Source organism: Anguilla rostrata, chromosome 11 (assembly GCF_018555375.3).
Source record: "Anguilla rostrata isolate EN2019 chromosome 11, ASM1855537v3, whole genome shotgun sequence".
In the NCBI taxonomy this organism is placed as follows: Eukaryota; Metazoa; Chordata; class Actinopteri; order Anguilliformes; family Anguillidae; genus Anguilla; species Anguilla rostrata.
This window is the reverse complement of record NC_057943.1, coordinates 20,980,200-21,232,039: the sequence shown is the minus strand read 5'-3', so window position 1 is coordinate 21,232,039 and position 251,840 is coordinate 20,980,200. Positions and strand designations below refer to the sequence as shown.

The window sequence follows — 251,840 nt, the reverse complement described above, 5'->3', positions numbered from 1 at the left end:
TTTTACATTACGGCTAGTGGCCACCGTGCTACTGCACAACTGCATCCTGCAGGAAACCGCAGTTCTCTCCCTATAATGAAATTCTGAGAATTCTTTGTTCTACAATGGATGTCAAGCAATTCAGCATAGCTCTCTGTAAAATGAATTAAATTTTACGCCACTACCAAATATAATGGCCTTTTCTTGGGTCTTTATAAAGACCATTACTCATCTTTTTATATGGAAGTGATAATGGCACTGTGGATGTTGAACAGACTGAAGTGAAAGCAAACAGTCAAAGCATGAATGCATTTTTCTTTTGTTAATGTATTTTCTTCCGATTGGCTCCACTTGCTTTGCGTAATTTTAGCATGCCCTTTGGTTCGGAACAGCAAGGAGTGGGTTCATTCACAAAATATTTATTCCAAAATGTACAGTGCCTTTCCCCTCTGCCATTTCAGCCCCCATTGCATGTCTTCGCTCATCTGTGTATCATGAAGTACCATTTTAAAATAACTGAACGTGTTTCTTACAGGTCTATTTATTTCTCTATGTATGTATAATTTCCGAGGCAGCCTGACAAAACCTACACATATTTAAGTAGATTGCACTGGACAGCTTAATGTCGTTTTGTCACGTGTAGCTGGGGACTTTTCATGCTGGAGCATAAAGGTCTTCGTGGAAGCCCCGTAAAGCAAGGTGATTTTTATTTTTTATTTTTTTGCAGTCAACATCAGCCTAAGTTTCTCATACGTAAGACGTAAATCGTATATATGAGATAAATGATAACTCCAACGTGAACATGAGAACATCTTTTTGGTTTTTTACTCTTTTAATGTTCATTTTATGACTTTAAGTCTTGTGGATGTGGGTGATATTGACATTTTTCACCAGTCTACGGCTAGTTGCCATGGCAAATACTATTTTCACTGCACATTACACGGTACACACATGGAAACGGTGCACATTGCATGAGGCTGTATTGTGATTTTCCATTTAGAGGAGAGAGAACAACATAATGGAGAGCTCGGTGTGAGATCCCAGAACGACTTAATTTTAAGTAGTTCAGAAGAAAAGACCGGAACACAATTTCTGGTCACGTTTTCCTCAGCATTTGTGATTTCAGAGCCCGTTGTCAAAAGAGAGATTTCAGCCTGGATAATGCTTTTATCCACTAGTGTTCTTTGAGGCTTTTTGTAGCATTCCCTGTGTGCTGACAGACAGGTACTGAATCTCTCTGGGATGGTGTTAATTAGGCAGGAGTATTGAATTGAAATGACCAGATTACTACCATGATAGACCAGCAGGGGACAGTCTTCTGGAGCAGGTCGAAAACGAATCCCCCAGTGAAGTGACGGAGGCACTTAGCTGTTGGAGCTGCTGTCTTTAGGATAAGATGTTAAAAGGCAGTCCTAATGCATGGTGGTCATTAAAGAGCTCTTGGAACTAATCGCTAGTAGCTTGACCTGTTTTGGATCCCATGGGTTAAATATGGGATCTCCCCCATGTTCATCTGCTTTTATAAATCCCACCTGCTCCGTTTCAGCTGGTGCATGTAAAGTGTTCTGGCACAAATGGCTCCTGTGAATCACCCAGGTGAGATTTGTATATTATCTACTCTTTACAAATATCCCTAATCTACTAAAGCCGTTGATATATACACTCGTCTATTGAGTGTACAGTATTGACTGATGGGACAGTGGCAAACTCAGCATGTTTCTAACAACAGGATTTGTAAGCTGAGACAAGTTATACAATGACCACGAGAAGATTTGCTTAGACAAACTGCAGTAACATTTTGTTACTGGCTTGCTGTATTTCGTAAGCACCTGGGAAGTCTTGCTTATGCTACAATGGTTATGCTTGTTCAACAACAAACATTTTATTCCTCAGATAAAGGTGTCTAGGTTCAGCAGACTGTAATTTTCTTTCAGTAGACTTTCTTTCTGTGAAATCTGTCCTGTTCCTCAGTCTCTTTTTTGAGATTTTAACCTAATTGCACGAACATCTGACTTGCTTTAGGTTGGCTTTTGTTTTCAGTTTTAATGTCATTTGTAAATGTCTCTAAATTTCTTGCAGCTGCCTAAAGGCTGTGTTTTGTTAATTTACAGTTTGGTTTTGTGGTTAACTTATCTCTTCGTGAACAGTACAAGACATCTTGCAGGCATGTGTGAGAACAGTTAAGGGTCAGAGAAAAACTGACTTCTGACAGAATACAGCAACATCCACAATGGCTCATACCTTTGATAAAGATGACCATTGAAGGCTGCATAAGATAATTCTGTTACGGAGCTATATTGTTTTCATTCAACAGAAATGTATTTGCACTTGTTTTCAATCAATACAGAGTTGTTTCATCATGTACATAAGCAATCGGACGCATACTGTTCAGTATGTTCAGGTCACCTAAGAATTTTGGGCATGTTCAGTCACAATCCAAATATGGTCAGGCCAAGGCAGGAAGTCCATAAAGTTTCAGCTTAACTTCATTATAAGAAACTTGCATTCATTGAATGAAGGCTTTGAAAGCCTGTCAGGAATAAAAGCCTGGTTATACCTGTGTGATACAAAGAAAAGTCGCCATATACGCCTCTCAGACTGAAAAGGCACTTTAGAGACGCACCTGCAGCACCTGAATAGATACAAAAACGTGAAAGTTTAATTACCACCTCTCTTCACCCCACATCACACCATCTGAGCATTTACCATTCCTGTATCATCTAAGTGATGATGTCTTGTAAAATGCACGTGGAGAGACTCCTGCTGGGACACGTGCGTCAGCAACCCAGTCCACAATGATCAAACCGTCATGTTCCCAGCACGAGGCTCGCTCCATGTTGGGGGCCCCTGTTGCCTACACTCACTTTGTGTAAATGTTTCTGGCATTTTATGCCCAGCGGTATTATTGCAGAGGCCAGTGTTAGCACCAGCACCTGCAGCTTTTGAAATGAGGAGGCTTTGAAAAGATGATCACGTTAATCAGCTTTGGCATCACTAGTATTGAAACCTAGTCAAGCCTTGATTTTTGAAATATTCATCTATAAGTGCACGCTACAGTGCATTATATGCAGTTAAGTGTAATCACCATACCATTTATTGTCATTATGAATGATACCTTTGCAAGGCTTTCTGTGTCTCACCTGTGACCAAGAGTTACAGTTTTCTGTTTTAGGAAAGGCTAAAGGCCTCTTGACAACATCTGCTTGATAAAAGCAGATCAACAAATTCAGCAATTGAATTGATAATTGTAATTTTCTACAGCAATTATTAAAGTACTAAATAAATAATAGCACTATATGCCTTTGCTTCTAGAAGTTAAATACTTTTTAATAGCCCCCCCCCCCCCCCCCCCATTCGTACAGGATAAGCGAAGTCTATATTTTACTCGAATTTACTGACATTATCCCCCCGCATATGATTGAAAATGTCAAGGCTCTGCTCTGCGTAACAGTAAAATACGACCCCAAATCACCGAGATGCCGATTCGCACGGGACTAATATTATCACATGACCTCTGTGTTTGGCGAAATATGGTAGGTAATTTGCGGTGGAATTTTTACTTTACAAATTACGGACATGGTAGATTCGCACGGGATTAAGATCACAGACGACCTCCGCAATTATTACAAGTTCCTAGAGGTCCCCAAGTTATACTAGTCCCGTGCGAATAGGGTTTATGACTGGTTTTCACACGTAGTGTTTTATAATTAGCCATAAGACTTCCAGCAGCACATAATATTTAAAATATTTCAAATAGATATTTGACACAAGTCTTCTATACTAGAATAATTTTTTCAGAATGTTTTTATTTTTTGTTCTGTGTATTAATATATAAAAGCAACATTTAACATATACAGGACGTAAAACCTATGAAACGACACAATGGTTGATGGTTATATACATTGTCATCACTGATTTAAGAATTTGAACATTCATGAAGCATTTGATTTCACATAAAGTCGTACACTCTGTCACTACTTTAATTAGTCTGTCCAGTGTCCTCCCCTCAAGATAAGAATCTCTCAACAGACAACAGAGTGCAACAGAAAGACAGGGCAACCACTCTCTAACGGGGTGAAGGGAATGAACGAGGACGAGGGAGTCACTCTGCTCATAGCTGAAACTGACATGAACCCATTGATTCAGATTCAAAGATTTTAGACATACTTATTCACCAAGCATATATGCCCTTCTATTTTGGTGCATGAGTGATTCTGAGAATAGTGGGGGGGGGGGGGGGGGGTTGTTTGTTTGTTTTTTTGCTTAAGAAGACTGTAAGTGGCCCACATAGCTTGCTCCAGAAAATTGCTTTTTTGATGGAAGACACTGCATGCCCTGGCCATGTGCCTGTGGTAGGCACGTGAAGCACTGTCCTTGCATCTTTGCTTTTCCACATCTCTGTTCTTACCACTCAGCGAGATAGCCTCTGTTTGTCTGGAGATGGAGAGCATCAATAACACTGTGCACTTACTGTAAGTGTGAAAACAGACAGATAATGAGGGAAATTACTCTGACTAAGTGTAAAAGTCAGAGTGACCAAAACTCTCAGTTATTGATATATTTGATATAGTCAAGAAAATTTGCAATAGAGTTTTTGGGTTTTGTAGGTACAGGTGAGGCATGGCCAGACAAATTAATTGCTGCTAATTTTTGTTTGTTTTAGGTTTCATTTCATTTTAGTTTAACAATATCTTAGCTTTCATAATCTGTCTGTTTTAATGCCAAATTCGGAGTAAAAATATAGTTTTGAAGCTATACGTAAGACAATAGCACCAGAATTTTGCATTTTCACTGGTCACCAGTCACATAATCACATTAACTGCAATCACCTTTGGAGTAGAGGGATCATTTAGATCATTAGAAAGCTTACGTTTTCCTTTTCCAAATGTATACAACTCAAAACGTGTTTTGGAGTCAACGTGACTGATTATGATAGAGCGGGTCACATATATGTGAAGCTGGTGCCCACCCTCATTGTGTCTGTATTTGCCAACTGTTACTGATGCTGTCTACATACAAGCGTGCTCATATATGCCCCCTGATGCTGTGAAGACACGTGGTTCTCTTCTGATACACATGGTGCCAGCCAACTACGTGAACTGGCCACAGGTGTCAGGTGCCAAGGTCAGATTAAATTGGAATTGCACATTAAAATACAAAATGACTTTTTGTATTTAAATTAATATAAACATCTGTTTTATAACTTGTCGATCTTGTGTTGTAGTTTCGTATTATTTCCAAAGAGCTGTTTTACTTTCATGTATTAATCCAACTATATAGGATGAGTTTCACCATGTGAGGAAAATCAGGCATTCAGTCAACAAGATTGTCAATCATCAGGCAATTTGCTTGTCTCCACTAATCAGAAATTGGTGTGGTGCTTGCCAGTCAACAAAACAACTATAGATCCCTTTTTTGCTTTCGCACCTGGGCATGGACCATTGTCCTATTAACTGGTCTAGCAATCTTGTGGCTTCTCTTGTTCACACAACAAACAGCCAGTATTTACCAGGCTGACAGCAGGACAGAGCCAGCAGGTTAATTGCTGTCTGAACCCTGCTGGTGAGGAATGATTTTATGCTGGTTTATAGAAAAGCTGGCTAATGTTAATGCTGTAGCAATAATATAGCTTGCTAATGAAGAAAGCTACTTCATTGTTAGACATCCTGTCATTCTTTAATGTACATGTACATCAATGGGAACTTTAGAAACCTCTGTTAACCATAACCAGTCCTTGATCTAGGACCTCTCAGTTTTGGACTGCCTGCATTCCAATCTGGCAACTCTCGAAGGGGAAGAAAAAAAATATAAAAATAAAAATCCAGGCATTGCGTCCATAATAGTTGGCGGCAATCTCTTGTAAGACACAAGTAGGGCATGGAATACTCTCTCCGCAGTCAGTAGGATTTGGCAGATTCTAAGCCAACCATGCATCTCTTAGATTGTTCCTTCATCCTTAGGAATGGCTTGTAAATAACTAGCAGACTGTCTAATTTTGGACTACCATTGAAAAGGAAGAAGAAACACTGACATGCTTCCACCAAGGCATGTTTGGTCAATGAACGAATTGAACAGGATCCAGACCAGTCAGAAACAGCAGGCACAGAAAGACTGGCAAAGAAGGACCCCCATTGGCTAGGATGTCGTCTAATATGACACATACCCTAAGGGCAGATGAGACGTTATACCTTAAATGGAACATAGGTTAAACCAGAACATGTTGGCGTGCATCCCGTCTGATCCTGGATTTTTCAGTGTCTGAAAAATTGATTTTTCCACTCATGTTGTTATGTTATGTTGTGTTGTGTTATGTTGTTGCATTTCTAGGACAGTTTATTTGTTCTTGCAGATGTTTGTTTGCTTGCTTGTTCCAATTTTGACATTCAGCATATTTTGTTATTCAAGATAACCAACTTCTGTTCACTCAGTCATCCTACAATACATCAATGCAAAAATAAATTAACTGTTGGTGGAGTAGAAATACCCAGTAAGAGTACATTTGTAGTGCCCTTGTGATAGTCTAGGACTGTACATTGAGACTTGCAGCTCAGAGCAGTGAAATAAACATCAGAGATGTGTGTAATCACGTGGCATTTTATAGCTGCTTCTTTCACTCGTAAGTGTACAGAAGGGTAAACCCAGTATTCATGAAGGTTTTTTTTACTATACAATCATGGTGATTGTAGTACCTGTAATTTTACTTGACATGGTGGAGATGAGACATGGACAAGGATTCACATTTCACCACAGGGTATATGAACAGAGCGCTCTCATCAAACTGACAACATATCATGAGTACCACAGACATATCTCTTGGACAAATTTCGCAATAAATTACCTGCAGACCAGAATGCATGCACCACACAATCTCAGGAAGATTGGCTGTGTGTGCTACAGAGCAAATATTGATGACCGTTTTGTTTGATGCAAGTTCCTAAACCTCAAATTGGAATGTATACACATGTATCACAGTAATCACAATCAATGTGCCTGCCCAAATACATTAATTGAGTTTATTGATTTTTCCTTTTTTTATTCAATGTTTATTCAATTTTATTTTTGTTTATTCCCTTCATTTCGTTGTATCTTGCATTCTACAGCTGTGAAATATGAACCCCACTACTCCTCTCCCATAAACTGAATATACTGTTTTAAAAGTGCATTAAAATCCACAGTTCCTAAAATCACAATTTTTTGCCACAACCTGAAAAGTTTGATAATAGCATTCTTCTTAGTGTTCTTATGTGCATGAATTTGAGGAATGTTTTTTGTTTTCCACAATTCATTTTAATGCTATTTTCATTCAAGCTGTATTGACTTTACTCCCACAATCTACAACCCACAACTCCAAAATTAAAAAAAAAACTATTCTACAAATGAAAATGTATTTTCAAGTACAGAAATGCATTTATTATACAAATTGTGCTGGAAATTATTATCAAAGATGTTCAGGAATTAAGTTTCAAACAACTGATTACAACACAATGACTTAACTGTACATTCAATTTGAACAGAAATGAGGACACAATATCAATGGACAATATGCTTCAATCAGCCTATTATACGAAGAATAATGTTATCTACAGTGGTTATGATTTTGTGCCAGTGTGTGCAGGTGCAACAAACATGATAATTTACAGGCAACTGATACAAATACTTTACATACTTGTTCACTGTGCAATTAAATTATTCCCAAATGTACAAATGGGAAGAAGTCTATACTATGAATCTTGGTTGAACACACAGACAGAAGGGTGATATGTTCTGATATGACGGATACAAGATTTATCAAAATAACTTGTAGTGTAATATGCCTTTTAAAAAAGCCAAACTAAAGTGTGTTTAAAATATAAAGGTTTGTTTTTTGTCTTTCACAATATAGCCTATACCACTATATCTTCTTGCCACAATTACTGACATTTAAGTGATCCACAAATGTAATTATAATAATACACACATTTCTGGCACCTTGGTTTACATTACTTTGAGTTTGCAGCTGAAGGTAAGTTATCAATAAAATAAACTTATTTTCTGCTTTCAAAAAATATTTCAATTTTCAAAACAAATACCTTGAATATGCAATTCAATTAATGTACTATTCTTTCTTTTTATGTTAACAACATATTGTTCTAAATTGTCACAATACAATATAACGTTCTTCACAAGTTTTACATTCACATATTGTACATATTGTGTGTACATATATTACATATTGTAGACAACTGTAATTTAAAAAGGTTAAGATTACGGAATATACGATGCAAATGGGGCTCCTATCTTTCTCTGGTTACAGTAAAACTTCCAGCATTAATTCATCTCCAGGAGGCCCATAGTTTATACGAGTCCAGCAGTCATTAAATGTTCCATATCGTACAGAAACGTAATTGTATCGTTATCTCATAGTTTTACATATAGCTTCAAAGGATGTTGCAATTCTAAGTTTATTCAGATCCTACACTTCCACTTAATTAATGTATGACATCAACAGAACGTGTTTTGGGTTTCAAATGTTGGCTACATCACGCATTACGCAACTTTGTGTATGTTTGGTTCTTTGTATGCGTATAAATTTACAAAAGAACAAAACCATTTTGTAATTGTGCAGCAGTCACGTTCCGAAAACAAGCTTGTTGAAATAGCCTTCACAGTACGATTGTTTTATATCACGTAGGCGACTCTTCAGAGATTTCAGAAGTTGGCGTTGATGTAGCTTTGCAGCGGGACAAACTTGCGCGTGTCCGTGGTTGTGGTGTCTGTGTTGACGCTATACAGACTAAACCAAGCAGTCCTTCAGTGCGGTCTCACATGCAGCGTCTCTCATTCACACAATAAAAATATTAGCGATTCTGTAAACATGACTACTTTAAAACCTCTTGCATGACCCATCCAAGGCTGAAATAGAATGATCGCTGCAGAACTAATGTTGTTCAGAACTGCTATTCGCCGTCCCGAAAAGCCTGTGTTATCTCATCACTGGCAAGCATGCTTCAGACAACGAGTTTATCTGGAGTCCGGGGGGTTTCTAAAGCTCAAGTAGAGAGAACTGACCATGGTGGCTTCCTCGAGCATTGAGTCCTTGGGATCCGATGAGTCCCTACACAGTAGCGCCATTAGCTTCTTGGGCAGCTGGCCACTGAAGATCAGGTAGATACAGGGGTTGGCACAACTGTTCAGGCTTGCCAACAGCATCAGTATAGTGAAGGTGGCGGCTGAAATGGATATGAAAAGAGACAAATTGCCTTAATTACTGCGTAAATCCATAACGAATGCACTTCAGGTTACAAATACAACTTAGACGCTTTAGAAAAAAGTTTAGAAGTTATAAAGTTCTAAGCGTTAATATCATACTTGTGTCATTAAAAACAATCTCACACGCATGTCACTGTTTGCATGCTTATAACGTTTAATAACAATTATTTAACTAATAGCCTAGATATTCTTACTTTCCGTGGGGGCGTTTTGGTCCCAAACGGACCAGAGTTGGACAGTGAAGAAAGGAGCCCAGCAAAGAATGTACGCAAGAACAATAACCACTGTCATCTTCACTGTTTTTATTCTTGCTTTCGACACTCCAACGACGCTGCTTGCTCTTGATGGCAGGGGGTGGACCACGCCGTTTTCCCCTTCCTGATGCGTCTTAATGTAAAGGTTGATTTGAACGGCTCGGCAGATCCGCACCTGGCACACTACTACCGTGAATATGGGCACAACAAAAATAACCAGTGTCGTCCATGTTACATACGTTTTCAGTCCCCAGGGTTGTATGAAGTGAGCCCAGCAGTCAAAGACTCCGGGCGCGACTTGGACCATGGAAAAGATGAATAGCTGTGGGAGACCGCCGATGAGTGATATGACCCACGCCATACATACAGGAATATTCCAGCGCGCTCGCCTTCTTCGAAAAGTGACCATGGGGTTGCAGATTGCCTGATAGCGATCGATGGTCATCACCACAATCATGTAGGTAGATGCGAACATGCCGACAACCTGCAGATACTTCACCAGTCGACACACCATATCGGGTCCCATGAACCTGTCTGTTATGTCCCACACTAGCTGAGGACAAACTTGGAAGAATGCCACCACCAAATCTGCCATACAGAGGTGAAAGACAAAAACACGCATTCTCGACACTTGATTTCGTCTCTTCCACAGCACAAACAGGAGCCCTGTGTTCAGGATTGCAGCACTCACGAATATAATGCTGAGAAGCGCAATTTCAATTTTGGCCAAGTTTTCATCTCGCGGCTCGTCCTCGGTCACTTCCATCTTGAAACTAAAATTATTGCTGCTGAAATTGAATGATGACATCGTTTTCTCTGGAAAAAAATAAATCAATAGTTCTGCTAAGTGTGTACGTGGTTTTGCTGTTGGAGTTTGATGACAAAAGCTAATAATTGAGTGTGAATATCAATTAGCACGTGTCTAGTTTTGTATAGGCCTATAGCAAAAGTGTTGCGTAGGCTACTTCATATATTCAGTGCTGACTGTCCTGTTTCACTTTTATAAATACGTGAAGTAGAAGAAAAGGCATGGAGGTCCTTTAAAAAAAAGTCTGTTCTCAAACTAGCTCAGAACAGATTTGAAATTCTCGTAGTTTTAGCTTTAAATTCCTTTGACTGCTGGTTATTAAACGTTCCAACATATGGTGGTAAGTTAAGACTCACAATTACATCTTTTCACGGTTTCAACGAAGTAATTGATCGTGAAAGCAGGCGGAATGTTTGCAAAGATGTTGCAATGAGTTGGGAAAGCTGTTGCGTGTTGGTTTTTATTTTGCACGAGTACAGGGAGGAGCTATCCTTCAGCACCATGCTTCTGCTTTGCAGGCGCGCTTCTGTAGTACCGTTTATTCACAAGGCTACAGAGGAACATATATTTAAAACCACCGAGCTAAATACGAAACTATGCACGCTCATCTAAACCCTTTAGTCAAAATAGTATATGTAGATTCATTAATGCATCAAAGTCAAATACGTTGCTGTAGAAAATTCGACATTCAACTGAATGTTTCATATTGGTATGCTGTCAAATTCGATCTGTCCTTGCACAAGCAATAAAACCCATGAAACACATGAATTACGTATCTCGATTCATTGGCATGCAAGGGGCAGTTAAATGCAACAATAGTTACGATCGTAAACTTTGTTAGGAATTGTATGTTTTGGGAAGATGTTGAAAGTATTTTACAAGAAGGAACTAACAAAGTGTATCCTTCGTCGTCAGAACCATGATTGAAACCATGGAACAAGGTTCGTGGCAATGGAGAAATGCGGGTAGCCCAAAGAAGGTCTCAACGGTGAGTGTATGGATCTTTTTTATTTTTATTTTTATTTCACCTTTATTTCACCAGGCAAGTCATTAAGAACAAATTCTTATTTACAATGGCGGGCTGACAAGCGACAAAAGTCACTTAAGGGAAGGGGAGGTGGGCTAGAAGATAAAATTCAAATTCAAGATCTTCAAATTAGGGTGGGAATTGGACTTGTGCAGCCCTACATTGTACCCCAAATTTTGGAGTAGAACTCCAGAAAGTTCTACAGAAATGGCCAGCTCAATTTTCCATTCTTGTAAAGAGCCACCTCTGTTGATCCTATGACATTCCCCTCATTGTGTTTTGCTTCCTTTGAGCAAGGTGAACATTCCAGCATTCCCTTGCCACTATAGTTCTGAGTACTACCCCTGCTTCTGTCAGATTCTCCAGCTGTTGCAAATAGGTATTGCATATGTGCAGCAAGTCTGAATTTTCATACCAGCGCAATGCATTAATACAAAACAGAATTAAATCTTTCATAAAAAAATTAATGTTATGTTTCCAAAGAAATTATAACTCCTCTAAAAAATAAAGGCAAAAATTAAAAGTGTGAATTCGAAAAGGCATTAAAACACAAAACAAAACATACAAGCCTTTGCAGTGACAGAAATTAAACATAGCTTGTTAGTCTCTTTGTACCTCTTTGTCTGGAGCCACCCCTGAACTGAGTCGAACTGTCAATTAAGGTTAATCAGTTTCAAAGCCATCTCCAGGCAAGTGACATGCACCTGAGAAATATTTTTATGAGGCATTAATGCTTCTGACTAGACAGATGTGGTGACGCTTTGACACTGTGGATGCCTGCTGATTAAAATCTCTTTAATGAGATTTGTGAGGTGAATTTATAATGCCTCATACAGTCAATAACTCTGTGTCCCACTGTGCGCACACCCTGCTCTAGCCCTCAGCCACCTTCCTGGTGAGAGCCAGGCAGGGATTGAGGACAGGAGCACAATTATAAAGCAAACATTTATGAGCATCAAGCTTCAGGAGAATCCAGAGGCTTTGGATAAGAGCAGGTCCTCTGGGTAACGACATATTAACATTAAGATACATAGCTCTTCTCCCAGTTGATTGCAGCTCCTCCTCCTGATACCTTTCCGACTCTGGAAGGATGGTGCCAATCTCTTTTCCCAAGATAACACCAATCATATTCAGGTTTGTGCCCAATGATGGGTGGGGGATGGATCTCAGCTGATGAATGCATTTCACCCTACAATAGCAGTAGCAAACCACAGACCTAGTCCTGGAGGTCGGGTTTGGAACGTGGAAAAAAATGTTTATTCAGTTTATTCATGTTTATTTTTTTGTATCATCTTAGTGCAGTTATCCAGCAAACTCAATAATCCTGCTTTGTGAAACAGGGCCCAGGTGGTGTGTATGGGATGTGAGAGTATGTAAATAAAATACATTATACAAGCACACAAATTTTACCTCAGTCATTCTTTTCCCATTACGCATATATTATTGCACTGTTGAAGATTGTATCATTAAGGAGATGCTAATCCAATTAGGCAAACAGCTAGTATTTGAAGACGTTTGTAAATCATTTCAAAATTTCACTTGAATTTGACTTGACTGGTTCGCTTTCTGTCTTGGTACCTAAACACTTTCAATGTATTTAAACTTGGTATCTGTTATCTGAACACTTAGCTGGCCATCAAGCTGTGAGATTAGCAAGGAATGAGCTAGCTATATGATGTTACCTACCTATTTAGATATCTGCCTGAAATGTTTGTGGCTAATGATGCAAAGGAAGCCTTCTGACTTCACTTTAGACTGTAACTACCATCCATGGTCACACTCATGTTCTGTTCTTCTGTTGCCATAACTTCACATTTCCCACAATCATGACATTGTGATAGGCTAATCCAATACAAGCAGCGGTTTTAGTTTTCTCAATGTGTGCATTTCTTCAAGGGGGCGAGTGCAAAAACCTCCAATGCTTTTCTGCTGACCTGTATTTGAGCCAGAGGGTCTTCAGGGGTACTGTTCCTAGGGCCTTTGATGCAATCATAATGAAGCCTGTCTTTCTAGAATTTTAAGAACAGTGTGATAGTGGTGTTTTTACAACCCACTCCAAAAGCACTTTCTTCAATAATCTGTCTTTGATTTGGCTGTCCCCCCTTTCATTTTGGGACAGTCATCTTTGGCACAGATCCTTTCACTGGCATCACATGAATGGCTAATATGTGATTTTACATGCACTCTAGTTATTTTCAATGTATTCTAATTGCAGCAATATTTCTGAATCAAAAGTGGATTGACTGTGGTCAAATTGTTGAGATATTTTCTCATCAATACCAGTGAGGGTGAGTTCTTTTTAGGGGAGTGCAGGCCAAAAAACAAATAGTGAGAGACTGTGACTGCTGAAGTGGGCTATAAGACCTTTCTGAAGCTTTCAAGTTATCAAGAGCCCCTCATTTACCTGACTGAAGGTCTTTATTCATTAGAGCTGCCAGCTAAAAGCATTAGGCATCAATCAAATCAATGCCTGCTTTTATGTATGCATGTAATTATTCAACTCTGGTTTTTAGCTATATGGTGGAGCGACTCTAACAGGAACAGCCGAAAGAAGAAGAAGAAGAAGAAGAAGAAGAAGATAGAAAGACTCTTGAAACTCCACATGAGAGAAAACCTGTCAGTCAGCACCCACATTGAGAAGATTCCTTTTCATAACAGATTGAAACCCTCTGTGATATTTTCAAAAAGATAATGAGAACAACTGTGATTAGAGAATGGTTATTCATCATTTCAGCACATGACATGATGTTTGTCAGGTTGTCTGCATGTTTCATCATATAGTAAGTCCTGAAGCAAAGAATAGTAGATAGTACAGAGAAGTACCCCGCAAATGCAAATTAAGGTGGTTTGCTACAGGTATACAATACACAAAGGGGTATGGTAGCTAGTTAATTAGCTGTGTATTTAGTTTCTGTCAGGTTTCTGTGTGGTTGTTCACCCTACTGTAAGTGAAAGCGTGTGTTCTATCAAGTTTCACATTTGCAACCTGACAAAAATGGTAGCATACTTGTTCCAGTCATTAAATTCTAAACCTACAGAATGTGTAATTTTCTAAATGTGTAAAGTTTCATAAAATCCTGTTACAAAGAATGAAGGTGTAGACATATATTGCAGTGTTGTACATTGGGTTTATTTTTTTCTGAACTGGCATAAGAGGCACTCATCGTATGTCAATGTCCAATATGCAATGTTTTTACAAAAAGCAATGTGCTTATTTCCTGGCCGGGAAACCAGCAGCCAATAAGTAATCACCACATACTGTTTTTTTTACCTTCACAGAAACCTTAATGTCCAGAGGCTATAGGCAGCCTTTTATCTCAAGAGCCTTTACACTGCACTGATCTGTCTGTGAGAATGTTTTTGTCGCTAGGATACAAGGATACTTGATCTGAGCTTCTGTTCCTGGGTCAACACAGAAAGGAACATGCAGGCTGGGGGAAACCGGGAGAAAATATGGGATCCCAGTCCCTTCAGAAAGCAGAAGTAAGTGTGGACATAGTTCTTGTATGGCATTATTTTTTACCTTTCATATACTGCACAAGTTTCCCCCTGCTGAAGGCAAAGCCAAAGCATGGAAACCATGTTGTCACTTGAACATTGTTCTGCTGAGGCTCTATTCTACAAACAAAAAGCCTGTTTGCTGTTTGAGCTTTGCAAAGGGTGTGTATTAGATGTTGCCAATTTGATGCATTCATATTTGGCTATGAAAAATGTTAGTGTGAGGAATGGTAAATGAGGTTCTCAAACAGCCGGCCATTGAGATCAAAAGAAGAATCATTTAGTACTGTAGCACTCATTGTGTTTAAAGTCCTTTGCAAATTAAATTGGTGCCTACTATCCTCCTCATGTCTGGTATGAAAAAAATATGAACTATGTACAATTTAAGCAAAATGATTTAAGGGCGTTGCATAAATCATGTAAATCATGGTGATTAAAGTGATGTGTGTCCCAGTGAACATTTTTGTGGTGAAAAGCTTTCTAGATTTACACTCCTCTAGACATTTCGATTCTGGCTTTTGCTCACTAGGGTGTTTTGTAGGCAGGCATTTCAGATTTTGGTGCATTTTCATCTCATGTCTGTAACAGTTTAGTATTTTCTGTGGTATTTAGGTCAATATCCAACAGATGGAACCTGGTTGCCATTTGCACAAGCAGTAAACATTTATTTTCTTCAATTTTATGTGTGTTTACTGTATATATTTTTCTTAGTACGTTTTCTATCAATAAATACTGCAAAAAACTGTTGTTCTCAGCTGTTCGTGTGCACACTAGGACAACCATCATGGCTTATTTGGGAAAGGATCTGTGGTTGGAAAAGCATCAGACAACAGTGCTGACAGCCTCCCCTTTTCTATTTCCTCAGCCTGACCTTTTGGCCCAAGAGACACCCGGTGCTGTTTCCACATGTCCACACGGACCACTGGACCAAGATGAAATCTAGAGTAAGCTCATTAACTCGGAGGCCCACTGCTGTGCCTGTTTCTCATGTTCAGTGGCTGATGTGGAATATGCTATAGGACCTGCCCCATCTGATGTCTATGACCTTCTCCACAGCAGTGTTCTCAAGCCTGGTCTCCCCTTGCATTGTGGGAAGCGTATAGGTTATCAACCAGTATGGGCAATGTGCTCATTTCATTAAAGTGTACCGTATGATCCTATAAGAATTTTTTGTCAGAAAATGTTAATATGAGAACATTCATTTTTATTTATTTTAAATGCTATCACAGACTGACTTGAAAATTCAAAAGCATATTTACTTAGAACCCTATATTTCTGTAGCTCTTGGGTTCAATTTTACCCAATAGGCAGATCATATACAGAAATGTTTGAGTGGGTTTTTAGGCAGACAGTGTAAAGATGTAATGAAACACTGGAGGAATTCAGAGGTACTGAAAGGTGTTTTTCTTCTGCTGCTTAGGTTCCATCTTGTCTGCTCTCCCTGCCACCAGCTATGGTAATGGAGAAAGGTATAGTGATCAATAGCACTAGAAAGTCTTTAGAATGTCATCAGATTCAAAAAATACTTTCACCTCTGCCCTTCTCAATCAGTCTTCAACTAAATAATGAAATAGAATTCTTTTTTTCTTTGCATTGTAACCTAGCATGAGATTATATCTGACCATACTGTTCTCCCCTGGATGGATAAAATCCATTAGAGCCAGGATTTTTAGCGGAAACTAATTTTACAAAGTATAACTTTCCTTTCTAAATATACAGTGTCTAGGAATAGGACTGCCAATTGTGCATCTTGAATAACAGAAGTGTCAACTACATGAGTGCATTCCTCCAATACACTCACCCTTGGGCCAGTGATTATTTTCTACAGTACAGGCTACACCGCATTACTATTCAGAGGAGATGCCGATTGCTTATTGGTGCTAAATGGATGCCTGTGTGCACCTCGTATCATTAGAATTAGCTAATACAGTGTTAATTCAAAGAAAGCTTACCAACTGAAACCCACACTTGGTTCCTGGTACTGCAGACATAGGCCATGCTCAGACCTACTGTATAATGTGACATCTAATTTATAAGGCCCAGCCTGCAACTACAATACTGAGTGAGGCAATCGAGGACCCTAAAAATATACCTGTATTCTCATGTCTGTTCACCACAATGTTTTACTGAAAAAAAAATTATTTAAAAAAATTTATTTATGCACTTTTAAAAGAAATGAAATTGCTTTTCTCAGCTATTCAATTTATAGTATATTGGGGAAAGTGGCTTATTGGGAGTTGGTAGACCGCTGTGGAAAATACATTTCCTGATTTAAGTGCCTTTTGATTATAAATGGTCTCAGAGTAAATGGTCTATTATAATGGTCTTAAAGTTCTATTTCATAACTTTGGCTTCCATATTTATTTATTCATTTTGTGATAGCCATTACCCTGAAGACTTTTTCATGTACTATCATGCTGCTCTTACGTTGCATCAGTAACTCATATCTGGCATGTCTAGAGCACACTCCTGCCTATTACGATACCAAATATTAAATATTCCTCCTTGTATCATGCTCCTTGTACTGGATCATCTCCAGAAGTTTACTTGTCTCTCACAACTGACTATTTCTGCCCCCTATTGGTCAGAATGTGCTCTGTCATCTCCCTCATTTAACAGTAAGACATTTTGATGACTTACTGTTGACTGCTGTTGACTTACCGTTGACTGCTTCTCTTCTCCTAGGTGTGTCCAGGAGGGTCACTCCCTTGCCTGAGGGACATAGAGAAAATGAACCACATTTGCCTCTGCTAGAGCCCATTGTGACAGAGGTTTTGCAACTGCAGGCTGGGAAAAAGGCATTTGGTAGATTGGTTTTGCATGCCACATCCTACTTCATAAATGTGCATCATACACCGGATATAGTTTAGGGTAAAAAAATCACAAGTTGCCATAATGTGAATATAAAAATCTTGTTAGTAATTGCAGATGCTCACAGGCTGACTTTTAGATAATATCAGTTTGTGATAAGAGTGTTTTCGGTACTTCTTCCAGCTGGGTACACGGTGCAAGGTGCTTTCCTCTATGAGTCTTGCTCTGTTCTCTCCTTCTCCTCTCTTAACCAGGTGCATCCCACAGTGCCCCCTGTGGCCACGGCTCACCTCAGAACCTGCCACAGTACAGGAACGAGTACAACGACCGAGCCAGAATGGGGTTTCGCTACTGGCTCATTGAGAAGAAGGTCCCAAAGAGTAAGCATTCTGTTTACTAATCATTCATGCATGCTTCTCATAGATTACTACTGTTATTCTTATCTCAGCTCTTTACAACCTTGAGGAAGAATGCATGAAATGAAATCTCTGAGGCATTTATGGACCTTGCACTGGTTTGTCAAATGCTTCTCCTGTCTAAATATGGCAACTTCATTCTTGGTCTGGATTATGCTCATGTATCCATCACATGATCTGGAAGCAGCTTCTTAGTCCTGGGCTAGGTGGAAGGAACCAGGCCTTATCCACTGCCCATCGGTCCTGTTCCTACAGGAGTTTTCTACAGAGCTAAGTTGTGACCATGTGACAAAAGACTACACAGCTGTTTCTACAAACACAAGTGGCTGGTACACATCCTTCATATATTGACTACAACATGGCAGTTCTTGAATGTGGCATTTTCAGTGAAGTGAACAACAATTAAACGGGTTTGAAAAAGGTCAACATGCCACACAAGACTGTCAATCAGTAGCATACATGGACCATAGTTAAGCAAAAGAGAAAGGCATGAGTGCACAACAGGGTTACACAGGTTGCCTTTTCAAAAAAACTGGGAAAAACATTTTATATTTTATCCTAGGAAACCACATTCAGAGAGAAAATTGATCGTTGACACTCCTTAGGTATCAATACATGTCAGTGAATTGTGCCAAGTAACAAACTGTCTTCTATCATTTATAGGTTCTGGATACAGCTTTGGAGCCTACAAAACTTTACTTGGATTACCAAGAGTCTGAAAACAGAAAGGGCAGTTTGAAGATTGTTCATGCATATTAAATATTCTATCTGATGAAGCTTTCTTTCATTGTTTTTATCATTTTATTATTGTTATTTTGTTATTTTGAATATGTTCAACAATTTTATTGTTGTGGAAGTGAGGATTCAGTAAAATATATTTATGTTCTGAATACAACAGTGTTAAGAGCTAATGCCCCCATCTAATGTTCAGCACTCTGAATACCAAACAGAAGTGCATCAACAGTTAAAACTTATCACTTACCCAACATATAGAATATATTTATTTGATTTAATTTAGCAATTATTGTCAAATTATGCAACCTGCTGGATCGAACTTTATCAAAATGTGCAACTGAAAACCAGATTAAAATGAATAAAGTTACAACAAATATTCAAAGTCAAATCTAAAGATGAAGGTTTAATTACCTTTAAACAATGCTACAGACATGGACAGGTTACATTCACCAAAGAAATGAATGAGAGAAAATACCAAACCACATTACATTACATTACATTATAGGCATTTAGCAGACGCTCTTATCCAGAGCGACGTACAACAAGTGCCACAGCTTGTTAATCTCAAGACAGACCCAAGAAAACCAAGATCAAAGTTCAAAAACCACAAGATGGCAGAATATTCCAAAAAGCCAGGAATAAATATGTAAATATGCCAGATGAGAAGGCCAAGAATGTCTGCCCCTACACACCAAATACCAAAAAACACCAGCCCCAGATGCAAGTTTCAGATTCCCCAGATTCCAACAGCAAGTCAACCCCCAATTACCACTGCCACAGATGTAAACTGGCTGATGTTAAGCTAACTCAAAAGTATAGAAAGGCCCACATTTTATGTAGTTGCAAGAGGGGGAAACGCCCCCTCTTCTCCTGGCCCATGCGTACTTATTAAATGATCAGGTGAGGTGTGGAAAGGGCAGAGGTCTAGAAGAGGTGTCAGACAAGGACTGGCTTATCTGAAAGCTGACAAATGTATTATTAATGTTGCCTTATATTGCTGGAAGCAGGGCTAAGAACTGTTATATTGTCAAAATATCCATGGTTTAAGCCTCTTTTTGATGGGACCAAACATAAGCCTTGATACGGTGCTAGATGCTCTCTAGTTTGTAGGTAAACTGAGTACAAGGTTAACTTTAGTGGTAGGAAAATGGCAAGCATAGTTTAGCTGTATGGGCTGTTCTCATCATTATCATATATTTTATGAATCCCATATATTATGTCTGCTATAAAGAAGGAAAATTCCATGGATACATTTGGGATGAAAATTTTGGGTAGGGAGGGCAAAATCAAGCTTTAGAACATAGACAGCAGTGTGTGCACGTGTGCGACAATATATTTCTCACGTTACAGGCATTTATCAGATGCTCTCATCCAGAGTGACTTACAGAACTTTTTTTTTTACATTCCATTTATACAGCTGGATATATACTGAAGCAATGCAGGTTAAGTACCTTGCTCACAAGTACAATAGCAGTGTCCTACCTGGGAATTGAACCTATGACCTTTACGTTACAAGACCAGTTCCTTACCCATTATACTTCACTGTTCAGGACAGTTATTTCGATAGTTTTAAAACAAAGTTAGCATTCTGCATAATTTTGTTTTTCATGTCTTTTATCCCACCACTTCTGCCACTACCCCTCCCTCACTTAAACCCCATGATCCAGCTCAGCTATAGAATACCTTTACAAAAATGGAAGTTTCCTTCTTCTTCCAACTACACAGGTGACAATTCTGGACACATAATTATTAAACCCGGTCAGTAGTAATCTTCACCTTCACTAAAATATTTCACACGTAACAAAACCAAAATGCACCCTGTTGGTTTCCACTTGGAACTGGAACTGCTTCTAAAATTGCAACTGGCGGCCCTCAATAACCATTATTTATATACACGTTAAGACTTACAATTGATGATTTCAAGTAAATGTCACAGTTTGATATTCAAACTTAAAATAAAAAAATGAAACTATGGTTCTTGTGTCCTTTGTGGCCATGTTGGCTCTCTGACCCCCAGGGGTTCTGGTGTGCTGTGTTTCTTCAGAAGGAATAAAAAAAACTTCAAGGAAAGACTCGAGAACACCCCAGAATTGTATACAGAGATAAGACCTGCAGCGTGAATTTGAGTTGGCTACATTCCTTTTTTTTTGTCTGTGGGAGGGAGAAGACAGAATAGAAACAGACAACGTTCCCTTTTTTTTTTTTTTTTTTTTTGATCCGGAAGTCCTGAAAATGGTAGCGCAAGCGAAGGGGATGACGACCTGACTTCTCAGGCCCATACACACGTGGAAGTCGGTAGGCGTCAGCTAGCTAGCGTCTAGCTGTAAGTGGTCGAGTGCAGGTACAGGTAGGATAACCTTATTCTCCAAGTTCATTTCCAAACGTGTTGCAAGATAAATAACTATTACACATGGTCTGAACGCATACGAGTTAACTTACCCATAGCTTTATTGCTAATAACTACTCACAAATGAAAATGGTTTAAACACGCGCGTCAGTTTACCACGTTAGCTTTACGAGTTGACAACAATTGATAAATACAACATGATTTAATCACAAATGGGTTGACTTATTTAGTTAGCTAAGTTTGATTCCATAATCAGGCGCACAAGCTGTGCAGCAGTACCTGAAGATGGTCGGTGATCAGGAATAGTTGACAGGACGACGGTTTAAGTTGATGTTGGCGAGCTAACTACTGTTAACCACATGAGGTAGCTCGTTAAAAATACAGTGTTCAGGATGTCCCATTAATAATAAAATGCGCAATGATAGCCAGGTAGCTATATGGTTGTTTGCTCATTTAGAAAACACTTGGTTACAGTCATGCTACCCCAAAGTTTTTAGTCGTTGTGTGCTTGGAGACACTTGTGCTTGTGGATGAATAAAATGAACCGTTAATGAAATTGTTTGGACTGCAGCCATAATCATCTTAAAGAGTAATTCTGCCTGAGGCTGGTACCATGGATCTTGTTCTGTCGTTTGGAAAAATCGCAAATAATGATCCGTTTAACTTTCTTTTCTTTGGTTTTATAAGGCTACATCCAGAGGGTAAACATGTTATTTAGCCAGGTAAATGTAATTGGTTAGGTAATGTGTTTCATGATTACCATTGAGCTCTTAAAAGCGCGTGATTTCCTAGAAAACCTGTGGGGATCTTTTTGTCTTCTAATACAGCACAGGTATTGCGAAATGGAAGATAGGAAGAAGGTGAAATTTAAATGGTTAAAATCGGCGTTATGGTCACCTACTAAATACAGGAAGAACAGCATGGGAGTAGCTACACCAACCCTTTGGCACCGTGACCCCAATGAAGAAGCCTGCTCAGATTCCCTGAACGTGTCAAAGGGCTCCACAGACTCGAATGAACTGGAGAACTTGGACATTCCAAGGAGGCCTTTCCCATCAGCAGATAAACGGAAGGCTTCTAGCTGCCCACCTGTAAAGACTCCAGTCAGGAGGAGGAGAGGTCGGAAAGACCGTAGGAAGCTATTTCACAGGGAAAGCAAGGTTTTTTCCCCTCTTCAAGTAAGTTTGAACCAGAATCTGATACAATCACATTTGTGACACTTATCAATTTCACAATTGCATGTTTTGAATACATTTAACTTTAGTCTTACAGTAAGATTACGAAAGAAATACTGCTCTGTTGGTGCTAAATTATATTTGACTGAGATTAATACAGAAGGGGTCTGTTAGTACTTATGCAATACCTCTTTCAAAAGAAAGCTAACCTCACTTGTCAGCTCATCACCATTTGATACTATGAGCCCAACCTGGTCTACATTGATCCAATGCCTTAAGTGTTCACCCCCTTCAAATTCACATTTTCAGTCTTATTCTTTAAAATTCTAAAATTCGGCATAGCCTATATGATGCAAAAAGATTGAGAATGACATTGAGAATACTCAAAAGCCAACTTTCCTTTTATTGATTTTTGGCTGGACCGCAACAGCGGGGCCAGCCCTACAAACGCGAATGTCTGTGACTGACTGACTGAGTGAGTGAGTGAGTGACTGAGTGAGTGAGTGATGAAGTTACACCATTGGTCGGCCGAGTTATGAAGTCACACCATTGGTCGGCCAGATCACGTGTGTTAGGTCCAGCCATATACTAGGTTTTAACCTGGTCTTGTTTTCATGTCATGTTCATTGACTCTCCAGGAAGCTGAGGTGGACAACCCATGCACCTTGAACGAATCCTTGAAATCCTTAGAGAGAAAGGTTTTAAAATCTCCTCCTAGTGGTGAGAACCACAAAAGCAGGAGTCCAGGGGGTGGTTCCAAAACAATATACACTAAGGCTCTGACAGCTGCCATTGTGGGAGGTGTGAAGAAGCCAATGGAAGTTGAATACTGTGCAGAGAGAAGCTCCTCTACAGCACTAAGGCCCCAAGATGGAGAGTTATCCCTGGACACCAGTGAGGAAATGCCTGATCTTGAGCTTGCCCACGGCATGCATTTTGATCACTCCTTAACAAACAAAATGGAGTCTCCTGTGGGTGAGCACGTTGAAGACCACGACACCTTAGAGTACATTGACACAGACCAGCAAAATGACATGGTTTTGGCTGGGAAGGACACAAGGGTAGGTATTTTCTAATTTTCCTTCCTCTACTCATCAAAATAAATTGTGCTTATTTTCCATGGTAAAGGCCATTTCTGAATGTTCCTGTTGTATAGTCATCCATAATCATTACGCATGATTGCAAAATGGCCAATTGCATTGCGTTCATATAGAGCGGAATCCTAAGACAGAGGTTCCCTGGTCCTGCAGAACCCCCTCATATAATGGCTTTATTCCTAAACTTGATTGCATTTCTGGAAGTATAATGAGCTGTTAATTTTAATTGGAAAATTTTCTGTCGTTTGAGCAATAGTTTGCTCTTGATTCCACATTATATCAGAAACAGCTACTGAATCAATATTTTTTATTAAGTTACAGATTTTCAGTCAAATCAGTTCCCAAAAAACAAATGTTTTATTGATCTGTAATGTACTGTGGAAATTGGTTCCTTTTGAAAGATGTTACATTTTGTATTGCTTTATTGATGGACCTACAGCTGAAATTGTTGAGCTTCTAAATGCAGAAAGTGTGGAAAACAGGCCAGTGAAGCAGAGCAATTTGTGGAAAATGAAGAATTCAAAGAAAAACCAACGTGGAACCTCTGTGCTAAGTTCTCTTCATCAGTGCTACAGGGAACTCCATAATGCATATAATGCTGAAAATGTGACAAAGCTCCTCTTCCACTCAGGACCTCAAACTTTCTAATGTTGTTGGTGTCTGTTTGCTGCCAGTCATTATTTGCACATTATGAACTGGAGAGTGAGGGTTAGTGTTTGATTATTCAAACATTGGATGCCAATCAGCTATCAAAAATGCAATTAAAAGAAATTAGCAAATTAGCTTTTTAAGATAATTGGTTGCAAATTAATGATGTACATATTAAGTGTTGAATTTTAATTACTCTAAAATCTGTAAAATCTGTTTAACCCCCTGTGGAATCTTGTTTCCCCAGAAAATAATTTTGAAAGAGGACTTTGAGGAGCCAGATTGGTCTGACGTGGATGACCCGGTGGAGGTTCAAACCTTTTCCCAGGATGAGGAATGGGTCACAAGCACTCAATCAAATGAGCACTGCTGTGATGATATACTTCCGCCCCTCGAATATGTGGCCAAGCCCCTGCCTCACTTCATGATGCTCCACAAACCATCAGAAACATGGAGTGGTGGAGTCCAGCCACCCTGCAACCCCTTGGCATCAAGCAGATTTATTAGAGAACCTAGTGACCCCTCTCTAAACACATGGAGAGAACAAGTCCAGTCTCCCTGCTGTCCCTCTCCAAACACATTGGATTCCACCAGTCAGTTATCCTTCAGCTACTCTCCAAATGTGTGGAGCAGTGGTGGATTCTATTCCCTGTGTGACATCTCACCAGAAACATGGAGTGCCGGAGTCCAGTTTCCTTCTCCAAACACATTTCAAAGTGTCCAGACCTCAGGTATGTCCTCTGTGATGAGTACAGCTGGCAGCCAACAGTGCCAAGGTAATGTAAATCAGGCTTCTGACCCTTTTGCTCTGCCAGTCTACAGCAACAAATCTAGCTCCAGCTCACATTCATTCCAGTCCAGGGTCCCCCTCTACAGCATGTTCCCCAGCTCATCACTCCCTCCGTCCGACGGAAAGTCAAGGAGGTACTCGGACTCTGGCCTTGCTCACTTTCAGCCGTTTAGGGATTCCACACAGGAACGGACCAGACGGGTGTCCCTGGAGGCGGAGCCTCTCTGGGCACCTCCTACTCCTGGCTTGAGGGAGGGGCAGATGGGATTCATTGACACCCACTGTCACCTGGACATGCTGTACGGCAAGCTGGGCTTCCATGGGACCTTCTCCCGCTTCCGCAGCCTCCACCAGAGCTCTTTCCCGCCCGAGTTCCATGGCTGCATCGCGGACTTCTGCAACCCGCGGATCATGGTGAAGGACTGGATCTGGGAGAGCCTTCTGAAGGAGGAGCTGGTTTGGGGCGCCTTCGGTTGCCACCCACACTTCGCCAAGGAGTACAATGAAGTCCACGAGCGCAGCATCCTGGCAGCCATGCGTCACCCCAAGGCTATTGCGTTTGGTGAGATCGGACTGGATTACTCCTACAAGTGCACCACGGACGTCGTTACTCAGAAGCAGGTACTGGGAAGGGTCACTTGAGAATGTTCCTGTCTGTGGGAATGTCCTTCCTGTGTGAAGTGAGGCTTGATGGTCCCGTCTTCCCACGTTCCCTGCAGGTGTTTGAGCGTCAGCTCCGCCTGGGTGTGGAGATGAGGAAGCCTCTGGTGATACACTGCAGAGATGCGGACGAAGACCTTTTACAAATTATGAAAAAGGAGGTGCCAAGGGACTATAAAATACACAGGTGGGTGAGGTCACGTCTTTACCCACTTTAACGGTAACATCTGTGTTAGGAGACAGTAGTAGTTTAGTGGAAGCATATGGGTGAAATGTTGAGGAACCATATTAGTGAAGTACCATTGGCCACTTCTGTTCTATCTCTTAAAGGTTAAGTTGTATAAAACAATAAAATAGAAAATACACATTACAGATATTTTGCCAACTTTATTCAAAAGTAATGGTTTGACCTTTAAAATAAAATTAATGTTCTAGCCCTTGTAATTGAATTCCTAATGAACACTGACAATCCCTTCCCTGGATGTTCATTGCGCTTAATTTTCTCTGGAAACAGGCACTGTTTCACAAACAACTATGAGGTTATTGAGCCATTCCTCCAGGAATTCCCCAATCTGTCAGTGGGGTTCACCGCCCTGATCACCTACCCCAGAGCTGTGGAAGCCAAGGAGGCAGTCAGGAGAATACCCCTCGACAGAATTGTGGTTGAGACTGATGCCCCGTACTTTCTCCCAAGACAGGTATTGTACAATCAGTGAAACTAGCATGTTACATCTCAATAATAAATATATGGTTGTCACTATTGGTCAGGGGATAGCTTGTAATTTTGTGATTTGTTGTGTGGAATTCACTGTTACATTGTATTACTTTATCAGATGATTTTAATCTCATAGAACTTTGAAGGGAAAGTATTATATGAGATTATTATGAGCATCGGATTTGTATTATTTAGTTTGTGTTGCTACCAAACTAATTGGATGTGTTGTGTATAGTGTAGTATCAACTTCAATATACATTTCATTGTAAGAATGTCTCTAAATGTCTCGCCATCTCTCTCTTCTGTCCACCATTCTTTGTTTATGCATTATCTTCTCAGGTCTCTAAGACTGTTAGCAGGTTTTCACATCCAGGCCTGGCTATCCACACACTACGAGAAATCAGCATCCTGAAGGGAGAGCCCCTCTCCACCGTCTTCGCCACTCTGAGAAGCACTACTGCACGGCTGTATGGCCTGTAACCACCGCCCCACTGTGTGCCTGCTAGTAACATTCTAACCATGCTCACTGCACAGTCCACCACATGCAAAATGTGTAAACCATAGAGACCTTGCTCTGTCCCTGCTGTAGTAGCTTGCAGAGGAGACGTGACGTTTATATTTTTGTATCAACTAGTTTGGGTCTGTAGTCGCCCGAGGAATACCAGTATTGCATAACAGCCGCTGCCTGTACAATATGTTCCCAGGGGGCATTGCAAATGGATACAAAACTGCAGTGGCAATTCTAAGTTTGAAGGCTATTGAATGTTATTGATTTGTACATATTCTCAAACTTCAAAGGCATTAGATGCCAACCTGTTTTGCCAGTTTATTAGTTGTGAAAATAGATGAAAATAACAAAACATTTGCAGTACTCGCAAATGACATTTTATTTGTAGTTTCATTTTGTGTATTTTCTTAATCTGTTGAAAACAGAAATACTTGTGCATTAGGTGGCATAAGATGTCTAGTTATGTTTTCTTTCTCTGTTCTGTCGGTTCAGACTGGTTTCAGTGTGTTTCACTTAGTAGTATTAGTTTGTGTTCCCTTCACGCGGCATTTTCATGTGGTTTCGTGCACCTTGTTCTTTTGCTGTACATTTTGATTAGTGTTCATTCCTTCAATTCAACAATTTAATATACAAGTCTTTAAGACCACATTCCACACAGTTACGATGAAGTATCTTATTGCGTTTTTCCGGTATTCCCCCCCCCGTCTAATTAAAAATGTTTTTAATGGACTCTGTGTTCTCAGAACGCTCAGTTGTTTTCCCGTTATTCCTCATTAATTCTTGCTATGGCTGCTGGAGTTCAACTAACCCACGCACCAAAGTTTTATTACATTTCATCCAGAAACTAAATTTAATTGTGTTAAAATAGATCAGAACAGTGTCCAGAATTTTCAGGTTCATCGGGCACCATGAGGTGAAATGTGGATGGCACTGTGTTCCCTCCCAGTGCAGATCCATTAGAACAGGAGAGCACTAGCAAAAACCCGTTGTCAGTGCTTTGGTTTGCAGTGCTTTGAAAATAAGGAACTGGGAAAAGCTGTTAGTGTTTTGAGTGTATAAGGATAGCGGGGTAGTGAGAAAACGTGTGTTTTCTGTTTCACAGCATCTTTAGTTCCTCAGAATAACAGCTCTACAACGAGAACAAGCCTCTGACTGACGTGGGTGCTCTGTGAGATAGAAGAGAGGCTTTTAGGCATGTTTAATATGTTTTCTTTCCTCTTCATCCTGTGTAGCTCATGACCTACTTTTTTAGCAGGTATATTTTCCTTTGAAGCAATCTCTTTTACATGGCCTCAAGTGTATCAGTGTCGTCTTTCAAGAAGTAACAGGATGGGCTTGCGAGTGGCTCATTTGGCAAAAGACTTGTACATCTGGGGAAGAATGAAAAAATGCGCACTAACATTGATTTGCAGTTTATGGGTACCTTTATAAAGGCTGCATGATGTTCCTCGGCATAGGTTAAGCTTGTTTTTAATTAGTCTTGCCCTGATGTAGATGCAAGGCTTGTTACTTTCCGCAAAAAGTGCTTTGAAGTCTTTTGTGTATCTCACCACTCTTGTTACTACAGCTGTGCTTTTGGCCAGCTGTCTGATTTAACTTTATACAACCTTATTTTTTGTTCCACTTTGCTTTGTTTTCTACCGTTTTGAGTCTTTTAAATATATGGACCCTTCACTTCCTGCAAGCTTCTTGTTTCTTGACACTGCCACACCATTAAGGTCACACTGCTTTTTCCTTCTTCTCCACACTGGCCACACAGTGGTCAGCATGAAATCATTTAGCCATCACCAATCCCACGAGTTGAAATGACAGTAGGTAATAAGGAATAAGCACATGGAGTATCACTGCCCTTCATGTCAGAAACACATAAATTACTTCCCACCCCACAGTTGCTGAATTGTTGCTTATTGCATTCCACTTTCAAAGTAGCATACTCCATTAAACAAAAGACTGCTCACTGTGGAAACACTCAAGCAACGTGTGCTTCATGACTTCACATGCAAAGCTACAGTGAATGCAATTTAAATTTCCTCCGTATCAAAAAATGAAAATGACCTGGCGCAACTTCACAACTCAACCAAGGTGCATGAAAAAGAAATAATTAACAAAAGCAGAAATCGGAGTATTGTGGATATTCTAAACGTTTTTCCTGCTTATGATGCTTGTTTGGAGTCCGTACAGAGAAATACTTTCATTTACAAAAATTATAGACATTATTCAGTTTAAGACCCTGTGAAATCATAACCAAGACCATAAAACTCTATAGTTTATGTAGTTATAAAAAAAGAAAAATAGTACATTAAAAAATACATGATACAAATTCAATTGTAGCAATTTATCGTGGTAGCAACAAGGTTCTTTAACTTCCCAGTACGTGGGGATGTAGTCATTTGGAAACTGTTTATCTGAGAATTAGCATGGCATTTTACATTTTGGCCAGCCTAGTAGGCTGCCAATCAGAATTAAACTTGAGGTGAAATGAATCCAGAATGGATGTGCAGTGTCAGACCTTCAGATCACACCACACAAAAGATTGCGTTTGCAAAATTTTATTGTGTTTAACAATTGGTTGAATTATGCATGCAATAATGCAGGAATATATGGGACGCAGGGTTTTATGAAGTCCAGATCATATCCACTCTTGTCACTCTGAAACATGAGAAACATCACTGAACTCAGTAGCAAATGATCTTAACATGTTCATCACAATTTACCCGAGATGTTCACAGCATTGCTGTTACAACAAGGTTATCAGAATGCACTGCCACAGTAGCTAGACAGGGATGTATTTGCTCAGAAGAGTATGATTTTAAAAAATGAACTAAGGGAAATGGTGTTCATAATAATAGTTCATAGTGGCCTAGTGGGGTAAGGGTCAGTGGAAGGTTTCTGTCTAACCTTTGGCAGGTGTGTCCATCAGCAAATCCTGCATGATCTTCTGCATCACTTCTCCATATTGCTGGAACAGCTCCTCAGTCATGGTGATCCCGATCTCAAAAGGAGTGTTAAACTGACAGTGGAGGAAATCAACGTTAGTTCAAGAGGGGCAGTTCTGGCTGGCTTCTTACACTAGTTTAAGACAATGGAGGGTTATTCATAAATTATGCGCATCATGATTATGAGGATTGTAACATTAGACCTGGTGGCTTGCAAAATTTTGCACACTAGCCGAAGAGCAGTTTTTTTTTTGTCACGTGTATAGCAGTGATCTGAAACGTTTTTCACAACAACTCGGGCTGCAACAGATCTGGTAAATGTAAGGTTAACGCTGTGAGTTCTTTCTGGTTATATATTTGGTCTGGTGACTATCCCACTATCACAGTGTATTATTTGTAAAAATAAAAAACATGACAAATAATGATAGTCCATCCTGGTAGTGGGTCCACAAACCGTAATGTGTCTGATGTCTTCATCCTGCAATGGGGGCCTCATAAACAGGTCCAGGATCCCATCTGAGTCTCGTCTGCCAACCCTGGGAGGCTTCTTATCCTTCCCCTGCAGAGCCGGAGTAGCCTTCCATCAGCTTAGACCAGTTGTAACCCTGTTCCTGGAGATCTACTGTCCTGTAGGTTTTCACTCCAACACTAACAAAGCATGACTCATTCAACAGCTAGAGATTTCAATGAGCTGCTAATTAGAATCAGGTGTGCAAAATTAGGGTTGAAATGAAAACTCCCGGAACTAGGTTGGCTACCACTGACTTTGACCCGTTAGGTTTCCTCTAAATATACCTTACAATCTTTTAAACTGCAGTTACTCTGTAACCCTTCAATTGACACACAAACATGCTGGTGTGGTTGCAAAATGTAACTTAACTGTAATTTGTCTAACACATTTCTTTGACAATGAAGTCACTCCATCTCGTTCTTGCAAATTTACAGCACCTGTGAGAGTATTTTACATGAGAGCTAGTTAGCTTGCAGGAAACAGAAATGGTGAGTCTCGGTCTGATGAAAGTGAGCTATAGATATATTCTGCCTGATTTGCGCTGGCGTGGCCTGCATCCAGCATGTGATTGGCCCGTGGCCGTACCTGCGGTCTCTGTGAGGGGCTGAGGAAGCTGGAGCCAGCCTGGACAGAGTCCATCCACAGCGCCAGGACGCAGACCAGCAGGATGCTGTATGCGGTGCGTTTCATCTGCCTCATGTCTGAAGCTCACAGTGGGGTTTTGCACTTTAAGAGGAAACCTGAAAACACAAAGAGATTGTGTTGCATGATTTTGGATTGGGGACACAGACATCAGCAAGACAAACTGTTTCCACTAAGGGCATTATTTTAAAGTGGTCTCCTCTGCTTACATATACACGGAGGTAATGAATTCATAGAGGTTATATATATCGATGCAGGCCAACTCTGGCCCTAAGGAGCCACATGGTATGCTGGTTTTCATGGTTTCTCAGAAAGTAATGGATGACTGTTGGTTATAGAGTTCATTTACTTCACCTGTTTTGTGGGTCTAATTTCTTTACAATCCCTAACAGTAGCAAACAGATGTAAACTTAAGTATGAAGTATACTACCTAAACATAAAACAAGGCAAGTCATTTTACAACTCATTTTGATTTAATTGAGAAGGTTATGTCTTACCCAGTGCCTCTTGGTTCTTGGAATGGTATTACACTATCATTAATGCTGCTTTTTATATTTAGTTTATTTGCTTTGGTCTGCTTTTTATTGACTGTGAATACTTGGAATATATTGTATGCACAAATACTGTTATAGTGAAATACCAGGGATGATAAGAGCTGAGAGATAAGAGATTCTTAAATACACACAGAAAACACACATCGCTGTTTATAAATTCAACATCATGTTGCGAAAGTAAAGCACAAACTATTTGCTCTAATGTAGCCGAGTGAAGAGACAATGATACACATACTTTCATTTATACAACTGATATATTTTATTTTTTATTTGTTTTGGTGGGGAAAGGGGGGGGTGTAAAATTCAATTATTGTGAATTTAAGTCACGCTTTTCTGTGTGCTTTTTGCAGAGCCGCAAAGCTATTTCTCCATTTGACACTCCAGGATTTCATGTGACTACACTGGAAATGTCTGCTGATTATCATCATTGTCAAAAAACAATCTACCAGGCAATCATGCCAGCGACATCCTGCTCCACAGGAATGATTGCCTTGCTGATTGCGCATATAAATGTTTTCATTGGAGAAATAAGTTGTATTATTTACTACAAGGGCATGATGTACAAAGAGGCTGAAGTGACCAAGAATTGATTTAAACCAGCAGTGTTCTTGATATGAATTCATTAAGACACAGGGTGTCCACACTAATCAGCAGTAGAGTTTCCTTGTGTAGATCCTGATTAGGACTGGTACGTGGATGCAGGGTCTCGAAGCAGAAAAGGTTAAAAGAACAATCATGATGAAGGAGGCCTGTAGCATATGAGGAGGGTGGCATGTGAGAGAGCTCCACAATATATTTAAGCCCATATTTACCTGTCCTCAAAAACAGTGAATCAATGGTAGCATTTCAGGAATGTCATTGGTACAGAAAATGTACCCGGGAGGTTCAGAAATTACAAAATTGTTTATATTTCTGTCATCATGTCCATGTTTTCATCATTTATCTATTTAGTAACTCTCTGGAAAAAAATTAATAAATAGAGGCAAAGTCCTGGGTAGGCTAACTCTCAAAAAGCTAAATATTACTAACTACTTAGCAGAATCGAATCTTCGAAAATGAATCCAGTCAATTTGCACTGAAAAGTGTGCTTTCTTCAGCAGTGGATGTTAAGTTGCATGGTGAGTCAAATTATTTCCTATGGTGTTTTGAAAAAAAGAAGAGAATTGTACTAACCCAATCATTCCTCTAGATGGCAGAATGAGATCTTATTTATATGTCCAAACCAGAAAAAAATGTCCTTCTATGTGAAACACCTTGCATTATGATAATTGTCCATTGCCTTCTATTCTTATTGGCCAAAATGATTGCACCATGAAATAACAAATCTCAGAAAAATGTGAACATATTAGGAAGCACCCTAAATGCCAGAATTTTATTTTAACCTGGTTTTAATGCGGTTTTTCTGAGTAGACCACTACAGTATTTGTATTTTACTATATAATTGTAAGTGTGGGCAACATTTTGAATAAATGCAGAACATTTGATAAGTAATACAGAGAGTTCAAATATAAATGAGCTACTAATTATTTTTCACTTCTCAAACCCCACTTCAACTGATTACATCAGCAGGACTCTGTTATCTAGGGACGAGTCAAAAGCAATGCTGTTGTTATTGGTCAAGGACAAATTTTTTGCTTCTCTTTAGGAAGACATGGACATTTTCAGGGCATCCCCTTCTGCTTATGCAAAGATTTAAAAAAAACAATGTTTTGATTTTAAAGCCACGGTTTATATGTTACACGTTACAGAATATGTATGAAAGCTTTTTGAATTTTGTTTTGGCTGCTTTAAGTAAGAAGTACTTATTGTGTCCTTAGTGATGCGCTTCCCTCTTATAACCCAGTGTTGGGATATGTATGGTAGACTGCTGATAGCTGTGGTGTGTGTGTGTGCGTGCGTGTGCATGCATGTGCCTGCGTGTGTGTGTGTATGTATGTACGTTTGCATGTGTGCATGTGTGTGCATGTGTGTGTGGTGCTGTTGTTGTTGTGCTGCTGTTAGTGTGCTGTAGGTCAAGGGGCAATACCACTCCAGTAACTGAATTCACCTCTCTGAGTATATTACTTCAGTTCATATCCAATAGGGTTTTCTTCCTTAGATCAGAATAAGGTTCTGCATGTTGCAGGCTGATTGGTGAACCCCAATTGTTTTTAATATCTTTATTTTTAATGACTGCTCTGTATTTGTCCATCTATCCATCCAGTGGCACAAACCTTGGCAGGCTGGTCATTCGTACCAAATCTTCAACTAGAATCACTGCTACAGCAGTGCATGCCGTATGTCAGATTTACGGTTTTATCAGGAGCAGAGAGAGAAACATTCATTCTGAAATGTCTGTTTTTCTGTTGTAATCCTTTCTATTCCCATTTAAATCTCTCTGGCAGTGGGAACGGTCAATCACTCTGCACAACAGCGTAACAGGACATGCCTGTAGCAGTTCCTTGGATCACGGGACAGGCCAAAGCCTGTTCTTTGAAAGTGTTTGGTATGCTTCAGACCTCTGTCAGCTGTCCAGCCTGGTGTAAGACCTGTCGGACCATGTGAGCCCCTCCACGATATTTCACAGCGCTGTGGCTGTCCCTGTTCAACCCCCCCCCACATTTCCTGACCTCGACTCTCCGGCTTCAATCTTGCCTTAGACCTCTGGGATGATCATCAGTACAGCAGCAGCACTCCTCGCTGCAGTCTAACACCTCTGTCCCCCAGCCCAGCCTGATAATCACTATACCAGCAGTATGATCTTTCCAATCTTACACCCTTGTTTCCATTTAATTCTACTATCAAAGTAAGCACAACAGGAGGAAATTCAAGATCTGCAGCTGATGCTACCACACGTGGTACCGCTCTGTGACTCAGTAGACGTTCTGTAAATCTGGCTGTGAAAAATAATGATAAATGTATATATATATATATAAAAGTGAATTTACATACAGTGAGTTCCATAAAGTTTGGGAAAAAGGTATATTCTGTCAGATCAAGAAAAATATATCTTTGTCCCAAACATTATGGAGCTCACTGTATGTCCATTTAATAAAATGGTACAGAACCTACAGCAAATTAAGAGAAATTTGTTAACTTTTGCAATCTTTCTTGTAACAACATTGTGAATGTATTGAATTTTCTGGACGCAAACATCCTGACCGCAAGGGATAACATATAATGTACAACTTATACCAGACTCCAACAGTTTTAAGTGGAGAATTTTGTTTCTTTTATGCATTTCATTTCTTGGTTCTCACCAAGCTTGGCTTTCAGTCTGTTAAATCACATGATCACTTATATGGGCCACCTATCATTATTTAGGTGAAATAATGCCTGTGTAACCAAGCCCCTCAGCTGTATCACTTACTGTCATGAATGATCAATGCACAGAATTGATATGAAAAAGTAATCAATATCCAAAATCTGTATATACTGTATAAAAGTGAACTACATTTTCAATTTTCGTTTTAAATTTCACATATAATTTATTATAGCTGTGCATATGGGTGGGTTGACTTGTATGAATCTCATAGAGGATGTTGAAGGTATACTCAGTGCTGTCAACATGTCTGAATAAATTAAGGTCACTGATGCATTGCTTTAAAAAAATGAAACTGCTCATGTGGCATTTGAGGCATGTTATTTAGTATATGATGGATGTGTTTACCTTAAAGTGAAATGGCTTGGACTGTGGACCGTGTTGCTGCTCAGAAGATGGGAGAATTCCTTCATTAATATGAAAATGATGTTGTTTTTTTCTCCATTTGGTAGCTCTGGTGTGAGAGCTCCCATTTGCTCTATTTGTCTTCGGGAACTTGAAGAAGCTTGAGGACCGTGAGATGCCAGCATCGACAAGTGTGGAGAAGCAAGAGTTTAGCTCAGGATGACCAGGAAGAGGGAAAGACTACAGCTATGAGCTGTCCTGTGACTTTGAGAGTCACATGATTCACCCAGGTCAGTTGAGCTAGAGATGAGCATGAAAAAGCCATGGTTCCTCTCTGAAGTTTTTCCTTAGTCAGTTCTGCAGTTCTCTTCTTTGGCACAACAGCGATGGAGGGTGGATATAATACTGATACAGTTACAGTGCGGATGTGTTGCTTCATGGGAGGTTCACCAGGAGTCACTGTTGTACTGCGTGAGCTGCCTGTTTACAGGAGAACATTGCTGACTTTATGTTTGAGGGCGGGTCACTGGACCCCATTTGTGCTGCGCACTTTCTCCCCTGAGGGGCGGGGTCCTGTACCCGATGTGTTTTGTATTCTTCCTGCTGGATGGGCGGAGCCCCGAGAGCCACTGTGTTCTGGGCTCTTCCTGATTGAGGGGCGGAGGGCTTGTACAGTGACCTTGACTCCGATGTTTTTTCCCGTCTTTGTGTCCCGTGGCCTGAGCCAGGCAGGGCAGGCCGAGGCGAGACTGAGGAAAAACACCATAAAATCGACAAGCTCGCCATCAGTCACTCGACTGCCACCCACTCCCTCCCTCGCTCTGCGAGCTTCGCCGCTGTCGCGGAAAAATGTGCCTCGTCCAGTGTTTAAAAATGTGCTTCGTCCTGGTGTTCAGGGAAAATTTCTGAAATGCGAAAGGCCAGAGTTCAAATGTGTCCATATTTTTACTCTCTTCTGTTATTCAAGCCGTTATACAATGGCGCAAAACCCACACGCCCCCTGGAACTTTGAAGTTCTTGATTTTGTAAGACCAAGCAGCAGAGCTTTGTTGAAGACTGTGAGAATTATATATCCCTTTATATTTTTGACAACAGCAACAGCATACTACAGAAAATTGTGTTAAAGGGTTACAATAGGACTATCTGTCCTAACATTCCAGTGCAGTGTGAATTCTGAATATGTTTCTGGTTCACTCATAAACTTTGCAAAATATTTTTCTCACTTTCCCTCCAGTCTTTATCGCATGGTTAGAAACATCATTCCAGTACTGAGAAAATATTGTGAACTGGATCTAGGTACAGCATATCCTTCACATTTGAAGCTCACTGGAAAACAGGATCAAAGAGAGGATCGCACAATATGACTTTCAAGGACGGCGTACGAAAGTATTCCATTATTAGGTTATGAACAAAGCCTTTATTCCCACAATTCAGCCCCAGCTAAAGAATAGAATATTCCTCACTGAATAGTTGGGCCTGTGATTTTTCCCAGTCTTCTACGTCCTGTTTCCTGCACTTCCCTCCCCTTGAGTGGCTGGTGTTGTGACTCTTCATGGAGTGAACATGTAACTGGGACAGCATTAAGGTGTTTGCTCAGTGTCTGATGTTGAATAATAATGTGGGGAAGCAACTCTTGAGAATACATCTCTCTTACTTCTCAGCGTACCCTTAGCTCATCTGATGAACGGAATCATATTTGCCAGCTTTTGGGGGCATGAACACTTGTTATTTACAATGATATCGGTGTATTGATTGATTATTATTTATTGATTTACACTTTTGTAACCAAGAAGTTGTCTGAGAAATTAAGCCGGTGGCCATGCAATGGTTAGTTTTAATAGTGATCTGTCACCGAGGCTCTGGTTGCCAGATGATGAGATCCTGCTTTGGGTTCACAGCAACACTAACAGTCCTCTACCCTCTGCCTTGTCTTGTTGTGGTGGTGTTTCAGTGACTGAACCACCCTCTCTCGTTCTTATTTTTCAGCCTGGCTCTCAGGCACGGTTGGTCGGACAGAGCAGAAGAATGTCGGGATGTATCCTCCACCTGGCCTCTGCCTCGCTGGAGGAGAGAGTGCGAACCCCCTCATTCTCTGCCGTGGGGTGGCTGGGTATACCCGAGCCGTACGTCTTCCCTGTGCTAGCGGGTGTAACGTGTTCTCAATTTGAATGTATTTTCCGCACCAGACAAAAACCTCAGGGGTGACAGACCTCTGTGTCCCTCGTCCTGAGTGATGTGCCTGCTGGGGCATTTATATGCACATACATACATACATAATGGAGGATAGGGCACAATAAACACCGTGATAAGAGAGTGCTTTAATGAATTTTATGACTGTGTAATTCAGGCTAATGAGGAAAAAGAGACCTACACATAATGACTGCATTATGCAAAAAAGAAAGTAGTCATCTATCCGAAGAAAAAAAAGTCCTGTGTCCATTTGTGGTATTATTTTTATTTTTTTATATAAATAATATATTTCCGCATCTTTGATTACTCTACAGGCATTAGGCAATGACTGCAGAATTCCACTGATAGAGATTTCCTTCAAAAGATTATGGTTGTGCAAATGTGTCAGGTTTGTTGATTTTCTTAAAATTTCCCATTTAATTGCATCCATAGCTGAACTGGGGAGTAATTAATGTGAATGAGCAGAGAGACCCTTTCAACCCGTCTCACAAAACAGCTCTTTGTATTTGATGAGTGAAATAAAGGAAAATGGGACCATTTGGGTAATTCTAGGCTTATCCAATTGAATTTGCCATTTGTCTTTCTGTAGACCTTACATCTTTCTGTTTTAATAATAGTCATTTTTACCAGTTTATTCCTATTTGACAAAAAACCACCCACCAGTCCATCACTGTAATGCTTCTTGTCTAATATGTGTTTCTGCTTTATACCTTTATACAGGGAAAGTATGGTTTTTGGGAAGGAGACTGAAGGAGTCAACCACATACCACAACCTTACCAGAGGGTATTTTTGAGTCATGGTAAGACAGTCAGGCATCTCAACTCAGAAAGAAACATTTCATGAGTATTGTATGTCTGTGTGTCTGTAATGTCAGAACCAACTGCTTGTCTATCCAAGATTGAAAACTATCTCTTAGATTGGCTTTCAAAGAACAGAACAGTTGATCAGGGGTACTTGCAATACAGTTCCTCTAAATAACAGAGAATAGATAACCAGCAATGACTATACAAATTGTGATGGAGTGAAAAAGTGATGTCATAATTAGAAGCCCTTAAGAACTCCTGAAGTTTCCTACACCTAACTGCTTTGTATACTGCAGTTAGCAGATGAAGCTGAGCCTCTAAGACTGGGTTGAGCTTCATCTAAGACTGTGTCGGGTGGGGTTATTAAAAAGGGAGTTACCGAGGTGCCAAAGAAATTAAAAACAGCGTGTTTGCCCGCATCTCCCTTTTGAAACTCTGCTCAAGACAAAAGACTTGTGCTAAGGCATTTCTGGGACAATCGATACCGTGATTGATGGTACAGAACACATTTAGTGTAAGTAAAGTACCCCCCTGCCAACACAACCCCCTATGCCTGCGCCTCAGCTGCCTGGCCTCGCTAACAAGGCCTAATAAATTAAGCAGGTGGGAGAGTCCTGACTGCATTAATGCTGCCGCTGTCTGTCATCGTCCTGGCACATCGCCGTGACTGATTGCCAGAGCTGACACGTGCCTTCTTGTCTCGCCGGCAGCCTAAATGCCCAGGAAATGAAAGGGTCTGGTGAGAAAATAAAGAGCGCAGGAATAAATCAGGGCCAGGACTGGGGTAGGGGAGCGGAGGGAGATGGGGGCAGGGGCAGAGCGGGGGGCAGAGCGGGCTGGAGCCGTTCCTTCTCGTGATGTTGGCGTGAAACGAGAAGGCCCGTTCCCAGCAGCTTTTCATTCGCAGTCGTCCAGGCAGCCTTAGAGGAAAGGAAAGTGGATTTTCATTAAGTGAGTCCGCTGATGCTTGTGTGATAGTTTGTTTACATCGCTGGCACATTAATTCCTGTCATTATGGGCTTTGTTCAGACCCAAAGCTCCCCTTTCACCAGCTTTCCAACTGGAGAGCAGAACCAGAGACATGAGTATCCTGCAAACCTCTCTCTCTCTGATCCAGATCTGCCACTGCAGATTTTCAGTGTTACAATAGGTACTTGCTATGAACACAAATTTTGTCAGAAAAGGCTTAAACAATTCAGCTTCTCCCTGACTGGTTAACTTGGCCATCTGCCCCCATGTGGGGCAGTAGAGTAATATAATGTTTATAGAACTGAGCTTATAACTCAGTGGTTATGCATTCAATTCCTAGAAGGGTTGCTACCATTGTAGGGACTTACATAGTATAAATGTTTTTTATGTAAAAATGTCCCTCTGGATAACATTAAATGTACCAAAAAGCACATTTAACACTTACGTGGTGTAATTTTTTGCGGCATTTACAGGGAAACCAGCCACTTTACATAGCTAAGCTAGTTTCCTATTATACAAAGCTCATTCACTGCTTGTCGCTGCTGAGTGAGAAGTTCCCTGACTCAGAATTTGAAATGGCACTTCACATGGAAACCATTGTGCGGGAGCACATGGTTTTTTACAAAACTACTTTTAAATTTGTTTATATTTCATTTTTGTTTACTAGCTACTATTAGTAACTAATATCTAATATCACAATATTGAAATGGCTATTTCAGAAGAGCGAACAATTCATTAGCAGCGAGTGAAAAAATTGTTGTGAGGGTGCATTGCCAGTGGAATAAATATAGCTTTGAAACCCACAAAACTCACAGCACTTTTGAGGTGGCAGTGTGGACTTAAAGTCCATTCTTAGTTCTTTACTCAGGTCTAAAGGAGACACACCTCAGTCCTTAGCACAACTCTTTGAGGCAAGGATAAATCCTGTGCTCAGAACAGTGCTATGCTCAGGATGACAGGAAATCCACCTGCACTCAGTTCTAAAAAATTCTAACAATTAAAGTGTTTCATTTCATGAAAGTGGTTTGACCCCAGTTCATTTGATGACCAGGTCAGGTTTATGGCCATGATGCATCCAGCCATGTCTAGCCTTTCACAGTTTTTATGTGGTTTCCCCCTCTGTGTAAGAGACTCCCACAATAGCTAGATTAAGTTATGAGTGTTTATAAGGGAACAGAGGGACACCAGATCAGGGATACCATAAAATCACTTGCTCTCCGCAGGCACGTATGAGCAGAACTGCACGGCAGTACGGGAATTGGCTGTGATAGCCATGCAGGCTGCTGGAAGGAGATGATGTGTCTGTCATCTCCAGAGACCGAGAAAGCTTTATGGGTGCAGTTATTTGTACTGAGCCGCATCGTCTAACGCCGACCACTGCTTTACGGGTGGTGCAATTCCCGGGCAGTGACAGACAGCCACACTTATACGTTACAACCGTAGTGAATAGCAGCTTTCTGTCCTCCGGCGCATTTTGAGTGCAGGGAATATTTTATTGTTCACTTTTGGAATTCAGAGATGAGGCTGAACCTCTGGTTGGCATTACAATCTGCAGCCACGTTTTTGTTCTCTAGTCCCGAGCACCGGGAATCGTGTCTTGTCATCGAGCCACACTGACGGGGCTTAGCACAAAACCAGAGGCTTTCAGAGTACCTTTCAGGCATGGCTATCGGGATAAATGTTGTATCTTAATGGAGCTTTTATGATGTGCTGGGGGGGTTTGATCCAACAAATTCCCTCCCATAATCCCCCTTCCCTCTGTCCTCAAGTGCTGTGTGGAGACAAAAATCAATCCTATTTTTATGGTTAGGCCTGCAATGAACAAAAAAAGTAGTTACCAATATTTGAGCTACTTATGAATGCAGGTTTACAGGCCCGATGAGGCTTTTAAAGAAGAAATATAAAATAAATGGGATACAAAATTGGTGAGACATAGCAATTTACTTTTTATTCATTTGAGAACAAGGGGAGTCCACTGGAAGGGAGCAGAGGCAGTGGAAGTAATCGTATTAACGTTATTATATTTTCTGAGCTGACCACTGAAGTACTATATTGCATAATGGATATTGTAGATAATTGAAGCTAACGGTTTTAATTTTTAATATGAATATCATATACACTGTCTTACCTGGTAAATTTAATTCCGAATGTGTTTGTCGTAACCAGTACCTCTTTACAGATGGATGTATGAGCCATATTGAATGCTGTTTTATTGCACCACCCTGACAGTTCTTGAAGGATTTATTAGGCTACCTTTAACACCATTATTGCGGTCTCTAATTTGCAGTAGCCTACTTAACATTCAGTTACAACTATATATGCAGTGAGCTCCATAATGTTTGGTACAAAGACATTTTCTTTTCTTGATTTGGTTCTGTTACGTTATATTAGTACCTGGGATTTTGATGATGATATTGGTTCATGGATTGGATATGGAGATGAATTTGTATAAATTATGGTCGATCTTGTATGCCCAAATTGAAATAGGAAATTGACCCCAAATCCTGTCAGCAATACAGTTCTTTCGTTTTTATAGCATTACTTTAGGGATCCATAACCAGGAGGCAGGGTTATAGCAGTTGATGATGCACAGGGAATATCTTATAGTTGACTACAATAGCAAAATGAGTTCAGCAACCCCTATTAGTGAAGCGGCTGAAGCAGTTACCCTATTGGCCTTAATGCTGATGGATTAACAGTCAGCCAGATAGACCCTCTAGTAATAGTCTCACTCAGTCAAAGTCCCTGATTAAGTTTAAAGGACTTTGATTCATGAATGCAAAGATAAGTGTCTCTTTGTTAAATTGCACTGGCCTGGCTGTGAATGACTATTCAGAGAAGCTTGCTGTTTGCACTCCGGGAAACACTGAATCCAGGGAATTCATGACTAGACTCAGTTTGTATGCTTTAATATAATGAGACATTTTGAATGAATCAAATGTATAAATGTGTTGTTTCTTGGAGGAATTTCGAGCATAGGTTTGCTCTTAGGGTGACTGAACATGTCACCGTACCAAACAGACAGATGGACCATCTGGAGGCAGTCATCAGTTTTGCACTGGACATGGAATGATAAGGCCCACAAGAGATGTTTCTGTGTTTGTCCTCCATCAGAACCTCAGACTACATAACTGGGTAAAACATTAGGCTTGAATGTATGTGGCCATGTGAGGTTCACAGCATTTTAAATATTCAGACTGTCAGTATTCAGGCTGGGACTCTTAATAGTTCTGCAGTGCACCCAAACGCAGATGGAATAAAAACCAGGAACATCTCTGCTACTGCAGCAGTACCATTACCTACCCTACCCTCTCAGGAAAATATAATGCCCGCACAACCATTACTAAAACCCAAAGGTTGCAAAAATCATCAGTGTTGTGTTCTTTCTGTTTAAAGAACCTCTTGCTGTTTTTGAAAAACCAGAAGTTTTGTTGACATCAATAGACACCATAGACATCAATTCTCCTTTGTACTCTCTTACCATACCTTCATTATTTTTTGTGTTAAAAGGCAACAACTTACCAAAACCTAAAATATGATTTTAAGTTAATTTTATTTGCAATTTGGTTTCCCTTGGCCTTGTGGTTTGTGTACAGTATAGTCAATAGCATTTTCAACATTTTTCAGGGACTCATTGACTCAAATAAAACCTGAACACAAACTTCTCTTTCACAGCTCACTTGTTTAACGGCCATCCAGTTTGGCATGGCCTGTGCAAGGAGCCCATGAACATCTGCTGAAAATGTGCCTGCTGCCTCAGTCACTCCTCCAGCCCCCAGACTCCTGGATTCCTGCACATGAGCCAGGTAAAGAGTGGCTCCCTCTGGCAACAGAGCAGCGCTCACGAGTTTGAAAAGTCCTCCCCGCTGCTCCCTCTGGCAGAACCCTGGCTCCGTGCCACGCGCCCCGCTCCCCTCGCTCGCGCTCCAGCGCGGGCCGATAAATTCGGGTGAATGGACCCCGAGCCGCAGTCACCTCCAAATGAAAAGAGACTTCATCTGGTGCAGCGCCGTCGTCGTCCCGCCAAATGGTCTCTGTGAGACCGGCGCTGAGGTTGAAATGGGTAAAGTGAAATTCACGTGTGGCTGTTGATGTTGCTTAATTTTACAATGAAGACTACTCTCACAGTAGGCATAATTACAACATAATGTGGTTGAAGTCAGCAGTTTGTCCCACCGAGGGAATTTTAAAAAATCCTCCAACTCTGCATTCTTAACTTTGAATGTATTTTTGCAGAGCTCTACATGAACTTTGAATCGGTGTATTCAGGTTACAGTGAATCAGGCTATCTAAAGGCATTTGTAGCATTACACAGGTAGATCCACCACATGTCTTCAATACATTTATAGTGCTGGTGAACCTCAGCTTTTTTGGGCTAGAAGCTAATAATAATGTAAATTGGCTTGATGTGGTATTGGGGAGGAAAATGATCCGGGAAACCAGTCTGAGATTACCGGTATGATCCCTGTGGTACCAGAGCTGTGGACTAATCCAGATTACTTCAGTCTGAACATGAGAAGTAGACAATCGTGACCGCTGCAATGGAATTCTGCAAGGAGGTATTTATAGTTATTTGATGCTTGAATGTCATTGATTAATAGCCATATATTTTAATAATACATGAATGTAATGTAATTCATATTTTGCATTATATAGAATCTGTTAGTGTATTACTTCAAGTCTGTAAGTTTTTTGGTTGCATCCTTCGGGTAAGGAACTTATGGAGATGGATGAATGGAGAGTTGGTGTGGGGGAGACAGAGAGTCAGCAATGCAAATCAATATGGAGCAGATCCTAGAAATCTGTGCACATGGGGAAAATCTGGCCCTAGTAGCACCTAGATAACATTGCACATACGCGTTCCTGGACATGTCCCCATCAGACATGTCTATTGACTGACCTGACCAAAGCACGGTGTCCCAATGACTTTAAACACAAATGCAAACACTCAAGCGAGGGGTCCGTGGATCATGTCAGGTCTGAGGCAGCTGATGCTAAGCCCCAAGCCTCTATCTGCGTCATGAAGACTTTTCTCCTTCTCTCATTTTAATGCTACTGATCATGGCCATAAATTGCAGATGTGAAACCTTGCTGAAGGGCAAGAAGTTTTATGTTTGCCGTGTGGATGTGTGTGTGTCTGTGTGTGTGTGTGTGCGCGCACACGAACGTGTTTTAAATGTATTCACTGGGTGAAGTAATGGTAATATTATGGTAAGTATTTTATGCACTGTAGATTCTATGAGACAGGAATGTCATAAATCAGGGTTTCCCTCGCGCATGATTAGAGCTGCTTCCTGAATGTGGCTGTGTCAACCGTTCTGCTGCATAACTAACAGTCCAAGCTGCCGTATTATGGAGTTTTTTTACGGGTCATGGAAGATGTGTAATACTTACCAAGCCACTCTTCCTGATAAAGCAGAGTGACACCAGGCCTGTCAGTTTTTCGTAAGAAGCAAGAGGGGTGATTGCGTTCAACAGATAAAAGGAAAAGGTCCTTGTGACCTTGCGTTTTGACGCTTTAGCAGCACTTTTCTTTCAAACAAATCTCTTTTTTAATTTAAAAAAACAAACAAAAAAAAAGGCTTCTTAAGTCACTTTTTAGCTGACTTGACATAAAACTATTGGCAGAATTTGCATCAACTTCCTCTCTCTCGTGGAACACAGTACTTTTTTTCTGGTCAACGTGTAAAAATAATGTGCGGAATATTTACCTCAGTGGTCATGTGCAGAGGTGGACATTCCAGGGGTCAGAAAGTAAAAGTCCGGCCATGTATTCCATCTACCCCTGAACTCAGCCAGCTGATTTAGCTCTACCTCCTGGCTGAAGAATGGTGTTCATTAGCAAATCCAGGTGACTGGAACAAAACCCTGGGATGAGCTTTTACTTTCTGAACCTGGATTGTCCACCTCTGGTCATGTGTGTAAGTGTTTGGTTGTCCTATAATGTAACTCAGAGACACCCAACCCTAGCCCTTAGGGGTTTAGTTGCTTTTGATTTACACTTTTGTTTTGTATCTTCATATATCAGGTCTTCTTCATTAAGTAAAAGTGGAATCTGTTTTGTGTCTGTGCCTGCCATGCTTTGTGTCACTTAAAAATTATTTTCTCTTTCCTTACGTTGACATATTTCTTTCAATGCTAATGCATTCTGTATTAGAGTCCGACTCTGACAAACTGGTTGAATCTTTTTTCCTTCTTCTTGTACCTCCTCCTCCATACAGGTGTATTGTAGTTAGATTGATGTAGTTTACATCTCTCCTTGCCTTTCTCTCCCACAAATGACTTGACCTGGACTCACCTTCTTTATTCTGTTGTGCATTACAATAAAATACTCATACTACTCTAATATAAAGACAAAGAATATAAAGACAAAACCCCGCCCTGGGCATGGTGAAGTGTCCTTGAGCAAGACACCTAACCCCTAACCCCTAACTGCTCTGGCGAATGAGAGGCATCACTTGTAAAGCGCTTTGGATAAAAGCGCTATATAAATGCAGTCCATTTACCATTAGTCCATTTACATTTACAAAGATGTTGTATAGTGAATGTAATTGCAAACTGTGTAACATTAGGGGTTCAGTGTGCTCTCTGTGCTGTGAACACCATGCATATCTGTCATTTGCATACATGGCCAAATATGGAAGTTAAGAACTCTGTCCCATGATCTTCGTGTACTTACTGTAAGTTACCCACAGCTTATAGCCTAAAGCTTTTGATAATTTCTCATCATTGCACAGAGAAGGAAATTTAAGAACCACAGTTCTCCATCTTTTATTTTTCCATCCTCAGTGTCTGCCCTCTGTGATGGCTTTATCACATGATGTGTTGATCATAAATGTTAATCGTCTGTGGGCTGATGTGGTTTTCAGTATATGACCGGGCTTGGGGCTGAGTACAGGACACCTGCATGTCTCCATAGCAGTAGGGTGCTGTGTGCTGCAGGCCATGTTGTGGAGCTCCTGCCCTTCATCCTGCTGTGGGTGTTAATGAACTGCTATATGAAGCTATAAGAAGCTGCTGCCATTTCAGCAGCTGTATCTTTTAAATATAAAACAGCAGTGGGTCCATCAGAGGTAGCTCTAGGTTTGCTGTTGGTTTGATGCAACCACCTCTCTTAAATATCTCACGCTGTGTGGCCAATGGTGCTGGCACATACAGTTTTCTTTTTACAGTACATTGCATGTTTCACTGATTGTATTATAACCACTATGCAATCCTGTCCTCAACATATAACTCTGCGTTCTAGGAATGATCCCCTTTGTGCTGCTTGGTGTATTTGCATTATACAGGATGCCACCAGCTGGCTCTCTTCATTCTTATATCCCACACTGAGTTCAGTAGCTTACTATCAGATGTTCTGTAGACTGACCAGATATTCAGCTCTGGCATTTCTTCCATCCACTACTTACTTACCTAGAAGGCTGTGGTTATTCACAAAAGGTTCTAGTGCTGTCTGTATTCCTATGCTACCTCTGGATGTTCTGTTTTCTGCCACACCACCTTTTGTATACTCATGAACCACACATTTAGAACACATTGAGTTCCAGGAATAGCAGGAACTTATGATGAGAATATGGAGCTGAATATCTTGTCAGTATAAATAGCATGTGTGGTAATAAGTCTCCCTCATATTCATATTTCTGGGATCAGCTCAGCCCATTTTATTACCATCGGATAGACGGCAGTGCAGCACTTTAGCCGCCAACTTAGACTTGTCCTGTGGTCTTATTCATAACTTCATAACTTTGTAATATTATACTTGCACTGGTGCATAAAAGTGGCAATTTCCCCTGGTTAGATGGTATCAATAACTGTATCGTATTGGGTGGTCCACTATAATGCTGAGATTGATATTGCGGTTTTAGAAAGGGCATGTGTTGCAGAATAAATGTACATGTAACCAAAATAGGAATTCAATAGGATGTTTGTTGCCCAGGACAATGTATTGGCTTTTACGGTCCGTCATTCTCCGTGTTAGACTGAGAGATTAGAGGAATGCTGAGCTCTGTTGGTCTGTGCTCATAATGGACCCATAAATTCAGCCATTGTAAAAAAGAGAAATATTCCTTCTAGTGAAGACCTGTGTCAGCTTGTATTGTCAAAGGATCCCAGGGCACTTCTGTCATTTTAATTGCCCTGTTCACTTGAACTGTGCTCAAATCATGCAGGTCAGCCTCCACTTTCCAGCCTCTCTCAAGTGTTAAAGATCCTTCTCAGCTTTCTGTCAAAGCAGCTATCCAGATGAATTCAAGTAATCTGAGGATTTGTGCAAGCTGTCATGAATACAAATAGGTTATTTGGTCTGAGCTCTCAGTTGTAGTGGAAAGTGTTAAAAATATGTTATGTCACTCAAATATTTTGACGTCGCACTATGACAGTTTAGTGAAATCGGGTGAGTGCTGGTGTGATAATCCACTGTCACAGTCATTTTCAAAAAATGCGATCGTTATGTGTTCTCAAACCACAATAAAGGGCAGTCATGCCCGTCATTCAATTGTTTTCCAAGACAATTGAATTCAATTTTGCTTGACCTGCTCTTTGGAACTGGAATAATTCATCACATGATCGCATTATGACATGGCATTGTGCCACATACACTCTTTGTCTTTTAATTCAAGCCTTGGTGTGAAGTCATTACGTTATGCTGTTGCACCGGCACTCCTACGATTGTTATGTGATGACAAAGCTGGCACTTAAGTCAGTTCCTATTTCTGTGTAACACAGCAGTGGATTATAAACCACCTTTGACTGCCAACAGAGTGTTTCACTGTGCATAACTCGGCTCCTTTCAACTACATCACATTTCCCCAGAGCTGACAAGTACAGGTAAAGATTCTTCTCTGGTGCATCTCAGTCATTCATTTCACATATAGCGGCATTGCTTAAACCCAGACTCTTAAATCATTGGAGATAATGTCTGATAGAGTCTGATAAAGCCAAGTGCTGGTAAATCCTATGAGGGATAACGGTGCACTAGTGCACAAGCTTATCAACCAAATAATATTGATTGGATATGTTTCTGAAGACTCTGGTGGAATTTTCTAGGGGTGAATTCCAAAGGAAGAGATAAGAAAACCTGGGAGTGTGGGGCCCTAGCTTCCGGCAGGCATTGGTGTTTTTCCTCTTAGTCTGAGGATAACACGGGGGCTATTGATCTGGGGACTATTTCACCACTTTTAGAGCAGCTTGCATTTAAATGTGTCCTTCATTGGGTGATTTATGCTACCTGCAAGAACCCCAACAGCTGTATAGAGCATGATAATGGACATGTCGGCACGTCTCTCCTTCTCTACTTCTCTTTTCATTCTCTTGCTGAATACAAATGTCAGGAACAGTAAATGCATCGCAACCTTACACATTACTATATGTATAACAATTGAAATGTAAATATGGATTTATTTTGCATTTTGTCATTTAATTTGTCTACATAAATCATTTATTCTCACGAAAATCCCACCTCTCAGGGCATGTGTACAAGTATACAGTGTGGAAGAATCCAGTATATTATACCGAAAATCAATCATCTGCATTCTGTGATCATCAATCACAGTGATCAATAGCGCTGGACAGTCGCAACTGTATACCTTGCTCTGAGCAATTAGCTTCATGTGCAAATGAAGCAAAGTGTGTTGATTAATTGACGTAATTCAGAAATGTGAAAAAACGGAAGAAAGGACAGAGAGTCCCTTTCTAAAGGGCCACTAAGGTGTTTAAGTTCACGCCTGTCCTTGCTTTCTGAGGCCAGGTGAGAGGTGGCAATCGATGTGCCTGTGAGCAGAAGGTTTATCGGACGATTCGTCCTGATGATCATGTTAACCTTCGTTAATGAAGTCTGCCTCTCTGCAGCCTCTGCAGCTCCTCTGAGAGCGTGGCTGGTTAAAGGAGATCTAACATGGAGGGAACTTGCGGAAGGTTAAAAGACAGAGCGCAGGAGGAGCGCAGAGCTACCACGGCCGGTGAGGCTACGATAAGAAAAAATAAATCACTCCAAAAGCCTACAACTGCCAATGTACCGCTTTTATTTCGTTACATTTTTCCCCAGCTTCCTTTAGGAGCAAAAGGTTAAAGCCCTTTCAGTCAAGGGCGCCTGCTGCGAAAATATTTGTTTTCATTAGCCTGTCGCCAATGAAGAGCCCACTTTGTGAATATGCCAGGATCAATCGCAAAAGTCTTTAATTGTGACCTGTTCGCGGGTGCGTCTGGATGGCAGAGGGTTTCCTGTATTGAGCTGTGGCCATTCAGGCCTCAGTCTCTGCATCCATCACCCCCCTGTAGCAAACTCGCATCTGCCTCGCTGCACCTCGCTGTGGGCTCAGACGTAACATGAATAAGGAAGGGTCACTTCAGGTTGATCCACGGGGAACAGCAAGTGACATCACTTAAAAATGGCATTATGTTTATTGGTTCCAAAAACAAGAACTCCTTGTTCTAAAACACAGAGCCTACCAGGTGAATAAGCCCATGTTTTTCTGTGATAAATCTTTTGCCGCTGATAAGCGGTGATTGACTTGTGTCACCGGATTGTCCTTTGCTGGGTCAGTGCTGCTGTGAATCCAGTTTATCTAATCGTCCGTATTTCTGTCTGCAAGTTTATATTGGGCTGACCTCGAAAGTCAGATACATTTCAAATAGAAAAATGTAATTTTTAAATCAGAAGCTGTTATTTTAAATAGATAAATCAACCTAAAATGAAATTTTGAAATGGCAATTTGCTAGGTCATAGCAGTTGTTTTGCGTGATATTGTACTCTGTATTACTCCTCTAATCCTGAACCAGGCTGGTAAATAAGAAAGCTCTGTGGCACATCAGATGTACGCTTTTCGGGATATAAGCTTGTTTACGACTTGCTGGGGGTAATCTTTTTAAACAAATCTCTCATTTATTACAAAGGCTGTTCCACAGAGGGTGGGGGGGACATGGAATGGAGATAAATGGTTCAATATAGTTCAGCCTAGATTTAGTGCCTATGTTTGGGAATTAATGAGAGCCTAAATTGTGAAGAAGGGGGGCACAGGGGATTGGATTCATAGGCCACTCGGGGCCGAGGGTGGGGGAGTGATAACAGGTGACAGGGAGTTGATTTTCAGAGCATGCCCAGAGAAGGTGGGGGGAAGGGAACAAGGGATGGTTTTTCAGACACAGTGACAGACCAGTTGGGAGATGGTTATAGGTAAATCACATTGTGAGGAAACCATGGTGTCCAGAGTAGCAATGGGGAGTCCTTAGAGCAGCAGTGTGGGGTCTAAGAGCAGCAGTGGGGAGTCTAAGAACAGCAGTGTGGAGTCTACTGTAGCAGTGTGCAGTCTAAGATTAGCAATATGGAGTCCAAGAATATCAATCACAGTTGCACAATTGTGCGTGCTACTTCTACAGGTTCATACCCTGTTTGCATGACCTGTTAGTCCGTGTCTTTGAGAATCTAATCTAATTGGTACAGCTGTGCTTGAGCTACATAGATTTATGGTTTTTTCATACTTGTACACTGGAACTCTGGACTTATAGGGAATGGGTAACATTCCAGTGAATCCACAGATATGTAAATGGAGGACCAAAATAAAACTGTCGAAGTGTTGTTCTGTAAGTCACTCTTGATAAAACCATCTGCCTAGGAAATAAATAAATAAATGCAGAGTAATGTACTGTGTCTTAACTCAATGATAACTTGCATTTATAAGTCGTATAGAACAGCCATCGTAAAGTGATGCTTAATCGGACTGAATTACCACTGCTGGGCTCGGTTCATTAGGAGAGATTTCCCCCTGATACAAGGCAGTGATTTAGTAGAAGGTCATGCACAATGTCTTAGGACCCAATGAGGCTGACATACAGCGTCAGTCATTTGGGAGCCATATTTGCCTTGAGAGAGTTTTACACGGCCTGCCAGTTACACACGCGTGCCACTATACAGTATACAATTAGTGAGGAGTAATGACTGTATTCACCCATCAATTAATGTTTAATGAGCCCAAAGAGTATTTTTGATGCAGTGGGCATTCATGAATGTCCTCGATCCTGTCTGTTGAGGGTAGAAAGGTGTCGTTTCATTTCAAGTGCCTGCGGGCTTATGTTTTTTTTTTCTCTCTCTCTTTCCCTCAATAAGCTTTAATGTCATTGGACTGTAAGTATTGACCTGATTTTTACCACCAACACTAATTGCTTACATTACAAGATGCTTATCCTCTAGGTAATGGTGTTTCTCCTTCCTTAGAACATACTTAGGCTGGAGCTATGGAGCCAGTGAGCCAGTGAACTGTGAATGAGTTGAAATCCTGTTATGAAAAATCAAGGAATATTTAAATGTGTAAAGACTCGCGACAACCAATCCAACACCACGGTACACGTCAAATGAATCCTACCACCTGCCATACAAGCATGTTTTCTTATTGGTGGAGCTAAGGGGGGTTGGGCATGGCTAGCACATAGATAGACCTCCTGAGAAAACCAAGTAGCTAATGGACACAGCGTTGGCAGCCAGTTATGGAGTTGTGTTCGCTCTAGACTATGTAGGAGATTGCTGAGACTGGGCAATGCACTGCAGGAGTCTTACAGCTGAGACTTAAAACCAGAGGTCCTGACTCATTATGCTAATGAGAGATCTCGTGGCACTCATCACACACTGAGGGGTTTCCCCGTGTCCTTGTGAAAGCTTCTGGCCTGCCCCCATTTTATTGGACAAATAAATCACTACTTCCCGCAGCAGGTGGGGGGATGTGGATGGAGTAAGTAAGGCAGTCAATGGCTCAAAGAAAACAGCCAGAAAAGATGTCCTTAAAGGATGTATAGCTAATAAAGTTTGATGGTGGATGACACTTGACACGCAGCATATGACACAGGTCACGCCTGGCTCCTGAGGCTCTTATTGCTTTGTCCTAGGGCTCAGTAGGTCTTCAGAGGAGTCCTCCCGCTCACCTCAGGAGAGATGTATTGTGTGTGGGTTCATTAGATCAGACCGATTGCTTCCAAGGGCTCACCTCTGGGATAGGGTCCAGTGTACCAGCAACACAATGCCACCAGGTTTTAATCAGGTTCAAATAACAGAGGCAAAAAACACACTGTTACACACTGTCACAGAAGCACATGTGCACACACACGCACACACACACACATACACACACAGACACACACATGCACACACATTTTTTGAAAAGCAGTATTGCACAAAGAAGAAAAGAGTATAACAGTGTGAGAGAAATGGGATTACAAATATCCCCTCTTATCACGTAACGCTGTTACTGAGAAAGATTAATGACCCAGTCAGTATGTCATACTCGTATCTCTCTTCTATAGAATAGAGTTCTCCGTTCTGTCAGTGGCTGTTACTCATACAATGATGTGAGTTGTGGATGCTATATCATGTAGGCTATATTGTTCACTTTATTACTTTTCACTGACAATCTGACAGAACACTCAGAACCTAGAACTTCTGCTGATCTGTGCAGCCGGGGTCAACACAGGAAGTCTTCACAGCATGCAAAATTCTATTATTTTCTGATGAGTTTAAAGCATCTTTCTTGCTCTCTCTAGAACATCTATAAAACTGGCAACTCCATGAAAACAAGAAAGGGTTGGAGCTCTCCTCTGGACTAGGACCTTTTTGACCTTTTAAAAGACGCACAGAATAATATTGCTATAATACAAATACAATTGTAGCTATTCATAACAATCCTGACACCAACTGATAAATAATGATGGAGTATTTCAAAATGCTGAAAAAGAAGTCTATTTTGTTGTTGCTGTTGTTGTTGTTGTTGTTGTTGTTGCTGTTGTTGTTGTTGTGACACCTTTGGCTGTTCCTACTTCCAGCTGCCAAGAATCACAGTGTTAACAGGTGAAAAAGCAAGCAGCCCAGTGTTGACTGGACTGAGGTCACACGGGTCTAACCAATGAACAAAAACAACAAGGATGTTGTGTTTTTTCCTCGGTGTGAGTTGAAAATTGGGCGAGAAATTATATTTAGTGGATCATGTCACAATAACAGATCTCTCAGTGGCTGGCCTCTCTCCCTGCTAGTTAACATTGATGCTGGAGCTCTGACATTCAGTTGTATTTCCTGTCACAGTCCAAGCAGAACAAACATGTTTTCTTTGCATTTTGTATTGCAGTGCACGGTTTGTTACATAAATATTGTTGTACTTTTCAGCACAGTGAAAGTGTAATGGGTCTTTTCCAGTGCGTGTAGCCCCCTTGGCCATGTTTGAATGGACACCACACAATGGATACGACGACAGATAATATTGCGTTTATAGGCACAAACTTAAGCTGTAGATGTAAACACATGCACATATCACTGTATTTATCTACTCCAGCGCTGCAGCATGGCTGCAGATCTTGTGTAGCATCGGGACTGGTTTTATTTAATTGTAGCAAAATAAACTGTCAGGTCTGCTGATATAAACCGGCAGGATTAAGAATATTTTTATATTTAAATATATAAATCAAGCATGTAATACAATAATAAGGCTGTCAGGACAAAATGATGGATATTTATATATTATTCTGTGTTTACCTCAAAAACAGTGTATATGTATAATGTCTTATGTATTTCTTTATTTTCCTCAATTCCTTTGCTGTGCTGCAAACATGTTGAAAATATTGTCATCACAATTTTCATAAAGAATGGTTTGATTTAATTTGCACAGAAGTTCCTTCATTCACTCATTCATTCATTCCTACTTTTTATTTCAGTAAAGTGATGTCCTAAATGGTGATAAAGAGTGTGAACTGAAGTTACATTTTTGCATATTTCTGACGGATGAGTTCATTTTTTATGTTGCCAATTACATATAATTTGTGGATTGAACATGTGATGCTACTTCATGACAGTGTTGCGATCTGTATTATATCTTCTGCTCAGTTTCACAGTCTGTTCTGTGTGGTAAACTTGATGTTGCATCTCATGGGATAGCAGTGTAGCACAATGGCCAAGGAGCTGGGTTTGTAACCCCCAGGTGTGGCACTGCTGTTGTACTCTCGAGCAAGGTGCTTGACCTGAAATGCTTCAGTCAATGTCGCTGTATAAGCTGTATAACTAGATTGTGTGTAAAGCATAGAAGCTGTATAAAGCCAAATCTACGTTGTCAACATGTTTTAGCTGCTTATGAATCTCTCATTTCAATCAATCATGTGAATCTGCACCAGCAACAAGCTTGTGCGCAGGCTGCATGACAAGGCTTCATCATGAAATTCTGTCTCATGCAGCTGAAAGACCTGAAAACAGTTTCAGGAACAAGGCAATCATGATGAGGTGTTTTGTAAGTCATGTTCATATTATTTCCCCCCTGGGTCTTCAGAGAGAAACAAACTCCTTGGTCTTGTGTGGAAAACTACCGGTACAGAAGCCAACAGTCAGCTAAAGGGATACGCATTCAAAATATTACAATAATACAATTGTGAAACTGATATATGATATATAACAGGATGTTATGGCTTTCAGTGCCAGTCTGGTGTACCTTGTGTGTTATCCTGGTTCGCAGATGATAAGCATTGCTTGTTTATTTATAAAGTAACTTGGTAATAATAATAGTTTTGATTGTACTGTTTGATTGAAGACCCTGTCTACCTCAGTAGGTTGAGCATTTCACTGGATATACAGTAAGTTATATTTTATTATTCACTCATTTAAAGATTATAGACATTTGTGCGCTTGTTATGTCTAGCTAAACAATTTTTATGTTGGGCATTTTGAAACAATTTATATACGTGCAATAGCAGAAATATTACAAAACTATGACTGGTAAACAATGTATCATTTTATATTGAAAATTTCTAAAGATGTGGATTATTGAAGGGTTGATTTAGACCTCTAAATTTGTAGCTGTGTGGAGAAAATTCCTGCTGTCAGAGCAGTATATTATACAGAGGTTTAAAAAAGGCTAACAATACTTATTTTCCTATCTCTCAAATTAGCATGGGTGACAGCCATTGTTGTGGTGAATTTGCCCTTTTTGCAGAATGAAACATTATCTGATAATTCCTTCGGGGCTACAGGGGGGCAGTTAATATTTATGTCAGACCTTTTAACGTTGAAGAAAAACTGGGCTGGGCTGAATCTAGAAACACACGTGAAGGCGCCATGCGGAGGGAACAGAGGTCACTCATGATGGCTGAGTTAAGAGGTCTGAGTCTGGCCATCGAAAAAAGGCAGTGACTCTACATTTTAATAAAGGGCATCAGTATTGATTGGCCATGGTGATCACAATTCAGACAAGATTTAGCCTTTCTTTACTGTTTTCCAAACAGCTCTCAGGACTGCTGTCTTTCTGTGGCCTGACTGCCTTGTGCAGCAGCAGGGAAGATGAGATCTGACTCTTAACTCTTTACTTAACTGCTTACTCTTAACTGCATTTGCTGTGTTTGGACTTTCTTTCCAAATCCAATTTATGGTTCCTTTTGCACCTGTAATTTCCTCACATATTCGAGGCACTAAATGAGCATAATAGGTGAATATATAAAAGCACTACTGCTCACTTTTTTCATGTTGTACTACTGTACTTGCGCATTTTTTCAATCCAAAATCACGCTACATGCCTCTTTACGATTTATGGCCCTATCGTATGGCGCCGTGTATTTCTGCAGTTGTATTAGTGATAGTATGACAAGATTTTAGTATCTATACGAGCATTATGTAAACCCTATGTAATAGTTCTACGAATATTACTATTATTGCTCATGAATCCTTATTCCATTGGCTGAGTTTCATGCACGCTGCTTTGTTATGTCATTCTTTTGCTTGCTCATGCTGAAAACATTATGCTCTTTTTCACCTTTTGTCTCCTGCTGGTATTTTAAAACATTTCACTCTCTGTGAAGGCAAAGCTCCAGGCCTGGGATATTTTTTCTGGTCAACTGACCCCTTTTTCAGACCACTTCCTTTGTGTATGTATGTGTGTGTGTGTGTGTGAGAGAGAGAGAGAGAGAGAGAGCATGTGTGACACTGTGCATAAATGTGTGTGTGAGAGTCTGTACACAAGTGTGTGTGTATGTGTGTGTGTGTGTATGTGTATGACCGTCGCTGTACTTATTCTCCAACAACATGTTTTCCCAGAATAGCAGACCATGTGACGAGGAAACCCATGTCTTTGGCCCCAAACATGTTTTCATCTGTCCCACATCTGCAGTACTCTGTTCATCCAGAACATCATCATGTTTTTCTTATGCCACAATTTGTTGGCATCTGCTTAAATGCATTTAAGAAAACATGTTTGTGAAACCCCTGCCAAAGGTATTACCTTCTTATATTGTTTAGTTTTGTTTTATCATTAAGGGCAGTACAGAACAAAATATTTAAAATATATGTGTTTGCTGTGAATTTACAGTACAAGTTAATAAAGCAATATATGCAGTGATAAAATCTGAGGAGGTTAAACTTCCTAGTATTCATTTGAACTCATGCATAGTTAACACTGCACTTTTTAGTTATTGTGTTCCATTGAGATAACCAGCAAAGTTGGGGAAATAGTATAAACACAGCAAAATATTTAAAAACCTTTTTGTTGAAATATGTAATTATATCTCAGCTTCATATTTGTGAACTCACGTTTCTTGTGTTCAGGTTAATGTTGTGAGAGGAGCAATCCCAACTAAGCATATGGTTTGTATTTGAAGTAGCTTTAGGACAAAATGACATGCGAAAAGAGCATCAGTATAACCGTGAGTCAGCCTGAACGGACACTGATTGAAGTTAGCAAGGTGGCACACTACTGTGATATGTACTTTAGTGCAATACTCTCTATTGCATCTGTAGTACAATATAATAAACAACCAATTAATCAAACAGGTCATTAGTTGCTGGACTGGTTCTGGATTATATGTACCTAGTGGGCTTTGCTGAATACTTTTTAAAGGATATTTCAGATCTCCTTTGGGTTGGGAATTTTCAGGTTTAAAGCTCATAGCAAATTTTCTTGCCCAGCCGCAGAGGCCGATTCCCTCGGTGATGTCTAGTGAGTGACTTTTTTAATTTCAAATGAGTTTTGCTGTGATTCCCAGCATGAGTGTGACACGCACTTGTTTTTTGAGCATGAAGTGTGGAACAGAACTAATCCCTGATATTTCCCTTATGTAGAACAGTAGTCTATCACACAGGTGGCGGAGTATTCCAATTTTTGTGTTTCTACAAAGTGCCTTTCAGTAGATCCCAGTTGTTTTACAGTTGTTGTTGTTGTTCAGGTTCTGTTTCATATCACTGCAGACGATTAGCATTGTATGTCTATATTTATATAATATGTGTGTGTGTGCGCGTGTGTGCATGCGTGCGTGTTTATGTGTGTTTGTGCACATACTCCAGTTTTGCAGTGTGAAAAGTTACTATCTATAGTTTTAAAGGGGACAAGCATATACCTTTTTTACAAATGAGGAATTAACCTGAAGTTTAAGTCAATTTATGCAGTGACTGACTGTAGCTCTTAACATCTGTCCAGGTGTGAGCAAACCACAAATGAAACCCTGCGTTATAGAAGATAGCTCACATAGTGTCCACAGCACAACATGTAGAAAAAAGTTTTTCATACCAGTTGGAATGTGCTTCAGCAGTTGGCCTTTAAAGCAGTTATATTACTGTAAAGCCTCCCATACAGAACCTTTTCATTTATTCAGCACCATTGACTGGGAACAGATTTGTGTGTGTGTGTGTATATTACGCAAGTTAATTTTATATTCAGTCATAAAATATTACATCATGATTCTCATTTGTAAATATTATGAGACTCTAAAGGGTTAATAGCGCCAGCTTTTTCCATCTGTTGCTAAGGAAGTGGAGCCTGTAGTGCAGGAAATAGGGAGAACAGTTTCCTGTTTTGCAGAAAGGTTTTAAAGGGCTGATTTGGTCCAAGCAGACATCAGATGCATGGCCAGGAAATCATGTCTGCAATGGCGAAACACTATTTTCGTACTTGTTCTAGTTATAGATTAAAAAGAAAAGATTGAATATACCATCAATGAAAAATATCCATTTGGAAAGAAAACTAAGCACAGTTTCAAGTGTTTTGTCAGCACATAAAGTCTTCTGTAGCATAACACCACATAGCAATGTAATACAAATGTGAACCTACAGTACTCTGTTTTATACATTTTAATGCACTGCTTTTGGAGAGTGAGAGTGAGACATGAATTTCGAAGGTGTTGACATTTAGGCCCATGAAATATATTCCCTGCTGACGTGAAATACCAAATTAGGTAGCCAATTATAGCTGGCAATAGAAGCATGTGACTGGAAAATCTGCATATGTCCCAACATGCATTGCAAGGGAACAACTGAGCTCTGTCTGAATTTTAGTATTTAATGCTTTTGAACTTTTTTCCATTTAAGCATATGTTTATCTTTTTGCACATGTATGCTATTTTCCAGAGAAAAATACAATTGTGTCTCATGTTTCAAAATGTTTTTTCATATTTCTTAATCTGAATGTCCCATGTTCGGAGTGTAGCACAGTGGGTAGGGAACTAGACTTGTAACCGAAAGGTCGCAGGTTCGATTCCCGGTAGGAACTGCCGTTACCCTGACAAGTACTTAACAATTGTCGTATATACGGTATAAATGGATACAATGTAAATGCTATGAGTTGTAGTCCTCTGATAGCTCGCTAAATGCTGTAATAATGTAATTATGTTGAGTTTTCATATATCAGATACCCTGTGGTGGATGAATGACAATTCCTGTATCTGAAATTGGAGACGTTATATTTTTATACATATTTTATTGTATGTGCATATGTGAAATGTCAGCATCCACACAGAACATGTAAACTGCTTTTGTTTATTCTGATTTTTTTAATGCTAATTTCACAAACATATTCCAGCTAATTCAGCAGTCCTTGAAACTATTGCAACAGGTGTAGTTTTGGAAGAAAAAGTGTAATTGTTGCATTTACTAAGTAAGTTTTAGTTAATAAGGACAAAATGTTGTTTGAATGCTTGCCAAATTGTAAGACAGGTAATATGCTCATGAAAAAGTTGTCAAATGAAGCACAAGTAATCAAAATATTCATTTCTCGTGAATTTTTAAATAATGCAACTTTTCTGTTTTATAATTTTACAATCCCTGACTGGGTTTCGAAACTGCTTAATTGCTACCACTACTGGGGTTTGAAACACCTTGAACCATGGAGAGTGGGATGGTACAAAGTGGAGTGCATACTTCTCACACTTTAAACATTTCTGCATCAGTGATTGAAAACAATTGATTATTTCAATGTTTATTTTACTTGGTTTCATTCAAATCAATCTATTACTGCTCCAATGTCATAATGCTCTCCGACATACTCGGACACACTTGAGCATTTCCATAACCTTTGCTCCACCTATGGTTCACAAAGATAATAATGCTCTACTAAACTCTTTAAATAAACTTTTACAGTAAATTTTATTCATAATTTTTATTTCGTGATTGCAATGGTAATTTTTGCAAGGGTAATTATTTTTCACTCAGACAAAATGTGATTCATGCTTAAGCTTAAACATCAAGTACAGTTTCTTTACATTGGGGTTGAACATGAATTCAATCAATCCAGTAGTTGTGTGGTTTCAAATAATTATGCTATGATCACAGAATCAGACACCAGATTGTTTCAGATTCTTCCACATTCAAATTTCACCTGACCTGAATGTGTACTGGTTCCCTTAAAAAGTTCATTTCACTTCAAATTTTACGCAAATTATTGTGAACCTGTCCAATTCTAGGCTAGCCCATTATTTATATCTATTTAATACAAAACAATAATACAATAATATTTTTCTGGTAGCTGTTGCGAGTATTGTTGCCTGTGTAAGAGGCGAGTAGGTTTGGTCAACATTCCCTGACGGAGCAAAAGAGCTTCCTCTTCAGGAAACTGGAGGAAATACCTCCTTTATCCAGTTCGAGCTCCAAATGCTCGCGCGCCAGCAGATGTTCAGTAAATAGGGAGTGCGCGCGGTGAGCTAATAAGGACCAGACCATCTATTAAGAAAATGCAAAATGATTTTTGAACAGGTAAAACAATGCAAGCCATTTCTTAATTGCATTCACTTTTCACTAACTGTCTGCGATACTGGAATTCTGTTGGAATAAGTTTCCGCAGTGTTTGGATGTACAGTCCACGCTTCTTATTACGGAGAATGGTGCGGAGATGCCTTGGGTGCTAATGCTGGTAATGTCCCTAAAATGAGCGCAGGTAAGAGTGTATTCGTACAAGACGTTGGCTATAAGGATGCTTACTTAAATCGTTAACATTTTGAACGATGGCATTTTTGCAGTTATTGTTAATTAACATGATAAGGGATGTTTGGAACAGGATGGGCGTCAGTGATATAACCTGTGTAAGTTAATTTGAACTACATGTGGAGAAGGTGCTGGACATTCTAGCGGCTTATTTGTGCGTTCGCGCGAGTGTCTGTTTGTGCCTTTGGTTGAACAAAACTAAGTTTTGTAACAACATGTTGCGTATTCAGTCTTAAGAGACTATAATTATATAATTATATCCGATATATAAGTAGTCTAATACAATGTTAGATTTTGGTCATGCATTACTTCTGAGAGAAGTAAAAGAAAGTTCGCTAAAGACTACGCTAATACATATTGTCATAACTGCCTTGACAAATGAAAATTAGCGAAGAAAAAATTATAATCTACTAATATAAAAAGGATTGTTTTATTTTTCAAAAATTACATGTCAGTAATTTGATAAGATAATGACGATATATTATTATTATTATTATTATTATTGTTTGTCTAACTGTCAACTCTCTATTGTAGATTGTCATCAATGAATGCTACTCCGATGCTGCCAGTAGTGTAGTTTGACTAACACCGTAACATTTTCACAATTCCATACCACAAACAGTATAGGTAAAAACAAAATCGTTATTTGTATTGCTCAGTGTCATTCATTGTGAACTGTGGTGCAAGTTTACCGTTAATTTGGATATTCATAAATTTAGCATGTGGTATTGCATGGGAAAGCATTCATATTTTACAAGATCGAACTCAGTTGGTTGTCAACTCATGATAATTAAGTATGCCATGCGCTGTATGGAGTCTTGCAGAAAAGTAGTCTTCAGAAGTTCAGAAAAGGGGGGATGGTAATATTATTTAAAAAAATATGTGATTTATCAATGTATCTTGTGGGAGTAGGCAACTCCAACTCTGAAACGTGTAGGACTCTTTTAACTTGAGTTCTATATTTTAATGATTGGTGTGTGTCTTTCGCAAGAAAAAATGAAATATACTGATGTGAATGATTTGACTTGTGGATGATATTATTTGATTCATATGTAGATGTTCCATCACAATTTTGGATTATTTGTTATTCATAGTCAAAACTGTAATTACTTTTAGCTCAGTTGGAAATTATCAGGGTGGAAATTAAATACCAGCACCAGCAGGCAGCTATAACAGTGTAAACAGCATTAGGCAAGGTGAAAAACTGGAACAGTATTAAAAATCAGCCATTTAGGGTGTTGGCTCAAAGAGTGGGGCATATCGTACAACTCAACCTTCTTCTGGCTCATGGAGTAAATTTGATGGTTTCCCCCTCAATTTAGTAGTCATCAACTTCAACTTATCCGATGTGATTATTATTTTAGGCTACTGGCTTTACAACCTTTATCTGAGCTCATATCCTGTAGACCTTACAGTACATGTAGGGTTCCAGTATAGCTGTCATTCCTGGTTTTATTTTGTTTAATCGGGTTCTTGTTTGCATATCCTGTTGCACGCAAGGGCTTTGTGAGACCAAGGCTGTTGTTGTTTCTCCCTCTTATTGTCCTTTGACATGCTGACAGACCATCCCAAGGGAAAAAACATATTCTGAAAGGACTTCTCTCATGGTGAATCACAGGAAGTGGCACAGGGAAGTCCAGCGGTGTAGTAATATTGTCCTTCCAGGGGGTTCACAGAAAAGCCAGGGGCACGCTGTTAATATCCTTCCCCTGTCCACTTCCTGTGAGGAGTCTTTCAAGGCGAGTCTGCTGAAACAGTTAATTAGTGTGGAAAACAAGATCTCAGCAGAAATAGGACTAAACACAGCCTGGCTAAAAGGATGTGCGTTGTAGCAGGTACAGAATAACAGGAAGAGGCTAAGGAGTATATAAGCTAATTTGATCATGGGAACCTCCCTTTGCAAAACTTATACAATGGGACAGACTGAAAATTGCCTTAAAACTGATTAAATTCTATTTTAACCCTGTTGTACTACAGCTGTGTTGGCCTGGAATATATCAATTTTTTTTTTGATTTATGATTGTACATTTATTTGCGAGCAAGAGATGCCGACAGCTTTCCTGCCGTAAGCATCTGCTATTGGGCACAATGTAGGTCAAACTCTCATACTGCCTGCACTTATGCAGATGTGGTGAGAGAGAGTGGTGTTAAAGGAATTTACAGACAGTGAATGGAGAGTGAATTTTTGGGTGTCTCGCACACCATTTGTAAAGCTGTGTGATCTCATGAAGGATGATATGAGCCCTAAAAATATGACAATTCATGCCCGTCTGCCTCTGGAGATGCAAGAGGCAATTGCACTTAGTGGTTTGGAATAATGCAATTTCCCTAATACTCTGCTTGACATGGATTATTTTAATAATCGGTCTAAGGTCAGCAGAACTGACATAATAACCCACTAATGCAACTTGATTAAGCCAAGGGTCAGAAAGTCCTGCCTTGTGTTTCTTCCACCCATTAACTCAGCCAGCTGAATTAAAAAATTAGTTCTACCTCACAGCTGAATTATTGTGCTAATGAGCAAATCCAATATCCAAAATATTGAATTTGGTTGGACAAAACTAACAAAATACCTGACTTTACCTCTGGCAAACACAGCCAGTGGCATGAACTGAAGTTATGACTCAGGTCTCTATGGGCCCTGTGAACATTATCACATTATAATACATAATGACAAGAACAGGTCTTTCAGCCCAGCCCACCTAAGCTTGCCATCTGTCTACAAACTAGAGAGTGTCCAGCACTATATTAAGTGTGAATTTGAATACCCTGAAGGTCTCTGCCTCACCTGCATAACCTAGCAAGTGGTTCCATGCTTTTTACCTTTGGTCTCTGTTAGATAAATAGAGGCCTGGCACTACACAATTCCAGTGAAATAATAGGCCTGGATAGCTCTGTGGTAGTTTGTGTTTATGGATTATAGAATTTTGTGTTACTGCACCAATAATACTTTATCACTGCAAGGTGTCTGTTCCAAAGACCAGAATGTAGGCCACAGAAGAATACTACCAGCAATAAATGCTAATGTTTTTACTGGATTTTTGTTTGTTTTCAGAGCATGAGAAGCCACCTCTAACTCCAAAACCAAAGATTCTCAGTCAACTGACTTTTAAATTGCCTTCGACCCTCATGTCAAGACCTCGTGCCTCCGCCAGGGGCCCCAAGCCTCCCGTGGCACCCAAACCCAAGATGCTACATGCAGGGGAGCCCTGCCGCCCAGATGACCAGGACAGCCTCAGCAGGTGCAGCAATGGAGATCTGCAGTTCTCTGAGGAGGAACTGGATCAGGAAAATGAGTCTGATGGGTCCCTGCCAGAAGAAGACGGGACTGAGGAGCAGCCCACAATATACGAGGAGGGATGTGAAGATGCGGAGAGGGGAGAAGAAGAGAGGGAGCCAGACAGTGAGGAAAAGATGTCAACTCATCCCACCAAAATGGAAGGAACCTATTCTGTGGACACACCAGAAATTAGCGACACTGAATGCTCTGCTGACTCAGCGTATACAGCCGAGGTTACTGATACGGAATGCACAGGCGATGAGGAACCAGAGATCCCCAACGCTGCTGAAGTACCCGAGGACACCGGTGTGTTTTCAGAGTGTGATGCAGCTTCAGGTGATGAAGGAACCGATCACCACCCACACACTGAGGACAATCCTGAAGACTTAGGGGCAGGGAAAGAGAGCCCTACTGAGGATTTAGCCATAAACCCAGCGGATCCTGACCAGGAACTGCAGAGTAAGGATGATGGAACCTACATTTCTGATTTTGTCAATGAGGATGCAGAGAGTAGAGCCTCGGTAGGGGACCACACTCCACCAGAACCTTCTTCTTGTCAGGAGCCTGTGTTAGAAGCTAATGCCTACTCAGTGGATGTGATTGGGAGTGGACCTCCTTTGAAGCATACTGACTGTTCGTATGATATCATCAGTGCCTGTTGTGATGCCTCAGAACCTTCACAGGATCTGGAAGATCAGAACTTTAATTTCTTTACCAGTGAAATGGATATAGGAAACAGTACAGGCTCATTAGAAAATTCTTTCCTTGCATTAGAAAGTGCTCACATCGTTCAGCCTTTCTCTATTGACACAGAGTCTGCCACAGATGTGGCTGATGACCAGGACATTGAGGCTGAACATAATAAGTTGGACCATTTCTCTGACTATAAAAAATCCAAGCAGTGCTCTGTACTAGAGGAGCAGCTAGCTACAAGCTCTGAAACCAACCTTGAGCCATTCTACGTCTCTTCTGAGGACATAGTTGAAATTGAGGAGAGCCAAGCACAACCAGAGGATGCTGAGAGTCTTCCAAAGGAACTGGTTCTAATAACAGAGGCCAAAGAGACAACCAGCCACAGTGCAGATGTTGATAATGACTCTCTCAGTGAAGATGCTGAGTGCTTACAACAACTTGAATGCGTGTCATCCGAGGACTATGTTGAGATTGGTGACAGTGATGACAGGGCTAAAAATGTGAGCAAAAAAAAAGTGGCCAAAAACAGCAAATGTCCTGACGCTGTCCACAACCAGTGTAATAATCAGCCACGCTTTAGGCTGTGCTCCATAACCGTTCCTGCAGACATGGATATATGCAGGACCCCAGAGCTTACAGACAGGCTGGTGTTCACTGATGCCGCAGATGTGTTTGGGGATGATATGGACTATGAAGGCCATATAGTGCCTTATTTGGAGGAAACAGACACAGAGAGGGACAATGTCAGTGATGAACATGTCTACGAGGAAGCAGGTCTTGATTCAGAGGGTGAGAACTTCCTTGCCATGGATCGAAAAAGCATTGTGACTCGTTCACGGTCTCTCTCTGGAAAAGTGCCTGGTTATGTTCCAGAAACTGTCCCAGAGGAGACAGGCATTGAATATCAAACCCATGACTACTATACCGTGGATAAAAGTGGTCACCCTCTGAGTGACAGCGAACAGCTACCGATAAATCGAATCCCTTCCTCCATAGCCCGACATTTCATTCTTTATCCACGCTCCTACTCTGTTGAGGGGCAGGAAATTCCAATGTCTGTTTATAGAGAGGATGACTGTTTTCTGGGGGAGGAAGGCAGAATTAAGAGAGCAGATGACAACCTCTCCTTGCCGTGTGTCATTGGATCCTCAGGCAGCTTTTCCCAGCGAAGCCACCTGCCTTCCAGTGGTATGTCCACCCCAACATCAGTTGTAGATATTCCACCTCCTTTTGAGCTTGCCTCCATTACTAAGAAGCCCATCACTAAAAGCTCTCCATCTCTTTTGATTGAGAGTGACACTTCTGACAAGCAGAAAAAGAAGAAGTCCTCGTTCAAGCGCTTTTTGACACTGAAGTTCAGGAGAAAGACAGAAAACAAGGTCCATGTGGACGTGAACGTCTCCTCTTCACGTTCGTCCTCCGAGTCCAGCCACCATGGACCCCTGCGTGTCCTGGACATGGATAGGAGGAGCATAGGCAGCTCTCCGCAGCTCAAGGTTCGGTCTGGGAAACCACAGCGCTTGTCAGACTCACCTACTACTTTCTTGTTCTACAAAGACGGAAAGAGAAAAGGAGGGCCAAAGACTTTCAGCAACAGGTGTGTGTCCCGGGTGGAGTCGTTTGAAGATCGTTCTCGACCCCCCTTCATGCCCCTCCCACTGACCAAGCCTCGGTCCATTTCCTTCCCCAATGCAGACACCTCTGATTATGAGAACATTCCAGCCATGAGCTCTGATTATGAGAATATCCAGATCCCACCCAGACGACCCGCTCGAGCAGGGACTTTTGGAGAGTTCTTTGATGACCCCAGTCGGGCTCTGTCCTCTGCCAATGAGAATGATGGCTATGTAGACATGAGCAGTTTTACTGGATTTGAAAACAAACCTCAAACAACGGATCAAGAAACAGAAAGGTAATGTGTATTATGTTGCTTTATTTATACTTACATAGATGCTGTTCTAGAGGAGTGATTTGCTGTTCTAAAGACCTTCCTGTTTTTTGTAACTTCACATCATTTGTGAAATGATGTTAAGTTAAAAAACTCCTTGCACTCCTTGTTCTGTACAATCATGGCCAATACATATGTTCCTTCATCACTTCCACTTTCCTCTTGTTTACTTTAATTACAGTGTTTCTTACAGTTTAAATAATTCTAGAAAAAACTGCAACATAATCAACCTTTTTTTATCCTTCCAATTAATTGAATTTTGTCAAAAATGTATGGGTCTGAGAATTGCATTCCCGGTGATGTTTTAATGAGGCATTTTGTATATCAGTAATGGCCTGTTCTTACCAGCTTTGTCAGGGGGATGAGGGGAACTTTGCATACTCTTAGAAATGATTGGACGTGCATATGTATCTGTGCTATTTATTTTGTGCTGTGGTTTAGCAATGACAGTGCAGTTGATGTAGAGACTTCTGACCATGACATCTGCTAAAGTAGGCCTGGTGTGCATGCGTTGTATGCGTGTCTGTGTGTGTGTGTTGGTAAGCATGCACCTGTGTGAGTGTGTGTGGGTGTGAGATAGAGAGATGGAGTGAGGCTGGTTCTCCTTGTTGTAGTGTTAATTATACCAGCTGTCTCTCATAAGTATTTTCAGCCTTTTTTTATTAAAGTGAGCCCACTGGTGTGTATAGTATTTAACAAGGCCCCTGGGAGATGAGAGTCCATAACAGCATAAAAGGACATGAAGCTCCCTACCATGGCCAAATTACCTGCATTCATTCAAATCATGATTAACCCATTCAATTCAACAGTTTCTGTGCGGTTACTAAGCAAATAAATAATGGTATTTAGTATTTAGACTTGCAATGGTTTAAGTACCTCTAAACCGTATTGTAACAGTTTATTGGTTTGTAAATAACAAATGACTTCTAATTGCTAGTTCAAATCATGAGTTGTACACTAATTGTTTCTTCTGAGAATTTCCAGAAAAATTATGGAAGACCTCTTTTGAACTGAAGTACCCATGTTGCTGTCTTTGAACTTAATGTCCTTCGATTCGGTCATCCCTGTTTGCCTCATTATCATCATCACAGGCATCACAGGCATTTAGCAGATGCTCTTACCCAGAGCGACTTACATAACATTTACGGGGCGACATAGCTCAGGAGGTAAGACCGATTGTCTGGCAGTCGGAGGGTTGCCGGTTCAAACCCCACCCTGGGTGTGTCGAAGTGTCCTTGAGCAAGATACCTAACCCCTAACCCCTAACTGCTCTGGCGAATGAGAGGCATCAATTGTAAAGCGCTTTGGATAAAAGCGCTATATAAATGCAGTCCATTTACCATTTACATAGCATTTTACATTGTATCCATTTTTTCAGCTGGACATATACTGAAGCAATGCAGGTTGAGTACCTGGCTCAAGGGTACAACAGCAGTGGCCTACCCAGGAATCGAATCTATGACCTTTCGGTTACAAGCCCAGTTCCTTATCCACTGTGCTGCACTGCCACTACACTGCCTGTTGCCTCTTGCATTAAAAGCAATTTATGTTAATTACCTGACAATCACTGAATTATATTTTAATTCTAGTTTAGTTCAGGGAATATTGTTTTTGTCTTTGAATCAAGAAAATGATGGCATTTGTTTTGAAATGGTTTGCATAATAAAGCAAACCATGTTTTTCATATGGCTTCATGACAAATTGTGACCTAAGAGCTAGGGCATGTTTCAAGCTGTGAACTTAGTGCACCCCGCATCTTTAATGCAATGAGGTTTTATATAGCCAGGAAATATTTCTAATAGCAAGAGAGCAATAAAATGCTGTTAAATAGCTCTTGTCGTGGGACACTAAGATTGAGCATCAATTAGGCTACTGTGGATAATAAAGAATGCTTTGGAACACTTGAAAGGAAGTGTTCCAAAGCATTCCAAGCCCCCACCCCCCTTCAAAAAATAAAATAAAACAAAATATATTTTAGTAAATAAACAACCAAAAAACATATCATTCATATCCCAAATGACCTAAATGATCGATTTTTTCAGTGCATCCTTAATTGTTTGCAGAAGATGTCCAATCTAAGCAATCTGTACTGAAATAGTATTGTTTGCCCTGTTTCAGAGGGTTTATCCGGTTAAACATTTATTGAATTCCCTGTCTGAAGCACAGACCTTTTAGCTTTGGTCTATGTGAGCTTTTTATATAGGTGTAACCATTTTCCATTCTGCTGATAATTAGATCTGTCCAGGGTGCATTCTTGGTGACAGGTCAGTCAGGTTTTTCATTGTGGAGCTTCTTCTTCGTCCTCTGGATGCTTGATGATCTGAAGGGGCAGTCGAAGAAAGTGTCACAATTTCGGTCTTTTCTCCCAGGGGGGTCCGGGGCTTTTGTTTTCCGTGCAAGGTTGACATTGCCCCCATCCTCAGCAGCCACCCAGCTGATTCATTGTCATTGCCTTAAGGACTCATTCATTGCTACTCACCCCAGCCAATCAGAGGAGAGCATGTGTTTCAGATTAAATCTATGTCAGTGGTAAGCACAGTAAACACAAAACCAATGTATTTTTATACAAATGGGCCTAAATTAAATCAAAGAGATGTACCTGTGATCTTCCCATAGATGTATCAATCACAGATGTGTCGTGGAAGATTTCTTACATTCGTTTGAAAATAATTTGTTCTTAAATACCAAGTTGATGGTAAATTATATCATTGTGCACTCTTACAAGAACTTATGTTAGAATTATCTTATGTCTGTAAGCTGAATGACAACACTCCCAAATCTCTCTGAGTTGCAGAATCTATGAAATGTTGCAATTTTAATGGTTTGATTATCCATTTTTATATTTTATAAGTTGCTTTTAGAAGTCATCAAAGGATATAGACACAAAGTTAGATGAAATCATGTGTCTGAGCATTTAGTCTCTAAGCTTTGTATCTCCGCAAGAACAAGCCTGGCTAGGCTAATACTGCCTTCAGATACCCGCTAATAATTATTAAAGTGCAACGGTGCAATGGCTGTAATTATCTATTGGAACAAAGATGACTTTTCTCCATTCAGACCCTTTTATTTCAGTGGGACATTATGAACCCAGTGGGGATGATGGTATCGCCAACTGTGTGCCACCCCAGTGGAGCTCCTACCAGCAGTCAGCACTGATACGGCCCAGAGCACATTACTGCACTTTCAAATTAGTGCCTCTGTATACTGTACATTGTTAACATTTGATGCCATTCCTGTTTTGTACAATCCACAAAGAAACTTATAATAAGCTCACTTAGTTCTACACTACAAGAAGAATGTTAAGGAACTGGCCTCGTGAGTTGAGAAGACAAATAGCAGTTTTGTTTATATGACATGATGGATAGGTTCTATGCTTTATTACTATAGTGCATAAGTGCATTTGAGACCTTTATGGCTTATATTGTGTATTTATTTGGCTGCGGTGTGCTATAAAGAGAGGCATTTGTCTAGCAGTAGTCTTAAGTTTGCGTGACTAGGATGCTCCAAGGACATGAACTGGTTGAGTTGGATTCAAGATGGTTCTGAGGCAGTGAATTGTTATGGCTGGTTTATGATGAGCTGCTGTTTGATTAAATTACTGCTAAATGTCAGGTTATTGGACTATGGTGTGATACTATAAAGCTCAGACATGTAATGTACATGTATGAGTTTTAACAATACATCAAATGTATTTCCCTGTTATCATATTCTACACCTTCATCATAGTTTATAAGCTTGCATGTTTCATTAGTTGCCCCACCATGACAGGTGTTTTATATGCTACCAATCAGTGCAAATAAAGCTCTTTGAGATAAGGACATTGTATCAATAACTTTTGTACAGGGTATGTCACAGCAGAGAAGACTGCACCCAGGCAGGATGCACACATTTGGGACATTGCCTGCCGTTTTCCCTTTGTGTCCTTATATGCGAACAGTACGCTTCAACCTCATGCGTGTCAGTGCTACACTTATCCACTATCATCTCTAAGCGAATCATGATGAGTGTGCTCTGTGTGTCAGGTGGGAGCACTGTACTGGTTTATGGGACTGTCTGGTGAAGGGTCAGAGGTCAGGAGTTCTATATTTGATTGCAGATATCAGCCTATCTAGAGACAGGTAAGACATCAGCACCCCCTTACTGGACAGTAGTTGATTAAGAGGGGTCAGAAGCTCTGTACATTTTTGGAGAAGGTTCATCACAGAGGCATCACTAGGGGGTGCAGGGGGTGCGGACCAGTGAACAACCAGCCATCACCCCCCCACTCCTCGGTCGACAGCACAAACACCACACCCACCCCCCCCCACCCCCCCCCCCCCCCCCCCCCCGCCCCAAGACCTCTTTGTACCAAGGCTTGATATGACAAGAAGACAGAGGGTTTACAGTTATAAAACTGTAACAGTATAACAACAACGCCCCAGGATATCTTGAGACATAGCAAGCTAAATGCCTTTCTCTCCTGTACTTTACTTCCTGTTACAGAATTCTACTGCTGATCATCTTTTTCTATTAGCTAATTGTTCTATAAAACTGTGGAATTGTTCAATTTAATTGACAGTTCACCATAAAAGTGAATGTTGTTTGTAGGCTACCTTGGGGACTTTTAACCCAACAATGCCAGATTATTGCAAATTTGATCAATCCATCAAGAAGGCTACACAAGGCCTTGTTTCTGAAATAAATGGAAGTCTATGGACAAGGAAAGTTTAGATCAGGTTCGGCTTTAAAATATCTTAGAAATGCCAGAATTATTCAAATGAATATCATCAGAAGCCGGGGAGTTTTTTAATAAGTGTTATAAAACTACTGGTTGTGTATTTCCTTAGATAACTGTCATTCAGGAAATTTTATAACATTAATCTTGAAAAAAATATATATCACTTTAAGCTCCACAATAGTAAACAACCAAAGATTCTGCCTAATGTACGGTCATTATTTTATCAGCTCTTAATGAGTTTTTGACATTTTATTAAGTTATATCATTTAGTAGCTATATCATTGTTGTTATGTCTAATGGTCTTATTTATAAGCAAACCATGAAAAGACCTAACACTGTCTTGTGTACTAGGCTATCTATGTATCTATTTAATGAGTTCTCACGTATTAAAAAGTTCAGCAAACAAGACATGTGGCTCACATTATGGTCAGTGGGTAAAACACGTTTATTGTTCTTTGGTATATCCCAAAGGACTTTAAATGTGTTATAAGAGGTTTGTAATGTTCTGTGTCTTGCTGGCATGTATTCCTGCCCAGCTGTGATAGTCGTGAGACTCCTTTCATACAAACCATCTTGTCTCTTAAGGCACATCATAAAAAATGTTGAAATGTGTCTTTATTTTGTGAAGGATATGTTATGTAATCTATTGGCTTGGAAGACCAAGTTACCCTTTTTTTCCCAGTTTACAACAAAACATTTCCTTTCCTAAAACAAAACTGTGTAACATGGTTTGGAGTGGAGATCTCCAACCCATAGATAATCTGCATTTTTTGAGTAGAGGAGAGGTCAGTTTCTCTGTACTGGTTTATGGGTTTTGCCTGAACAGGTGTTGCAAAGGTCACTACATAGGTTTGCAGGTCTGAGCTGGACACTGGATTCATTGGTCGATGGATCTCCAGTGATGTGTTTAGACTCGGTGCTACATGTTATGGGATTTTTTGATTGGACAGGACTCTGGTCTATAGGTGTTTGCTTGAAAGCGGGTTGTAGGCGTCGGCGGGGAGGAAAGCCTGGGTGTGGGGCGAGCTGCGCGTCAGCCGCGGTGAGGTCATTGCCAGGTCACCCCCAGAGAGGAAGGGGTCCTGCCCGTGAGCTTCCACTTCACTGTTTACAGGAAATGCGAGACAAGGGGACCTCTGTGACGGGTCGGAGGGGGACGGGGAGGGGGGCAGGGTGTGGGAGGAATGGAGTTCCCAGACTCCCTTGCGGCCAGAGCAGAAGGCTGGGGCGTGGTGCTCTATCCCGCGCTAAGCGCTGTCACGAAGGGCTCGACTTTGAAAACACCAGAGGTTGTTTTTGCTGTCCCTCCCTGTTTGGTAAACAGAGAGAGCAGCCCCGCCCCCCCCCACCCCTTCCTTATCCACAGCAGGTCTATGGCAGGTCTGCTTCAGCTATATGAAAGGAACAATTAACTGCCTGGACCTTTCATGAATTTTAGATCACACAGCTCTCCAAACTCTTTGAAATGGGAACAAATAGGTTTCTGGGTGTAATCATTTTTTATGTCCATTTGTAATTTGCTTCGTTAAATTTAGCTCAAGGCTATTATAAAACATTATGGCTGCAGAAGCTGTGAGTTCTGCTGTAATTGCTTTGCCTCAAGACTGCTGTCTAAAGTGCCTCAACTTTTCTGAAAGTCAGTGTAGTTGAGTGGAAATGATGTACAGGTTGGATCTTTAATGTGAAATGTATCCTGGAAACATGTATAAATTTCAAATGTGGCTATGTTGCTGAAGATCTAAAAACAAGTGCATGGTTTGGGATTCCATTCTGCAGTTTAAAACAGCCATAGCAATAAGCTGCTGGCTTTAAATTTTACAGTGTAGGGAGTTGGAGGGGGGTATTTCAGTGACTGTGGGCATCATAAAATGGTCACTGCAGAATTAAGGCTTTAGGCATGCTTAGCAGTAATCTGTTAATGCACTCCCTTAGTGTGTCAGAATCCCCCTGATTATTCAGGTGACGGCAGTAACTTAAAGAGCAGCTACTGTAAACACTAATCCGATTTACTTAATTTACCATTAAAAGGCCTTGTGTTTACACCAAATATTTTATTCCAAACTGTGCCAGTGCCTAATGTGGCTGCCAGTCCCATAGGACAGCATGTAATTGGCCATTGCCATCTTTTTTTCTTTTCTTTTTTTTGTTATGGAGGCAATAGTTAAGAAACACCAGCTGGCAACACACAGTTGAAGTAGAATGTGTGCTTGTGTGAGGGACTTGCCGTGATGAGATGGGCCAACAAAAATGATTGGGCCAAATTTGTTGAAGAAAAGGAGGAATTAGGGAAACAAACAGAAAAAAACCTGTGGTAATCTTTTTATATGCTACCATGTAAGCCTCCTCTACTTATGATTGACCATTAATGACCATCAAATGAACCCGGTATTACAGTTTCCAACCTATTATTCAGTTCCTTCATCTTCTAGTCTTTAGATCTTAGGCTTCAGTACCTTTTTGTGTTGCTGTCCCGTGTCTGTACCCCCATTGAGAGGCCAGTATCATGTTACATTGACATGTCTTGAAGTGATTAAAGCTGGCTCTCCTATTCTGTCACAGTGTCAAAAAACAGCATCTGTTTTTACTTGCTTTAACGGCATGATTGTCATTTCCCTATGTGGAGAAATCCTTATGAAATAATAATTCACAAATTGATCAGACCCAAAGTAAACCATGCCATCAAACTCATTTACATTGCCCATCACACTGCCCATTTCTTACAGTCAGCATCTTTCATATCAAGGATGAATGGATATTCAGTGACAATGATTGATCAGTGAGCACAATAAATGAACAGCAAGCTTACCCCTTTTAGAATGACAGCTTCTGCTGAAAGTTCTACACTGTAGGGCCAGTACTGCTGGATTCCTAGAATACTTTACTGAATAAAATAATCAGATGTTCTAATTTCTTTGGCTTTGTATATTATAATTATAATATAATATATAATTATTATAATATTACTTCTACAACGGTGCTTTCCATCTGTGACCTGAAGTGATGGCATGTGAAGTAAATGGATGCCAGTGCTGTTGGAGCAGCATTTGCGAAACAGCGTAAATTAGCTCATAAAGTGAGCGAGCAAAACAGACCGTATGTCAAGGAAGCTGGGCTTTGTGCTATGCATGTACCCCCCTGCCAGGCCCCCACGAGCCCACGGGGACATAACCCACCCAGCTGAAAAGAACGAGGTGGAGAATGGTCTACGGTCACGCTGTGCTCTGTGAATCTTCAGTGCACATTAGCATACTCAAGGAGGGCCCCTACAGGGTGGCATCTGGGTAAGAATGCCCAGGGCGTTGTTCTGTGGAGGGGGAGGGGGGCAGTGGGGCGCAAGGAAAAAATATTGCTTTCCGACTGCAGGGGGTCCCTAGAAATTAGTTCATATCCTCTCATGAAAAGAGATAGGTGGGTGGGCGGGTGAGTGAGTGGGGTTAGTGACGAGAGCGGCAGACCCTTTTCCTAAAACTCTTGCTGTGAGAGTTTATGGTATGTTTTTGCTTCAGATTATGTGCATAGACTGATGGCTGGGAATTGTGCAGGTGTGTGGGGAGTGAAACTAAGACCAAGTTTTATTTGACTGGCTCACTCACTCTCCTGCCATTTTATCCTCGTTTTACCGAAACCAAAATGGCCAGATACCGTAACAGCATTTTAACGCGGAGGAGCATAATTTACCCGCGTCATGTAACGCGCTAGTAAAGCTTTATGAAGAGCAGAGACTCGAGCGGGGCTCAGTCCAGCTGCTGAACTGGAAGGTTACGGCAGCAGTGGAAGATAAGCCTCGGGTGGTTGGGAGTCTGTAGATAATATCTTGAAGCATCGCTTGTGTGGTTCCATTGTTCCAGGCCGAACAAAGGTTTTTAATTCTCACAAGGGCCCAGCGTTTTATTGAAAATTCATCATCAGAGAACCCGTCTGGCCGTAAATTCTGCGGTGAAAAATCACTCTGGCTTTGATTAATGCACGGACTCCTTTATTTATTTATTTATTTATTTAGCAGGAGTGGTAACACCATGCTCTATAATTTACACGTCCCGTTGAAAGTGAAAAATAAAAACTTAAAAGGCATTGGTATGGGTGTCACACGCACATCACATCTTTTGTCTCAGGTCTGGGGGGTGGGTGGGTTTAAACTTTCTTAGCTCAAAGGCTCAAGACCTTTATGACTGTGAATGACTCTCCATTAAGTGAAATATTACACAATAATCCTACTCCTAAACCATCTCTATGTGGTTATATATTGGATATTTTACCAATTCGCTTTTACTTATGAAACCTTTTAATTTGATTACTGCCTCCTGAAACCATTTGCCTCTTGTGAATATAGAAGCCAGAAGTACTTCTCTGTATATTTCTATATCCATCAGTGTCTGAAAGAGGAGACTTAAGCAAATCAAGGAATAGGGAGATGGACACTGTGTCCCTTTATTTCATGGTTTCTCAGTGGAGATTACTGGCTTAAAAAGCCATCATATTCCTTCACACATACACTACACTTCAGGGACAGGGGCACGAGATTACAGAGTGGTCCTGTCACAGGCTGACACTGTGGACACACAAAGTGAGCCCTGCTGGCAAAGCTGTGCCCGACTTCGTACAGAACGCTTTCTACCAGAGAGGAAGTAATGAGGCAAGACCACCATCACAATCTGCCTGGCATCTTGCAGTGGACGGGGGGACGTGGGGGTTTTGTGAAAGATTATAGCGACTCTGGCTGTCAGCGTGAAGCTCAGCGGGGTAACTTTTAACCTTCTGTACACGGTAGCGGGCGGAGCGCGAGCGAGGTCATCTGGCACTTCCTGGTCTGCTCCGCCCTGGTGGAGAAGAATCTGCTGCAGTCATCAGGAAATCTGAAGTGTCTTTGCAGTCTCTCGCCCGGGCTTCTGTGCCCATCACCGGGGACAGAGAGACTTCACCTGGGCCTCTGCGCTCATTGTGTTCTCCCATCTCTCAGCCTCTGATCTGGGTGCTACTGTCTGCGCATTCTGGCCCCGCGTATCTGTCTTATCACTGCAGGAGAGGAGAGGAGGAAAAAGAGAAGGGTGGGACAGAGAGGGGAGAGATAGTGGGAGAAGAAAGGAGAAGGGATAGATATCCGCGATTAATGAGTGTAAGGGAGGAGAAGAGAGACAGGGAGAAGAAGGAGAGAAAAATAGACAGACTGGGAGAAGACAGAAGGGAAGTAAAGCACAAGAGACAGGAAAATGATAAGAGACCTGGTTTAGAGGGAGAAAAGAGAGGGAAAGAGATGGTGTGCTTTGTTACTATTACAGCAATGAAGTTTAGGCAGCACTCGCATTAAGGAAAATACCACTGCTTCTGCCATTCCTGAAGGTCCTATAGTGTAGTGAATGCACATAAAATGCATTGCATTAAAATGTCTTCAGTGCATCTGGGAGAAGGGACCTCCCAGACCGAATCACAATGCGGATTTTGCTGCTTAATTTCAGAGGCGCATGTAACGTTATACACTCGGTATGTCATGTCGTTAGAAAGGTAGCTAAAGTGAAAATGCCAAAAGCAGAACTGTATAAAGTGTGGGTGTGTTTTATTTGGATTTGAGAAATATAAATGAGTTTCCCGCCAAGACTGTACAGATGCAAACACAATAGATAAAATACAATAGTTAAAGTGTTTTATTTTTAGTTATCCAGCAAGCCAGTGTAATGACTTGGAGATTTGCGTGAGTCGGAGGGGGGATTTGAACCCAAGTCTATCACTTATCCAAAACATTTCAAAGGCAAATTCGCTATCCAGTAAGCTACGAGATACACATACAGTTTGCAAAGTTTAGTTCTTTTAAACGCGCACACTTGTATTTCCATTTTGTGTCTGTATCCAATGTTTTTATTGGCTGATGTACCTAAATGTGCAAAGCGGAGATTCTTTTTGGGCCTGGAGAATTTATGATTGTAATCCGGCAGGAAAAAGAAGAAGGAAAAAAGGCAAAATCCCCTAAATCTGGGGCTTTATTGTGTGGATATGTGAAGTTGTTTGTGAATTATGTCTGTTGAAATGGTGTCAGAAGGTACAGAAGTTAATGTTCTTAAGGGCTGAGAGTCTGTGGTCATTGTGGTTATTTCTGTGGGGAACCCTGAAAAGTGCCAAACTCTCGGTGCGGTATAGGTATGGGAAATGCCACCCTGCCAAGGCGTAACTTGGCGGTCAGGTGTTCAGGTATTCGTTCTGTACTGATGTTGTTGGTCATGTTGTGTGCAGTGCCTATACGGAGCCTTACAAGGTGTGCCCTGTCGCCGTTGGACCATCAGAGGAGGTAGGAGGCGAGGATGACCAAGGACGCACCTCAGAGGAGGAAGAGGGAGGGACAGAACATAGTTATGACAGACAGGTGAGTAGCACTGAGGAATACCTGAAGAAGTCAATACCCATTCTACAGGTATTCAGAATCCAGGTACTCAAAACAAAACGCCACAGAGGGATGTCCACTAAAAGGTTTTGTTTTATTGCACACCACTGGGACATTCTTTGGTACAGTACTTGGGAAGCACTCGAAACAGCTACCGTTGAGAACAATTCCAAAATCCACATATCCTTCAAGTCATTTCCAAGATCATCTTCAAAACTTTTATTGAAATTATTGGACTGCAAGTGAAGTCCTTTCAATATGTGTTTTGCCTGGTCAGACAAAATCTACCTACCTAATTTTAATCTTGTTTATAACGACTCTCTGTTTGTGTTTTAACCAGCACTGACTGTATCACATAGTTTCAATAACATTGCATGGTTAGCAGTTTTTATAACAAATGCCAGGCAACAACAGTCCATCAGAAGCCCTGAGCCTGAAATGGCTGGGCCTAAATCTCCCCCTCTGCTGTGTGGCCATTATTATCATGCTCCAAGGTTCATCCTTTGGTTATACAAACAGCCGTTTAGAACAACTACCGTTCAGACCCGCGTCATGTCACTTCCTCCTTTTTTCCATGAAAAACCTTCAGGGGCACAAAATACTTGAGCCCATCCCAGGAAAGCCCTCAGAACAAGAATACCATTCGAAATAAGAGCTACAAAACTTTAAAAAATATATTTGCATATATATATATATATATATGTATATATATATATTGTGTGTCTGTGTGTGCAAGTATGTGTGCATGCATTTGAGCATTTGTTCATGCGTGCATGCAGTCTGGCCACAGTGGCATCAGAGACTGGCAGTCTTGGGTTTTTGAATTTGCAGATTCCCAAGATGTCAGGATGGATCTTGCAAATTAACAAAAGGCATTTTTGAGTGGGCTGTACTGCATAATTGTGCTGACTTAGACTGGTAATTCTGGTGATTCTTTTTTAACAGTCTCTTATTGGATTGCAGCTGACCTGATATTGTCAAACAGTGCAATGCCAAAGTGTCTGGAGACCATAGATATTGATCTTTCTGCCCTTATCACCTCATTGGTTATTTATCATGTGCCTTACATGAATCCTGGCATTTAATTTTCAGCCATAATTTAATGTTGCATGTTTTAGTTGGCTTTGCGTAAGCAGTCAGTGTTTCAAGCAGTAAGCCAAAATTTCCACGATCATGGTCATCATTTAGGCTCTTTGCAAATATTTCCACTTATATAGTATGCAAAAACATGCACATGACTGAGGTCATTTTTCCATGTTTGAATTATGTATACTTATATACTGCTGTTGCATAATTAAAGCCGGTGTACTTCATCTAAATTGAAAATCCTACTGAAGAATACTTTTATTTTCATCTGCAACTCCTGTAAAGGCAATTAAATTAATCTTTATTTGTGAAAGAACTGTTTTATATGTTTTTTGTAATATAATGTGTTATGTGAATAATAATATATGCATATTCATCAGTATGGCATGATACCAGAGATCATTAAAATATTTCACCGTGAAGTAACCATATCGTTTAATGTTAAACCCATATCCGTGCCTGGTGTTCTCAGTTATTACATATGAAAACAGAGAGAAACGGATATAAATTCTGTTGAAATAATTGTTTTGCATTGGTTCCACATTTACAGATTGATGGTCGATCCAGGGCATTCTATATTGCCAAAGAGCTGGTGGATACGGAGAAAGAGTATGTACCAATTTTATCACGTCACTGAAGAATTTTATGAAGCACACTGACATCATAATATTATCACCTTTCTGTAATATTGCAGCAATATCATTTCACAGTATGGTTTTCACAGGATGGTTTTGAGGACATTGTTTTGTACCTTTGTTTTTACTCCTGATTATACTGCTTTATTGATCCCCTGCAGCAGTAAAGTGGTGGCCTGGCATTGAATACATTACGTACATGCAAAATCTCAGTTCCTCTGGTTTATGTAGATAAAGTGGCCTGATACTGTTTAAAATTTGGTTATTTAATAGTTTTGCACTGAAATTCATACTTGTGTTTCGCTCTATACAGTTCGACCTTTAGCGTTATGATAATTGATTATTAATTTCACTGTGGTTTGAATCCAGTTTTTTTTTTTTTTCATTTATTTTCTATGTTTGAATCATACTGTTGTATGTAGTAATGGTCATACTGATCAGTGTATGGATGGTTGACAATGTTTTCTTGTTGCTTGTTTGCAGACATGTAAAGGGGTTGAAGCTGCTCCAGGAGGTAGGGATGCAATTGCAGAAATTTCACAGATGTGTCTCCCACTGTTTTCAATCGTGTGTCATGATAATGTATCGATTCACTTTACGCATGGATGTATACAGATTGAACATATATACACTGCCTGGCCAAAAAAGAAGTCGCACACTCTAATATTTTGTTGGACCGCCTTTAGCTTTGATTATGGTGCGCATTCGTCGTGGCATTGTTTCGACAACCTTATGCAACGTCACAACATTTATTTCCGTCCAGAATTGCATTAATTTTTGGCCGAGATCTTGTATTGACGGCGGGTGAGTCAAAGTCTTCTCCAGCACATCCCAAAGACTTTCAATGGGGTTAAGGTCAGGACTCCGGTGGCCAATTCATGTGTGAAAATGAATCCTCATGCTCCCAGAACCACTCTTTTCACTCTTTTTTTGAGCCCGATGAATCTTGGCATTGTCATCCTGGAATATGCACGTGCCATCAGGGAAGAAAAAATCCATTGATGGGATAACCTGGTCATTCAGTACATTCAGGTACTCAGCTGACTTCATTTTATTGCCGCATAACATTGCTGAGCCTAGACCTGACCAATTGAAGCAACCCCAGATCATAACACTGCCTCCGGAGGCTTATACAGTGGGCACTGTCCAAAAAAAATCCAAACGGCGGCAGTGTATTGCTGTTTTCGAAGGTGGCACTGTCAGATCCCTTGTTTTAAGAAATTGTTTTATAGTTCATTAGATTAAATTATCTGTAGCTTTTAGTCCCAGTAGCAACTGATTTCCTGCAAAGTAATTCGTGTACAAAAGTAAACACAAATGCCTCCAATAATTGGTTTTTGGAAGATCTGAGAAATAAATTTTTGCATGACAATGGGAGATCTTTTACTTTATTTTCCTCACTGCCTGTCAGTCAATGTGATCCCTAATCATTCACCACCCAGGGGAAGTAGAAGGCCCTGCTGATTCTCACTTCATTTATATTGATGTTTATTTGAGGTAGTAGGTGTGTTGGTGTGTGTGTGTGTGTATCTGCGCATGCATACCGTTTGGCCGTGTGTGTGTGTGTGTGTTTATAGACATCTGTCAAATATAATTTTGTTGTCCAGAGTGAACAAGATATCACTAACTGTAAAAGCATTCAGAGAGTGTAGTCACTGTGTGTAGGAGTGCTCAGAGAGTGTAGTCACTGTGTGTAGGAGTGCTCAGAGAGTGTAGTCACTGTGTAGGTGTGCTCAGAGAGTAGAAATATCACTGTGTGTAGGAGTGCTCAGAGAGTAGAGATATAACAGTGTGTAGGTGTGCTCAGAGAGTAGAGATATAACAGTGTGTAGGAGTGCTCAGAGAGTAGAGATATCACTGTGTGTAGGAGTGCTCAGAGAGTAGAGATATCACTGTGTGTAGGAGCATTGGAAGAGGAAGGAAATGGCTCAGAAAAAGAAGAGGTGACAGAGTCTTTTGGCTCTCCTTGGATAACTGTGTTGAGTGTTGGACTATTTTTGTTGAATTCCTAAAATTGTTTTGATGATTCATAAAGGTATTTGTCCATTAATATATAATCTGTTTTGTTCATTTTTGTTAAAAAAAATTATTAATGAAAGGTTTTATGACTTTAGTATAAGCCAGAACTGGAATATAAGATTGTTATACTGTGTACACTCTGAAGTGGCGCAGTTTCTATTACTGGTGGCTGTTAATAGAATTGTTGTTCCAGCTCTCACAAAATGTGCTATGGTGTTAGTCATTCAGATGTGGTGTAGGGATCTGGCTTTTCACTGTAACAGTGAACTGTGCTGTCCTGCATCCTGTAAGTGGTTACAGAAGTTACTTTTTCATGACCCTTTTGGGTCAAAGACCGTACACCACCCCAGCTCCAACAGTGACATTTGCGGGAGTCCTTCGTCTGTGACTCCAGTCTGTTTGAACACCAAACCTGGACATCTCACATCTGCTTCCTAAAGCAAGGTACCAGGCGTTTCCTGTCACAGGGGGTGCCCTTTCCTCCCAAATAACAGGGAGGCCCATCTCAGAATACCTTTGAAAAGCATGTTAAGTAAGACCTGCATGAACCCTTAATCTTTAGCCAGAGAGTCCTGCGCATTGTAGTATGCCTTGAGAGTGACTTGGTGTCCACCATAGTTCAAGGCACATATGGAATACTAAATAAAAGGCGTGTAATATCTTAAGTTGCTAGTGGAGGGATGCTGCCACATGAACTTTACTGTTGTTTTCAGACTGTGTATTATTGTCCTGTTTTCTTCAAATAATCCAATTTAATTTAAAAATGATTTAAATCTTTTAGAAAAAAGATTTAAATAAAAAAAAATTAAAAGAAAAGGAATCCTCCAATGATAATGCATTTTTATGAAGAGCTCCCCTTAATTAGCCATGCAGCAATGATGGAATCCAGTCATGTCATCAGTGACATCACTTCCTCAGGCATGCATCTACCTCTTTCTTTTCTTTTATGGTTTCTTTTCATTACTTGACGTGAAGCAGTGGCCTTTGGCTAGTTGTGTTTATCAGTGTTGTTTCAGCAGTAGGGGCTTCCTCTCTGTGACGTTGGTGGTCTGAAGAACTCCTTTAGCGATGTAGTGGGCTTTATCAGGGGTAATGTCTATCTAAGCATGCCCACGTCATTACTGGTGGTGTTGAAGGAGGTAAGTGAAGGAGAGGTCAGGGGAAACCCAACGCACCAGTCAGTCTGAAGTGCTGTTTGCAGTACAGCAGACAGCTTCCAATTTACTGTTCAGTTGATGCATAATGATACATGTCTATCACCCCCCTCCCAAAAATTATTTTTGAATAGATAGACTTGAATAAATATGCATGCAGTAAGATGGATCAATAAAGCGCCTGAACAAACAGTGATTCACAGGTGGTGGACCTAATAAGATCAGTGTTTATAATACCATATTGCCAAAACAGTGGTTGGCAGCTGTGGTCTTCAACATAGGGGGGTTCTTGATTACTTTCTGTTTTAAGTATTACCTTCATGGACCTTTATTTAAGTATCACTGGATCTAATTAAGGGATTGCCCATGATAAACTGACATCAGCTCCACAGAGATGATATACTCCTCCAGGCCCATAATGACCCCCAGTATAGTTTGGTTGTAGAGTCATGGCAGCAGTGTAGTGTAGTGGCCAGTGTAGTATGCCCAGAATGTAAGGTTGGAAGTGATGGTTCATTAGTATACAGCAGAGTAGAGATGTGATCAGGACAGCAGTGTGGAGTGGAGAGGAAAGTTGTGATGCATCCAGGAGTCATCCAGGGCTAGAGGCCCTGATATGCTCAATAAACAATGGCCTGTAATGTCAGTAAACATAAATCTGGAATTATGCTGTTTGCAGTTATTGTGGTTGGGTGTTAGTTACGCTGGGTGTATTTTACCACACAACTGCTAGTACAGGGAGATAAACCTTTTCATTGCTCTTTTTGCAGAATTGCCCTGTTAAAGTGTATTATGAGAGAGCAGATGTGCCATTCTCTTGTGTTCGTATCCTGTTTAATGCTCTGCTTCTACAACATTCACACTTTTTTCATGCCCTTTTTCATGTCCTTTTAAAGTCAGCTGGAAGTTTTTCTTTCATGTTACAACTCTAAATTTCAACTCATTCCAGAGACATCAAACTAATATCTTGCTGTATTTATCATTTGGGAGGTCCTCTGAAAGCAGATTTCTTAATATGATGGCATTTTAGATTAGTTAGGGTCATTACATAAATCTAATTTGGTGTATTTATGATATGGAGTAGAGTCCAATCATCTGCTCCCTAACAGATGACCTCAATGTTCCCCAGATGATATTGTACTAAATGTGGCTAAATCCTCTGAAACATAAGTTTAAACAATCCTCAGTACTTTTATAGTAGTCCCTAGGACTGTAAAAGAAAGCTATTTATAAAATATCAATTCAGTGTAAATTTTGTGCATATCATTAGTGTCCCCATCTTTCTAATTATAAAAAGATAATGGTCAAGGAATGGCCATTTGGTAACAAAAATATGTTGAGAGTCATATAGCTCATATCGCATGAATAACCAAAAAATTCTCCTGTCAGTGTCTGGAATGTTCCAAGCAACACTCCCTCTCACGTGCATCTGAGACCACCGCCTGAGAGATTCTGAAGAAAACACACAGCCTATTGTTCTATTGTTTGGCCTGAGAAAAAGCAGAGACCATCCACCCATTCCCGAATGGGAAGTCGGGAGATTTTCAGCTTTTGTTTCCAAAAAACAAATGGGTCTCGGGCTGTTATAAAAACGTCACAGACCTGAGCTCCCTTTACCTTCGGTTATCGACAAATAAAGATTGATTAAGCTCTCCTTAGCGCTCCCTGCTCATGGGGGATGTGAAGTTAACGAAATATGAACAGGTTTATTCGTAATTAACCCACTGGGGTAGTTGGAAGGACAAAGTGGTATTTGTTTAAGTGATAATAACAATAATAACAGCGTGTAAACCTATATAACAGATTGTCAGGAGGACTGGCTCACAACAGCCGTTATTATTCTGTGTAAACTGACAATCTTAATCTTTTTACGAGAAAAGTGGAACAGGCTGTGGGAATGACTCTTCAGTACAGATCCTTCCCATGAGGGATGTTGAACATGTACTAAAATCTGTAAACATTTGAATAAAATTTATGCATTAAACCTCTGAGACATTTAAATGGTAAAAATGGTGGATCTATGACTGGTTGTGTGTGACACAGCGAGTGCCCCAGGTTCAGGGGCCCAGGTAAAGAGATGGGGCTGGCTGGCGGTAGTTTTTGTCTCATATGCAATGTAATTTATGGGTCATTCCCAGAGTGCTGCACTGTGAGCCCAGATAGAGGCCCCGCTCTCTCGTTTTGTGGCAGGATTTCAGGCAGACAGTGGGGGCCCCAGTGGGAGAGGAGGGGGAGCCAGCGCTGGAGGAGGAGAGACTGGAGGAGATACTCAGCAATCTTCCGGAGATCTACCAGCTCCACTGCCACATCCTCACTGAGCTGGAGAGCCGCATTGCACAGTGGTGAGAGGCCACACACACACATGCACACCCACACGCACACACACACGCTCGCACACACACACGCACACACATGCACACACACACACACGCACACACACACACACACGCACACCCACACGCACACACACACGCACACACACACGCTCGCACACACACACGCATACACACACACTCACACACACGCACACACATGCACACACACACACACACACACACATACAGTATGTTACACACACATATGTGTGTACACATACACTACCACACACACGCACACACACACACACACACACACACACACTCACACACACACACATGCACACACACACACACACACACACATACAGTATGTTACACACATGTGTGTACACATACACTACCACACACACGCACACATGCACACACACACATATACACGCACACACATGCACACACACACCCACACACACAGTATGTTACACACACATATGTGTGTACACATACACTACCACACACACACGCAGACACACAATATACAGATCACAAATACAGCATGTGCAAATGTATGGCCAAACACAAAGACACACACAAACACTCCAGCCTGTACAGTACTTAACCACTACAAATACAAGCACACACTCACTTCACTCCCATGTGCAGTAACCCACAGAACACTTATGGATTCCACCATTCATACTTTGTTACTTTATGTCAACAAAGTGTCTACCACATATCACATGCAGCACCTCATGCAGTTTCCGGTGGGTAATTTAGTTTCCAAGGCAAGAAGCTTGTTTCAATCATCAGCCAAGCTTTTCATGAACAAAGAGACATTCTCTGATGTGTATTAAAATAGCCCTGTATAGAAGCCTGAGGATAAACGTGTGCGCGTTAGAAAATGTCAGTACCCCAGAGAGACTATTGACCATGCACTGTACACAATGAAGGTCATCATCTGTGATTCTCATTAGTTTTGATCATCCATCCAGTGTCTTTATCACTCTTTCAGGGATGAGAGCCAGCGGGTCGCTGATGTCATCTTGTTGTGCCGGGCGGAGTTCTCTGTCTTTGCACCTTACATGGCCCATTATGACCGGAGCGTGGCCCTATTGGAGGAGAGCTGCCAGAACAGCCCCGCCTTCGCCTCCATTGCCAGGCAGTTTGAGGTGAGGATCATGTCACCATTTTGACAGAAAAACTAATCTGAGGCTATGTCTGAGTATGAAAGTCATATGCAACTTTTATTCTCAAAAATCGGCAAGAGCACTGCTTTGGACATGGCCCAAGATTACTTTCCCACAATATAATCTAGAGTTCCACTGAAGCTGTGCTACATCATATTATGCATACACATGTATGCTGTATGTGCATAAACTCAAGATGAGGGCTTTTTTGGCCACTGCAGTGTGCCAACAGAACAAGATTTTGCAACCAACCCAAGCACAACCCTGAGTTTGTTGGCATTTGAGCGTTCCACCTGTTAATCCCTGTCTGTGAAATTGAATGTGTGGGCAGTATTTGTGCACAATATAGAACATGGTTCTTTTGGACTATATACATAGTCAGTGCATTGTGGGTAGTGTAGTGTCCTTGTGTATGCCTGCAGAGGTGCATTGGGAAGACCAGCTGGGCTTGGTTAAGCAAGGTCAATTTGACAGAGGCAAACTGATTTTCCTCTTTACCACTGATCTTGAGTCTAGACAGAGATAGGAAGCCAGCATTGTGGATTAATATTTAAGGAAGTGATTATGTTGGGTTGTAATTTAAGCATGATTGCTTCCATTTCTTGAGAAAACAGTTTCATAGTGATCAATAAGCCCATTTCTCATTATTTTGCTGCAGTTGATCCTCTCTGTTGCACACAGAAAGTTCTTGATACAGTTGAGTTGCTTTGGATTTATACATTCAGGCCAGTGGTCTGGTCTGATTATTGGTCTGGTGACCTCATTTTGTCCAGTCAAGCATCTGGATAAATTCACACAGCTATTCCAAACACTGGGCCAATTATGTACAGGGTGTTCCAGACAATGAAATCATCTCTTGTTTAGATCCAGGCAACAGCATAGCCGGTGTACCGGAAACGGTGGTTCTTCCTGTTCCCGCTGCCTTATGTAACATGGTGAAGCCGAGTCAAGCGGTGAAGACCTTTATGTGACTCACAAAGCAGCAGAAATGACCTGGAGTACAAGGGCACGGGCCAAAAGGTCAGCTGAACATCACAGGAGGCCGTGCGGTACAGGCGTGCCCAGTGTGAGGAAAGGGGTCTGAATAACGTTTCAAACGCCGCCGTCTGTCTGCTTCCTGTTAGCCATGTGATGAACGGACACGGCGCGGTGTTCGATTATCACTTCCTCAAGAATGATGCGTTGTTTTTATGTCATCACATTAAGTGTTCTGCAGTGCCAGAGCCGCGATCTGCTGCCTGGAAGTCCAAACTGCTGTAATACGTCACGTCTGCTGCAGGAACAGCTCGCAGAACATAATTCAGCACCGTTATCATCCCCAATATGGGATAGCACATAATCACCCTTACAGTACAATGATCCATGAGCTAAACTAAAATTAATACTGTCTCAAGCTCTTTGTCTGAAGTCATAGCATTTCACTGCTGCAGTACAGATCTTTGTGGATTAGTTATTACATGTGAACCACAGGGGTAAAATTCAATAGGAGGTCATTTGACATGATACATTATTTAATTTATAGGATATTGATGCGGTGAATGCATGCTATGTACAATGAGCCCACTTTCAGGACTATGCAGTTTAACTAGAAGTGAGTGTAGAGGTTATGGCTTTCATTCGGTTATTCAGCTTTTTATCTCAATTACTTGGCTGTTTCTTGTTGACAAGAACAAAAACTGATTGTTTACCCGTTTAAAATGTATAGCCGGGTGGATCCTAAATGTTTGTATTCCTCTTGTATCTGCTCTGTTACAGTATTAGAGAGGGGTGCAGTGCGCATATAAAGTGAGGATGTGAAGGTGCTTTTGGAGTGTAATTCTGTTGTGGGGGCAGGGGCGACAGTGATGGAGTGTTTGTATGGGATGATTGTATCACTTGAGGAACCAGATAGGATCAGAGGAGCTGCAGACACTCTTGTGTTTACACTGCCTTTTATTTATGAGCTGACTGCTGGAATCTTATTGTGTTAACATGGTATCACCCCCTTCCCCCTCCCCACGAGGGGTAAGTGTTCGTATTCACTTAAGTGGGTTTGTTTGTGTATGCTTTTCTGTGTGTATGTGTGCCTATATTTTTATTTGTGTGCGTGCTTGCGTGTGTGCATGCGTATGTGTGTGTATGTGTGTGTGTGCGTGTGTCCGTGTGCTTGTGTGTGTGTTTGCGTGTGTGCATGCGTATATGTGTGCGCGTGTGTGTGTGCGTGTGCTTGTGTGTGTGCATATATATGTGTGCATGTGTGTGTGTGTGTGTGCTTGTGTGCGTGCTTGCGTGTGTGTATGCGTATATATGAGTGTGTATGTGTGCACTGAAGAGACTGGATCCGTGGTAGTAGCTGGTAAAGGAGTGGGAAAAAGCTAATTAGAGAGAGGTCGCCTTTTCAGCTCCCCAATCAAATCAACATATTGCACAGCCTGTGGTTTGGCTCCGTGTGCCATTGATTTGTGTACCGTTTCTGGTTGCTGGCATGCAGTGATGCTGCTGAGGAAGACACTAAGTGCTGGTCAGCACGTTTTCTAAACGTCAGCCTCTTATAAAAGTCACTTTTAGTGAAAATGCTGTCTGGATTGCAGTTTCTATGGCACTCTCTCAAGAGCTATTCCATCAATATAGGGGGATGTGACGATGTTGCTTTTTTAACCTGGATGTCAGTTGCTGTCAATGCAGAGGGGAGTCAGATGTTTTAACCAAAGGCAACATAAACTCGTTGATGAGCAGAAGTCTGGAAAAAGATGAAAGGACACAGTGCATTCGGATACTAATCCCTGTGTACTTTCTGAACTATTCTACCTTTCATTTTTTCATCCTCTGATTAGCGGATATTTTTCATTTTATGTATATACCTGCCTAGCATGATCTGTCAGCTAAGGCACTCATCACAAGCACAGACTGAGCCCTGTAGGCAAGGCATCAAGTTGTGTCATGACCTGGAGCCAACAGAGGCAGGAGACAGTTTGTTTCATACCTCTGAGGTGGGGGGTACCCCTGAACTACACTACTGGGGTACTGTGGGGACCCCTGAACTAAACTACTGGGGTACTGTGGGGACCCCTGAACTAAACTACTGAGGTACTGTGGGGACCCCTGAATTAAACTAGTTCCTACTGTAATGTATTGTGTATTCCAGACACAAAAACATTTAGTGCCATTAAGACTGAACAGCAGGTAAATTCAAGTGGTGCCCTTACACTCTTTCTTGACCAATGTTACACTACTTTTCAACATGCACTCCCTATTTGAAATATGCTCACCTCTAGGCATATCAGGGGGTTGGTTTTTCTGAGGATTCTAATGTTTTTTCTAGAAATTCCTTTTTTATTTTAAAGTCAATATGGGTGTAAGCTCTGATTACCACCGTGTATGTCAGCTATGTTTTAATGATGCTGTGGTGATTAAACTTCCAAGATTGCATATTCATTATTAATTCATGCCCAGAATAAATCCCAATGGAAGGTTCAACAAATTCAAAGGATATTCCCTGTAATAAGCTACAGTAAGCTCTCCCACTATGAATCATACACATGTGCTGAGTATGTGTTTATGAGTTGGGGTTATAGTGTGAAATCTGTCCTGAATATGAAGCCAAATCCCTTTTTTTATAATTGGAAAAAAAAATCTGATTGTCCAATCAAGCAAATCCCATTACATCCATGAAGTCTGAATCAAGCTCTTCTAGGCAGTGACTTTCTCCACCCTTCTTCAGTCCTGTAAGTCCACAAATTCAGAATTCTCAGATGACTGTAGTCATCCCATTGTGCACTTTTATACACTGTTATAAAATTGAGTCTGCAGTTATACAAGGACGAGCTTCACACTAAGCCTTGTATATGGGCCTACTGCACATACCCGTCGGTGCTTAGGGAACCATAGAACTCTTTTTTAATAAAGACCCCTTTAAATCAGTGTGTCCACCACCATTATGTTTTCTTTTAAGCAGACAGGAAGTCACTTCTACGGGGGCCTTCTCTGTGAATGAAGGGGAGCCAAAGTTGCCCTCCTGCCAGGAACAGTGTGTGCTCTGTAGTTATGTCATGTTTTTGTGCAAGACAGCTCGATTGGATTAGGAATCCGGTAGTGCAGATGGGCCATGTCCCTATGTCCATAATCTCGTAGTTCTGAAGAGTAGTACTGGTGCGGGGCCATTGCTCTGGGTTCTTGGGGGACCACGTGAGTAATGACATGTCAGAACCAATTACGCCCCGATTGATTTTCTTCTCCTGTTCTGTGCGCCATGCTCTTATTTAGAGTGATCTCGGTCAATCCGCTGATTATTTTTCTTTTTTAAAAGGCAGTCAGGCAACTGGCATAAATTCTCCATGAAATCAGATGAAATTTCCCTTCATCACCTCTCTCTGATACTGTACTGTTGTTGGACTCCACTGACTAGGCCACAGTGCCAGGAGTGAGTCTGGGAAATTATTGTGGAGTTTAAATGTGCCCTGGTGTTTGGTGTACACTTGATTTTGAATGTGTGATTGTTTTTGGTGTATAGTGAGAGATGTTGATTCTGTGATTGTGTTTTGTTGAACATTAAGATAATGAAGTGGTATTTGCTGTTTGGACAAAAATCTTGAAAGTAGGATTGTGTTCAGGACTGTGTCAGCGGTTGTGTTTTGTGTTGGGAAGCTCTATTTATTCTTGTCAGAAAAAAGACAAAAGAAATTGAATAGTGTGGGTATACCCCTAGATAAAACAAATAAAGCACAAGTACAAGAGCTATATAAATGCTGTCCTTAGCTATGTAGTTGTTATATGATTTGTTTCACTGTAAACACAATCTATCCAAGGGTTCAGAGCTGTATGAAGAATCTCAGAAATCAATTAATAAGGGCCAGGGCTATACATTGATCCATTTAAAGGCTATAAATTGTTTAACAACATATGTTTTATACTCAATGGTTTGCAACCAGGGATTTAGACTGGAGACAGTGTGTACCGTGACCTTTTATATTTTACAGGAAGGACTATAAGGTGAGAAGTCTTATAAGCTAACAATTATCAATGTGAGGTACTTTCTGGGTGCATATTTATGGAAAGAGCTTATACTGTATCATGTTTTGTGTATCTATGCTCAGGCTTTGTTCTCAAATACATGCAGATCCTACTCTGGTCTCACTTTCTCAATATTCCTTTAGAAGATTCCTATAGTCCTCAAACATTCTATAAACGGTGAGCACTATGTCTGCAGTATGGAGATTTGTAATGTGGGGTTAAAGCAACATAGATTGTAGTGTGTCCAGAGTGGTCCTACTGTACCTATTGTTTTCCTGGTTTTCTACCAGTGCCTGAACATTGTCCTTTAGCTCCTCAAAAGATAATAGAGTTCTACCTTGCTATTCTCCACTGTCATCTGTGTACCAATATATTAAAACCTGAGCCCCTCAGGGCAGAAGGTAGGTTATTGTTGTGTGTAACTGATGTTATGGGAGAATCTGTGTGGCCTTCCAAACCTTTTGTGATTGATGTAAGTTAATGGAATGGAAGGTTTCCATAAGTCTCTTGATGTTTTTTATAATAAAAGGATAAGCGAGAGTCTTTCTCATTTTGGACTATATATTCTCTTTGGGTCCAAGCAGGGCGCCTGTGTCCATTAAAATGATCCCGGAAAGGCCTTATTTGACAGGTGCAGAAATAGAGTTGTGCATCTTGGAGGTCTAATCCCTTATCCCTGTAGTAGCCCACATAGCCCAGACACATCTTTTCATTTGTGATACCACATTTTTCCAAAAATCCCTTAATATCAATACCAGAAAAATATCTGCTTTGGGAATGAAAATGTCCATGAAATTTTACTCTTTTGTTATAGTATCAAAAGAAGTCATTTCATTCACATTTCAGAGGGCCTGAACAATTTGTCCAGTCATTTTTATAACATCAGAAGTTGCAAAAAATCATCTATTACCTTAAACAGTGTCTTTGATGATAAAACCGGGGTGAATAAAAGCAAGCAGAAGGCCAGAGAAATGTGATGGCATCGGCGTGAGCGTGTGACGTTCTGTCCCATGCAGCTGCAGAGTCCGTCCGGGAGGAAGGTCCCCCTGAAACAGCAGCTGCTGCAGGTCATCGTGCGCGTGCTGCAGTACCGCATGCTGCTCACAGGTACGGCGCACGCTCACCTGGGTGGTCGGGGGACTCCGGTCGAGGGCGGGGCTTTGGTGTGATATGGGGATCTTTCACGTACTGTAATATATGACAAAAATGTTCCATTCCTCCTGTAAATACCATTGCTTTTAGAAAAGTGCATTTCAAAGAATAACTGAATTGCAATATTTGTAATTATGTCTATTGTGCATATGGCATATCAATGTCATTATTTTTTTCTTCCAGATTACTTAAACAACCTCTCTCCAGACTCCACAGAATATGAAGATACACAAGGTACCGCCGGAACAATTTTATTCTGTCTTTCTCTTTCTCTCTCTCTCTCGCTCTCTCTGTTGCTCTCTCAATCTCTCAATTCATGGATTATTCATGAAGCGTTGCGGCATCCGTATCTTCTGTCTCTATCATAGCCCGTTAGCTACTTCCAGGCTATTACCCCCTGACACTTTGAAGAAACACACTGCTGTGTGCAGAAAAGAGCCCATTGTTTGGGGAGCGGGGGTGCATTCATCATGGGGCGTGCATGGCACAGACAGGGGGGTCAGTGCTCAGTCCCACACACAGCGGCTTTCATTTGTGTGTCACCCAGAGCACAGAACTGCCTGTCTGTGTGTCCTTCAGTGTGTCTGGGCTTCGCCTGTCTGTCAGTCTGTCTGGCCACTCTGTATGCGTTCCTGTCCTCCTATCTATCTGTCTCTTCCTTTAATTAGGCTGTCTGTCCTGGTGCTTGTCTGACACCCCCACCCCTCTCTCTCTTTCTCTCTTTCTCAGCTGCTCTGGGGGTGGTCTCAGAGGTGGCTGACCAGGCCAATGACAGTCTGAGGGATGGGGTGAGTGACTGGATCTCTGAATGACCTTGAGTAACCGTGGACTTCGGTGACCCTTCAGTGCACAGTTATAGCTACCATTTATTCACACTTGTTTTTGTGTCACTTGATCTCTGGATCAGCAGTTGTGTATCCACAGCTCACAAATTGTATCAATTCAGTCCAATTCCACTCAATAATGAGAGAACAAACCCCTAAAATTGTAAAGTGCTGACCAGTGTGCTCACATGAATGAATGTTTGAAAGATGATGTTTTGTGTACTGTCACCATTTCATTAGTATAACACGCAGCACCACTGGGGATACAGTGAAAGTTATTGGTCCAGTTCTGTTCATATATGCATATTTATCTCAATGTTTAGGCATTAGATGTTGACATTCTGGTGTTTTTCTATGTTGGGTGATACACATGAAATGTCGGCCATTTTAAACATGTAGCATGCCTGCTTTGGAATTATGTCTCTGCGCCTATTTCTTCACTCAGGCAAGACGTGTCTCATCACAATTAAGATTTCTACATGCCGTGGATTTAATCATTTTTGTCTCGTGCTGTTTTATCAGCACAGTGCATTTTAAAAAGTCTCCTGCTGGGCGTGCCTTTTTCAAAGCTGAAGCTGACAGTACAGCTGACAGTGTGCGTAGAGATGCCTGGCTGCCCAGAATGGCTGGCCTACCACATTTATACAAGCCGCAGCAGGATGAAATGACTCCAATTAAAGTCCGCATGTGGCGACAATAAAGGGTTTGGTGTGAGGGTGAATGTCAGGAAACTAGTGAACTTGGCCCCCGCTGCCCACAAAACCCTTCCCAAGAGCCCCTTGGAATCTCTTCTTCTCACCAAGACACAGAATCCCACTATTTTTACCTCTCCTGTTTAATTCCTAGGTCTTAATTTTCTATCCAGTTCTCTCTCGCTCAGTGTCCCTCTCCGTCTCTCGCTGCTCCTTTCCTTCTCTCACTCTCACTCTCTCTCTGTCTGTCCTCCCCTGTCTTTCAGGAGAACTTGCTCCGCCTGGTTCATATTGAGTACAGCGTCAGAGGCCAGAGAGACTTGCTCCAGCCAGGAAGGGTGAGTTCTGCTCGGCCTGATAAGGACATTGTTTTTGTACAAGTTTTGGGCTGTAAACACTGGAGGGCATTCAGTGACTTATGTAATTAGTAAGAATACACCCTCCCCCCCCCCGGCTATCCCGTTCCCTGGCAGGAGGGTATGTTTTCAGAGAGGGCTGTCTGGAAAGCCCCGTCACCTTTTGCCAGGTGTTCTGATTAGGAGTTACTGCATCTCAGAGAAGGTGATGTCAGAAGCGCTGATTAGGAATAGCTGACAGGTGTTCCATGGCTTGATAACAGAGGCAAAGCATAGTGGTGTCTGATACAGTATCTACATTTATGCCAGGTGAAGGGAAAATATAAATTGCAGACCTCTTTTGAAAGAACATTCCAGTCCCAGTATGTGTCACTGGTCCTGTGCACCCTGCGTTACATCAGAACTCAGCATTTAATTGGGGACGGGGAACAATCATGAGAAAACAGCCAGACCACTGCCTGTTATGGTCAAATGCAAGCACTGTGAGACAAACACAAGAGATCACAAGCACTGTGAGACAAACACAAGAGATCACAAGCACTGTGAGACAAACACAACAGAGCACAAGCACTGTGAGATAAATACAATAGAGCACAAACACTGTGAGTCAAACACAAGAGATCACAGGCATTGTGAGACAAACACAACAGAGCACAAGCACTGTGAGACAAACACAACAGAGCACAAGCACTGTGAGATAAATACAATAGAGCACAAACACTGTGAGTCAAACACAAGAGATCACAAGCACTGTGAGACAAACACAATAGAGCACAAACACTGTGAGTCAAACACAAGAGATCACAGGCATTGTGAGACAAGGCCAGGAATGAGAACGCTTGCTTGCAGGCACATGACAAGAGACCAGTCTTACAGAGACCTCGGCATGAGGGTCTGTCATTTAAGTTCAGGACAGGAACACAGAGGAGGGGGGCGGATCTCGATGGGAACGGCGCGTGCGAGAACACAGAGTACCACATACGGGAAGAACATGTCTCTGACACGTATGTGCTTAGCTGCTTTTGGGGGGCTTCTCTTGTCCTCATTTGCGCTTCTCCTCACTCAAGACAAATTTACTCCCAAACTAAGCACCGTTTGTTCTGTTCATCTTACGTTTCCCAGGTTACATAAGTGAGTGTTTGCATCAAAGAAACTGTGCTGCTCTTGAGATATCTGCCTACACGCAGTTATTAACTTACCATATGTCATTGTAAAAAGCTGAAAGGAACATACTTTTTTCTCTCAGGACTGGCTGTGCTGAACTGATATACCACTATATGAATTACCTGTGTTTTTTGCAGAGTAAACCTGATGAAGATATGTCAAGACAAGCATTCTTCAGTCACACTTGGCAATCATAGATTTTTCAAAATATTTTGCAGTAAAGTATCAGTTTTGTTTATTTTTAGGCGTCTATTTGAATGTTGGAGGTAGTCATAAAAACTTTTTTCCGGCCTGTTCTTTTAATTGATTTCTTATCTTGCCACCACCAGCACCTCATTAGTAGTAAGCCACCGTACATATTTTCGTTTTCACCATACATCATGTCGTGTGTTGCCCTGATTATTGGTCAGGGTACCCTCCCTGTTTTGATTTTATTGACACTGATACTGCTATATTTATCCATAGTTTTACAGGATGCTCGACATCTGAATCCCATTTTTTGGTCCTTTGTATTCCTGCTACTCAAGCTGTTGTTCTGTGTCGGTGTGCTGTATGTGTGTTCCAGGTGTTTGTGAAGGAGGGCACCCTGATGAAAGTTTCACGGAAAAGCCGGCAACCGCGTCACTTGTTCCTGGTGAGCGACTCTTCTTGTTTTAGATAGCCGGGCTTTCACAAACATCCCTGCTGTGAGCTCTTTTATTTGAGCAAAGGTGCCAGAATACTTCATCAGCTTGTTTAAGATGAAATCCCAAAATACGTATTTGCCAGTGTTTTCAGTTCACTGGTTTATATGTTGCTCAGACGGTATGTTTGTTGTATGTGGACCACAATCATTACGATCCCCCAAGTGCCAACTGCCAAGTGCATCTACATCACTGCGCTTGACAGGCTCTGCCATGGTAACTGATGATGTAATAATATCACAGTTAATGTAATGGGACTACATTGGCGTTCTCTCCCCGAGGCCCAACCGTATTGATGTATGTACATACATGCTCGACGCCTGTACCGCAGCGGGTATAAAAATGTTTGATTGCACCAGCAGGATGCTAATAGCTCTGTCGCGGGTGTCTTCCTGGTTCATGTGCCACCCACAGCCCTGCTACGCTTCAACAGCCATGTGTCAGTATTAACCTCCATGTACATACATACACACGTGTGAATACGCAAGCGCACGCACACATGCATATGCACACACACACTTGCATGCACACATACACATGCACACGCACACATATGCACAGACTTTCATGCATGCACATGAACTCACACACACACGCACACACATACACACACACACACTCGCGCACACACACATACACGCACACGCACACACACACACACACACACACACACACACAGCCCTAGCAGCATTACAGTGCGTTAACTGGCAGGCAGCCTTCTTCAGGATTGCGACCCACCAGTGCAGTTGAGCTTTTGCTCTTGAAGTACAGCGGCTCTCTCAAGGGCACAGCGGCTGTGTCTCTCCTCTGCTGCGAAACCGAGAGCTTGCACCGCGCCGCCCTGTGTGTGGGGCAGGGCGTGGTGCTGACCCCCATCTCAGCACCCGGGCCAGACTCTCTGTGTCTGTGTCACCGTCTGCGGAGGGATGCAAGGACACCAGGCCTCCCGCGGCCCTGGCTGTTATTGAAAGCCAGGCTTCCTGACAGGATGTTTGGTGTGGGTTACTGAATGCTGCTTTCCTGTCCAGGGACCTCACTGACAGGTCTGGGACGGCCTTAGAACACTGGGAAGAAGAAGGGAAAACCTGCGTCTGGCCCTAAAATGGATAAGGAGCTTGTGTCTCACTTGGGACGTTTCAGCACCTAAAATACCGTACAGTTAGGACACTAGGATCAGTTACACAGAGCGTAAACAGGAACAGGCCAGAGTGAGACCAGAATAAAGGCTGGTTGTACTTTAATGTTGTGAGACACAGGCAGCTCATAACCCAATGTCCTTCTAGTAGTCCTATTCATTTGCTAACTGAAATGATGGAGCTAATTTGAGTAGCAACTGCTACGAACTATTAAACTATTAAACAGCAATTCAGGAGCGATTCATCAAACTGTTAAGTTTGGATGTAATATGGTGCAGAGATTTAAAATTCACCCTGCAGAAAAGTGCAAAGGTGTCTGTGAAATGAGGTAGTAGGCACTGGCTTATTTGTATTCTGCAGTTTCCTCACCCTTGGCATCATTAATATATTAGACATTAATATCCCTGTTTAGATTCAGCTCCACATTAATAGCCCTCTTAGCTCTCCGAGCCACAGGACAGATGCTGTTTTGTTCTCCTTTTAGCATCTGAGGTGAGCTGCAGTGCTCTGCACTCTATACAGGGAGGGGAGGAAGGTTTTGGCACCAGATCCAAGATGTGGGGGCGTAAGGCCGGAGGTTAAGGGGTAACAGCCCTGCCATGTGTCGCTGTATCTCCGCTGGGTTTTCAGAAGTTTAACCCATGGCCTCCAAGATCACACCCAACCCCCACCCCCCCCCCACCTTTACTGCTCCACCCACCCCACCCACGTGTGCGTCACAGCACAGAATAATAACCCCACTGTAGAGCAATCAAGGAAGTCCCACTTAAGCCGGCTGTGATCTCTGGCCTGGTTACAACAGAGCGTGAAGCTTTTGTTTTACCTTGGTGTGTGTGTGTATGTGTGTGTCTGCAATAAGTGAGGTATGATGGATGCTCCATCAGAGGAGATATGAGTGATCTGAGACTGGGAATGCAGCAGTGTCTGAGGGGTGGCATGAGGAGTTTGTCAGGGGGGGGCTGAGGGTGGATTGATGCATCCGAGGGAGAGTGTAATTTATGAAGCAATAAGTAGACTGAGTAAAGTCACCAGACAAGCCATCCGTCACCTCCTGGCATTGAAAGTCAGATCTGTAACCGCTCAGAAGGGCGCTCTGACAACTCGGACCATTCTGGGGCGGAGAGAGAGGGGGGACGGTTGTCATGATGAAAGGAGCAAAGGGGGCTTTTTGATAGATGGACGAAGCGGAAGAGAGATGGTGACTTTGTGCAGGGAAGAAGGAGAAGAAAAGGATCCCAGGAAAAAAAAGGGGGATGGCATAATGGGAAAAGGGACAGGCAGTGGGAAAGGCGAAAAGGAAAGGATGGAGGAGGAGAGACGTGAGGGAGCTGGAGCTGGGGGAGAACGTGCTTTTCCTCTCTCAGGGTTGTTGATGTTGTCCTTGTTGTTTCGTTCGTCCCACCAAAGCTTTCTCAAAGTCGTCCAATTCACCAGGAGAATTGCTGGATGCCGCTTTATGAGCTACGGATGTTTGCTGTATTCAGAACATTCATGTCAAATGATGTCATCCCTTCCTTTTGTCTCTGAACACAGTTTTCCCAACAAAACAGCAGTTTGAAGCTTGTTATTGCTTACAATACTCCTAAAAACAACAAATACTAGGAACCCTCAAACAGGGAGTGTGTACTGTAAATCATCTGGGAAAAGGGCAGCATGAACTCTGGCGAGTGATATTGAGTCGCAAATCAAAATGCTTTCAGTTTAGCTTCTTATTTTATGATCTTCTCTATTTAATAGGTATGTTTCATGACCAGGCTCAGACCTTCAAAAGCATCATCCACTTCAAACAAAAATGATATAGGCAGATTCATAATGATATTTTTTTGAAAACATGTCAGATCTGAATTGAACTTTTTGTAAATGTTAAAAAAGCACATTTGTGTTAAAATGTCATGTTGATGCTGCCAACCATCGCTGCCAATTTACTGTATGAAAATCTGCAATAGATTAGTGTGAAATCTGTTTCACATTGAGCTGGACAGAACTCCGATACCATGAACAGTTTTTTGGAAATCCAAGTCCCTCGTTGTTACATATTAAATGTGAATCAACTACACAGAATTGTGCAAAACTTGAAAATTAAGGTTACATCCAAGTTTACATGTGATGCATGGCCAAAAAGGATCAGCAGTAGAAAATTTATTTTAATCTTACATTGCCACCTTGTGGTAGGTCAATGCAAGGAAAACACAATGGCTGGGATATTTAGTGAAGCCTGTCGGTTTTGTTTCCTGACAGATGAATGACATGATGCTGTACACTTACCCACAGCAGGATGGGAAATACAGACTGAAGAATGCTCTCACACTCGTCGGGATGAAGGTTAGATGTGAATTAAATGTGTAGCAGTGATTGGACAGCACAATCATTGGTCATGTGATGTGGATTGTTGACCTATCTCCTCAAACTGCATCTTCTGTCACCACCCCATAGCACTCTAAGAGACTGATTCAGATTATTGTGGTATAATTTATAATTTTATGCTGATATTTTAGGGCTTGTTATGCATGCAGTCTGTTCGTATTCAAGATTTGTATTTGGGTTCTTGAACTTGTTTTTATTGTGTTGTTTTGTGGTTTTTGCTATTGTTGATTGTACAGCACTTTGGTCAAACTGTTGTTTGTAAATGTACTTTATAAATAAATTTGGATTGGATTGGATTGGATTGGAACTTACATTAGTGCTGCCAAGTCTATCTCTGTTGCTCATATAATGTACCGCCAGTGAATGAATCTGTTGCTCTGGAGTATTTGTTAAATTAATGTAATGTGACGCTCTCAGGTCAGCAAGCCCCTGATAGAGAACGTGCAGTACGCCCTGAGGATCGAGGTGTCGGACATCTCCATCACGCTCTCAGCCAGGTGAGTCTGGGTCGCCATCACCGCGCCTTTCGGGGGGGGGGGCGTCCAGGGTCCTCCCGCCCACGTCTGACCCCTCTGTGTCCCCGCAGCTCGTGTGGGGAACGGGACGACTGGTACCACGTGCTGAGCCGTACGGTGGAGGATCAGGCCAGGGGCCAGGGGGCCTGCAGGAGTTCCAGTGCAGAGGTGAGGGGAGCTGAGTCTCACCACCAGCAAGGATCTGCGTCTGCATTCAAAAGGATCTCTGTGCAGGAGCACTGATCTAGAATGAGATTTCCCCTATTCAGATCCTAACCTTGCTCATTATCAGCTTAAAGGCTAAACTGTTCCTAGATCAGCTCTTTCACTCAGAAGCTTAATGAATGCAGGCCCAGGCATCAGTCAGGCTGAGTAGACCTGGGTCAAATATTTGTTTTAGCTCTTTTGTTGCTGATAAATCTGAGAACACAGTAGATCACTGTGAATTTGCAGTACAACATCCACAGACCAACATGTACAATGGCACAAAATAAGTATTGGTGAAAATGAATAAAGTATTGCAAATTTTTGATCCAGGTGTGATACTGAGCAAAACAAAATGGCAGACTACTATGTGCAGAGAGGCTGTTATCTTATTTAGTGTAATGTCTTTTTATGGCTTAGTCATGCATGGAATGATGATGGTATTTATATAAAGATATTTTAATACACACTTTTATTTGAATGAAGGTTATCACACCACAGTGATAACTATAAAAAGAGCTATGGCTATTATTGGGGTGCTCTTTATTGGAGCTTGTTTATAGGAAAACGTAGGTGTGGACCTGCTATGCAATCCAAATATTATTATTATTATTATTATTATTATTATTATTATTATTATTATTATTGTTGTTATTGTTATTATTATTCTTTCTCGTTTATTTAGCCAGGGTAGTCACATTCAGATTAAGGTCTCTATTGAAAGTGAGCCCTAGAGCCTTTGGGTTGTATTCAGATGAGGCAAAAAGGTGCTAGTCAGTTTTCACATGATGTAGGTGGAAATTACAATCCTTTTTGATCATAGGCTGTCCTATGCTTTTTATGTCAAACTTTTTTTTTTTTACTTTGTTCAATTATTTAATCAACAAATTCATTTATTTATTCATTAATAAATGCTCGCCAGTTACCCCTTTTCTTTTACTCATAAACTATTGTTTATGTGTGAGGCACAAAGGAAATGGAGGATGGATTGTCCAGTGGGTTTGTCCATGGCTTTTATGGCAGTCTAGCAAAATCCTACAATCAGCAGTCTAAAGTGGCTTTGTGTTTTTATATCTCCTGTGTGGCTGAATGTCTTCATACTCAGTGCCAATCTGGACTTTTTCCATTTATTATGCATTATTATTTTTCTCTTAATAGGAAAATTGAAGGATACTGGACCATTTAACATCTGCTCCATAAATGATATGTAGTTGACAAATGACTCTGCGTACAGATACATAATGTTTAGTTAGTTACTTTGCTAGTTTTAGTCAGCACTTAATGAATGCAAAAAATGAATTGTTTATAATCTCTTAAGTGTTGTATTTGTGTATCTCTCAGTCTCCAGGGTAGCAAGGTCATCATAGCCAGTGTTTACAAATACATATAATCTGGTGACTCCTTCACTCCTGTTTTATGAAATCAGATAAAATCCGTAGAGTGTTATATCTGTTTAAAGGATGTCTCTAATGCATACCATATGGCCATAACTACGTCATAGTTGCCTAAAGGGACAAAGAAGAATGAAGAATAGTTAGCAGATTGAGGTTTTGCTATTATGCCCTGATATTGTTAGATAAATTCCCAAATCTATTTTATTGTGTTTGCAAATTGTGCTTACTGGACTACACAACCCTCTTATGTAACATTTTTTGTATATAAGGCCCTGTTTACATTCATATCCAATACAAACTGGATTTCTATACATTTAGCATATGTGGTCATTTTTTTCAATTTAAGATTTTAATGTGTCGCATATCAGACTGTGCATTTAAAATGAGCTCATAATTGCTCTAGTGGCCTGGCAGCCAGCTATACGATAGGGTGTATCATGACTCATACAGTTATACTGGGATGTTCAATAGAGTGTTAGTGGCAGAAGAAGATGTTTGAGTGTTTACGTTCATATTCCACTCTGGCAAAATATGCTCCTGGCTACTTCTTGATGGAAGAAACTGATCCTAACTATCTGATTTCTTGTGCTTCAATTTCAAATGTGACTCATATTGAATTTGACAAGCTTGTGCAGCTTTCAGTGTTGTACATTTTGTGCAGTCATTGATAACAATCATTGATATTACCTTGAAATGTTGATTTGAAATGTATTTATATCCTTTTTATAAGCATCCCTTCTTGTCTTTCTGCCTTTTTGAACCAGAAATGTATCACAGATATGCTCTAAATGCTCAGATATGAGGAGCACCAGGGTGTAACAAAGGTTCAGGGTTAGAATTTAGCTATCAAGATATTCCCTTCGAGGGCGCATTGATTTGGAGTGCTTTCACAGGGCAGTCTGGTCTCTAGCACGTGGTGCTGTGTGAGCTGGTTAGTGGCGTAACTGGTGCGCTGTGCCCCTCAGGCTCGGGAGAAGGTGTGGATGTCTCTGGGGGAGACCGCGCCGACCCTGGTGCCCGTATCCCAGGTGATGATGTGCATGAACTGCGCCTCGGACTTCTCCCTCACCCTGCGCCGGCACCACTGCGCCGCCTGCGGGAAGGTCAGTGACCGGGAATGCTGACCATGAACCGCCTGGGGGGGGGAGTACGCATGTTGAACAGCCAGGGCAGCTCACCGGTTTTCTCTCACGTGTGACTCACAGATCGTGTGCCGGGGCTGTTCGAGGAACAAGTACCCGCTGAAGTACCTCAAGGACAGGATGGCCAAAGTGTGCGACCGTTGCTACGCTGAGCTGAAGAAGCGAGGTAGACTATCCAATTCCCAAAATACCCTCCCCCTCCATGCCCTGCTGACAGAGTAACCCAGAGGATACTGGATTAAACTGTCTGAAATCATTCACTTCCTAGGGGGCAGCGTTGCGGGAGCAACCGGCAATGACAGTCCCCGGCCCAACCGGTCCAGCCGGCCCCTCTCCGCCGTCTTCCAGAACATTCACCCGCCCAACCTGTGGAGGCACCGGAAGACTACCGTCCCTCTGAACCAGGTAACCGCAGACTTTATCTTCACCGTGCTGAAGTCAGCGTTCGGTTCTCACGCAGTCTGCGGCCCTATTGCGGTCGCCGTTCTGAAGGAGAGCCTCTCTGTTGCTATGTTACGCAGGTGGCAGGGTCGGCGGAGGGCTCGACCGGGAGCAGCGGTCTGCACCGCTGCAAGAGGAGCAAGAGGAACTGGAAGAAGCTGTGGTTCCTCCTAAAAGACAAGGTGCTCTACATCTCCTCCACCAGTGAGGTGAGGGGGCACACAGATCCCCCCCCCAACCTGCCCGGTTTTCACGCCCTCACCCACAATGCCTACCTTCACCCTGCCTGTATGAACACTGATGGCCCCTCTAGTTTACCTGTTCACTGTTTAGAATTCGAATGACTGCTCTCTCTCTCTCTCTCTCTCTCTCTCTCTCACACAAACTCTCCTTCTCTCTCTCTCTCTGTCTCTCTCTCACACACACACACACACACACACTTACTCCCTCGCTCACTCTCACCCTGATTCAGGACAAGGTGGCATCAGAGAGCTTGCCTCTCCTTGGCTTCACTGTGAAGCTGCCAGACAAACCAGAGGAGGAGGAAGCTACGAATGTTTTCCAACTGTACCATAAGAAGACCCTGTACTACACCTACAGAGAGGAAAATAACACTGCACAGAGGTTAGAGAAATGCCACATCATCACAGCATGATACAGTACTCTACCGCTTATAAAAATATACGCTATCTTTCAAGCCCTGTATTAATTTAGCTCTCTAATGTAGATATTGCTATAAATAAGAATCTAGTTTTCTGAGAAAATGGACATATGCTGCAAGGATCTTATAGAAATTAAATGAACAATATGTATATAAATACTACTTTTAATATTTGGTTTATTTCATTTATTTATTTGTACATAAGACAAGGTGAAAAAGAATTTAAATTAAAAACGTGTGGGGTTTATAAAGAAACCTCATCATTCTGAACCGATTCCCAAAATCACATAATTACTTATTTGAAATTAAGTGTTTGTAATGAGGCTAAATACATTAACATTACAAAAGGTTGTAGTGCCCTTAATCGCAGTTATCATCAGCAGGAGCAGACGATTTAGCTTGCTTCTCTGAAACATTATGGGCTCTATCTTACACCCGGCGCAAAGCGGCACCAAGCGCAACGCAAGTGTCTTTGCTAGTTTCAGACCGTCGCAGTTGTCATTTTCCCGTCCAGCGCCCACGTTGTTTAAATAGCAAATGTACTTGCACCCATCTGAGGGCCCATGTTGTTGGTCTTAAAAAATGAGGTGTGGTCAGGCGCATTGTTGGCACATTGCTATCTTGAGGCAGCGGAAATCGATTGCGCGATTGATGAACAAAAACCTGGTTTTAAGTCAATGGTGCAGTATTTTACTGTTATTTTAAGGGCGCATTATTAAAATAGGAATATGCGCCCACATAGGTGGGTGCACAACGTGCAATATTTTTTAAAAATACATGTCATAATGGTTAGTCATAATATTGATAATATAATATAATATTACATATATTAACAATATTCATAATATCATTTTTGGTGGAATCCTGCTGTTGCCATAGATGGTCTGCCGAGCGCTTTCACTTCGCACACGAGCAGACCCGTTTCCTCTGTAGAGAAGCGTTCTTTCCTACTACTTGGTAAATCCGCCATTATAATAGCAATCCGCCAAGGTGCAAGCGCACCTGGATTTTAAAGGGAATGGGAGATGACACTTTCATGTTATGCCCAAAACATGCCTATGATTAATTAAGAGACTAAGTACAACCCCTTTGGACCATGCGCCTAACTTTGCGCTCAGATTATCCGCCGCTAAACTAGCAAAAGTGGATCTGGACACGCCCTAAATGCACTTGCGCCATGCGCTTTAGACCGTGCGCTTAGATGGTTGAAATAGAGCCCATAGTGTTCCACTGTCATTTCAATGAAGACCATCTTCCTAACGCTCTGCTGTCTGCTCCACAGATGGGTCAATGCCATAGAGGAGGCCACAGTCTTATAGCAGCGGCCATCTTGAGTGTTAGAACTGCACGTCTGCTACTCACTCTTCACCTCCCTGAGGGCCTGCTGAGCTGCTCTTCTCTTCTGTCATACCATCCTTTACAATGCCTGAATGTAAAAAAAATAAGAAGAGAAAGAGAAGCTTTTTTTGACATTGGGGACTACGTGCGATTGTACAGAAGATATGTAACACATCGGGAATTTCAAAAGATACTTGTTTCTGCGCATTGAAGTACTTCCGCTACCTGGTGTGCTACTTGGGTTTCCTTTCTTCAGATGGATCCTCTGATCGTTGCCCAACGTCTGTGCTGGTATGAAACTGAGACCTACACAGTATTCACTGGCCAATCAGAGGCCCCTGGATGCTCACTTCCTCTGGAGCTGATCTGTACAGTGTTGCCAAACACAGCCGCTAATGCAACAGTTTTGTACAGTGTGTTCAGCTAGTGTTATGTTTGTTCCTTTTTTAATGCTGCTACTCACTCTTTCACACATGCATTCACTGCAACCACGGCAGGGGTAGAGAGGCTAGGTTTGTTCTACTGTCATAAGATCTTGAGATCAGTGGCAGTGTGTCGTTTATTTTATTCTGTACCCCTACCATAACATTTTGATAGTCGTGTTGAGAAAGACATATCCAATATCCTGACATTGGTGGAATTACCGAAAGTAATTTTAAAATTCTCAGAAACAATCAATGCAGACAAGCGAGAAACAGTCCTGGCCTTCTCAGAGCTGATATAATTTGAGCCATATTCACCCAGTTTGAAACTATATTTGAGTCCAAGTAAAAGCCAGTTAAGCTTCATCATCCATCACAGCAAATTTAGCTTGGTCCCTTACACACCATACAGTAAAATCAATTGGACAGTGATAAAAATGCCATGCACAGACCTCACTGATTTTAAACAAGCAACATCCTATGTATATTATGCATAATACACACATACATTTTTTTCATTATTTCCATTTCCTTATACAGAACAACTGCTTTTGAATGGCTGCATTTTAGTGGAATCTTCCTGGAAAAATACACTGCTCAACACCCACGGTCCACAGTTCAATGCTCTGACCACTGCACCACAAACTTTTCCATGCTGTCAGTAAGTCTATATTTGCCAAGAAAGAATGTGTTTCCATAGGGTGTGTGCGCAGTTAAATATGAAAAACGATTACCTTAAAAGCAAAACAATCGGGACGCTATATATACACAGCCATTAATTTTGTTATTTGGCTGCATAGATGGAAGGACAACACCTGGCATTTGGCGAGATGGTTTATGTTGGGGGGGAACTGAACTGTGGCCTCATTTATAAACAAGAACATAAGTATTTATAAAGAGGAGGAACTCCCACGGGGTATAAGCCTAACCCAAGGGATGCCAAATTAGGTTCTTCTTTGTCATTTCTCACACTTGTATTCTCCACTCATGCATTAAGATTGTGCTTTAAGAATAGGGTTTAAAAAGAGAAGAGGATGTAGTATATACTATTGAAATGGCTGTAGGTTGCACAGTGAAGAGCGCTATTGTTCATCATTTGTCTCGTGGAGGTTAATGCGCCTTTTTTCTTCTTGTGCTACTGCTACAAATATAGATAAGCATGGCTGTGCATTGCGACAAGCCGGATGTCCTGGATTATATATGGAATCAGTTCCACCAAGGAATAAACCCCTATTTTCATTTAAATGCCAAGGGAACATCGATAGAACTTGTGGTGCTTTTCAGAACCAATGGTGTGGGCTGTTTGTTTCAAGGGCCCTGCTTCAGATAGGCCCCTTCTCCTGAAAAATAAGATTATTGTAGGGTCAGATCTGCCAGTTCCCATCTGAACTCCCTCTGGTTCTTGCATTTTTTTCTTTGTTCAGCAATAAATGGCTTACTATCTAATATGATTTAAAGTGCGTGTAGCATGTTTCATGCTACATTTCCATTCAAAAAATTGTCATATCACCCATTTCAGCAGCCCCACATGTTATGTTAGCATCGGCTTGAATTCATGCATTGACTTGAAGTTGTTGATTTATTCACAAAGCCCAGGGGGATTAATATTGTGTTGTATTGTATGTACAGCTTTTGCCAGACATTTTCATTCGGTGCTTCATTTCTTTGACACATCACACAAAATAAGGAATCAATATTCTAAAATCACATTATTAATGGCCTTTATACTGCCTATGTTAGCTCATTGTAATATATTACCCCCTTCCTGTTAAATAGATAGAACATTAGAAATGGAAAACTTCCTGCCCATTGAATCAGCCCTGGGTTTCTGAATTTATTTGGCCCTGGTTACCTGGCTGCAGTCGCTGCTTGTGTTATTTTTATCTCGAGCCGTTTATGGCTTTCCCATGCCGTCGTCACATCGGTTTCTCCCAAGCTGTAATCCTGTAAACAGCCCCACGCTTTGAGACCGGAGCCTAGCCAGAACTCTACCCCGCTTTATCCACTTCTGATTTCCCATGCGTCGGATTCCGCGTGTCCGCGATTCATCATCTCCCTGGAGACGACACAGAACCTGTCTGAATGTCAGCGTCTGGAGGAATAAAAATCACTTTTTATGCCTCCTCCCAAAAAGGATTATCAGTGCCAACTCCAATACTACATCTGAGCCCACCAGCAATTCCGCTCAGTCTGCTACCGCTTCTCTAAGCTGTGAGACATGCCTTGTCTCTTTAAATTATCTCTTCTCTGTGGATACACTCTCTCTGTCACTCGTTCAATGCAGTGTGGACCCAAGAGTGTGTGAGTGAAATTCAGACTGCTGTGCATTTTCTCTTTTGGTTACACTGGAGAGAAGTGTTACAGGGCATTGTTGCATATCAGTGTTATGATAAATTACATGGAAAAATAATGGGCAGATTTAGCATCAGTTTCTCATTAATAAGCCAGATACACCTGCTTAATAATAATGGATTGCATCATGAAATCCACAAATTTACTTGTTAATTTATTATCATATTTCCCGAAATACCTTGGGATTAAAATCAAGCCAAATGATGATAATTTCCCATCTGTGCCATCTGCTGTTAAATTTGTAAGGCCATCATTTGAATGTGGTTTGGTTATATTTTATTGTTGAAGGATAAGATTTGTGATTGGCCGCTGAATTTAAATTCTGTGCAGTCTACCAGGATGTACTACAGTTAGAGATAAAGACAAACTCTGCTTCAGGGAGAGGATGGCGGAGTGGTAAAGTTTTAAGTGGGAAAGCCATCCAGTATGGAGGTCATTCATAGTGATTGCGCAGTGCTGCCACAAAGAAAAAAGGATAGGAGAAGGTTAAGAATAGGAGATCATAAACCCAGGGAAGGCATTAGTCATAAATCCAGCCCTCAAACTGGCTCATAATTATTTTAGATTTATGATTTTGCTTTTATGCTGCTCTACTAAGAATAGAAACAATTCAGAAGTTAGAGGAATGTATGACAAAATGTACACTTTTTTTGCTGGTGACTGGTGAGATGCTGTGTATTTTTCAACACTCAAAATCACGTTTGTAAAATATGAGGTTTGATGACAAGAAAGTTGTTGGAGGTATTATCTTAGCTACTTGAAGGATAATATACATTTCCAGGAAGTTCTTTCTTTGTATTTGTTCAAATTCTGTCCTACAAATTCACATACTATACTGAGGATTTGACACCAGTTTATTTATTATGTTTAATGTTTTACAATAGCATTTTAAAGGGGTGATGATGGGTATAGGACTATACAGATAGTCATGTATACAGTAGTGTACTTTCTTTAAGCAGACTTTTGACAGTGAGATTATCTGATAGAGTTCTATTTTTCGACAATATACAAAGTGCCAAATCATACAGGCATGTTCAGCTGTCAGTGCAGATTGGATCATAATTCATGTGAAAATGTTTTAAAGCACAGATTTTGTTCTGAAGCATACTTTTTTTTTCTGTCATTGCAGCATATGTCTTCTTTGTTATGTACTGTAACTTTGAAATGGCCTTGCATAAATTCAACTGTAAATATATAAATACAATATTAAAAGTTAAACATTATTTTTGCTTTATTTGCACTGGTAGAAGGAAAATACAACAGGACTGGAATGTTATTACTGCCACTGAGATGTTATTTTTCTGGCTGCAATTTTGAATCAATCTGTGCTAAACCAGCAGTGTTTTTGTCCAGTGGTGTGAGCCTTTTTGTTCAATACAGTGAGCTTGAAACATTATTTGTTTGTAAATAGTTCGTATAAAATGGATACACTATTTAAAATGTGCAGGCAAAAATTAAGTATAAAAAAATAAAAACAATAACATCCCAACATGCAATAACAAGGTGTATTGATTTTCCCCTATAAGGTGGAGGACATGTTAGAACATAAACAGCCTGATAATTGTGAGGTCATCATAATGCTGATACTCTTTTCTCACAGTATGGTAACTAGATAGGCTAAATGTATGCTTGTGCAAGTTTAATGCGGGTGTGTACTGGTGTGCGCACTTGGCTCTAATTGCTCTGGGATATTATTGCAGGTGTCCACTAGGTGGCAGTACTACCATACAAATTAGGCTCATTGACGGAATGTCTGCACATTATTTTTTATATTTCACATACAAATAATGTAATAAATGACTGAGTGGATTAGGGTTTAAAAAAAACATCTTTTAGCTATCAAACTTTGCAGCTGTGTGAAGATTTCTGAGGGAGGTATTTTCCACTTGCTTGCTGGTCAGCCCTGGATTTCTACCGTTTGAATTACTTTTGTAGATTATGTCTGACTATCCTTTTCCCAAAAGGATCTACATTGGGAACCTATTCTATGTTGTATAGAAAACTGAGATCCTTATATGACTGCACAGCACAGAAGCCGCATTGAAAGGGAAGATGCCAGTTGGTTTGTCCTAACTGTTAATATCATTGTCTTGGTGTGGTTTTTCTAATATATCTAAATAAATACTGTTCATGGGAGTTCATTTTACAGATTTATTTCATGTCTCATGTTCCTTTTGGTGACATGTTCTAAATAATTTTGTAAATGTAAATAATTGAGAACAGTTCTAGGAGCCCTTTTTCACATTTATCCTGTGCAAAAAGCATGATTTTTAGCTATATAAACCACAAAATTGAACAAAAGATAAAAATGACATACAGGCAAAAGATGCATTGAAATGTTTTTTGTTTTTAAAAAAATAAAATATATCTTGTGAGATATAATTATATAATTGGAAGCTTGGAAGATTAATATTAAAATATAAAGATTATATACATTTATCTATTCTATTTCTCATTCTTGGTGTGTTTGTTTGTGTGTATGTGTGCTATACGGTATATATAATTTTAATAATATTAAATCTAAAAGCTTCTAAATAAATTGTATTTGTATCTGTATGTTGCGTTTCTCTTCCATGACAAAACAAGGCAATTTTGTAAAATTAAATTTTTAGAGGTATAATTGTATCATGTATCATGTAATTTTAAATGTATCATTCACAAAAGAAATCTATTGCAGTCAACATCCATATTGAAACATTCCACAAAGCTCAAGCTAAAATGGCAAACAGAGGCAAAGTAAAGTAATTCAGGATATGAATATTTAATTTGAAAAAAAAAAAACACCAGCTAAGCCATTTTGGCCTACTTATTTTCACCCCTTGTAATATTAATGACCGACCATGAGTTAAATAGGACACAGGGGGCCTCTTTCTACAAACTTGCAAAGAAAAAGTAACAAAATTCATGTATTTCGCTTTCTTGCTTCTTGACCCTCAAAAGGCTGAGTTTGGGGGTGAGTGCGGACGTGTGAGTGTTTTATCCAGGACAGAGTGGAGTGGGAGTGCGAGGGGGCAGAGGCGTCCCCATTTCTCAGCATCCCTGGAGTTTGCTGACCCAGAATCGAGTGAGGGAGCCAGTGGAGGAAAAGTTTATTTTATTGAAGTACCTGAAAGTTGTGAACACCTTGCTCCAGTTTCCATGGAACCATTCATCATCCTCTCTCTCATCACTTCACATCTTTCTCTCTCTCCCTCCCTCTCCAGCTCTGAATATTTTCCATCTTCCCCAGTATTAATCTTTGTGCTTATTTTGTTCATCTATTTTCTTTTTTATGTTGTCATCCTACATACCTCGGGATACAGTGTAAATGTTTAAAAATAGAGATGGACAGATTCACAGAAATAACTGCAGTCCTCCCATTTATGAATTCCATAAACAGCTGTTTTTGTCCCCATATTCAGGCTGCTTGGATAGCGTGTGTGAGAGAACAGGAGAGTCAGTGTGTGTTCTGTAGACGAAGAAATGAGCACACTTTTCATTAGATGCAACCTCTTTGGCTTCATCTGTAACAGAAAGAGAGGGAGAGAATGGGGAGTCTCCAGTGTGTGGATCATGAGCTGTAATGTGTTCATTACAGGAGATGACATCACTCGCCTGGCCAAAGATTCAGTCTCCCCGAATGGTGACCTGGTTCTTTTGGCATAGTGGGTTGAGAAAGAGAGAATCACAGAATTACTGTTTAGATTGGCAAGCACATTGTTTAAAAATGTAGCATTTACTAGCATGCCAGCATGTACTTTTCAAGCAGCTATTGAGCTGTTGACTTAAGTATGCTGACCGATCAAGCGATTAAATGAAAAGTAATATTATTATGAAATGCCAAATTTGACTTTTAAAGACAAATAACATGTTTAATGGCACCAATAACTCTACGAATGAATGGCTCCCTCATTAAATAAAAGTGACTTCCCTCTGCTATTGTTTATTATGCAATACACTAAACCAGTGGAGTCATTCATTTATTTGCATAGTTTTTGTTTGGGATTATTCTTTCTACTCCATTGGCAAGATATTCTCTGTGTGCCTCCCCAAAATAGTTTTTGTAATGGATCTAATGACTAAAAAAGCAAGATGTGACTGTAAATGAACAATTACCATATTTCATATGCTGCTTCACAGTTATATATTTAAGAGAACAAGCTGTTCAAAAATTTACTAAATACAATTTTCAAATCCATAACAGTTCAGCGACTGAAATTATACACATATTTAGGAAACTCATAGAAGCTTTGCCCATTTTGAAGAAATGACAGAACAGGTAGAAGAAATGGGAGAGATATTGACCAAGGTATAATAAACTGCTCCGCTTGCAATCTGGTGGCTGAAAAGGATATAAAGGATAACAAGGAAAGGACAGTCAAAATTGATAGTTGTAAATTTGGAGGAAATGTGGCATTTTTTGATAAGCATAGTTTTATGTGTAATATTTATTACTGCTAGTAATATTGTTGACAATGTTGGCTTTTGACAGAGCAATATTGTGCTAACTAATGTAGTTACCCTTTCAGCCGAGAAATTTGTGTTGTCACTGTACCAACACCTCAGTTTGTCTCAGATCTCGCACTGGCATATGTGGAAAAATGCAAACATTCTATTTATTGAGTACACAACCTAGAATGGTCACTGTACTACAGCTTTTAAAGCAAGTCAGGATGGTGAAGCTAAACAGAGAAAGTAGTCATAGTGCAGGCTTTGCAATATGGAAACAATGGGCTACTCAGTAAAAGTGAATGCCCAGCAAATTATCCCAAATAAAATGACAATATTGGCTGAATTAGAAAAACAAACAAGGTTTGTGACACAGTGTTTGTTGTTTGATAAAAAATGCCTGTTCCCTTCTCACATTACCATGAGCTGTCTCATTATACAGTAGAAGCACTGCATTGAAGCTTTCTATCCCAGCTGATCCACATCCTTGTTTTGTTTTTAACAGTAATGCATTTATCCAGAGTTCCTACCCAAAAGCCAGTATGGTCTGTTTGAACTTTTACTATATGCACCTTTGCAGCAAGTGATGAATGTGCTCTATGATGAAAGCTTACATGACATTCCAGTCTTATACAAACAGAGTGTATTATATTAACTCATTAACTATTGATGTAATGGACATAAAGCACACAACCTGTTATGATGGCAGTCCTGTGCATGCGTGGTTAGCATGTTCTGAGGATCTGAACTGTACCATATGAATGAGACACAGTCACTTGGCACTGAGCACTTATACCCCGGGGTAATGATTTCACAGACTGAGGGTAATGGACCTCTAGTAGACCTGTCTTGTTTAAGGAGTCTGAGAGGCCTAATTGTACGGCATCACGTATTAATGCCACAAATGTCAAGATATAATCAAGCCCTTCGGGCCACGCAGGGATGAAAACAGCCTCCATTAATTGTCATTATCGTGATCATTAAGTTTTCATCCACCTGCACTGCTCAGGGCTGTCAAAGAGAAGACCTGAAACATGAGGGCTCTCCTGGCCCCAGAGAGCAATACGCATATTAATCGCCGCCATTATAATCAAATTCCACCTGATCCACTCTGCAGGCCTCTGCTTCAGCTTGCTGTCCCCTCTGGAAATGCCTCCCACTGCGTGCACTCCTTAATAATGGCCGATTAGTGTCCCGCTCACAAACGCACTTCTGAATGATCTTTATCATAATTATCATGACTGCTATCATTGTTACAGACATAATGTATAATAATAATAATAATATTAATCCTCAGGAGCAGCGGTTCCAAAACTATATAAGACAATGAGGAAACCAATGAGGGAATACATTTTCTGTGACCCACCTATTATTCGAATGCATAACACATGTTCACATAAGGAATTAAGATACCTTTAGCATGCACTGAAGCAACTAAATGTACAGTGACTCATTTCATAGTGTAAATAATTGATTTTAGTGTCAAACACACACAGGCATCAATTTTTTGGTGAACCACCTCTCTCATGAACCGAAAGGAACTCCCAGTTTGGGAAGCGCTACTATAGAGCATGATTTGGCAAGAGAGACAACAGAAAGCAGACAATTAGAAGAAAGAGGAAGATGAATAAGCATTATTGTTTTGAAAAGGAAGACTAGCAGAAAGTAGAGGAGGATAGAGCACTGAGAGAGGGAGGGAGAGAGCTTGTTTTATCCTTTTTGGGAGCTGTTTCTCCTCAGTCTGCCCAGGCTGCTCATTACTCAGCCTGAGTTCTGTTTGCTCTGGCCTGTGCAGTGACAGCGGTGAAGCCAGGAATCATGGGTGCTCTCCACACTAGCTGCCGATTGGGTGAACCCCCAAGGTAGAGCGAGTAGCAGGCAAGTCATCCATCATATCTGGAGCTGTGAGCTCTTTGTGAGGTGGTAATTGTTTATATCCTTGCTTATTTCAGCTCTTAACTAATCACTTATACTGCTAAGGGATAAAAAGGGCAGTATGCATGTGTGTGTGTGTGTGTGTGTGTGTGTTTGTGTTTGTGTTTGCGTGCAGGTGCATGTGATGGGTATATGTGTGAGAAAGATGGAGAAACAGAGCATGTGATTGTGTGTGCTCACTTGCATGTGGGTGTGTGTGTGCGTGAGCACATGGTGTGTATGTGAGTGAAAAAAAGCAGAGAGCTCATGTGACTGTGTGCACACAGTGTATGTGCCTGTGTGCACTGAATTTAAACCTTACACTAATACAACAATTGCCTAATGGCTTTTTTTCTGTGTTGCACGAAAAGTATGACTGTATGAAAATGTTTGTAAGCTGAGGAGTGCCTGCAGTAAGCAGGCTGAATATTTGGCAAGCAGGACAACTGCCTGGACCAGAACCTGCTTGGCACTGCTTTGTGTGACATAATATGCTTTTATATATGAAGTGGGCCGACAGATAACCTTGAGTTTCATTATTCCATGTTTTATTGGAAAATGAAAAAAGGGATTATCAGTCCAAAATCAGCTAAAAAGAGGTAACACTGTCTTAATTATATGAGCCTGAACCACCCTAGTGAGTGTGGCGATAGAACTGCACATAAACTACAATACATGCATAAAATGAGAACATGGATGGCCTTGGCTTGACATTTCCAGTCCAACTCTTGTCTACAAAGACGCTGTTCTACCGCAATGCAGGGGAGAGAAAAGAGGATAGGAAAGAGGGAGGAGAGAGGAGTTGTAGAGGGAGAGGAATCTGGCTGAGCTCCAGCGGTTTCATGTCCCAGTTTACCTGATTTACGCCAGCCCCCGCTCTTCTGAGGAAGCCCAACCAGCCCCCACCCCCCCACCCCCCGCCCCCTCCAACTCCGATAAGCAGAATAGAAAAACAAGCTGCCTGCCCAGTCCTGTCTGTCCTTTTGGTGTGAGCGTCAAGATTTCCATGGTTCCATTAAATCAATCTGGGCAAATTCACACAAAGTTAAAACTATTGACTTTGGAGTAGCCGGCTGTCGCCTCCATACCCAAACCCAGCCACACTCAGAAAGCCTGCTCTGTTTAGTGTCTGGAGGGGCAAAAGACTGAGATTTGAGAATTTGATCAAGTCTTCGGTTGGTCTTCAAGTCTTCATAGCTCACACTATGTCATACAATTTAAATATAGCTCCTGCAATGTCACTGGAAAAGTTGAGTAAACTTCAAAGTGAGCGTCACATGACAGCCACACCCAGTGTGCAGAGCAGTGGATCGTAAGAGAAGATGGTTGACTGCATATTGCCTTTGGCCACGCCCTACTCATAGCAAATCATGATTGGCTTGTGCTTCAGAAGAGTATGCTCTAAGCCGGAGTTTCCTGACCTTTGGATCCGGCTGTAAGGAGGGTGTTTCCACCGAAGATCAAGGATCTCCAAGAAGTGGTCTGTCAAACAGGCAGTCGTCATAATTTCCAGGTCTCCCTGAAACTCAGATATATTTCCTTGATACACCGCTTTACAACTTGAGAGAGAGAAACAGAAAGATAAAGTTATTTATTAGAAAGATAAAGATACTTTATTTGAATATCAAGGCGAAAATCAAGGCTTGCATCACGAAAATAAAAAGTGATTAAAAGTCATAAAAATTCAGAAAGTCAAAATGCATTTACAGCCTCCACTTTAGATAGTAATTTTGATGGCAGTCAGTAAACTGCATTACTGCAAACTGCAACACTGAAACTACCCACATCTTCCCCTATAATAATGGAAATTATATTAATAAGATTACTGAAATCATAAACATTAACTCATATACAAAATATGCAATTAGTGTGTTCGCTCGCAAAATGAATAAATAAATAAATACATAAATAAAGTGCACTGATACAAAAGCCTCAAGAGATATCTTCATTAATTTAGGACTCACAAGTGATACTTAAATATTTAGCAGAAAATATGTGATATAATGGAAACAATTCTCAACCATTCTAAACATGGGATATTATTAGCCATGAGTGATTTGGAGTAAATAATGATTTTGTGTTCTGCCATGATACTTTATTGCTATGTATTTGTGCAATAAACAATAAATAATTTACGTATTATTTGCATGTAACATAATTAACTGGGACATCTTCTAAACCACCTAATAATACAAACCTAATGTAATGATAGGTCAAGCTAATGACATAGGCATAATACAGTACAGCTGTGTTAGGTATCATTTCAGACTGTGGTTCAGAACTACATGAAAAAAATCCAGGTCATTTCCATAATGTTTCAAATGAATCACCTCAGCTCAGAGACAGTAATGAATAATTTCTAGTATTGTGTTAATCACTATAAACTGTTCAGATGCAATGGATGCAAACCACCAAAATGGATGCACCACCAAATCTTGGTGGTGGATAAAAGCACTGAGCTCTAGATTGGGCTTTGTCACCTCATTCGGGATCATTGCTTGGTGAACAATTTATGGTATGCTCTCCCAGTTCTATATTTTGAAATGGCATGCCAGTAAATTTAGTTTGCAAGTTCATGCAGCAAAATATTCTGTGTTAAACTGACTCTGATATTTTTAGAATTAAATTAAATTGAGCTTTCTTAGTGTGCATATGGCCACCTTTTTGAATAGAGGCGGAATTGGACTTTGAAAGGATACTGGATTGACTGCCATTGAAATGGACTTTCCAGCTATACTGGCAAATGACCTCTTGGGTCTCTGTACTTGGCTTTCTGTCCAAAAATAACAGTGAGTCCCACTGTGGGCCTTTGATGCACATAGCACCAGACCTTGAATGTGGTGCATAGCCACCGCTGAGGAAGAATGCAGCACCGTTTGGCAGGATATTGCATTGCAAGGTAATGCACGGCTCACTTATTTAGGACAACAATACTGCTTTACTTAGACTTAAAGTCAAGGACTTGCCTCTGATGTGTTCAGTCTTGGATATGTATTTCATGTCTCACCAGGTGTATGTACTAGGTCTATACAAACTCTTCAACCCCAGTTCACATGAATTGGCATTACTTGGCCTGGACAGGCAAACAGAGAATAAATAACAATAAAATGTAAAAAGTTCTTGACACAAATCACTTAGGGACAAACTGCAATCAATTTCCATGTCAAAACACACTTGCGTTGCACCAGGGCTGCAGGTGGGGGGGGGGGGTGGGGGGCAACTGGGGCATTTTGTCCTGGCCCCAGGCCCGAGGGGGCCCAGGATATGGTGCGCAGCTATTCTTAATTTGTTACAAATATTGGGGGGCCGTCACAACATATTTTGTCCTGGGCCTGAGAAATCATAGCTGCAGCCCTGGTTGCACAACCAGAGATCCATCTCTTCATGTACATTCTACACAGGTGGCCCCATGAACTCATTTTCCTGATGTAAATATTAAACTTTATTATAATGTCATTCTAAACCGTATAAACCGTTATAAAATAAGCTAAGTAGTGATTTTTGGAAATCACGAGGGACAGAAAATGAAGGACAGTCTAAAGTAATTTCCACTGGTGAGTTCAAACCCCTACCACGGTTACTGCAGGTGTTATCCAGACTGCTGCCAATAAAATTGTTTCCAAACCAGAACTCGTAGAAACAATGAGGGCTGCTGGAAATTCAAGTTGTTTTACCGAAATACGTAACAACAATTAGGCTGCAGCTAATTTTAGCTATCTGCTTCATTCCAAAGGAATGTAGTAAACCCGCGCGCCCTCGTGGGCCTATAAATGGCATACAATAACAACAATTGAAATAAACCAGCAGAAACTACCACTCCATGGCACCGGGACTGACTGTGAAAGACAACTTTTGCACACGAAAAACACAAGAAAATTACGCAGAAAAAAAGGTGTTGCTCTTAATGTGCAAACGTAAATGGCCCATCCATCTCCGTGGTCAGTTCTGTGATTAAACCAAGAACAGAAATTCGTCTTGAACAAGCTCATCTGCTCTTGTACTCGCACTGACAGCAGTCTTTGTGGGGAGGTGCTGCTGTAAATGCACCTGGTCGACGTCATGGCTACAGTCTACTGACAAGCCTACGAGCGAGCGCTACTTCCTCAAACACAGAGCAGGATCTCAGAGCGAACGAGAGGGAGAAGACGAAGTTGAGAAAAAAGAAAATAAAGAAGTTTAGTGTTAAGGACCCATTGTTGACTACAAGAGGAGGTGAGTTTTAACAATATTTGCTTATTACAAGAACGGAACGGATACTGCTAAAATTTCATAAAACTGAAATGGTAGGCTAACTTAAGTTTGCTTGAAAACTACGGCTCTGGTCATCTTTGCGTAGCCTGCTCTAACACGTTTCATAGCTCGAGGAGGCTAAGTGTGCAATATGGCAAACTACAGAAAAGTGATGTTACAAGTAGCCTAAACATCAACTCTTTGTGCTAGCTATAAGGATGTAGTCTGTACATTTTAAAGTGAAACACTATTAGACCAGAATAATCAAACTTCTTTAACTCAAATGAAACTAGCCTATATAGAAACCATTGTGTGTTTTCGTAACTTCCAGGTCGACTTGAACAAATAACGTCTCTGTACGTACATTTCTTTCGAAATGGGCCATTGCCTTCAAGTTGCAACGTGAATGTTCATATGGGCAGGGAGAGGCAAGAACATTATAGCATATCCTATGTAAATATGACTTGTTACGTCGAAACCAAGTGTATAACGTCTCGGAATACTCGCCTCTGGCTAGAGCCAGCAGAAAACAATAAAGCGGTATCGAGTCATTCGGGGAACTTTTTATATGTAAGTTGCTGTAACTTTGGAAAATTTCTGTCCATCTTATGCTGTGTCGAGGGAAGTGACAGCGGTATTCTCTTGTCGCGGAAGTTTCATTAAACGTTCTCAGTTTTCCGTTTTTACTGTACTGCATATATAATGTATGCTGTATTGGACCACTTTGCAGAACGCAGGCGCGAACAAGCTGTCTTTGTTGACTGACATGGATTTAAAAACTTTTCGACTTATGTCGATTTTGTTTTGACAGATATCCACAGAACCTCTGCAATGCAGCATGCTGCTCACTTGTCCTATTTTAGAAACGAGCACTAATCACTTTCCATCACTTTATAGCGTGGTGTTCATAAAGCTCTTTTTATGATAGACTGTGACTTCGGCTATTAGTTGGCCTAGGTTAACTATTTCATTCAACATTTAAGGCTGCGACATGCCTTTGTAGGCGCTCAATTTGTACTACTTTTGTCATTCAAATCTAACCTCAAGGACCATTTCTGTTGTCACCATGGGCAGAAAGCCCCTCCAACCCAACCTGAATAGGGGCTGCTCGTGAGTCACTGCGCTGAGTCAGATTTATTGTATATGTAAGCCAAATAGTGTTAGGCTAAATGGTGAATCATAATCGCCAAAAAGTTGAATATAGACTGTTCCCATCTCCGGCGACGCATATCTGACTGTTTCCGGAGACTCGCGCACCATATTTGTTGGTCTTGAAACGCCGCAACAGAATTAACAGAACAGCTACATGTGACAAGGTGAACGCGCATTCTAGCCACACCCTGACGGTACCGGCTGAGTTTTGTATATTAAGTGAAAAGGCAATGTCGCAATAAGAGCACAGAAATAACGAAATAATAGTTATTTGAATAATAGTAAAAGCTGTGCATTCTCTCATGTTTTAATACATAGTCTAGCCTATTATTAGGTAGTCTGTAGACCATCTCCATCTCAGATAGGACGAAAATCGACCTATATTTAAGGTGGCGGGCTTAATGATTGGTATTGGGGGGTATTTTGTGAGAAATATGTCCTGTACTTTGTTTAAAACAAATGGTCAGAAAAAATATATCTTAACTGTTCCATAGGTAGTATTTTTAAATGATGAAAATAAAATAAATTTATTTAAACTGTATAAAGGAGACTGGAGAATATTTTAAGAAACCTCAATGTTACCATGAGCTAGCAGGGTGAAAAAAAATGATTATTTTCACAACCAAAAAATGAATAATATTTATTAGATATTTTTAGGAAAAATATGTCAGGTATTAATATGATGAGTTTAAGAATCAAATGAACCTGCATGTTTATAAAAATGTATTAAACTTATAAAAAGAGCTGATTCTTACATTTAGCTAAGAGACTGTTGGCATAGAGCACATTATTAGCACAAATAATTGACTAAGCTTACCTTTGAGAAATCCAACTCTCTTCAGATCACAGGTTATCTACAACTCATGTATATAAGTTCAGTATGGAACACTGAAGTTAATTATTCTTTTTGTTGACTTATAAAGAAGGGGTTGAGTTCACTGTGTGTTTGAGGCGAATGTGACTCTGGGGCCATTTATTTTTGTTGTTCTTTGTTAGTGCTAGCTTTGGATGTGTAGTGGCTATCTACAAGGCTTGATGTCCAGCAGTGGAGCAGCTGCCATGTCGCTCATTCCCGTCATGATGTGTACCTCAAATTGCTAGAGGAAATGTTGGGAAGAATGTGTTTCATTTTACTCATTTGCTCTTTGGTCATTAGTCTTCAGTCTTGGACTGACCACCTGGGGCTGTTTGCTGACAGCAAGTAACACATTGGCTGAGAAGATGCACTTTTTTAAAATAACTAATTTGCAGTTCACATGAGCACTGTAATTTTCACCTTTTTTTCATGGTATTGCTGGTTGGTGCAGGCATGTGGCACATCGGTACAAACCTGCTTGTCAGTCTGTTTTCTCCTCAGCCTGTTTACCAGCCAGTGCAGCAGGGCGCCATCTGCGAAAGTGCTGGTGACCCCTGTAATTTCTGTCTGATTGTCTCCCGGCACAAAGCCCGAGTCAGGACTGTGTCGGCTCCTTTCTCACTAATGGGCTCGGTTTCATCCGTCCACTATACACTTTCACCGCCTGGAGCGGAGTTCTCTGTCTGTGAACCAAGGGCCCCAGATTAGCTGGGATACGGATGGTTGCGTTCCTGCTGCCGCTAATACTCTGCAGCATCTATGCTGCAACAATGATAGCCCATTCCCATAATTCCATGCTGATTTATTGAATGAATTTAAAACGATCAAATGTTGCAATGGCCGGCATGTCGGTGACATGACAACTAGAATATACTGGACCACCAAAAATTAATAGGACAGCAAAATGCTAATTATCTCCATTGGCCATCATTTCAAATTCTGTTTCCATGGTAATGTCTGTTCTGTAACACATTAGCTACAAGACCTCAAAACTGAGAAAATATGCAATATGCACATTCATTTAATGGTGTTCTTCTGTAAAATTTAGAAATTCAGCTTCCTTGGCTGAATCCACAACACACAGTGGCAGGCGTCTTGTTGATTTTCCAGGTAATATGATGTAATGCTTAGGTTGGTTGGATGACATCTCTTTTCTTTAATTTCAAATAAATTATACACAGATATTAATTAAATTCCTTTAAATTGAACTTGGAAAAAGAGACAGAAGACAGAAAGTAATTTAGAAAATATTAACTTACCAGTAATTCAACTGATCCAATATTTGAGATGAAATGAATCCTGACAAATGCCGAACCTGGCACATGCTTTCAAGTCCTACTGGGTCCAGGTTGGTCATTAACAGCCTTTAACCGTAACTGAATATGCATCTGCAAAGCACCAAGCTTCCCTCAAAGTCTCAAAGTTTCAAGCACCATTATATAGGGAAACCTGTCTTGGATAATCTGAATTTTGAATGCAAATTCGGTTTATCAAGGGTTCCAAAAGATTTTGAGCTCACAACCCACTTAATGAGATACACTTTCTGTGACCTGCCTATTGGAAAAATGTTTTCTCCTATCTAGCGTCTCTCTTTGTGCAGCGCTGTTCAGTGTCACGGCATACTGTGATGTTGGCACCAGCTTTTCTCTGAGTAAATGTTTACCCCTAACCCTAGCCCATACACCTTTAAAACACACATTCTCTCACACACACACACACACACACACAGATTTCAGTCTCCTAAAACCTCCTTTTCCATCACCAGGGAAATTGGTTGAGATTATATAATAGTGTGTTACGCAGATAATCGTAATAAGGCAATCTGTCGATATTTGCCGATCCTGGAGATTTTCCTGTCTTTGCTCAGTTTTTGATGATCTATCTTTGTCCTGAGCTGTCAGGTATAAAATTAGGACATTCTGTCGCACTCCATCTGGCCAAGGTCTGGGGAAAAAGAAAAAGGAAAAAGCCATTTGCCGCCCCATGGGGGACCGATTAGGTCCCCCACCCAGACTCACAGGCTTGTCTTTCTGAGCCTAGAGCAGGGGTGTCCAGTCTTACCTGGGAAGGCCTGGCGTGGGTATAGGCTTTTGTTTTAGGCCAGATTCAACCTTGACACCTGAATCAACTAATTAACTAACCATGGTCTGTGACAGTTCTTTTTCTGAAGATGTTAATGGGTACTGAAGAGAATCTTTCTGATTTTCAAGAATGGAAAGCTATTTCGAATTAGAGCAGTGCTGCTATATAGACAATCTTCATAGCAAGGCCTTAAGGGTTGCTTTGTCATTGACCGTTGTTGCAATAGCTCAATAGTTCCCTTTTGGTTTTGCTGTTGTAATGAGCTGTTTGACAAGACTGCCACAAACTGCGGCAAGCCAGTTGTGGTAGCAAGTTTCACTTGAATTTTTTACTACTTTTCTCATGCTGCATTTCAGATTGATGAAATCACATTAATTGGACCCCAACTGTGCGTGTTTATGGCTGATTAGGAACGGTAGTGGATTGTATAAGTCATGTTCAGTGTGTGTGTGCGTGCGTGCGTGCGTGTGTGCATGCATACATACCCCCATGTCTGTGTTCATGTATGTTCGAATATGTTTGTGTATTGTGTTGCTTGTGTGTGTCCGTGTATCACACATGTCTGAGTGTCTTTTTGTGCTGGTATATGATTGTTCACACCTACTTGTATGTGTGAGTTTGGCCTGCAGTGGGTGGAAGTGTGGAAAGCGCTGGGTGTTTTCACTTCCACTTCCAGTTCTGCATGCCCATTTTTGATGACTTTGCTCAATACTGCAAGTTAAACTGTAGACTACTGCTTCTCTTTTGGGGGTTGGGGGTGGGGGGTGCGGTTGGGGGTCAGACTCTCTTTCTGTCTTCTCCCTCTGTTTTTTCTCTGTCTCTGTCTCTGTCTCTTTCGTCTTCTCTCTCTCTGTCTTCTCTGTCTCTGTCTCTCTCTCTCTATGTCTTCTCTGTCTCTCTCTCTCTCTCTCTCAGATTTGACAGTTTGCAGTGGGGTGCTTTGCCAGCAGCCCTGGGGTCACGCTAAATGATCAGCAGCGGGCGGAGGAGAGAGGTGGACAGATCAGACAAACGGACGATAAGGGTCATGACCGGGATGGCGATACACCTCGTTCTCTTCGTTCTTCGTGGGGACAGGCCTCACATGCACTAAGTGTGCGGTGGACGTCGCTTCGAGCGTGCTGGCCCAGCTAATGTGCTTCTGAACCAGAACCGAGGCTAACAAAGCCGCGTATTGTGCAAGCGACGCAGATGCCCGTGTGCTCACGAGAAATTTTCCCCCTGCATTGTTCTCTGTGGAAGCACACACAGTAAGCTTGTTTAGAGGGTTATTATTTATTCAGTTTGAGGTAGCCTGTAGCCTTACAGAGCTTTTCAAGTGTTTTAACAGTGCTGCTGCAGAGCCTCATAAACACACCTGGTTATCCAGCCCCCCCCCCGCAAACACATTTCCAGCTTCGCTTATTAATTTTTCATAAGCACACGCTGAGAACGTTGCGCCAGGCTGCGTGCGCATTTCCCACACGACCGGAATAATATCTCTCCATCTGTGAGCAGCTGGGTGACATCTCTGCAGCTCGTGTTGGAGCCCGTCAGTTTTGACAGGCCAGAGAGGACAAAGTGGCCATCAAACACAGAGAGAATGTGTTTACCCAGTACGCACTGTGCCGGTGAACCTGAACATCTCAGTGATGCGCTCACACCCAGAGACCCGCACGGCAGTTTCGCCGCCCAATCACCGATTTATGACAACGGTGATGGATCCAAGGTCTTACTGAGAATATAGGGGTAATGCCAAATGGATTATCTTCGTTGTCATGCAGAAACCTTCTATCTCCCAAAAAATAAATTAATAAATATATTCTCAGGAGCAGAAAAAATCTTTGTCACATGGAGCTTTGGAACACATTTAATTGGTTGTTGAGCTGTGATACATTTACAGTGCATAGGGCCTGGTAAGAAGACCACTGTTACTTCAGTGGATACTCTGTATTCCAGCATGCGGGTGGCAATGCAGGGAGTATGTAGACGTCCTCTCTCATTTTTCCACTGTGTTACGTGTGTCTCACCTCCACAATGTCATGTGTGCCACGCCCACAGCGTCGCCTGCCGCAGCCACTCTCAGGCCGACGTCCAATCAGAATTGATTTGAGGTCACAGCTGGTTAAAAATGGCACAGTCAGAACGGGGAAAGGCCTGGCCCTGTGTGGCGTGGCTCTGTGAGAGCGTGATGGGAGAGATGGGGCCCGGGTCTCTGTGGGATGCACCAGCAGTGTGTGAGCTGAGGACAGCTTTAAACCAAGGGCATCGATCCGGTCTACTGGCCCCCTGGCAGGGGCTGCCCCCCGGCCCGCGTGCGCGCGCGCGTCCGCGTCCGAGCGCTGGGGACCCAGAGGCTGCGCGGAAATCAAACGCTGTGTCAAACGCTGCCTTCACAGGCCCTGTAACCATGACAGCGGGAAGCTCTCTCCTCCCTACTGCGGATCGCTCTTTCCCACCAAATCAATCTCCAGCATGGTCTGCCACTGAAGGCACCCGTGCCAGAGCTTCTCCATGACCGCTGCTGCGTAAATAGCAGCCGTAGCGCCGCGGTCTGCGGAGCCGCGTCTCTGGGGAATGTGTTTTCCTTGGAGTCAGAAAGAAAAAGCTTTGCCTTTTTCCATCAACTCTTTGTCCTTTCTTTCTCCTCTCTGTCCTCTTCACTTATCTGTCCTTACACTGGTCTGTCTCTCCTTGCATTGACTCATCTTTCATCCTTCTCTGCTTTTGAGCTCTCCACCCACACTCTCAGCCTGTCCCTGTTTGAGGGCTCCACCAATAGTAACTGACCTGGAATCCCAGTGAAAGTAATTGATAATAAAATGTACTCATTAACCTGCCTGCTGTTTCCCTGTGTAATGCGTCAGTGCTCTGTTGTGTTCTGCTCTGCTCCGTCTCCTCCGGCTCGTTTCTTGAGCAGGGGCTTGGCGTTCCCCGTTCTCAGACGCGCGGCGTGCGGGTAAGCATTGACCCGCTCGCTGCCAGAGCCCGCGGCTGCTGCTGTCTTTACCCCCCCGGGGTGGGCATAATTGGGGTTTGTTTCCCCCAGAGCCTGCTATAATGGCGCACCGCTCTGTGGAGCTGGGATATGCAGCAGCACAGGTCTACCGTGGGTGTTCAGTTAATAAATGTTTAATGAGGCTGATGATTGCGGCCCTCCGCATGGTTTGTTTGAGTTTTATGCTTCTATGCTTATGTCTTCAGAGCCCACAAACACAGCTCAGGTGTGATGGATGCTTGCATGTCTGCAGCGAGGAGGCGAGTCTCGCCGAGACTGTGTAGCTCCTAACCTGTTTTTCAGTCCTGACTCATCCCAGAAAGAGCAGAGGCCTTTCATTAGTCTGCGTGGTGGTGACACAGCAAGGTGGAGAGCACGGTCAAGGTATCGCCAGAGTGTATTCCAGTAACAAAACAACGTGGCTTACATCACCAAAGGCATAGTTTCCATTTGTATATGCCTGCGTCTTTCCAAAGAATTTCAAAACGAGCTCTCGCACGATACCATCTCCAGACCTGCGCAGTTATACAAGAGCCTTTCATGGAAGAACAGAGCTGGTCTGCGTACGAGTGGTAACTGCACACTGAAAGCCTGTTATCTATATTTGTTTAACCCAGATTGCTGGAGCCTAGTTGGTAGCAGAGAGCCGCGTTCATATTTCAAGAAGCCAGACTCACGTGACCCTCATACCGGTGGGCAAACGGACTGACGGGGGTTTCCAGGTATAGGGGTGGGGTGTGGTTCTGCTGGTATCAGTCACTGTGAGGGATGAGATGTTATTTGCAATGTTGTTATGTTTGGGTCAGAGTGAGACTGCTTCTCACCTGGGTTGGGTCAGTTGGGTTAGCTCACTCCATCCAGTAGCATGTCCCTGCACGTTCATCTCAGAATGTTTATGTAATTCTTTTTATGGGATTTACTGCGACAGCCAGATTAGCGGGCTGTTGTTTTCAGCTGACACCTTGCCTGAATAAGGTCACATGTCACGCACATTGAAGGGGGTGTCGGCATTGTCCGCACAGTGCTGTGCAGCGAAACAAATCAGGATTTTGCCTGATTAACTCTACACCTGACGGTACGGCAGCGAACTCCGGGAGAAACTGTTGTTGTCATGGAAACCGTGGCCTAATTTTTTTTTATGGCGGGGGGAGGGCAGGGGCCGGTATTTCTGGCCCTCCATTTTCCACAGGGCCAGTCCAAGTGGACCTCTTCAACGAAAGCAGATCATTTTCTCTCTCTTTGATATGGGCCTACACTGCACATTCAGTGGCCTGAGGAACGCAGGACATGAAAAGGGCTATTGTGTTTGTGTGTGTGCATATGCAGGTGTGTGAGTGTGTGTGTGTGTGCGTGCGTGCGTACATGTGTGTGCGTGCGTGCGGTGTGTGATGGTTGTGTGTGTGTGCGTGTGCTAGTGTGTGTGTGTGTGTGCATGCGTGTGAGTGTGTGTGTGTGAGCGTGCGTGTGTGCGTGCGTGTGCGTGTGTGAGCGTGCGTGCGTGTGTGTGTGTGCGTGCGTGTGCTGCGTGTGAGTTGTGTGTGTGTGTGTGTGCGTGTGGTCGTGCGTGTGGTGTGTGTGCATGCGTGTGCGTGTGTGTGTGTGTGGTGGTGTGGTGTGTGGCGTGTGCGTGCTGTGCTGCCTCGGTGGTTGTGTGGTGCTGGTATCCGCAGCTCAACGCTGTGCTGCCTCCGGTGCAGTTGTGCGGTGCTTTGGAATGCGCTGAGGAAGTGGGTCAAGGTTCCTCGCTCACAGGCAGCGCTCCGCTAATCGCAGAATCTGGGGCACGGCTTTCGCTTGACCGGCCCGAGCTCCGCATCGCCACAGACACCTGCAGGATCACCTTTCCCTTTCTCAGCCCTCTCTCTTCATCCCCCCATCACCAGCCAGCACCCTGGCTTTTAACAGGCACCCAGAACCCTTCCCTAAAAAAAGAATCCCTCGTTGACCTTTCAGTTATAATTTAACGCAGATGTGTAACCATTGCTTGGAGTGATTTTTTCTGGAACACCTGAGTAGGAACATGGTAATGAACCCATGACCCCCAGACAAACTGCTTTGTTTAACATGCCAAGCACACACCAAGTCCATGACCCTTGTAGCGGCGAATGTTGACTTTTTCCAACTATTGACCTTCATTAACCTTCCAGTGAAGGTCATTCTCTCGGGTGTATTGTTCTCACTGTACTTGCTGTATATATGCATACACTATTACTATCAAGCTCTACTTTTGTGAAACCAGATAAGAATGTTGTTTAATGAAGTTTGTACAGTATGTACAAAATACTGTATGTGCAAGGCCTGCTTTTTATTGATGATTGATTCATTTTCTTGGAGCATATTAAATAAATCAGTTTCATCAGTACTTTTTGATCTTAAATGCAGTGGTGGATTGTACGTTTCGGCAGCAGTGCTGTAATGTGCTGATCAGACAGGAGTAGACAGCCCGGTCAGTCAAACTGTGTCGGGTACCTTACAGTCTAAGCCTAACCCTGCTCGCTTGCCAGGGGGGTTTCAGGAAAGTCAACTGGAATCCCCAGTTTTTGTCCTCAAAGTCGTTTTTCCACCAATATGAATGTGTGCTTGCCTGTCTATGCGCATGCTTATATAATTCTGAGTACGTACGTGTGAGTGAATCTGTTTGTATGTGCATGCTCTTACATATGTGTGTATGCGTGTGTGTGTGTGTGCGCGCGCGCGTGCGGTTGCCTGTGTGCGTGAGTGTGTGTGTGTGTGTGCGCGCGCGTGTGCGGTTGCCTGTGTGCGTGAGTGTGTGTGTGTGTGTGCTCGCACTCTGTCTGTGTCCCCCGTCTGTGGTACAAGCTCCTAATTGTCTCCCCTCACACCCTCTCTGACTGGCTGTGCTCACTTTTTCCACTCTCCAGAGGAACCGTTTCTCTGTTTTTCTGTGTAGAAGAACTCATGGGCTGGGTGGTGCAGAGGGAAGTTAAGAAGGCTGAGATCATTGCGGGACAGAGGCAGGGCTATTCTGGTGGGGGTGGTGGGAGATGTAGCTGGGGTGATGGGGATTGTGGATATGCAGGTTGGAATTATTGGAGTGGTTATGGTTGATGTAGAGGCAGGTGTTCTTGCTTCAAGGGCTTTTGGAGTTTTTCTCCACACAGTTCCCTGGAGTTGGTTCTCCCCTTGAATAGGATGTGTTGTAGAGGGTGATGTGTGGAGCTCAGCATGTGTTAACTCTAAACACAGACTGTGTGTGTGATCGTGTTTGTGCATTTGCAAACTTTTGTGTACTTGTGACAGAAGGAAATGGAGCGAGACGTTGTGCGCCTGCATACAGAGAAGCGTCTGTGCGGTTAGAGATTGCGAGATGGAGATGGAGATGGGAGTCTCCCTGTCTGTGGCAGTCAGTGAGTCAGCTTCTGTGATTTTCTAGGCATTTCCCTGCGTCTGTCTAGCACACAGCGAGCATGTGTTAACCAGGCCGCCTACCCCGCCTCACCTGCGAACGTGCGCCTCTGTGGCGCTCCAGCCTGGCCAATCAGATCGCAGGCCCAGGAGCCCGGTGTCAGGTTTCCTGCGGCTCAGACTCAACTTAAGCAAACAGAATAGAGCCAAAGTTCCAGCCTACAACATTGCTGCTGCAAACCAAATCGGTGCTTGTGGAAGGCCACCAGAGCCCAAATATTTGCTTGTGTCCTCTTAAACTCTTAAAGACTCATATTATGCACAAGGGCCTCTGTCCAGTGTTTAAAAAATAGTACCTGTGTTTACTATTAACAAGACACAGGATGGTATGCACTGTTATTCGGTATTGTAATGTTCGGACTCACGGAAATAAAGCTGTTGTTGTTGCACAAATATTTAGTCTCTGTGCACTCTCCCGCAGGTGCACGAACTCCAAATGAATAACCAAGTGGATTCTGCTGTTGCACCCTGTAGGGGTAGACAGGCTGCTCTCAGCATGAATGGCTCTTGTTAAGGTCAAGGTTGATTGTCCATTTGCTTGCCCTCCAGCACAGAGCACGCTTCCAGTATCCGCGGTGCTGCAGGGAACAGGCATGGTTGGCCAGCTGCTTTTGACACGCAGCCTGCAACGCGGCTTCAGCAGTAGCGTTTCCCTCCAAAATGTCGGATTCCAAAAAGTTCTGGAATTCATTCTGTAGCCTCATGAGTCGATCGATGACCATCTGGTCTGCCTGGTCTTCTTATTTACAGCTTATGTCAAAAAATCTGTGTCCTGATGTGGGCAGATATAGCCTACACCAAACATTTTCCTGTTGAAAAACTAGAGGTTGTTTTGATGAACCATTAGTTAACCTTTGGTTGGTTTTGCAGTTTTGTCTCATTCATTGTTGTATGGCCATAGTATTTTTTTCTTTCACATGTCCTTGGCTTAGTTCAAGGTTTTATAAATATAGGGCTTTTAAATTAGCTGTCTATCTTCTCTATTTATCGTTAACTTGGGTAAGCAATGGTACACAATTTTTAATATAAACAATTGAAATTGAATTGTTAGAAAATGTTTATTATATGATTATGATTAATAATAATAATAATAATAATTATTATTATAATTATTATAATTATTATTATTATAATTATATATTATAATTACAGTAGCCATACGAGTAGTACTAGTAGGTCATAAAATCTGCGTTAATTCAAAGGGTTAAGGAGCCTCTGCTGTCTGTGCTGTGACAGGTTTCTAAATTGATACAGCACCTTTCCTCTCCGAGGATGTTTTGCATTTTTTGTGTTTTGGGCTGGGTTGAGAAATTTGGGTGTAAAATGAGGCTGTTGAAAACAAATTGGCAGATCGGACACGTATGCGAGTCCTTCGTGCCACACGCTTTTCCGGATGGAAAACGGCTGTTCGGTGCATATTTCAGTCGGTCGTCATTAACCGGGTGATTAACGTTCAGGGCTCGCACCTGACTCTGTCACCTAGCACTTACGCAGTATGACTCAGGTATCTGCACTAGAGCCCATCCAGCCGGTCCCACAAGCCCGTGTGTGTGAGTAGGGGCCCCGCCCTCTGTGTGAAGCAGCACATGCTGCTGCAGAACTACAAGCGTCTGAACTACAACCTGCACTCTCTGCCACCTTGGACCGAAAGGCTGCCTCTGAATCTTCACATCAGTGAAGTGCTCCCATTGTGTGTTGGGACCTGAGGCTCTCCTGTAGTGAAAAGCAGCTGGAGGAGGTTTTATAGTGAGTTATTTGTAGGAAGTTGAGGCCCAGATTGAGTCTTGGCCTGAGCCTGTAGAGCTGAAAGAGGTGCTTGTTTGTGGGGCCCCACTGTGGTTGGCTGTAGGGGGGTTTGTGGGGGGGGGGGGGGGCTGTGGAGCTCTGCTTCTTTCACCTAGCTCCTGCCTGCTGGACGGAGCCCCAGAGCTTACAGTAACTCTGCTGAAGCCTTCCTGGGCCCCTGCTCAACCGTGCGTGCGTGCGTGTGTGCGTGCGTGCGTGCGTGCGTGCGTGTGTGTGTTTGTGCGTGCTGCTGTAAAATGAATACCATGGAATATACAGCAAGGGGACAGTGGATACTGTAAATTAACTGTTGCCTTCAGAATCAAAAAAGAAGAAAATGCCATGTCACTGGTTCTGTATGTCTGAAATACATTTAAAGTATGCCATGAAAATATTATAGCACATAATATGCATATCCACAGGCAGTTGGGATTCAAACTCTAGACAGTCTAAACCCCAGTATCTGTAGTGTTTCAAATGAGTGCCTGAGCTTTTACATGTAAACTATGTGTTGATGTGGGCACGTTGATCTGAGCAGTGGTGTCCGTGTTTGCGTGTCCTTTGTTTTAGATTGTTTGTCAGCCTTATTGTGTGCTCAGGTGCCCTAGGTGTTCCAGTTGGGGAAACTTCCTGCTTTTGGTGTGGTCACCTCCACAACTACAGCAGTGACTTCTGATTTTCAGTGTTTCTGGGACCAAAAGACATCCTGATGTATTACTCAGAATCTGACGTAATTGCCTAATTCCTTTTTGGGAGTTTTGATGTACGGTTGCTGATGTGTTCAGTTTGATTCCTGTTTGTACCACACCAGTTTACTTACTAGGTTGGCCTTCTGAGTGCTGTGTTGACACATCGTGTTGTGTTATTTTGCAGGAGGCTGGATGACAGATCACCATGGCTCCCTTCCTGCGAATCGCCTTCAATTCCTTTGATCTGGGCTCCCTGCCCCCGCTGTCGGACCCGCCCTTCTGCGCCATCAAGATGAAGGAGTCCCTCAGCACTGGTTAGGGTCCCGTCAGCTCCACCCGTCACACAGCCTTCTCTCACACATCTCAGATGTGCACGCGCACAATCACTCACTCTCTCTCCCGTTCTCTCACTTACTCACTCACTCATTCAGTCTCTCACTCACTGTCTTTCTCTTACTCGCTCAGTCTCTCTCTTTTTCTCACTCACTCTCACTCACTCATTCACTCACAATCTCACTCTCTCTCAAATACACACACAATTGCACACACACTCACATTCTCTCGCTCACTCGCTCTCTCTCAGTCACTCACACACACACACACACACAATGCTGATGCTTGCAGTAGAGCTCAGTCTTTCATGATGTCCTGCAGCAGTATGGCTCTGTGTCCAGACCGTCTCGGTTTCTCATGGCGTGTCTCCTCAGCCCGCGGGAAGACTCTGGTCCAGAGGAAACCCACCATGTACCCGGCCTGGAAGTCCAGCTTCGACGCCCACATCTACGAGGGGCGTGTCCTGCAGGTGATCCTGATGAAGACGGCCGAGGAGCCCCTGTCCGAGGTCACCGTGGGCGTGTCCGTGCTGGCCGAGCGCTGCAAGAAAGGCAACGGCCACGCCGAGTTCTGGGTGAGAAAGCGAGACGGCGGCAGGCGCTGCTCTGAGTGTGCCAACCAGGATCTCTCCCACGGGAATGCGTCTGTGTGCCTACGCGAGTAACATGTAGGCTGTATGCTTTCAGATGGACCTGCAGCCCTCGGGCAAGGTGATGATGGCGGTGCAGTTCTTTTTGGAAGACGCAGACTCTGGTGAGTGAGAAGTAACTCGCCCTTTTTCCACACGTAACTTTATTACCTGAACAAACAGCCGCATTAGTGTCTTACGTGCTCCTCCGAGGTGGCTACATTAGGAGAAGACCATAAAGACAGGCCCCTACAGTGTGTGCCCGCGACAGTGGGTTACATTCCGTAGTTACATTTTCTTATTTTAGTTGTAATGAATTCATTTATCCTCAAAAAATAATTTCTCCCCGACTGTCTTGCCTGTGAAGCAGGTGTTTAGAGGCAGGTCTGCAACTGTAAACCCCTGCTTGCCTGTGTGATTCAGGAAACGAACTGATCAAGCAATAATGTAAAGGTATTTACAGCAGCATCATTTTTATATGATTAAAAAAGGCGAAGCGTGAAAAAACAAGGCCTTGGGCAGGGAGTATCTCTGAAACTAGGCCCCGCCACGTTACAGAGTGAGCTCTACTGCCTGTGTAAGCAGAGCTGGCCACAGACAGGATCTACCAGCTCTGCTGGAATGTAACCCGGCCTGAACTTGATATTTAATACTAGTGCACAGTGTGGCTCTCCCTGGATCTGGAGACAATTTAGCCAAATCCCACTACGTTGAAAGACTTTACGTGTGTTTTTGTTTGTGTGTGTGTGTGTGTGTTACAGCTGGCTCTTCTTAACCCTATAGAAAACCTGGGTGCCTTGTCTCTCAACTCCACTGTTGTGAACAATAGGTTGCCGTTGATCCATGAAACAAAGCCTTTATTTGTTCCGGTGGAGAGATGATGACTCACTGTTTCACTGTTTACCCTTTTAATCATGTGTTTGAGTTTATGCATGGCAGTCAGTTATAACCGATACTCATTTCTTGGCTAATTGAATTCACACTTGTGCCTGTTCTCAGGAAAACAAGTGAAACTGAAAATGTTTCCTTTAAGCATTGACATTGACATGACATTGAAATGAATGATCATGCATAACAAGGCACAGTTGTTTTAGAAATGTTTACAGCACAGTGACAATCAATTAACTGATTTTCACAGCTGCTCAAAATACATTGGTCAAAATTTAAGTGGCTTAATAGGTTAGAAATAAAGGGGAAAGGCACTGTAAACAATTGTAAAAATGAATCTTGCATTTCCACTGTGTGCATTTCTGTGAGAAAGCTGTCTTGTGACATCTGATCAAATGGTAAGCTGAGATAATGTTCAGGATTCAATACTGAATAAACTACTTCTGTATTTTTGACTTGCAAATGAAAGTGAGCAGATTAAATGGGGCCCATATTGTGTGGATCTGTATGATTGTAACCCCTGCCGTTCCACTTTGCCACCTTAAATGATCCCCACCCCCAGGGCTACAAGCTATTTGCACTAAAGACCATAGTTCAACAGCCTGCAATTTGTCCTTTATCCTTCTTTGACCCATTCTGTCCCACCCAGCTTACTTGGATCTGTTTTACTTTTCTTCTTTGATCTTGCTTTCTCTCTCCTATCTCCCCATATGGCCTGCGCTCTGTTTGTCTGTGGTTTTTGAAGTGAAAATAAGATAAGCCAAACAGTGATCTATCCAGACTATGTGCAAGTATGACCATTGCTGGTGTGAGTTGTAGGAGAACAGGAAGTCACTTTGACAGCAGGAAATGTATGTAATGTGCAAGAGAAGGAAGGGGAAGAAGAGATCAAGAGAGAAAAAGACAAATGGGGATAGAGAGAGAAAGACAGTGATAGAGATGGAGAACCCACAGCACAGCGTCTTTATGCCTGACCGGGTCCTCTTTGAACCAAAAACAAATCATTCTGCCAGGACTGAGACAGACATCTGGGCATGCGCTGAAGCCTATGGGCGTGGCTTGGTGAGAGGAGGGGGCAGGGCCCTCTCCATGAACTCCCTGGTTTCCTAAAAAGCAGTCCAGTCCAGGCAGAGGTTAGGAGAGCGAGTCTCAACACCCTCAGGAGTCCTCCTCCTGTGTGTTTCTGTCTGGGGCAGAATGGACGCAGTCAACCTCTGTCAAACACTGAGCCTGGTTAGCAACAATAGCATAGAGACAAAGACCACAGCAACAGTGAAACCTTGTGGCAACTCTGGGCCAGACTTACATACATAAAACTCGCAGCGCAAATTGCAGCCTGACAAGGGTATGTTGATGCATACGCAGTCTCAGTCTTGCGCCTTGATTTATGCCTGCTCTTTTGAGGTAAAGAAATTCCATGCAAAAATCAACCCTCGTTAATTTCATGAACTTTAGCCAATTCGGCAGAATACATAAGCGGCCACACTTGTATCTCCTTCCCTGCAGTAGAGCTAAGGCAGCGTATTGAAGGCCCTTCCAGGTACGGCCGCACAGACGGCGTGACCGCCTCTGCTCTGTCCTCAGAGTGTAAGCAGTCTGTGAAGGAGGAGGAAGGAGCCCTGACACTCAACCGCCGGAGAGGGGCCATCAAGCAGGCCAAGATCCACTTCATCAAGAACCACGAGTTCACCGCCACCTTCTTCAGACAGCCCACCTTCTGCTCCGTGTGCCGGGAGTTCGTCTGGTGAGAACTGGGGAGGGAGCGGATGAGAGAGGGAGGAAGTGAATGAGAGAAGGAGGAAGTGAATGAGATTGTGTGAGAAAGCGTTAGCATTCTATTGATAACGACATACCATCTATGTCCCTAACTGTCATAAAACTGACTGAGAACAGCTGCAAAATGTAATTCAACTACTAGTGTAACTACATGTACTTACAAACTACTCCCCAACACTGCTTAATAGCTTCAGTAGGTTAAAAAGAAAGGGGGAAGAAATGAAGAATTCATTGTAGAATGAATGTTGCATTTCCACGTTATCTTTGCTTGTGCATTTCTGTGGGTAAATCACATATCTGCTCAAATGTGTGTTGTAAGCTGAGATAATTCTCAGGATGAGAGAGAGAGACAGAGTGTAAGAGATTGTGTGAGAGAGAAAGTGTTAGGATTCTATTGATTACATTCTCTATATGCCTTGAACTGACATAAAACATTGACATAATCTCAGTTTTATCGTTTTTCAACTTTTGTTGCCATTTAGTTTGTTGTTATTTTGTCTGTTGCTATCAACTGGGCTTTTATACCTTTTAAAGAAAACATTTTAGGCATCATGTATTCTCATGCCGGTAAAGGGTACAGTTGGGAGACAGTGCTGGATTGTGTTGAATATTGACTCTGTGGAGTGAAGTCCATTCCCCTGCATGTGAGAGAGTCTGTGCAGGCTTAGATCCTCTTGGCTCTGTGGCCTGATGGAAAAACACAGCCATTCCTCTGGCCTTTCTGCACAGTCAGCACAAGAAACAGGGCCGACCCTTTCCTGCCTGCTGTTTTTCTCTCTCTTAATCAACAGGTCTGAGAAGTGCCTTCTGTAACACTCTTGTTTGTATAATGTAAAGTAATGTGAATTTTTTCCCCCGGCTTTTGCCCAGTCTAGATGGATTAGCTTTTTAATGGGAGAGTAAGCCAGTCTTGAAGGTTGTTAGCTCAGTCAGGTGAAAGGGGTATTAGCACAGCATAGCGTGCTATTGCCATGGTGAGTGTTGCCAGGCCACTCAGCCTTCTGCCACTGCGTGCACAGGGCCCAGTGCATGTCTCGTGCAGAGTAATGTACCAGGAATGTAGCTGTTTATGAGCTGCCAGTGTCTGCGGATAGTTTGCGGTGGAGTCAGTTTCTTATATTGCCTTATATTACTACCTTTGTGTGTGCGCGTGCGCATGTGCGTGAGTGAGACTGTTCCCCGTCTCTGTTTGACCAACCTAGCATAACTCCAAAACAACTTTACTGTGTATGTATAATAACAAAATAGAGGTGTCCTTTATGTATCACCTTTCACAGTTTGAAAGTGCTTTAAAGTGAAGGGGGGAACATCACCTGAACTATTGCCAATGCACTGCTCCCACTGAGGCGATCTCTGTCTGCGTGAAGGGAGGGAGAGGAACTCCATCCCTCGGTGTTGAATAGTGTGTTCCAGCCAGGGTTATATGCCTGTGATGAGGTCAGCTCATCATCCACTCCTGACTGAAGCTCTGTTGCCTCCAGTAATTTAGGTTGGCTATTCGCATACAGAGCAAATTCCCTGACAGTTCATCCTGTTTCTCTTCCTCTACAGGGGGCTTAATAAGCAAGGCTACAAGTGCAGACGTAAGTTTCCACCGTACCATGCAACTACTCGCTATACAGTTCTGTTCTGGAATAGAATTGAGTAGAATATAGGTTTTAGTGTGCACTTGTTGAAACCGTAACTGGGACATCTCAGATGCTCCTGTGAGCAACATTCATTAAAATAGTTTCTTTCCTCGTAGAATGTAATGCTGCTATCCATAAAAAGTGCATCGACAAAATCATTGGGAGATGTACAGGCACGGCGGCCAACAGCCGCGACACCGTGGTAAGTCTGCAGATTTATCAGAGTCTTGAGCTGTGGCTTTGGTGCTGCTCTTAATTGTTCTGTATATAGTGAAATGCATTACTTGCCACCATTTTTTTGATAGGGGGTAGACCCATTTTTCCAAAAAATGTATAAACTGAAAGTAAACATGTTTTGATAAACATTTAGTAAAATCGTTAAATTTACCTACAAGATTTACCTACTGCATTTTTCTAATTTAGAGATCTAAATATTTAAATCTGAAAAAAATCTGTTTTTTCTTGCAAAATGAGGTAAATGAAAATTTCTATGGAAGCTTTCCTGTGAATGAGGCGTACTATATGAATATTCAATCATTGAATTGATTAAAGGGTGTGAGGAGCATTTTCAGGTTAACAGAGGACTTGATAGCAGTGATGTCATTAGGGTCTCTCAGCATGGGGACGGTCAAGGCACAAAGTGCACTCACCCCCACCAACCAATCAGAGAGCCGAAACTCCCCCAATAGAGAGAGGACGACAAGGGTTGGCTCAATGCTGGTATCAGATGAGAATTTCAAAGAACCCCTTTCCTGGATCCTTAAAGCAGGTCGCTGCCCTCTGCATAAATGTACCTTCACACAGGATGTAAAATTCCACTTCAGTGAAGGGTCTGCTTTAAGGGCAGGGTCAGAGGTGTGTTCTGACCAATGTAACACAGCTTAAAACCCCCCTGCAGTGCTATATGAAAGCAGAAGTAAGCTGCCCTGGCAGTGGTAGTGAAAACCTCTCCACCTTTTAGGATAGGGCTATTAAGCAGCAGTAAGACATAGCCTACAGAAGCTACCACAGTTGCTGAAGGGTTAAGTTCATCTAGGTGAAGTCTTACCACCCTGGGCACTGGTATTAGGAAACTTCTACAGTGAGCAGTGATTTGGTTGCTGGCATAAGTTCAGGTAGCAGAGGGTTAAGCAGCAGGTGACTGAGGTGCATGCTGGGAGTCTGGCAGCAGAAGGCTATGAGGCCGCAGCGGCGCATGGAGAGATGGCACAGACAGGTGCAGGTGGAGCCCGTTTGGGCTGACATGCCCCTCGTGTGTCCGCAGTTCCAGAAGGAGCGTTTCAAGATCGACATGCCGCACCGCTTCAAGACCAACAACTACATGAGCCCCACCTTCTGCGACCACTGTGGCAGTCTGCTGTGGGGCCTGGTCAAGCAAGGCCTCAAGTGTGAAGGTAAGGCTGAGCCGTGTGGATACTCACCATGACACAGTGCTTGCTGCGTCACTGCAGTGACTCTCTCCTCAGACTGTGCTCCTCATCCTGATTTTCTCTCTCTCTCTCTCTCTCTCTCTCTCTCTCTCTCTATCTCTCTCTCACGCCCTCTCCCTCCCCTGCTCACTGTGTTCCTCATCCTGATTCCTCTTTGATCCCTCTCTCTATCTTTCTCTCAATCCCCACTCACTGTGACCTTTATCCTGATTCCCTCCCTCCTCACAGACTGTGCGATGAACGTCCATCACAAGTGCCAGACCAAAGTGGCTAACCTGTGTGGGATCAACCAGAAGCTGCTGGCGGAGGCCCTGACCCAAGTCAGCCAGGTGAGGGAAATGCCCACAGGGGAGAATCACACAGTGTCCACAGCTATACAAGTGATGAAATATATTACTAACTCTGAAGGCTTTTCTTATTCTAAACTGCTGTTGGGGACTGTCTCACTCACTGGAACATTCTCATCCTTTGATCATTCATCACTGTGAAAACAATCCTAAATGGTTGTTGTATGGTGTAGTGGATGGGTTCAATTTACTGAGGCGGCAGGATGGGTCCATGGGATTTCCCCTTCCCAGACACAACTCTGAAGTTTCCAAGTTTTTTAATTTCCCCACCGGATTGCCTCTCTTGTCTAAAATATACTTTTTTTGGTTGAAGTGGCACTTAGTAGCTAAACTGGATTACCTTTGGTAAGCCAGTCTTTCCAGTGAATTTACCCAACCCCTTTAGTAGCCTAGCCCAGAATCAGCCAATCAACAGTGATCATCCAATCACATGATCAATCAATCATTTTTTAATGACCACACGACTGAGGTCGGTGGAATTTGCTTTCGGTACAGCATGGTGGGTAAGCTCAATTCATTAGTGTCAGCAACATCAAACATAGGCAGATATCAACGTCACCTAATCACTAGACACAATCACCTCTGCAACTTCAAAGTATTAACGTGATTGCTATGAGGAGTGGCTTAGTATAGTTTTTTGATGTCTTGGTAGTAGCATTAATTACATGTTTGTTTTTGAAGTGGTCTCTTTATTGTGTTTTCATTTGTTCTGATGGTGGAAGTGGGATTAATCTCTGGAAAGGTCTGGTTTACTGGTCTCTTGTTCTTTTCTGGCAATTGTCAATGTACTGTATTTGTTAAAGGCATACTATGCAGGATTTCTTTCCTTGCATCACTCTTGTGTTACCTTGAAAAACGTCTCCTCCTCTATTCTCAACCCCACATATACCCCGAAGATGACAAAGCTCATGCACCAAAAAAACGACTATTTTGCCGGTATGTCAGTAGATTTGTAACATCGTATTACAGACTGCTGGAATAATGTCTCTTTAGCTGCATTCATACCAGTCAGGATGTCACAAGTATACCAAAATTATACACCTAAGATATGAATTAAGTGAAAAATGCAATGTGGCTCTCTGACCACGGATGTTTGTGTGTAGTAGTCGACCTGCAGTCGTGTCTGGAAAAAAATACATAACATATACTGTATATTAGAATTCTCAAAATTTGTATTACCTAGCTCACGATGGTTGGCTTACCCGTGTGAGCCAAGAGAAGTTCATTGTAATCTTAAATTCTCCAGCCTTAAGTTCTTACTTTGTAGACCCACAGCAAATTCTCAGGCCATCATGGCCAGCCAACTAACATTGCCAAACATAACTTTAGTTCGCTACCTCACGTTACTGAACACTGACCTGTCAGTTGGTTAGCGATAGATTAGCCATTAAGGCGACTCTATCTCTCTAGCACTAACCCTGCTGAAAACGCACAACTGTTGTAGGTAATCCATACACGTTTCCTCCTCTTCTTCTATTGGCCACATGCTTTTTAGATACAGTCCACAAAGAAAGAAGGGTCATTCCCAGTGCATCATATTAATGACTGAGCATGGTTGTTTTGTGATATTTTCTAAGTGAAAATCCTGCATAGTATGCCTTTAATGGTTTATTTTTAGTTACAAGAACATAAGTGAGTGTATAACTTAGCATTTTATTTCTCATTTTGATGTCTTTTTCATAACCTATTTACTTCAGCTTATTTGATCTTCAATGTGATTTGAAGTTACAGATTTGCAGTTGATTTTCCAGATTACTGTTTTATTAACCTGTCTGAATCTGGATGTCTGAAAAGGTTTTTAAAAAAAAATATTATTATATTATTTTTGCATTTAATTTGTGGTTTAAACATTTTTCAAATAAAAATATGGACAAAATTTAGGATCCTGCTTGCCAGACATAATATAGTACAAAAATAATAAATTTAGATTATAAAATGATACTATATTTTTTTCGATTCTGAATTAATAGAATTTGGAACAGTATATGTGGGGAAAACTTTAATTTCTGGATTTCCCTGTCTTCACCATATAACCCGTGCTTTTTTGCCTATGAATTTGTAGTATAATTAACGTTTGGTGATCTTCACTAATAAAACATTAACAGTAATTATGTTTTCCCCTTCTAATCACCACATTCATTTATTTCTTCATTTAAATGTGTGTGCATGATTCATTTTCACCTTTTCTCCCGTATCTGCTGTCCTGTATGTCCATTGCATGGGGTAGAAGCACACTGTATCGACGGTAAGACTCGTGATTGTTCAGATCAGCTGACTGGTCTTTCTCTGTTCGTGTGCAGCACGCTGTGCAGTGTGCTGAGTAGCCCTGTGGTAGCCCATAATGTGTCGCTGGTCTGTGCAGCTTCAGAAAGGCTTCTAATCAGAGCACTTTGTGTTCACCTTTACTACAGGTTCTCTGCTGTCTTGCTTTGACCTTTGGACTCCTACCCACAGCATGTGGGTGGGGCCTCATGTCTGTGCTCTAACCAAAATCTGTGCGATGTCACAACCGTAGATACAGAGTGATTAGATTGGAAACAGCATTCTGACATTCATTTAAACTCCTGGTCATATATGACTCATTGTGACCACTCAGAAATCTGGAAATTCTTTAATACTTTGTGAAATCCACATTCTAAGATACAGCCGTCCAGTATGTCTGCCTAGCCGATTTTACAGATTATTTTACTTGACCAGTCTATTCATTTTGTATCTATGTCTTGCACCTGTGTGGTGCAGTCCTGTGATTTCTCTGTCACTTGCGCATACTCTGTGATTTATAGGCCTACGTATCTAAACAGTGCTGAATTTGTTTTTAGCTGGAGAACATTAGCGAATGCGTCCATGCAGAATGTGTTAATGTTCTGCAGTTTTATTTCCCAGAGAGGATCATTTTGAATAGCTGACACAGTACTTCAGACTCATTTCCTGATTATTTACTTCCCACACTTCCACAGAAATCCACAAGGCATTCAGACAGCTCCCTATCTGACATTGGAATCTACCAAGACTTCAAGACTCCAGGCCTGGCAGGACTGGATGGCACTGGTAAGCCTCTGTGATAATGAGGATAGAAATTCCGGCTGAACTTGGAGTCGAATGGAAAAAGGGATTGTTTGTGCCTGTGGACGTCTGGTCTGGTGTAACGTGTCTGGCCATCTGGCGCGTCCTCCCTTGTGTGTTCAGCAGATGGCGGTCCGTACGGGAAGCTGTGGGACGGCGGCGCTCCCCGGCCCGTGTCTCGCATCTCCCACCAGACCCGCATCAACGTGGACAACTTCGTCTTCCACAAGGTTCTGGGAAAGGGCAGCTTCGGCAAGGTAGGTCTTAGCCGTGATTGTACCCGCCCCTTATTCTGCTGTTCTGCTCTCTGTCCCACAGTTGGCCCTTCAAGCACAGCTCATATGAATGTGTCCATTGCACATTAGCTACATCATTATTGTACGTCACTTTGGATAACAGCGCCTGCCAAATAAAATCTACTGTGCATAATGAACATTATATCCTGTGTGTAATGGTCTCAGGTCCTGCTGGCGGAGTTGAAGGGGCGGGGAGAGTATTTTGCAGTGAAGGCCCTGAAGAAGGATGTGGTTCTCATGGATGATGACGTAGAGTGCACCATGGTGGAGAAGAGAGTGCTGGCACTGGCCTGGGACAACCCCTTCCTCACACACCTGTACTCCACATTCCAGACCAAGGTAAACTCCGCCCGCTGACTTTCCTCACAGAGGTGTATAGAGGGGCAAGTGTCGCACAGACACAGTTTCCGGCAGGTGTCTTACGGTGGGTAAGTGGTGACAGTGCTGTCTGTATCTGCAGGAACACCTTTTCTTTGTGATGGAGTACCTCAATGGGGGAGATCTGATGTTCCATATTCAGGAAAAGGGGCGTTTCGACTTGTACAGAGCCACGTGAGTTTCCCGCCTCATTCTGCACAGTCCCTTTCCTGTTAGTCTATCCCTGCATGCCAGCACACATACGAAGTGACATCAAAACGTCTGCACCCTGGCTTTCTGAATGTCGTCAAATACCCCCATCTCCCCCTCACAGCCCCCAGCCCCTCGGGGCAGTCTGCGGCTCACAGATTTTAGGAGGGGGTGCTGTGGGTCGGGGCTCTTCCTCTCACCCCAGCGCGCTGCAAGCTCCCACGCTCCTCTTTCCCCAGCGCCGCGGCCATACCCCCGCCCACTAGCCACGTCGTGATGGAAACCAGACGGCTGTGTAAAGAGAGTCTGTTTCCACAGTTACGTGTGTTTTTACGGGATTTCGGTCCTCCCCTTCTTTGGGGTTTCATTTAGGCTGAGCACGCTGTCGCCTGGGGAGACCGTAAAACTTGCGGTCACGTGACTTGGCGTGCAGCGGGGAGAGTGCGGGCCAGGCCTTCTCTGCCGCCACCCGAGGTCAGCGCTGGGCGGCGTTTCCGCGCGGCTCCAGGCTCCCGCCCCGTCTGCGTTACGGGCGCTGTCTGTGCGTTCGTCAGCCCGCGCCCAGAGAGAGCGAGAGAAGCTGGCTCGGCTCCCAAACTCACTCGCCAAGAACAAGGAGGCCACAGACCAAAAAACCTGCCAGGACAAGACAGAGGAAGTGTCTGCAGAACAAAGAAGAAAAAGCGCAATTGATCGGTTTTCCTAACGGCACAGAGAGGAGATTGTGGTTCACCCCCGCCCCCCGCCCCCTCTGCTGTGTCATCAGTCAAGGCTTCCCGGAGGGACGGGGCAGCCAAAACCAGCGACGCGCCGACACGTGGAGGCAGGGTCGCAGAGGGTGGGCGCTTGTGCCCGCTCGGCCCCTGGCACAGCCGGGGGGCATGGCACATTCCTCACATCCTCCAGCCGAGCCTTAGCGCTCCACTCTGGGGTTAATATTAACCTGGATTAAAGGTTCCGCTCCGTGCTGCAGAGCCTCAGGGCTTTGTTACTTAGTTACACAGTCAGTCTCTCTCTGTGATTCTAGAACTTTTTACAAAACACTTGGCACTAAATATATTAGGGTGGAAATACTGTTTGAATTCTAAAACTGCTAAAACACTCTGACCAGTCCATTTCCGGAGAAGGATTGTAGGCCGATTCCTTTTCAGTGCAGTCAATTCAGGAAATGGGTTGAAATTCTGCCTTTGAATTTAAAAATGTGCCATTTACAGTGCCATTTAAACTCAGGAATTGAATGTCAAGTCATTTCCTGAATTGACTGAATTTAAAATGAGTTTACCCCAAACTTGCCCCTAACCATTCCCAGAGTGCTCATGAAGAAGGCACACACATTATGCTTCGTTACATTTCAGAGGCTGGTTGTAAGTGAGCGTGTTTAAAAATGCCAGTTGACTGGCGATGTTTTCCGTTGTCTGTTTTCCCCCGTTGCCTGCTGAACTGCGGATGAGGAGCGGGATGGTAGACTGTGCCGCAGGGCCATTTGTCTTTGTTTGCCAGCAGTTGATGAATAAAAGAACCCGAATGCAAGCTGTTGGCATTTGTCCTCAACCTGCTCACCTGTTCCCCCTGGAGCAAGGCTGCCTACACAGATTCACATTCATTTTTACACTTTTCACCCCCCTTCATTGGGTTCATTGCTGAGTTGAGCGGGACTATGGCGGTGCGCGGACGTGCCAGCTGGCGGCCGGCGGCTCAGGTTTCGGCAGGCCCCACGCATGGCGAGCGACTCGCCTGTTCAACCGGCGAGCAGGAATGTTCTCCTGAATTATTCAGCAGCCTCTGAGCGCGCTCCGTGCTGACAGACTGATCCCCCTCTCCTCTGCCCTCTCAGGTTCTACTCGGCCGAGATAGTCTGTGGCCTGCAGTTCCTCCACACCAAAGGAATTATCTACAGGTAAGACATGCCCCTAGGGCGTCCTTTATCGCTTCCTCACACGTCTTAAATGTTAAATGTGCTGCTGTAAGTAATTGGCAAGAGCCAGCTGTATTCACAGAGCAGCCTCTTTTTTGTCTTTGTTTCACTTTTAAATACATCAGTAGATTTGTTCAAATCTTCCTAGAGACCTGAGAAATGTTTGTTTTTTGAGCTAACTTGGGTAGACTCTGGTAAATGCACAGAATATACTGACTCTCATGTTGAAAACTGTACACTGTTCTTGTCATAGAAAATATGTAAATAAATAAACACAGGCATGGCAGCCCCTGCGATTACAGTCACAGCACTGTGCAGCCCTGCTCTGGCCCGTGATGAGTTGTGACATGTTATTCCTCGCTCTGATTGCTAAACCTCAGCCTGGTCAGGATTCTTTCATGGTTACATTACTCCAGGGAGCGTGGGCCTGATCGGGCTCTCCCAGCTCTAACTCCCGCATGGCGTTCAGCAGGCTGAGTGACGTTGGGTTTGTTTTATGTGGAGTGAGCCGCGAGTCTCCCATAAGCTAACACTGCGGCAAAGAACGGTCTGGGCATTGGGTTATTATTAGTGAAAGAAGACACACTGAACAGGGGAATGCATGGTACAGACTGGGCTGAACAGCTCTACTCTGAAAGGGCTGGTGTGTATACCACTTAGACTGGCTTAATTCTCTAAACACCTGTATACACATCAGCGATGGTTAACTCCTCTATTACACCTGGGGCATTGGGGTTTAGTTGACCAGAGGAAAGATCGCCACCTACTGGCAACCAACACCACTTCCAGCAGCAGTTTAGTTTTCCCAGGAGGTCTCCCATCAAAGTACTAACCAAGCCCACACTTGCTTAGCTTCAGCCAGTCGGCAGGAGCAGGGTGCATGGTGGTATGGCTGCTGGCCTTTGTTATTTTTATCCTTTCTGAGCTGTAATGAGCGGTTCATCCTCTGCCATGTGAGAAAGCACAGATGGCTGTGATAGCCAGCTGCCCTCACACAGACGGATGTGCCCGTTTAGACAGCTGTCTTCTGGGTGGCACGTGGAGCAGTAACTGTCACACTCCTTCTGTCCTCCCTTCGTCTCTTTCCTTCACCACTGCTCCTCCTCACTTGTCCTCCGCTTTCCTCAGGGACCTGAAGCTGGATAACGTGATGCTGGACCGCGATGGACACATCAAGATCGCCGACTTTGGGATGTGCAAAGAGAACGTTTTCGGGGACAACCGCGCTACAACCTTCTGCGGGACCCCTGATTACATTGCACCTGAGGTGCGTCTGTCATATAGTAGCATTGCTTTTAAAGGTCTTAAAGGCACGTCAGACCCAATGTATTTCCTCCTGGGGAACAACCACCTTCCTCACTGTCTGTGTGTGTGTATGTGCACGCGTGTGTGCGTGTGTGCGTGCACTCACAAATGTGCGCATGTGTTTTGTTGTGACTGCTATTGTTTGTATTCTGGCTGTGTGATTGCATTATTTGCGACACTGATCATTATGTCGTAAGATCAGTAGTTAAATATAGGGGGTGAGTTCTCTTCACCCAACAAAGCTATTGCTGTATAAATGCATCAGAAAGCATTCACCACAGCCATATTGGAAAAAACAACCTTTTATAAAGCACAAAACACTGGGGTCTGGTGTGCAGGTGTCAGAGCTGAAATGGCTCTGATTCATAATTAACCATGTGTGCTTTCACATCGCATTTGCATGAACCGGTGATTGTTGATTGTTGAACTGCACTGTGATTATGGTTGAGCAGTTGTTGAGCCAGTCACTGCACCAGTGACTGATATGAGCACACTGTAAACATGATTGGCCACTTTGGGATTGTGGTAGGTGTGAGTAAACAATGTCAGATTCTATTGAGTGTGTCTGTGATTATGTGTGTGCTTCTGTCCATGTGTCTGTCCTCAGATCCTGTTGGGACAGAAGTACACCTTCTCAGTGGACTGGTGGTCGTTCGGGGTGCTGCTGTACGAGATGCTGATTGGTCAGTCGCCCTTCCACGGCGACGATGAGGACGAGCTCTTCGAGTCCATCCGCATGGACACCCCCCACTACCCGCGCTGGATCACCAAGGAGAGCAAGGACCTGCTGGAGAAGGTCCGTCCGTCCATCTGTCCGCTCTTTGCTCTCCGCGTGCACTGTGTTTACCAGACAATGCTTAACTGTCTCTCAGTTCGTCTGTCAGTCGGTTGCTTTGCCTGTGCTCTGGCTGGCTCCAGTCTGTCAGTGGAGCAGTTAGTGTGTTAGTGACTGGGGCTTGTGGGTGTGTGGTGTCAGGCCAGCCATCCACATCCCCATCTGCACCGCAGCATCACTCAGCGCTGTTCCGTCTCCTCTACCCGCAGCTCTTCGAGCGCGACTCCACCCGCAGGCTGGGCGTCATCGGCAACATCCGCACACACTCCTTCTTCAAGACCATCAACTGGGTGGCCCTGGAAAGGAAGGAAGTGGACCCCCCCTTCAAGCCCAAAGTGGTACGGTCCAGTTGTGACAGGGTTCAGCTTGTAATCGGCAGAAACTGTGCTTTTATACGCTTAATACCCCTCTGAAATTCTCTTAAGCTCTCTTAGTTTTAGATCAACTGCGGTTTCAGGTCAAGTCAGTCATTCACCGTGTCACACCTTCATGCTCTGACTCTTTTGCTGACTGACATTTCGTTTCTACCAATCACAGAAAGCCGCCAATGACTGCAGCAACTTTGACCGGGAGTTCCTGAGCGAGAAGCCCCGCCTCTCACACAGCGACAAGAACTTAATCGACTCCATGGACCAGACCGCGTTCGCCGGCTTCTCCTTCATCAACCCCAACATGGAGCATCTATTGGAGAAGTGAGGGCAACGCTTAATCTTGTAAATGAGGAAACGGTGAAACCAGTGTTAGATTACCGCTCTCAAGGTTCAGGCTCTTGGTTTCTTTATCTCTTGATCAAACTTTAAATCAGTGAAATATTTAATGTACTGTATTGTGATTGTAATGTACTTTGTGTAAGCACACACACCCGCCCTACTATTTCAAAAAAGAAAAAAGAAAAGAAAAGAAATGGGACATTGTACAGGTTAGATGTTAATATGTGCATGCTAGGATATTCAGGGTTAGGGTGTGGTTTTTGTCCTACTGAGGGGCTTGTGGGATAGTTTTCCCCTGGGGCAAGTGTTCTGAAGAAGAAGCACAATCAAAATGGCTGAGGTCTCAGGCCTTCACAAGGCCTCTGCATGCATTACTCAGGACCCTGTATAGTCACCACAACGCTAAGTCACCTGACTCTTAATGACCAATGGTATGTCATTGCCCTGAGGTCACTGCATGGAGAAGGCCCACTTTTTCCAGTGGCCAAATGAGATGTTCATATTAGACACTTAAACTACCAATTAAAACTTGCGTTAGAACAAGACAAGGAGAAGTTGAAATGAACCTAATAGGAAGTGAAAATGTATTACGCGCACAGATGTGCGTGATGCACTCCGATCCCAATGGATCATTCCTCCGTGTGCCTGAAAACCTCAGTCAGCAGCCTCTGCCCAGGTGTTTGGTCCAATCCAGTGCTCTCTGGTCCAGCTGAACTATCAGTGAGTCCAGCTGTCCTGAACAGCTGCTGTTATTTATATATTTTTATGAACAGATGTTAGCTTTAAAGGTCCCGATAGTTCCTTCATCCCAGGTACAAATATAAAAAGATGAAACCGTGTCATTGTGTATGTCATTTCCTGTGTGCGATTTTGTCTGGCGTGCACCAGTTCACCAGTCACCTGTGTTGTCCGGTCCTGGTTCAGATCGAGGCATACGGAGTTCACTTCACTGCCGAGTAAGAGCCCTGACCTGTTGTCACATGATGCATGTTTTGCAGCATTTCTGGTGTAATATAGGATATGGCAGGTGTTCCTGCAGCAGGAAATGATGCCACTGAGGGGGGGAGGGGGGCTGGAGACAAATCCTGCACTTGTGTTAAATAAGTGTAAATGTGTGTAATGTTACTTGAATGTAATTATTTTAACAAGAATCAGTAAGATGCTGTATATATATTTGTTCTAACATATATTATTGGTGCGCTAAAGATGTGCTTTTTTACTGTCTTCATCTTTTACATCTTAATAAAAATCTTCATTAATGCTCGTTTGCACTGAAAGATTCATTTTATTTGAATGTGTTGAACTTGTGGTACAAGTGAGAATTCTAGCCGTTCATGAATGAGACATGGTACATATATTATCCTGAATACTGCTCAATGATGGACAGGTAATTTGGCTATTTTCACCGTACATTCAGATTGTAATGGGGTCACACATCATGACAAGTCATGACAGGTGACAGAGTCATTTTGGGGGCACGAAGCAGAGTAAACACCATGAACTGGAAATCATGGTACGGATACTCCAGGCCTGCACTGTAAATCTGAGTGCCAAAATACCAAGCTGTATTCCTTGTTAGCACCACAGAAACGCTTGCCTTTTTGTTCTTAAACAATGAAGACTGAGACCAAAAAAAGGACACCCATCCTCCACCCACAGGACCTCTTCAGCCCAAAAAACTGATTATAATAACATAACCAGCACATATATTTTCAAAGGCAATAGACCAGAGTGATACATTATATCTGATGAATAACACATTCGCCAGAACCAAATACAGACTGGAGACCATATTCCTTATCCCACTGGCTCTGATTATATTATGAACAGGATGTATTTCTAAGCCTTTCCCCCTGAGGTACTCTATGTAAGTGCACAAGGCACAGCAATGTTGCAGGCAGAAAAGAAGGAGCAGTTGGTTTGTAATGTGATTCTAAATCCTGGAATGCCTGGAGCCTGTAATCCTTGGGGGCATCTAATAATGTGTAGTCCCATGTCCTATTGTGGGGAGGATATGGACTATACCCACAAAACAACCAAAATTACAGAATAAAGGGAAATAAGAAATGTTCCTTATAAAATGAGACAGCAGGGACAAATATAAGATGTTTAAGAGGGATGTTTTAATGAACCTAATCATATGCACAGTGCGGTCTGTAAGTACTTGGACAGTGAGACCATTTTTGTTGTTTTGGCTCTATACTCCTGCACATTGGATTTGAAATGAAGCAATGAATATGAGGTCAACGTGCAGACTGTCAGCTCTGATTTTAGGGTATGCACTAGTGAGCACAGCAATAGCAAACAACATGGTTGACCACAGAACACCACTGTAGTGGATGACAGAAGATTACTTCCAATTGTTAAGAAAAACCCCCTTTCAACTGTCACACAGATCTAGAACACTCTCCAGGATGTAGGCGTATATGTGTTAAAGACTATCATAAAGAGAAGACTATACCAGCATGAACTCAGAGGATTCACTCCAAGATACAAACCACTGGTAAACCTCAAGAACAGAACGTCCAGAATGGAGTTCCCCTAGAAAGTACATCTAAAAAACTGTAGAGCCCTGGAACAAAGCCTTCTGAACAGATAAGACAAGTAAGAACCTGTACCAAAGTGAAGAAAAGATGAAAGTGTGGAGAAAGAAAGGAACTGCTCATAATCCAAAGCAACCCCTCCCCATCTGTGAAACATGGTGGAGGTAGTGTTATGGCTTGGGCATGTATGGCTGCTACTGGAACTGGCTCACTTCTCTTTATTGATGATGTGACTGCTGACAGCAGCAGCAGAGTGAATTCCAAAGTGTACAGAAACATCTTCTCTGCTCAGATCCAACCAAAATACCTCAAAATTCATTGGAGAGTGCTTCATATTGCAGCAGGACAATGACCCTAAAAACGCTGCTAAGCAACCAAGTTTTCAGGGCCAAAAAGTGCAATGTTATTGACTGGCTAAATTACTTGCCCCACCTGAATCCAATTAAACATGTGTTTCACTTGCTGAAGAAAAGACTGATGGCAAAATCCCCCAAAACAAACAGGAACTGAAGATGGCTGCAGTACAGGGCTGGCAGTGCATCACAAGGGGAGATATCCCACATCTGGTGATGTCTATGGGTCACAGACGTGAGGCAGTCATTGAAGCAAAAGATTTGAAACCAAGTGCTTTATTTAATTTGTCAAATTACGTATGGTCCCCTAAAATGGGAGGACTACGCATAAAAAAGCTTGTAATTCCTACACAGATTGACCAAAATGGATGTAAATTCCATGAAATTAGAGCTGAAAAGTCTGCACTTTAACCTCATATTGCTTCCTTTCAAATGCAATGAGCTTGAGTACAGAGCCAATACAACAAAATTTGTGTCACTGTCCAAATGCTTACAGACCACACTGTATGTAATCTGAGCATTTTTGAATGTATCTGAGCATTTTTGCCTTCCTAAAGTTGAAAACTGGATATGAAACCCCCAGATTACTTTAGTCACTTTAATTCATCTCAGTAATCAGGATATGGTGAGGATATGAAGAAGAAAAAATGAAAAAAGGGAAGTTAAGAAATGCAAAGCCTGAAAGGAATTCGGATTACATATTTACAGATTTTGCCCACCTCCTTGAGAATTTTCATTCACTTATTTATTTATTTTGTTTATTTATTCGTTTGTTTGTACATTGCCCTCTAACAACATTCAGCGGACGAGGACAACGGCGTTATGAACTGCATGCGGAAAGGATTCAGGTCGTGCCCAACATAAGAACATTTTTTTCGCAAGCAGTCTTTTGCATTGTGGCTGGTGAAACGCATAGCTCAAATTCAAATATTAAAACGGGGCGTATCAGTAGGAAGGAGTTTCATTAAACGTCATTCCTCATAAATTATTAGTCACCACAGTGACGTTACCGTTTTCGTGGTGCATTCATAATAACTGCCAAAATAAGTGCTAAAGCACAGCGCCGTCTTGTGGTCTTTCGAAGTTTTTTTTATTCATTTATTTATTTATTTTAAAGCTTCTTTCTGACGTCAGTATTCTGCGTCCGAATGAACTGTCATCATTTAGACATGTGTACGGAAGTAAAGCGAATGAAGTTTCCAATGGAATCACTAACCTCTGAAAGGAACTGAAGTGGCGGGTTACCTCCTTTTGTTGCTAGATATCTGCAATACTTTTTAAATATATATATATATATAACAATGTCTTTAAAATGATGACAGCGCTGAAGCACCTCCGAGCATAGCGTGTTATGCAGTTTTATAACGCTAACTAGCTAGACAGGCGAAGAAGTCTTCACAATGACTGCTAAAGACGTGCTTAAAAATGCCGCAACTCTCGCTTCATACAATGTATTGCTTCAGGTACAGTAGCAACCAGCTAAAGAGAAGTAGCCTACATCCAATGCGTTGACTGACTAGTTAATTCGATAGTTTATGCAGTTTTGGGCATTCCTTTTACAATAAGGGACAGCAAAATTTGCGCTTAGAGAAATGTTAGTTAAAATGTAACATTACTTTGCACGTTTTTGTAAATTATTTATGGGAGAGAGAAAGAGAGAGAGAGAGAGAGGAAATAATGCTTATAACTGGCCGGGGCTAATGGTGATATTTAATAATTGCATAAACATTAATTTTTCTAGCTATTTCTTGTCTAAAGCAATATGTAAGTATTGCTTTAAAACAGCAAGTTTGCGATAGTTATGACCAATGCATTTATGTTTCTCAGTGCTGTTAATTTAGATCGAATGCATTTATTGCGCTATAGATGCAGACTGTTGTAATCTCATATTATCGCCCATGTTCGAATGTTAATCCTTCTTGTATGCTAGGTTTGCTGATGGAATGTTCAGTGGCTAGATTGACAATTTACTGTTATGACGACATGTTTGTGTTACTTTCCGTTAACTTTCAGTGTATGATTTTTATAAAACGGGTAGCTCAAATCACGGCTATGACGTCAAGTTCCTTTGCAGAATTCAGTAACACTCTCCGTCTGAGAAAAAAAACGTTAGCCTAAACTATTTAAATTGGAGTGTGTCTATTACTTTCATATTGCCATACTTGGTGACCGTTTTATAAAAGCAATACCACGGCCTGTCGCGAGCTATTGCTTAAATATATTTGCAAATATATAGGCATAGAGTATGTATTGCATTTTGTGGATACACAGATCCGCACCATTTATGGACATCATTATCTATGTGTCACTGTCTGTCTTGGTAGGTGATGTTTCGCGTGCTCACCTTCCTTCTGAATGCCTTCACCCTCCGCTTTGTATCCAAGGAGCTGATCGGTGTGGTTAATGTCAGGTAAATTCCGTTTCTACAGCAATGAATAGCTGAAAGAACAAAAACAAAAACGTTCAGGCCCAAACCAGGGCGTGCACATGCAGTGATGCTGCAATAATTACTTATTTCACACCCGTTCAGAAAATAGATATATTGTGGGTAGTTTTCTTTAAACACGAATTAATAAAATGGTGTTTTAGCAACAAAGTCTGGCCTTCGTTAGATGTAAAATGTGATTTTTTCATCATAATTTAATCATAATTTGAGTCTAACTATTGTAAATGTGAATTAACTTTTATGCAATTATAAAGTTAAATTCAGCACCGCCGTTACTCATTCTGTTCCTGACTGTGCAGGTTGACGCTACTCTACTCAACCGTGGTCTTCCTGTCCAGAGAGGCCTTCCGCAGAGCTTGTTTGAGTGGCAAGGCTGAGCATAACTGGAGACAGATCATCAACTTGTTGTGGCTGGCGTGAGTGTCAGTGTCCACTAGAGGGTGGTGTTGTAAAATGAGAAAAAACTTCTTTTTTTTTGCTGGGTGCACCTGTCCGAACAATGCAGTTGCACCTGGAGAGTTTATGATTGTGATTTACAGAAAATAATAATATGTTTTAATAGGTCATTGTTCTCTCTGCCATTTTTTGTTGCCAATCACAAGCAAAAACAGAAAAAAAGATTGTCAGCAGTGAGGATTATAAAGCATTGTAGGTCACAATGTGTTTGCTTTGATGTTTATGACATTGCCCACCTCATAAATACCCAGTATACTCCCCTCAGAGGGACTGATGACCCTATTAAAGACCAAATCGTATCTCTCTACCCATTAAAAGTCAAGTAAACTTACTGTGTCTATTATTGATCAAGTGAATCGCTCAGTACCTATTCCAGATCCAAGAGGCTCTCACTGTACTCATTATGTCTCCAGTATATTTACATTGAACCAATTACAGGTCCAGTAGGTTTACTTTGTAGCGTCACCATCCCGCTCACACTCTCGCCATGTTTGCTGTTCCTAGGGTGCCGCTGGGTGTGCTGTGGGCGTCAGTGCTGGGCTGCGTGTGGCTGTGGCTCCTGGAGGCCCCAGATCCCCAGGCGATCCCCCACTATGGCCCTGCCGTGGGCCTCTTCGCTCTGGCTGCGCTGCAGGAGCTGCTAGCCGAGCCCCTCTGGGTGCTAGCCCAGGCCCACATGTTCGTGCGCCTCAAGGTGACGTGGCGTGGGACGCGCAATAACGTGAACACGCGACACACTTCTGACTGTTTACGGCACCTCACCGCCATATGTCAGTTGTATCATTTTTTTCTTTGTTTGTGTGTGTATGTGTGTGTTGGGGTGGGGCGTGATAGTGTGCACAGAAAAAAAAAGAGTATTTCCCCAGGATGAATGAATGTGCACACAGCTTGAGTGTCTTATTCATCTACATGGGTTCTCGTATGACAGAAATGTGATCTCTCTCCCTCTTTTCTCGTTCCCTCTGGCTGTGCAGGTGGTGGCAGAGAGCTTGGCGATGGTGGCGCGGTGTATGCTGACCATGGCGCTGGTGGTCTGGGCTCCACAGTGGGGGCTCTACATCTTCTCCGCGGCACAGGTCAGGAGGACTAATGTTATGTGTTTCCCTTGTGGTTTGGGTGGGAGCTATTTTACACCATTTGTGCAGTACATGTTTCGATGTTGGGGTGTTTAAGTTGTTGTTTAAGCCGTAAATACAGTATGGCCCTGAAAATGATTGCTTTTGTTTTCTGATGTTGCAAGCTGTGCGGTAAGAGTCATTGTTCATAATGTGAAATTACTGACGTGCTGTATGTCCTTTCTTTGGACTCATAGCTGGTATACACAGGGTTCCTGGTGCTGTGCTATGCTGCATTCTTCCTGCATTTCCTGAGCTCTGGGGAGGCAGAGAGACAGTCTTTTCCCCTGTGCCGTGTGGGGGATTTACTGCCCTCGAGAGTGGGCGGGGAGGTAAGGTCATGGTCCGCCCACTCAGGTTCAGTGCCCATCTGACTCCACCTACAGCTGACTGTCACTTCCACCTTTTACACAACTGATCACCTAACCTATGTATATTGGGTTGTGACTGGTTGTGTTTGTGTGTGGATGTGGATAATTGTGTTGACATGTTGGGATGTGATTGGCTGTGTTCCTGTCTCTGCAGTCAGTGGTGAACTTGAAACTGGCCAGACTGACCTGGAGCTTCTTCAAGCAGTCCTTTCTCAAGCAGATCCTCACTGAAGGTATCGGAGAGGCCGCCAGTTTCTGTTACTGTATTTATATTGTATACATCTGACCTACATATGTAAACATAGTCAGCAGTCATGGTGAGTTACAAGCCCAGTTCCCTAACCACTATACTACTCTTTCACCATCCACACAGTATACACAATCAGCACACTTCACACATGCACACAACTGGCTCCACACTGCCACATAGTCACATTAATGTCAACACCATCCACATATATACACACAATCTACACATATCCCCATCCAAAGGATTAGTGCTCTTTAGGCACTTATACTCTAATCCTGCATCACAAGTACAATGAATGCATTTTCCTCCCTCAAAGCTTTACTTCAGAATACATTAACAGGTACTGCCAGAGCCTTTAGTGTTGCACATGTACAGTAGCAGCCATGCTGTTACGTTGCATTACGCATTGTGTCACCTTTTTTCTTGGTTGTATTCAATGTGTCTCAGATATTTTATTCTCTCTGAGTTTTGGTATTTTCAAATCATGCATCTGACATACATCTGTTCATATCACAGGCGAGCGCTACGTGATGACTTTCTTGAACGTGCTGAACTTTGGGGACCAGGGTAAGTGACCGAGTCCTGGTAAATATGAACGTAGTGTTTTCCTTGCACCTGTGAATTGTATAACTTCTGACTTCCTCGCCTTCACTCCCTCTCACCCTCTCTTTCTTCTCCTCACAGGAATTTATGACATTGTGAACAACCTGGGCTCCATGGTGGCTCGGTTTGTTTTCCTGCCTATTGAGGAGAGCTTCTATGTCTTCTTCGCCAAGGTGCTGGAGAGAGGGAGGGAGGTCCGGCAGCAAAGGCAGGTAAGTGCCTGATTTTTACTTGTAGCCAATCAAGAGCCAGGTGTATAACGCGGCTGCCTGACTCATCTTCAACCTTCCGAAGTTCTCACACGTCACCCCTGCTGAGGTCACTCCACTTGCTGCCGGTCACTGGTAGGGTCAGGCTCAAAGTTTTGAGTCTGGCCTACACTGCATCTAACAGGACAGCTCCTTCCTACCTACCTACCTGGACATAATACAGCACTACGCTCTAGTCTAGATCGACCACTCTGCTGTGTATGGTTCTCGCTCATCCTGACTGCAGAGCTTCTCTACTCTAGCTCCCCAGTGGTAGTCTCCCCATTCACTGCCTATTTGCTGTCATGGTCTGAAGACACATCTCTTCAGGCTGTACCTTGACATAAAGTTCACACTACAATTCCCTGTAGGCCTTCCCACCAGTCAAGTAGCACTTTCATGTAGCACTTGTATCTTGATCTTAATGTTGTAGTTCTTTTATCATGTCTCTTGTAATCACGCCTCACTTCTATCTTGAGACTTAGCCACAGGTTTACTGGCTTAGCCTTTGGACTTAGCCATAGCTTTACTGTGTGAACTAAAGCTGCTACTTAATGATAGAATCGTACTTTATCTGACTAGCGTTTGCATTTATTCCATTGACCTTTGGTACGTGCTTACTGCACATCGCTTTTAGATAAAAGCATCTGACAAATGAATATAATGTAATGTAATGTACTATAGTATATTTATACTGATGTGGTTCCTGCTCTGACAAGTGTCCACTTCCTGTCTTTCATGCTTGGTGTACAACGTGATGATTGGTCCGCAGGAGGAGGTTGCCACGGCAGCTGAGGTGTTGGAATGTCTGCTGAAATTTGTGCTAGTGGTTGGCCTGATCATCACCGTGTTTGGATACGCCTACTCTTACCTGGCACTGGACTTGTATGGGGGGTCTCTGCTGAGCAGCGGAACAGGTGAGTCAGAGAGCAGTTAGAGACGAGGAGACGGTGTGTCGTAGAGACAGAGCTGTTTTAGAGACGGGTGTGTTAAATAGACCAGCATGACCTGGTGTGTTACTGAGAGAACTGTGTGTGTGTGTGTGTGTGTGTGTGCGCGTGTGTGCACGTGTGTGTGTGTGTGTGTGCACGTGTGTGTGTGTGTGTGCGCGCGTGTTGTGTGTGTGTATATCCCCCGTGCAGGTCCCACCCTCCTGCGCTGGTACAGTGGGTATGTTCTCCTGCTTGCTGTGAATGGAGTGACAGAGTGCTTCACCTTTGCTGCCATGAGTAAAGAGGAGGTAGACAGGTGAGAATCTGCTGGGAGAAAGCATGCCAGATGGATGCCCACATCTATACACACACACATACGTGCACGCACACACACACACACGCACGCACACACACGCAGAGAGGATGAACAATGGACAGATGATTGGAGGATTGAACCGCTGAAGTTATATTTGCAATGATAATTAATGAAATTTTTTGTGAGAATTCAGTTTTTCAAGAGCCTGCCTGATAAATCTAGTTACAGTGAAAAAGGCTGAATTTTCGGTGAAAAAAGTGCTTTTCTTGAGTCAAAGTCACAGAACAAATGAAATACAGGCTTGTGCCAGGTTTTTCAAGGGCTGCAAATGAGCAGCATTTAACTGATGTGACAGAACTGCTGTGTCAGAAGGCAACAGGCTAAAATGTGAGCCCTTGCATTCTGTCCGAGACAAGCTGTTTGGTGCCGCAGCGCAGCTAAGGTTGCAATTGTTTAGATAGTTTGTTCAGTAAGCGAGGAATTTTTACATGTACCATCTTCGTTCTGTAAGAAACCCCTCAAACACACCAAACGGTGCGTCGAGGTCACCAACACCAAGAAACCAAAGTTGTCACGTCGAGGTCAGCAACTGCAAGAAACCTCTTCGCAAAGCAAACAGCAAAAGTGTCTGAGTGGCGAAGCAATGCATGTAGTCTTACCCAGTGCTGCTGGAACGGGATTAATTTAATGTTATCTCAGTTATCTGACTGGTGTTTGGTGTTTTAACCATTCCTCTGCGCAGTTATGCATAGACTGAGGAGGCTCCTGTTTTCCAGTAGTGTTTCACTATACGGATCGCTATCTAACTTAGTCGCGGTAGACGCAGCCATGTCTTTGGCTTGTGTAGCCTGCATAAATGCAACTGTGTGTCCTGCCACGACGCTAGTGTATAGGCAAGTGACTACAGGGTGCAGACATTCTGAGTTCTATGTGTATGTTAGGACCTTAAAACTCCTAGGTGTGCAGTGGTTAGAGTCAAAGAGGAATACCAGGTTAAAATGACTGCAGTTTTTTGTTCAGTGTGTTCAGTAATAATGACAATATACAATGGTGAGTGTGAGTGTACAAATGTGAGTGGTGTGACTATACGCATGTGTTGTGTAGGAGACTGTGTTGAGGAGTCTCCTCCAACCATTGCACTTCTCTCCTTATATATAAGGAAAAACCCCAAGTCATCAAATAAAGACACAATCATGACAAAACAGTGTAACAATGAATCCTGCTTGTGCCATCTCTGTAAGCACATCATACTGGTTTGACCTTTGTAGCTCAGACACCAACTCGTTCCCCATGACATCAGCTTTCCAACAATGCAACATGATTACACTGTATTATGGAGAACCTACGTTTTACATAATGCTGATTCAGCATGATGTTTTGCAACTGAGCACTGTCTCTTAATCTCACATGCAGACTCCCTGTCAGCACAGTAAACAGTCTGTTTCCTTTTGGGGTCTGATAAGAGGCACACGTCTGTGAACTGCCCTACAGTTTTGTTCTACCAATTACATGTTGATAGATATAACTCAGCCATTTATCTGTGTTGAGATATAAATCTGTTGTTTGCCTTTGTTCAGTGATTACTGCCATTTACCTATGAACAGGTATGAGTACCATTTACCTGTGAATAGGTATGAGTACCATTTACCTGTGAATAGGTATGAGTACCATCTACCTGTGAACAGGTTTGGCTGCAATTTACCTGTGAACAGGTATGAGTACCATTTACCTGTGAATAGGTATGAGTACCATTTACCTGTGAATAGGTATGAGTACCATCTACCTGTGAACAGGTTTGGCTGCAATTTACCTGTGAACAGGTATGACTGACATTTATTTGTATTCGGGTACGTCTGCCATTATCCTGGTGTAACTGTATTGTTTCCGTGTGGACAGGTATAACCTGGTGATGCTGGGGCTGTCCGTGTCCTTCCTCTTCCTGTCCTACTACCTGACATGGTGGCTCGGCAGCGTCGGCTTCATCCTGGCCAACTGCCTGAACATGGGCCTGCGCATCGGCCACAGCCTACTCTTCATCCACCGCTACTTCCTGCGCAGCCCCTGGGCGCCGCTGCGCGGCCTATGCCCCTCCCCCTCCGTGCTGCTCGCCCTCGGCCTCAGCGCCGCCCTCACCGCCCTCTCGGAGGTAAGCTTTCAGCGGCCATTTTACTTTTCTGGGGTCGGCATCGGCCAATGAGATGCAGGGAATAAGCGGTGAGTTTATGTCATTTGCATATTTTCTGTTTAGTCTCAATGTGGTCTCCTCTGTGTCTCAGTAGTCATCTCCTGCATTTAGTATGTTCTCTTTGCCTCAGTGTGGTATCCTGGGAGTTCTTGTGGTCATGTTATACATTTAACAGTTTCCAAATGTTTCACTGTGGTATCCTGTATGTCTGAGTAATCAGTGAATTTAAAAACAGACCACTGCAGTAGGATAGTTACTGTAGCTAACATCCAACAAATCTGTAGAGAATGCATTTTTTATTTTCTGCTGCATTGTTTTCATGAATTAGTAATTAAATTCACTAGTAACATAACATAACATAATGACAAGAACAGGCCATTCACCCTAACAATGCTCACCATTTGCCTGACTAAATTAGTGCTCAGAGTACCTACAGACTAGATAGTATCTAACACCGTATCAAGCCTGGTCTTGAAAATCCCCAGAGTTTCTGCCTCTACTACGTGACCTGGCAGGTAATGATTTGTAACAGTAAGGTATCATTCTGGCAAGCTTGGCAAGATCTTCAGTGGCTATGAGCTAAAGTATGCTCGATGCAAGCCTCATAGTGAAAAGGATATAGGATATAGGATAAAGCTGAAGACACAGAACTCTTCAGTATCAAAAAAATGTTTTATTTTATTATGCAGACATGGTGAAAGTTTAATGAGCAAAGTGCACAAGTATGGAATATGAAATGGCAGCAAGCATTTCAATGAATTTCCTCGGCGCAAGACCTCTGAGGTTTTCTGCAGTGTGCACAGCTCCGCTCTATGTATTGTTGATTCCTAGCTGCGCACACCTGCGGGATTAATATTTGACCGAGCGTAATGGATCTTTTCCCGCGTCTGCTCTGGGCTTTCGGCCGTGTTCTCCGTGTCTCCGCACCGTCTCGTTGCGTGTGCTCTCAGAGGCCTCTGCGTGTTTTGCAGGCCGTGTTCTGCTGCGACGGCGGCTGGCTCTTCAGGGCGGCTCACGTGGCGGTGGGCGGGGTCTGCCTGCTGGCCGTGCTGGCCACCGTCCTCTACGCGGAGACCCGGCTCGTTCACTTCGTCCGAACGCAGCTGCTGTCTCGCTACACCAAGAAAGAGACCTAGGGGACAGACTTCCTGAGGAACCCGGGCCACATGGAGGGTTTTAGATTAAAGACTCGTAGGGCCCTTGCGGATCAAAGGACGCCAAGCACAGCAGCGGTCTGCCACCTCCGAATGTCCCTGTGCTCACCTTTTCACACGAGAGACCAAAGGGCTGATGGGAGACTCTCTGAGTAGAGCCTGTAAGAATGGATGGAGGAGATTCCTCTAGGAGTTCTGCTGTTACAGACAGCTGCCCCAGGCAGAATCCTCTGTCCATGTCTCCCCTGCAACATAAGCAGGCCTGGACCACTGTAATTCTTGCACTGATTAAGACAGAGCTTAAAGGTTACTGTACCGAATGGATACGTGGTGTTGTATTTGGACCACTGAATAGATTGTATTATCTATTAACTGTATATTTTTATTCAGTAAATGTGAATTGATACCAATGAAATCATTCTTCCTGTGAACACACTCTTGTTTTTTAATGACATTTTTTGAGGAAATATCAAATCAGAGATGGGTCTGTATTTTTGTAATCTTGAAGCAAGTTTAAGCTTTAGTATGTGGTGGTATATACAGTATATGCACTTTGGACAAGCAACCATTGCTCGTAGGTACTGATCGATATATATAAGAATAAGTTATAAGTAACTGTCGCCTCATAGCAAGAAGGTCACTGGTTTGAATCTTGGCTGGGACCTCTCCGTGTCTGCATGGGTTTTCTCCAGCACCAAAGACGTTCAGATTAGGTTAATTGGAGACTCTAAATTGCTCATAGATATGAGTGTGTGTGAAGGGTGTGTGTGCCCTGCAATGGATTGGTGACCTGCCTAGGGTTTAATTCCTGCCTCTCGCCCAATGCATGCTGGGATAGGCTCCAGCGCCTCGGTGACCCTGACCAGCAATAAACAGGTTGGACGATGGATGAGTGGGTGGATGGGTGGTTAGATGGATGGAATACTGTAAGTGTATGAATTTATTTCCTCAGTTTCCCAAAGGGTGGAGCCATTTCCTTTCATAAGAACATTGTGGTGTTTCAGTTACTGCTTACATATTTTTTCCAGATTTGTGGAACAATGGGCCAACTAATTGTATGATACATTTTTATATATGGTTCTCTCTGTATTCCAAACAAGTTAAGGTTGAAGTGGAAGGTATAAAAACAAGGATCTTTTTTGGAGTTTTTGTCTCCTTGTGGTTCTGGGCAGGGAGGGCTTTGAAGGTGAGTTATGTGTGGGTAAGAGACCTGTTATTTTAGATGTGGGCTTGTCCACAGCATCCTGCCCTGTCACTAGAAACAGGGGTTAATGGTTTGGAACAGCAGGTTCAAGGTAGCCATCCTTTTCAACTGACTGAAGCCACCAAGCATGAAAACACAGTCCAGGTAGAGTGGTGAGAACAGCATTGCTTTTGGTGAGAAGGGATGTAATATGTTGCGTTTCTGCGTCGTCTGAAAAGGCTGTTTTGTGTCTTATTGGTATTTGTAAGCAGGTCATTCCTGTGGCTTGACAGCTTTGTGTCTACACTGCTGAGCTGGAGGACCTTGTGTTAAAAAAAAGCAGAATGGCTGCATAATTTAAAAGCCTTAAAGGAGTAGTGGAGAAACAGCTGTTTCCATTAGCATACCTGGGAGTGGGAAATACACCTCTGTGTGTGTGTGTGTGCGTATGTATGTATGTGAGAGAGAGACGGAGATACAGATACTGATGGAAAGACCTACCCAGCTTTAGCAGGTAAGAGTGAGAATCATAACACCCCTTTCTCACGTTTTCGAAAGGTTTCTGCTCTCATCCAGGTGCCTGGTGTTTCATGTCCTCACTCAAAGGTGGTGTCACACTGCAAGGTAAAAAAAATACTTTTTCTTTACCTTTAAAATACAATTTCATGTTTTTTATGTTGACAATTTAATGAAAGCATTGCAATTAATCATGATTAATCTGGCAATCAACCAATTTTTCAATAATTTGACAGCCCTATTGTTAGACACACATGGTGTATTAATGATAATGAATTCCAGAACAACAACACCTCGCTCCCCGACCAGCTCAATACGTTTTTGCCGACTGTTTGAGGAAAACGCAGCTCTCCCAGCATCCCCAGCCTCACAGCCCCGCCTCCCGCTATGCCCCCCTCCCAAATTTACCCTCCCCTCCACCCACCACAGCCCTCCTGTAGACCTGCCTAGGCTGAACAAAGGAGAGGTGTCAAAGAACCTGTGGCAGAATGATACATGGAAGTCAGTCAGCCTAGGTGCGATACCTGGGCATGCCTGGTTCCTGTGTTAACATATTTCACCTCTTCTGCATCCAGACTGTCCTTCCAATGTGCCTCTAGATGTCCACTGTCATTTCTGTCTCCTAGACATAACTAAGGCCAGAGTTACGTGCCTTACTGACTACATAGTTGTAGCGCTTACCCCCGTCATCATGAAAGGCTTTGAGAGGGCAGTCAGAGAACACATCTCCACCCTATCAGACGTGCTGGACCCCCTGCAGTTTGTGTACTGCACTGACAGGTCCAAAGATGATGCCATTGCTCTTACACCGAGGCACTGGCCCAACAGCTGGCAAAGAAGGGCAACCGTGTGAGAATGCTGTTCATCGATTGCAGCTCAGCGTTCAGTACCTTAGCGTCCATCCTTATCTCCAACCTGGAGGCCTTGTGTGTGAACGCCACACTCTGCCTCTGCACCCTCTGGGTTCTGGGCTTTCTAACAGGAAGACCTCAGGCAGTGCAGGTGGGCAACAACATTTCATCCTACTTAGCCATCACATTTGGCATCCCCCTAGGATGTGTGTTTGCTTACATCGCCCGCCTACAGTATATTCCATCTGCATCATCGACTGTACAGTAAGGCACAGCTCTAACGCTGTCATCAAGTTTGCCGATGACACGACGGCGGTGGGGCTGATCACCACTAAGAGCACCACAGCCTATGTGAATGACTCTGAGCTCTGACACAGAGTCCCTCCCCCCTTTACCTGCCCAGGCCCTACCAATACCTGCCCCATTCACCCTGACTCCCTGCTACCACACAGGACATTACCACAACCCCCCCCCCCCCCCCAAACCACACTGCACCTTACCCCCCCTCTCCAACAGCCACTTACTACTTATACTGTTTTACCGCTTGCTTTATTTACGTTATTGTTCTTGGCAACTTTGTTTTTGATTTCTATATTTAACTGGTTATGAAACTGCTGTTGTCATTGCACAAGTTTGACAGCGAGATATGGGAACTCATGTAACTCGTGTCTGTGACTAGATTACTTGATAAAGTTGTATTCATTTTCATTAAATTAATCACATGATATTGTCTGCATTTTGGGATGAACATGCAGTTCAGTTTTAAGAAATTAAATAAAACAGAGCCCAATGGCATCAGTCGGTAACTGTATCAATTACCTCATGTTCCTCATTGCTTTTTAATCAGAAGCTCGTCACAGAGCCTGCAAGTGTGCAAACATGCTGCACAAATGCAAAATGCAGTTTTCTGCAAAACGAATAAAACAAACTGATCATCCTTCAGCCACAGCAAGTTCCACAAAGTGGAAACAAAGCTTTGCCTGCATTATTAATTGGACACTGCAGAAACCTTTGACTGTAGTGGATGGATATTGGTAAGAAATGTCCTGTGGAGATGCACCCCTCACTTTATTAGACTACACTGTGTGTGTGTATGTGTGTGCGTGCATGTGTGTATGTATACGCAGGGAGCTGAGCATGTTGCTCTAGACCCTGTGCTTCAAAAATATAAATAGCTGGGATTTCATTTTTCCCCTTCCCCCAGTTGTTCTTTAATTTGTCAGCGAGCCTTCAACCGTCAGCCCATGAAACACATTTCCTCTTCTTGGAACCCCTTAGAACCCTTTCATTTCAAAGTGTTTCAGATCCTTGTGAATTGAATCTCATTTGCTTGTTGTGCATGGAATTCCCCTGGGATTCTCTAGCAGGACTGAGTTGAAGGGGGTGGGGGTAAAAGAGATGGAGACGGAGAAAGAGAGGAAGTGGGAGGAAGAAGCAGACCATTTATGATGGGAAATAGACTTATCACCAGCGTTAAGTGCACACTCTGCAACAAGCTACAGGACAGATCAGTTTTGTGGGGGATGATTTTAATTGAACTGTCCTACAGTGAGATTTGGGCATACAAGCCCTACATGCCAGCCGATCCCCCTGTTGTACCTCAGGACCTAGACTCCCCACCATCTCCAGAAAGTCTCCCTCTGTTATGGCCCCAGATGGTGAATGATCTCCCTGTGGAGGTCCAGAACAGCTGAGACGTGACCATTCAAAGACGATGAAGACCAATGTTAGTGCACTGCTGCCATCCTTCCCCGTAAGACTAAACTAGGTTGAACTAGAGCTGTTTAATAGGTGACTAAGTTGATGCGCCAGTCTTAACGATACTTGTATTTATTATTTATTTTTCACATAATGCGTTGTTGCCGCTCGTGTTAGTGTAATCAGTTAACACCAGGTCAGTGAACTATGCGTGTTCCTGTACTTGGACCGGTACTTCTCTTAGGGTTTCGTTATTGTCTGGTTGTTATACACTTTGTTGTACGTCGCTCTGGATAAGAGCGTCTGCCAAATGCCTGTAATGTAATGTAACAAGCTGAAGCACAAGCCGGGATCCTGGACATGAGGTTAAAATCTGAGACAAAGTCAGCCTTTAACCAAAGATTGAGTTAATTCTACCCTCCTTAAATCCAGAATAGAGCTGAAAGTATTCATTCAAAATTAAATACAATGGTTAATTCATGCATGAGAATATTTAGCAAGGACAGTGGGTGTGTTGAGTAATTTTTCATCTGATAACCTGAATCTTAACATGCCCCATTTGAGCAGGATTTGTGTCAAGTCATCTGTTTTCTCACTGATACTCATTTTGCATTGTCCCACATGCCTTAAGCATGCTCTAGCTGTAATGAGTCTTCACCCTAAAACTAAGCAAGCTAATGAACTTCCATGTGGGTGTGGCATAGCAACAAAAAATAGCTTAGACTTCTTTAAAGGTTTGACTTAAAGTAATTCACTAAAAATCACTGCGGCATCATTTAATTTGCTAAGTTGATACAGTGGTTGATCTCATCAGCACGCATTAATGAACAGCATTAATGAATTCTTGGAGCCCTGAAATTGCTGGTTGCTGCTATATTTATTTTTAAGTTACTGTCCACTGTTATTTGGCACTGGATGATGATTGATACATGTAATGTTGATTCTCAGAATCAATGAACTGTTATTAGCCTCTGTAATGTCTCATTGTTTTTAAGTATGAGCAGATGTTTGTCCTTTGGCCAGCAGATGTGGATATGCAGGCTAGGCGAATTGCATCTATTGTTTAACCAGCATTCAATGGAATGAGTTTGTTGTGTTAACCACTGGGAAATATGGATACCTGAGTTCAATCAGGTACTGTAATCTGGGCTTGGAACCTCCTCAGCAAAAACAACAGATATGATGAGGCATCTTGACAGCATCACAAACAGAGGTTTAGGGAAGGACCTAATATGGCTGTAGGGCACTTAAGGGCTCAGACCTTGTGTGACAGTGTAAAATGAAGGATCAGTGAGGAAATAGATGATAAGTACTTGACAGAAATTAGAAACAAGAGTATGATTCACAGCAGAATATTGGAATTCGGGGTCATACTCCATCTGATTTGCCTCATTCATAAATACGCTGAAGTGCAGGAGTAAATCAGCAGCGTTATTTTGGGTTACATTCAAATGAATGGGTCATGTCTAATGAATTACAGATCAAGAAAATCCGTGGACAGTTAACCTCTTATTTATGGCTGAGTCTGTTCATAATAAACAGTCAGTAAGACCAGTATGGTCAGTAAGTAAAAGTCTGAACAATGAGCCACTTACAGTGACAGCATTGTATAATGATTTGGGAACTGGGCTTTAACATAAAGGTTGCGGGTTTAATTCCCAGCTGGGATGCTGCCAGTGTACCCTTGATCAAGATTCTTATCTTGACTTGCCTCTGCAAAATATCCAACTGTATAAATGGATTGTGTGTAAAAATGTAATCTCTCTAAGTCACTCTTGCTAAGAACAGCTGCTAAATGCTGAAATGTAATTCAACGTAGCAACACAGCACTATTTTTGGCTGTTTGAACGCAAGTTTCAAGATACGAGTAAGAAAAACTGCACTCAATACCAGGTACCATGACAAAAGCTTTGTGCATATTTATTTAATAGAATACGGTATCTGAACTTAAAATATACATTAGAGTAAAAATAAAGCCCCAACCAGCTACAAAGCAAAGTCATTTACAGTGCAGCCTCGAGTTTCCCGCCTCCCCCACCCCCAACACATTCTACTCTTCATGATGTAGTTGCCATAGAAACGGAATGGTCAGACCTAAGATTCCCTCACCCCCAAAAAGACAGTGTAGAATACTCGACAAAGAGCCTACAATCTTTGTAATTAACATCAAAAGCTATAAATAAATGCATTTGTTGCTAAGAATGACCTCCTTTAGATCACCCCTTTCACAATTTTTTTTTCTTCACAGATAAACCAATTTAGCTATGCAAAAACATTTATTATACGTAATATTAAAGGGAGAACTATGTAGCCTTTGTACTGCACTATTTTGTTTATCTAGCTCCCTAGTTTCATGAATTATATGCATGTGCTTAAATTAAAAAGACAGTTTAATAGTCATCCATGTAAGATCAGGATGACTCTGTCAACTTCATAGTTAGATCTGTCTTTGATTTTGATACCCCTACCCTCCACACACGTAAAAAGACACAAAATCTTGCCTACAATTTTTGCTTTACAGTTCTATTCCTAAAATGGATGTAAAATGAAAATGTCATTGGATGCAAAATATCAAAACCAAAGCAAATTTCTTCTTTCAGGAGTTTTTTGGGTGAAATTTCAAGAAAGGTGGATTTTAAATATAATAAAAGTCCTCCCATTTCCTCTATTTCTCTCTCTCAAATTGATTTTTGAAAATCAAAATGTAGTATTGGCATGATGGTAAATATAATACAGTTACTATTGCAATCAAATATAACATACAGTAACAAAATAAAATGTATATGTGTAACTAACATGTAGGATAGCATGTGAAAACCACTCTCTTTCTCCTTTAGTATAAACATATAAAGACTATGAAGGCTCTGTAGTTTCTTTTTTTATTTTTATTTTTTTAACCTAAATGGTAAGCACCAAGCATAGATTATCACCAGGTACACAGTTGGGCACGGCAGGGTGGCACAATTCAACACCTCAGTAATACTGGTGTTTTTATTTCTCTCTCTCTCTCTCTCTCTCGCTTTCTGATGTTGGGATCATCATGGGAAACAGTAACACACAACACTCAGAGGAGGAAACCTAACTACACTCCCGCACCCTAGTGCACATCTCCCTTGCACCATTGCAAGGAAGAGAGATAATTCACAGAGTGGTGAGGACTTATCTCTTCCACCACAAGGGGGCTGGACCCTATGAATGAGGAAGCCCATAAATGCCCTCAGGAGCTACACAAGTGGGTATATAGGTCTTTGAATGTTGAAAGCAAGAAGAGTTGCAGCCCTTACATGTATCATGAATAATTCAATTCAGGGATTAATATCTCGGAGTTCATAAAAATAACAACTGCTGTTACAAAGTGGCAGACATACATTTCAATTTTAAACCCCAAAGCTGTGGGCCAGTTTGTTAGGCACTATTCCCCTTGCACTATCAAGTAAAATTTTTTAAAGTTTTTTTCACTTTTTACTCCTACACTAGTTTTGTTCCTGCACTGAAATTAAAATATTTTATGATGTATTTGAAGACGCACCCTTGTTTATATTGAGATGCAATGCATTACAGAAATGGAAAAGAAAATCAAGTGTAAAAAACACACTTGAATACTGCAAGAACATATTACACCTGAGGTAACAAAAATATTGTCCTTATGTATTTGAAATCCGTATGACATGGTTAGAACACTGCAGGTAATGGTTGTGACGTGGTTTCAAATCGTTGTGGAAAGAAGCTAAGCAATATAGCCTTCTGTCTGATTCTTGGCTTGAGCTTTCCCTGTGCAGATTCATCTATAGTAATGGAAAGCCGTAATTCCAGTGGACTGTTTTGATTTTCAGCTTCAATGAACTCACAGAACAGAACACTGTCCTCTGAATCGTACACAGTAATAAAGTGAGACCGTGTGACAATGCAATAATGAAAGCACTGCAATGCGTGTCATATATATAATTTTTAAGTATGTTATGCCACTGTTTTTATATTGTTTTAGTTTTGTTCATTAATGTTGGACATGATGACAGACACAGAGACAATGAACAAAAAAAAGTAACCAATATGCATTTTTAAATTGTATTCTATTAAAATTTTATTTTAAAAAATAAAAATAAAAAAAACAGCGCTGTAACATGTAGACATGAAGAGAACATGTCAATGCAAGGGGTGTGGTGGAAGAGAATTCCCATTCAAATTTAGTCCAGGTGGACTACTAGAAATTTTTTGCTCGATATTTTATGGTTTTGCAGACATCTGTAATGGGTGTTTGCTTGATAGACATATTCTAACTGTGACGCTTTTTTTCACTTGCAAGTCATCGGGCTAGGCGTACTCTTACTTTGGGCGTCTGTCATATGCAGCCTATACTTGATTCAATTTGATTGCTGTGCCTTTCCTACGATGTGGCCTATTTCAAAATGTATTTTGTTGTAAAGGGTTACCTTGTTAGGCTACATATTAATTTTATGACTGGTTGATAAAAACAAACAATCAAACAACAGAGTAAAATCCGCGAAGTCTTTACTAACACGTTTCAGTTGGGTTTCATTTCAAAGGACAAGAAACAAAAATGGAAACGAAACTGCGGCACACCACGGGACGTCAGTTATGCTGGTCAATAGTCAACATCAGTCTGTTTTTTTTTTTTTTTTAGACAAGTAACAGCAAAAAAAAATCGCATTGCGGTTTAACACTGAATCGCATTTAGACCTTAATCTATGGGAAGGTTCTGGAAGAAAAGATAAACTACAAGCGCCTGATAGTGAAAATGAAAGAGGAGTTTGTAGTCTTACACGTGCTATGTCCAATAGTTAATCCATATTGGGTAGGCTATTTCAAATCGCTCACCCATTTCGGCTACGAATTCCCTGTAATTGCGTATAGGTCTAAATGATACCATGCTCCAGTACCAAACAAGTGTATCTGACTTTCAACTGGGGGAAAGATTGCATAACGTTAAGATAGCCTGACATGAGGAAGCTACCGTTTGCAGACGAATGTTGCAGGTGGAATGCGCTTCTGAGCGTTATCACCTAATGAATTGTTCCATGACGCAAAAAAAATATGATTAATACTAATACCCTACCTAACCTACATCTTTGGGAGATTATGAATAAAATATAGACAATTAAACCGCGGTATGATTATTCCGTAATCCATAAAAAAATGTTCGTTTGATGAATATTTTTTTTAAAACTCGTTTTGATGGAGATTTATGTTATGGAAAAATACGAATTAAAAGTAGGCAAATTTGGATTCATAGCGGTATAGCACACAAAACATCTCAAAAGAATGGAACAAAACCCGTTTTCAATTTATTGGTTTGTACAGGTTGAGTCATATTTTCTTGCACTATTCTGGCGAGACTAAAAGCCATATTACATTGTGTTAAAATACGTCCCCACATCAAACGTAGTTGCAAGATTAATGGTTTATCCTTGAAGGCGTGTGAGTGGGTCAATGTGCTTAATGCCTGCTACCATCATAAACGGCGTTGAAAACAAAGATTATGCTTCACAGCAAACTATCCACCATGAATCGCAGCGGATATTTTTTCCTTTGTTAAAATATGGCTTACTGATTTGCTCTTAAATTTTGTGCGTAAGTGAACGTGACGAAGTCCTTTTCCAGCGCGCGAAGCCGAGTGTGGTTTTGGCAGCCCCAGTTTGAGAAAGTCGATGTGTATTTAGGCGGCTGAGCATGCGCAGTCACAGACTGTGCCATATTGGAATGAGGCAGTGAGCGGAGAGGCGGACGGAGACGCGGCATCTGAAATCGACTTGAAAAAACTCGGAACAGGTGAGACAGACATTTGGGACCTAATTACTTAAGTAGAGTACATCCTGAGCTAACGGGCGAATGCGAGTTCGTGCATTTTCGTGGTTCCTATGTCTTTTTTCCCGTTTCTAAAAACCTGGGCTGTGCTCAATAGAGTGCAAGCGCCCCTATTGCTACAGCACAAGCTCTGACGTTTCAGTAACTTGGTCACAAGCGCTAACTGAGCACGGTCAATTGAGGCAGCTTCTCAGCCGCACTCGACAGGGACAGTTCCACTAAATGCGTTGCACGAACTGCACGCATAGAAAATGCATGTTAATATATTTATGGAAATTTTCAGTTTTTTCTTTTCACTGTTCGATGCCTTTCATTCTAACATTTCTTCGGTAGTTAAAGTTAGACGATCGTCGATTTTGTTAGCTACGGTATATCGCTAAAATCAAGTGGATAGCCGAATATACAGACAGTGCTAGAATGTTGTGTCATCAGTCATCTGCGACTGGAAGCTTCTGTTCGAAATCAAGGTTAAACAGGCTGTGTAACTCCATTTCGTACCTGATGTACTTGATTACTCTGGGATATTTATTAATAATTAATCTACAAGTATGTTTTACCAAAAGAAATTCAATTCATAGGTATACATTTGCGTGTATTTAAAATGATGTGCTGCCCACGCAGATAGCTCAATAGCAAAATATAATCACGTCTATGTATACCCATCGTTAACTTCATGCCTATTCTGAAACTGTAGCTGCCAAGCTCATGGCTTATTGGTTAAATAACACCAATTATTTGTGCTGCTGGATCTCTAACTTTGAAGTGCTAACTTTAGCAAATGTGGTTTAGTTGTAAAATGGCGGCACAAGGTGTTTATTTATCAGAAATAGTTCACGTTGACGTTATGTTTTTACTCCCGGTGAAGTCCCGACCACTTAACATAAAAGTATACGTTACGTCAGAACGACCCGTCCCAGTGGTGTTGCACGAGACGATGTGATCAGCACGAGGGTGACAAGTCAGGTAGCCAGCTCGCTGACAGCGTAGCCTACTCAAAACCTGGTTCTACGGATCACAAGACTATCAACACAAAGTCCACTCAAATCTCTGCGTGTACCGGTATCACTCAGAATAGTACAATGTTCATACATTTCCATTGTCAATTTAATATAAACATTTTTACATTCAAGTTGCAACCCAAACAGCAATAAAGCCCGCGGTCGCGAGGGCTGTCCTTCAGTTTTTTGCTAGCTTAGCTAAATTGTTTGTGACCAAGTCCTTCGTAGTCAACGCTCCAAGTTCTAACTAATTTTTACTTTTATTTTATATCATAGATAGAACCAACATTGCATTTTGTCATCAGGTTATCTTGCTAGGTTACTGAAAGCGATGGCTATTTTTTCGGCGCCGTAACTTCTAAATTGTTTCATAAACAAACACATTTTGTTGGTGGCAAGATGTCCTAATCCCGCGTGGGTCCTTGTCAACGGTCGAAGTTCAGACTAAATTCGTTTCTGTATGATTAGGCTCTAGCGCTTTTGGCCTTTCTGAGGACCTCGTCCGCGAGCCCACAACTGGAGTAGCTATTGTAGCGCGAGTATGAGGCGGCCGATGGACTAGTAAGCTATCTGAAAACAAATTTGTGTGTAGAAATGATATAAGTGAAATACGCCCACTTTGCAATTTTAGCTGTGAGATGCCTCCTCCCACGCGAACGACTCGGCCAGAAAACAGGACACACGCTGCGTGATTTCTATTGTTTAGGGAATGCTAATGGACACGTTTAATGCATTAATACATAAAGCATGTTTGAAGAAGATGTCATTTCGTTTAATGCGAGAACTGCAATGACAGTAGACTTACTGTAGGTATATGCATGGGTGTGCGATGACAGCAAACCAAAATGATGATTGGCCATAAAATGGTGTTGATAATGGTGTGCCGCCCAAAATTAGGATTTACACCAAGCAAATCATATTGTTTATGTTTTAATCATTTCTACACTGTATTGTTGTCCTGTTTTATGCTTACAGTGATTGAGTGTTAATTATAGGTCCTATGAATATGACATCTGAATATAGTTTTCAATTTAACCCCATTTTTATACAAAGGTTTATTAATAGTGACATGGAAATGCTTTTGTGAAGTCTTTTGGTTGTAAATGGCAACATGACAATATTTTGTGTTCTACATGCCAATACATCTTTGTTCTGTTGCCTTTTTACATTTGTAATGTTAATTTCAGAATTGAGATGTTAACTAAAATATTCAATAAGTAACAGCACTTTTTTTCTCTATAGCCTGCTTATTTTGGTGCAACAGCGAGTGGGTGTATGAATGCAGGTATTTTTACCTGAGGAAACAGCCATAGGGTCTGAAGGTTTATACATGTGTTTGAGTGTGTGATGTCTTGTCAGTTAAGAGAAGTTGTTAGCTCTTGATGTGGTATGCGCTGGAGGTTTAGAGGAACTTGCGCACTGAAGAGAATGAAAGTGAAAGTCAGGTCTACTTCCTGCTAGTCCATTCAATGCAGCCCAGCTCAGATTAGGCCTTTCAGTTACAAAACAGTTTTATGAGGCTTGTTTCTATATTATAATGTAGGTGACAGGGGTAGTAACCTCACCACCTCATAGAATGGTAAAAGTCCTGTAAATGGTAAAAGTCTGCCTTGCTTAAGAGGTGAGTCTGTCTGCTTTGATGTTTTATGCAGTGATATGTTTAACCATCTTTTCTGCGCATTGCATAGTTTGTGCTTGGCCTGAAGTAACAGTGTAGGTTTAGAAGTGGAATCGGGATTCTCGGTATTAACCTCAGTCCTTATCACATCTGACATTGCATGTTGAAGAAGAGAGCCGGCTGAAAGAACAGTATGTCCACGGATGTGGCTTCAGTGTTAACAGTTTCAGGAGCTGCTGACGCATCAGGAAGCTGGGGGAACTTTAGAGAGAAGTCAATCGCCTTTTCCCGATTGAGAGAGCACATCACTGCAATGGAACTGCAGTGTGGAAAGAGCAGCCATGTTTAAAGAGTGCTGTGTGCTCTCAGGGAAGTTACTGTTCCTTCCCTCTAGGCTGCGCTGTTGCGTTTATCCTGCCCTGTTCAGTCTGTGCTAGTTACTGTCAGTTTAAATAATTGTCAGTGATGGCAGACCTTGAACTGGCACAGGTAGTTCACCTGTGTTCATCCTATTTCAGATGTCAACATAACCTTTGAAGTTTTTGAAAACTGAGCTTTGAAGAAATTGGGGGTTTTGCTTTGCTTTTTTTTCTGGCATTCTGGATTTGAATTCCCATTATACATTTTCAGTAGGCTATATCACATGATAGAATATCATCTGGAGTGGTTTTGAACTATGAACACTAAATAAACTTTGCTCTTTTTTTGTCTTGTTCTTGTAACCAGGCAGCAGGTGGCACTACAGCTTTGTTCCAATATTGTATGACTTAAGTAGTCAACAAACATTAATATTTGTAATCTGAGATATATCCTAATTTAAGGAGAATGTGATCTGCAAAATTTTGTTTGCTGCAAGAAATAGACGCGTGAGATGTATGCGTCTTTTAAATGCGATGGAGTCACAGATGCTAAAGAGTGGCCTTTGTCTCTTGTGCCCAGAAGAGGGTCTTACAGAGGCTGGAGTCAGGCACAAAGAAAGTTTTCTGCCTGTGTTGTTGTCCCTGATCCTGACTGATTGTGTAGAAAGGGCAGGGTGAATGAGAAGCAGTGCTGGCCGAGCTGCCGGACACTCATTTCAATATTAATAAAGATATCAGCGCTCACAAAGACGGCCTGACAGCCTGTTTGAATGGACAGGCATTGTGTTTGTGTGTGTTTAGTCTACCCTCTGTGTGTGTGTGTGTGTGTGTGTGTGTCCATATGCGTACGGGTGCATCTTTCTGAAGGGTATGGTCTAACCTTGAGCGTATTCTGTTTGTGATTTGTGTTAGATTTGTTTTTGTCTGCTTTGTGTGTGTGTACGTGCCCGTCTATGGAATATTATGGGTTTCTGGGCATGGCGTTCTTGATTAATTGGATCCAGACTTTGTGAGAGACAGAGATGGTAATGGATAGGCGTCTGTCTGAAAAAAGGCGCATGTTACAAGTCAATATTCCATACATCTCTGCAGTGCATCACTGACTCGGCCAAGTTTTAACATCCAGCTGATTCTTGGTAGAATCACTCCCTAAACTGGAAGTCAGCAAGGAAGGATGTTTAAAGCAATTATCAGTAGTCTATTTATTTAATTGTGGTCTGGTCAAGGTATTTTCACTCTGTCTCACTGTTAGCAATCATTTGACATTATTTTCTCCCCCAAAGTTGTAAGGGTGAATGTTTATCGGGTCTGGCTGGGTGCTCTTTGTTGAAATTTTCCTTTCCCAGTCAGAGCGCTTGGGTCCCCTCTTCTTTTATTTGAGGGGGAGGGCTGCACCCCTCCGGTTTTGGTTGTTTGGAGTGGTCGCACAAAGCCCCCCGGACGGCTGCATTGAGAGGGACGCACGGGCGTGCGAGCAGAGGGTCTGGGTCGGAGACACTCCCTAATCCTGCCTCCCCTCGCTCGCTCGCTCGCTCTCTCCCTGTGGTTACCGGGACCCCCGCACTCTCTTACACATTTAAATTAGAGCCCCACATCAAAACAATCGCCCTCCCCAACTCCCACTCCAAGCCATGGTCCAATGTCTCATATTCTCTGTCTCTCCCCCTTCTTCCCTTTCTCTGTCGTCCTCTCCCCTTCTCTCCCCAGCGCTCCCTCTCCCTGCGTTCTGTAGTTCTTTTGTTTGCCGAGTCTCTAATAGCTTTTCAAAAAGTGATTGTAGAGCAGAGCACTTAGTGTCCAGGTTTGTCCATGAATGCCAACCGTACACGCCATGTGGGCCTTCTCTCGTCTGCATATTGTGTGTGTGTGTGTGTGTGTGTGTGTGTTTGCTCTCTTTCCACAATGAGTCCCATGCATCCCACTGGAAGTCCGCACCTGTTGCGTCTCGTTACTGTCCTTTGCAGTGTGCATTTCTTGCAGTTTTCTTTGTTTTCCAAGTAGGATGAAATAAAAGCTTCAGTGATCTCTCAAAAGGCTATTAAATGTGCATTTGTTTCTCTGTCCCGTAGTTGGAGATGTAAAATGAGGGCGGGAGAGAGTGAGTGGGAGTGTGACTAATGTGGTAAAAGAAGTCTGTTTTGACAAACTTTGACCTGCCGGTCATGGGTACTGCATGCAGGAGAAAGAATGTTACTTTGTTTTGCTTCTTTTAAAAAATTTCTCCATCTGTGCTGGCATCACTATGAAGTGCCTTGTGACCAAGATGATGACAGTTATCAGGTCTTTCCATTTTCTCATGAGCATTTCCCAGTCTCTCTCTGAGCTCTATGTACTTCTCTGCTCTGTCCCTCTCAGCATATACCCTCTGACAGAGCTGATTGTGGTGCTTCACGGTTCCACCAATAACGTTCGAGGAAGGCGACTGCACTCTCAGACGCCATCCCATCAGCGGCCCTGATTAGACTGCTTCTAGAGAGGCCAGGTCCGACCGCGCGCGGCAGCGGTTCGGGCCGCACGTTGCTACGGTTGCGGCGAGCGGCCACACTCCCTGACATCCCGGCTAAGCCGGGTGCTAATCCCGCTGGAGACGGGCTCAGCACTGATCATCACTGACAGGGCGTAGGGAGTGTGTGAACACAGCGTTCAGCAGCGATCATCGCACAGACCGGCCCATCCTGTCCTAAATCAAACATTGACTGCAGATTTTGGCGAGGCTCCTGTACCGGAGTACAGGAGCCAGGCCACACCGGTTTGTTCATTCGGAAGGAAGAATTTTCGGGGCGCTGGGAGCCAGTGTGAAATCGCTGGGAGACGAGTTGCCCTTGAACTTCAGACACGTCGCACATGTACTACATCACACATGTACTGTAGCAATCACACGCTGCCAGCCAGGGCGAATGCAAAAGTCAGACTGCATAGAGACAAACAGCAGTCTGTCTGTGCGAATGGACATATTTATTTATGTGTTCAGTATGTCATCAGTTTTTCTGTTCAATTCATGCTCTTCTCTGTTTTTTAAAGGAAAATTCCTGCGTGAAATACTGTGACACTGTTTAATTCAAATATTGGTGATGTACACTCAACCAGTGTCCTATTTTCCTACTTTGTGTAGTATTTCAGTTTCTCGCCATTAAAACTCGAGTTCTGTAGATGATGTGATGTCACCTGGTGATATTGCCATAGCAGTCACAGTGGAGTTTTATAGTAGCGTGTATCTTCAGCTCGCTGTAGCACTAACTATAAGTATCAGATATTCATTTCACACCATTAGGGACAACACGTCAGGGGTTTTGCTTGGAATCCTTGCTAAGCAACTTTCTGTAATTCTGCTACTGAGGGAAGGACATCCCTATTTCCACCATGCTAGCAGCCTCAGTTGTCCAGAATGCAACGGCATGCTTTCCTGAGGAATTTGGGGTGTGGCCACAATCTCTGACTTTGATTTTAGCCTTGGGTGGCGAAAGAAAGTAGTTGGCTAACGTAGGAAAATTGCACACCGGAGCAGATCTGGAAGAAGCCTGGCGGGATAGCAAGTGAAAACTGAACATTACAATAAAGCTAAAATATATTGCAAATGTCAGATAATAAACAGTGGAATGAATTTCACATCACTGTAAGTGTTTTAGCCTGGAGTTTTTCTTTAATTCTAAGTGCGGTGTAGGGCTGAAATTGACATTTAATTTTTTATTGGCAAGACGGATAAACGGCCCATTTTGCTGAAACTAGAAGTATACAGTAATTCACAGGTTTGGGAAGGGGAACCTCAGACCAAATCTGTAAATGATTTATGTGATTGAATGTAACCCGTCTCCCCTCTCTCTTATCTCTGTCCCACCTGTCTCTGCTGTAGTGCGCAGCTGTGAGAGCGGCTGACCAGTGTATGTGGAGAACGGCACTAGGCCTACAACACTGGGACGTGGCCACCAGGGGGTGCCAAAATGAACAGTGAGCCGCTGGAGTCCGGTGAGTTGAGTAGGAGCAATATCGCATGCTCATTCTTCTGGTTCTTTTTGTTACCAAGGTATTACTGTGCTTGATGGATCACTTATGAGCTGAGTGAGTGTATTTAATGAAAAGGATGGGGTCTGTGTAAGTCTAACTGAAGAAGTGTATATATTTTCTGAATAAGGAGAGGGTGTGCAGGTTAAATTGGTGTGGTTATATTGACGGGTCAGTGAGGGGGTGCGCACTGCATGTTTCAGATGGGGGCTCGGGGCAGGATGAGGGTGACTTCAACTGGGACGATTTCCTGGAGGAGAATGGGTTGTTGGCGGTGCCCCACCATGCTTTCAAACATGTGAGTCCTTCCCCCAGAACGCCCTCTTCACACGCAGTCTAGTTTGAGGAAAACACCAGATAAAACAGGCCTAGAAAAATAGCCAAAACCCCCTTTTTATTTTCTTAATTTACTGCCTTACATTATCATCTTAGATGTCAGTATCATCTTAGCCAGGAATGCCCAACAACTGTGAGCCACTGGATCTGCTAGTTTTTGTTTTCACTTCAAAGTAAGTATTGGTTTAGACCTGAGGAGCCAGGTGAGGTGAGTTAATCGGGTAATCAGCTGGTTTCATTAATGAATGTAGTGCTGAATAAAAACCAGCAAACACTGTGGCTCTCAAGCTAAACCAGTTCATTTTAAAGTGTAGCTTAAAACTTTGATCCAGTTTGTCCTTGAACCTTGGTGGCTTTTGGCTTGAGAAATCCTGGGCGTGTCCAGCCACATGGACAGTGTGTGAACAGTGCCCTCCACCCCTGTCCCAAGGTGGACCTCAGCCTGCAGACCGGCCTCACCCCGGGCATGAAGCTGGAGGTGCGAGTTCGGGGAGAACCCGACGGGGGCTACTGGCTCGCCACCATCATCACCACCTGCAGCCAGCTGCTGCTCCTGCGCTACGAGGGTTACCATGACGACCGCCGCGCCGACTTCTGGTGTGACATCATGACCGCTGACCTGCACCCCGTTGGCTGGAGTCGACAGCACGGGCAGCCAATGAAACCGCCTGAAGGTGAGCCCTCGTCTCGACCACAGAACTTCTCCACCTGGGCTCCTCAGAGATGGAACGAACTCCCCATTCCTCTAGGAACCACTCAGTCACTGCCCATTATCCACCATGGTCTGAAGACACATCTCTTCAGGCTGTACCTCGATTAACTCTAACACTACTCCTCTGCAGGGCTTACCCCAATCTCGTATCACTTATATCTTGATCTTCTAGCACTTTCATGTTGCACTTGTCTTTATCTAACACTTTCATATTGCACTTGTGTCTTGATCTAGCACTTACATGTTGCATTTGTATCTTCATCTTGATGTAGCTCTTTATCATATCTCTTGTAAACATGCCTCACGTCTAGTTTATGACTTGCGTAACTCTGCTTATTTAGCCAGTGCTGACCGTGTGAACTAGACTTGATGTTCACGGCTTTGGATAACTGGTACTTAATGAGAATTGTACCTCATCTGACCTGTGTTCTGTAGCTGATACAATGACCTTCAGTACGCACTTATTGTACATCGCTTTGGATAAAAGCGCTTGCCAAATAAAATGTAATTTAATGAGTGGGAGGGAGTATTACACTTTGGGCTCTTGTGCCAGCTGGTTTTAGGCATCACTGTATTATTGACAACTTTCCTGGCAAATTTACTGAAATTCATTTTTCTGCTGATGCCTACCAGGTTTTGAGTACACCCCCCACATATAAAGACCCCCCAGGCGAACATGTCAAAGCGACACAGGATGGCAACGATGGCAGGAGCGTCCTGACAGTGTACACTAGACATGTCAAAGGGTTCAGGGGCATGTCCACAGTGGTTTTTTAACAGTCAGTTTAGATGTATGGTCCTTTAAGTGGCAGTGTGTGTACATGTGTTACACGAGCACTCAGTGTGCTTGTGGACGCGGGAGTGAGAGAAAAGGACTCAAGGGATGGGTGGCTAACAAGCTCTGTATATCGCTGTACACGTTGTACTTCCACTTTTGCCATTCCAATAAAATACTACTGTTCACCGTCAACCAGACTAGCTTCATAACGTTAGTGTCCAGAAGGGCTGTTAGTGTATGGCTCATGAAAATATGGGTCTTGCTCGTTCTATTGATAAAGCCCATTCTTGCACAGGAGCAGATAACACCACTGCTACACTGGGGAAAATTCCTCCCTTTTTGACTGCCAGGTTTTTGCCAGTTTTATGCTAGTGCTCTGATTCTATTTCAGATATTTGCCTCTGAATAGTCGGTTTATGAATTACCTTCCAAAAGGGGTGTGTGCATTCCTCTGGATCTCTCTTGATTTTCTTACCCTTCCTTTAGGCGTGCGGGAGAAGCACGAGGACTGGGAGTCTCTCCTGGAGACAGCCCTGTCAGAGGCTTGCAGTGCCCCTGCCAACCTGCTAGAGGGGGTGAGTGAGCGGGGCAGTTACATGTAACAGGTCAAACATGGAAATCCTAGGTACTGAAGACTTGTCTTGTGTTCTTTAATAGATATTTCCGTGAGACAAGCATGGGTTTAATAATTATTACAAACACTCTCTGTTGGTTTCAGCCCCATCGAGGTAAGAACCCGTTGGACCTGCTGGCTCCGGGTTCGAGCGTGGAGCTGCAGGACGGCGAGGACCCGGGGGTGGCTTGGGTGGCGGTGATTGAGGAGAACGTGGGGGGTCGTCTGCGCCTGTGTTACGCTGGAGCCGAGGGGCTTCCCCAAAAGCATGCGAGGCGCTGGGTCTTCTACCTGCACCCCTTCCTGCACCCTCTGGGCTGGGCAGAGGAGCACGGCTGCTCACTGGCTCCACCTGCCGGTCAGTGACAGACCCGCACATTATCTTCCTTTTTGTGCCGATTCTGTGTTACAGTGACTGCTGATGTGTTAAAGATCCCGCTGCAGTTCAAGAGGTGATGCTCACTAAAGATGGTGGTTCTCTGTCAGTGTCCACAGGCCACTCCCTCAGTAGCAAAGCCGTTAGTGCCTCTCCAGGCCAAAGTAGTAAACACATTTATGCTGATGTAATATAAATGGAAAAATACTAATTCATAAATGTTTCTTCATAAAAATGACTTTTTTATGGTATTGGAATCCATAAAAACAGCAAGGCAGTGATGATGGGATTACAAAAAAATGACCGTTAAGCCAGCCACATATTATTTAGCAAAAAATGATGATAATGATAATAATAGGTTTTGTTCCTCAGAAGATGTGTTAAACTGTCATGTATTTGATTAGATATTATGTTCTTTGTACGGTTTATTGTGTGTGCTGTGTACACAGACTGTGTTAAGCGTGTTTGCCTAGGTCCCCATGTGACCGGCACACTGATGTGTTACAGCATTGCGGGGACTTCGCAGCGAGGCAGAGTGGGATGAGGTTCGACAGAGCATCAGCGCGCAGCCGCAAGACTTAGCCATCACCGAGGACCTCTTTAAGGTAAATATCACGCTCTACATCCCCCTACAGCGCTTCTGCCTGCCGCAGAGCTTTTTGGGTTGGGTTATAAATGTAGGTCCACTTTTACTTCCTGGATATGAAGACTCCACTGGGCCTCTGTGACCTTTTTCTGACCCCTTAATCCACAGGACACCGGGTTGGGTGCATTCTGTCAACTACCTACCAGTTTCCTGTCAGGAGTTTCCTGTTTCTTTGTTTGACCCGTATGATTCTCAAATCCTTTTCTTGGTTTGGTCCCGTTCCCAGTTCTGGTCCTCCTGTTTTTTCCCTTTTGCAGAACGCTCTGTGACCGAAGGCCCCTCAACTTCAGATTTACTGAAGGGTGACGCAGGCAGGCTGTCTGCCTGCTCCTGTGCTCCAGTATTAGCCTTTAAAGGACGGGGCACAGCCCAGTTAGCCTGCTCACATCTGTGTCCCTCTGTGTGCAGGACAGGCCAGCCATATCCACCCACTGCTTCACTGAAGGGATGAAGCTGGAGGCGGTGGACCCTTCCTCCCCCTACTGCATCAGTCCCGCAACAGTCACCAAGGTAACAAACCTCCCCTGCTCAGAATACTACCGCTGCCTGTGTTACCAACTCTTCACCCCCTAGGCCCTAAGCAGTTATTGTGTTGTTAACACAGGTGGGCCTGGGCCCTAAGCAGTTATTGTGTTGTTAACACAGGTGGGCCTGGGCCCTAGGCAGTTATTGAGTTGTTAACACAGGTGGGCCTAGGGCCTGGGAAATTATGAAGCTGGCTGACAGAATCCAGAGAGAATGGGCCAGCCACCTCGGAGCACTGAAAATGCAGTCACTGGTTACCGGATGAATATTCAGACCATAAGTGCTTTGCTGGGGTGGGAACCGTGGGATTGATTAACTAATCCTTCAGTAAGCTGTAACTCGCTGTACAGGTGCTGGAGTGATGTGATGATACTGTGTACTGCACCCAGGTGTTCAGCGACAAGTTCTTCCTGGTGGAAATGGATGACCTGCGGGGGGAGAAGGGAGGGGCAGGGCGTGGCACCTCCTTCCTGTGTCACCATGGCAGCGCTGGGATCCTCCCTGTCCAGTGGAGCCTCAAGAATGGGGTGCAGCTCAACCCCCCACCGGGTGAGTATCCCATCCTGTCTTTCACACGCCCGCAGACTGAGCACCTACCCATCACCGTAACTGTCCGGATCCTAAAGGTGGGCTGTCACTGGTACTTACCGTGGCTCATGATAGCAAGTGCCATTACTTGCCGCAGTAACTATAAATTGCTAACTGTACTTCTCCAAACCTTTTTGTGTGCACTTTGTAAATCGCTATGGATGAGAGCATCTGTTAAGTGACTAAATGTAAAAGTTAAATGCAACCATCCACATCATATTTATTCTACAGTGTATATGGAGTTACCATTAGTAACTTGTAATGTGCTATTACTGCAGACTAGCACATAAACATTGCTTTGAATAGTTTTTAATTGTTTTAGTTTTGAATAGCTTTGAATAAATTTGAATAGCTTTGAATAAATATGAGTAGCCCCAAATGTCTACCAGGTACACACAGGATATTAAAGTACTGGTGTTGTAATGGACCACACGTACTCTAGGTGCTGGGGAAAGGTGTTCGGTAGTAAATGACAGTAACAGAATGACCCGTGCCTTTGTGTGTCCATGTTCATGTGCTCAGGATACCAGGGTCAGGACTTTGACTGGGCGGATTACCTGAAAAAGTGCGGAGCAGAAGCCGCACCCCAACACTGCTTCCCCACAGTGAGTCACTTGTGCTTAAGGGTACCGTCTAACCCACTCCCATTAACTGCCATTCCGGCTCTATGACTAACGTTTAGGAGGTCGGCCGTATTTCTCGCCTGACAAAAGAATGAAACTTCAATGGCTGTTTCACGCTCTTTCTATAAATTCTGTTTGAATCCCCTGTACCAAAGTGACATCAGATGACTATTAAAATTACCACTGCAGTTTGATTAATGCGCGTATATCTGGAATTGAGCAAAATTGGAATGTCATACTGAGAGAGGACACATTCATCAAAGGGTAAATTTGCCAGAATGTAGTGGGTGCCGAAACGGAGCTGCGTTCGCGGTTCACGCTTGAGTTGTCACCGTAAATTGTGCATCGTGTCAAGCGGTTCTCGTCCGGCGGCGTGGACACGTGATCGAGCGTCGGCTCGGTGTTTTAAGCGCTTTAATAAATCCGCCAGTCGTGCCGCGCGTCGGTCCGCTCCGACAGAGCCGCCCTCACCCCCGCTCTCTCCGCCAGGAGGACTGCGAGCACGACTTCGTGGAGTCGATGATGCTGGAGGCCGTCAACCCCCTCTCCCCCGAGCACGTTCACGTGGCGGTGGTCACCAGGGTCAGAGGTCAGCACGTCTGGCTTCGTCTGGAAGGTGAGAGCGCGCCTTCGGGGGACACCCTTCAGAAACCCGCCTCCCACCTTTCACGCTCCGCCAGGCCGCTGTGTGTGCGGCTGAGGGAGATCAGAAATGCCCAGCAGGAAGCACACAGGGGCACGCTAGGCCTCAGACATGGTGTTGCAGTCTTGTGGTTTTTGTAATGCGCTTGTTATTTATTCTTACTGTGTCTGTGCACCTCATTTTTTAGGGGTGAAACAGGCCATTCCTGAGCTGATCGTCCATGTGGACTCTATGGACATTTTCCCCGTCAGCTGGTGTGAGACCAACGGCTACTCGCTCCAACACCCCTCCAAGCCCCAAGGTCAGTGGCAACTGCAGGGGTGAATACACACGCATATGTACATGCAAACGCTCACACACACAGACGCATGCACACGCACAGCTGGATTGGGGTCAATTCTGTTTCAATTTTAGTTCAGGAAATGGACTGAAATTCAGTTTGTGAATTGAAAAAATCCAATATTGCTCAGTGAGTGATTTTTTCTTTTCAATGAAATGAACTCTGACGCACACACACACACACATCTTTTGTCTGCGACTTGGAGAGCGTCATCCCTCCTATTTCACACCCTCCCTCAGAGCAGTCACAACTTGGTTTGGCATCAGTACTCAACCCTGATGGGAAATCTGTGGGCTCTGGTGCCAGCTGGCTGCTGTCCACCCATGTTAACAGAAGATTGATCCAAGTTTAGGCTCACTCCTTCCCACTTGGAGGTTCAGTGATTTAAAAAGAGCTTTAAAATATCCCTCTCTAGATACGAGCATCCGTTTAGCATTTGTTCATCATCGTGAGGGTATCACAAATGAGGTTTGAAGGATGAATAAATGATTCTGCACCTGGCCTAGTGCTGGACAGGTGGTTTTCTGAAGGGAGGTGCAGTCATTCATCTTGGTGTTCGTCTTGTGTCTCTGCAGTTCAGAAGCAGAGGCGCATTGCAGTGGTACAGCCTGAAAAGCAGTAAGTGTTTTGGGAGGGAGAGTTATTGCATTTAGTGATGTTTTTATTTAATGTTTTTAAATTATATTTCAGTAATACTCATACACTCATACTCCCCTGAACTGTGTGTGCTTCACCCTTTAGCAGAGCTCCACCCAGGGCCACGCCTCCTGACGCAATAAAGCAGCCAGAAAACGGCCAATCGGACGGCGGTGAGTAGAGGCCCTGGAGACACTCGCCCTGATGCGTGATGGGTGCTGCTAGCAGTACATACAGTGTTTTAAGTGTGCGCTAAACCCAGTGGTGTTTGGATAGCTGCTAGTCTGTAGAATTCTGCGGACACCGCCTCCTTACTAACACTCTCCCTGTGATTCTGTTTTCTGGTCTTTGCACCAGCAGGACAGGGCAATGGGAAGTACTGCTGCCCCAAAATCTACTTCAACCATCGCTGCTTCTCTGGGCCCTACCTGAACAAGGGCCGCATTGCCGAGCTTCCTCAGAGCGTCGGCCCTGGGAACTGCGTGTTGGTCCTGAAAGAGGTGAGGACCCAGCTGGGCTTCACCAGGCGCATGCTGTGTGTGATAGCGATTGACTGGAATCGGGATATCACAACACGCTTTACTGATTCTTCACTCTCATTCGCTCTCCATCTCTGTCTTTCCTCTTCTCTTTACTCCATTCTGTCCCGCTCTTTCACTTTTCCTGTCTCCATTTCTACTCAGCTTTTTCTCCTTTCTTTCCCTCCTGCTTCTCTCGCTTCTTCATTCCCTCAGTCTTCCTCTTTCTCCCTCATCTCTTCCTTTCTCTCTGGATTTTGTCCCTGTCCCTTTAAGCTTCCTCTCCTGTATTGTCTCTAATTGCCTTCTTTATCTCCCTGTCCGGCGTGTCCTTGCGCAGGTGCTGACTCTCCTGATTAATGCGGCCTACAAGCCCAGCCGTGTGCTGCGGGAGCTGCAGCTGGACGAGGAGTCTCGCTGGCAGGGTCACGGGGAGACGCTCAAGGCCAAGTGAGTGGCCCGCGCCCGACCACGCTCCGGTCCCCGCCCGTTTTCCGTCCACCTTCAAACGCTGCCGCTTTAGCAGCTGTGCCGTGCTGAACTGGGCTGACCCGCGTCAGCCTGCGCTTGGCCTGGCTGACTGTGCCATGCCGTTCTGACTGCAGGTACAAGGGGAAGAGCTACCGGGCCACGGTGGAGATCGTGCGCACCGCGGACCGGGTGGCCGACTTCTGCAGGAAGACCTGCATCAGGCTGGAGTGCTGCCCCAACCTGTTCGGACCGCGCATGGTCCTGGAGCGCTGCTCGGAAAACTGCTCTGTGCTCACCAAGACCAAATACAGTCAGTACTGACGTTCAGCTCCCCCAGTTTGTCTGCCTGTCTGCCTTTTCTGCACCAAGGCAAATGCAGTCCTTCCGTCGATGCAGTCCTTCCGTCGCTTTACACATTCCCCATATTTCACCGTTGCACTCACTGGCTTTCTCTTTTACATAATGGTTTGAGAGCCAATTGAAAGTTAAGTGTCTGAAAGTTAATATGCTCTATATGTGATTTTGTGTGTGTATGCATGTCTGCTCTCCAGCTCATTATTATGGTAAAAAGAAGACCAAGCGGATTGGACGGCCACCAGGGGGACACACTAACTTGGAGGGCGGGGTGAAGAGAGTAGGAAAGAGGAGGAAAAGGAGGAAGCATTTCTTCGTCCACAAAAAGAAGCGATCCGCCTCGCTGGACAACACTCCTGCTGGCTCCCCACAGGTACCTCCCTCCAACCTTCTGGCCGCTGCCTCTATTTAAACTAAAAAAAAGCCAAACAGGATCTACCAGAATAACAGCACTGCATTCTGGGAAGGGATTGGGCCCATCCCTGACTTTGCTGCTTTCATTCCTCAGGGAAGTGGCGAGGAGGAGGACTTGGACGAGGACGATTCGCTGAGCGAGGATTCGGGCTCCGAGCCGCAGGACGAGCTGCTGGACGATTCGGAGCACTCGGAGAAGAAGTCTCAGCCCCCCTCGCCCACCCCCACGGACCCCGGCCGCCGCCCACGCCGCCGCCGCAAGGCCCCCTCGCCGTCCTACTCCGACAACGAGAACCGGCCCCCTTCACCAAAGGTGACGCGCCCGCACCTGTGTGTGGCGACAGAATCGTGCTCTGCACGCACCTTCGTTGTGTGTGGTGTGTGTTATGCCGTAGCCTCATGGCGGTGGCTTTTCCCTGATGTGCAAGACATGATTGTATGTCTGGATTAAATATGCACCCGTCAGTAATTGCTGTGTCCTGTGCTTGTATATATCTGTAAGCCTGTGAATGTTGTGTCTTGGGCTTGCCTATATATACAAGCTTGTGAATGATGTGTCCTGTGCATGTTTATATGTATAATCCTGTGAATGATGCGACTGGTGCAGCTAAGTCTTTTGTATGTTGACCTGTATTGGTGGTTTGGTCCTTGTTTCAGAGCCCAAGGGCTGAGGTGCCAGAGAAGCTGCTCTTGGACAGCAGTCCGTTGGAGTGGAGCGTGGCAGATGTGGTGCGCTTCATAAGGACCACTGACTGCTCCCCACTGGCACGCATATTCCTGGACCAGGTACTAATCCGTCAATCAAATATTTTTCCTATCATAGGAATTATCACAGTGTTCTGAGAACTGAATGCTGGGGTCAGCACACTATGGCCCAGGAGTCAAATCTGGCCTGCATAACTTCACTGATGGGGCCCAGCGCTACTACTGACTATTCTATCAACACACTGGGTGAACACTGGTGAATTGAGCAGAGACTGTTGCCAGAATTACTGTGACCCAGCTTGAACTGGTGATGAGGTAAGCACAACAATCAGTAATTGCAAAAACAAATATGGCAATTACCCAGCATTCGATTGAGCAAGCAGTTCTGCATTAACATAGTATGTGAAGTTAGCTAAGCTAGTTACAGTAATTAGCTATATATAGCACCAGCTAGTCAGTAAAAGTGCTTAAATCACACCAAGGATTCCAGAGAACCATTTCTTCTTCCAGCTTAATAAGGTAAGTACAAATATATAAAAGCTCCTTATAGCAATGATGCTTATAGCAGCAGAAAATAAGTTCTAGAAATGAATAAGTTTTGATCAACCTAGGTTGGAGATGGGAGATACATACTGAGGCATTATTTAAATGATTTGATCGTAAAGGAATGAAAACTACAAAAACACTCATGCTAGTGTTGACCAAAGAAACTTTATGAAACTTTAAGAGCCAGACACCTGCCTGCACCAGCTGCCTCAGGGAGTGTATCCATCAAAAGACAAGCAGTCAGTCTTTTCCTCACAACCTGCTGGGCTGGGCAGATGGTTCTATTCAGCAATGAAGCAGGAAATAACCTGCCAAGCAAAATCCTCACTCTTTTCGTGACAGCTACATGTTTCTCTGAGTAAATCGTGGCTAGCCAGCCCTTGTCTGGATTGAGTTTTTTAAATGATCCAATTTCTGGTTCCCTCTCATTAGGTCCTTTAGAACACACCTGATGGTTTCATGTGCTTTGTCTGTTCATCTTACAGAACAGACCTTTTATGGTCAACTTTCTTTTACAAAAAAAAGCTGTGTCGAGTGCTTTTTAGAACTGTTTTTATGCTGTTTAGTCAGTAGGTTAATGGAACCAGAAACGGTTATGCACAAGGGGGTGATTGCACTCTTGTGCTGCAGTCAAGGAGTTAACTGAACAACAGAGGGCAGTGTGTGAGAAGTGCTTTCTGTTTTTAAGCCATATTAAATATGAGCCTTCAGAAGTCACAAGAATGTTGAATTAGGTAGAGTGAAAATTACCTTTAAAAGCATTAAGTTTATCTAACAAAATACATTTTAATAGCTACAAAAATCAACTAAGGTTTAAAATTAAGACTTAAAATAAAAATGCATTATTTCACTTTGCACATTGAATGAACTGAGGCATTTAGCTTAGCCATCTCTAACTGAAATAAATATGTAAATACACAGTAGGGCTCTCTGCTGAGATCCAGTTCCTCGTTATACTGATAGCGTACACGCTGTATACACGTGTGAATATCATTGTCACTGGTGAACTGTAATAGAGAGTGAAATCTGTAATAAATCTGTAAAAGAGAAATGTAATTTTAGAAGTTCACACAGGAGCCCTTCTCTGTAAGTGCACTATCAGTAACCATATCTCTTTCTAACTGCCTGTGACTGTGCTCCTACCTGTGTTGTCAGGAGATTGACGGACAGGCCCTGCTGCTACTGACCCTGCCCACAGTTCAGGAGTGCATGGGCCTCAAGCTGGGCCCAGCCATCAAGCTGTGCCACCATATCGAGAGAGTAAAGCTGGCGTTCTACCAGCAGTTTGCAAGCTGAGGGCGCCAGGGAGGCCTGTGACCCACACCGGTACCTGTGCCAGGAGCGGAACTCGCGCCGATCCGGTTTCCTCCTGGATCCTGGAGAGACACGCAGCTTCATCAGTGTAGTTCCCTTCCCATGGCCTCATTCTTTCTCGCTGCTGCAGTGTGGACTTTTTTGTTTCATCAGCTTTGGAGACGAAACGGTTAATTCAAGAAACTAAGCACAAGAACTGAAATTGAAGGGAATTTAATGGGGAAGTTAGGTATTTGATATGCAGGGTATGTATAGTGTAATGATGTGTTTTTTTTCCTTGTATATATGCTTTACTTGTAATTGGCTCTTTAACATTTGAAAAGTATTTGTTTATTTCAGGACAAACTACTTTTTAATTAATTTGTTATACAGTTTTCATATAGATTGTTCCAGGAGTGGCCTCTTTATTTGAAACAGCCAACACCAGATCCACTGTTTGTTATAATCAAATTACATATGTGTGGTTTTTGCATTCATTGGTCAAAGTCATTGTAAAAACATAAAACATCCCTCTCTCTCTTCTTGGTACTTTCCCCCCCTGCAGCTGTGACACGAACAATTGTTAAGAATAACAAAGGACTGCCAAAACCTAACCAGATACAAGAATGTGTTTATCCACTTTAAATTGGACTTAATGTGAACAAATGCTGACATGAGAATACCCTGTGTTGATCTTTGGATGACAAAAGCTTTTCCATACAGCTCTTCTATATAGATTTTCTATCTTATGAAATGCTATTAATGTCTATACAATGCAATAATATTGACTGGAAGGAAAAAGGCAAAGAGTATCTGATAATTGACACATGGATTTTATTGATTTTTGTTGCATTTGACTTTGCATTTGTCTTTTGTTCATTTGGAAAAGGGCACAAAGTGAATGAACTAGGAAGTGTTCGGATTGCAGAATTGCTGTCAATTCAACCATACACTTGTGACTAGGTTGAGTCTGTCCTTCTACTATTTCAGAGATCTGTTTATAAGCTACAGCAGCAATATTCAGGCTTTCTCTGGGAGAACGGCACCGTGAGCACATTTTTGTTGTTATTCAGCACTTAATTGATAAATTAAAGTAACTGCTTACACCGTTAACTTGCCTCCACCATTAACTCAAAAGTGGTTTTTGATTTTAAAACAAAAACCAGCCGCTGTGCCGTTCTCCAGGGGCAGGAGTGAATACTCCTGCTCGTTTTGTTAGATTGACTGTGTATCTGTGCTGGCAGCAGTTTTTGTTACAATACTGATTGGGTGGTGGGGGTGGATGGTAAACTTTTAGCTTCAGAAAGAGCCCAGGCATTTTTATTGACCAGGGAAGATGGCAGCATTTGGTATGACCGTGCAGTAGTGGCCTGGTTGCACACAATGTGACCAGAGATGCAGTTGTGCTGCTGTGGGGCTGCAGGCTCTGGCTTTGCCTGAGTCTAGCTTGATTCCAGGTCTAAAGTGTTAAAGGGCAGGGCTCCCATGTAAAGCACTGGCAGATTAAAATTTTGTGTATTTTTAGAGAGAAGAACTCCTATTTCTGAGTTGTAGTTACCCTTTGGATCCAGTTCATAAAGACCTAATGTCAAGTTAATTTACTACTAATCTTTTTGGGAGTTGTGTGACATTTCCCAAATCGTATGAGCGGTCTCTCCATTAAAATGAGTTAAGCAATTGATGATAACCTTGTGAATAACCCCTGTGTTACATGTTCTCTCTGCTGAAGAAATATGACAGTGTTTGTTCAGGCAGAAGAGTTGCAGAAACGGAACAATCAAAAAATATGCAATACAACTTGCAGTATCGCTAATGTTTTCATTCAATACATCTTGGTTTAGTAACGTGGATGATAAGGTTTTTCTTTCTTTTTAATGGATCCATTTATTTGTGCATGATTGTGTCTTACTGTTGTTTGCTAATTTTACATTCCACCCACTTGTCGAGTGGTTTGTGGAGTTTTTTTTTTAACCAAAATTCAAGTTTGTTGTTTTTCCAGTGATGCGCTTTGTCTTTTTTTTTGTCAATTCTAAGTTCCCACACTGTTTGCCTTCATGGTCCTATTCTGTTATGTAAGGTTGATAAGGAGTGCAAATGGAGAAACAAAGTGATTTGATTGTTATTGGTTTGTGTATGTAAAGCAAATTGTATATACGTTTGTGGAATATAATTAATATTTAAAACCAAAAGACAATAAAAAATGAATCTCATTTTCAATAAGTGATTTATGTATTATCAAAGATGGTCTGACATTGACAGCGATCTTGTAGGACCAGTTAGCACAGTACTACAGGGACGATTATTCAGTACTTTGATTGCATTGGTTTCTTCTTTATTTTTTAATAACCCAAGACAGTTTATTTAATACATTTCCCAGAATTCAATCTGTAGGCGACGTATGTCGTCATGACGTTCTTATTTTGTAATGCATGAAGGGGCAGCTGGAACCACTGGGTCTGAACTCTGCAAAACAAAAAAGTGAAATCCGGGTGGATACCTTGCCTGTATTGTGCCGTGATTTAATTTATTAGCTACGTGCCTCTGGCAAGTTGAGTGTAAAGCACTGTTATCGCAATGTAGTCTTTATTTGCTGCTTCGCACGCTACAAAACTTGGACTCGGCTAGTTAGCTAGCCAGCCAGTCAGCTAACTGAACTCCAAACTCCAGTCTGCTGGCTTGTTCGCAAGCAACCATCAGAATGCATACGCAAAAGGGGATGACGGAGATTATGTTGATTCATTCTTGTTAAAAAAAACTTTGGTTAACGAAGTAAAATTACAAGTCTGTTGCTAACCGTAGCGACTGAACGTCAGAAGAAGTCCTCTGGAATCGGTTACATGGACCGTCGTGCAAAGACGAAGGTGAAAGAAGCAACACAGCCAGCTAGCTTGCAGTCTGCAAGTTACCGCTATCGAAATCATTGTATAACTAATTAGACACAATTTGTAGACGAGTATAGCTATCGGTATGCAAGGTATTGCTGAGTTAGAAACTACGTGCATGATCTATTTGAAAGGAACTTACGACATTGGCCAAGAGAGCTAGCTAGCGTACATTTATGCGTAGATTTAAATATGTCAGAACAGCTAGCCACCTAGCTAGTTGGATAAAACAAAAATCGAGCTAGCTAACGAACAAGGAACTAGACAGGCGTGACAGTGTTATCTGGCTGAGTCAAACGATCTGGAAAGCTTGCTAATTGCATTGGCGGACCACAGTACTATGTGGTACCTAGCAATCTAACGTCAGTTAGCGATATACGACAGGTTTTTCAAGTAGTCGTAGTATTACTCGTGATGATTCGTTGCCACGTAATGTTTGTACATGTGCCACTGTGGCTGGGATCAGCGACTGGTTATGTCCGCACTCAGCTAGTCAATCAGTTTACTAGCGTGCCATTCTGAAATGAATGGTAATAATTCGATAGTAAACATTATGGATTAGCTAAACATTTCGTCCCCCTTTGAATACAGTGAGGATGGGTCCGCCAAATCAAGATGAATTCAGGGTTTGTAGTCCCTTGGATTACGTTACAACCAGCTTTATGGATCGTTAGAAGTACAGAAGACGGAGGACGAAGATACACTTCTGGGGTGGAGTATTTGACATCCGAATGAGGTCATCATATTAACTTTACGTGTCAGTTGTCAATTACAGCGGTGAATTGTCCATCAGTCTTCGTCCGACCTCTCTGGATATCATGGTGGACATCGGGATGGAAATGTTATCACGATCAGTGGAAGGGGGTGCTCACAACGCAGTGGTCCCCGCTGTTTCACCCCACAATTCGTCCTTGTCTGTGAGCCCCACGCCCGACGCTGACAACCGTGGCTGCAAGAATGGTGCGTTGATGGACTCCTTCGGCATATTCCTTCAGGGACTGCTGGCGGTTGTGGCCTTTAGCACGCTTATGTGTGAGTATAACGCCACATTCCACAAGAGCATGCTTCGTGAATTCATGGAACGCCTCGCAACAACTCACGTGTCAGTCAGATTGCTTTGATGTCTAACAGGTGAATATCTATAACACCATCCTGAGTTACATTGGTTTAGTTTGCCCAGTAACCCTTTAATCATTAAAAACCATAAGCCACTGCAGAAGGCTTGAGGAAAAAAGGTCAGAGGTCTTTGCTTGTCCCTTGGGGTGAAACTAATATTTTCCTAACTGACAGATTCAAAGAATCCTTCCAACTGTTACAATTGCTTTTTATCAAGCCCAGACGTCATGAGGTGGAGGCCATAGAGTCAGCATAGGGTGTCGCTTTTAGGTCACTGGCCTCAGTGGCTTTTGGAGAAATGCAAATCTTGCATGTTTCAGAGTCCTCTTTAGATCAGTTCTCAGTTGAAACCATTTATATGTTTATAATAACCGTTCGTGATACTTTAGCACAGTGAAGATGTGCAGACTGGCAAATGAGTGGGGCTTGACAGAAAAAGTGTAGAACTGAGGAGAAATGTCAGTTGTGGTGATAGCCTCAGGAGGAAGCAATGTGTCCAAACGCTGCGATTTTTCCGCATGACCTTGTACCTATATGAACGTTGGGAACAATGCAATCCCACCATCAGAACCTTTGGACCTCGAGTACTTGATGCTTCAAACCATACAGGCATTTAATGCCTGTATACATATTCATTAAGATCATAAAGAATGTAAGAGACCTTACGTAGACCTGGCCTTAAATATTGATAATTGTCTATACAGAATTTGCCTGTTATCGGCACTGTTTACTTGTCAAATTTGGAATAGGGACAAAGATGTTGGTCACCTGTTGGCCGTACATATTCAGAATTGTGCAATAACAAACCTTTCTTAACCGTGATTTGTGTAGTCTTTTCTTCATACAGATATTTCTTTTCATCTTGCCTGGCACAAAATGAAATAGAGTAAGGGTATAGAGAAAATTATCTTGGACAGTTAAATATGGTTAATCTGGTACAAAATTTTAAAGGAGGAGAGGAACAACATGAAGAGGCAAACAGTATTGTGCAGCACTGCGGACAGAAAGTGAAGTCTGGAAATGTGAGATGCTGCTCGGAGTTTACCTATTGAACTCCCCCCTGTACTGACCACAGCCTGAAACTGGATACAGCATTAAATTTTAATGAGTTATTAGTGTTCTTTCACGTGGGCTTTGCAGAAAGTCTGGAGTCGTAATACTGAATTTGCTCAAGGTCTTCACCACGTTTGAGAGCAGTTAATGGATTAGACACAACCCTCTTGCTGTTATAAGGTAGCACATAGCACAAATCGCACAGTGAGTCTAGGGCAGTGGTTCTTAACCTGGGTTCGGTCGAACCCTAGGGGTTCGGTGAGTCGGTCTCAGGGGTTCGGTGGAGCCTCCGCCGCAGAGGTCCACCCCTCAGTCTAGTCTGATTATTACACATTTTACTAAGAAGGTCGTGATAGCATATGAAATGGTGGGTTCGGTGCTCCAAAGTAAGAACCACTGGTCTAGGGTGTTTTCTGTTGGTTGGGTCTGCTTTATTGACCAGCAGTGTTGAGGATTTCAGGCAGTTTATTGATCAGGGCCTACGTTGATAGGTTCTGTATTATTGATCCAGTTTTTTTGTTATGGACAGGGTCAGTGTAATTGACATGCATTATGCCCCCTACCTGACCAGATCACTCCAGTCACTCACACAGATTGGCGTGTGTAAGGTAGCCCATTGCTTTTTCCGGTTGTGCATTCTTCTCACCTTTCTCAGCAGACATTCGGCTTTGTAAGCAGATCCACCGAGCAGCTCTAATTAAATAGCCTGATCTATCGCCTCTTTGTCTGCTCCACCACCTTCAGAAAATGGAGATGTGTGCTTTTTCAAAGGGAAGAGAAAAGGAAGGGAAGAGGTGAAAAGGGAAGAAAAGAAAGGAAAAGAGGTGAAAAGCCAAGAAAAGAAAGGAAAGATGAGAGAAGGGAAAGCAATAGTGGAACAGAACTATTCAGTGGCAGTATGTGTGTTGGATGAGCGGGTAGTTTGAGCTGTGGTGCAGAACTCCATGAGATTACGGTAGCACACACTTCTTCATGTTTGAGGGCAAGCAAACAAGTCCTTTAACATGCCTAAATGCGTGCTATTGTCACACACTTACACATGTAATCCCTGAGTTTGGTACTTCACTGCAGGTGCAGCTACGTTGTGCTATAAATGTGATGTTGTAAACGTTATGCTGTACTTGCCCGCGGCGGGGTTGGGGAGATTCCGGCTCTCGTGGTCAGATTCCGCTCCGAGTGCTATTTCCTATGTCCTGACCTTTCCTCTGGAGCTGCCGTCCCATCTGAGAGAACAAGGTCCTGTGATCTTTTATCAGGCAGACCGCAAACAGGAGCGTGGAGTGTTGAGTCACATGCCAAGTGCCTGTATGACGTGAAGCTGTGGTCAAGCTGTTGTGTAAATAAACTGGCTGGAGAGTCTCAGCTGTTCTTCGCGGGAAGTCATTGCTTCTCTTCCTCTTGTCTTGGTCTCAAATAAGTCTGAATAAAATTTCAGGGGGGGTTTATAAGGCAAATGGCAAAACCAAGTTTTCAGTGACAGTTTACTGACAGGTTTATTTAGCACGTTCAGCTTTTGAAAATATGTAGTCGTGATTTGTGCTCCTTCCTTATACCAGCACGCACCCCACCCCGCTAACTCGCCATGCAGCGTTGAGGTTTGTCACACTATAGCGCGCATTAACCGACACTGCCACGCAGGCCACAGAGCCCTCCGCCCTCTTTCTGTCACCTCTGCAGAAGAGGCAGGGTTACAGTAAGCTTTCAGACACGCATGCAGTCGGCCCATTTGCTAGTTCCCTAGCTTCTGTTTACCTCCGCACAACCCCCCCCCTCCCCCCCCCTTCGGTGTGTTGAGGCAGCGAACAGCAGACCTTGGCTTTTTTACAGAAGTTTACTAGACGATAAGAGCTCTGCTGTGTATTTGTGGGCTCATTCCTAAACATTGGACAAATCTTCTTTTCAGACTTTTTTTTCTGAATTCTCACTGACTGATTCAAAAACAATTCTGCTGGAGTCAGCATCTTTAGCACCTGTGTAAACCCAGTGGGGAGGTAGAAGGGTATCGACAAACACAAGTTTATACGGTTCTTAGATCATGTAATAATGTGAGGCAGTATATTAAGTTCAGAAAGAAAGCCATTCCAGTCAGTATGAAAAAAGGCAGCTCCATTTCCTTGGACTGGTCACAAGCCAAGCGGAAGTCATTCTGGCTCTAAGTTTATATCATTTTGCTTTTCCCGCCGTACCGGTTTGTTCATTGTTTATCACATACTGTGTGACTGAAGTATTGCTCTAAAATGAAGCACGGATTTGTGCATACATGCTTCTGGCTGGCAGCTGCTACCCAGATTGGTGTAGCCTATCTGTTGTACACCAATTGTGCTGGACGCTGCAGTTTGTAATCCTGTTATTATTTCCCTGCCGCAGTTACTGGTCATGCGTTTAGCACGGTTATTACGGGCAGAAAGGAGGACCCGGTGCTGTCGCTTCCAAAGCCGGGGGAACAGGAAAGGGCCGAGGGGAAGCCGGGGCTTTTATTACCACTCAACAGCCAGGTCAGGGACACGGAAGACGGATGTGTCCCAGTGCAGGTGGCCAGCCGGGGTCCGAATTGAACCCGATTAGTGTGGCGTGACGAGTTCGGCAGCGCAAGTACATGCTCTGTACAGGACTTTAGGCAGTATCCGGGCAACTCTCTGTCCAATTGCGCAATGGCGTGTGTCAGGCAGACGATGGGTACGATTCTGCATTTTTTGGTATGAAGTACGGGGAAGTAATCCACCATCTTTAAATGTCAGGCAAGGCCCTCCTGGTCTCTGTTCCCTCTGCCGCATATTTAGCACCCTAATCAGGGAGGTGGTGGCTGCAGGGCGTGACCTCTGCCTGGAGAGTGACACAAAAGGTTGGTTTGCTGGGCGGGTGATGAATGTTATTGTTAGCTGTGCTGTTTGCATATCGCTGACCATGCCACCACACTTTAGATTTTATTTGAACTCTGTGAAAATAAGATTTTCCCCCTCCGCTGTGTAAGGTCTGGCAAAACATGGCTTGTCCTTTGGATGGAGCTGGAAGCAGGGCCATGGCTGTGGCGTGTTTTTCACGCTGTTTAACACTGTTTATTTCCCTGAGGTCGTCGGGCTGAGGTCATCGGGAAGGGAGGACACTAGCGCTCTGTTGGTCGCAGGCAGCACAGTGATGTAACCGGCCTCTCAAGCCCCCCCCCTCCCCCTCTGGATTTACATCCTCCTGGAACGATGAATGTAAATGGATCAGTGGAATTTCCTCCTTTAAGCCAAGGATTTATGGGATAGTTCACGTAAAATAATCTACTGCGCTTGTAGCAAGTCGTGGAATAAACGGCTTCCCTCCTGTCATGTTTTCTGGAGTCGTGAAACGGGTCAGTCCAGCCTGCAGGTGATCCAGCACATCGGCTACGTGATATGAATGAATATTCCATACGGACATCTGTGCCCTCATGGTTTTGTGACCATGGTGTTGGCTCTCTTCTGCTCTGGCTGAATGGGCGTTTCACAGTTCATGAGTTCCTGTACAGAACAGAGCAGGCAGAATTCAACCCAGGCCTGAAGTGCAATCATGCCTTGATAGAAAGAGTGTCATCAGCCTCCTGACTTCATTCATTGGCTGCTATATTACTGAAGTTTACCTGTCAAGATGCCAACAGGGTAGGATGCTGTCGGGGGGGAGTCCTTGCTCTCTCACACTTGTAAAGTGTCCCCTGAAGGGGATCTACAGTGCTATGAAAAAGTATTTGCCCTCTCCCTGATTTGCTCTGTTATTGCATATTTGTCGTACTGAACTGTTTCAGATCTTTGGACAAAATTTAGTATTCGACAGAGGGAACGTGAGTAAACACAAACACATTTTTTAAATTATTATTTATTTATTTAATGAAAAAGTTATCAAACACCCATATCACCATGTGAAAATGTAATTCCCCCCTTAAACTAAATAGCTGATTGTACAACCTTTAGCAGCAATAACTGCTACTAAACTCTTCATATAATTTCATATCAGTTTTACATCCCCGTGGAGGAATTTTAGCCCACACTTCTTTGCACAACTGCTTTAATTCTGACAAATTGGTAGGTTTTCAAGCATGAACTGCTCGTTCCAGGTCCTGCCACATTTCTGTTGTGTTCAAGTCACAACTTTGCCTAGGCTGCTCCAAGACTTTCATTTTGATTCTTTTCAGTCATTCAGATGTCGAGTTGCTTTTGTGTTTTGGATCATTATTTTGCTGCATAACCCACTTACACTTCCTTCGATAATGGCAAGTTGTCTAGGTCCCAGGACAGAAAACATCCCCACACCATCACACTACCACCATTATGTTAGATTGTTGGTAATTATGTTTTTACAGTAAAATGCTGTATTTAGCTACTTTATGCCAGACATAATGGGACCTGTGTCATCCAAGTTTTACTTTTGACTCGGCTGTCCCAAAAGGCTTGGGGGTCACCGAGGTGATTTTTTGCAAATGTGACACAAGCATTGATGTTTCTCATGGTTCTCAGTGATTTCTGCCTTGCGACTCTTTCCATGATCCCCATTTTGTTCTTAATGTGGAGTCATGAACACTGACCTTAGCTGAAGCCATAGGGACTTGCAGTTCTTTGGGTGTTTTTCTGGGATATTTTGTGACTTTCTGGTTGACTTGTTGCTGTGCCCTTGGAGAAATTTTAGCAGACCAGCCACTTCTGGGAAGATTCACCACTGTTCCAAGTGTTGTCCATTTTGAGGTAATGGCTCTCACTGTGGTTCGATGGAGTTCTTAAAAATGGCATTGTAACCCTTTCCAGACTGATATAGTTCAACTTTTTTTCTCATCTCTTCTGGAATGCGGTGACGGCTTCACTCTGATGGCAAGGTGCAATATGAGTGAGGTTTAGGGTAAACGTCCCTATTAAGCCCACCAAATCCGCTTTTCAGACATTTTTCATGTATACTGCCCCAATTTAAGTGAGAACATTTTAGTTATAATGAAAGTCTAATCTCTCATTTGAAGTGTCAATAATTCATTTATACCAATTTCTAATGTTTTTATTGTTTAATTTGTCAAAATATGTCAAAAGTCTGGCATGGGCTTAATGGGTACCTAACGTACCCTTTAAGCCCATGGGTGTTCCAAATAAGCCCACTTCATGATTTGTTGATAAATAAATATATATTTAAAAAATCTTAACAATACAAACTTGTTCTATTCAAATCTGTAATCTCTTAGCTCTCAATAGCTATTTTCATTTTGTCTCCACTCCTATCCTATGGCCTGTAAATGGCATTTGAAATCGGCATGACCAGCCTTTTTGCTGTGTTGTCAACACAGAAAAAGTTAAACTTACAACATGTCTTCTTTGGAATGTAGCCAAAAAACTATTTATGAACAAAATCAAAACTATAGTGGAAATTACTCTTCAATACTTCATCTTTCAATATGTGTTGTCATTTTGTCTGTATCTCTATCCTATGGTGTGCTGTTGGCATTTGAAATTGGCCAAAATTTCTGGTCCAGTCAGCTGGTTGAAATTGCAGGTGTTTTTATGAAGATTTCTGAAGAACGACTGACTGAATGAAAAACAATTTCAAGTTCAATACTAATGTTCTAAGGATAGTAAATGAGTCAATTTCAGGATTTACAATTAAACAATAACTTTTCAAATGTTAATCACATTTAGGATAGTAGTTTGAAAACATTGTAAAAACACATTTTAGAACCATTCAGTTCATTGTGGAGTAACATTAAAACATACAATTCATTATGAGGAGACATCAGTCATGACATATTGAAGCTCATGTATCATTAGCCTATAATTTAAACAAAATAAACAAGAAAGATGTCAACATTTCTGCAATTTCTACTTTCTCCTAGACTAAACGTAGGCCTATGCTCTTTGAGGTGATTGTATCGTTTTAGTAAGGCTATCATTTGCTCCATCTTAGTAGTGTAACATAACAGGTTATAGGGTGGTCTAAGCTTTATTTTATTTGTTTGCTTCAATCTTTAGCCCACGTTGTGGTTGTCTTTGTCTTACGCTAGCAAGTCGTTCATGGCTTTTATCTTATTTTTGTAGATTTTCAATGACCTCATGATTGCGCAAATAGAATGGTCCAGGTCCCTACAGCCCTGCTTTGCAGAGGATGAACTTGCGCTTCTATCATGCGTGGGCATGAACTGTAGTTCTTTCGTGTTTTAGTCATCTTAAACTAAAACTCATCTGAAAAGTAAAGATTAAAAAATTATTGCTAATGTTAAGATAGAACACAGGCCTATCCAGAATTAATTGACCTATGCAATATCACTGATATTTAAATATGGGTATTAATTATCTGAATTATGGAGCTGATTCATCAGGTGAGATCAAAATTAGGGAGGAAAATGGTTCAAAGGTCAAAAGGGAGAAAATCCCCATTGAAACACAGTAAAGTGGGCTTAAAGGGAACAGGTGGGCTTAAAGGGAACATCAGTGAATTTATGGTTAAAAGACAGAATATTTGATTCTACTCACATGACATTAAAAAAAAACTATATTAAATAAATCTATATATGGTGCACTAACATAATATGAAAAGTATAAATTGATCATGTAGAGAAGTAATTAGCTATACTCATTTACATCCACCTCAGACAGTGTGATTTTTTTGCTAAAGTCCCCTTTAAGCCCACCAGGTAAAAATGTTAATTAAAAAATAAATAAAGATAAACATACACATTTATTGTCTATTTAACAGTATAATAATATAAACTGCATACAAAAATATAAACTATACATGCTTATCATGCTTTATGTCATTGCAATGAACCATACTATGTAGCTACTGTATTGACGCAGCATGTGGTCTGTTTGCTAGTGTGCTAAAACTCATATTTTGATTTCGAAAGACACAATATTTCTAATTCAGGTAATATTCTAACATATGTCTCATTCAAAACACTAATCACTTAAATTTTGATAACAAGTGAGTACTTTCCAAAAACAGGTGTAGAAATATACAAAAAATGTTATTTTCTGAGGGTACCAAAATCACCTAAGTTTTTTTGCAACTTCTTCTGGGATCAGCAGGCACATGCCACACATATGCTTCGATAACTCAATATCAACAAATGTGATTGACTTACAATAAAAAGTGTCATTTACGTAACAAGCAGCTTCATTCGAAAAAACATCACACAGCAAAAAATGATGATGTAGTTTTTTTAAATTTGACTCAGAAGTTGCAAGTGGGCTTATATGGTACGTGGGCTTAATAGGGACTAGATTCAACAGGGCTGGCTGCAATCAAGTCTGGCTGTGTTCAATCAGCTGAAAGTTAGGCTACTATTAATTAAATTTGGTTAGCCTAATTGGTTGATTGAGTTACTAAGGAGACAGTTAGTGTACTTTTTCACATTTTTTATGTGGGTGATTGATTACCTTTTTCCTTAAATAAAGGAAACAATATGTGCTTTGTGTTTACTCAACTTCTCTTTGTCTATTAGCCTACATTTTGTCCAAAGACCTGAAATCATTCAATATCACAAATATGCAGTAATAGAGTAAAGAAGGAGGCCATTTTTTTCACAGAACTGTATGTTGTCTTGAAGATTTATGCTGCAGAGAATAAGTGCTATTGGACATGGAGTGTACCTCGGCTTTCATTGCACAGCTGTTGTGATGCATCTCTGCTTTTAGTGATTCATGTAAAGTTGGGTGCGTCAGACATTCAGCCATGTAAGAAACACATTTAGGCATTTGCTGGCTCTCATCCAGGGTGACTTTGTGCTTGAAATGATTAAGTACATCATATTGGAATGATTCATCAGATGTTTTCTCCATTTTTCTTTTCTCCATATGATGTAACTTGTCTTTCTACTGTCTTGTGTGACTTTGTAACTTTGTGTTATGTCAGGTCCCCCTTACAAAAGAGATGTCGATCTCAATGGGGTTTTTCCTAGTTAAATAAAGGTTAAATAAAATAATAAAAAATAAAGATGTGCTCCGCGCTGCTGGCATGTTCCTTCAGCCTTGCTGTTGCACAGCTAGCCTGCGCAGTATTGTATCCCTCCTGCTGAAGTGGTTTTAAACCCTCACATGCTCCATAAAGGGACTGTGTGCAGGTAAAAGCTAACGAGCTACCGCAGTGGTGGTAGCTGTGGTCAGGATCCATGTCTGCCATTACAGAATGCATCACAGAGCCTCCAGAGAGTAGCTTAGGCAATGGGAGTTTGTTGGCAGGAAGCAAGACACAACGCACTCATGTCAAAACCCAGAGAGGCATTAGAGATAACTGAGTACCAGTGGGAGTCGAGATGCTTATTTTTTATTATGTTTGTGATAAACATTTGTAATGTTTTGTCTCCTATATTGTGCTGGTCGTAAAAAAACCCCTGAATACCATGTCATTTTAGCGAGACAGTGTCCTGTTCACATGTTACCTCCGGTATTTTCCCCTGGTTGAGATAGAAAATCTGACGCTGACTGCTTCAGAGTAATTGTCTTGCTCACTGCACCTGGGGTCGTAGAGAAAATTGAACACACTGAATGATGGCCTCTTTTCCTTGTGTCTTTTAAACCTCTGCTCTGTTTGTGTACATGTGTGTGCATGTGTGGACGAGTGTCTGTGCACGTGTGTACATGCATGCATGCGTTCCTTCGTTCATTCATTCTTAGCTGCCAAGGATAAATCTAGAATGTATTGGAATGCATGCACACATTTAAGATCTAATAAAGTTTTGCAGAATAAGTTAAAAGTCCTAGTCCTTAATCAAGATTAAAGGAACACAGTTGGTGGCTTTGTGAAATTGCCCTTGCTATGGCTTTGTAGGCCTGCACTTCGTGTGGAAGTTTTGCATTTAAGCAGTGTTAATTAAGACTCCTGGTCAGCCTTTGCACTGGATGACTAAGGGAGGTTTCCATGCCTTAAGGTCCCCCTTGTCAGTTGAAAACTGGAAAACCAAGAAGTGCAACTTCAGAATCCACCCATTTCCAACAATCTACTTCGAAATCTGCAGATGTGTTAGAACACGTTTTGTTACGCAGTAATTTAGCCTCAGTCCTCATTGTTTTTTAGCTCCACTTGTAAGTTGCCCACCATAAGAAATCTTAAAAGAAGGGCCTTAACTCTATAAACCTTTTTAAAAATAAAATAAAGTATTTTAATAATTGATTTGAGATTTTCAAGTGAAATTCCTTTCAAAAAGATAAAGTACAAATCGCAACACAAACAAGAAGCAGAGATTTGTCGGCCAGTGTTTAGTTCTGAATGTGATCTGTATGTATAGCTAGTGAAATCCAGCCAGATGTGAGCCTGAATAGAGGCCCATTCTCCTGTGCCCTGCTGGTCCTCACTTTGACTGGTGTCTCTGTCTCCTTGGCAGTGAAGCGCTTCAGGGAACCCAAACATGAGCGAAGACCCTGGAGGATATGGTAAAGAGCTGCCTTTCATTTCATGCCTTTATAGCACGTAGCAAGATCAAACCCATTTCCATTCACCGCGAGGTGCATCGTTCATCAGTACAAGCATGCTGAGGGAGAGGATCAAAGTGACCTCACCAAAACGACGGCTTCATCGTTTCTGTATTTTACATCCGCAGGGAAGAGAACATCAGTCAAAATGCCATCCCTGTTTTAAATTGAGAAACAAAACAGAAGCTTCCTTTTGGGATTTAAATTGGTTATATGTTTGTTACATGTCAATAATTGAACCTGGTCTCTTTTACAACTTAGAAAATAAATAGAACAAATTTGTGCACGTGTGTGTGTGTGCATGTATGTGTGTGTGAGTGTGAGAAAATGGAAAATTCAAATAAATTTGTCATTGTCAGCACCAGGATGTCCCACTTGTGCCATTACCTGTGTGAGTATAGAACTGTATTCTTCTCTGCTGCCTCACTCTTAGGTTCCTGGACACATCTAAGCAAGCCATCGGGATGCTGTTCATTCACTTTGCCAACGTCTACCTGTCGGACCTCACCAAGGAGGACCCGTGCTCACTGTAAGCGTGTGCGCTCACTGTGCCTACTCCTGGATTCACTGAACGTTTTCCTTCATTTTGAGCCAGCCAAACACAAGCTTTTGCTTCTCAATAAACACCGCAGTGATTTCCTAAATTAGTTTTTTTGTCAAACTGAGAAGGAAAAGAACGATAACTAAGTTCTAAGGAGAAACACTAATTGAGTCTAGGCCATAGCCTTAGTTGTGTACGTTTGACACTGGAATATCTTTTACAGTTAAAATTTCAAAGTGATCATTTTAAAAATAGCCATGTTGACCGTTGCTAACATTAGCCTGTATGTTAGCATTGAAAATAGATGCATTCCTGAATGATGCGCGTGTGTGTGCGCGCTGATTACGAAACGCGGGATGTAAAACAAAGATTCAAACTTGGGAGTATTTGTGACAGTCCTACTATACACTGTTGTGTCAGTAGGCCCCATTCAACCATTTCTGGGTGTAACTGTGATTCTGGGTGTAACTCCACAGGTACCTCATCAACTTCCTCCTGGACGCGTCACTGGGCATGCTCCTGATCTACGCAGGGGTCCGGGCCGTCAGCGCGGTGGTGGAGTGGCGGCAGTGGGACTCGCTGCGTTTCGGGGAGTACGGTAAAGACCACGCACTGGGGCTCAGCCAGCATGCAGCTTGCCTCGAGAAAGAAAAGTTTCCATCTTTTCTTCTCTAACACAAGTGTGAATACTGTTCTTTAAAATAGGTAGTTTTACAAGTTGAATTGTTTTTATTGTATTAATTTCCATATGGCCATTCTTCATACACTCCAGATGGCAGTGAAGTTCCATTCTCAAACGTAAAATAGTAGCATTGAACACAGTCACTTAACACAATGAACATGCACATATGTTGGGCCAGTTGGTAGTACAGGCTGAATCTAATTACATTACCAATGCTGTTCAGACCAACTGTTCCATAAAGCTACAGTACGTTCTTTCAAAATATTGCATGCTTTTAACTTTTCATGATCAAGTCATTTCAAAGCTTACACACTCAGATAATCAGAGATATAACCTATTATCTCTAGGGGAGGAATCAAAATAAAAGTTTTCATTTGAATTACATTTTTATTACATTTCATGTTATTAAAATTTTAGTAAAAATAAACTCAAGCTCAAGAGGCAAAGCACTTTTGTTTGCTGAGTGCATCTGGTATCGCAGTGCACGTTTAAACATTGATTTTTCAGTTGAATTTTCTATTTTTATATTCTTCCTTTAATTCAAAGTTTTTGCTGCTTGTTGTTAACCAAGTTACCCTGTACAAATCAGGCTTTTATTGTCTGATATGAGCACAAATGGAGCGAGACCAATCTTTTGGCTTTATGGTCAGATTCCACTTAATCTCCTGTTGCGTTCTGGTGTATTTTTTCATAACACGGTCCATTTCCAATAGAAATGCTGATGCTTCATCGCCTGTTTAACTCGCATTCTTCCTTTAATACAGTCTGTCTGTATTTCTTGTTCATATGTTCTTTATATATTTTTGGACCATACATCACTCTTGGATAGTATTCCAGAACAGGCCTTCATTTTCCAAAGGTTGTCATTAGTGATTAGCCTATTTCTTAAAGTGACTTGCAGGGTTGCTTTCCATAATAAGACAACCTGCTACAGTATGTAATATTTCCCAAGTTCTCTTAACCCTTCTGAGAACTCCATGTTTGCCTGACATTTTGTTCCACTTCTCTGCTTATCACGTAAGATATTTCCGGACTATTTTTCTGTGGACTGGTATAAAAGAAGCTTCCTTTCTGTTTTTAAAGTCTGTAGATGGCCATCCTTTGGTACAAATATTGATATTATATATTCTTCTATATTTATTCTATATTTAAATTTCTATATTTTTGTTACTTCTGTATCCCCAATGGCTCTAAATACATTTTCCAGCTATAGTTCAGTGGTGCTTTTAGTAGTCCTGCTGTTACCTCAGCCTTGCTCACAAATGTATTGTTCATTATCTAGGTTAAGACTCTTCTAGCCTGTATTTTATGAAATGTAATTTGTAATGATTTTGTGCAAGAGGGAGTCATATGTTTCCTCCATTAATCCATCTTTGGTGTTGGTCTGTTCCATCATTCGCTGAAGTGCAATGGTTTCTGCTGCTTTTTAAAGCTTTTTCAGTCAGTGTTAACACCAAGAATGAAGGACAGTAGTTAATATTTGAATTTTTAATGCATTGAATCTATTTCTTAGTTTCCAAGAAACATGTATTTATTTTTATTTTATTATTGTGTTATGCTATCTGCTTGTGTTTTTTAGGTCCATGTCTATTTATACATCTCTCAAAGTGAAAAACTATGTTGTTATGAGGTTGTGTTGCTGTTGAATACAGATTTCAGCAAGTCTTTTCCAGTTATATAGTTACAGGTTTGAATGGGTCATAAAAGAATGGGCTCTGACACTCCAGAACCCAAGTTGTCTGCTCTGTTGTGGGGATGCAGATTCTAAAACGTTGCCATTACTGTTAATACAGATCTTGGAAAAATTAGCAAAATTGCCATGGAATAACCCCCAGTACCCTCTTCCCTTCATTGCCCTTTACTGTTATTTTTTAAAGTTTTTGTCAATGATGGGAATTAAGCTTGTTTGAGTTTGAATATATTGAGCATTCATTGTTCATGTCAGTGGATGTTCACCAGCATTATTGATTCTGAATGGTCATTATTATTGTCACGTAACTGTGGTCTGTTTCTTCTCTTTTTTAAAATAGAAGTCATAACTGTTCCATTAGTAGTTTCCCATGTCTTGTCTATCTGTATTCACTAATGCTTAAGATATCAGTTGTGTGTTTGAAATAATAATCATTCATATTGATTACAGGGGGCAGAGAAGATGTATGCGTGAGCAAATGTAATTTATTAATTTTTCCTATATGCTCCCATTTCGATTGGGTTTCCTAGTGCCTACAATGGCCACTAGGTGACGACATTTCCTGAGTTTTCAGAGCTGTGTAGTAAAGTAGTATAGATTTGCATAGTGAATATGTGCTTTGCATCTCTAAGTTCTCTTTGGACCTGCTAGAAATAGACAGAGGATGAAAGGTCAAGGTCAGGAATCTAAGGGTGTACACTGAGCTGTATTAAGCATTTTGAATCAATCTAGATTACACTGAACAACCTATGGACAAGGATCAAATCCAAGTTGGTAAAAAGCTCCCACACTGTTTAGTAATAGTTTTAAGGTTCATTGAAATATTTTTCTGTATACTGCAGCTGAGAAACAGGATCTCTGCATTCCCAGAACACAGCACTAATAGGCTATGTTATAAAAGCTGGATACTAAACAGTGATGAATGTATTCACCCTATTGGAATGATGCCGTGCCGTTTAATCACACACAGGTCTGGTTATCTCTGACACCCCCGCTCCACCCCTCTCTCTCTGTCCAGGAGAACCGGTGCAGTGCAGTGCCTGGGTTGGGCAGTGTGCCCTCTACATCCTCATTATGATGTTTGAGAAGGTCCTCATCATCCTGGTCCTGCTCATACCACAGTGGAAGCAGGTGAGCACACCCCAGGTGCATGATGGGAAAAGTGGAGAGGGCCCTGGCAAAGGGCAGGTTAGGCCTGCTGGCGCAGAGGTGTGTTAAAATCAGTGGGAGCTGAACTGATTTACATAGGCTGTGTCTCAAAGTGCTCTCATTCACTCACTGTATTCATGTGTCCAACATTAATCAAGACCCTCTGTCTAGTGATGCCAGTGATTTAGTTTGCTGGCAGGCTAATTCATTTATATTTTAGTTTTTTAGTTACTTGTCCTTGCTCACATTCTTTTCATGTGGAATCTGTGGATAGAAATGAGAAGGTAACAATTCGTAAAGCGCGAAAGTGTTGATGCAGCAGTTTCTTTGCACATATGGAAAATGTCTTATGGAGGTGTTAAATTTAAACAGACTCCCCGGCCTCTAGATATAGAATTTACCTTGGGATATTAAGCTCACCTTCCTCTATTGTGTGTGTGTGTGTGTGTGTGTGTGTGTGTGTGTGTGTGTGTGTGTGTGTATGCGCGACAGCTGGCTCTTCTTAACCCTATAGATAACCCAGATTTGGAGCTGGCCATAGTTATGCTCATCGTCCCCTTCTTCGTCAACGTGAGTGACCATTATCATCCTCTCTTATATATTATGAGCACTGGATGTGTCATGCAGTGTGTCCAGTGGAATGCTGGTAACTTTTTGTATTACACTCATAGAAACTGTCTGCTTACGTTTCATGCAATTCATATGTCTTGCTGTGGATATTTTCTTTTTTTGTGGAAAAAACTGTCAGTGTCATTATGTTGTCTTCGTGAAATGAAATTGGATTTCCTGATGAGTGTCTTAGGTATGACCCATTCTGTTTTTGGTGCAATGGTGAATAATGCTCATTAGGTATATGCAGGTATCCGTAATTACACCAATAATGCCATTTCTAAGTTTCTGCCAGTAGTGAGGTACAGTGTAAGTACATAGTATTAATAGTACATGTAAGTGTATGTGTTAATGTCAGTGCTTGAGGGTGTGTAAATATGTGAGTGTAAGTGCTTGGCTTGTGCAAGGTAGGGAGTGATTGAGCGTATATGAGTTAGCAGGATGTGTAATTGAATTTAGGCCCAATAAATACTGTGTGTGTGTGTTCGGCCCATAGGCCCTGATGTTTTGGGTGGTGGATAACTTCCTGATGAGGAAGGGCAGGACAAAAGCCAAGCTGGAGGAGAGGGAGGGCGGGGATAGTTCTCGTGGCAACAGCAAGGTGCGCTACAGACGAGCGCTCTCCCACGAGGAGTCCGAGTCTGAGGTGAGACCCCAATCTGCTTCAGCTCAGATGCAAAGGGGGGTTCAGGATGGTGCACATACTTTCCTCCTTAACCATCATTGCTTTCCGCAAGGTATATAACATTCTGAACCTAAAAATCCGGATTCACATCTTTTGGTCACTTCTTTTATTGTTGTTTAAATCTCAGTAGATGTAAAGAATGCTAGGTTACAGTGGAGGATATAAATTTGAGAGCTAAGCCCCAGCCCTGCTCACTGCCAGCGGCTCTCCTCTTCACCCTTAGGTCCTGATCTCTGCTGATGACGAGATGGACGAGTCTGACATAGAGGAGGACATGCGCAGACTGGCTAACTTCAAGCCCATTAAGAAGAAGAAGCACCGCCTCGGACTTCCTGTCTGACTTACCCGTCTTGACTCCTGCCTGTTCTCCGTACCCCTGCCGCCTCCATCGCCACACCCCCCTTCACTGGCTTCATGGCTCTGGGGGGCATTGGACCCTCTTCTAATGCAATGCTGACAGAACTGACAGCCCTGGTTAGCAGTGTGGAGGTTGAGGGAGGTACGTGTGAGTGACGGTTGGGGGAGCCAATCAGAAAGTGTCTCCAGCCTCCAGTCTCCAGGAATCCAGGTCAGTATTGGATCCTGGCATAATGCACAACAACCTGGAGTGGTGGGTGAAAAAATGGGTAAATGCTTCTTGGAAACAAAGTGATGATTGCTGTGAGGTGCTCTCTCTGATGTCAGAACATGCCGGACAGATCAAATGAAGGGAGACACTTTCCTCTAATCATCTTCGCATTGAATGTTACTTTATATTGTGTCTTGCGTTTTTATGGCAGTTCTCGATCTGTTGGCTGGTGTGACTGATCTTCTCTGGAGTGGCTGGGGGTGATCTTGTACTATGCATTAGTGTTATCTGTTCTTATGACATCTCTGTGATTAATGGTTTAAAGGGTATCATGGTATGTAGTGTTTATATGGTCAATCGGGTGAAAGGAAGTACAGTGGTATGTGACATAGGACTGAGGGCTAGGGTACTCCCTTAATTGGTCTGTCTGGTTTGTCTTTCTCTTATTATATTGTCTCTAATCTGTTGTCATACATTGATACCTGCACATAATATCTATTTTACCCCAGCCAGTTCTGTCCAGCCTAATATATGTATGTTTAGACTGACTGCAGATCCTTTAAACCGTTTTGTAGGGTGTCTATTTGTCTGTGTGGCTCCTATGGGGTTTCATAGGAGGAAGCATTTTTTTCCCCACAGTCTGGCTGTGACTAGAGGTACAGGCTCCTAACTTTAACGACTAACTCTGAATGTAAATTGTTTTTGATCATACAAGCGAGTGTATTGAACACAGAAGGGAAACGTAACCAAACTCAAGCACACAAGATGGACGGATCTGCTCTGACCTCCAGTAGTGGTTCACTGAGTTTTTTTGCCTGTTGTGAACACTTTGGGAGTTGCTGGTACCAGGGTTCAGGAAACCCTTTGCACATCGGCTTGGAGACCATGAGCTGCTCTTACTGTGGACAGAATGGGGAAATGCACTCATGTCTTTGTGTTCCTCACACACCTTCTCATATCAATGCAGTAGGGCCTCAATACAGTAGCTGGCTTCTGTGTAACAGCATATAGGATCATTTTGTGTTTATTTCATTGTTTTTTTTAATATGCTATAACATTTGGGAGCTTCCAGGGATTCTCATTCCATATCTAAGTATACCTTATGGCCTTGGTGTCCTGAAACATTTTTACGGTTCAGATTTTGGTCAATACACTGTGATCCATCCGTTACTGTGTCCTGTGTTGTGTGGCTCAGTGCCTCCTGCCTGTGTGTTCTGCTGATTTACTCCAGGCTGTGTGTGTGTGTGTGTGTGTGTGTGTTCATGCGTGTGTGCATGCGTGTGTGTGCGTGCGTGACTGTGTGTCGCATCATATGTCTGTGTTGTCAGTGCAAGGGTATAAAAGTGGTAGGAAGGTGCTTGGTGAGCCCATTTCCGATGGTAAAGGTTATCCGGTTAATCCTCAACAAAAGATGCTGATTCCACAACTGTAAATCACACAAAATGTCTGTATATGGCAAATGTTTACTTAACTGACTGCATGATATATAGTATTTAAGCACTGTGGAAACATCAGAAAGAAAATGTGAAAAATAACAGAAAACGATCTTAAATGTTTTTAAGAGTACTCTTATTTGCTTCTCTTAATAGTCCCTGTCCAAAGTCCCTGTCAGCTGGAACAATGGCACATTAGATACGTTTATAAAAATAGCACTATTAGCTCAAAGCTTGTTTTTATACATTATTTGATTATAGGAGTAGGTTAATAGATACGTCATGCAAACGTCATGCTAATTGGTCAGTATATAGGAGAAGAAGCATTTTAAGCGTCTTTCATCAAATTCAAAATGGCAGAAAGTCCAATATGGCAGACATTATGGGTTCTTGTGGCAATTTTGCTCCTCATGAGTAGAGGAACCAAATTACTGAATTTTGTCCTGGTCGAACAGTGCGCACGGGCTGGGCTCCTGATTATCTAAATTTTGTTGTGCACTGTACTGCCACCTGGTAGCCATTCTGTGTAGTATTTTAACTGAGACAAGAGTTTAGCCCTCCAAACACCCAATCAACCTGCAAATTTGGTAAACCTGTCTTACCAACTAAAAGTTATGGAAAAGTGTACTTATACAGCCATTACCTGGATATTGTGCTTGTTATTACAGCATATCCACTGCTTTCAGCTAATCACCACTGAGAGAAAACTGGCTGTAGGAAATGACCTGAGACGTGAACATTGTCCTGTGAAGCACTGAGAAATTTAATCTGGCCTGCTCACACACACACACACACACACACACACACACGTGCATGCGTGTGTGTGTGTGTGCGTGCGTGCGTGCATGCAGAGGAGCATGGAGGCATGGCCTGTATGAGTTTTCACATTGTGTCTTGGGTGTCTTGTTCAAAGGATTAACTTTTTTCGCCCCATGTCTGTCTCAAGGGCAACTGTGAGTAAAAGGGACCAGGATGCTTTTCTTAACTGCATTAACCTCAAGGAGATGAGAATGACTGACCACAAGTCAGTCTGGTTAGTGAATTTTTTTTTTTTTGAATGGATGATGTTAACCATGATGGTGCATTCGCTTGAGTGGTCACAAATGTTGGTCGGACTGGTAGCTGGACTGATGATAAAATGTGTTAAAGTTGAGGAGAAACAGAACTGTGGAGAAGCACTGTTGCCCTCACTTCCACTGCTATTCGTGGAGCAAGGAAAGGACATGCATAATGTGCTTACATTGCATATATGTTTGCAATAAAGTTTATCAAAATGTCCACTGACCTTGGTTTCGCTCAGGTTTGTTCACAGCCTTCCTTTTCAGGGAGATCTGTGAAGAAAATCAATGGCATTCCACATTCGACCATTTTGAAAGTATTACGTTTGATCTGTTCTCTCGGGTACTGATATCATGAGTAAGATTTTGGAATGGGTACTGGGGAAAGCATAGCTCATTGTGAGCTGTGGTATTGCCTGTCCAGGGCTTGCTCCTAGGAGTCCGTGTGTAACCTATAAGTGCATGTGCAGTGTGGCCTAAGTGCTGATGGTTCTGCTCTCTCTGCCCCAGTGTGATGGGAAATTAGAGTTATTTTGAGCCATGGTGCAGGAAAATTACTAGATAAAAACAATAGGTCTTAACCCTGAAAGAAAGCCTTATTCCCTGTAAATCCATGCCACTGCAGATCTGTGAATCAGAATTTAGACACTGGAAGCCCTACCAGGTCCTAGGGTTCTGTGTATTATTACTTTTTTATTTGAGTAAAATTATATTCAATAATTTATGCCTGGAAACATGGAAATCGGGTCAAATGAGTGTTCACAAGAGCATATAAAGTGCCCGGCATGTAAGTACTTTAGCTGCATTTCTGCCTTACTTTAATGGTGTAAAATTAAGCCATTAAAAATACAGAAATGGGAGTGGTTTGTGAAAGTGAACAGTCTGTTCTGTATAGCATGTTGAAGAACCCCAGAGGGATACGCTTTGGGCAACAGATTGTAGCCACTCCCAAAATAATCATCTGCAGCTCGACCCCACTCCACCTAATGTGAGCCCCACCAAAACCCTGGTCCCAATAGAACTGTGGCTCCCAGCCCATAGCATGGAATTGCAGCTCGACCCCACTCCACCTAATGTGAGCCCCACCAAAACCCTGGTCCCAATAGAACTGTGGCTCCCAGCCCATAGCATGGAATTGCAGCTCTCTGATTCACATAACGCACCGGCGACTTGGATGTGTTTTTCTTTTGCGATGTTTTTTTTTGTTAAATGCCTCTCTTGAACTTTTATTGCCCCCTCACAGATCCCAGAGGAAAGGAATAATGGCATGGCATGGACTAAGATGAGGGAGGGGGGTGGGGGGAAGGGGTGTTACAGGAAAGCTGAGCTGCAGGCTAGTGCGTTACCGTGGAAGTTTGCTTGTTTATTGTTTGTGTTTTAATGATCCTGATCTTGCAGGAATGTCTAATGGGGTCTGGGGGCCTGTGGAGTGTTTCTGTCTCTTCGGTACATAATCCCTGCCCCCATAACGACTGCGTAACAGTAGAAGAATGCAGTAGCGCATGCAGTTTAAGAGAAATGGAAGGGAACATTGAACAGGGCGCAGTGAACCGTGACAGCAGTTCCTAACTTGCCAAGCTGAGGATAGAGAAATTGTAGCGAGTGTGATTAAGTGCCTATGCTTGATAGAGAGGGGGAGAAAAGTTTAGAAAAGTTGCTTTTGCCCTATCCAGATGTCAAATCATGGGAACACTATTCCCAGCCGTATAGCGGATTACGTCATGCCTAACAATAAACCATGACAGCAGGGGCAGACTGAGAGACATAAGAGGCGGAGCCCGCTGCCTTGCAGACCTCTGCTAACAGACTGATCAGCTGCCACTGGGCAGGAGAATATAAATGGCCTGAGAGGAGCGGAGGGGGACCAGCATCAGCTTTGGCCTGGAGCTTACTGTACTGAAGCATTGGATCTCCTTCAGAACCTGCAGAAACTATGTCTGAGGTAGGATGCGCTCTGTAATCAATCTGAGGACAGGCAAGTGGCTCATTTAGTAAAATCGGAAGTAGACTGCAGTTGTATCAGTTGTGCAGCATAGAGACAAAGCTACTGTAAAAAGGATAGCAGTGGTATTTAAGGGACTGTAACTGGTACACAACCACACTGGCAGTAGTAGGAGTAGATATTCAAAGCTGAGATGTCTGTGACAACTGCACAGTAGACTGACTCTACTACCCTCAGTCCACTTAATGAGATGAGTGCAGGGTCACAAAGGGTCTAGGAGGAGGGGCCAAAGCTATGATCCTTCTCTTTCAGCCCAATGAGGAGGAGCTACAGAAGCAGCGTCCGGTGATGAACGAAGAGGATCTGAAAGGAGCCAGAGACAAACTGGGGATGGGTGGAGAGGTGAAGAGCAAGACCTTTGAAGTCATGGAGGAGTGCGGTGAGTTTAGTATCATTTCCTCAACATGTGAGCCATGCAGAATTGCCAGAACTTCACATTTCTGAAACGGTTGTATGAAATGGTGAGCTATGCGAGTATCTGGTTAGTCCACCATAAGGTTAATGTTTCTCTATCCCTTTATTCCATTCAAATATTACAGATGTGTATTCCTAAAGCTCAATATGCAAATATCTGAAGTATTAACAATTAAAACCATCTATTGATTGAATGAATCTGCCATTTTACCCGTTAATGTTGGTAATGATGATGCATTTTCATTATAAATGCCTACACTTCTTTTGACTTATATTATTGAAAAATAATGTATTCTTGATTAAGAAGTTAAATCAGAGTATCATAATTGTATTAGCCCTTGATAAATAATGAAAACAATCAGTTCTTGTTGGTAGTGTCCTTAGACTTTCACTCTCTGCTGCAAATTAACTTATGGGTAGAGAGAAAATATTACTTTACAATATAAACGTGAAATGAGAATTTTATGAACTGCCTACTGAACAAAATAAATTTTTTTTAAAAAAAGCTTCTTACCTTAAGGATGTGTTTCAACTCAAGACATTGTTGTATATGGCTTTCCTAGTACTCAGAAACAAATGGGTTGTTTTCTTGTCAGAATAAGGATGTTAATCTTAACATTCCTCACAGTCAGGGTCATTTTTAAAACAAAAACAGGAAACATTGAATCTGTAAGTGTGGTGCTGAAGGGGGAATTTGTCATGTGGTTGTTTGTGGAATTTCTGTGGTGTTTGTGTTTCAGCTGAGAGTGATTAAGTGTGCCCTAGAGGAGGCAGTTGTCATTCCAGTTTCATCATGATGCAGTTAATAATCCAGAGAGAAAGAGGGGGAAGGAGATTGTTTGTAAGAGAGGGCAAGAGATTCAGCAAGCCAATTTTCCACTCCTTCTTTAGAGCGAATGTTATTTACCAGAGGGCGGAGGGGAAGTGACAGTCTGAGTTTGAGGAAGCACCACCCTCGGACTGGTCCAAGAACAGCGAGAGGAAGTGGCATTTGTGCTAACAGGAATATCAAAGTTTAAATTCACCGGCTCTTTGGTTGATGGTATTAAATAGTTAATTTAGAAACATCTATTTCTCCACTGAGGCACTCCGTTGTTGTTATCAGGGAAATGAGCTTCCTGTTGATACTTGCTTGTCATTTATCTCGACTTGAGCTACTCTTCTACTTTGATATTGACTGCTTGTGAACCAACTAACAGGTACATTACTGCCACCTACTGTTCTGAAGTGTGGAGACATCTGAGTGTTTATCCTGAGTTCCTTGCCTGGCCTGGTTTCCTCCAGAGCGCGTGGGGAAAGTGGCTCCGTCCGTGTTCAGTGGCTTGAGGTCCGGTGCAGAGACGGCCCTCAACAAGCCTCCAGCCAGGGTGTTGAGGAAGTAGCACGGTGGAGACGAGGGGTCGGTCATTCTGCAGCCTTCAGGAGGATGGACCAATGGACACTGGGAGAGTGTGGAGGACTTCACCTGTCTGCTGCGATGGTGTGGGAGTACTGAATTCTGGGTTGGTATGCGTATGTGAAAGGCAGCACCAGGCAGCCAATGGTTTTATTTCTAGCTTCATTCTTGAGTGATTTCAGTAGATCATGTGTGACACTTCAGTTTCCTCAAGCTTCGTGTTGTTGTGATATTTAGCTTTTGCAGATTGTATAGGGCCAGCGTACAGATGGTGGTGTGGCAGCACATTGCACTATAGAAGGGGTCACATAATTTGGAGGTCAATTTTATGGTATAAAGCACAAAACGGTTCCTAATCTGTAATTATACTATAGTTTCCCCATAAATGTTTCATTTGCCTTTGAGCCATTGCTTTAACAGTGGCGCCCCTCAGAGCTTTTGCCCTCTCAGTATTCAGTCTCAAACTCTACCAGGATTTCAGATCAGTTCCCTGTTAATCCAGTTGCTTCATGTCTCAGAAATCTTTAAGTTCATGATTTGAATGTCAGTTTATTTCCTATATCAGCTGAATTGAAACTGAACTGATGCCACTCCTACTCTGTACCATCAGTGCGAGCATGCTTGTGCGCGAGTGCGTCTGATCCTGTAACCATGCGGTTTTGCAGTGATCCGTTCACTTTGCACTTCAGCCAATGTTAAACTGTTATTGCCATTTCTAACGGCCTGTTTATGAATAAAATTGCAATATAAAATCTCTGCCCCTGCATTCGATGGTTTGTGAGGACCAGAACAGGGGCAGTGGACACCAGCCATAACAGGAGCCCCACACTACACACAGAGCCTAGGACCAAAATGTGTACATGCCATCAATGGCTCTGACTAATCCGTGGCTCCACAAAGCACTCAATAAGTAATATAGTGATAGAAAATTCAAATAGTTGCGGTCATTCAATCAGCAAATGCACTGCCATATGTCAGTGATAAAAGTTACAATGTATTAAAATGTATTTATCTCGTAATAATTCTCATAAAAATTGAAGTTTCAATAAAAGTGCTGATAATCACAGTCTAATGGGACTTTTTTGCCAAATTAATTTAATTAGTTGCACTCATTTTAAAGGCTTGAGACTTTCAACACATAAAAATCACAAAAAGTACATACAGGTCAACTTCAGGAATCCACTTTAAGAAAGAAAAAAAAAGATCTAATAAAATGTTTAAACTGCATATACTTTGCGAGCCTGCACTGTGCATCTTGCACACACACAAAACGTAATACTGATGGCTAAATCAACAATGTTTTATGGGCTACCCACTTTAAGTGTTTTACAAAAAATAAAAATATGCATAATGCAGAGAATGACAACTAATCGACTGCATTGTGTAGTTAACTGTGCAAAACAAAACTACTGTGGAGACAGTATACATGTTTTGCATTTCATCAAAGGACTATGGGCTTTAATACAGAGCTTCTTGTGTCTTGGGCAAAGCACTTTATCCCAACTTACACAGCAATGAGTAATGTTTCAGGTGTTGGCTCTCTCTCTGTATGGTCACCCACTGAACGTTTTTTTTATTTTTTTATTCCCACTGTCCACCTCAGTGCTGTTAGTTCTATGCTGAGGCCACATTACTTGGTGTCATATCTGTTCGCCCTTCTTTGCCATTTGTGCAGTAAGCAAGCCAATCTCTGTAAGGTGTGTGCGCATGTTGGGTGTGCATAGGGTACGCATTTGGAGTGTGTGCATGCGTGTAGTGTGCATGCATATGATGTGTAGGGTGTGTGCGCATGTGTATAGGCTGCACATGTAGCTGTAGGGTGCGTGTGTGTAGGGTGCTCGTGTAGCTGTAGGGTGCGTGTGTGCAGGGTGCTCGTGTAGCTGTAGGGTGCGTGTGTGTAGGGTGCTCGTGTAGCTGTAGGGTGCGTGTTTGTGTGTGCAGGATGCGTGTAGCTGGGTTAGGGTGCTTAGTGTGTGTCTGTGGTCAGGGTGCACGAGCAGGCGTAGGTAGAGAAGAGTCAGTCAGGGACAGATACAGCTGGAGTAATGAAGTGGAGAGGACTCCTCTATCAGTACCCCCGCGTCTCTCCAAACTGATAAGGCTCCGCTCAGGACTGCAGGCAGGAACGGAGGAGGCGCGGGGAATCAATCACGCCGCCGTGGCGATGATGTGTCGCGCGAGCTCTCATCCTCAGCCAAAGCCCTGCAGCCACACCCGTGTGCAGAGCTGTCAATCACCGCTTGCACATAAATAACAACGCCCCTTTGCTGCTTTTTACCTTTTATTTTTGTCCTTGTACAAAATTAATTTAACAGAATTGGTTACTGCTGCCGATGGGGAAAAGGGGTAATCAAACGCAAGGGTGGGCAGGGGATGGAGGGATGAAGAGAAAAAGGAAGTGGGCCAGGGAGTCCTGTTACTTCATGAACTTGTCGTGCTGGTCCTGCAGGATCTTGGCGGAGGACTTGGCGTCGTAGAAGAGCTCGTTGATCTCCTCCACCTGCTCCCGCTCCACCCCGTCCTTCCCCTGCACCCTCCCCAGCAGGCTGGCGGGGGTCAGCAGCTGGGCTGCGTACCTGCGGGGGGAGGGGGGGTTAGCACAGGAATCCACTCGTTAACAGAGCCAACACTCTGGTCTCACGATTATTATCAGTCTTTGCTTCTCTTGTACACAGAATGATCAGTGTCTTCATTTCTGTTGTGTAGAGCGACAGGCAGAGTGATGAGTGTGCTGGTCTCTCCTGTAGAGATCAGCGTGACGGTCACTGCTGTTACAGGCGATTTAGAGCAGTCTCTCTCACCTCAGTGTGGTCTTGGTGCCGATCTCTCCCAGGTGATTAAGAGCCTCTTCACTGATACTGATCCCCTCTGTCTGTGCCCTGATCTTAATGATCTGCAGAGAGAAAACAGCAGGAGTGTCACACCAGCCTGAACCACACACACACGCGCGCACACCTGTCTCATGATCTTAATGACAGACAAAGCTTAACAGCACGCGGTGTCTCACACCAGTCTGAAACATCTACGCGCACATGCACACACACGCGCGCGCACGCACGCACACACACACAAAGCCCGAAATGGGTCCCAGACACAAATTCAAATTCCCAATATGCTGATAATTATACAAGATGTATTGTACGAGATGACTGGAGGCCCTCGAATGTGATTAAAAACTGTAACGAGGTAGTGTAATCTGCGCCGGAGTCTTTATGGTAGGCAGGAGAGATGAAACCTACAGCAGACACACATTTCAGCGGCTGCCAAGAAACCAGGTTGAGCCTAAAGCAAATAAAAGTGACTCGCGTAAACAACTAGGATTCTGTCAGCATGAAGCCTAGCTTAAACAAAAGCGATGGAATCCAGCCCAGCTGGAGCAACACGTGCGTGAGTGTTTAACATAGAGCAGCAGAAAAGGCCAATGCTTCAGACCCTACTGAGACTGCTGGCTCATTGTTTAGACAACTGCACGGAGCACAAGCATTTATAACGTCTGAGTGTGTGACCTGCTTCATCTCCTGGGGTGTGTAGAGCATGGTGCGGATTATCATCACTCTGTCCAGCAGGTCCAGGGGGATCCCGTGGGGGGAGGAGATGTCCTCTGTCCCTCTGAGACAGAGAAAGAGGGAAGAAAGGTAGAGAGATAGAGAGAGAGAAAGGGGGGGGGGGTTGAAAGAGATTGAAATCATATAAATATAAAGTATAAAGTACAGAGTGCATAGAAATGCCCCTAACAATGAACGCTGGGCTGAATTAGGCAGATTTGAAGTTCTCATTCAAATTCAGAAAAGGGAATTACATTTTATTGAACATCTAAAAATCAGTCCAACAAACTTCTTAGAATTTATGTCACTCCAAACCCAAGAGTTCAGCCCAGAAAAGTGTCCCCTCAGTCAGCTGGTTCTGAACCTCTCTTGACTAACATTAACATGTACTAGCACAAACCAGCTTCAGATCAGCACTGCTTCAGAAATGCCCATTAGAGTCAACCAATTTATAAAACACAGAAAAAACTCCTATCTGGATCATCGGAACAAAAAACAATCCTAAAATATACTGAATTGTTATTGGGCCATAAACAGAAAATACGCACTGGCAGAGTATCTCCTCTGGCAATAATTACACTTGTATTTCATGCCAATTTGAATTTGAGAGAGAAAGACAGAGGGAGAGAGATCTTGATCTCGATTGGTGCATATGCGCGACGATCGGCTGCAGGCTGCCTGTGCCTGCCTGACTCCGCCCCCCACCTGACGAGGCAGTTTCCGCGGTTGGATGCGAACACCACAATGGGGGAGATGGAGCTCTCCAGGGCTCTGTGCAGGTAGGTGAAACACTCAATGTCCAACATGTGCACCTCATCCACAAACAGCACGCCTGGCACCAGCTCGGCCACACCCTGGTCGATGTAGCGGTTCACTACTTTGTTGATCTCTGTGCGCAGTTTGTCTGAAGGGAAGACCAGACAGGCAAAAAGTCTGTGAGATAATTATGGACACAGACCCAAAGGAGCGAATGGATGCTCTACACAATGTGTGGCGGCCATTTTGGCTCATTTTGGATGGTCTGTTTTAGAAATGGCCAGAGCTGTGAGGTGGACCAGTTTATCTGGGACACTTTTAGCATGTGTCATTCTACCTATTAATGAATGAAAAGGTAGAATGAGAAAGATGATGAAGGTACGGCCTGGTCTTACCTGTGATCTCGGTCTTCTTGGGCTTCATTAGCTGCCCCATCATAGACAGGATGTCCTGACCCCCCTGTGGTAAAACACCCATATGTGAGGACCAAAGAGGGATGTTTGCTTGAGGAACAATCACTGTGTCCATTAGTCTTCATGCTATCTGGACTTAGTGTGTGTGTTATATGAACATGGTACCAGCAGATGCAGGTGTGTACACACTCAATTTGTGGGTTCATTTGTGTGTAGAGAGAGAAAGGGACATGAGCAGGACTGATGTCAGAAGGACCGTGAGCGGCGTGGGTTACGGAGGGCCGTACCTGTGGTCGAGCGTTGGCCACGTCCAGGTCGTGTAGCGTGACGTCCTGGACGATCTCCTTCTTTTTGTGGACGTCCCCCTTGGGCAGCGGGACGTACTCCTCAGCCTCCAGGTCAAATTCTGTGGCAAAGGTGTCACAGCGGCCTTGTCTCTGTGGGGGACAGTGAAAGGATGAGTTCACACCCAGTGAGAGAGAGGGTAGGGATTTTACATACAAAGCAGTCACTACAGAAAGAAAACCTATAGGTAGAGCAGTTACACATCCGTCAGTACAGAACTGAACACAAAAGGAGAGGGTTTGTGTACATCAGCGACTACAATATAAACCAGAGATGGGAGAAGGGAAGAGAGGAGAGAGAGAGAGAGGAGTCCTATCGCAGGTGTATGGCTGGTGTTGGTGCCAGCGAAGGTTCTGACAGTACTCCAGGCAGGGAGGGAGGGGATCAAAGGGGGGCAGGGGGGCGGGTGCAAGAGGGCTGTCAACAGCAACAAATGTTACGTGCACCCTGCTACCCCCACCCCGGCTCCGGGCCTGGCAGCCAACCTAGCCCACCTGCGCTGATTAAAGAGCCCGTCGACACACACTTATCAACGTGGGCCGTGGGGAAGAAGAAAGAGAGAGGGGCGCAGCGAGAGAGATGGAGAGATAAGGGGAATAAAGTCAGGCACTGAGAAATGAAGGAATGAGAGAAATCCATTTTGAACACAACAGAGGGCTTGAGATTAAAAAGAAAGGCGCACGGGTTTAGGAGGAGAGAGAGTGCGAGGCGGGAACGTGTCGGAGAGCGAACAGAGCGGGGCGTGTGTGCTAGAGGACACAGCCTTGTGGTAAGGACATTCTCCAGCCCTACATATGGACCTGGGCCTTTTCTGGATGAATACAGCCCTGACCTCAACCCCATCCAAAACCTTTGGGATCATTTGGAAAGCCAACCTCACTAATGCTCTTCTGGCTGAATGGAAGCAAATCCCTGCCAACATTATAGTATAAAGCCTTCCAAGAAGACTGGAGGTTCTTATAGCAGCAAAGGTTGGACCAACTTTATATTAATGCCCATAATTTTGGATGAGATGTTGGATGTCAGGTGTCCACATACTTCTGGCCATGTAGTGTATGTGTAGCATAATGTAATATAGTGCATGTTGACTGTTCTGCAGAGGTATAGAGGGGTGCGAGATGCACAGACACAGCTGTTTTATTACCTTGACTGCTCCACTGTTGGCCTCAATGTAGATGACATCGCCCACCTCCACACGCTCCTTCTGCAGACTCTCATAGATGCTGGGGTCCAGCTGCAGAAACAACACTGTTACGTACACACTGAAGGCTCAGCAACACACACACACACACACACACACACACACACACACACACACACACACACAGACACACACACACACACACACAGACACACACACACACACACACACACACACAGACAGACACACACACACACACACACACACACACACACACACACACACACACACACACACACACACACACACACAGACACATACACACACACACCTGCCCAATGGTGTCTTGAATAATAAGCACATAAAATGAGCAATTAATTGCAGCCTCAAGGAAAGGAATTAATTTGAGTAATTCCTCTGGATAAGAACCTTATCTTTCATCACAAGATTTGCAGAGTGCTGAAGCTAACACATTGTGTGCTATAAAACATTTCTGCTTCCTTCACAGTCTGATGCCTCTCCCTTGGAACTAATGCCCAGCTCTGATACTAGCAGGCGCTCCTCCTGTATCCCTCTGCCTCTCACCTGTACCTCGCCCGTTCCCCAGCTGCCGCCCTGTACCCCTCGCCTCTCTCCTGTACCCTAGCCTCTCTCCTGTCCCTACGCCTCTCCAGCCTGTACCCTCGCCCTTGTACCCCTCGCCTGCTCTCCCTGTACCCCTACGCCTCTCTCCCTGTACCCCTAAGCCTCTCTCCCTGTACCCCTACGCCTCTCTCCCTGTACCCCTACGCCTCTCTCCCTGTACCCCTACGCCTCTCTCCCTGTACCCCTACGCCTCTCTCCCTGTACCCTCGCTCCTCCCTGTACCCCTAAGCCTCTCTCCCTGTACCCCTACGCCTCTCTCCCTGTACCCCTACGCCTCTCTCCCTGTACCCCTACGCCTCTCTCCCTGTACCCCTGCGCCTCTCTCCCTGTTACCCTTCAGCCTCTCGCCCCGTTCCCCTCAGCCTTACCTTCAGCTGCTTGGTGCCCTTGCCGGTCTTGAGGCCGATGATGACGTGGCTGATGGTCTTGCCGTAGCCGCCCATGGGGTTCTCCGTCTCGCACGGCGTCAGCTCCGTCACCTCGCCCTCGTACACCTCCTTTGTCTCCTTGATACGCAGCCCTACCGGGAGGGGGGGGGGGAGCACACACCGTTATTTACGCTGCACAGGACAGCCACTGTAAGGCCTTTCTACCTTAGGATAATGCACAATAGGTTCACAAAGGACCCCTGCATCCCTTGGTCCACCGACCGGATCATTTATTGCTATGTAATAAGCGTGTGCATTTGTGAATGGGCGTGTAGGGCTCTAGGAGTGGGGCCGTAACACTGGGACCCTTGTTCCTCCCATACTGAATCTCTGTTTCTGTGTGACACGCAGGTGGCTGGGGGGGGAGGCACGCTTCTGAGAGACGGGAGGGCGGCTGTCTGTCAGGGGCGGTGTTATCAGAGCCGCGGAGGCGGGGTGCGACCGCTGACAAGCCCAGAATGCGGGACCGGGCCCTGTGCTGCGAGGGGCGGGGCTGCGGGTGCTGACAGACAGCCCTCCGTCAGCGGGGGCTCCATTTCCACATCGCGACAGGTCGCGTCAACACCCGCACAGGCCAGCTCTTACTCCCTGCCCCCCCCCCCTCGCCCAGAGGGAGGAGTGTGTGGAAGGCGACGCCTACCACCTTCCCCTCTTCTCCCGCTCTCTCTGCCAACAGGTGATAATGCCACTGAACACTCATCTCTTTCCCCCTTTTTCCTGCTAGCGAGACCCCTAAATGGCCCATCCCCTGCTGCACGACAGGGGTCTGTTGCACGTTCAGAACGGCGAGGCTTGCGAGCCACTCTGCATAGCAAGAGATACGATTAGGCCACTCAGATAAAGAATAACAACCCCAGCCAATGGGAACTAATCATTTACTTTATGCTTCTACAGGTGCAAGAGGACATTATGTAGCAGCTGTCCATGTGCTCACTCTCTTTAATTAATCTACATGGGGCGACATAGCTCAGGAGGTAAGAGCGGTTGTCTGGCAGTCAGAGGGTTGCCGGTTCGATCCCCCACCCTGGGTGTGTCGACGTGTCCCTGAGCAAGACACCTAACCTCTAATTGCTCCCAATGAGCTGACTGGTAGCTTGCATGGCAGCTTTTCACCGCTGGTGTGTGTGTGTGTGAATGAGAGGCATCAATTGTAAAGCGCTTTGGATTTTTTGGTATAAAAGCGACATATAAATGCAGTCCATTTACCATTTACATAGCTTGTGCTAACAATATGGAAGATTCAGGACCACTTCAGGTTTAGGACCACTGCTGGCCCCTGTACTACAGTGTTGCAGAATCGCCTCACCGATAGCCCTGCGGAAATTCTCCATCAGCACCTCCGTCTTCTTAATCTCTGTGGAGTACACCTCACTGCCCACCATGGGGCAGAATGGCACCTTGTTTCCAAGCTCCTGGGCCATAGCCAGTGCTAGTGCCGTCTGCAAAGACCAAAACAGACAAATATATTACGTGATTATCAGAGCAAAGTTACAAGCAGCTCTTTCTCAGCATTTCAGTAAGAGACATTGTACATGTTCATGTCTCAAAGTCTACGTCTAAATGAAAGAAATGATTCATCATACAATTTGGCACTTTGTTTTCCAATAGCGAAATAACAGTCCATACCTTCCCTGTTCCTGGAGGTCCAGCCAATAAGACTGCTCTCCCTGCCATCTTCTTTGCACGGATCAGTTCCACAATGATGCCACATGCCTGCGTGACATACCGTAAGGTTAAATTCAGTCACATGAAACATCGCTTTGATCACTCGCCAATGAGTTTCAGTCGCAGCTAGTAGCTACCACAGAACATAATATATCTGTAAAGAAATTCTGATCACCAACGCCGTTTATTAAAAATGTATTTATTTTTAACCTTATTTCATCATGTCATTAATAAATACTGCTCCTGTACTAAGTCATTTAACACTGCAAAATTTCACGTTAGATCTATGTAAGTTCTATAGATCTATACAGAAAAACATTCACAGACGTGATATTGTCTACGGACTATGTAAGTTAACGAGTACTGGGAAACTGGGAAAGCAACTTAGCCATCGGTATACCTGCTTTATACTGTTTATACCCTGCCAGCCATGTGTAAGACACTGCGGAATGCATTTTATTCAATTTACGATAATTGGTTATGTAATGTGGTTACCCAAACCCAAAGTCATGAAGTTCTGACAACAGCTCAAATAATTATGACTGGCCATTGTGTTAACAGCATTTAGCTAGATAGCTTGCGTTTCTATTACGTAAATTAGATACCGAATAATAAGGCAGCGAGAAATAAACAAAAACAGTGTAACAGTTAACGTTATGATGAGCAAGATAAATTAACATCAACATTACCTCTCTTGCAGTCTCCTGTCCCACTAAACCGGACGCAGATTGCTTGGCGTTCCCGGCCTCATCTAGCCCTAGTCCCTTAACGTGACTGTGCGAGGCGATGCGCTGGGTCTTTGTGGTACTTTTCACTTCTTCGATCTTCATGCTTATATTATAAAAGTTTAAAGATGCTTACGGACGAATATAATATCAGTAAAAAGGCTATGTTAGTTTCTGTATAGTCAGTTACCGTTTACGGTTGAAGTTAGCCACAACACGACGGACTACAATGTGTTTCCATGTGGGTTACTAGGGAAATATGGGAAGTACCGCTCAAATATTTTCGTCACGGACTGCAGCGACTGGACAGAGCTACGCTTAACGATACAGCGATTGGCCAGAAGTGGTGCTTATCCAGTGACGATTCTCTTCTCCCGCCTCCTTTCAGGTTTATTTCCGCCTGTGTTTCCAACGCAAATACCCTACTGAAACTAGTCAATTATTCATGTTGGCGTGCAACGTTGCGCATAGTTGGTGAATGAGGAATGTAATTAGTATTATGTATGAAGGCAATATAACATTATCTTGTAACTGCAAATAGCCGTCAATAACCAGCAATCGTATAATGACACCAGTTGAACATCCACATGCGTTTGCTTTTAGCTAGTAGTAGTGGGAGTAGTTTCTCTGTTGCACAGGAAGCGTACTTTTCATAACAGTCAGTTTCCCATTACTACAGTAGTAAACAGGTGTTAGCTGCCCGAATAACAGGCACAGCAACTTTTTAGAAACTTTTTAGTTTTGACCTATAACACTAAACAATGTATTACTGAGATTAAATACACACACTTGGTATTTAGGATTGGCGAATTCAAGATCATTCAATTAATTTCTAGATACTGAGTCAAGAGTCCAACTAGCCAGAAGACTGAATCGCCTCCGTGTGGGAACAGTAATGGAAAACTCGGGAAATAGCCGTAAAATTCTCAACTTTAACGTAGGGGTGCTGGGACATGTCGACAGCGGGAAAACGTCACTCGCCAAAGCCCTTAGCAGCACAGCGTCAACGGCAGCTTTCGACAAAAACCCACAGTCCAAAGAACGAGGCATCACGCTTGATCTGGGATTCTCTTCGTTTACGGTGGACCTTCCCGAACACCTGCAAGAGGAGTGCGGGGCTCGCGGGTACAACAGCCTGCAGTTCACGTTGGTCGACTGTCCTGGACACGCATCGCTCATTCGCACCATCATTGGAGGTAAGACACAGACAGCTGATCTGTCCCACCTAATGCGTCGGATACTTAGCTAGCTGTACTATTATTCACTGTCATTACTCAACCTTGTTCAAGACAGCTAGTCCTTACAGAAATTGATTATTTGAGTGGAGCCCAGAGGCCGAGTTGGAGTGCCGTGGACTGCGTTCTCCCACTATCTGTAATTAAATTTAAAGCCTTTGTGGACAAACGTCAACTGACCATCGGGTTGCAGATAACGCTAGACCGATTTAGTTCCACAGTATCCGTGTATGAGGTACACAACCGGTTATATACTGTTTCTCTGACCCATTGGATTACTTAACCTGTAACGTTAGTAAGTTGAAATGGGAAAAGAAGGCCTGCCCATATTTGAAGTGTATACAGTATCTGGAGATGGTGCAGAGAAACCCAAAGAGAAACAGCAGTGTTTGTCCAGTAAAAAGAGTCGTGAGCTTATGACATACGAATCGCAAGCACCTGAGGGTTGTATTGCGCTCGTCATCATCCGCAATTAAAGCAGCAATTGTAACGGGCAATATCTACTCATACCAATAGATGGCAGCATCCCACAACAGAAATGCGTGACCTATTCCTGATGTGAAATTCTGCGTTTCCCAAGCTGCACGCTATGTCTACTTTTTTAGCACACTGTTTGGGCTGGCCTACTGTAACTGATTCTTTGAACTGATCAAGGGAATGAGGGGAACAACTTTAGATTAATCCCTTGCTAATAACTTTGTCTCAGAAACTCGATGCAAAGGTTTACATTTCTGATGTTTGACTTAAAAGGTATGAGTCAGCTTGTTTCTACTGTACACCCACCCCATCCTCAGTTCCCCCTCCACAAACTTTGCCTTTGGCACAGGGAAGTCCCGAAAGGAAGAGAAAGAAGGGAGAATGATAGAGCGAAGAGGAAGGGGAGGCGAGGGCAACTCCGGAGGGACCACAGGCACTTCCTCACCAGCAGGGTCCCGCAAATTCAATCCCCTCTCTCCTTCCTGCCTCCCCAGCCCTCTGCCCTCTGTTTAATACACACTTTTATTATTTCTATTAATGTCAGGAATAGACACTATATCCTGTAAGCGGAGACGCTAACTCGGGGAGAGAGACTTGGAGCGGGGGAGTGAAAGATGAGAGAAATGGAGAACAGGAGACCGAAAGAAGTGGGCTAGACGTCTGGTAGTTTAAACAGCCTCGGATGTGTGAATGGCAGTTTGTTTGACTGGATGGCACTGGACACATGATGTTGATTAACGTAGAAGGTGTGGGGTTGGGGGGACGTTTTTTCTGGGGCGCAGGCTCTGTAATAAACTTCCTCTCGTGGCCCCGCTGGGAAGCACGCAGGAAAGAGTCGGGGAGGAAAGACGCCCGAGTGAGCTTTGTCTCTTATTTCATCTCTCCCTCGTCTTCCCCCTTTCTCTTACCCTTTTACTGGGGTCCTTCGGCCTTCCAGACCAGTCTCTAACTACAGATGTGCTGTGTGTGCTTCTCTGTTCCTGTGGTCTTCTCAGCCAAGGTGCTGCTCCTTAAACTGAACTGGCATCTTTTCTAATGTAGCAGTCCGGGGGAATGCACGCACATCCGAAATATTCCAACAGGTGCAGGATAAAAAAATAGTTAGTATAGAAGAGAGAGTATATCCGCACACTGTTTTATCTGCTCCCAAAGTGATTTAATGGTACAACGTTTCGACCTCAAAGGTCTTGCCTGTATGTACCTGATGAAGGTCATGACCTTTGAGGTCGAAACATTGTACCATTAAATCACTTTTGGAGCAGATAAAACAGTGTGTGGGTATACTCTCTCTTCTATACTTTTTCTAATGTTGTCATTGGCGCACATTGGCTTGAATAAGATGTACCCCGTCATGTGACTTTTGGAGACGCGATGCAGCTGTTTACGTTCGTCAACAGGAGGCGTGGTCACATTAGTTTAAGTCTGAATACTTGAGCGGCGAGCCGGAGTGATGTTTGCTGGTGCCGTGCTTCACCGCCTCGCGCGTGATGTCAGTCTCTGGGCGCGTGCGATGCGTTCGCCCGCGCCCGTGACGTTCTCCGCGCCAGCGCGGGCGCGTGACCTCAGCGTTTCGCCCGTTTCGCGCAGGCGCGCAGATCATCGACCTGATGATGCTGGTGGTGGACGTGGTGAAGGGCGTGCAGACGCAGACGGCCGAGTGCCTGGTCATCGGGGAGCTCACCTGCCCGCGCATGGTGGTCGTCCTCAACAAGACCGACCTGCTGCCCGCGGCCAAGAGGCAGGCCGCCGTCGACAAGATGACCAAGAGGATGCACAAGACCCTGGAGACCACCAGGTAGCACACACTCGACTGGACACATGCGTGTACGTGTCCTACACAGTGTAATAATCATAGAATAACGATGAGCTTCATTTATTTTAATTGTTGCATATTTCTTAAATAATCCCCCCCCATTATTTGTCCACATATTTATAATAAATGACATCAACTTTTTTTCATTTTTAATGTTACATTTCATACTTGCAGTTTTCCTTTGTGGTTCTTTAAAAGTTCTTGAAATTAATTAAATAAATCTAGAAACCATGTTAATATGCCCATTTTCTTGGCATTGTCCTGTCTGTGCTGTTTTTGGCAGATTTAAAGGGTGCCCTGTCATTGCTGTGGCTGCAAAGCCAGGGGGTCCTGAGGCCCCAGAGACTGAGGTGCCCCAGGGAGTGCCTGAACTGATAGAGGTAAGCAGCGGTTACTGTACATGAAACTCTGAAAACTCTGCACCATGCTAAAGAATATTCTGGGGACACTTGAAAAGCACAGAAAGGTCACAGTGCATTTCAAACAAAATTAAAAACCTGGTAAGATACTCTCTAGGGGTTTCGTCATACTTGTTCCTGGTTATGGTTATACACTTTGTTGTACGTCGCTCTGGATAAGAGCGTCTGCCAAATGCCTGTAATGTAATGTAATGTAATAAATGACATAAGTGGTTATTGATTTGTCTGTCTTGGCTCAGTTTGTGGTTCTAAGTACAGTTCTATGTCAGAATGCTGTTTCAGCACTTTTAATGGACTGTTTTTAGTTTCTGTGGCATAACCCATGTTTCCCCCCTCTTCCTCAAGCTGCTGAAAGCTCAGACGTACCTCCCTCACAGAGACCCCTCAGGGCCCTTTCTAATGGCTGTGGATCACTGCTTCTCCATCCGGGGTCAGGGCACTGTCATGACAGGCACCATACTGCAGGGGGCGCTGTCCCTCAATGACACGGTGGAGATCCCTGCTCTAAAGGTACTGATTGAGTGCACTGCGTGTGAAGGACTTGTGTTGTATCAGTCACATCTGTGACTGTGACAATGTAGAAACATGTACACAGTATTTGTTTGCATTTGCACACGCCTCTCTGTGAATGTGTCCTCTACATAGGGGTCTATGGGAATGAGTGCACTTCTGCATGGTCCTCCAGTTGTAATTAGAGGACTGTATGTTTCTTAATGGGCAGGAGAGCTGGCTCCAGCACGGTCGGAAGTTCAGGAGTTGACTGGGATTCAAAACTGAAGGGGGGGTAGGGGGCTAGAGGGCGACCGAGCTGTGTGTGTGTGTGTGTGAGTGCGTGTGTGTGTGTGTGTGTGTGTGTGTGTGTGTGAGTGCGTGTGTGAGTGAGTGTGTGTGTGTGTGTGCGTGCGTGTGTGTGTGAGAGAGAATCGTTCAGGGAGTACAGCAGCCTGCTAATTCAGACCAGATGCATTCCTACATGCGGAGGGCAGTTTACATTCAGAGAGAGAAGGTTTTTTTGTGTCTGGGTCCTGGTGCTGCTTTTGTCTGCTCGATATTACCTCCCCTGACCTTTTTTCTTAAGGGAATGTGATATGTGTGAAGGTGTCTCAAAAAGAGGGCACACAGCTCTCGTTCAGTTCAATGGGTGCTGTACTGAAAGGTGTATTCTGAAGTTTCCCCCTGATTAGTTTATTTATCCACCACAAGATGGCAGCAAAGGCCAGTGCAAAAAAAAGCACCAGCGCCTCAAGATGTGGTTTCAAACTACATGAACAAGAATTGCAGTATTATGTCTCCCATTTTATTTTCATTATTGCTCAGTTCTCAACTCAGACTCCAAAATTAAGCAAAAACGCCTTGGCGTGGTAAAAAAGCCACCTCCAGAAGTGTGTTTTGCTGTGACGGGAATGTGCGTGTCAGCGTGTTCGCAGCGAGGTGTGTAGACAGGTGAGAGGGAATCCCTGCATTGGAACACGTAATGCCTCTCCTGGGTAACAAGGCCCAGAGCAGCTCTGCCCTAATCCCCCTGCAGCTTTCAGTCAGCCTGGTTCAGCTTCTGATCCGAGAGACAGCTCACCTCACCTCAGACACACACACACACACCCACACACTCACACACACACACACACACGAGCACGCACACACGGACTCACGCACGAACACTCACTTACGCACTCACACGTACACACATGCACACAAATACATATTTGCAAGTTCATAGTCCGGCAATGTCATGCATGCAGAGATGCATGTTTTACATGCTCCCTTCTTTACATCTAGATAAGAATTCACACGCACACAGCATACTTAGAGGAAAATGTGCTCATGTGTACAGTTCCCTTCAAAATTGTTCACACCCTTGAGAATGATATGCAAATAAGTCTAATAAATAAACAGTACAGGTTTTAAGTTTGAAAAATCTCTAAAATGATATTCTTGTATGCCGATTCAATTACTCGGAGACAAAATTATTTATTGAGACTTGAGGAACTGAATTTGCCCTGCTATGCCTTGCTGTTTCACTGGGGTGTAAAAAAAGGTAGCGCATGTAAAGTCTGTGTGTCATCCATCACCATGGAAAAAGGACCTTTTAGCAAGACAAGGATCCTAAAAATACCACAAAATCAACCAAGAAATGTCTTTACTGCCACCCTTGCCTATCGCCACCAATTGCTCATGTCCTAGCATCCTCCTATCAGAACCTACTGGATCAACTTCTGGTGCAGTTTTGGCATAAAATAAATAAATATGCATTTTTACATCGAACAGTACCAAAACGTGTGTGTGTGTGTGTGTGTGTGTGTGTGAGAGAGATAGTACTGTACGTGGCTTGACTTTTATGGTCCTGATCGAAAGATGCAGCATCTCCCAAAGTTTTAAAGGAAAAAGCTTGCGAATTTGGAGGAATTTGTTTGGTCTAAAAACGTAAAGGTGCTTTTGCTGGAACATAAATGCTGGTAAGGCTATTGCAGTAAATGAATAGGTTTATTGAGTTCTAATGGACTGTTACATGAGGTAATAGCTGAATGTTGTTTTTTATAAAAATATGCACGTTACATGCATGTGTGACCCCCCATGTGTAATGCGGGCGTGTGGCTTTGCCCCCCCCAGGTGACCCGGAAGGTGAAGTCGGTGCAGATGTTCCGACAGCCCGTGGGCTCGGCCATGCAGGGGGACCGGGTGGGCGTGTGCGTGACCCAGTTCGACCCCAAACTGCTGGAGCGGGGCGTGGTGTGCACCCCGGGGTCCCTGCGCACCCTGCACGCCGGCCTCGTCTCCGTCCGCAAGATCGGCTACTTCCGGGGCGCGCTGGCCACGCGGAGCAAGTTCCACATCACCGTGGGGCACGAGACGGTCATGGCCCGGGTCTCCTTCTTTGGGCTGCCCCCCTCCAGCTCCTCAAGTGCGACAGCCAATGACAAGACGCCCTCCAATCAGAGCCCGGAACAGCCACCTGCTAACCCCGCCTCTACAGAAACAAGCCCCGCCCAACCTTTGTCTGACTTGACTCCCCCAGACAAAACGTTCTCTTTTGACAGGGAGTACATATATCAGGAGGAGTATGTGACTGGCCAGCCAGGGATGGGGGAGGGGGCTGACCCAGAGCAGTGGGCCTTGCTGGAGTTTGAAAGGCCTGTGACCTGTCCCAGTTTTTGCCTGGTGATTGGTTCGAAGCTGGACACGGACATCCACGCCAACACCTGCAGGCTGGCCTTCCAGGGGCAGCTGCTGGAGGGGTTCGAGGATAAGGGGTACGCGGAGAGCGCCCTCCCCAGGCTCAGGGTGTTCAAGACCAAGCAGAGGGAGGGCCAGGTGGAGAGGGTGAGTGGCTGACTGGTGTGTGGGGGGGGGGCTGGGGGCGTGGTTAAAGGAGGGGTCCTGCGGTATCAAGCTGAATGAGTAGCTCCCATAGCACAGGGGAGCCCAGTCCTGCTTCTACAGAGCTGCATGGTGTCCTGGGATTCATCGTTATTCAGTGCCTATTATTGGTCAGTTAAAACAGATTACGCAATTAGCTCACCCCACCTGGTTTCCTGAATCTGCTAGTTAGTTTGCTGATTTTAGGGTGGAAACAGACCCTGTGGCTCTTCAAGATCAGGGCTGGCCCACCTGATGTAGCGTTTCTAATCAAATTTAGAGTATGCTCCATTTCACCCCACTGGGAGATCATTTCCACTGTCAGATGAGAAAGTTCCCACTAAGATAGAATACGTGCACACACAAATTACTGTTACCACTGACATGACCTTGAAACATGCCATGTATCCAAACACACTGAACACTCCCTGCTAACCTCTGGTCGTCAAGGGCCACCATTTAGTAGGCTTCAGAAATTTTATAGTTTCCGTTTCAAACTTGAAAGAAAGGTAATTAGATTACATTCGAGCCAATTTCTCTAATTAAAATAATTGGAGCTCAGAGACAGTGAAATATTCACACCTTTTGGGTCTTCAGCAAAGACGCTGTGGAACTTTCATAACACTGCGTTCTAATTCCGCATCCTCTGAATGTCGACTGTATTCAAGGGCTCATATTAAATAACAGACAAAGGAGTGTATAAATATTATTTCTGTGTAACAGTCTTAGAAAGGATGCCATCCAGGTTAAAGGGGAACTCAACCAACAGCAAATCAGTCGTGTAATCCTCTTGCCGTTTGTATCCGAAATCATACCTTGGTATTCTGGAACTGGAGCACATAGTTAATGTTTATCACCACCATAAGTTCAGCAGATTTCACTGATCTTGATATTATCTGGAAAGCTCATCTTGTCATCCATGCCTAGTCTGACCCCATCCAGATAAAATACAGATGAGTGCGTCTGTCTAGTTCCTGTATGACTTTGAGGAAGTGCTTTGGTTTGGGATGATTGGGCTCATTTGAAGAACGGTATGAATGATCAGTTTATGAACTGTAATAAACAGGTGTATGACGTAAGGAACGATGCTTTGCATGGTGAACTCTCAGGGTTCTGTGAATGGCATGGGCCATACAGTTTCTAGGTGCTTTGTGATGATTGCAGCCACTTGAATCACTTGAGGAGAAAGGTGTGTTTTGGCTTGCAGGTCACATGTTGTGTGAAGGTGAGGTGACTTCAAGGTCACACAGCAGTAACGTTACTGGTGGAGTCTGCTGACGGCCATCCATCGCAGCCCACCTAGACGTCTTGTCCCATTTTATTTTGGTTGGAGGGATGTTTTTTTTTTTGTTTTTTTTTATCAGCGTTTGCATGCCCCTCTTTTCCCTCGCTCCACTTCCTTCATCCCTTCATCTTCCCTCTTTACCTCAGAGGGCAAGCCCCCCACCCCCCTCCGCTTGTCATGTTTTTGTCCTTGTTTGAATTTTTGGCATTTCTGTTGCTGGTGGTGCATGTTCCTCAGACTGAGCTCCCATTGTGTGCGCGCGTGTGGGAGAGGTATGCGGGCCCTTGGCGTGTGGTGCTCCGTGACACGCGTGTGGCCCCTGACGCCAGCCCGCCCGCCCGCCCGCCCGTCTGTCTGATGCCGGCGCTGTTCGGTCACACCTGACTGACGCAGGAATCGCCCACGCTCTGCAGGCATGCGCCTCTCTCTCTCTCTCTCTTTCCCCTCCGTTTTCTTTCCTCTTTCCTTTGCTTTTTTCTCCCACGTTCTCGCTCCGTGGCCCTCTTTTCATACGTTCCATTCTTTTTTTTCCTCATTCTCTCTGTCTTCTTCCGCACGTTGTCTTTTCCCAGCAGGGGCCTTTGGCGGCCTGTTCTTTCTCTGGCCGTCGCCCTCTTTCTTTCCCTCTCTTGCGTTTCTTCCCTCTCTCATATTGAAAAGATGTAAAAGTTAATAAGGAACAGAGCTCATTTCATAGCGAGCTGCAGCTAATGGCAGAGTGTTGAAAAGAGAGTTGATTGGATTGGGTTATGAAGTGGTATTTCAAGACAGTGCAAAGTGTCACTGAATGACTTTTCACTGTAGCAGATAAATTATGCCTAAGCCTGAATTACCAGTGTCTCTTAAGCATATATTTAACTTATTTAAGTCGATTAAAGGAACATGACAGAAAGGCCTACGCCATCAAGTGAACGTCACAGTGCTCCTTACAAAAACCTTAAACTGCTGTCATGGATCTTCAGTACAGACGTTACCTCACACAATCTCATACAAGTTTGGAAAATGTTATCACAGGCATGCAGCTACTGGATATCACTTTTATATTTTCATCTAAATGTACCAGCAGTGGAAAGACCAAAATAAAGGCTTGGACAGACAGATATCTTTTTTCCTGATGGCTTATTATCTAGCTGGACTGTAGTAGTCGATGTGTAGTCAATATAATGAACGCCTTAGATGGGCGAATGTATCATCACAGGAGGACAATTGGGATACGTTAACTTCCATTGTGTTTGTGCTGCTTTAAATGAGAAAAATAGCGAGCAGCTACATTTTGGAATATTAGTACTTAATGCAGGCTGTGATAGACTGTGTGGCTTTGTTCATCATGCGCACACAAAAAACACAGTACACTCTGCTCCTCTAGCTCATGGTGGAGAAAAGTGCAGTGAGCCTCTGCACTAAGCACTGTGCCAGCTTGCCCTTTGGCCAGTCACTTACTGTTCAAGTGTCCTTTGTGCCCAAGCAAATTGTGCCGCTTCCGAATCCATCATTGAGCACCAAGAAGAAATGTAACCTATTTGGTAGGCTTTAATGCATGCTGTTTTTTTTTTGTTCGTTTTTTTTTCTACAATACTTCCAGTCTTTCTGTTGAAAAGGGACGCAAACAGCAATATTTAAGTATGAGCATGTAATGGTTATTGTGGAACTTTTGTAGTAGTTTTGTAGTAACATAGCATTCTTTATTTACTATGTTCTTGCTTGGCAGTGACATCGTGTGCTACACTGTAGGCTACACAAACCATAGAATGTAAATATCTCCAAAAGGGTCTATTATCTATATTATCTATTATTATCTATAATTTAATAGCCACGTTTTTTGATCATTCAGTACTATGCGCTATGTTTGATTTAAGGGGGGAGTTTCTCCGTGCTTTAATCTTTGGCCACAAAACATTTGCCTGTTCACTTACAGATGTAATGTAAATATTCATATTTATATTGGATCTGTTTGTAGTATTGATGTAGTATTCATGAGTGTCATCAGTCAGCGTAGACCGTGAGCCGTGTGAATCTGAAGAGTCGTCACAGGGTGTTTCCTGGCGTCCGAAATCCCTTTGTGACCTCAGTCCAACCGCTCATCCGAAATGAGGGAAATATTCTCACCTCTTTTAAAATCAAAACCTCTTTTAAAATGGAGAAGCTGAAGTTGGGAGATAAAAATCGCCTCTTCTTTCCCCTTCAGTTTGTGGCGGTGTCCATCTCTGAGCAGGGTATTTTAAATGCGGTGTAAGGCATTGTGAAAAGGCAGTGGTCTACAGGCTCTTTTTTCTGATGCGTGTGATGTGTAGTTTATAGCACAGCGTCCTGTTCCAGGCCTCTCCACGCTTTACAGTGGGCTGCGTGCTGTGCTGGAGATCAGCTGCCAGTCAGGACGTCAAAAATAAAGATCTGTCCTCTGAAAAGAAAAATGCGTAGCTTACTTTCACATTTTAGTTGAACATGTTAGAGTTGGAAATAAATGTCAGGTTTTATGGAAAATATTTAGGAAATTTCTTGGAATTGAAAACCACCCTCTTGAAAAGTGTTTGGACTGACCTGTGCGAAACGCGTGGTGAGTAAGTGGCCCTTCAAAGACTGGTACATACGTTTCCAGCCTAACTCCATCCCTTGCTTTTTTTCCCCCCCACAGTGCATCCCTTGGTGTCCTTTCAGCACAGATAGTGAACTTAGTGGGGGAAAATGAAAAAGGTTCACTCCAAGTTCATCATGTAGGGCTAAAGCAAAGTCTGTGTGTTCAGTCCTGACCCGGGGCGAGAGTTCAAGTGCGGGTCGGGTTTTCTTTAGCATAAGCGCAGCACCTGGGGCTGTTGACTGCAGCTTAGCGGTGACTGCACGCTCACCCTAACCTTGACCTCACCGTGTGGGGTCGGGCCGCATCGCGTGATGTCACGCCCCACGCGGGGCCGTCGGGGAAGAAGGAAGTGTAGTGTCCTTTCCCGAATTCGTGCTGCTGTTTTGGATTGGGGGGGAAGATGCCTCGCATTCTTTGCATTTTTACAGTTAGAGAGGCTTCGGCGTCGCGCCGATTTGTTTATTTTATTCATGCAGAAAAAGGCTGATGCCTTATCAGCCGAGCCCCTGTGCGGCGTACAGCTCTGCGTCACGTAGGGCCCGGGGTGGGGGCGCGGGGGGGCGGGGCAGACAGAGCGGTGCCCTCTCTTTATCAGCAGGGGGGTGAGAGAGCATTCTAGATCAAGATAAGGAGGGCAAACAAACAAAAGCAAGAAGAGAGCGAAAGACAAGGAGGAGGCAGACCGACAGACGGACGGCGGGCGTGGAGGAATGCCGCGGGGCCAGGTGGAGGCCTCCGCCAGAACCGCTAACGTCCCTCTGAGGGCGGGGCCTCTGTGCCTCACACTGGACTCCGCTCGCGCGGAGATAACCTGCCTGCAGTGCGGTGCTATTCCTCCAGCCCCCTGCCTGTGAATATATGTCCCTGTCACAATCTGCTTAGAATTCTGTTGGAAATATGTGGTCATATATTTATATTAGGTTATGTCAAATATCTTACATGTTGTTACTTTAAGATTGTTTGATAATTGGTTCTCCATATATAATTACAATTTTAGCAAGATAGCTAGCTAGTTTGTTACCAAATGGCAAAACCAAATGTGGCAAACTGTCCCACTGCCTTGCTTGTCAGGCTCATAACCAATCCTTTGAGCCAGACAGCATTGACTCAGATGTAAGATAAGTTTGCCTAACTGGGGACATGCTTTGTCAATTAACCAATGGTCACTTGCTACTTCAGTTGTAAATCATGATCTTGTGAGGTAGGGCTCCAGTCAGAGACAGTGATTCAAGCCCACACACACACTCACACACCCTAACGCACATACAAAAACACACTCTCTTCGTGCCCTAACAAAAGGACACTTCATGTCCCGTAAAAACCATGCATATGTGCACAGGCACACACACACAAATATAACTATCCAGCTGCCACTGACTTATGACACAATGCAGGCAAAAATTCCCTACAAATAATGTGATTGCAGGAAACCAGTCTCACAAACTGTAACTCCATTTTAGAGATAAGCACGTGGGATTGAGACCAACTAGTAAGTAATACTTTGGAAATTTGAACGTTTTAAAAATTTTAATGAAACTGGTCTCTCGCTACGGTCTTGCAGTGGTCATGAAACAATTTTTTTTTTACATTTTTTGGAAATGTAGGTAATGATCTTTTATTGAATTGAAGTTTGTAATTTTTCTTTTGTCTGTCAGGTGATGGATGACTATACTGTGATTGGCCGTAATCTCTTCAAAAAGGAGACCAACTTGCAGCTGTTTGTCGGGTTAAAGGTCAAGCTCTCGACCGGTGAAGAGGGAGTCATTGAGGGGGGTTTTGGACAGAGTGGGAAGTTCAAGATCAGAGTACCCGGTGAGTTCTGTGTGCCTGTGTGTCTTTGTGTGAATGGAATTAATAGCTGCTATAATCTCTTTTCAGGCACGATGGACATAAAATAATTTTAGTCTTACTGTTATCGTGTATCGTACATGAAACTAGAGTCACTGACCTTAACTAATGAATTCTGCACGCAACTCTTTAATTGTCAAATAACATTCTGTACATTTTGCAGTGTAAATTCTCAGTTCGTCTTATTTCACATTCATGTATACCAGGAAAGTCACAAGCATAAATCTACACTATGCCACTCCAGCCCACACTCACACCCCCCTCCCCCCCCGCCCCCGTTCCCATGCCTTTTTCCTCCCCCCGCGTTATTCTCTCTTCCTTCTTCCTTTCGCTCTCTTCACCTCTCCAGCTGATTCAGTAGTGGGTGACAGGATGTGGTGAGGGCAGCAGGCCCGGAATCCTGAGGAACATTCCGACCATTCTGCTGGGGGGTTTCTCTTGTTCCGGGGGAAGTCTGCACGTGTTTGTTTTACCTTCTGTCCCTCCGTCTCTGCAAGGGGGAGGGAAACAAACCCTTAGGATGTAAGGGGCACTCTTGTTCAGAAGTCTCCTGACCCCTTCATATCCAGGCACCACCGGACACAAAGAATGGCTGCAGTATTCTAAGTTGCGGCAGCTCATAACGCCACTGCTTGTAAAAGAAGCATTGATTAGCAGTGATAATAACTGCAGAACTAACGGGTGCTCTGAAGCTAGACACAGCGTTGGTCTATGTGGGCTGCTGTGTAAATTGGGCACTGCGGGTCTACAGGCCTCCTCTGAGAACTGGGGGTGGATTATTGAGGGTGCTTATGGGGGGTCCTAAGGATGAAGAGGGGCTGCTATAATTATCTGTTGAAGCCACCTCCCCACCCCACCAACACACGCATGCACACACAGCCCACAGCTTACAGAGATTGACTAGCCTGGAGTCTGGGTGTAGTCTAAGTATTGCGGTGAGGGGCCTCAATTACCTCCTGAAGGGAAAACTTGGAAACTGAAGAGCTGGGGGGTAAGGGGCTGTGGACTGCCCATTTTGTCTTTTAGGGTGGTCTCACACACATACGCACACACACACACACACACACATAGTATGACAGTACTCATGGAATAAGCCTCTGAGCACCGCTGATACCCACTGGTCCCCATGCCTACCGCTTTATGCAGCCCTGAGAACTGGGCCCTGGCAGCAGCAGCCGGGCTCTGAAGCAGCGGCAGACCTTTCCTGGGACGTGCCCTTCTCTGTCTGACAGTGCGGTGCCAGCGTCTCTGTTTGTCCCACATGTGCTCTGCCCTGCACTACAAAACACTTCCACCCCCCTCCCGTAGGACCCGCTGCCTCCCTCTCCCTCCTGTGACCCTGCTGTGTTTGTTTGTTCTTCTTCCCATTGACATTCTTCTAGCTTCCATAGCTGCTTCTTCAAGGCACACAATCAAAGATGTTGTAGCAGAGAGAGAGGCAGAGAGAGAGAGAGAGAGAGAGAGAGTGGGGCAGAAAGAGAGAGGGGCGAGTAGAGCTCTCCAGCCATTGCTAGGCCTTTGAAGCCTCCCCCCTCCCCTCTCTTCCTCTGCTTGCCCCCGTCCCTTCCACACAGACTCCACTGTCCCACTGCGTCCCCCCCCCCGTCGCATAACCCCAGACTCATCCCACTCGAGGCCCTGGGCCCAGCAGCCTGGCACCAGACAGTTATTCTAGCCCCCAGGCATCCACACTACTGTAGGTCACAGGAGAAGATGGGGGAGGTTGAGAGGCTCTCATATTATTTAATGTGCTCATAACGGTTAAAAATACATGAACGTGCGAGCAGGGTTTTCATGGTCTTCAGCAGCTCCACAGTGAGTGCTGGTCTTGTGTTTGCTTGTTTTGTGCAGTAATTGAAATGACAGTTTTATGACAATGAAAGTGTTTGTTTCCCCCTCAATGTGGTTTAATGTAATGAAATAACTCCTAATTAATTTGAAGATCTCTAAAGACAGAAAAGTCACAAAGGCTAATTCTCACAGCCTGCCTCCCATAATGCTCTACAAAGACTCTGTTGTTTCATGATTTTTTCTTTTTCTTTTTTTTTTAATGTTCAGATATCTTTCCTCGCTCCCCCTCCATAGCCCAGTGCTTGAAAAAAAAAAAAAAACAGCAACTGCGGAGAACTGTATTTTTAAAAAATGGATTACAGTTTTATTTTATTTTTGTTTGAAGCGGATGAAAAGAGGAGTCGAGCGCTCTGATTGAATTAAATTTCCTCTTTGTGAACGTTGACCGGAGCTTTTGACAGTGTTCTCAGCCTCATTTTAATTAAGCTTTTGCGTAACGGAACAAGGAAGGAGACAAAGACGACGTTAAAAGAGAGATGCTTTTATGAAGGGGTTTTGTGTTTGCGTGCGGGCCCGGCGTCTGTGTGTGTGCAGTTTCTTTCTTTTTTTTGTACGATGTGCCTTTTTTATTTATCGTCGTCTTCGGCGGCTGCCGGCGGTAAGCTGCTCTTTGAGGGATTAGCGAGCAGCGAGTAGCGGTGGGAGCGTGCTGAGGATTGTGCCGTACAGGTTCGGATCGCTCCACCCTGGACCCCCCGTCCTCCTGCTCTCTTCCCTGCTGTACTCTTTGACCCTTCGCTTCACTTCACTCTGTGCAGAGGAGGGGTTCCCCAGCAAGGCCTCCGCTGCCGTGTACCTGCTTCTCCTGGATTACATTTTCATTTCCTCGTTTAGCAGACGCTCTTATCCCGATTGATGCAGATTGTTAAATGTCAGACGGTGTCCTGAGTATGGTTTTTAAAAATATTTTTGTATGTGTGTGCGGTTGTGTGCACGTATGTATGGTTTTGAGGGGATGTGAAGTGTGTGTAGGATTTTGTGAGGACTCTGGGTGTGTGTTTGTATGATCGTGATGACATTCAGTGTGTGTGTGTATATTTGTATATATGCAGTAGGCTACATGTATATGTATATATATATATATATGTGTGTGTGTGTGTGTGTGTGTGTGTATATATATATATATATATATATAAATACACATACACATATTTATATAGTTGGCTCCATAATGTTTGGGACATAATATTTTTCTTGACCTGTATACAAATTTAGATTTGTAATCAAACAATTCACTTGTGGTTAAAATAAACGGTATTTTTACGGCATATTTACACAAGTAGAAATTACAGCACTTTTTTATACATAGAAAATGCTTATCCTTTGCATGCAATGACTGCTTGAAGTCTGTGACCCATGGACGTCACCAGGTGCCGAGTACTTTCTGCAGTGATGCTCTGCCAGGCTCGTACTGCAGCCATCTTCAGCTCCTGCTTGTTTTGGAGCTAGTTGCCTTACGTTTTCACTTCAGCATGTTCAGTTGGATTGCATTTGTGAGGGCAAGTATATTGTATAGTTGTGAGGGCATAAAACAGCACAGACTGTTTATGAGGGCATGACGAGTGCACATGCAGAGATTTCTATGTGCACAGTCTGCTGAACCTGTAGTCATAACACTCCTCTGCACACTCGCGCTCTGATTGGTCGGTGTTTGTCTCCTCCGGCGCCATGTGTTCTGGGCCAGGCCTGTTCTGCGACACACTGACGAGGTCTGATTGGGCAACACCCTTTCACATGTAGAACCGTAAAAAAAAACAAACAGCAAAGGGTGAACAGGAAAATCCAGGGTCTTTATAGAACTGCCACTGCACTTTTAGCATTCAAATTCAAAACTGTTCTCATAATGGAGATAATGTTTTGAAGACCAGCCCATTTTCAGATGAAAAACATTTTGTTTGTGCGGACCGTGTGAAATCCGACCAAAATTTTATTTTATTGTGGCCAAATTCATCCCACAGCTATACATAATACGTACACAATGATGTGTGCATTATATGCTTACATTTATTATTTTCTCAATATCATCACTTATTGTCGAGAAGCATCATTCTGTGTGAACAAGGCACTTGCTTACAGTGGGCTTTTCTGAAGGAAGTGCTCCCTCCTTCCAGGTGCTAATTCTGCTGAAACGGTGAAGTAAAAGGGTAGGAAGGGTCGGCAGCATCTTGCTTCCTGTAGAAAAGATGTTTCAGTCAACGGCTGAGCACTGCCATTTGTTATGTATCTGACCCTTCATCGTGCATCGTTGGAACATATGGAAGTGGCTGCATCGCACTGACACAAGCTGGTCAGGATTCTATGGTTCTGCAACTCAGTTGTTGCAGCTCCCCTTCCTCCCTCAACATTAAAGATCAGATTCGGCCTGATAACCGAGTTTGCCTTGGTCGAACAAATTCTGGAAAAATTTATTTTTTGTAAAATCCATTTTGCATGAAGCCTATTGTGTGGATTCCTTTACCTTCAATGACCAATCACTGGATGTCATGGGAGACTTCTGTTTTTTAAAAATACTATGACAATATATTTTTTTTCCTGTGTTCACCACCGCAGAGTATATCCATATGGAGTGTTTTTTTAATGTATATGCGTTTGTCTCTTCCAATTTGTCAGTGGGTTATCGTGTGTCTAGTGTGTTTGGTGTAACCTTTTCTTTGTCTCGAACAGAGGGGCTCAGTGCAGAGACCAAGCAGCTCCTCTCCTCAACCTCCAAGAAGAAAACGAAAGGTGGGAACAAGACCGAACCAGTGAAAGAGGAGGCCAAGACAGACTCCCAGCCAATCGGCATCAGCCTCAGCTTCAAGAGATACATCTTTGACCCCCATAAAAAGATGGTGCAGTCCTGACTCTCAAGAGTTTTCAGAGCCAGTGACCAGAAGTACTTGAAGCAATGCAACGGGAAAGGGGGATGCTTCTGGAAAATCGCTACAAGGGCTGGCACCACAGATCGACGTGGTAGCTCTGCCTGAGAAAATTAATAACCTTACACACCACAGTGCGAATTGAGTCTTAATTACTGCAGATTGGAAAAAATGCAGGTGGGGATAAATTAAGAGGCACGAGACCTTTCTCAGTCTTCCAGTAAAATCCCAGACGCTAGAGCTCTGACAATATCCTGGATCATTGGGATGAGTAGGCTGGGAGTTTCCAAGCTGCTTCTCTAACTTTCCCCCCTTACTCATCAGCAGAGAGTCTGCCAAGGCCAGGGTCCATGTCACTACTGCCTTAACCAGCTCTTTCAGTGTCTACCAGATTTTCCTTTTTTCAAAAATTCAGTTAGATTTGGAGCACTGTGCTCAGTTTTAATTATGACACATGTCCATATGGTATATGAATTTCCACATTCCTTTTATCATAGCCTCACTGACACGGTCACCCCCATTTACTCAAGGTCAACCTCGCACTGTATTTTCTTCATTAAGCTCAAATTTTATCTATTGGCTGCTTTGAATGCATTTATAACTTTACATTTCTGCAGTTTTCTTTCTTGGCCTTTTTTCCGGAAGCATTTTCAGTGGGTTTTTCCAGAAGTGAATACTCACGAGCTAAGCTGCTAAAACATCAGGAAAGGTCTCCCTGTGATTGACAAATGATAACCTGTGGTGTGATACAGTTTTGATTGACACTTAAAGATGTACACAGTGATGTAATCATAACTGACATGTAGCAATGAGCGAGTAATAATATTGTGAATGACACTTGGCATCTTGGGTGATGTAACAGTGAATGACATCTAAGGAGGCTCAGACTTGCAGTTCAACCATCGATGTGATTGGCTGGGTGGGAGTGGAAAAGAGAAAGCGTACTCGGGCATTGTTTTTCCCTGGCAGACGTAATCGCTCACCCAGTACATTTGTATCCCTCCACTGCGCTGCAGTAGAGCCCTCCATTATCTTTGCCTTCAGCTACATTGATGTTCAACTTCTCGCTTTTTTTTTCTTTTTTTTTTTTGCTTTTAAGGATGTTGCCATGGTAATGGCAATAAGCGCAATAAACTCCTCTTAAATCCAAAACTTTTGTCTGAAAGGAAACCCATGCTTTCGTCTGTCAGGTGTATGTCTGCCCTTCCACAGACGTAGATGTAGAGGGTCTAGTGTCCGTGGCTTAGATGCCACACAGCAACTGCTCCTGGTCCCTCACAATGGTTGAACCGCCCTATCCAGTTTCACAAACAGACAAGGCATGGAGGAGGAGAGCGGACTCTGCTCCTCTCTGTCCCTCTCTCATCCTCAGTGACAGCAACGGGGCAACAGATGTATCGGATGTACCTGTAGGAAACAGGTGAATGGGTGTTCCCACCAGTGATAGCAATGGTGCTCTGCAGTATTGAAATATTGACCTTTACTTTAAAAACTGCTCTCTCTGCCATTGTAAATTTCATTACCAAAACGCCATAACACAATATGAACCAGAGCTCCTAAACCCTTGATAGAAGGCACACTGCGTAGCATCCTTAATGGTTAATGGTCTCTGATATATTAGATTTGTTTTCTGATGTCCCCATGCACCGCACACCGCTGTATATTAATAAACCCGGTGCATGCAATATTCACTAAGAAGGTGTGTTGTCCATATGTACTGATGGAAAGAGTGTGTATTCCACAGTTCTGCTATCAAGTCCTTCAATCATCCACCACAAAGAAAACTATATAGAAATGAGCCTGTTAGCTCAAAATGGAAAAATGCCTTTGTAAAGGCCACTGTATATTGGCCAACACAGACAGAATGATATCTCTTTTATGGGTAAACTATTACACCTGCAGCTCTTGTCAGATGCATGCTGTAGAGTTTGCTATATGCTGTAAATTTCCCCTGGACATAAAACCTGCAATATGCGATTATTTCCTGTGGTAGATGGAAATGAATTTGAAAACCAACATTCTGGAAATGGCAGGACATCTATGTATGCCCCATTATAGTACAGTAAAAATGTAGGTCCCAAGCTCCATGTCAGGTTATTTTCTTTGTGAGACAGGTTGGAAGTTTTGGATGTGAGACCTTGGTGAATGAGGGAGAGAGCACAGAAAGGTAAGTTAAATTCAGATTTTGGGATGTGTACTGTATGAGGGTGAATACCATATGCAGTACATTGGGTAAACACACTACTAATGGGAGTATACTGAATGCATACTGATGTTGGATAAATTCACCATCTATAGAATGTGGGTGTACTGGTATGTAATCTAAAGTATAGATAGGTGATAACTGGATATACTCAATAGAACTGTCTTGGTGTGTACTACGTGGGGAGTAACTGGGTATGTACAATATAGATGGTGAGAGTATACTAATACAGTATGGATGGTAGTGTACTGGGTATATACAATATAGATGCTGAGTATATCAGTATGTGTAGTACAGATGTGACTATATTGGTATATACTCTGTGGGTATCTACTTATATACAGTGTCATGTATAGGTCAGACTGTGCAGTGTTTACACTGTACATGCGTTTGCCAGAGACTGAATATTTTGGCTGTGTACAGTAAAAGATGAATATGCTGGGTGTATACGGTTTAGATGTTGTTTATAAAGGCACAAACAGTGAGGTTCTGTAAGGCAGGTGCATGAGAGCCAATGATGTCAATATATTGTCCCTGTGGACATTGAGTGTATCAGGCCAGAGATCACAAGAAATCTGAGTTGTGCCATTAGCCATGGAGGGAGACACCAGGAGAGGGGACAGTGGTGGGATTGTTCCCAAAGACTGACAGCCTTTTAGTCTTATCTTCCTGAGTTACTCCTACAGAAACGAAAGTAGAAAAAAACTCTCTCTTTCTCTCCTTACCCTGTCTCTTTCTCCAATTTCTCCTTTTCTCCCTCCTGTCTCTCTGTCTCCCTTCTCCTTTATTTCTGCCTCTTTCTCTCTGTCCATCACTCTTCCATATCCCTTGTTCCTCTCCCCCTGTCTTATCCTGTATTCTTTCCATTTTTTCCCCTCCCTTTCTGAAAATATTGTTTCTCGCGTATCTTCTCCCTGACCCATCTTTCAACGTCAGCTTGTGTCTCCGTTTTTATGCCATTTTCTGCTCTAATTAGCAAGATGGTAATTGTTTTTTTATTTTTTTTTTTTACCGAGCATTATAATAACAGACCAGGCCCTGTATTCATGAAGCTTGTCTGAGTATGAGTGCTGATCTCAGATCAGTATTTCCTTTTAGCCGTTAATGAATGAAGTTCGGAAATACACAGGGGAAACCTGATCCTAGATCAGCATGAATAGGTAAATGGGGCTCCGGCAGTCCCACCGTCCTCAGTGTGTGTGAGCACGGACACGTCCCGTTCTCCGCGGACGCACGGCGGATGCGTGCGCGTAGATGAAGGCGGGCGTGTTTGTGCGTACGTATCGCATGTCTCCGAGCGCTCCTCCTCTGCAGAAATGGAGCGGAGGGGACGGATTGAACAGATAAATACGTGGTAAGAGGAAGGAGCTGGGACACAGCAGCTGGCGCTGGCTTTCTGATGGTAAAGCACTTATTAATGAGATAGGGCTTATCTGTGCTGGTCGGTGGAATTCCAGCTTTGATGGGCGGCGAGTTTACAGTTAATATATATTTGATTGATAAGCCAAAATGAGAGAGAGAGAGAGAGAGAGAGATGTGAAGCAGCAGAGGGGGTTAGGGACAAAGGGGGGAAAGGGGAGGGGTAGATGGGTACTCTGGGGGGAAAAATTCTATCCCCGCATGTAATAAAAATGACATCAGATTGAATTCCTAATCTGCCCCCATCCTCACAGACACACAGAAGACACATGCACGCAGGCACACAAATCTTACCTGACATCCACACGCTTCATCCACGTTGACTTCAATAGATACACACACACACACACACACACACACACGCGCGCGTGCGCGCACACACACTTGTGAGTTACAAAGCTAAACCCATCAGGAATGTTTGCTCGGGGAAGAGCGGGGAGATAAGGGAGAGATGGAGATGAGATGTGGTGTGTGAATTATAGCCGACACGAGAGGATGTGGTCGTGGGCTCGCTCGGCCCTTCTCCCCGCTCGCGCCGTGGGCGGGAGGCGCCGTTATCGGGGGGAGACACCGGCAGATAAGGCCTCCTCGCGCTCAATAACATCAGTCAGGCCGAGTGGTCCAGATGGGCAGGGAAATATTGAGTCATATTGCATTCTGCATTATACACTGACCCCCGGACACCTGTGATTAAACATGACAATTACAGCCGCCTGGCTCCCCGGCGTGGGGCCGGTGGCACAGTTAGGCTGGGAAAATGATTACAGCGAGGCCTGCTTTACGAAAGTAATAAAGCGCTCCTTCAGGGATCACTGAAACTATCACTCAGCTGTCCTCACCAGTCAGCCTGAGAAATGGATCAATATGACGCAGAGGACTGAAGTGAGTAAATTATCTGTCAACTTACAGTGTACAGCTGAAATGCTAATAAATGTGAATATTTGTCCAGAAATAGCCAAAAAAAAAGGTCTACTTTGATCACTAGGTAGGATAGGGGTGTGCTGTGCATTTAAGAAATTAATTGTGGTTGATATGCTGGTTAGGACAGAGGAGTCCTCCAAACTGCTAACAGTGGAAGGTGTGCATGAGGCTGACCTTCCGGATGAGAAAGTTTGAAAGGAGAGAGGAACAAAGATTAACCAGAGAGTGAGCGAGAGAGAGAGTGAGCGAACACGAGAGACAGAGGATCAGGTGGGAAGGATTGAAGATGGTAAAGTTATCCAGCTCACTCCCCACCTTCCATTCATCTCTCGGTTTCTCTATAGATAGAAATCTCCCTCTGCTTCGTTAAGAGAGACAAACAACCATGGGCAGTGTGTTTTTCTTCCCTGTGTTTGCGGTAACGCGCGTGGTAATCCTGTCTGTCTTTGCTGGGAGCAGCGATGAAGCCCTATCTGAGCGAGAAGCGATGGGGGTGGCGGTGGAGGGGGTGTAATCCCATCTTTAAGGCTACGGTTAATTAAGAGAAAACAGAGGTGGCTGCGTTCTCGGGGCTGTGTTGTCGGGCGTCTATCGCAGCCAGGGGAACCGTCGCCTCTGTGAGGCACGGGGAGAAGGCAGCCCCGCACCATAACCGCGGGGCTGAGGCGCCGTGCTGCCGCGCCGTGCCACACGGCGAGTCTGCCAGTCACCAAACACGGTTTCGAAATGGCCAGTGAGGACCCAGAGGAGCAGTGTGACGGCAGCGCTGGGAGAAACCGCACACCTGTGATTTTAGAACTGCACAGAGAAGGACTGGCGAATGCTACAGCTCCACTGTGACAGCAGGTCCGAGACGGACTGAATTGTTAAGACTTTCAGGGCAGTGCAGAGAGGCACAGATACTACAGCTGAATGAACTGGACAGGGTCTGAGCCCCTGCATGGATGCCCACACCTGCTTGAGAATGTAAAAATTTAAACCAGTGATAATACAGTATGGATTAATTTGGGAAAGAATTGATATGTCATTCTAATAGGCAGCATCTGATAGCTATATTTAATGCCTGTTATAACTAGCTGTATTTAACTCATATTCTAACATAATGAGGAAGCACAATACTGTAGTTCCATATCACTGGCAATGTGGCAGGGACTTTGACTGTATGGTATCATTCATGTTGAATATTCCAACCAGCATCAAAGGAAATACCAGTTTATCTGTAAATCAGTAATAAACGAAACAGTTCCATTTACATCTTTTTTAAAAATACAAGGTTTTAAAAAGTAAGTTTTGGTTCCCATAGACACCATCATTCATATACACTCTGTGTAGGCAAGCCAACATGGACGTACAAACAGTACACCTGAGCCATTCAAATTTGTCGGTTTTGTATGAAGATTTTGAAATAAAATGCTTTATAATTTTAAAGTCACATATCATGAAGTGTTCAAGATTAAATTCTACTCTATAGCAAGTACATAGTTTCAAAATACATTTTTAGTACACGCACTAATCTTATGTAGCAAGCTCATATAATGAAAAACATTACCTGTTAAGTTAACTCATTTTTGGCAAAAATCCCAAAAACCCAATCATTTCAGGCTTGATGCATAGACGGGAGGTAGAACAGTAAAAATCTGGGAAGAAAAAAGATCCAGGGGACAGGGTAAAAATGAGTGGGAAAAGAAGGAAGAGGGGGATCAGAAGGAAGGGGGATGGGCAGAGGCAGGTTAATTGACAAGGGAAAGGAATTGAAAAGAAGAAAAAAGAGGCGAGCGGCAGAGAAAGGAGATTAAAAAGAGTAATTAGCAGTCTGCTGACTGATAAACGGGCAAATCATTAATTACAGTAGTTTAACTCTTGGGGATGTGGTTAGGCTACTAACGTCCTCGTCTGGTTTTTTTTTCTTCTTCTTTCTCTCTCCATCTCCTCAATCCAACAGCCCCCGTGCCTTTGCTGAGGTGGCGGTTACTCTATAAGCGAACCGATTTAATTTTATTTCACATCTGGGCATTGTTGTAAGGGTTTCTCCCTCCTTTCAACGCACAAGATCACAGCTGAGAGACAGGTTTATTCAGAAGTGTTAATGCTGCTCCTTTGTTGTGCTCTCATGAGATGCGACACATTTCACAGCTCAAACAGAAATATGTGATTACTCACACTGTTATATTTCATTATCAGTAAAACTATGAATGTTAACACAATTGATTATATTAAGATGGTAATATTGTGTCTGTTTCCATTGCAGAGTTCTGCATTGTACTGATGCACGCCAATGATCAAATAATATTCTTGTTAAGATAAGCCCTTCCCTCTTTCACTCGCTCTCTTTAGCCTGTAAATGTAATTAACTCTTATTAAAATGAGCATTTTTAATTAATGTGGCGCTGCATCAATTTCATCTCCTCTGATTCCTTCTCTCTCTCTCTCTCTTACTTTCTCTGTCAGCCTTTCGTTTCAGTCGCTAAAACGCCTCACCTCTTCATTCAGAAATCACATTCATGTCCGTTCTCTTATTTAAATGGCTGGGGTAATGATGACAGAGGTCACACTGCTGTATTGAGATCATGTCCATATCAGCTGGAGCTTTTACAGTGAGAGTCTTTGGTTAGGGATAGAGGGGGAACAAAAGAGGAGGTGAAGATCTGGCATGGCAATTTTTTGAGGTGGGGGGAGGATGGAAAAATAAATATAAGTCCATCTCCTGCTGACAAGTAACCTTCTGCTGACAAGTAACATGGCGCTGATGCTGTCTGCTAGTTAGTTCTCACACCTGGTCCAGACAGACCTGGCTAGGCTAGTGATTTGATACTCTTTTTGCTTGAATTTTTCAAGATGGAGGAAGCGTGAGCGAGAGTGTCGGAGTGGTGGGGCTCTGGAATTGTCTGCTCATGTTGTGTGGCGCGCAGTAGTATTTCAATTTGCCACAATTCTCTTTTGTGTAGCATGGTACCTGCTTCAGAATGTTTACACAATGCAATCCTATATCCTTTCACAAACTCTGTCCCCAGAACTGTGGAGCGCGCGTCGGCATGTGGAAAAATATAAGTCCTTCTGACTAAATGTATACATGAATATGGAAAATATGCTCCCTAAGAGGATTTGTTTTCATGGGGAACTTAAGAGGGTTGTATGGTTTCAATAAAATTGGAGAGGTCATCATGAAAATTAGCATGCTTGCTTTCCCTCCCGTTTTAAAACATGCATTTCAGACATTCGCTTTAGTAAGCTGGAAACAACCGTCTGCATGGAGATGCTTGTGCTTCTGACATTAGGTTTCAGATTATGGGGAAAGGCAAGGAAAATGGATTTTAAAACCCCAATTACTGTATGTAATTCTTTGTTGACTAGAATGGTTACATCCCTTAGCCTGTAATTACACATTAGCCAGAAATACAGTTGGATGCTGAGTGAAGAAATTTGGGGTTCCATGCACATTGTATGCTAGTAGTGTGATGCAGGGATTGAACTTAATCTAAACACAAACCAATTTCCCTGACTGAAATTCCACACAGCTAATCCATAGGTAGAAAAAGAGAGGAACGAGGACTGAGTTGAGCAATCATTGCGATGTGAAATGCGGAGAGGTGTGGATGAGTAACAAGAGAGTGAGGAGTTTGGGTGTGGAGAGGTGTGAGGCGGAGGTGAGAGGTGGGAAAGTAGGAATGGGCAGGAGGAGGGGGGCGTAAATCATGTTTATGGATAGAGTGTTGCTCCTAGATGCGTGTGGCACGCCGGTAACGGTGGGGCTCATAAACAACGGCCTGACAGCACACTCATCACCGGGGACAACCCTGCCTGCCGCCACGCAGATAAAGAGGGGGGAGGGGCCGGCGTGGCGGGAGACGCACTGTTCTCATATCAGCGCCATCATCCATCTCCCCTCCATCACTCCCCATCATCCCAGCGGCTGGGAGAATATCATCTCACCCTTCCTCCCCTTTCCTCTCTCTCCCTCCGTTTAGAAAAATGAAGGCTGCTTTAACCTACATGCTTCTTTCAAACTGAAATGAATGTTGCTTCCAAAAATAAGTGATAACTTCTGTCTCCTTCGGTCGAACCCAGTTGTCCCCAAACTCTGGACAAGACTACTGAGACACTAGCCATGCATAAGCCTTTTCTTCCATTTGAAAACATTACTGTGTTTCATAGAAGTACTACATGTTTTGGTTTATAGCTATATTTTGTGAAACATAGGTAGGCTTTGTGGGTGCTAAAACTAATTGTGTTCTTGTGCAGTGGCAACTGATAATCGTAATTGCAGTAATAATTAAAATATGAAAACCAATAATACCAAAATGCTTATAAAAACACTTTGTGTGAAAAAAAGTAGTGAATAACTGTATATATTGTATAGCTACAATTAAAATAAAAATGTAAAAAAAATTCTAATAATTTTGATTAAAACCAATACGTTTTAAAAATTACATGGTAAAATGATATGTTGCGTTATAGGCTGGATCACAGAGGTGATACAGATGCAGCTGCTGATTCACAGAAAATAAATGGCAGCTTCCCCACAGAGACCAAAAAAGAAAAAGAGCACCTTTGGCTTTGCAAAAGAACTGCTTGTCAGAAAATATGCTTGTCAGCTATTTACCTGGTAACTTTTTTCCATGATGTTGCATACTCTATTTTGATAAAAGCTACAAGTAGCCATAGCAAATAACATTAAGAGCAAAATAAAACTTAATCCTTGTTGTACACATATATTTTTGAAATAATGCATTTGCATAAATACTATTTACTAATTTTTTTTAATGAAAATATCTCTGCATTAATATAATGAATAGTTTTGCAAAATACATGTATCATTGTAGGACCCATGTACTGCCATTTTCAGCTTTGTTTTGTACAAAAACTGAAGTACATCTGTAATGTATCTTCTCATTTTGGCCAGGTTTGTTCAAGTGAAAAGCATTCATTCACTGAAGTTTGACAAGCTACTTTGAATGAAGCAAAACAAATCTCATATTGTACATTGTTCCATTTAAGTATAAAATGATTTATTGCTGGGCTTAATCCAACCATGTGAAGCAGGTACCTTCAGCTGTTGTCTTGGAATCTGAATTATGTCTTCACATTGGTGCGAATACAGTTAAATGCAAAAGTATTGAGACTATTATGCATTTTTGTTGTTGTTTTGGCCCTGAACTCCAGCACATTGGATTTGAAATAAAACAATGAATAAGAGGCTAAAGTGCAGGCTGTGAGCTTTTAATTTTGTGATCCATAGACATCACCAGATGATGGGTACTCCCTGGTGATGCTCTGCCAGGCCTGTGCTGCAGCCATCTTCGGTCCCTGTTTGTTAATGGGGTGTCTATTTGGCACTGAAAACCTCCCTTAGACCTTTTGCTAGCTTTCTTGCGCATGAAGCAAAGAAATGTAGGTTTAATCAATACAAATATATGGTTTAAATATCCCAAATTGTAAGACGGGTCATACGTG

General features: G+C 42.9%; 11 protein-coding genes and 4 long non-coding RNA genes across 30 annotated transcripts; 8 read left to right on the top strand and 7 right to left on the bottom strand.

The window, feature by feature from the left end:
* Window positions 1–7,344: 7,344 nt before the first annotated feature.
* LOC135234276 (vasopressin V2 receptor-like) lies at window positions 7,345–10,699 on the bottom strand. The gene is made up of 2 exons (XM_064298720.1): window positions 9,423–10,699; window positions 7,345–9,188 (listed from the first exon to the last, which is right to left on the bottom strand). The coding sequence occupies exons 1-2, from the start codon at window positions 10,288–10,290 to the stop codon at window positions 8,980–8,982; spliced, it is 1,077 nt and encodes a 358-aa protein (XP_064154790.1). The 5' UTR covers window positions 10,291–10,699; the 3' UTR covers window positions 7,345–8,979.
* Window positions 10,700–16,014: 5,315 nt separating this feature from the next.
* Window positions 16,015–21,555, bottom strand: LOC135234273 (uncharacterized). Its single transcript, XR_010324061.1, has 3 exons — window positions 21,404–21,555; window positions 17,477–17,527; window positions 16,015–16,266 (listed from the first exon to the last, which is right to left on the bottom strand). It is a non-coding gene; the product is annotated as an uncharacterized LOC135234273 (long non-coding RNA).
* tatdn2 (TatD DNase domain containing 2) lies at window positions 20,968–28,396 on the top strand. 5 transcript variants are annotated; one of them, XM_064298708.1, is made up of 7 exons: window positions 20,968–21,124; window positions 21,952–22,302; window positions 22,938–23,360; window positions 24,292–25,455; window positions 25,554–25,681; window positions 26,009–26,192; window positions 26,549–28,396. In XM_064298708.1, exons 2-7 carry the CDS (start codon window positions 21,967–21,969, stop codon window positions 26,687–26,689), a joined length of 2,376 nt encoding a protein of 791 aa, XP_064154778.1. In that variant the 5' UTR covers window positions 20,968–21,124; window positions 21,952–21,966; the 3' UTR covers window positions 26,690–28,396. The 5 variants fall into 5 exon arrangements, with proteins under 5 accessions (XP_064154778.1, XP_064154779.1, XP_064154781.1 ...); XM_064298709.1 differs by having other exon boundaries at window positions 20,982–21,118; XM_064298711.1 differs by having other exon boundaries at window positions 20,986–21,124; window positions 22,035–22,302.
* An 854-nt stretch (window positions 28,397–29,250) lies between these two features.
* On the bottom strand, window positions 29,251–31,396 carry ghrl (ghrelin/obestatin prepropeptide). Its single transcript, XM_064298706.1, has 5 exons — window positions 31,304–31,396; window positions 30,750–30,904; window positions 30,108–30,212; window positions 29,616–29,727; window positions 29,251–29,366 (listed from the first exon to the last, which is right to left on the bottom strand). Exons 2-5 carry the CDS (start codon window positions 30,861–30,863, stop codon window positions 29,362–29,364), a joined length of 336 nt encoding a protein of 111 aa, XP_064154776.1. The 5' UTR covers window positions 30,864–30,904; window positions 31,304–31,396; the 3' UTR covers window positions 29,251–29,361.
* Window positions 31,397–59,816: 28,420 nt separating this feature from the next.
* LOC135234269 (FYVE, RhoGEF and PH domain-containing protein 5-like) lies at window positions 59,817–109,531 on the top strand. Of its 4 annotated transcripts, XR_010324060.1 has the most exons (22): window positions 59,829–60,115; window positions 63,218–66,047; window positions 77,023–77,152; window positions 78,807–78,865; window positions 79,375–79,405; window positions 84,255–84,406; window positions 85,392–85,548; window positions 91,572–91,662; window positions 91,891–91,941; window positions 92,437–92,495; window positions 93,490–93,561; window positions 95,309–95,377; window positions 98,801–98,884; window positions 99,344–99,423; window positions 99,513–99,609; window positions 102,005–102,142; window positions 102,245–102,347; window positions 102,450–102,586; window positions 102,703–102,831; window positions 103,095–103,246; window positions 104,566–105,255; window positions 105,290–109,531. XR_010324060.1 is itself a non-coding variant. In XM_064298704.1 (21 exons), exons 2-21 carry the CDS (start codon window positions 63,292–63,294, stop codon window positions 104,600–104,602), a joined length of 4,584 nt encoding a protein of 1,527 aa, XP_064154774.1. In that variant the 5' UTR covers window positions 59,817–59,934; window positions 63,218–63,291; the 3' UTR covers window positions 104,603–109,531. The 4 variants fall into 4 exon arrangements, 3 of the variants coding, with proteins under 3 accessions (XP_064154774.1, XP_064154773.1, XP_064154772.1); XM_064298704.1 differs by having other exon boundaries at window positions 59,817–59,934; window positions 104,566–109,531; XM_064298703.1 differs by having other exon boundaries at window positions 102,703–102,804; window positions 104,566–109,531.
* An 8,258-nt stretch (window positions 109,532–117,789) lies between these two features.
* On the top strand, window positions 117,790–147,919 carry LOC135234267 (protein kinase C delta type-like). 5 transcript variants are annotated; one of them, XM_064298699.1, is made up of 19 exons: window positions 117,790–117,949; window positions 131,119–131,248; window positions 131,642–131,841; window positions 131,954–132,020; window positions 134,368–134,527; window positions 136,111–136,142; window positions 136,304–136,389; window positions 137,452–137,581; window positions 137,846–137,946; window positions 140,192–140,209; window positions 140,922–141,012; window positions 141,154–141,284; window positions 141,489–141,662; window positions 141,784–141,875; window positions 143,725–143,787; window positions 144,934–145,072; window positions 145,718–145,906; window positions 146,155–146,283; window positions 146,483–147,919. In XM_064298699.1, the coding sequence occupies exons 2-19, from the start codon at window positions 131,140–131,142 to the stop codon at window positions 146,639–146,641; spliced, it is 2,070 nt and encodes a 689-aa protein (XP_064154769.1). In that variant the 5' UTR covers window positions 117,790–117,949; window positions 131,119–131,139; the 3' UTR covers window positions 146,642–147,919. The 5 variants fall into 5 exon arrangements, with proteins under 5 accessions (XP_064154769.1, XP_064154767.1, XP_064154771.1 ...); XM_064298697.1 differs by having other exon boundaries at window positions 141,151–141,284; XM_064298698.1 differs by lacking the exon at window positions 117,790–117,949 and adding an exon at window positions 125,737–125,756 and having other exon boundaries at window positions 141,151–141,284.
* Window positions 132,787–140,367, bottom strand: LOC135234268 (uncharacterized). The gene is made up of 2 exons (XR_010324059.1): window positions 140,146–140,367; window positions 132,787–134,534 (listed from the first exon to the last, which is right to left on the bottom strand). It is a non-coding gene; the product is annotated as an uncharacterized LOC135234268 (long non-coding RNA).
* A 2,790-nt stretch (window positions 147,920–150,709) lies between the features above and the next one.
* rft1 (RFT1 homolog) lies at window positions 150,710–160,042 on the top strand. The gene is made up of 13 exons (XM_064298696.1): window positions 150,710–151,014; window positions 151,876–151,961; window positions 152,297–152,413; window positions 152,958–153,147; window positions 153,428–153,529; window positions 153,766–153,900; window positions 154,094–154,172; window positions 154,706–154,756; window positions 154,874–155,004; window positions 155,813–155,957; window positions 156,183–156,288; window positions 158,185–158,434; window positions 159,445–160,042. Exons 1-13 carry the CDS (start codon window positions 150,952–150,954, stop codon window positions 159,607–159,609), a joined length of 1,620 nt encoding a protein of 539 aa, XP_064154766.1. The 5' UTR covers window positions 150,710–150,951; the 3' UTR covers window positions 159,610–160,042.
* Window positions 160,043–169,535: 9,493 nt separating this feature from the next.
* On the top strand, window positions 169,536–189,999 carry LOC135234261 (scm-like with four MBT domains protein 1). 5 transcript variants are annotated; one of them, XM_064298691.1, is made up of 21 exons: window positions 169,536–169,662; window positions 176,524–176,636; window positions 176,876–176,970; window positions 177,439–177,682; window positions 178,985–179,073; window positions 179,217–179,469; window positions 179,995–180,092; window positions 180,542–180,643; window positions 181,048–181,207; window positions 181,769–181,851; window positions 182,359–182,485; window positions 182,700–182,813; window positions 183,428–183,470; window positions 183,597–183,661; window positions 183,846–183,988; window positions 184,347–184,456; window positions 184,612–184,787; window positions 185,029–185,204; window positions 185,340–185,558; window positions 185,903–186,031; window positions 187,652–189,999. In XM_064298691.1, the coding sequence occupies exons 2-21, from the start codon at window positions 176,612–176,614 to the stop codon at window positions 187,790–187,792; spliced, it is 2,592 nt and encodes an 863-aa protein (XP_064154761.1). In that variant the 5' UTR covers window positions 169,536–169,662; window positions 176,524–176,611; the 3' UTR covers window positions 187,793–189,999. The 5 variants fall into 5 exon arrangements, with proteins under 5 accessions (XP_064154761.1, XP_064154762.1, XP_064154760.1 ...); XM_064298692.1 differs by having other exon boundaries at window positions 169,537–169,662; window positions 183,849–183,988; XM_064298690.1 differs by having other exon boundaries at window positions 169,537–169,662; window positions 183,594–183,661; window positions 183,849–183,988.
* A 197-nt stretch (window positions 190,000–190,196) lies between these two features.
* Window positions 190,197–210,882, top strand: LOC135234262 (store-operated calcium entry regulator STIMATE-like). Its single transcript, XM_064298693.1, has 8 exons — window positions 190,197–191,703; window positions 202,154–202,202; window positions 202,675–202,770; window positions 203,259–203,380; window positions 206,173–206,285; window positions 206,796–206,873; window positions 207,409–207,558; window positions 207,821–210,882. The coding sequence occupies exons 1-8, from the start codon at window positions 191,490–191,492 to the stop codon at window positions 207,935–207,937; spliced, it is 939 nt and encodes a 312-aa protein (XP_064154763.1). The 5' UTR covers window positions 190,197–191,489; the 3' UTR covers window positions 207,938–210,882.
* On the bottom strand, window positions 210,623–213,944 carry LOC135234265 (uncharacterized). Its single transcript, XR_010324058.1, has 2 exons — window positions 213,587–213,944; window positions 210,623–210,929 (listed from the first exon to the last, which is right to left on the bottom strand). It is a non-coding gene; the product is annotated as an uncharacterized LOC135234265 (long non-coding RNA).
* mustn1a (musculoskeletal, embryonic nuclear protein 1a) lies at window positions 212,237–215,224 on the top strand. Its single transcript, XM_064298694.1, has 3 exons — window positions 212,237–212,598; window positions 212,911–213,037; window positions 214,357–215,224. The coding sequence occupies exons 1-3, from the start codon at window positions 212,590–212,592 to the stop codon at window positions 214,452–214,454; spliced, it is 234 nt and encodes a 77-aa protein (XP_064154764.1). The 5' UTR covers window positions 212,237–212,589; the 3' UTR covers window positions 214,455–215,224.
* A 319-nt stretch (window positions 215,225–215,543) lies between these two features.
* On the bottom strand, window positions 215,544–216,417 carry LOC135234264 (uncharacterized). Its single transcript, XR_010324057.1, has 2 exons — window positions 215,833–216,417; window positions 215,544–215,776 (listed from the first exon to the last, which is right to left on the bottom strand). It is a non-coding gene; the product is annotated as an uncharacterized LOC135234264 (long non-coding RNA).
* Window positions 216,418–216,731: 314 nt separating this feature from the next.
* ruvbl1 (RuvB-like AAA ATPase 1) lies at window positions 216,732–224,382 on the bottom strand. Its single transcript, XM_064298686.1, has 11 exons — window positions 224,096–224,382; window positions 223,368–223,454; window positions 223,048–223,180; window positions 221,682–221,833; window positions 220,672–220,761; window positions 219,470–219,619; window positions 219,165–219,228; window positions 218,719–218,917; window positions 217,975–218,077; window positions 217,270–217,361; window positions 216,732–217,044 (listed from the first exon to the last, which is right to left on the bottom strand). The coding sequence occupies exons 1-11, from the start codon at window positions 224,234–224,236 to the stop codon at window positions 216,885–216,887; spliced, it is 1,371 nt and encodes a 456-aa protein (XP_064154756.1). The 5' UTR covers window positions 224,237–224,382; the 3' UTR covers window positions 216,732–216,884.
* Window positions 224,383–224,548: 166 nt separating this feature from the next.
* On the top strand, window positions 224,549–242,998 carry eefsec (eukaryotic elongation factor, selenocysteine-tRNA-specific). The gene is made up of 7 exons (XM_064298685.1): window positions 224,549–225,327; window positions 227,431–227,638; window positions 227,940–228,036; window positions 228,421–228,585; window positions 230,683–231,393; window positions 236,945–237,101; window positions 241,653–242,998. Exons 1-7 carry the CDS (start codon window positions 225,027–225,029, stop codon window positions 241,829–241,831), a joined length of 1,818 nt encoding a protein of 605 aa, XP_064154755.1. The 5' UTR covers window positions 224,549–225,026; the 3' UTR covers window positions 241,832–242,998.
* The last annotated feature ends 8,842 nt before the right edge of the window (window positions 242,999–251,840 follow it).

What these genes read in the sequence shown, in the direction of transcription:
- LOC135234276 (XM_064298720.1), bottom strand. Translation starts at nt 10,290, where the DNA reads ATGTCATCATTCAATTTCAGCAGCAATAATTTTAGTTTCAAGATGGAA. An exon ending in CCAAAACGCCCCCACGGAAA is followed by an intron (nt 9,189 to 9,422) that starts GTAAGAATATCT and finishes TATCCATTTCAG; the next exon opens with CCGCCACCTTCACTATACTG.
- tatdn2 (XM_064298707.1), top strand. An exon ending in ACGTCGTTACTCAGAAGCAG is followed by an intron (nt 25,456 to 25,553) that starts GTACTGGGAAGG and finishes CGTTCCCTGCAG; the next exon opens with GTGTTTGAGCGTCAGCTCCG. An exon ending in CGTACTTTCTCCCAAGACAG is followed by an intron (nt 26,193 to 26,548) that starts GTATTGTACAAT and finishes TTATCTTCTCAG; the next exon opens with GTCTCTAAGACTGTTAGCAG.
- ghrl (XM_064298706.1), bottom strand. Translation starts at nt 30,863, where the DNA reads ATGAGGCAGATGAAACGCACCGCATACAGCATCCTGCTGGTCTGCGTC. An exon ending in GCCCCTCACAGAGACCGCAG is followed by an intron (nt 30,213 to 30,749) that starts GTACGGCCACGG and finishes CCGGCTCTGCAG; the next exon opens with GGGAAGGATAAGAAGCCTCC. An exon ending in AAGACATCAGACACATTACG is followed by an intron (nt 29,728 to 30,107) that starts GTTTGTGGACCC and finishes CTCCACTGTCAG; the next exon opens with TTTAACACTCCTTTTGAGAT.
- LOC135234269 (XM_064298702.1), top strand. An exon ending in CTGGTGGATACGGAGAAAGA is followed by an intron (nt 78,866 to 79,374) that starts GTATGTACCAAT and finishes GCTTGTTTGCAG; the next exon opens with ACATGTAAAGGGGTTGAAGC. An exon ending in GAAAATAACACTGCACAGAG is followed by an intron (nt 103,247 to 104,565) that starts GTTAGAGAAATG and finishes TCTGCTCCACAG; the next exon opens with ATGGGTCAATGCCATAGAGG.
- LOC135234267 (XM_064298697.1), top strand. Translation starts at nt 131,140, where the DNA reads ATGGCTCCCTTCCTGCGAATCGCCTTCAATTCCTTTGATCTGGGCTCC. An exon ending in GAAGGAGTCCCTCAGCACTG is followed by an intron (nt 131,249 to 131,641) that starts GTTAGGGTCCCG and finishes GTGTCTCCTCAG; the next exon opens with CCCGCGGGAAGACTCTGGTC. An exon ending in TTCGACTTGTACAGAGCCAC is followed by an intron (nt 141,876 to 143,724) that starts GTGAGTTTCCCG and finishes CTGCCCTCTCAG; the next exon opens with GTTCTACTCGGCCGAGATAG.
- rft1 (XM_064298696.1), top strand. Translation starts at nt 150,952, where the DNA reads ATGACTGCTAAAGACGTGCTTAAAAATGCCGCAACTCTCGCTTCATAC. An exon ending in ACATCTTCTCCGCGGCACAG is followed by an intron (nt 153,530 to 153,765) that starts GTCAGGAGGACT and finishes TTGGACTCATAG; the next exon opens with CTGGTATACACAGGGTTCCT. An exon ending in AGTAAAGAGGAGGTAGACAG is followed by an intron (nt 156,289 to 158,184) that starts GTGAGAATCTGC and finishes CCGTGTGGACAG; the next exon opens with GTATAACCTGGTGATGCTGG.
- LOC135234261 (XM_064298687.1), top strand. Translation starts at nt 176,612, where the DNA reads ATGAACAGTGAGCCGCTGGAGTCCG. An exon ending in GTCCCGCAACAGTCACCAAG is followed by an intron (nt 180,644 to 181,047) that starts GTAACAAACCTC and finishes TACTGCACCCAG; the next exon opens with GTGTTCAGCGACAAGTTCTT. An exon ending in GCGTGTTGGTCCTGAAAGAG is followed by an intron (nt 183,989 to 184,346) that starts GTGAGGACCCAG and finishes GTCCTTGCGCAG; the next exon opens with GTGCTGACTCTCCTGATTAA.
- LOC135234262 (XM_064298693.1), top strand. Translation starts at nt 191,490, where the DNA reads ATGGTGGACATCGGGATGGAAATGTTATCACGATCAGTGGAAGGGGGT. An exon ending in AAGGAGGACCCGTGCTCACT is followed by an intron (nt 202,771 to 203,258) that starts GTAAGCGTGTGC and finishes GTAACTCCACAG; the next exon opens with GTACCTCATCAACTTCCTCC. An exon ending in ACGAGGAGTCCGAGTCTGAG is followed by an intron (nt 207,559 to 207,820) that starts GTGAGACCCCAA and finishes CTTCACCCTTAG; the next exon opens with GTCCTGATCTCTGCTGATGA.
- mustn1a (XM_064298694.1), top strand. An exon ending in TGAAGTCATGGAGGAGTGCG is followed by an intron (nt 213,038 to 214,356) that starts GTGAGTTTAGTA and finishes GGTTTCCTCCAG; the next exon opens with AGCGCGTGGGGAAAGTGGCT.
- ruvbl1 (XM_064298686.1), bottom strand. Translation starts at nt 224,236, where the DNA reads ATGAAGATCGAAGAAGTGAAAAGTACCACAAAGACCCAGCGCATCGCC. An exon ending in GACAGGAGACTGCAAGAGAG is followed by an intron (nt 223,455 to 224,095) that starts GTAATGTTGATG and finishes TATGTCACGCAG; the next exon opens with GCATGTGGCATCATTGTGGA. An exon ending in AGGGCACCAAGCAGCTGAAG is followed by an intron (nt 220,762 to 221,681) that starts GTAAGGCTGAGG and finishes TTGTTTCTGCAG; the next exon opens with CTGGACCCCAGCATCTATGA.
- eefsec (XM_064298685.1), top strand. Translation starts at nt 225,027, where the DNA reads ATGGAAAACTCGGGAAATAGCCGTAAAATTCTCAACTTTAACGTAGGG. An exon ending in CATTCGCACCATCATTGGAG is followed by an intron (nt 225,328 to 227,430) that starts GTAAGACACAGA and finishes CGTTTCGCGCAG; the next exon opens with GCGCGCAGATCATCGACCTG. An exon ending in GTTCAAGATCAGAGTACCCG is followed by an intron (nt 237,102 to 241,652) that starts GTGAGTTCTGTG and finishes TGTCTCGAACAG; the next exon opens with AGGGGCTCAGTGCAGAGACC.